General features: G+C 37.5%; 1 protein-coding gene and 1 pseudogene across 2 annotated transcripts; one reads left to right on the top strand and one right to left on the bottom strand.

Moving 5' to 3' along the window:
- Positions 1-238: 238 nt before the first annotated feature.
- Positions 239-30,344, bottom strand: rgs8 (regulator of G protein signaling 8). 2 transcript variants are annotated; one of them, XM_042007289.1, is made up of 5 exons: positions 30,198-30,344; positions 9,352-9,462; positions 8,607-8,668; positions 4,492-4,658; positions 239-3,692 (listed from the first exon to the last, which is right to left on the bottom strand). In XM_042007289.1, the coding sequence occupies exons 2-5, from the start codon at positions 9,450-9,452 to the stop codon at positions 3,498-3,500; spliced, it is 525 nt and encodes a 174-aa protein (XP_041863223.1). In that variant the 5' UTR covers positions 9,453-9,462; positions 30,198-30,344; the 3' UTR covers positions 239-3,497. The 2 variants fall into 2 exon arrangements, with proteins under 2 accessions (XP_041863223.1, XP_041863221.1); XM_042007287.1 differs by having other exon boundaries at positions 9,352-9,465.
- Positions 17,241-121,285, top strand: LOC121653015 (annotated as a pseudogene).
- Positions 121,286-239,828: the final 118,543 nt, after the last annotated feature.

A 239,828-nucleotide genomic window follows, 5' to 3' on the forward strand; every position in this document is an offset into this window, starting at 1 on the left:
AAATGGTTAAGACTAAATCTGAATCCTCTCTCAAAGAAAGCTTGTTTGGAAATTGTGATGAATAACTGAGATTTTTTTTTCTTTCTTTTTTTCCCTCTTATTTTAGAACACTTATAAAATGGCACTGGAAACGAGGTCAATCTGTCTGTCTGACTAGTAAACAAATGCATTTTCATAACACTAATACCTTTGGATTTTGGAGCATTCTAAGAAGAAAATTACACTTTACAAAAAAACATAGATGCAGATTCATTTTAATCACAAAATGTATTGGCAAGGTTACATTCATATGGAACACATTAACATACCACTTATAATAAGTTGTGTTTAAACAGGTTTGGCTAATATGGTGCACATGCAATAAAGAAATATGTTTCAATTAACTAAAGTAAAAATGCTGATGTCATTCTTTGCAGTCACTTATATAACACACTATACAAGTTGAAATCATTTAATGGAGAAATTGATTTGAGGAAACTTGAACTGGTCCTTTTCTATTACATTTATTTGATTCTTCCCAACCTGGAACAAAGTCTGGAGTTTGTGTTGAGTCTTTCAGTGCACTAATAAGCATATTTTGGGTTCCAGTGTTTCTTATTAACTTCTGGCCGCTGATTACAAAACACATTTGATGAATTTAGTTATGGAATCGCCTGTATTTTCCATTTGGTTTAAAGGTATTCTCATTTTCCAGCCAGCAGTTCCAAACTTTCCAAGAATGATTCATTGTGTCAGGTTTTTTTTTTAGGCCAGTGCTGGTTAGTGCAAAGAAAATCAACTACATGAAATGAAATGATTGTAGTTTGAATAAACATAAATTTATTAATGAAGTGGTGTATGACAAAGTGCTACAGAATTTTGGTCTTGAATTGTTGATCTGATAGGATGCAGTGTCTGAACCACATGCAACAAGTGGAGCAAAGAGACTGAATCTTAAAACTTGACCTTAGCAAAACTGAAAATATAAAATGAACCAAAACTTGCCACATTTAATATCACAAAGAATACCTGCAATAATTTACAACACACACAATTATGCAATGTCAGTATTGAACTGAAAAATATTATTTTGGCACAACATCAGACATGAAGTGGTCACTCACTTTGTTTCTGTTGTAGTCACACAAACTACCACAACAGTCACTTCCATACAAGAGTGTCTAGTTCACATGAAGTTAGATAGCTGCAGGACTGAACAATAAAGTAATAAATATATTTATTTCAACACACATTTTTCTTAAATAATTAACAAAACTGCAAAGCACAAAATAAATGTGGCAAATTTAAATGGAAAAAAGGACTAAATTATGCAGAGAAAATCAATCCCCCTCCGTTACAGTATGGATGTATATACAATGCAGAGTAAAGGAAAATGCAAGTTTAAAAGTGAAACTGTTGACAAAAATATTATTTAAAATCCTGCTTTAGATTTTTCTTTATTTTTAATCTTAAATCTGACCCAAAACATCCCAACCATCTGCTGTTATGAGATTGTTTTCCCATTAACCCAATCATGTGTGAAATCAGTTTGTGTTTGACCCACAGTTACCTAGTGTACATTTCACTGTGACAGCTCTCCTAGTTGCCATAGTAATGGGATGTGAGCAAAAGGAGAAAGGGGCATGGCATATAACCACTAAGCAAAAACAGAATGAAAATATGAATATCATTGTTCCTTTTAAAGGGATAACTTTGACATATCTCTAACAATAACCACTGATGTGTCTCAAATCTAAATAATTGCTGCATGCTTCCACACTTTGGTCATTTTGAGTGCAGAAGTGGGCGTAGTCTGAAAAGTAGGGCAACATAAAGTGCACCCTGGATAACTGGGTGATATATGATTTTCACATGACAACTCAAGAACATTGGACTAATGGTATAGAAAACAAATGCATTTCTCATTTACAATTGTAGTCAAATGGAGAAAATGAATTTGATTTCATGCTTTATTATTTTTGGGAAAGTAGGTATGTTTTCAACTCCATTATTGTAAAGATCCCTCATGCACCAAGACAGAGATCTTTTATACTGCCATAGCCTTCATGATCGAGTTATTTGTGCATGTGGAGGCAAAAAATCTGGACTCAATTACCTCTTTACCTCTTAGAAATTGCTGAATTAAAAACATTGCAACATGTTTTTAGTAAATGCCATGGTAGTAATAAGTATTTACTGTAAATCTAGTGACTGAGAAAAGCCACTGTCAAACCTTAACTCAATAAATTGCACACACTGGCACATGCTTAAGAATTTGCTTAGATTTTTGCTGGGTATCCAGTTCAACTCAATACTGTCTTTCTAAAAGGCAGATCTTACAGCTAGCCACACAATTTGCATCTCCTCAGTTCACAAACATAACATGGGGTGCAATGTGTGAGAATCTGGGCAGAAGTACAGTAGTACTTGATGGTCAGTAATCCAGTCCAAAGTATGGACCTCTGTTTATCTGGTTTATTAACAGCAGATCTGAGTTTCTCAGAGTGAGATCCCATCTCTTTCTCTCCTTTTTCATCTCATTCTGTTACCTTTTCCACCACATTTTACTGTAGCTATTATCCAAATTCTACATAAAAGCTAACCAGGTAGTAATAACAAAAATACTTTTATAAAAGACTGCTCCATCCAATGGCACTCCTCTCCTTAACATACAACTTTCACATTCTCTACTGACTCCAAACAGTAAGAGGAGGAACCACCGCCAGTAGAAAGAACATATGTTTATAGTGCCAACAGTGATGCTAATGTTATCTAGCAAACGACACCAGCAGATTTTTATCAGGCACTGATTGGCTATACGTGTTGTAGCACTGTTTGGCCTTTATCAATGATTAATTCTTTTCCTCACAGTGATATGAAATGTGTGGTCGGAGGCAAAATAATTGTTGTCACTTGTTTTGATTGTTATTTCCTGTAGGTGCAGTACTTGATGTGTTCAAATTAAGAAAAAAAAATTGCCCTTCTTAGTGTATAAGTAAAGTTCACACAGTGTGATACATGTAAGCGCACTAATACATAGTTCATATACTCATACTTTTTATGATTTTAACCCAGACTCCGATCTTTTCCCAAAGTTGTTAGTGAATTTGTTGTTGAACCAACTCCTGAACATTCAATACCAAAAACAACAGCAACAAAAAAAATAGTTATTTGTTCTTCCACTGTCTGGAGCTCATATGGGTGTATGTAACTATCCTTAATGTCTTTAAGATATCAATAGAAATTACATATGTTGTGATAAATATCATTACTGCATGAAGTGGTTACTTTATTTGTTTTTAGACACCACTCAGTAATCTGCTCAATTTACAGTGCAGTCCACAGAGACGTCTTATCTAAAGGGATTGCATGCATGAAGCTGGTGCAGACAAAGGAAACAGTCACCAGGTTACCCCATTCTCGCTGAGTCACAGTATTACAAGTTCATGCCAAAGGGTTAATGACTGAGCTACAGTGTACAGGTCCACTTTAATGTCCACTGTGGTCTTTGAATTCAGTCAAACAGACCTCCGCTGGCCTTGTGCATGTGCCCTGTTGACGATATCCTGGTACATCTTTGACCTGAGAAATCGTGGGTAGGAGTCTTTCTCCATGAGGCTGTAGATTTTACCTTGGACCTCACTGAGGCTCGTCGGAGAGGGATCTGCCAGGCATTGCTTGGTCTTCTCCCTGGTGCGGTAGTCAATGTTTACCTGTTGGGATAAGGACAATGAAGAGCTAATCTTTTTAGAGGGAAAACCCTCTTGTTGAACATTAAAAAGAAACAAGAGTTGTGATCACCACGGTATCACATAGTCAATTAGTTTCCAAGCAACCAGCCCAAAAAATCACATATACAGTCAAATATACATCTTTTAAAATCCATGCCAAGACTCAGAGGCCACTATTCAACAATAAGTTAGAAGTTCAGAACAATATATTTAATCATTCACATGCATTTATAAAGACTGGTGAAAGATTAAGAAAAAAAGAAAAAGTGACGTAAAATCAGTTTGAGATGACAGGATCTTTTGGATCTAAAAATTCGGTTTGAGCAAATCAGAGTTTAGTGGAATTAAGAATAAAGAAAAACATAAGCTTGAAGACCTTGTGTTTCTATCCTTGTTTTATTCTTTATTTTGAAAAGGTGAATAGCAATGGACAATTTAAGTGCAAAATCTTGGTCAATTTCACAAAGAAATGGTTTATTTTATTTTATTTTTATTTATTTAGTTCTGGTTTACTGTATATATATTAAAAAAAAACAAAAAAAAACCAAAAAAAAAACACAAGAGTTTTCCAGATAAGCTTGATATATAAAAATATATCTTTTTTCATGTTAGACCACTACAACAGAATCACAATTTTATATCTTGAAAAATCTAATTCCTCTTGTTTATTTCTAGATTTTTCTATTTTTTCTAGATTTGAAGCCTTCTGTGTTTATTACAGAGATTGGTAACCAATGTCATAGAACAATTCGTTCATATAGCCTATTAAACACAAACATACCTCTCTTGGTGACTGAACCTCGATGAACTCTTTGAATATCTTGTTTGCTTTTGACACAAGCTTGGTTGAGCTCTTGATCTTTTTATACTCCTCACAGGCCATCCAAAACTCAATATTTTCATCACTGAACTCTGACTTTAGAAATGTTCGGAATGCAGCCAGGCCGTCTGAAAAAAGCAAATAAATTCAACAATAACAAAAGGAGAAGTACAACCAAACACAAACTGCTTCAAAAAATATTTTTGTGTATTCTTAACCCCCTGATTTTAACAGAGTAGCTTTTTATTTGTGTGATAACATCGCTCATCACATGTTGATGTTTTTCCTTTGCATAATGTACAAAGAAATCAGGAAATGGTTGCATGAGTAGAACACAAACAAACCATAAAATACTCCCTAAAAGATATATCTTTTTATTAATCACTGATCTTCACTGATGAGGGCAAATGTGTTTAGGATTCAAGTAAATCTAGGAAGTCCATGTTTTTCTATAAGCTTGTGTCATGTTGACATGTTATTTCCACCCCTCTCATTTTAGCTGTTTACCTAACAATGCTGGTAAGAGCTGTGGGCTTGCTCCATCACTCATACACAAACACACACTCATGTGAAAAGCAACAACATGGAGGACTAAATGAGCTCAGGGCCACTCAAGGAACAAACACTGTCCTACTGTTTGAAAATCCTCAATTAAATCAAACCTAAAGGAAAAGATTACATCACAGCATCCCTGCTTTTAAAAAGAAGAATTAGTGGTTTTGAGTTTGAATGGCCTAACCATGCTGAATGAACAGCCTATTTGTTTTTACCAATCATTTGGACATAAAGTGATTTTTCACAGTTGATGCCATTTCATCTCGGTTAATGTTTTACACAACTGATATAGTTTATTGGAAGAATAAAATCCTTGCATTTAAGAACTTTGGGAAAGAAAAACAGAAAAAAAACAAACAAAAAAAAGTTTTATTCTGATTTTGATTACCTTGTAATACCATGCAATACCATGAACTTCCCTTTTGCCTGCTGCACATTGAAAAACAGAGAGGATGAGAGTTTACAGCATGATCATGTTAAAGAGTATAAGAAGAAAACTAAATCAAAGAACAGTCAGGCTGACAGAGGAATAGCTGAAAGATTAGCTGAGGCAAGAATCCAGGACTGCGGATAAAAAGGTTTGCAGGAACATTCACCCCAAAGGGAGCAAAGTTTATTATTATTTTTTTTTTTTATTCAACCTTTATTTAACCAGGTAAAAATGTTTCAGAACCAGTTCTCATTAATGAACCAGAAATACTCAGAAACCACTAGCTATTGCTAGTACCTCAGTACATTTCAGCTCCAAGGAATAAATGCAATAGATGGCAGCTTTGGCGACCAGTGGAGATCCAGGAGTGATTTTTTTTTTTAAATCAGACAAATTAAGATCCAAACAGTAGAAGCAGAATGACTAAAGCATGCTGATCTGCCATTTGACAGCTATACTGTGTTCTGTAGATGTGCGCATCTCTCAGGACTCAGCTTGAAGAAATACACTTCCATGCAGTCAGGTGTAATATGTTATTCATCCTTTTCAATCAAATTAAGGCAGTGTGAAAGCAATATTCTTCCAAGGGAACATTTGGTACTGTGTTCCATTGTCTTGTCATTGCTTATGTAATGTATGTGTGTTTTTGTGAGATTGCGTGTTCAAGAACATGTTGTGGTGGACCTCTTTAATGCTTGGTCAGTTAAAACAGGATGCGCAGGTGCATCACAGACTTGCTTCCAATGGCTGCCCCCTATCAAAGTTAGTGCTTTCTCTGGGGAAAATAATTTTTCTACTATTTATGTGTCCAAGTGTGTTATGTCATAACGTTCCCCCCAAAACAAACAAAAAAATAAAAAAATTTTCTTTGTTGAGGCTTGCAGTCTTACATTAATTTGTTTATACGTGTTGCTATTGTCATTTTAGGAAGATGGTCCCAAACATTAAAGATTTGAATGCTGGTCAACAAAGAACAGAGCATAGAGAGTTTGATAAAACTAATCCTTGCTAAAATAATTCTAATATGAAAATCAACTTGCCTGAGGTCATATTTTAGAGGCAGGGCTCATACACTGTTTTTGTAGCCAAAAGATGACTACATACTTCAAGGATATCTGGTTTATCTATCTATTTATTTATTTAGCAAAAGCCTAAAAATTTACTCACATCTGTGATATATCCAAACACAGTAACAGTACTGACTTTTGATGCAGTGTTATTAATGATATTTAATTTTTTATTGTAGTTTTAGTCATTTTTTAATTAATTTAAAGTACCTTTTTAATTTTGATGCAAATCCTTATACTATATGTTTAACTTTATTTTAAAATCCAGTTTTTCTGCAGCATGACTCAATGCAGTGCTGCTAAGTTATGATGAATTATCCATTTACCACAAGAGTTCAGTAAGAATTCTAATGTTTATCGCTAATATACTGGACATTCCAATATATATTCTAATGTATGTTGCCATTGCTGGTTCGCTTACTGCTTGCTTTTATTTAGTACAGATTTCCTAACAATAATAGGAAGGAAGCTGCAAAACCACGGGAAGCATGGCGTGACATATATGGCAAGAATTCAAACTTTAATACTTTTGCTGTGAATCTTTTTAGTATGTGTCTCAGAAGCAGAATCAATGGAAAGTGGAACAAATGGCAGTTCGAGTCCTTACATAGTGCTGATAATACAGTGAGAATGACCCCTTTGAGCCCTGTGCCTATTTTTCAGGCCTTTGCTTGATAAAGACATACCTAATGAAATGAGCATATCTCTGCAACCACAAGGTCTGTTTGAATACTTTTTGATTCATAGTAAAGAGGACACATGATATTTATTGTTTTGTAAATATCAGTATGTGACCTTACTGGTGAAAAATAAATGAAGATGGGACAAAGCACAAATGAAATTAGTTTCAGGCTTCTCTATAAAACAAAAAGACACTTTCAGATGAATATGCCTTGAGAATGATGGAGCTGCCTCTATTAATTCTACTACAATATGTGAACGTTATCTCTGCAAAGGTCAACATTGATAATGTGAGGCAAAACCAAATTCAAGAGGTTTGAGGGCAGACAGTTCAAGAAAGGTCTCCAAAATGGCCATTTGTGGCCCTGTTTGGCACCATTAGTTCTCAAAGTCCCACTTTGGGAACCTTGGGTTTTTAAAGGTTAAGGTCATAGTGGTTTGCTTGCTATCGGTGTCATTTCCAATCTTGGAGAAATACACCAAGAGGTTCTTTTACAAAAGTCCCTGCTGAGTTCAAGTTTTCTCACAGCTGAATGTCAGCTGAATAAAAAGTAATATTTGCATTCTAAACATGGACTGGTTTCATATTTTCACAGTCAGCAAGGGATGGTAGCTGAAAATATCAGTTTTTATTTGCAGGTTCATTTATACTGGAACAGGAAGCATTACTCAGCACTTTAGAAAAAAAAGACACTTTTTACTCTATCCAACAGCAGTTTCCATTGTCATTACTGTGAGCTGAGAAGAAAATGCATTAGCACTGACACCCTGCAAGTCCATGACAAAGATAAAATATAAACTATATCAACCTGTTGGAATAAAATATATTTAACCAAAGCTGGAAAACTTCCTATGGTTTCATCATAACTTTGTGAATAAATCAAAAAGCCCAGTTTAGAATTATGAGAAAACTGAATTTAATCCGATTTAGCTCTTATAAAATAGATGTGATTTAATTTGTGTTCTAATAAGTCTTTCGGTTCTGTGAATTTAAGGTCATAGCAGCTACGTCATTTTGCTTGTCAGCAAGACAGAAAATAAACACATGACCTTTCTAGCTGAGTGGGTGAGTCTGTCCCATTGTGTTTGGTCTAAGGGGAAAGTCAAAGACTAGTATGTGACTCATTATGTGTCAAGAAGCCTCCACAAACCAGAAATGAGATTATTGCTTTAAGTGGGCTTGAAAGGGGGACAACTGACTTTGCCTGTGTAAAGAAATTTGAAACTTTACACTAAAGGGTGGAAAGTATTTCTATGGCTACACTAGGTTTTTTTTAAGCCATCTGTTAGTAACTTGTGCAGCCAAGACTTTTTTTTACCTTGGAAAAAATAGAATCACTTACATTTATGAGAGAGAAGGTGATCAAATGACTCAGACCATCGAACAACCTCATCCGTTGATAACCTGTTGGAGAGACGGCCAAACCTACCTGATTAAGCTGCTAAACCACTGTGATTTCATGCATTTTTAACACAAGATTAGACTGAATGTATTACTGAAGGGCAGCTGAGTTTAATGTATGATTTGCCTTCTCTTCAAAGTGATTATTCCTCCCAAGCCTGTAAAGTGCTAAAATATCTGGTTTCATTTACAGAAAATGGCACTTGCATTACTTTTTTTTGTGGGTAGCATATAAAACATTATTCTTTTGAACATTAAAGCTAAATAAGGATGCATTTTCCATATTTCAAAGCATTATCACAGGTATACAGTTGAAGTTTATCAGCTTATCAGGTTACTCTGCATAGTAATATTTGCAATCATTGCCAAGTGACAGTATTTTAAATAGGAAAAAACAGGAGAATTTTAAGCAGTCGAGGTTGTAATCAAATGCACTTGAATATTTATGCCACATTTAACAAATGTTAAATAACTCCTGATTTGTTGTGGGAAAAGTACCATAAAATTAGTAATACTAAAAACAAACATTTAAAAAGATCTGCAGAACAGTTGAGTTGATAATCTGTGCTCTTAGCAGGTTGGGTTACAAGAGAATTTCTGGCAACAAAACACTGATTTTCAGACTTTTTTAAGGTTGTAGACTGACGTAACGGACATACATTAGGAAGGTTTTTTTTCAGACTCACTTCAGACACCTGGCCGTGGTCTCATGAGCAGGTGGCAGAAACTCAGAGAAGTCACTGTAGGAGTCTGACTTTTTGGACAGGCAGCCTAATCTCGTCTTCATTGTGCAGATCCTGCTGAAGAAAAAGCACACAGCACTAATTATTCTGTTTTCACTTTACTGTTCTGCATATAAAAATATATTTTGAATAAGAAAATGTTAAAATGTCATACACACAGTAAAAAAAAAAAAAAATGTCACTCCTCCAAGAAAAAAGCTGTAATCAATTTAACCTAAGATCTGCTTTAAAAAGTGGAACAGAAACCAAAATCAACAGAACCTTCAGGAACACAGTGCTTCATGAATGTCAACCCCACACACAATCAGACTTTTCCAACTATTGTTCAAGTTCAAGTTTATTTATGTAGCACATTTACAACAGCCTTGGTTGCTTAAAGTGCTGCATATTAATAGTCAAAAAATAAAAACAAAACAATGGGAACAATAAAATAATAAGAATGGCAAAACAAAAAAAAAAACAATAAAAGACAAGAAAGTCAAACTCGACTATGTTTGAAGGCTAGTTGGAAGAAGTGTGTTTTGAGCAGGGGCTTAGTGAGCGGCTCAAATGTGTAGGGGCAGACCATTCCACAATTTTGGTGCAGACACAGAGAAAGCTCTGTCATCTCTGGAAATGAATCTGGAATGAGGAACATCTAGGAGCAGCTGGATGGAAGAGCCCAACACCAAACAATCTATACCAGGGGTCTGCAACATTTACCGAGTCCAAAGAGCCATTTTTCCCTCAGCCCAGCTAAATAAAACTAGTTTAGAGCCGCAAATGTTACGAGACCTTTTGAAAAAAAGACAACTTTTTGATCATCTGCTATATTAATAGTCTATTAGTATATTTTTAAAGAACCGCATTTTTATTTATATCTTTAAATTTCAAAATCAAGAAAAGAAAAAAGAAAAACTTTTGCAAAAAAAGAATAGACAGAATTAATTCTATGCGATGTAGATATACAGTATCTGGAAAATTATGTAAAAACCAAAAACAAAACATACTTTTCAACCTAATGACAATATATATATATATATATATATATATATATATATATATATATATATATATATATATATATATGTATATATATAAATTCAATGCAATTATTCTACAAGGGAAAAAATGCTGAAAACCTGCATTTTCTATTATATCTATAGTCCTTACATAGTACAGACCCCCTGGTATATGCACTATGATTTTTACTAGATAAAATCATTAAGATGTTCAGCACTAAAAGGAACTCTGACAACCTATTGTAGCTCAGTGATGATTGTCAGAATAAGATGGAAAAGACATTTAATTTGCTGCTGCAGAAGCACACATGCACACACATTACAGATATTACTTTAGATATTAAAAACGACTAAATAGATTTAAGCATGGGCAATTATGTGGTTAGGTTTAGGTGTTCCTGGTGAGGTTAAGGCATCAGAAAAAAAAACATGACTTATGTTAAAACATTGTCTCTAAAATAATAATATATATAAATCTCACCAGCAGAACACAGAAAAAAAAATCAGGAAACACCTCATTTTAAAATTGTGCTATGGACCACAAAAAAATAAATAAATAAATAAAATAAAATAAATAAATTAAGTAATTAATTAAAAATAAAGAAAGACATCGTTATTCCACATGTTGCTCTTAGACTGGATCTTTTGATGTTTATTTTGTCTGCTCCTGTAGATTTTAAGATTTTGTATTGGTAGATGTTTATGGAGCGTCCTTGCAAAAGAAACGAATACAGGATGGAAATTGACTGAACAAGACACGATTAACTATGGAAAATAGGTGTGGCTTCATATTAACAAAAAATGAAACTTTGCTTCATTCAGAATGGAGCTTCAGAGGTCCCTCTCATCCAGCTTGACTCCCTGACAAGTTCCACCGAGAATTAACAATGACTGCAGTGACTGATATGTCTTATCATTTTACCAGCACCCTACATCTCTCTGATTAAAACATTCTATGCAGTTTATTTCATGTTGCATCAATCTAATATACCTCTTTCTTGTCAACAGAGCAATGATCAAGTAGAACAGAATTAATTAGGTACATTTTAGTTGGATTAATTTATTTTATATTATTGGTTGATAATTTTATATTGATACTCTACAGATAGCCCTAACTATGTCTAAAAAATATTTTGTATTGTGGCGTTAAAAACAAACAACAAAAAAATAAAACAAATAACTTCTATCAAACTGGGATTTAAGCACACTGAAATGAGCCAAACACTACATCTCTCATCACATTCTGTCCCGACTCATTTGTATGCTGCTGCTGTCATGTACTGTTTGTCATTCTTGTGCCTCTGGGCCACATGGGTCACGCCAGATGGGGCAAAGTTATAAAGATGCTCCATCACTGACTACACATATATTATAAAAGTAGGTCTGTTATGCTGAGAATACAATTTTTTTTATTATTTTACTTATTTTACTTATTTTTTTATTTTTGTTTTAATTTCTAAAACTAATAAGAAACCCCTTTGAAGGTTTGCTCTTGAAGAGACGCATTTTTTTTGTTCTATTTTGCTGTTCACCAAAATATATTCAAGTTACTGTTATATAAGGAGTGTGGGTTAAACGTGTAACCTCCCAGGATTCATTTTAGGCAGCCATACCAAGCAATATAGAAAGGTTTAGGAATTAAACATCTGCAGGGCATGGATCGTTGGTTTTCAGAAAATTAAATATTACCTACTTAACCCATAAAGGCCCGACCCATTAAAAAAATGGTAAGAAAAGTAAAAATTTTTTAAATATGAGGTCTTTATTTGGCCCTTTAACAAAATGTAACAAAAAAATTAACTTTTTTTTTTTTTTTGGGGGGGGGGGGGGGGGGGGGGATCTACCATTTATTATCATGTGATAGCTTAAAAATATTATAATGTGGTTTTCTGCTTCTGGGTATCTATTAGGGGACAGAAGACAAGTATCAGATTGTGTTCAACGGGATTTTAAGCAAAGTTTATACCATAAATTGAAGCAAAATGTCTCAGAAACTGTATGTGACAAATATGTCCCATGGGGCTCTTATGGATTAAACAGCTCACTAAAAATCAGTCCCATGGATGGTTGGTCTGGAGTTGAGTCTTATCATGTGGAATCGTTTTCTTTTTAAGCAGTTTCTGTGAACTGTATGCTGTTAAAGGATCTTCCAGGGAGTAAAAGTTATGTGTAGGCTGCAAAAATAAATCTATCAGAGAGATAGCAGGAACATCAGTGAACAAAGACACATTTTCTACATTGGTTGATTCTTAAATGGGGAACGTTTCATTGTCCCATTGGTCAGTGTTTTTGTTTTTTAATGTTATGGTTATATATTTGGTCACAGTTAGTGCCTTCAGTATGTATTATAATGTCAAAAAAGGAACTTATTTCTATGAAACTGGGCTTTACACAATGTTTCCTTGGATTTTGGGGGCAGTTGAGTATAGTCCACATTGAAAAGCCACTGTATTCCTGTGAGGCATTCCTTTCTCATGAGTGATATCGTTGCTGCAGAAGAATTGGAGCAGTCGATTATTTTGATTCTCGGGTCTTGAATTGGGAACATTGCATGAAATGTACAGTTCATTACCCAGCTGAAAGCTATTTGCTGATATTAATGAGCTTTATCCACTACATGAATTCCAAGGCTTTATGAAATTTCACTTTGTGTTCTCTATTTACTTGAGACAGGATGTTTTGATGAACTCCCTGAGTGTGAAAAATGACATGTGCATTTGTTTTTGCACAGGACTAATTGTATATCAGGTTTCTGGTATTGTGTATTAATGAAATGTGCTTGGCGGGCTGGTTTGCTATTATGAGTGTGTGGTAAGTTAGTGGAGTAAATCTATTTTCTCATGAGATTGAAACACCAGCTATAAAATTCACAGTTTCCTTCACTGGGTTTCAGTGATGCCTTTCCCTGCTCTTTTAACGGCTTTTCCACCCCAACAAATATAATTCTCAAAACACTCAATGTCTCCACAATTTGTTCCAGATGAGGAGCAGAGATGACGCAGTGCCTCACACCCCTGTTATGTACCAGACCTTAATTATAAAACAGATGCAATGAACTAGAAGGCTGTATATGAGTCATAATCTCAAGGTGCACTCAATTTGTTAATGAACAGTTATTTTCAGAAAGGATTTTAAAAATAACGGGGAAATATTAAAGACTAGCAGACTAAGTATAGATATTAGGCCAAACTAAGTCATCAGTGAGGGGCGAGTTTTACGTCAGTTGTCAGGAAGGTTATAAAAGAGTGCTGTTAAGATACATTTCTCACACAATTAGTACAAAAGCACCGCCGTATTGTAATGCTAATCCTGGACTGGTGCAGAAAAATTGCAATGAAAAATCATTCCTGAACTTGGAAATAATAGTGAAAAAAACAAAGAGAAAAAATCTTTTCACATAGGTTTTTCTACAGCTGTTGATCCAATCATACAACTTTTCCGTGACAGATGACGGGAAGTCTAGAAAAAGCTAACTTTAGAATTACCTTGTTGTCAACTCAGTTTCCGCTCAGGAAGACTGATCAGAAACTTCAGAAATGCAATGGGTGGATCTTCAGTCAAGTGAGAATTTGTTCAGCCTTTCATTATTTTGTGTACCCAGAGGCATGTTCCTCTGTACTGAAACGACAACAGAAAATCAAAGGAGCTGATTTTTCATTTTATAGTTCAAATTGTTTAGATCTTCTCTATTGTTAAACAGTTTTGACTTGATTTCTTTAACCTTGTTTTTTAAAGTCAGCTTTAGCATCCTTAGTTAATATCAAGGTGTATTTCTTTATGCTTGCTAATCAAATACAGTTTAGGGTGATCATTTACATCTCACAAAGTGCTGTATTTATGCTGGGATTATCCCATTAAATTTTACCAAATCAACGCAAAAAAATTCCCCAGCAGAAATGTACTCTTTCCTTTTTTCTGGTGTGCCATAAGTCATGGTGTGACTTTTAGAAAATTGTTATATGCCATTGCAATTAGGTGGTTTTCTATACTAACTTAAAGCCCTTTTTACCATTTTTTTTACCAACCATTATTTTAAATATAAGAAAAAAATGACTTTGTCTAGAAAACTCTGATCTCGTCATACATTTAATCAGAATCTTTGTCAGATGCATTAGAAGGAAGTGTTTGTTTTTTCCCCATGAAATAATGAAATACACAGCACTGCATTTTTTCCATTTCTTATATGTTTAAATGTCTGTTTATGTCAAATTGAAAGACTAAATTGTTCTCAATGTTCTCACAAAAATAGGCTAAACAGAGCTCATTCGGCTTTTGCCTTGTTGATTCATGGCTTTACTTTTTTTAGTGTGATAATTTGATTAAAATAAAGAAAGTAAAGTCTGAGGAATTTCACTTATAAGACAAAAGTTTATGTTCCTTTTTAAAATGGCTTATCTATTGAGCACCAAGTCATGTTCTGTAGTATATATTTTCCCCACTGTGTTAGGGAATGACACCTTCTTGTGCCTTAAACCTTTAATTATTTATTTAGTTACTATTATCTTTTACATTGTTTACCAGTTACATTTGTTTCTTGTTTGTGTCACAGTTCGGATTGGTAATATGAGTGTTTTGGTTAGGTTTAGGAAAAAAAAATGCATCCATGCAAAATGCTGCATGGATGCATTTTCCATCTCTTGCCAGGGTACAAGTCCTGCTTCTATAAATAAAAAATAAAATAAAATAAATAATTTAGCAATCCCATAGCTCTCAATGCACATTTTGATGTCAGACAAGACTAAACATAGGAGTACGCACCCCCTCTATGAGTTTTTTAAAAAGAGAAAAAGAGGGAGAGAGGCTACTTAACATTGTCATTAAAGCTAAAGAGAGGCTCTGAATTTATCTTAAATAAAATGCCAGTTTAGATGTGGGTACTTTGGATATCATAATCTGCTCCTACTGAAAATTCAAACCAACCTTTCACAAATTTATTATGATAAAATTCGTATGTGCCTGCATGTGCTATTTTTAGCAATGTTGATGGGAGGAGATGTGGGCATATTTTGTGTGGAGTATGCTGTTAATAACATAACAAATATCTCCCTCTTGCTTTTTTGTCTATTCCTCCCATCTCTTCTTCTTTGTTTTGACAAATCATCATCACCATTGCTCTTGAGAGCTTCATTCTTAGTCTGCAGTATGCGGCAGACACGTGCTGCTGAGCTATTTATAAAATCCCTGACAAATCTATGTAGTCAGGAGGAAGCAGTGCATGTTCTATTCAGCCATGCAGCAAGGCCAGCTCCTGGAGGATACAGACTAAAAACAGCAACAGCACTCTAATGTCTCAGATATATACAAGTATGCCTCATGAATCTAAAAGTACTAGCAACATCCGTTCGACCTCCAGTATCTTAAATGCCTGCTGTGGTTGGTAAATTAAGAAGTAAAAATCCAGATCTTTGAAATTGTGCCAATGTGGGCATGGGTATAAATATTTTTCTTTGATGTTACCTAACTTGGTGCAATGCAGGCTTTTAGATCTTAATCCATGTCCACATTTCTGGATGCTGACAAGAGACTCTTGCAGTTATATATGTTACATTTGTGTATCATGAGCTCACACATAATAAAACACTATGATACAAACTATAATAGCGATGTATACATAACTAATTTACATGAATATCTGCATAATCTACAGCAAGAAACACTGCTTTAAAAATAAAAATACATAATCTTGATGCCTCTTAGAGAACAGCAATGTTTTAAAGATTTATACTATACACAAGATGATTCCCTATGCATCAATGCTCAAGTCCATATACTTCCTTTGACATCAGAGTTGGTGTAAAAGGCAGAAAAGTGCATGTTGGTGATAGGTTAAAACAATACCCTGTTAGTGCATCCCTACTCTAGTTTCCACTTAGTCCAAAAAAATAGCAACTTGTCAATTTAAAGTTTTAGGCACTCTGGCTATATCCAATTATACTAGATCACGTTGTCATCTACAGGTGGGGATCAAAGTACATCGAACTGTATCACGTCATACATACAGCTATTAGAAATAGTTAAAGTTAAAAGGGCAGGTTTCAATAGATATACACTGCAATTTAATAGTGCTGTACCAGTATTCACTGGATGGCAAATGTCAGCATCTGGACAAATTAAATCCTTGTTCACCGACTTTAGATCATGCTCGTTGTCTATAATGCTGTTCTTGGTAGCATCATCAGATACTGGTTTGGCTGCATGGTTTGGTGCATTAAAGGCTGTTACATACTCGGCGAAAAGAAAGAACTTCTTTATTGTTTTCAAGACCACGATAAAAAAATTACGTCAAATTACATAAAATTCATAAACACACAAACACTCTCCTGTAGTAATCCCCACCCTGTCGCAGACTAAGCTTCTTGTGGAGTTTGAACTGACCGGACCAAAACTTGTTCTTGTGGCTCCATGAACGAGAACAAGGTTTTTGCAGACTATGTAACAAGCTTAAAAATTCAGTTTAATTCTAAATTCTACTGAAAACAGCGATGAAAGTAATCGGGTCGAATAATCAGCTTCAGCCCTTGCAGTCTGTTTATGAGTGTTCCGTAATCTGATAGGCATACAGAATCCTACAGAACCCATCTTGTGTTGTTTTCCGAACATGAACTACTACCTTCACTTAAATGCTGTAGAGTCATCTGCTTACTTTGTAACTCAGCTGAAACAACTGTTTATTTATTTCTATAACATATCTATATTTCGTTTTAATCAACGGTATTGTCTTGTATTGGTCTTGTATTTAGATTACTTTTAATCATGTTACTGGCTCTTAATTCTCATGATGTTCTTGCATATTTTGGTATGGATTTAGGGTTGTGTAATAATCATGAAAACATGGCTACCTTAGAGCTGTTTTGCATCTGTGTTGGAGGTAGCATCAGCTGTCCACAAGATGCTGTTATGTGTTTTGTTCATTGGCGATTGATAAAGAATGAATACAGGTGTATCGGGTCTGGAGACATCTGGAGTTGCTGCCTTCTGACTGGAACAGCTACAAGGAGCTGTAGAGTCTATGTTATACAGCCAAAGACAAGGACACACAAATACTACTGTGGTGGAATAGGATCTGTTGGGTCTATGGCAGTTTCTGGTTGTTTACCCCTGTTTTGGTTCTCTGTAGCGTGGCGGTCCGCTGGGCATCATGGCTGCAGTGAAAGCAATGTGTGTTAAGTGGTTTACCCTTTGCAGGTGGGTTGTCTGACTCAGGGGCGTCTCCAGGATTTTGACACATCTGGGGCTTAGCCCAGAAGAGAAAATCAGATGAGCGTGCGAAGCGCGGTCTGAAATTTTCCGATGTAGAGACATGCTCCACATACCCTACAGGTATCTGTTTATCTGGATTCAATTAATTAAGGTATTTCATTGTTACCAGTTAATACAAAATAGGCTAGCAATTTCACAAACTTCCCTCAATGGCCCAGGCACAAAAATGCCCCATTCATCAAGTTGAACATACCAACAGCAACTATTCAGCAACAGAAAACACTGAGATGTTTAATAAACCAGGCATATTGTCATGTACAGTATTTACATTGTTTTACTTTGTACATTTAATGCTCTTTACATACTCATATATTATCTATTTACATATTCTTTAACATAACACTCTTTAACATAGGTCTCTGCCTTAACTGTTCTTAACTCTATTTGTCTTTAGATTTACTTCTAACATTTGTGTTGTTCAGTATATCTGTCTTAAACTGCACTCTGCAATCAACTTTACATCTTGTCTTTCTTTTTCTTTCTTCAGTTATCAGGTACAATTAGATCTCTGCGTTAACTCTTTATCTGCACCAACTATCTTTGTTCATTTCTTGTTTGCAACTTTTTCCTTTCACTCTACACTTGCCTTTCTTCATTCTCAGTTGCTATTGGTTTCTCCTTATTTCTTTGGTCCTTTATGCATAAGTGCATTCTGAAAATCTGAAGACAAGACCCCAGGAAGAACAGCAGCTGCTTTGCAAAAGCTAATGGGGATCTTAATCAATTAAACATTAAACAGCTACAGTAAAGGAGGCAGGCTGTGCAGGATTCCTGTCTGCCAGCTACAGTAGCTGCTACCATGCATGAAAAAGAAAATAAACATAATGGTCAACGTTATAGCCCAACTCGAACTTTAACTACTTTCCTAGTCTAGAAGAAGCCCAAGCTTTTACTACTTTCAGGTACATACAAAGTCCTCAAAGTCCTCTGTATTTACAGACCGAAGCTAATATCAGATCATTTTGTCCCATGTAATATCAACTAGCTGCTAGCTAGCTAGCTAGCTGGGGTTACCCCACCCCACCCCCCCGCGAAATTACACAGGTTTACAAAGTCATTTCTATTCCCATTACCTCTTTGACTGCTTGCAACCTTTGGGGTAAAGAACTGGGATATTTTTTTCTGTGACATCGTCCTGCCTGGCTGCCTCTGTGCGCCCGGTGCTTGCCTGACGCCATGAATGATGTTACGTGCAACCTGGAAGCATGTTAACCACTTGCGTGCCAAAGCCAAAGTCGCAGCTTACAAAACAAAAAAAATGAAATAGAATAAATAAATAATGACAATAGTAATAATAAAACATGTCCAAAAACACTGTTTTATTGAAGCATTCAGTATGAGATTTGTTTGAACTTTGAAGATGTCATCAAAAAATAAATAATTATATAAATAAAAAATAAATAAATAAAATATTATATCCGGGGCTAATTAAAAAACATCCGTGGCTTTAGCCCCGAATGTTTTAGCCTAGGGACGCCACTGGTCTGACTGCTTCAGTAGATGGCGAATTGGCAGCTCAGTGTCTCTGGTTAGCTAATCTTTTCTCTTCTTCCCTGAAGGGCTGCACTTGGCTTGTAAATTGGCCTGCGATGCAGGCGGACACGCCACTGTTTTGTTTGTATTTGGTTTCAGTCGGCTTGGATCTCTACCAGTTCTCCCAGTCCAGAGCCAGTTAGCCGAGCAGCTTCTGGTTTTTATACTGACTGCTTACCCCTGCAACATCGATGCTTACAGCACAAATGTCTGACAGACTGTCAATACAGATTGAACCTGGGTTTGAACAAAGGGTGTGTTATAATTTGTTTTGCTTTGAACTTCCCTTTTAATTTTATTTATTTATTTATTTTAACATGTATTAATTCCTTTTGTTTAAAGGGTTGCAATCCACAAGTGGAATTTTAGCCCCGGCACATGGTTTGTTTGATTTTAATATGATCTATTGATTTTGACTGGTTTAATAGGTATATTTGTAAATATTGTGTTTAGAAGAAATGTATCATAGTAGAACCTAAATCCCCATTCTCTCGCCACTCTACTAAACACTACAACTATACTCCAGCTTGCAGCAGGTGTCAAACTTGACAGCGAATATCAGTGATCATGTGAATGCTGATCAGTTTCACATCTGACAGTGTGTAATAAAAGTTTTTAGACAGTTTGTCAGAAAAGGTGAAGACTCAGCTGCTGCTTTTTCAGGAAAGGCTGACAGAACAGAAAGCAGAGAAGTGCCAGAGGGAAGAGGAAGAGGAGGCTTAGAGAAGACGGGGAGAGGACAGTGACCCCTGCCCACCTCCACATCCATAACAGACATCCTCACCAGGGAACACATCTGTACTGGCCGGACCCTATGATTTCTCCATTTGCAGCCAGAGGAGCAGATCCATTTGGACCCGTTGGACATCACAGACCAGGCCTGGATTCAGTCCACATGCACCCACCTGGTAATGATGACATGTTCATGGAGTATCCAGCAGCATTTCCTATTTATGTACTTCTTGTTTGCTACTTATTTCAGCACTGATCCAGTTCAGAGTTTAAAAAATTTAAATGCTAAAGACAGAGAAAAAAAAAGAAAAACAATTGTTTTCAGATTTCTTGTTTCATATGAAAAAAAAAGACTTGAATGAATAACTTGGATAAAAAGACAAGTTAAAGATGTGATCTTGGTTTGAATATAGTGTATATCCATTTAAATATGCTTTTGATGTGAATCTGACTCCAAAAAGAGACTTTATTTTGGACAAAAAGCTAAACAAAGCTCCAGACAGGCTCACTTACTCATAGACCCACATTTTATCTTTAAAAAAAAAACATTCTCATTGTTTCAAAAACATCTTATTGTTATGATTTATTCATAAAAGAGGACATTTTTTTTCTATCTGTTGGACATGAGGAAAAATTGTTCAGAAGTGTTTCTTCTTCTAATTATCTTCTGCCAAAACAATCTAATAAAAATCTGTAATAAAAAAAATAAAAATAATAATCTATTGGTGCTGTATACTGTGCCTCACCATTCAGGATACCATAGTATGGTTAGTTTTATTTATTGTTGCCATGTGTCTGTACCGTGACGTCTTTTTGTTTTGTACTGTTTTTCTTTGTGTGGCTTTGCAACCCCCTTACACTGTCACCCATAACAAATTTCCCCCAAGTAGGCTATATCTTATCTTATCTTATCTTATCTTATCTTATCTTATCTTATCAGAAATTAACTGTGAAGCCAGTTGTGTTTATCTGTATCTGATACTGAAATGTTGTGATTGCTGTCAATCAGATATTGATCAGAGCTTGATATTGATACACTCTGATTAAGGCCATCATAACCGCTGCTATTGCCGATATCAACTAAACTGGCATTTATTTGGGAAAAAAGGATGTAACGTTAGGTGTATATTGATGTTAAAGTAGAGCTATGTAACTTTTTGATCTTACAAATGTGAGTTTGACTTGTTTTAATGGCACACTGACATTTGCTGTGTCCATTCTTGGAGCCATCATTGCCCTGCATTGTCCTGAGGCTGAGAAACCTCACTACACAACTTTTGCTTTATACTGTCAATCCACAGTTGAGTTTCTCTTCACGCATCACATCACATGCCAGCAACTCAACACATTGGCACTTATGTTTTGAATATCAGCCATGTCCGATTCATCAAATATACACAGTTTGCATTAAAAAATTAAAAATAAAAAAATAAAATTACTCTTTTAGTGTGCAAGGTCTGAAAGCTACTCAATAAGAAACATACACAAGAGTAAAGATTGGCTCTACGTGGTCACCTTCATATTGGATTGTGTGTGCATGTAACATTATTTTAGCATAAAAAGAGCACATGAAAAAAATAGCAAGTGAGGTAACTGTCATAAACACTATAAAAAAAGCTAATATATTTTCAATCTAAAGAGCAAGGTACACAATCACGTTCTAAAAAAAACTGTTATATTCTTATTAATTTTAGCTGTTGGATGTAGCCAGAGCTATAAAGTTGTTTTCAACTGCCCAACATGCCCCAAACATTCACACATAGTCTTTCTTCGAAAGCTGGCACAAATTATACAGTTGTGCATGTCTTCATTCTTCTTCTGCTATTTTTGTTCCCTTCCTGATTCTCTTCTTCTTCTCTGGTTTGTTTCTTTCTTGGTTACATGTCAGCTATTCTGCTCAGCATGGAGTTTTAAATTGTGAAAGTGTTGCTAAGCTACATTAAAAGCCAGTTGTAACTGGGTAAGTGCCTGGGCTGGGGTGAGAGCTGTGAAATATTTCACAGTATCATCAGCGTATAAATGAAATTTTGCTTTGGACACATTTTAGTGAATGTCATTATTATAAATGATAAAAAGTAGTGGCTCTAACACTGACCCCTGAGGCACTCCTTTTGTTACTTGAAGGTGTCTGGAGGTAAAACACTAAATGTGTGATTGTGTGATTCTACCAATGCCTGAACTATCAGTTATTTCTCCTGTCTATCGTCCTAAATGCTCATGTTTTGGTTGGATTTACCCACAATGCACTGTATTGTTCCCGCTATCCCCTTTATGTTGTTGCCCGCTTCTTACATTTGGTTCACTTGAAGTGGACCAAGACTTACGTTTGTAGACAGACCAGTTCCATTTTTTAATGGACATCAGGATTTATTTGCACATTTACATCTCCCCCATCATACTGGACTTTTTGAGAAAAAAGACTTTGTATCAGAAGGGCTAGTATGATTGCGACCTTAGTATCTCTGTATTTTCAAAAAAGCCTGCGTCAAGGTTCAGCATTTGGAAATAGATGTTGCAAAGCTCATTTAACGGTGCCAACTGTTCTACCTGCAGGGACATACTGAGTTTTTGTTGTGTGCCATAAAACTGGGCTGACCTGATTATTCTTCCTACACCCCGGCAGGTCTGGAGAATGTCTTCCACATGTACATTAATTCACAAGTCGTTGAGCTAGTTAATTAGTTCAGTCACTCTCTGCTCCCCTCACTCTAAAACAGTAATTTGCTCCTATGCCTGCATGCAGTTCAGGTTTCTTTTTTCTGACAGCATTAGTTAATCTTTTTTTGTTGAAGCCTTTTGCAAGTTGGAGGTCAAAAATTCTGTTGACAAAATCACCTGAGAGAAGCAATTTCTAAATTTTGTTAGAAGCAAGATTTTACCCAAGTTAATAATAGACAGGATATGTGGTAGTCAAATACAGCATCTTTGACAGGGTTGGTGTCACAGTTTACTTCATTCATAAGAAAAATATGGCTGTATTTCAAATGTGTGTGTGATCATTGCCAAATATTTCAACAAGCAAAACAATTCTTTCTCTAGCTTTGCTCTATATTCATTCCATGAGTCAGTTTAGGTTTTTTAAACTGATTAAATTACACTGTGACTTAAACAAGGAGTTGTCAAGGGTGGCTGAACAGTAGGTCTGCCTTGGCATGTTAGTGCATGTCTGTTTCCTCCCTGCTGCCAAGTTGTCAGATTCAGGACTTGAGTCACAAGAGCGCAACTGTGGTCTTGCACTTGTGTGATTGTGTGCGTATGTATTCTACCCTGATAGCAGAAGCCTGGCGGCCCACAGAAATATGTATCAGACCATCTGATGTGTTGCCACCTTTAGCAACAACGGAAGGAGAAATCATGGCCAATTTGGGGTTTATTTCCAGTCTTGGAGATGCCTGTGCCCCAGTGATTCTGACTGGTCTAGGGACAGAGTGATTCACCACACACACTCACCCAAAGAAGCTGTTAGATGATAGTTTAATCCAGAAAAATTTGCATCAAGGCTTGTTAAATGTCTAGTGTCTTTTTACTTTTATGTATTTATTGTTTTAATAAATAAAACTCTGTAGTTGAAGGGATGTTGCTTTGTATGTTTTTCACTCTCCCTTTTTCTTTATTTTAAGTATAATTACAGTGCCAGACACTAAGATTAGGAACACCGTTTCACAACAAGATCAGAAAAAATAATAAAAAGGAGGATATTTTACAAATTCTCCTTGCATTGTATTAATGTCAAACCAATTCTGGCACTTTTGTGTATCATATAAATGCATTTTAACAGTTTTAAATGTCTATTTATATCCTGAGAACAGCCCCAAATGGGTTGGTTTAAAAAATTACAGCAAAATTATAACCATTAACTTATTAATTCTTTTAAGGCATGTTGGCTGACTTGAGTGTTTTTTTTTTATTATTATTATTACATCTTGTTTTTTTTAGAAGTGCTGCAGGACAATGATTATTGCTGTTTACAGTAAACAGAATTCTATTGCATTAAGAGGCAGCTATGAAAATGTTTCTGGAGGCACGCATAATGTTAAAAAGACCTGAGGTCTGAGGTTTAAATTATCTCATCAGTCTAATGGTGCATTCATTCTGGTACTGTTTGGTCTGCTTAAAAACACTGGACTACTTCCAGGGATAGTACAGTTAGTTTGGAGCAGTGTGATGCCCCTTCACACTCTGGTGGGGACCAAAGAAGTGAACTATACTGCTTGAAAACTGGGGACCACTGCCCTGCATGTTTTAGAGGTAACCTTACTTTAACACACCTGAAATAAATGAAGGTTTGCAAATAACTTGATAAGGAAGTTCATTAATCTGACTCAATCTAAATTATGCAGCGTGGAGGTTCCGGACCTGGATTGAGAAACACTGATGTAGAGGATCTTATAACGCAACATCTTTGATAGCTCACTGCCTGACCTGCTGCTCACACTGATCAAACTTCTGTGAAAACAATATATTTTAACAGCAACGTAAAAATAAACCATTGTTTCTTTATTTGCTTGCAGTTATCAACCAGCGGAAAGGGAAGACCAAAGGAGGGAATTGGGTTTTCTATTTAGTACTGCTTTTCTTCTTTTGTTAGGGGTTGTTTTTGAAATATCACCCCTAGTGAGCAGTTGCTGTAACTTTTTCATGTTGTCCAGGTAATTTGGTCTGCTTGAGTGAAATGCAGTGTGAAAGATTACCAAACCAAAGGAAGCTGTTTTTTTTTTCTCATATATATATATATATATATATATATATATATATATTATTCCTTGCCCAGTGAAAGTGCCCTGGACTATCCTGGTATGAATGTGCCCTCATGGTCCTTACAGAGAGACCCCATTCTGGTTTCAGCTACAGAACCTTAGGGCTTTCGGGCGACCCTGCCAGGTCACACCAGTTTAACTGGAACCAAAGTAAGAGGACTTTATTCCATGGAAGTAAACACAAACAACTTTGAAATTTTGGTAATGAAAGTCAACAGTTGTCTTTTTAACTGATGTGGAAATTCCTTCTTCCCTTTCTTAACTGACTGATTACAGCACTTGCATGAACAGTGGCAGCCAGCACTGGTCTGGCATTATTTATTTATTTTTTTTATTTTGTATTTATTTTTTATTTTTTCCATTATTTTTTTATTTTTTTATTTCATTGAAACATAACGAGTGATAAAATTATTTGATGTCTGGGTACAGCTTCACTGACAGTTGCAGGAACAGTGTGGAGCTGTTTTGACTTCATTGGAAAACCTGCCGATGTGGCACATCTCTGCTCTTTTTGGGTATTGTATGAGAAGGTTCACTGGTAAAAGGTGATTAAAAAAAAGAGTGCATTTTCTTCAGTGACTGCATGCTATTTTAAGTAAAGTACATTTTAAATTGAAATTAAAATTATTGTTATTTTTGTGTGTTTTGTCATTGATTGACCTGGATTAAACACTAATGATAACATGTACGAGCTATATTTTTAAAAATTAATTCCAAGGCTTATTTCTGTAATTTACTTAATACTCACCAGTTACAATCTTCTGATCCATTTTTTTTTTTATTATTATTAACAAAACAAAAATACTAACAAAAAAGGAAACAAAACTATTATTTTAAAAATAAATAACTGTGAATTAAAAAATGGATTATCTAAAATCTCTTGTGTCTGGGGTTTAAAACTTGCATGTAGGGAATCTTGTTCCATAACTGTACTTTCCCTCTGTCCTCTGGGGCTTGCTGTGAGGACACCTGAGCTCATTACTCACCTCAAGAGTCAACCTGGGATAAAACCACCCAGGGGCTTTACACCACATAACGCCCTGATACTATTTTCATCTACTTTCTACCCAGAATGGTACATTCGTGTTCAGTTAGATTAATGTCACTCCCCTGCTATGCAGGCTCTCCTCTATTTATTGTGCAGCAGTATAATCCTCACCGAGTTCATAAACTCCAGCAGCCTATCATTTAATCTCTTAAAGAATATAAATGCACTGCAGAGCACATTATCTGTCACTGTGCCTCATTTAGCAACACAAAACAAAAAATCTGCTCATATTTTATTCTTCTTCTAAAATCATCTGTTATATGACTCTTTTGGGACCTTTAAACCAGCTTATTTTTCTCAGTACTGACTGTGACTGACTGTGGAATTTGCCAGGAACTACTTTGGTTACAACCTGTTGTCTGCAAACCAGCCAGAGGGCATATTGATGACACAAAGTTAAATAAGTTGCAAAAATCTATTGCCCTGCCAGGTGATGAGTATATTGGGCTATAATAAAGAAGAATATAAATCATTAAAGCAACCCTAAGGATTTTTAGTTACCTAGGGGCGCAAATATTATTTATATATTCTTTACTCAGTGTTAGGATGCCAAACAGTGTCACAAAGGGGCACGGCTATGGCAACAACTCTTTGTAGCTTTGCCACTACAAGTGACTCCTTTGATTTAAGAGTCAGTTAATCCAACTTCAGATTTAACTTTAAAGTCACTTTATAAACTAAATTTATAGCTCCTACTTACTCTGACAGTGTGTGCTTCTTGAAATTTGAAGCACAATCCTGCTACTTAAACTGTTTACCTCTGTCACTCATTTCAAGCATGAAGGGCTAAAGAGGCCTCCCAAGCTTTGACCAAGTATTTGAATCACAGCTAACTTGGATTAGGCTCAAATAGATTTGCCTGTCAGTAGCTGGACAGGACTATTAAAAGCACATGCATGCTGAGGATGATAAGGACAAACCAGTGACTTGCATTAGCCACGGGAGAATATTTCCCTGGATGATATTATTAGAGCTTGTCATTTACTGAAGGCTAAACATGAGCATCTGTGCTTGATGTAATGTAACTGGACAGAATGGGCTTTTGTACTGACTGAATTTCTCATTACAGTTAGATTTTTATTAAAAGAATATGAAAAAGTTAATTAGCAACACTTTATTTTAATTTTGTACTCAATTTGACTAAGAATTACAGTCATGGAAATGAACAATTTATACTTTACTTAACACTTTTTTTCAGTTCAGTAGTTGACCGATGAAGATTAGAAACATTTGCAGTGCATTAACCATGAGTGCTTACTGCAATGAACTCAACAAGAGTAAATTTCTGCAACGCTTTGGCTGATAAACTGGGCCTGTTGAACAGGATGCCAAAGCATTCCTTGCAGATTTGACTGCACTGTGCTACAAACGGACTGCATCTACTGCTCATCCTTTAGCTATTTATGTAATCAGTTTGTTCCAGGGATTTATTTTGAATAAGAGAAAGTGGCTTCACTCTGAGAGAAAAGCATTTCTTTGCAGTGGGATTTACTGTGTTGTCTTATGAACATAAGTATAAACTGACCTTACAATGCTAAAACTGTGATGCAATTGCTCTCTTATTGGAAGTTCTGCATATGGTGACCTTAATGCGGCACACGAGGACAGACCAAACATCGAACTTTTATAATTACTTCAAAGAGAATTTTGTACTAGTCTTTTAGTGAAACAGTTCAGTTTCTTTGTTTTGCATTAACACTAATTTAATAACTTGCCAAAGGTGAGATTTAGCTGTTTTTAGTTTTAGTTTTAGTATTACATATATCCAAATCATTTCAATAACTCAACAGGGAAATCTCTGCAGAGTGAATGTTCTGGTTACTCTGAGGATTCTCCAGACGTAGGTGTAAACAGTTTTCATGTAATCTTCTTACTGCCAGAGATTAAAATGAAAACAGCTCTGATTTGTTCACATTTTCAAAATGGTATTACCTTGATTGTTGTGCACTTGCATGGAGGCAATATTTGGAGATAACGCTTAGATTCACTAGAGGTTGAGGTTTGAGAACTATGATGCATTAGCGAATACCTTTTATGGATATTAAATTCTGCAAGGATTATAAATGTTCTTATAATGAATGTTTTATGTTAGCCGGGGGAATCGGAGGGAGGCGTTTGTGTGTGTGTGTGTGGGGGGGGGATACATGTCGTGCAGCAAATATCCTTTATAACATTAACCCAGACTGCTGTAGACGGGGACACTCCTGGATTAAAATGAATATTTTTATGTGCATTAGCTGATTGCTTTCATACACACTGAACATGCCAGTACGTACTCACTGACACAAGCATCTTTAAAATCTAAATAAGTAACTTTTTTTTTAGTAAAAATAATTTAGAATGTTGTCATTTGCTGTAAGGGAAAAAAATGAGGCTTCCCTATAAACAATCTGCCTCTCTACATCAACAATGTCCTTGTCAAGTTTTTCTCATTTTAAAAAAAGAGTTAAGTGCGTATAATACGTATATATACGTATTATACCTTCTTGCAAACAGTTGGTCTCATAGATGTAGTGTAACTGTGTAACTGTGTAACTAACTGGAAGCTATAGTCACTGATCAATGTTACATTCTTCCTAATGCAAGACATGACTGTGTAAGCACCGTGCTGTAATGTGGATCTATAAAAACAATAAATTATCTTAGTCACAGCTTTTTTTTATTATCTCTGCCATAAAACTTAACCTTCATAATAGTAATGATTACTTAATGTTTAAAAAAAAACATATTTGACTGCCAGTGTGTATTCTGTTAAACTGAGAATCCTCCTCTATTACTGTTAAATTAAACTGTCATAACAGTACAAAGCAGCTATAAGAGGCAGAGAACTGTATATTTGGATGAACTCAGAAGCTGACATACTAAATAAATGTTGACAAATCTGAGCCCAGATAGAAACCGTGGCTGTAATAGGCATGATAGATCGTTAATACTGGAATTTCATGACAATGGAATAAAAAGTCAGTTACAGTTGATTTTGGAATCTAGAAGCATAGTGGTAAAGTCAACTGGTAAAAGAAATTTTATCTGGGACAAGGAATATGAATGGATTATTTTGCTACAATGGTCAGTCAGAAGTCAGTCACATTAGCACAAACACTGAAAGTAGGCAGCAACAGCTTGCTAAGTCTTGGGTCAAAGCAGCACTAATGCCTAGACCAGCACCTCTAACTCAGAGTAATTAGAGCTTCATAAGATATAGTTTGTTTAGTGGAGCGCTTTAGACATGCTTGTTTAAGGATTTGGTTAACAGAGACTGAGCCTGGGTAGATATTTCCCCTCCTTGCACTGTTTGCGCTAACCTAGCTTATTAGCTGCTAGCAGTAGTCTCTTGTTTGCCCTGAAAAATCAGCAGTTTTAATCTTCACAACAGTTGTCAGTAACGTGAAATGAAAGAATACACTTCTTTTTAAACTTTAACTTTTGGGGGGCTAAAACAAAACTATCTATCTATCTATCTATCTATCTATCTATCTATATATATATATATATATATATATATATTTAAAAATTGGTCCAATATTAACTTTTTTAAAGATCATAAGTTGAGCTCCTTTGTCATTATATATAAAGAAAGCTTTTCCTTGTCAAACAGGAACTAAAGAAACACAACCTCCTCTAAAGCATTAAAGAAAACAAATGGAAAAAAAAGTAAAAAGCTTGTCCACTACAACAAATCTACTTTTTTTTTTTTTTTTTTTTTTTTTTATGGTGCCAGGATACCATTTTATCCTATTACATACCACCACCACATTCCCAAAGAGCCTGTGCTTCTTTCACATTCCTGTAAGATAACATCACCTTTCTTAAAAGATGGACTACTCTGGGCAAACAGTACATGGTAGCACAATACCAAAGAAGCAAGAGGGGAGAAACATGTGGGGGTAGTTGTAATTCAGGTAAATTGACCCTTTAAGTGTAATGGTCAATGACAGGTTAGTATAAGGCAATGAGGAATAACGGGGCTATCAGAGAGCCATGCAGGTATCAAGGAAGGATTTGAAAATACCTCATCCTGAGGTGGTACTTGTGTGGGCTTCAAAGTCTTACTCCATCTTTGACAGCCCTAGTGAGTGACATTTACTGGATTGAAAAGCCTTCAGAGCTACCGGCATCAAAGGAGGGAAGGTGGGAGGGTGTGAACTCAATAGTTCTCAGGAAATGGTATTGAAAGCATGTTTTTAGTTATCTCTTGGGAAGAAATTTAGACATGCAGTATACACACACCCCTAAAATCAGATGGATTGATTGCTTGTATGTCTGTCATGCAATAGTTTTATTTGCAACATTTGCCACAAAGGTGTGAAATCAGCAATCTTCTGTCTAATTTGCAGTCTGCTTTCATTATAAGCCATCAATTATAATCAGCCCTGTGAAGCATGAAGAATAACTACAGCTCAGTGTCCACAGCAGAATTACATAACTCTGTCATCCAGTAGATTAATATGGATCTTTTACCTTGAGCCTGGTGTGTGAGGGATGAGCTGGACTCTTCTTCCCCTTCTTTTTTATCAATGTCTATCCCCAACGTGCGTTTTGGCAGAAAGCAGCCTCTGTCTAGCCAATGCTGTGTATTTGTATGAAATTGTACAGCTCAGGACTGAAGATATCTCGTGTTTCTGATGCCAGTGAGTGGGAGCTACATGCAGCACTCTCATTGGTGTGAAATTGTAGGGGGGGAGAGCAGCCGAGATGGATAGCGGCAGAGGGGGTGGAATCAGAGAGAGACAGAGGGGGAAGAGAGCTTTGTTTGCACAGGGAAATCTCCAAGGACAACCCTGAACACATCTGTGAGGTGGAGAAGTGCTGTTCAGTGATGCTGTATTTGAGGAGATGGGAACATAAATTTGTCTGGCAAAAAGAAAAAAAAAAAACAGTGTATGTAGAGGTCTGTCCTGAGATTGATGAAAGCAATGATGTGGGAAACATGCTACCTACAATTTATAACTGGCGCTCTAAAATATTTTAAGACATCTTTGGAAAAAAAAAACAAAAAACGATTCATGTTATTCACAATTTTGAAAATGTACAAAATAAAAACAAGAAAACAATTTGTTATTTTGGATTGTATAACTAGTGATAAACTAATAATTAGCACGATACAAGTCAGTGCAATATTCATAAGCACTTCAGTGCAGAGATGACACTTTCAAAGATGATTCTAGGAGCGGACTTCGAAGAAAGTGCAGTAAAAACATGTTTCCTCTCTTTCTGTAGACAAAATTTGGGACTCAGACTTACCTTGTTGATGCATTGTTGGTAAGAGTCTAAAATGCTTTAAAAGTTGTCCACAGTGTGTTTAAATTTTGGTTGTCTTCTTTGTAGTTAGACAGCTCCATGCACAAGTTTGAATTTTTCTCTCTCATACAGAAAAATGCTTAGAAAACTGAACATAAAACCAATGTGAAGGACTGTGACTTTAGGTGTTCTTTGTTTTACTACAAATTGCATCTCTACAAAAGATGCTGCGTAACAGCCAACGACTGCATATGCATGCAAAATTGGTGCAGGAGCATGATTTGGTCGTCAAGCAACCAAATTATCTCACAGCATTGTTCATCTGTTATGTGTGGGGCAATATTGGACATGCACGAAGACAAGAATTGCATTGGCATCTTTATTTGTTAGCACCTCAAATTGTATGGAAAATGGCACATGACAAGCATGGGAGCATATTGTATGTAGAAGGTAGAGAGAGGGAACGTTTATCTTATTGCAATCTGCAGAGGAAGATGTGATCTGCAAGGAGCTGTGAGTGCAGAGGAGGTGTACTGGCAGGGAGCAGATCATTTCTGCCAGCAAATAGATAACCAAGTGTTACATAAAATCACACACACACAAAATCGGACATAAGCACTGCCTACACACAAGTCTTTATTTCCTTCTGCTTTTGCTATACTCAGTTTCTATCCACATACATTCACAGAGTTAAATACTGGAGAGGTACAAGTCAAATCATTTAGCAGCAATTTACATTTATTCTAATGAATTCAATGAGGAGGAAAATTTGCTGTTGGAGGATTCACGTGCACTTTGTGTAAAACATACTTAAAATGGTTAATTTTCCACATACTGGCGTTGATTAAAGATTATTACATCATAAGCAGCGTTCTAAGAGTTATATTAGAACGTCAGATGGGCTCAGATCACGTTTCCCCAAGAAATTTGATTGGTTATAATATTGGAGGGAATTTTGACATTTTCAAAGCGGTCCGTGACAAACAAGGCATGAAGGATGAAGAGTTAGAAGAGTTTGCTCAAATTGACAGAAATTTTGCTGTTGACTCTACTGTACAAAAGAGATAGACAACCCTGGGTTCAAACAAGGAAATGTGGTGAATTTCGTCATTTGATGACGGACCTCAAGGCTGATCCAGATAAATCCAGGATCTACATTGGGGCAAATTCACCCTGGCGTCACGCAGCTGCCTTTCAATTTACATCTCTATACTTTTTGCATGAAGTATTGTGAAGTATGGGAAAGTCAGACAACTAAAATGATCTGTTCCTCCATGTTGAAAGTGTTGCAGACTGTGCTGTTTAGCCTGCTCTTAACTCATTCAGTCATTTCAGTCAATGAAATCCACGGTGGTTGGTTGTAGTGCCATGTGACAGCGACAAAAATTTAACATTTTTCTCTTTTCTTATGTCACATGAAAAGCCCCCATGTGCATGTGAACAAGCACATTTCACATGCAAGAATGTCGCCTGTTGCTTGGCTGGAGAAGGGCGACGATTTCCGGCTCATTGCGCAAGTTCCATAGGAAATGAATGAGAAGGAGCAACGTCGCCTCCTGTGTGTCCAGCCCATAATAGGTAATGTTTAGAAAACAGTTGTGCTTCAGTTATGTTGCATTATTGACCTGAAAACATTATCCAAATCACACACATCCGTTATGATTATGTGTTTAAAGATGATAATGGTCCAGTATAACATCTGTGGAGCAGAAAACCCAAATACAATAAAAGCTTTGTCAACCAAAGGCTTTGACTATAAACCTTGAAAAAAGAGGAAGAAATTATGCTCAAATATGAACTCTTGAAATGACATGTCCTTTTGTCTGCATGGCACTCAGTAATTAATTACAAACATTATATGAACCGTTTTTTCACAGCGCTTTTGTAAGCAGTTCACAAAGGGAGCGTGATGAAAAATATCCGCCCACAAAGCTGACCAAGGATGTGTGACCTTCATGAAGCTGCACAGCTGCTTGTGTCATAGCTTCCTGTGTCTTTGTCCCTCCCCGTCTCTCTTTATGACTAATCGGAAATGTTCTCCTGGAAGTTGTAACTGTCACATTTCTTCATTTCATCATTGTGCAGTAATTTGTATTTAAAATGACGTGACACTACGCAGTCAGTTTGGTATTTTACACATTTTCATTATGAGATTTTAAATATTGACCAAACAGAAAGAAGAAAAGTCTTTGTTATATTTTCTTTCTCCCTCAAACACAGACATGACAAAGTAGGATGAATGATGCTTTAATATTTTGGTGTAAACTGGTGTAAGTATTTAATGTGTCCACTCACACTGATTTCTGCAAACTCACTGCATGGTTCTAGTGGCTTTAAGCAGTTGTATGGCTGATATTCACATTTAGTGGAACACAAAGATTTGTGTGCATGATCATTTAGTGTTAGCCAAAATGCCTGGGCTGAATCTTTTCTCCCAGTCCGCCTCTGACCCCAACCACAGTCTGGAGGCAAAAGCAGGAAAGCTTAACAGCTGTTTCTGCCATTGTTTATAGCTATAGTGGAGGAAACAGACCACAGCAGCACCGCAGTTTTTCAAGTCATCTGTAAATTTTAATACACATTGTGGTGATCTAGATTCATTCTGCATAGTCTACCCATACGATAAAAACTCACTAAAAGACACAATAAGACAAGTTCAGTGACGCCAAACATATTTTAGGTCAGGTCATACACTGCAATTTGCTCTCAAGTAGGCCAGACCAATAAAAGCATAATAATCATGAATGAAAACTCCAAAAATATTTCTTGTAGTTTTAGTGGAAAGAAATACAAGCTTATCAAGATTTTTACATGTAACCTTTAGTGGCTGTTGAAGTTTTATTTAAAAAAAAAAAAATGCAATTAATGTCTTCTTTCATTTTCACATTTGCCTAATTAATCCTATGGGTCACATTAAACTCTCTTGCAGTTTTTTTTGTTTTTTTTTTTACCCTTGGGTCACCACTGGACTGGAATGGAGAGTCAATTAATTATGACAAATGCTTTTGTGGGGTAGTCATTAGCTCACCTAGGCAGCTGTCTTACACAGAAGCAGGTCTTTCACTCATATGGCCCGGGTTTGAATCCAGGTCCCTTTGCTGCATGTCACCCTTCTGTCACTTTCTTAACCCTTTTCCTGTCCAAAGGCCACCAGAGGCAACAAAATTGTTAACATGCAACACTATTTTATTTAAAAGTATTTTAGTGGACAACTCAATCAAATAATAGACAAAGACATTATTATTGCACACTTAAGCATTAGTAATGTCTGGTCAAATGCACTTAATTTCTAAACAGTAGAAAGGGAAATAGAAAATATCCCTGGCCCAAAATGAACAGACCTAAAGTTAAAGCGACATTTTAAGTACTTTAACCAGCAGCTCCAGCTGTTCTGTAATTAAAACTCTACAACAGTTTACTGTACTTTTAACTTCTTAAATGTTTTGGTCCACACTCATTAGCAGGCATTAATAACTGACGGTAAGCCAGAGCAGGATCAGCCAGCAGCAGCTTTGCATGTTTCATTTTCAGTCTGGTCATGAAGCAGAGGTGAACATCTCCTGCTCGGACTGCAGCTGTGAGCGCAGGGCAGAAGAGCTGCTCATTAAGAAGTAAATGTGCTTTCACATCAGTTTCCAAAAATCTCCAATAACACCAGAAAAAGTCTATCGATTTGACACTAGTCACTTCTTTGTCGGGTTTGAAAACTCGCTAAATATAGCGCCAAAGTAGCTAAATTGGCAACAGTGATTTAACCGAGCTCTGACATGTCTCCATTTAATCAGTGTACTGGAAACAGTTGTTTGGAATGCAAACTGTAATTAAATGCATGATTTTTTAAAATATTTCATTTTTTGTAATTAATGTGTTAAATGTCCACCCTAATAATAGCGTGACTAATCAATTTGCCCAATTAATTGACTTAAAAAATCACTAAAGATGTCCATACACGGTATCCTTGTATTAACTGGTCGAAACTGCAAATTTTGGTATCAATCCAATACAAAGTAAATCCAGGGCAAATATTACCGATACCAAAATTGATAGCGATACTTTTTTCTTGAAATTTTGCAATCATTTTATGACTTTGCCTTTAATTATCTGTCATTATTATTATCATAATCAAACACAGTATAAAGGTTTTTGTCAAATAAAACATTTTTTAAAATAACCGAATGGCAAAACCAAAAAAAATTAATTTAAGCTTGTTTTGTTAGTAAACATTTTAAAATAACATCAACAACCTAACAAAATAATAAAATAACTTTGTTATTCCCTTTTATGACACAGTTGCTTGGGAAAATTAAGTCAACAGTGAAAATTGTCTAAACGAAAGCAAAACCTACTCCTTGTTCGTTCTCATTCACATTCTTTGGCTTTTTCCCCTCAAAGCATTTTCTAAGAAAAATACTGATCTCATCACGGTGGTATTGATCAATACTACCCTTAGTATCGATACTATCGATATTTGGATAAATCTGTCCAGCCTTAACATTTAGAAGAGTTTATTTTTTCTACTGTCATATCAATTTGTTTTGAGTTAGAAGGTGACAAAGCATTTACAAAAACATATATGGTTTTCAGCTGCTGTCAAAAACGTTTGCTAAGAACATTCTATGATCTTGATTTTGCAAACAAGGACTCTCATATATGACTGGTCAGGTCACTTCAACTCAATATTGTAAGCTGATGAGTATAACTAAGAGTCATCCTTTAACATGTTCTGAGCCCAACAGTTTTCTTTTTATATAGCCTATCAGGCTCTTTTGATGTCTGGCCAAAAAAAAAAACAAAAAAAAAACAGGCGGCTTCAGGAATAAACTCATATAAAACTCATAAAAAACCCATATAACAACAGGAACAGCCTCCGTAGTGACTCGCAGTTCTTTAAAGGGAAATGTCACACCTGTCTGATATTATTTACTTACTAAATTTATTTCAGTTGTCCCTTTCTCTGTGTTAAAAAACAAGGGGTAGATCTGTGGGTTAAATTAATCTATAAACTTGTTTTTCAGTGTTTTTTCAATTAAACTAACATTTCCAGAATTTTGGATGAAGCACTGGAGCAGATTGAAGTTTTATTTTTTCTTTGACAATGAAGTGCCAAAGAAAGTTGGCTGCATAATACTTTGTGTGGGTTGCACAGCAGAAAATTCTAGTATGCGAACTGTTTTAATCAGAAAAAAAAGAAAAAGGTGGCAGATGGCAAAAGCACCAACAAAAAAAGTAGAACCATCCATGCCTTAAACAGTCAAACAAATTCTGTCAAAAATCTTAACGACCTAAATATTTGAGTTATTGTTCAAATAAGAAATACATTTATTCCCACAGAAAATAACTAAGTCCAAAAAAAAGAGAAGAAAAGCTGACATACTTACAGTACATTGCAAATAGATTTAATTCACTGAAATAACCTGTTGTCATGCTCTGGCAGTGGTGTGTGGGCATGTCTACTTTTGGAGGTGGAGCTTCTGGTTCCTGGAAGGACTATTTTCAGATCGGCTCTTTACCTAACCAATTTATTTTTACACAGTGTTTTATAAAGGACCAAATTTGAAAATCAGAGTGATAGATAGACTGAGGATTACTTGGTTATTTATTTAATGGGTTCAGGTATTTGGCTGAACTGTGCAGGGTTTAAATGTGGGATAATAAGCTGGATGAAAGGAAGCTAGGACAGGCTTGACAGGCAGGTAGGAAAATTAATTGCAGTGACTAAAGTAGGACATAGACTCTGGAAACAAAAAGAACTGCAGGAGAAGAGGCAGAAAACACTTGATGTCAACAAAATACAGAAAAAATGATAAAAACTTTAAAAAGCTTACACATGGTAACTGGAAGCAGAGCCTGCAATCAGAGGTCAGAATATACTCATGATATTGCAAATAACATTCTATCATAAGGGGCCTCTGCAGGAAATTAATCCTACGCCCTTGCGAACACTGAGCCACCAACATCCACTGAAGTTTCCAAATATGTCATTAACCATGGCTGAAAATAAAGTTGGATCCCTTGAGGTGTTCCATTATTTTCAACATGTTTACTTAATACAGATCCTCTTTCAAGAAGGTCCATGACCCAGTTAAAAAGTTGCACTTTATTTCCTATAAAGTGATGTTTAATCATTAATCCTTTTCTCCAGAACATGTAACGTATCAAAAACACTGCAGCAACACACTCTTGAATTTCTTCAGCTCATTTAATCTCATCCTCTAAACACAATACAACAATTATGCCTCTTCCTCTCCTAAACCCACTTTGATGTCAACAAACTGTAAATAATACGTAAGCCTTTCATTTGTCACACAACCAGCTGACATGAGATATTAAAACAATGGGCCTAAATTTTACCAGTCTGCTGGTAAAACCTCTTTCCAGGTTTGGAATATGAAGCACTTTAAGTTATCTTGTACATGAAATGTGCTACACAAATAAACGTGCCTTGCCTTAAATGAAGTCAATTTCTTTTGTCCCTCTATGCTCAAAGGTGCAACAAAGGTGTAGCAAAATCAAAGATCAATGACAAAAAAAATGTATATCATCAATTGCATTGGTATCTTATCCCCCCACTAAAATAACTCTAGTTTATTTCCCTCAGAATGAGCTATTTATATCCACTTGCTGTGGGTCCACATACATGGCAGCCGCCATATTTGTGCCACCTTTTTTACTACAGTGTCTCTAAATGGACAAACAACTTTTATGTATGAAGTGAGAAAACTCTGAGGTTCTGCAGCTCAGTCTGATACGTGTTATAACACTGTTTGAGATAAGTAATGTCTTAAAAGGCAGATAGAAGAACACATAACACATGTAGAGCAATGTTGACGTATCTGTGGTCATCGCCTCACCTGAGGCCACTGGATCCACTTGCAGAGCATAACATGTTTATCTGAGTCTGGAAGAATTTTGGCCACTGATGGCAACCATCCATTAGCACCTGTACTTGCCATTTGAAGTCATTTCTATGCCCATCTTTACCTCCAGGTGTCAGTAATTCTTACACACAGTAGAGAATGTCACATAGTTCATGCTTTTCCTGATAAAGTTTTCCTGGTGCCAGTGTCTTGAAATTAAATGGTACATTCCCCCCTTTTCTCCTCAGTCCTCCTTGCTAATGCAGCACACCCATCACAGCCACCTCCTCACTTACCCAACTAAAGTTAAATCTGACATGGGTTTTGCCAGGATGTTTTAATGCTTATATCTGGCTGTTCTCTTCTACTGGCTTTATAATGCCTCTCAGCTCCATCATGCTCAAATGATGCACTGCTATGTGACAACAGTCTTTATCTGTTTGGTTTCAGACTTGATTGTAGCTGTTGCTGCTACAATATGTTACCGTTTTGTTCTTTTCTTCCCACACTTTTTTGTGATTTTTCTTTTCTTTCCCACGTCATCCAGCCTTAAAAGGTTTTTTGTCCTCTAAGGAAGAAGCTTTCATATTTCATCCTCAGGTTTCACTTCCCTCATTCATAGTCTCCATCACATTTTGTCATTTGTACCATCAAATTCCCCATCAGTTTCAAATACTCTTTTTATTATTCCCTCTTCTTCTGACCACTAGGTATATTGGACTTCCCATGACTAACCATTTACCTTTTCCATCGGTGCCTCAGTACTTCATCCAATTAACAAATTACCATTCCCTAAAATTGTTCCAAATTTTACTTCTCCAACTTGCCTTTTGATAATTCCCATTCATTTTTAATAGATCAGCTCTTTTTTTATCACTCATCCGGTCCTTCAAATTTTACTCCCTCACTCTGTTTCACCTGAGAAAACCTCCTTTTTCTTTATTTTACGAACCTATTCAGCTCTGCTCACCCCCTCTTACCACTCACTCTATTCCCCTTCTTCTCTCAATGAATTACATGCTATTCTGAGGCCATGATTATATCGAGGGGTCCAGCTCGGGGTGGGACGGTGTAGTGTGGTCAGGTCTCAAATTACACAGGGGCTTTTGGGGAAGTTTTGTTTTTTAGGCATGCACCTCAGCTTTGTAAATTACGTGCACATGCATTTATATTGGTGCATGGCAGTGCTGTCAAAAACGGGGTTAACTACTACAACTACACTATACTACTATAGGGACAAAAAACTCTCTTTAACAACCAACATGATGGCTGTTTGGGCGGCTCACAGCAAGCAGCTAACTGTACCCTTATCTGGTAGACAGTGTATAAGCTGGAAACCGATCAGCATCAAACATCAGCTACATCATAGCAGTGCAATGCCTTACTTGAATTAGAATAATTCAATTCAGAAACAAAGGAGGAGAATGATGGACATTGGCAATTTGTGTTCTTTCTTCTCAGCATGTGGCTTTAAACAACAAAAATTATCGATAGTACATTTATATGTGGCGCCCTCCCTGCTTTGTTCTTAATGCCGAGTCCAATCAGTATGTTGCTGTGTGTCAAGCTCCACAGTTTAGGGTTGGATCAGTAAGACAGTGAAAGGGCCCCAAAAATGTAAGGCAGCCTGGATTGGATTTTCTGCTTCCTTTTCTGTTTTTGCCTGTGGAAACACACACACACACACACACACACAAAACAAAAAACAAACAAACAAAAAAAAAAAAACTTAGTGACCCATGCAGTGCCAGGCCGGGCCCCTTGGTGGAAACAGGGCTTAACTGTCATTCACTTCTCTCTCTGCAATGATCCAGTTGTAAGCAGCTTCAGAATACTGCTACTGGAACTACACAGGCCATCGGCTACTGCTGACTACACTGCAACTACACTTGGCTTGGCAAGAAAAAAAAAAAAAAAAAAAAAAAAAATATATATATATATATAATTAATATACATTTATTCTGGGATTAATTTATAATTTAATTATGTATAATTTAAAGAAAAAGGGTCACACGCTAATAATGGATTGAAAAACCTTTAGCTTTGATTAAAGTAGCAATCACTGGGGCATTGTTTTGAAAAGCTTTAAAAATGTCAAGACTTAATTTCATCTATGTTGCAATAATTTTTCCCAAAGATCTTGTATTAATGATGAGAGCATCTGACCTCTGTGAGGTTCAGGTCTGGACTCTGTGGTGGCCAATCCATGCGTGAAAATGTCTCGTGTTCCCTGAACCTCTCTTTCACAATATGAGCACCATGCATCCTGGCATTGTTATCCTTGGAATATTGACATGCCACCGAACCTGGTTATTCAGTATATTCAAGTAGTCATCTGACCTCATGCATTGGACAAAAAATGTTACTGAACCCGACCAACTGCTGCAACCCCAGGCACTTGGCATGATTGCTGCATTGCTTCATCTTCCTCTCTTCTCACCCTGATGCTCCCATCACCCTGAACCAGAGTAAATCAAGGCTCATCAGGCCACATGACCTTCTTCCATTGCTACAGAGTCCAATCTTTATGCTCCCTAGCAAATTTAAGCTTTTTTTCCATTTATTCTTACTGATAAGTAGTGATGTTATGCTCAGCCAATCTGCTTGTGCAAGTGTCGAGCATATGACAAGAAAGTGTTGTGAGCATTGTTTTGATATGTTGATTCAGCATGTCAAATGTCACATGACCACACCAACCAAGGACTCTTTATGTCATCAGCATGTGTTGAGCAGCATGTGGGAACTTCGAAGGGACTTGTCAATCTCTCATTGATTTAAAAGGGGTTCCAAATGCTTAAGAGGTCTCCTGACTTTGTGTGAAATGTTTTTTTTTTTTTTTTTTTGTTTTTTTAACCCGTGAAACCTGCATGGACTCCATGGACAGTTACTCCATGCCATACTACTGCTTTGTCAACATGCGCACAAAATAAAAAAAAAAAAGAAAACTCCTTCACCTGTTATAATAGAAGCAAGATATGCATTTAGAATGAAAAGACTGTAACATGTAAAAGTTCACAATGGAAAATTAATATTAAGCTGACTTAGATGTCTGGATGATGCATGTGTGGTCATGTCTTACCTGAAATTTGTAATTAAAATAATCTAATCTAGATTGTCTGATGGATAGCAGATATTGCAAGTGCTTGGAAAAAGCTGGCCATTCTGATTCATCACAGGAGCTAACTGATAACCATTTGCAAATCAAATGTTCATGTTTTGTGAGGCGTCATAATCATGCCCCTCGATGCATGACTGTGTTTCCCTACTCTGCAAAACTGGGGATACAACTAATATATAAGCAGTAGGTGCTCAAATATTCTAGACTAATCAATAAAAAATAAACAAAAAGATGCAACTTAATTTAGCTCTAGGCACAAACAAACATGACTGCTTAGGATTTAACAGAATCATGTTTAACAGAAAAAGAGTGTAGATCCAGTCCTGTTTTTTTCTTTGTTTTTTTCTTCTTTTTCTTTTTTAAACTGGTTTGTATAAGTGGACTTAGGTACCAGATAACTAAACCCAATAATGTTTATGAAATTACATTCACTGAACTAATTAATTGTGCAGTCACAGTTATGTAGATTAAAGAAGCAGCAGCTTTACAATGGATTTAATAAGGCTTTGAGTTAAACACCTTACAAAATCAAAGAACATGTCATTTACAAGTGATTATAAATTAATGTCAGTGAAATACATGACATGTCAACTCATTCCGTGTAACAGCAGCACCTGTTCTTCATCAGGCAATGGTGATTAACTTCCTGTAATTATGAATTATAGGTCAGACATGACCATTCATGCATCATTGAATTATTTAGGTTGGGTGTTTAATTTAGTTTCCTTTTTTTTTCTTTTCTTTTAAAATTCAACCAGTCAGACTGCTGTATACTGTTTGCGAATAAATGAATATAAATTGCGAACTGGTTAGCATCATGAACATGCTGAATTAGAGCATTAGGTTTATCCACCACCTACCGAGAATCTCAGCATGATGCTAAATTTTATGGAATCATTTTTGAAGGGCAGTGATTATACGGCACTTGTTTACTCTCATCTCTCTGTATTTATTTTCAGGAAATTTATACAGATGTAGAAGTTCGAAGACAAAAAGCTGTGGGTATTTAAAAAACAAAAAAGAAAAAAAAAACAAAAAACACACACACCAAAAAACTATAAGTGTTAAAAACAACTGAATGTGTAACCTGGCAACCCTTTAGTGAGACGTGGAGAATTTTTTTTTTGCCCTTTTTTTCCCCAAGAACTTAAAAAAAATGGAAACATGCATTAGATATCATTTAAATAATGTGCATGTAGAAAAATGTATAAACTAAATAAGTTTAGTCACATGCCAGTTAATATAATTGCTTTACTGATATAGATATATTGGTCCAGAAAACATATAATACAGAAAGACTTGCCAAAAATGATTGATATTTGATAATGTATTAAATCTTGTATTGATACATTTTCCTGGCTGTGATATAGTTTTTGGTGTCCTGATTAGAATTAATATGACAAGCCTTTCAGTTACCAAAACTTTGCCCTGTAAAAATAACTAATTTAGACCCGATTAGATTGAACTGGCTTGGATTTGAATTGAACTTGTTTGCTATTTAATGTTTTAAGTCTTAAAGAGTTCTATGAATTATAGTATAGACTATAGACCGTTTCACAAATCAAGCGTAGCTATTGGCTACGTCAAACGTTAGTAGCTCCGTACCACCAATCAAGACGTACCAAGGCCCGGACTGGCCCGCGGTAGAAGCCTGCTAGAATTCTCAGGCCTGAGCCCGAAAGTGGCATGACGGGCCTGCTTATCAAAATATAAAATAAACAAATAATCACAGCGCATTAGATCGGTGTGGCTGATTGGTTTGCCTGGCACTGACTGTTACGACCCAATATAAGGGGTATGCTTGGGCACCTAGCCCAGCGCTAACACAACTACACAGAAACAAACTACCACACAGAACTAAACTCCTAAAACACCCAGTGACACAAAAGGATGGCGCGACACCCGCACACACCTGGTGCACATCATGAGGGGGAGAGCGGCCTGAGCCATTCTGGCTTCTCCCCCTCCAGACCTGCCTCGGCTGCAGCCTTTTCAGTCTTAAGCTTTCCCTTGGGCTGCAGCCTGACTGGTCCAGAGGGATGCCAGTCAAAACGGGGCGGGGCCAGAGTCGCTGGCCTTAGCCACTCCGGGCAGCGCTCTGCAGTCCCTAATTAGCACATAAAGAGCCACAGCTGCCTGCAACAAGCAGGGGCCGTAACACACCCCTCCTAAAAGTTTCAAAATCTCTCCCCAAAAGGATTTTGAAACTACAAAAAAAAAAGGCCCTGCTTGTTCCCACACACACAATCAAAAAGGTAGGGTACCACACAGCCACTACCTCAACGGGAGGAACACAGGACACACTGACAGTGCGCAAAGCACACACACACGTGACGAAACGCCAGGGTATCACACAGCCACTGTCGCAACTCACAACACACACTTGACAGGTGACGTCACGGTAGGGGATCACACAGCCACCCCTGCAACGTACACACTACACACACAAGTGACGGAGCGGTGGGGTTTTCACACGGCCACCGCCGCAGCGTACACGACAGGCACCAAACACTAAATGGCAGCAAACGGGGAGAGGTGTCTGCACACATGCAGCTTTCCACCTGCAACCGCCCACAGTCGTCACCCCCACTAGGGTGCCAAAACAAAAGACGGCGCAACAGGGGAGGACTACAGGCATGTTCCTGCTTCACCCTCCCGATCCTCGAGAGGTAAGTCCTCCACCGTACAACGGGTCGCCCCTAGGCCAGAGCGCCCTTTCAAAAGCTGCTCCTCAAACGTTCAGTTTACACCATCTCCTTTTCCGCACACACACTCCCAATGGAGCCATCGGCTGCCAGATGCCAACCTCCAACATGGAGAGAACTCACCATACGGCAGGAGACCTTCCTGCCGGTTCCCACCGGAAGTAGCTAGATGGGAGCCCCTCCACAATAATAGCTCCCATTCACGACCACAAGAAAGGAAACGAAAAACAAATGGCTTAATCATCCTCACCGCGCAAACCACGGGAGAACCTTCAAGATGGGTAATAGAAGAAATCTCCCGGAGGAGCCCCCACTTGTTATGACCCAATATAAGGGGTATGTTTGGGCGCAACAAAAAGCATGGTGAGGACAGGTGGTAAGTTAAAATGAAAACCCATTTATTTACAAGTCCCGTGACACAGTGAATGACAACCTGTAAAACAAAAGATGAGCTGGGGTTAGCGGACCTGCAGAAAGAAACAAACAAAAACCTATACCAAACACACACCGAGTGCAAACGAAACACACAACCGCAACTCAGTGGTGAAACTAAAACTAAACAAAAGCAACAGGCCCATAACTAAAGTGACCACTGTCACAACACAATAAAACTCTAACCTAGCCCAGCGCTAACACAACTACACAGAAACAAACTACCACACAGAACTAAACTCCTAAAACACGCAGTGACACAAAAGGGGTGTCGCGACATCCTTTTGTGTCACTCTTTATCTGTCCAGGCTTCTGCACCACCACCATCCTGGTAGGGCTCTGAGGTCAGAAAATCAGAGGTTAGCAGTCCCTAGGACTCAACTAGTCACTTGAGGAGACAGAGCTGTTTCTGGGGTGGCTCCAAAACTTTGGAATGGACTCCCTCATTCTGTGAGGTCTGCCAAAGACTTGAATGATTTTAAATGGCTTTTGAAAACGTATTTTTACTTTGGCTTTTTAATCCTAGAGAGCAGGTTCATTAGGGGTATGAGAAGGTGCTACATAAATAAAGATTGATTGATTGATTCTTGTAGTCACAGTCAGGTTTCAGGACAAAAGTAATCAGGAAAAAGTTGTCAGAATGACAGTCTACATCACTAAAATGCACCAGGCAAGAGGAATCCAACAAACGCAAGGCAAGAGGGGTAATCCAAGGATGAAAACAGTAAGCAAGCTGAAGACAACTGAATGTTGGAAAACTGGGTTTTATTAAGTTTATGAGAGCAGGTCCCTGGTTCAGAATGAAAGGTTTGCTGAAAGAGAAAAATAAGAATGAAGTTAAACTTTGCAGAATTTACTTAAATCCTACTGGTAGCCAAGTCTACAGTGACAGAATTGAGAGCGCGGCTGGTCACCGCCATGAAGACATGGGTCCACATATGTGTATACAGTGGACTGACTTAGCTATGGCAGCCCGCCAATGTAGGGCAAACATAGACCATATATATATATATATATATATATATATATATATATATATATATGGTCTAGGAATATTCTCCAATTATAGTGACAGAGTCAGTTGGGAGCATTGGGGTGCAATGGCAATGGAACTACTTCCGGCATTTGCCCAGATTTACCACTGAAAGCGGCATAAGTGTGCTGTGTATAGGAACATGTGAATAACTGTTATATGTTTGAAGCCGAAAGCAACATTCTACATATAGCTGCATATACAGCTGCACTCTGCTTTGCTCTGCTATGTTTCCTTGTTCACTTGTTAAAGTTAAGCTTCCCCATGACCCTTTTTATGTAGTTGTAATAATGACCCTGGTACTACTTGCTGTTATAATGATCTTTGTACTACTTGTTGTCAAAACTTCATTCTATTGTTATTGTTGCTGTAGTTTGTTGCTGTAATGTTTAAACTCATCACCCAAACATAAAAGCTAGGTTGTTCCAACTTTGGCTATACAAGGGGTCATATGGGATTATGAGCCCCTGTATAGTATCAGAGATAAAATATTAGTTAATGTTATGTGCTGTGTGAAAGTGACAGGTGAATATTTCATGCTAAAGTCGCCTGTGCACATAGGCTACTGTCCACATCTGTCCTTGTCCAGTTCAGAAACAGCTGTAAACTGGCCAGTGAGGAAACTTTTTTTTGTCTAGGTTAAAGCTGATGAGTAAACTTTGTGACTTCATCCGTTTTTCAGCGTGTTTATTTGGTTGTAAATTGTGTGATTATAGTTTTTTTTTTTTACTTGTTGGCTTTTTTTACTGCATGAAAAGTTTGGTTCGACCCAAACTTTGAATGTGAGAATAACACAGACATAATGTTATTCAGCAAGAGGTTAAGTCAAACACTGCCCATGTGTCCTTTACTCTTGTCTGAAAAGTTTTGTTATGAAAGACCATGACCAACAGACTGAAGACAATGTTTTAAAAAAAAATGTATTTTATTTAACATGGTGGATGCCTTTATTTAGGTTTTCCTTTCTTTCTTATTAACATTTCATTTATTAATATTTAATTTAAAAGAACAATAAGTCTGACGTTACTCAGGAAGAACTCAGTACTTAAGTACTTTTTTCATCAAGTACTTTTTTGCTTTTACTTCAGTAATTATATGAATGACTACTTTTCACTTGCACTGAGTCTTATTTTTCTAAAGCAACAGCACTTTTACTTGAGTAAATGTTTTGTCTACTCTACCCACCTCTGATTCTATAGGACAGTTCAACTTTTAAATGTTTTGCTTTTTTTAGATTGTTCCTACACTGCCCCTTAGTGGCTGTATGGAAGTTTAGACACTAAGTCAGCATGTTTGGATTGTCACTTACACTCACACTGGTGAAGACGAGTAGAGAATGTGTAATTTACAGTCATTCTTTCATTCTTTAATGGGTGGATGTCTTTAGGAGCATCCAAGTATATATTTCATGTGCCAAGTTCATTGACTTTATTGGCTTGAAGGAGAATGAATGAAGTCATCTGTTCAGTTTTTATGCAGCAAGTACTGTTTCATGTGCTGGGTTTGTCATCCAAAGGCTGTTTCTTTTGTTTGAATTTTTATATATATTTCTGTTGCTTTGAAACATCTAAAAATGATCATTTTCCAAAACTTTTTCAGTTTGACTATTTACTATCAAAACAAATAGTTTCAGCCTTTTTCAAACCTGATATTTTTTTAAAAATATGGTGCAATAATTTCCTTTTTGGAGACCTTACCTGACCTCTCATTTTATCAGTGGCTTTGCAGAGCTAATGCTCACATATTGTTTAGAGCCTCTCTCTCTATATATTTATACTCATATATTCAAAACGTTTTTCATTTGTGTCATCTTCACGTATGCATTTAACAAATCTACGACTCCAAAAATATTCAAATAGACCTTGTAGCTGGAAAAAGGCCCAAAAATTAGACACAGGACTCAAAGTGTTTAGAGAAAAAAAACAAACAAACAAAAAAAAAACATATGATGTATATACCATCACATCTGGGTGACAGTAGCTACAGTACATGGACAAATATTTCATCTATCCGATTGAAATCAATCTGATCAGAGATTCCTGCTGACCTGTAGAAATTTAAGGATGCTAACAAAAAGCCTCATGTCAAATTGCATAACTTGGCATCTTGAGTATCTAAAAGTTGTGGTAAATGTAGCAGTTTTAGGTCTGTAAAATGTGTCAGAGATGTCACATGACTAAATGCTGGTAAGATGTCAATATGACCATCTACAATACTGTTTTCCTGAGAAATGGAGACATGCGGACTGTCTTAATGATGCACTGTTACAGCAAGGCTTGAATTTGAGTTAATGGCTCCCTAACCTTTTAAGATGGGAGTACAAATGCAAAGAAAGAAGTTTAGTGATTTTGCACATGTGGGGTTTCATCTTAAGATGACCAATACTGCATAATACTTTAATTGTTGACACACTGCAGGGGAACCTTTCAGGTTTGGCTCATTTTTTGCCTCTTTAAAGAAACCTTTTAGCCTCTGTGTTTTCACAACTTTGGTTGGATCATGATGGCTCAGACTTAGTAAAATTTAACTTGAATACTTCCAGTGACGTTAAAGGATCCATCAATATAAGGTTTGTCAATTCTTCCAGTCATTGAGATAATACAGAATTATTTGATTAAATTATATAGACAACAGTTTTGTCATCAGTTGATTTGTTTCTTTGTCCTTCATTGTATTCTCGGCGTCTGGCAGCAGCAATTTGTCAGTTTCATTCTTTTTTACTGTATCTATGAATTTATTTCTCTTTTTTTGTCACTCAACAGATTTCTACAAACAAAGTTATAATTAAATGAATAAATAAGCACACAGACAGCTTGGACAAAAAACATGACCTTTCATAAATGTGGCACTATTTTGCATGCCGCAGGAGCCAGGCCCGCGAGCCATCACAGGAGACGTGTGCACCTGACAAGTCCAATGAGCTGAGTGAGTCCAGAAGAGAGAAGCGAAAGGTCATCTCAGGTGTGTCAGCTCTGACAACCCACGTGCTGTTGCAATGATTTTACAACGTCAACATGATCGATCACTACTCAAAGCACAGATAGCAACAGTTTAACTTTGTTTCCCAGTTTGACTGGGACAGTCCAATTGGGGTCATAGTGATGAATACAATAAAATAACCTGATAGATTCCCTCAAAAGCTTCATTTATTTGTTTGTGATTTTATTTTCTATATTGCATACCCTAAAAGAGCTTTGCATGCTTGTGAAAAAGACCGAAAATCTCACATGATGTTAATTACTCCATGTCATTTTCTTCATTTTAATTACTGCCACTAAGGTCATTCTTTATGAAAAGCCAGCTTGCTAGTCAAACCAAGCAGGGAAACAAACCGTTGTCTACCAGTCATTGTGTGTTAAGTCTGGTATATGGAAGTCAACCGATAACTTTTAACAAAACTCTTTCATTTAATCATATATGTTTCAGAATGAACCATAACAGAGATGATGTCCTGTTGCTAAGTAGTTTCTACACTTTAGATCCATTTCACAGTTATATCACATAAACGATCATATGTGCAGATTGTGGTTAGCTGAATGTGAACTGGTCTAAAGATGAATAAACTAAATAAATATGATGATAATTATTTCTATCCATTAGAAGGAATAAAGTTGCCGCAATAAGGAAATGAACCCACCTCCACTACAACCACTGCAGGAACATTTTGCTTACAGTGCCTGGTGCAGAATGGTCTTGGGCCTGAATACATCTCAGACTTACTGGTTGGTTATGAAGCATCCAGACTCCTCAGGTCTGTGTATAAGCTCCCTGCCTGTTGAACAGACTTCCTGCACACCTGAGATATGCAGTGTCCACAAACTGCTGACCCTTTTTAATCAGGGCTAAGCTTCAGTTTGGATTCTCATTGAGTTTACTGGTTGGTTAGTTGGTTTCTCCGATGGAAGCAAGCACACAAAATAAAGTAGATGAACTAGGCTGAAGCAAAAGCTTACTTAACACCTACCCCTTTTAACAACAGAAAAAAATCAACACATAGGGGAAAAATTTTTCTATATATATATATATATATATATATATATATATATATATTTTAACTGCACTTTCATAGAATCTATTTTATCATATTACGTTTTTCTTTTATTTGTTCTTACATTTTTTATGAATTTCATGGTATCTTCTTTGCTTTTGTAAAACAGTTTTAAATTCCCTCGTGTGTGAATTGTACTATACAAATTAAATCTCCTTGCCTTGTCTTGCTTTGCTGCAGCTCACTCTTTCTTCAAGTGTCTGAGTTCAGATGGTTTTTTTTTCTTGAAGACATATTATGGGAAACATTGTAAAAATAATCTATCTTGCTGTTCCGTAACTCACCACAAAAGACAAATAAAATATATTAATAACTAATGAAACGGTAGCACCATGTAGGTTAGAGAAAAAATAAAAAAATCTTTTTAGAAACATAAAAATTTTGCAATAAATGATCAGTCACACCTGTCAGATAACTTAAATTGATGTTATAGATTGTGAAAAAGATGCTGCATGTCTACAGTTAACATGTGTATTCTGTTTTTATGTAAAGCTGAAAAACGAAGTTTTTCTTTGTTTTGTAAAATAATTGTTAAATTAAATTTATATTCAAAATGTGCTCATTTGTTCATGCAATAGTAAAATGTTTCAGTTTAATCATCTGGCATGAGTTTGATGTCCTAATGTGAATAAGATTTGTGTTTGTGAGATTTTAAAGTGATTTAATTTGGGTTTTATTATTTTGTGCACAGCCTCAAAATTGTGGCTGAGTTATTGGGTTGTGAAAACATTTCATAAGAAAGCTTTATGCTTTTATTTACGAAGCCATGAGCTCCACTTCATCTATGATGAGGTAAAATGCGGGACTACAAGTGGAACTATACCAATGATTTACCACAAGGTGGCAGCATGCAGCTCTGAAATATCCCAGGGTTCATGCATGTGAAGGAGTGGTGCAGACCTTTTACTCTGAAATGGATGTGAAATTGGAAACTTCACACTTTGGATCTATGGGGCATTGATTATTTTTAGGGCTCCTTCTTTCATTCCTTTCGATCTTCTGACACCAGCTCTGGTTTCATTCCTTCACTTTCTGTCTCTTCTTACATTTATTGAATATCTTTGCTACATATTCATCATCTACCCCACAAACTACAGCAGTCTAGCCAAATGTTTCCTCTAATTGCTAAAAGTTAAATAAAAACAAACCAGAGTCTTAATCAGGGAGGCGTGTAAACACTGCATGCCCTGGCTCCGGAGAGACCTGGATTCGCTCAGTCAGAGCTCTTTATCTACTGAAATATAAACAGTGTCTGTGTATGTCCTTAGATTCCTGGTTCATTTCTGCTCAATCAGTGCTAATAGCTTAACATTACACCACCTGGGCCAGCGTGCGTATCTCAGATGCACTTAATCAATCCCCCTGGCTCTGATTTGCACACTGAGGTCAAATGGAGACTAAATAATTAGAGCAGCTTTCACAGAAGTGTCAATTGAAGGCTGAGCAGGGTCATCAGAAAGTGGCTGTACAGTTTCACGGAGAGGGATCAATAATGTAGCAGGGTTATTCAGCATGCTCACTCTGTAGAAGTTCATAACAAACTGATGTGCACATCTCAGTTTCATACCATGTCTAGCTCATTAACCTACAAAAATATTATTTTTAGGTTCTTTTAAGTAAATAAAATACATTTGATTTTATTTAGAGTAATTAAAGATCTAATAAAATTACAAACTGGGTTTGGTATATGAAAAGTCTGTGGTATGAGAAGTCTTAGATGAATAAAAATCAGATGCACAACAATCTGCAGCAGCACTTTCTGCATTGGTTGTGAACTCAGGCAAAGGAAAAACTTTCAGGTCCACATGGGAATGCCAACATAAACTATGCATATACTTAGAAATATGCATATACTTAAAAACAAAGTTGCATTTCAACCTTTTTGAAAGTCCTCCAATTGGGGAACTTCGGGAGCTGAAAAAGCCAAACTGCCCTCGCCTGAACCTTCTGTACTAAAATCTCTCTAATTTTGTTTCTACTTCATTTTGTCAGAGTTGGCCTCTGCAGAGATAATGTTCACATACTGCACTTTGATTTGATAGGAGGTTTACAGATGCAGCTGTGTCTTTCCAAATGAATATTCATATTTATTCTTAAAGTAAAATTAAAACATGTTTTTATTTGTGCTATGTGTCATCTTCATTCATTATTTACTTTTTCTTCATATTCATATGAAGAAATTCATATTCTTCATATTTACACATTTTAACAATAGAAAACCTTTTGGACTTTTCTACATTACTGTCATTTTAATATGTCTTAAACATAAATGAAACAAGGCAGAATGGTTCAGCATCGTTGGGAGTGGCATAGGCATTTGAAACCATATGATTTAAAAAAAAAAAAAAAAGAGTTGAATTAATTAATGGCCTCTTCCATGAGGTTATGTTAACTTTATCAAACAATAAATAAAACTGGTGAGCACTGCATGGAACAGTACAAGAAGCCATCTTTTTCCCAAAATAAAATTGCTGTGCATCTGTAATTTGCTTTAGTTCACATGAACGGGTCAACAGACTATTGGTTTAAATTTTTTCTAAATGAGAACAAAGTAAGACTTTCAATAAGAAGCATTACGCAAAACTGATTTCCCTGGATTGAAAATGTGGTGGTAGTACCATGGTTTGAGTTTTCTTTGCTTCACATATGCCAGAACAACTTGCCATAATGATCAGAAATACACATCCAAAGTTCTTGGCCACTATATGATATATATATATATATATAAATTTTTAAGGTAGTATGAAATGTTATTTGAAGTGGACATGTTTGTTGGGGGGGGGGAGTAAAATTAAATTGGCTTATGCTGTGTTGATTCGGTCCAGGATATCCCTGACCTAGAGAAGCAATTACTCCAACTGTATTGTTCACTGCAATGGATATTTAATGTGTAAAATCGTTTGTAATTATTACTTTAGACTATGGATAATCTGACTGATTGGAGGAACAACTCTTCCTTAAAAACTAATTATGTATTTTGAGTTCACATATTTGGTTTTATTCTAATACAAATAATGTACTATAAATTGATTTAAACTTAATGGCATCTGCTCATTAATACCCAGAATGGGAAGTTATTTTGTGCTTTGCCTTCATATTTTATCATGTAGGTAATCCATTTTTACCAGGTTTTTTTCCTCAGGGATGTTTTCTATGTGTGGAATAGAGGAAAACTGAAAGGGAATCTTTTGGGAAATATTGGACATGGGCCCTACAGCTCAAATACATGTTGGGCGGAACTATTTACAAGTGAAACTCATACAGCTGAATGTAGTTTACACAGAGTAATTGCTTTTGGTTTCTGGGGAATATAGAAATATATCAGAACTGTAATCAATAAAAGTGCCCTGGCTGTATACAGCAGCTGCTATACCCAGATGGGGATGAGAGAAAGCAATTTAATAAACTAATTAATGATACTTCTATTGTCTCCTGTGCTTTAGGGGTTATGAAATACTGATGTTACACAGGGGATTAGGTTATCTGTATGTACATTCAGTTAGATTTTGGGAGATGAATATGTTTAACACATAGTTTAAAGGGAATAATATCTGAACTTGTTTAAACAAACCAGCTGAACCACATGAAAGTGTGTGTGTGTGTGTGTGTGTGTGTGTGTGTGTGTGTGTGTGTGTGTATCACTTTAATTAATAATGGCATGAACTTTCTAGAACTGTGAGAATTCTTGTTTAGCCACTGCAATCATTAAACAATGTCTTCACTGATATATCATAAGAAATCAAAATGATGTTTTTGTAAATTTTCTTGGCTCTAGTGGTCTTTATTTTACAGTTAGTGTATAGAAAAGGAGGTCAGAGGGCTAGAAGTGCAGCAAAGGGAGAGCTGTAGCCTTTGTACATGAGGTGGCAGTTCAACCAGCTAAGCTTAACCCCAAGGCAGGATATCAGTGTTATTTGATCATTTATCACTTAAACACAAAACATTAAATAATAAAATGCTTATTATAAACTACTTTCTGAAAATTTTCCAGTAATTTAAAGGACAGAAATTTCTCATCTGTCCCCTTGTGTTGGCTTCTTGTGTAAAGACCAACTAAAAGCACTCTCTTTTGTCTTTATTTTTTCTTCCATGTTGCCTCCCTACTCTGACATACCTTCTTCCAATTCACCATCAAACACCTTCTCTTGGAGGATCAGATGAAGGGCATGTTGCACATTATGTCTTGATGCCACGATGTCCGTCAGTGAAATGACAGCTCATGTTGTCATGAATGGCGGACATCGGAGGAGGTGAGGACCCAAATGCAGGCAGCCACGAAGGAGGCAGAATCGGTGCAAGGAAAAAAGGTTTATTGCCAGGATCCAAAACAGGAAAAACAGAAAACACTAACCAGAGGGAACAGGCAAACATGAATGATGAGGATTCGACAAGGAACAACAGAAAACCAGGGCTACTTATACACTGAGGGAGTAACAAGACACAGGTGAAGTGGATGACTAATCAGACCAGGTGAACTAACGAGGCAGGAACAGAAAACCACCGAACACAATGGAAACCTAACTAAACATAACCAGAAAACCAAAAACATAAACACAAACTCCGTAACCGTGACACATGTACCTTTATAAGGTTATGAGTCTTATCACCACCTCCCAGCCAAAATTTATTCATATGTAGTTTTTTTTTTTTTTACATTGCAGGTATTTGCAGGTGCAGATCTTGTTTCATAGCACTGTTTGACCTCTGCATGACCTCTGTTCCTTTTTTACACCAAGGTAAACCAAAGCAAATGCAGTGGAAACCACCTTGAACTCTGTCACTGCTGTCTCATAAATCAAAAAAAAAAAAAAAAAAAAAAACACAGACACATGACATGCACAGTTTTACAGTTCCAAGATTCCCTAAAACCACCATTTTCCTTGCTTTGACTGCCACTGGTAGATCCAAAGTCCATTTAAATAGATATGGGTCAAAATTGACCCAAAACAGCCTCAGTGTGCACACATTTGTAGCACCTCTACAAAAGTATAGAATTTGAAAATATTTGAAAATATTTTTGTGTATTTTGTCTCAGGAAAAGCCATCAAATTTCAGACATAAAGATAGATGTTTAGGGTGTTTTCAGTGCTGTCAAATCTCAAAATGGGTCAAATTTGACCTGGATAGTATGTAAGGGTCAATTCATTTTGGTTGGATTATAGAACAACAAAAAGACATTTAGTCCCCATTTTTTAAAGTGCTTTTGCTCAAACTGTGCAGCTTCACCTTAAGATTTGTGTTGCTTGGGAGGAGAGACTGTATTTTAACCAAAGTCATGGCAGAAAAAAGTCTTAACATTCTCTAAACACCAGATATTACAGTATGACAGAATGTAACCTGAATATTTCTAGCCTTATTTTTCAATGTTAAATGATTCATATGTATTGGTATTTTTGGATTAACAGTAAATCCATCTGCCCCAGGGCTGGATGTACATCTGTACATATGCATCATTAAAACCTGTAAATCTAGAGCCTAACAATAATAGTGGATAATTCAAAAGAATTATGCGAATACAGTAAATAATCAGTGCCATGGGAGTGTTAAGGAAAACAACTTGTCCCAAAGATAATTGCTAGTTGTTTGAAAGCTAGTTAAGAGAGGATATATTTATATTTATCTTAACGGTTTTCTGCCACCCTGCAAATCTTTATGATAAAAGTGAAAAAATTGTCTGCACACGCTACTAAAATCTTCATCGGGTCAAAATGACCTCAATGCCCTCCGCTAGACTAACAGTCTCCAGGTGGGGCTTTGTGCGCCTCCAGCATGTCCCTCAATGGAAAACGCTCATATAGACAATTTGTTCATACCCTGAAATATGACCAATAATGGCATTGTGTAGTTACTGCTCCCTACAGGCAGCAGAAAAGAAATATCATTCATTTAAAATTTTTCACATCAGAGCACCTGTCATTCTCAAATGTTTCCTTTAAGAAGCCATAAAATCCTCATGAGAAGAAAAGCAGAAGGGTTGGATGGTCAATATTGCACTTTTCCTTAATAAACAATGATATGTTTGTGATTTAAGTTCAAGATAAAAAAAATACAGTTTTTTCACTTCTGAGTTACATTCAGTTAATAACTCTGTAACACTTTATTTGCTCAACCTTATCACTTTCTTTTTGGAAAGAAATTATAACTACTTAGGTTACAAAACAATCATAGAGAGGATTAAAATACATTCTTTTTACAATGCAAGATTGGGAGAGTTAGAGATATACCGCAGTGACCTTTTGATGACACAACTGTTATTTTTATATATGTCGTATTAACAATTCACACATAGATTCTCTCATAACCACTGGAGGTTTTAAATTATGGCTTTACCATATAGCACATTACATTGTCAAGCACTAACTTGTATCAGAGAATTTTTGTAGACATATGCTCCCATCAGGTCCCTCAGGTCATATGATATGTTCGAAAGTTAAAGGTGACAGAGCCTTTGCAATAATCGCTTTGACTCTCTGGAGCTCCCTTCCTTTGAGCCGGAGACCCTGAGTTGGCTGAAAACCAACCTTTTTAAATGTGTTTACGTTTAGTCTTCACTCTTATGTTTTATATTTTCTTGTTTCTTCTATTTCGTTTGAAATTTTTATTTGGAAATATGCTTTATAAATGAAGTGGACTTACTTAATAAATGTAACCTACATGAACAGATACATAAATTCATTTTTGGTAAGACATTTCTAATAGTTTAAAATTTATTATGCAAAAAAAAAAAAAAAAAAAAATACATAAAAACAACCAGAATGTTAAATTCTAAAAAGCATTCTCAATTTCAAAATGTGCAGATCACCATCCACAGAAATGTGTGAGTGCTTCAACAGATACTGCAAATATATTTATCGTGGATTTATTTTTAATTTGAAAGTCCCAAATACAGAGAACGACATCATCCAATATGACAACCAAGTAGTTTCAGGTCAACATTAGAGCCATAAAGAAGGATGAGATCTGACCTGTTAAGTTGAGCCAACATAAGTTATTTTTTCTTGTAAGTGGTTGTTTGTTTGTTTTGTTGTTTGTGGTTGTTGTTTATGTTTCTATAAATGGAACCCATTTTTTCCTTTATACACAATTACAAATTATTTCAATACATCAACTTCCAGAGTGATCATATCAACCCCAGAAATCTAGTCACTTCATAGCGTGAACATGTCACACTTTATTAACGCTCAGAGCTGGTAATCTGTCTCTAGAAACTGAATATCTCAGTGTAGGTAAAATAATAAAATACTTACAGCTGTAAAATGAATAAATTAATAAATAAAAAAGAAAATTTTGCCTTTTATCAAAGAAGAAAAGATCTACAAGAACTAATGTGTTAATGTTAGAAACTTAAATTTTTAGCATGAGTACTTTTTCTTACAAACTTTGTTTTTAAATCTAACATCACCAAAATCTTAACACCCACTGATGGCCACATGTTGAGGTATTATGTATTTATTTAAATCACTTAGGTTGATCTTTAAATGAGAGCACCTTGAGTTTACCTGCTGCAATGTGTGTGAATGATGCAGGTCTCATTCTGCCTTAATTGTGCATCACAAAGTGATTGTCATTGCAGAGGTGTGAAGGACCCCATTTTTCTATTGCCACCAGTGAGGCATGATGCTGTAAAGTCTCTCCTTACCTCCTCAGTCTGCTTTCAAACTTTATGTCATCACTTCATTCTCCGTGCATCACATAAATGTGACATATCTGCTGATGTTAATGAAATTTATGCTGAAATCACTTCACTACAGTTGCATATGAATCTTTCATGAAATGAGAAAAAATAGCCTGTTGCTTGATAATAAAGAGAACGAATGATTGTTATAATTGAATAATGCAACATGTGATGGATCTGGTACTTAAAATGATCATCTGAAAGCCTCAAATATTCTACTTTTTTATTATGTGGGACGTAAGAATAAGTCAGTGTTTTTGAAAGATATCAAAAACATATCAGTATGACATTCCTAATATGGTCAAGATTCCAGAGGGAATCCAAAAGATTTTTTTCTGCAGGTTAAATAAAAGAAATAATCTAAACATTTTACTAACAGTTTTGTCACTTCAGTCTTTATTACTATAACACCTTTTTTTCCCCAAATTGCAACTAAAAGTGCTCACCGAAGATAACACATAAGAATGACTACAAATCAAGATGTGGAGCTGTGAAATAAATCAGTAATAATAAAAGGTTATGGTTAAAAGTATGACATGCAAAAGATAGATAAAGAGGAGCACAAAAAGGTTGCTAAGTTAAATACAAGCTCTTTCAAAGAGGGAAGTTCAAGCCTTGGCAGAAAAGCTAGCAATGGTTCATGTCCAGACTGGCAGCTGGTTCCACAGGAGAGGGTTCTGAAAACTAAAAGTTTGTTGGCTTGTAGTGAGCTCTATGATCTTTAATTACAAAGGAGCAACATCATTCAGGGTTTCAAATGTGTTTCAAGAGTCCAAAACAGGGAAAATATCAGCACTCTGAATATTTTACATCTGGTCCAAAACATTGCTGTCAGACAGCCTGCTAAAATGGCAATGCAGCAGTCCAGATGGGATTACTTTGAGAAAGGATAACTTCCAGGTTGTGTTTAAACAAAATAATTGCTTAGTCTTGTTTTTTTTTTTGTTAGGGTGATGCATGGTTTTACAGAGAGCTTTACTGCACCGTATCACACGTCAGCAACTTAATATCAACACAATATGTGTGGCTGATTCATTAAAGAAACACAAGAAGACATTATCAGAAGAAGGGAGGAAAAGAAAGATAGAAATAGGCAGAGCAAAACATAAGAAATAAGACAAGAGTCGACATTGGACTGACTTTTACTGGTTGGACAGAGCTCAGAGTAGAGGTAGGATGCAAGATGGATGACGCGTTAGCTGTTGTTAGAGAAAATCTACTGTTTTTAGGTTTAATTCTTTTTACCAAGCTCCTGTTAAGTAAATTGATACATTATTTCTTGTCGCCTTGGTAACATAACATCACTGGACATGTTGCGATGACAGTTATTTTAGGTGATAAGACTACTTTGTTGCATTAGGAATATGATCTTGGCTACAGAATGGAAGCCATTTTTACAACACATGTATTTGAACGTGTAGTAGAAGTAGTCCAGACAGAATCACTATGTGAAGTTAACTTGCTGCTTCTACGCATTTGATAAAGTCAAAAGAGCGCCATCTACTGGCTGTGTGTGTGATGCATTTCAGGGGAAATGTTGACAGGGCTTCATTAGTTACCTCCGCCAAGGCAGTTATGTTTTTGGCAGCTTTGATTTGTGTGTCTGTCTGTTTGCAACATAACTCAAAAAGCTGTGGACAGATTTTGATTAAATTTTCCAGAAATGTAAGAAATGGAATATGGAACATGTAATTATATGTTGAGAGTGACCCAGATACCGTCTGGATCCAGTATTTTTTTAAAAGGATGTTTATTATTGGGAGATAGGGATAATTTTGACTTTACAGCTTCCAACTCACGGGACACAATTACTACTTTTCCTCTGTGTTGTTGGGAATCATTCCAGTATTTTGGTTATGATATAGTTATGATATTGTTGTCATGCTGGAATTTCCTTTCTTTGCAGGTCAAACAAAGGAAGAACAAAAGACAGAAAAGCCTTTGGATGCATCAGAAAACTGATTATACCGATTCATACAATATATGTCAATATATAGCAACTGTTCCCTGAAACCAAATATTTCTTATCAGAATATCCATTATTTTTAAATCTTTACACAATATATAAATTTACACAGTAATAAAACAGTCACCCAAAGGTGTCTGTCTCTGCCAATCAGTAGCATATTTCATTACATAGCTCAGTGCCTCACCTCCCCAGTGGTGAGATGGCCCCATGAGAAAGTCTGTCACGACGGGCTCCGTGGGCCTCATCAGAGAAAAGAAAGCATTGATGCAGAGCAGCACAATGGGGCCCACCCATTCGGCATTGCAGGGCATATAATGGGCTGCCCAGGAAGGCCTGTTGCCACACTCCCTGCTCCAGCAAAAGCCCATCGTTCCTCTCCTGCTCCCCGGGGACACTGGGCTGCATCCGGTGAGAGCGCAGTCTAATGTAGGCAGTTTAATCAGTTGAGATATGGAAGCCCCAGATAAGGCCAAGGTGAGACTGACTGTGAGCACCAAGTCACCTGCTTCGCCATTGTAGTTTCTCTCCTCTGAAGTTTTCCTGGTTATACTGTGAGACAGAAAAAAAAATGCAAGGCTGTGAGTGAAGATACATTAAGATGAAATATGAGGTGGTGAGCCCCTGGGGCTCCAGCAGGTTATAATAAATACTGTCTCCTATTCTGTCTTTATACAAAAACACCCTCATTCCTGCAGATATTATGAAAGGGGTGGAAGTCAAGCAGAGGAATGTGAGTATGTGTGCATGTCTGTGTGGAGTTTCTATCACTGGTGTGTTTCTCCTCACTCTGTGTGCACACAGTATCTACACACATAAACCCAGCACTGTACTTTACCAGCATAGGAAGCGGGATATGGTACTTGGGGAAAACCATGAATATAATTGGAAATTAAGCTTATCAATAATGTATTTTTATAAAGTATGTCATCTGATTAAATTATCTTAAATTCAGCATATAAGTCAATAACATTAAAGTCAGCTTTGTAGTTTACTCTGCGGCTTTCGCTGTGCGTATTTAATACTTAGGGAAAGAAATGAGCGAGGCAATCATTCCCAGGATGAGAATTACCGTAGTATGTAATATAAAATATCCAGCAGCGAATTATGAGTCACCAGCAGGGTGTCAACAGAAAGCTCAGCCTCAGCTCAAACTGTCAGACAGCCTCCAGGACTTCATTCTCACCATCAAGGTCACAGCAGTGAAAATATCATTCATATTCATACAGTATACTTATGGCTTGCTGCAATCATATTCATAGTACATGATTTATAGTGGTTCTGACTGAAGGTAAATAGTTAATAATTTTGACCTTTAGAATGTGCAGAAGTACACATCCATGCAGTATAAAGCAGAACTATTGTTATTTTTAAAGGTCCCATATTATGCAAAATTCATTTTCTAAAGCTTTTCCAACATTCATATGTTCATACTTCTGTCAATCTCTTACTTGCTTGCTCTACTTTTTAGTGAATGTGTGCTCAAACGGGCGAGTCTGAGATCTTCCCCTTTGTGATCTCACAAAGGCAAATAACCCCTACCACAGTAGTGAATACTGACACTGACCAGCTCTAAAATCACAGAGCGTCCCAGAATCTCCCAGATAGGGGCATGGACAGGCCCCACTCATGAACATTTAAAGGTTCAGACACAGAAGCAGCCCATTCTCAGTAGAGCTCACTACAGCCATTTTTGTAATGGCTGAAATTAAAGACCTAGGCTGAATTTGGGGTAATACACTTTAAAAACAATGTTGTTGGCCCTCTGACACCCATATGAAATTGTTAAAAAAATCTATGATATGGGACCTTAAACAGGAAACATATATTATTATTATGAGTATATTAGTTCCCGTGATTGTAGAGGCTCCAAATTAGCACTTTATAATTTTGGAAGGTCACCAGGTTTTGGAAGGTGGTTAAAAATATTTATTTCCGCACAGTGTCAATGTTTTGCCTCAAATAAAGCTGGCTGTTATAAAACCTGAACAAATACAAAGGTGTTGGAACACAGTTTTATGTTAGAAATAAAGCAGACATGGGCGACTTAAAAAAAAAAATGTACCGAACAATCACGATACTTTGACAGACAATCTGGCTCCACCTTTTGCTCTTAATTTGATTTGCAAGACTCAGCCATGCCTCTGTAAAAGTAGCAGCAGGAGCCTAAAGGGGCCAGAGTCAATCACACAGCTGCCATGATTACAGTCAAAGAAGACAGCCTGTCTTGGAATGAGGGGTTGAGGAAGCGGAGCTGAAGCACAGCAGAGAGGGAGGGGGGAGGTCTTGCAAGTTGTGGAAGCATGACCACCATACATCCACAAATGTCTAACATTTTAAGTAATGTCTCTGTCCATTTTCACCACTAGATGTCAGTAATTCTGAAACACTCAACCTTTAATGTTATTAAATCACTTTTTCAACTCAATTTATTGGTTATTAATTCCTGGAAATTTTCTACTGTAGTCAATTGATTTACCATTTCAGAAAAGGGTCATGCTGAAGTTGTTGCAGTGGAATTGAGGCATGGTAATAACCATAGCAGCTACTGCTGTCAGTAGGGTCTCAAATCAAATCATTTCTGGCAACCTTAATTCAATTTTGTTCAACTGTGTTATAACAACAGGTATAAAAGAAAAAAAAATTACTTTCTTTCATGGTGTTGACTTATTTTTCAAACACTGATACAAAGACCACATATATCACTTTGTAGTGTTAAATAAAGTAGGTGGTGCAAGTTACCTACGTAAATCATTACTGGAAATAGCATGAAAGTGACAAATAATGCAATGAGACTGCAGTATGCTGTGCACAGATCACTAGATTTGAATCGGATCAGTACTACACTGGTAAACAGTTCTGAAATGTTTACAATGATTTACCACACATCATACAGTCAATCAAACTGTGAATCATCTTTATAGAGAATAGCTATGATATTAATTGGATCGTTGAAGATTTAAGTAATCTGCAGAGTGATAAACAGTGCACTGATGCAGCTTTTAGAATGACTTTATGTAACTGTAGTTAAAGATTACTCGGCTCTTGCTTTTTAAGTGAGGTCTTGGAAGTAGCTTCTCTTTTCCAAAATTTGAACAACTGGCATCACCAGGTTTAACACACATAAGGAACAAGGCAATGTGGTTGCAGTTTGCAAGGAAAGGAGCTTAGAAGTGTCTATGAAGATTTAAAAAGGGAAAAGTGACCAGCAGAAGAAAACATTTAATTTAAAATGTCCAGAAAATATTGTTGACCTCGGTTTTTCTGTATTTTATTTTCTTTAACTTTCAAAGTTAACATACATTTAATTTCTGTGTAGGTGAAAATATGGTACTTTTATTGTAAATAGAAATTACAGAAGAAAAAAACTAAAATGAGCACTGTATCTTGTGAACTCATAACAATGATTATGCTTCACCTACAAACTTTTTTATTAATGTACAGAGGAGATAAATTTCAATGAATTCTCATTCTCAATTTGAGGCTAGATCTTTTTTCCCCCTCTACATTTGCAGGGGCTGAAGTCGCAATCAAAGCTCTCAAAGCTTCATTTCCTCCTGCTCCCTATGTGCAAGTTTATGCTTGCCGATGTGTTAGACTGTTTTATGATAGCTCAAACACAGTGTAAACCATGGGAGGCAAAGATAGGGAAGTGTCTAAAATTGCCTGCTGTGCACAGTTAGGCCAAATGGAGCGCAGTATGGCAAAGGACATCTAAAGGCTCAAGTCACAGTATTCCTGTTTCTCACTTGCATTCAATCAGAGAAAAATCCATATAACGGGCCATGAGAAAATTGATTCTGAAGTGAACATGGACTGAGATTGACAGTTTATAGAGTAAAATTTGAAATGCCCGTCTTGACCCCTGTTAAGTTTAGTCCTACAAATATCTCTTGCCAAAAAAACTTTACTGTAACAGCACAGTGTGAAGCAACACAAGCCTTCTCTCAAAGAAATCCCTCTGAAAAGCTACGTCAAAGGGAACGGTTTTACTACTTATTTTATTCTCGACAGCATTGCACTTGGGTTATTCAATTTCCTGTGTATGACCTCACTTAATATTTCAATTAACCTATTTATCCTTTCTTCTTCATCGTGGCTGAATTGCAGCATCTGACATAGCAAGTGTTCAAAGGAAACCCAGTTGCACTGATTCCTAACGCTTCACAGACTAAACTCCTTCTTCCTCCAATCTAATTTTTTTCTTCTTCTTTGCTGGCAAATCATATAAGCATGCTGCAGTCAGAAGCTTGACTTTGAAACACTGTGTGTGTATGTTGGGGGTAGGGATGCGGGTGAGGGAGTGGTATATTAAGGTGTTTGCAAAGCTCAGATAAGCATGTGTGTGCAGCAGTTCGGCAGCGAAACAGAACTCCTACTGTGTCGAGTCGATAAGATGTGGAAGCAACAGGGTTTTTAGCTTCTTTTTCTGCAGTGCATGATGACTTTTGTTGATGTCATTGGACAATGAGTTGTCCTAATAGTAATGTGGCTGTACTCACTGTCTAAAAACCAGAAACTTGTTTCAAACTATGGAATACCACTACTTACACTTTTATCATGTTATTGGGGATTTGGGAGAGATCAGTTTTGTTTTTCAATATTAAAATAATGTAATTTGCTTATTTCTTGCTGAGACTCAAAAATAAAACATATCACCATATTCCTGCAGAAGAATAAAGTGAAACCCAAGAAAAAAATAAATGGTCTAGTGTTGTGGTATAAATTGGATCAAAATATCTTATAATCCATTAGGATCTGAGCACAGTTTAAAGAGAGAAGAATGTAAAAAAAAACTGCTTTGATTATTTGGATAATGTTTTTAAAGACTCCCCAAGACCAGAGGTGCTCATAATAAATACAACACTAGATGGAGCTTTTGCTTCACACACCTGTGCCAACCCTCTTCATCTCTATGAACCAGGGTGATTTTAGTGTATTTGTGACAGCGGTGACAATCTCAGCCTCATGATTGACATACTGACGGACAGTCAAGCAGCTAAGATCTCAAAACCAGCTGTCCTTGCCATGTAGCCATCTGTCGTTTCCCGTCTAATTGGATGACGAGTGCTCTGATTGGAATGCAGGCTTGCTAGATATTTCATCCCCATATGCTTTGAGTCATCTTTTCAGTGTTTCTATACAATTGCAACAGATGTAATAGAATTGTTAATAGTGTCAATTCAAGCAACACAAGCCAACATACTACACCTTCTGCTGAGAACAGCTAAGATCTATTGTCATGCTTGTGGTGAAGATAGAACTTGGTAAACAGAATCAGATAAAGAGCTGTGCAGTTAAGCCCCTCTGACATGTGGTTTATTCAACCATAGGGTAGAATTTCCTGATGCTGAGAATTATTGTAAAGATCAAGGATTTCACAGGATCTGATATTCACCAACAGTAGAGTTGAAAAAGAATAAGTAAAAAAAAAAAAAAATGTTGCTTTACCCCCCCACCCCCAAACTCTGACCTGAATCTATAATATGACTGACACCTCCATCTGGACAGCACTGCTATGATCAATACCAGAAGAGATATGAATCATACAGTACAAACAATTTGTCACTGGGGCAAGTCCCTGTTTCCTATTGTACCTGTCATTCAGATGAAAAATTAGTTCAATCACATGTTTTTTGTAACACTATAGCTACATTAAAACTGGACTAACATCAACCACGCAATCTTGGTTTATAGAGGATGTAAATGCCATAAACTTTATCTAAATAAAACAGGAATTTCGGTAGGACTGTATTGCAGTGCCATAGGCGTAAAAGCCATCAGTCCAAATGAGTACTGGTAGAGCAGAAAGATACATCTGTGGAATTCAAATGCTGTTGAATCACAATGCATTAAAAACACTATATGTGTGAGCTGTGTAGATCCATGACCTTCAGCGCTGAACTCAACTCTTTGGCATTTATAGGGGAAACATAAGCAAGGATTTCTTTTCCCCATAAAAAGTGTGTGAAAACAGGATTTTACCACATTCACACATTAAAGATGACGTGTAACAAAATCAAAAGTTCATCCATCCATCCGTCCATCCATCCATCCATCCATCCATTTTCTGCCGCTAATCCAGAGTCGGGTTGCGGGGGCAGCTGCCTAAGCAGGGAAACCCAGACTTCCCTCTCCCCGGCCACATTCACCAGCTCATCCGGAGGGATCCCGAGGCGTTCCCAGGCCAGCCGAGAGATGTAGTCCGTCCAGCGTGTCTTGGGTCTGCCCCGGGGCTTCTTTCCGGTGGGACGTGCCCAGAACACCTCACCAGGGAGTCGTCCAGGAGGAATCCTGACAAGATGCCCGAGCCACCTCATTTGGCTCCTCTCAATGTGAAGGAGCAGCGACTCTACTCTGAGCTCCTCCCGGATCACCAAGCTTCTCACCCGATCTCTAAGGGAGAGGCCGGCCACCCTGCGAAGAAAACTCATTTCAGCTGCTTGTATTCGTGATCTTTTTCTTTCGGTCATTACCCACAGCTCATGACCACAGGTGAGGGTAGGAACGTAGATCGACCGGTAAATCGAGAGCTTTGCCTTTTGGCTCAACTCCTTCTTCACCACGACAGACTGATGCAGCATCCGCATCACTGCAGACGCTGCACTGATCCGCCTGTTGATCTCCCGCTCCATCCCTCCCTCACTCGTGAACAAGACCCCGAGATACGTGAACTCCTCCACTTGGGGCAGGACCCTATTGCCGACCCGGAGAGAGTACTCCACCCTTTTCCGGCTGAGGACCATGGTCTCAGAGTTGGAGGTGCTGATTCTCATCCCAGCCGCTTTCGAATACTTCAAAAATCAAAAGTCGATGATAGAAAAATTGTATTCCTTATGTAAAATTATGTTTCTATTAGTATCTATTTGCAATGGCCCCACATACATGGTAACTGCCACATTTGCACCACCATTTTTACAACAGTGCCTCTAAATGGACAAACAACTCTGTGTGTGAAGTGAGAAACCTCTGAGCTTTAAAAGTGCAGTGCTGGCTTTGTTTGATAGGTGCTAGAGCTCCGTTTGGAAAAAAATAAACTACTACAAAGCCAAATAGAAGAAGACAGTACACATGTACATGTTACACCCCCCCCTACAAGGGGTGCAACCAGAGACTGGAGATGAGTCATTAAAGGGATAATTTATTTAATACAGCAAAGTGCTAAACCTGTTGGGAGTGCCGAATCATGGTAATTAATATAACAAAACAAGGCCTAAATTGAAAGGTACACTGAAAAAAAACAAAAAAACAATAAAAACTCAAACTTACCTATCAAAGAAAAATGATTTGCCAAAAACAAAAACAAAGGGCAGCACCAACCACTAACCTAGTGTGTTTAGAGAAAATAAACTATGTGCAGAACGTGTACAGAGTACCCTCACCTGGTCCACAACCTCCCACCTCATACCTCTTTACCATTCACAAATGTGCCCTAGCACAGCACAAGGAGTATTTAAAGGTGGCTTTCAGAGGTGATTGGACTATGTGGAATGAAAACATGAAGCATCCAATAAGGAGTCAGGGTTGGGCAATTAGGTCCTTGCCAGGTACTTATCACCTGAGGAGGGAAGAGAGCTGAAATAACATAGGGAAGAAAGTCTTCTGCAACAGTACACAGTTAAGTGCAGTCATCGCTGCACTTGAGGTTCCACTGGTTCCACTCATAGATGAAAACTTGTTTATGTATATGTTTTACGCCCATCTTAACCACTAAATGCCTTAGACAATGTAGCTTTAACATGTCCAACTTCTTGCTTTGCAACATAGCATAATTCATCTCATTCAATCTTTAGTCCACAAGCTTGTTCTTGTCATTGATGCTTGAATTTCACTTGGCATTCATTGTTCCCATCTAAATCATATTTGACCTTGAAGACCAACTTGAAAAGGTCTATAGGAGTAAAATGGGGCTAGATCAGCTACATCTTCTGGAGTTAGCTGCATATTCTATGTTGTAAAAGCTCCACTCAGAGTTCTTCCAACAGCTCTTGAAAATAATCAGAATAAAGTGGTGAGTTTAGCCAACCAAGAGAGGCACAAGTTGAGTAAAGCAGGAAGGTGTAAAACCTGGACCAATGCACCTCACTGCTCATGATCATGTTGCTTCTGATTTACAAAGTCCATATGAAAACAGTTAAGATAATAGTTAAGATAATAGATAATAATAATCACCAGCTTCCCTCATAGGTGGTATTAGTCTCAGCAGCACACTGCCAAAGCAAACTCACTCAACTCTGACCAAGCTGGTTCAAAGCAGCTTTATTATCTGGTATGCATATATGCCTGTACATTTTAATTTCACAAAACTGTCATAAATGTTTTGTTTTGCTTTTAAAGTATGTATGACAAGTGGTGGTATTATAACCTATGGAGTACCACTCATCCAGCCATTTGCCATTACCTCCTATCCAATATTCCATATGAAAGCTGCCCCGAGGAGAAGAGTTGACCAAATAAAATGTTGCAATTTCACATCTTTTGGCATTGTGGACAACTTATTGTACTTTCTGGTGTGACTGTCCTGCCTACATTAGAGATGAGCATTCCAGCAGAGAAACTTTAAGGACCCCATATGTAGAGAGCAGCAATAGACTAAACTGACCAGGACGTTCAAGAGATGCAGATACACCATCCACTTCAAAATAAGTTAAAACAGAGAGGAACACAGGGAAAGTACGATGGAGGAGGTAATAGACAGATTAAGACTGATGTAGTAAGTTGGGATGTCACCATACGATACAAGTCTTCTGTTTGCATAGAAAGATTTCTCCAGTCAGTGATGATAAAAACTGTTTTTAATTTCTCAATGCTAAGGAACAACCTCCGGTGCGTCCTTTATGTCTCCTTTAGCATAGGAGACACTAAAGCATTTTTCATGAAAGACGGCAATAATTCCATCCCTCACTTCCTTGCAGCCACAACATGTGCTGCACAGTTATGTTTAGCCTCAGTTTCCTGTTCTTAGCTGACAGAAGTGGCGCCCTGTGTGGTCTTCTGCTGCTGTAGCCCATCTGCTTCAAGGTTGGACATGTTGTGTGTTCACATACGCTATTCTGCATTACCATGGTTATAATAAGTGGTTCTTGGAATTACAAATGTCTTTTTTATCATCTGTACCATTCTGCCCATTCTCCTCAGACCTCTGACTTAAACAAGGCATTCAATCCATACAACTGCTGCTCACTGGATATTTTCACTTTTTCAGACCATTCTCTTTAAACCTTGGAGATGGCTGTGTGAAAATCCCAGTAGATCAGCACTTTCTGAAATACTCAGACCAACCCATCTGGCCCCACCAACCAACAGCTAATTGCAAAGTCACTAAAATCCTTTTTATTCCCTCTTCTGATGCACATTGTGGACTTGAACTTTCCCTTAACCCAGTGACATTATCCAAGGAGGTCAAGATAAAACATGGAGGGAGAGACAATCACAAATATTTTTTTTTTTTTTTTATATTTTATGTTTTAAGTATAATGTTTTACTATTTGACTGTAACTTGGTACATGCTTCATCTTAAACACAGCTGACACTACTGGAAAAAATGACATCCTTAAATGGAATCAAAGCACTAGGAAGGGTGTCACGAGTACAACAAATACACAAAAACATACAGTTTTAAGTAATCTGTTTTACTTTGGGGCATTTCTTTTTTATTTGTACAACATTTACAATAGTTGGACCTTCTTGGGTTTTAAACAGTCAAACAGATGCCTGTAAAAACTCTTTCATATCACTTTTCTCCTGCCCGTCTTTCAAACATGTCAGTCACACAACACTGGAAGTTCTTGTAAAGATTTTATGATAACATACTCTGAAAGGGTGTTGACCCTTGAAGAAGGAGACAGATCAGTTCATGCTGTAATATCGTCTGGTCTTGGAGGTAAAAACTGACATTACAATAAGTTCTGAACATTACAGATGAATGAGAGTAATGATTCACTACAGTAATATTCATGCTAGTCGGTACATATCAATTACGAACTATGCATTAGACAACATTAGACAACATTAAAGCTCATTTGGAGAGATAGAAGGTCTTTGGCACCAGTCTCTCAAGGTCACTGCTAAGATCACTCTGTGCCATAGCTGAAGGGCTCTTATACTGATGAGTGTCAGCGGCTTTGGTGATCGCTGGAGGGTTAATGTTCACTGGGCTCTTCTCCTTCCCCTACGCCTCACCGATGAGTGCTGTTCTGACAGAGAGCTGCATGAGGAGAAAGGAAATAAAAGCTGACATATCAGCACCCTCTCCACATCTTGTCAGAGTTGTCCTCTTTTGCTCCAATCCCATTTCTGAAACCTCTTGTTTTCTTCTTTTTTTTTCTTCCATCTTCAGTCTAGCTCTCATTCTTGTACACTGCTCAGACTAGCTATGAAGAGACTACCTTATAAAATTGAAGCTCCCTGTGTGTGGGGCATAGATGCAGAATGTGGAGGCATGCATTCATTTTCAGGCAATATGTTCTTTTGTTTTACATTTATTACTCCATCACCAATGCCTTTCTCTTTATCCTGGATCTTCCCTTTTTTCCACCCAACCATCTCTGTGCATTTTGCTCAAAGTTACCGATCCAGGTAGAGAAAGGGGAGTGGGATGGGGAAGAAGTGTACAAAGAAGGAGAAGATGGATATTTGATTAACAGTTATTTGGTGTAAGGAATCTTTTTTTTAACCGTTGCTTTTCCAGTTTGAGCACTCAGACGTTTGTTTAACAGGTCTTATTTAGACGCTTCAGGGCTTCAGACGCTTCCTTTTTGTAGTCAACTTATATCTTTTTCAGCACTGTCTGTCTGTGTATAAAACTAGAACAGGAAACAGAATTAGGTACTTATCGTTTGATCTGAGTTCATTTCATGTTCATGCTGGGTTTAAAACCTGGTAAATAACTGGGATAATTTGGAAAGTAGAAACTGACCAAATCTTAATAACGTTGGACATCGCTCAAAACATGCATTGCTAATTCTAAGCTTTCTACAGTTCTCACAAAAAATTCATCAAGTTTTTCCGTGTTTCCTCTCTTAATCAGCAGTGAAATTTGCAGCCATGGCCATTAAACCTTATATGGTAATAGGGGATATTAAAGATTGAAGGAAATAAATTCCAGGGAAGATAATCAACAGTGTATTTTAGGCAGCCTTTTATAACTGCACTCCACACTTTGTTGAGACATTAATTATTCTAATGAGAGCAGGGAGTGTACTTTAAGGTCAAACCAAGCTATTGGCAGATACATTTGGACTGGAAGTCTTACTGTATGTTAATTAATACATTCATCTGAAGGGCTAGAATGCCAAATGCTGCTTTATAATGACCTTGCCGGTGATGTTGGTGCACTCGCTTAATGAGATTACCTTATTATGAATTTGTACTCTATCATTAGCCCAAAGAAAATAGTAAATGGTTTATTCTATTATCACAACAAAGGAAAGATACTAAAGAATCATGGAAATTCGAAAAGAAGCTTATTTGAAAAGGACATTGAATGGAAGAACTTAATTGAAACGAGTTGTATTTATGCATATCTAAATATTTTTTGACCAAAGTACCAAAAATAGAATAACAGTAAAAAAAGAAAAAATAGTGATAGCATTGCCATGTGCATGTTTTTATCCCCAAATTTTAATATTGCAGCACAAGCAACTGGGATTTGATCGGTGCAATATGTGTATTCACTAAAAATAGCTTTAAGTATCACGTCCATTCAAAGAAAGGTTTTCATCATAATAGCATTTTTTTTCTCTTATCCGACTTGAATTATATCTGCAGCAACAATAAGAACTATGACATTTGTTTTTGTGTCCAAGCATTGCTTGAGCCTCTTTTAAGATTGTAAAAATCCAAAAATTATTAATTTAAACCTACATGGAAAAATCTTAAGAGATTTGTAGAGTTATTTAATTCATTACACTGTTACCATAGCTACTTAAGGAGAAAATATAATAATGTAAAGTTCATTGGTGCATAAACTGCATACTTTCATTGTTCCACCAAAGGATCACACCTTATTTTAAAAATGCACATTATGCCACGTCTTTAGGACTTGTGAATATGAACATCTGTGCTGCTGTCAACCGTGAGTGGCTCCTTTGGCATTGAGGGGGTGGTGTATGAACTTTGTGAACTTGTAAAATGTTGAGTTGAACTTTTACATGACTTATATTCTGCAGCTCTGAAGCAGAATTTAGATCTACACTGCGCACACTCAACACTTCCTCCGCCACCGTTCTCATATTTTCTAATTAATTCTCAGTGGAATTTCACACCTGCAGAGGCCGGTCCAACTCTACCCTCTTGTTTTGGGCTACAGAAGACAATAATAGATGTCCCCCTATACAACAATAACCTCAGGTCATGGGAAGGAGGGAGTATAGGAAACTTGAGACTCATTTTAAGGCTGTTTTCACAATGAGTCAGTCAAAAGAAGTTGAATGAAAATACTGTAAACCAATGCAGATACCAAGCAAAAAAAATCAAACTAGTCTACAGTAAAATACATAACCACTTAGTTTTTATTGCCTTATCCAAACCCAACATGTCCTCCAGCTCACAAATATGGACTCATTTTACAACACTTGTACTAAACGCAAAATACTTTCCAACCTAGTCTCACATAATTAGCCAAACAAGCCAAAACAAACTTGTTACAATGACATAATGTTTTAAATTTCTCAACAAATGCTGACAGTACAAAACTTCTTTGTCAGCAGTACATAATAAAGCTTGATCATTAAAAAATGGGGATAGAATTTTGCAAAACAAAGACATCTGAACCCTAATATCATAGATGCATTTTATAAAAAAACTTCTATTAAGCAGAGAGCTGTGCAGTCTGCATTAAGGAAATACCTTGTATTGTTCTACAGAACAACATTTATACACATGAATCAGGCCATTCGACCCAGTTTCAAGAACAGAATGTGAGAACAGCTCTAACAAAGCACTTACGTCTTCCACAGTAACAGTACAGATGCTCTTGGTGATGGTGTAGGAACAAAATGTACAAATTCAAGGACAGAGTGCAGAAAAATCACACATTCACATTACAGCAAAAAACACTCTTCACTACTGGACAACCTCCAGAACTGATGCTGCAAGCAAAGATTAAAGTGCACACCTTTACATTTCAAGGTGTTGCATTTTTTTGTACACAGAAGATGATCAAAACAAAAAAAAAAAAAAAAAAGGAGAAAAATCCTGTTATGTTATATAAATATTCAGTCTGTATTTAATTAACACATTCAAGAAAAGCTGATGGACACCTCAAATTCTTAAGATGTGTTATGGGGAGTTTTTAGATAGTTTTTAAATAATTTTTATTTAAACAGAAACAATACTGTATTAATCAAAGTTAGGATAAATGCTTTTATTTGAAAATATGAATCTGGATTAATCTTATTGCCAAACAGTTGATCTCACATGAACTGAACCACACAAGGAAACCTCAGATAACAATCAGTTAAAGTAATGTAGTTATTTACCCGTTGTTCTACAGCACAAACAGAAAATGTGGAAATATGATGTTCAATCAGAGTTTAAACTGTGAAGGTGTGTGGAGAGAAATTAGCCATGAATGAGTTTGAATGTGGTGTTGATTAATATCATAAAACATCAAGAGAAGGACAAAAGGGTTTCTGACCTGAGTATAATTTGATGGGTGCTGTAGTTTAGTTTGAATCATGGAGGAGCTATAAGGGGAGCTTGAATCCAGCTGAAAGCACATGAGCCCCTACCTGAAACACTAAGAGGGAGTTTCAAAAAAATCAACTTTTAAGTTATTTATTTTACTTTTTATTTTATTTTCCAGAATGTTACTAATGGTTTTTAAATGAAAAGAATCACATTATTGGTTAAAGTTGTGTGTTCATAGAACATTTAGGCCTTGGGTGTGACTTGTGAAGCCTCAGTGCACGCCCGAGGCAGAGGGACTTTCGTATCTAATGGTGAATACATTATTGTCGCCTGCCTGACCTTTTCACCTTTATGACAGTAGAGCGAGCCAACATAACCCTATTTGTGTGACCCTGTGACACAGGAAGTGCATGTGATGTTGTTGCTGTATGTGTAAGTGGAAGCGTGGTAAAAGTGTAAGCTGCCTGCTGTAGCTTTATGTCACTGCAGTTTTCCCCCCGATGGTTATGTGGACAGACAACTGCAAGTCCTGTTTTGGCTGCCGATCAGTTGTACTCTGTTGCTGTCTCTGAAGAGTAAATAATGACAAGTTGAAATGTCCTTCCTGTCGCTCCTCTACTGAAACTGCTGAGAGCTAGTTACCAGCAAGAAATGAGCCAAGTAGTTATTAAGTGCGAGCCAGACGTGTCTGTACGGTAAGAAGTTTGACATTATATAGGCCATTGCTGGTAAACTGGCTTCATTGTTTCCTCTTTTCTAGGTTTGCAATTTAGTATTTTTGTTGGGAGGGTTGCTATATACATAATACTTTGTTGTTCTTGTTGTTACTATTGTTATAGTTCTACTATAGTTACTTTTGGGGGACGTGCCATGTAGTGCATGGTGGGCAGGGCTGCTGGTGTGGCCTCGATCACAGCACGATGTGGTTACTGCCCCTCAGTTTCAGTTGCAAACGACACACAGTATACAAACAGTCATCAGTGGGGAGGTGAGAGCAATAGGGTCCTTTGTTTGGGCCCTGCGCTCTTGCCATCCTGGAAGACTGGTGCCCAGCTGTTATGTGTGGGTGGGGGTGAGGACCCAAACACAGGCAGATCAGGCAGGAGGCAGATTTGGTGTAGGTGTAGGCAAAAGGGTTTATTCTCCCAAAACTCAGTAACAGGGAAACAAATGTTACAGGAAACGAACCACATAAGGATCTGACAAAGACAACTGATAACCAAGGGGCATATATACACAGAATGAGTAATGAGGAACAGGTGAAGTGAATGAGAAATCAGACCAGGTGATCTAACGAACCAGGAACAGAAAACACAGAGCACATGAGGGAAAACTACAAACTGAACTAAACATGACAAAACCAGAAACCCAATCCATGATCCTAACCTAACACAAACCAAAAAACACACCAAAACCCAGGAACCATGACACCAGCAGGGTCAGCAGGTGCCGATCTTCCCAATTGCAGGGGGGGGGGGGGCTCTGGCTGTGGCCTTCCTCTGCCACCCTCTGGGTGGGTCTGGGGTGGTTTTTGTGGTGGGTGGGCTTGGGTTCGTGCTCCAGGTTTGTTGCTGATCATCTGGGTCTCTGGGCCGCCCTAGTCTGCCTCCAGCCTCCATAGAGGCTTGGTCGCATTTGCACGATCACACTCTGCTCAGTCCTCATTCCCCACTCTCTGCATGCTGACACACTCACTGAGTTGTACAGTGGGTTTATACACTAAGAGCTACTTTTGTTTAGGTTTTTTTGTGTGTGTTTCTGGTACTTTGGCTGTTGTCGTGATACATGTTTGGTTTCTGCTTTTTCATTTATTTATTGTTGTTGTCTCTGTTATTCTTTTTATAGGACCTCCTGATGACTGTCAGCTTAGTTTACCTGGAAAAGCTGTAGGAAATTCTCTGTTGTGTGTCTGTACAGGTGTAGCAGTTGGCTGTCTGGTGTCAGTTTGGATTAAAGGTTGTTGCCTTCTATCTGTTGTATCTTTGTATCCACTTTCTGCTTTCTACTTTCCTTTTTACTCCTCTTCATTACTCTCCTTTTTTTTCTGTCCCCTCCGGTCAGGTCCAGCAAGATTATATAAACTCCATAATTCAAAATGAATAAATTAGATTTGAAAAAAAAAATATATATATATATATATTGTTTACTATTGTTGTAGTTGTCATAATTATAGTTGCTACCATTCCTGTTATAGTACAGGATAATGGAAAACTGCCCAACTAACTTTCTGAAATGCTATTTTAAGTGGTTTCTGCCCAGAGTACTACATATTTTGTAATCCTTTTTTTTTTTTTTTTTTTTTTTGTTTTGTTTTTTTGTGTGTGTCACGAGCAAATTGAAGTTAAATGAAGCTTCTATTGGCTCAGTTAAATTTTTCTTACTTTAAAAAAAATAGGAACTATGAAATCAGTAAAACATGAGGGAAAACGTTTAGCTCACAATAATTTTCTAAAATTATTTTAGTCATGTTTTACAAATCCAAAATCAGTCAATGAAAATTTATTTCTATAGCTCCTTACAACTACACTCAAGCTGACCAAGGTGCTTAACATCATAAAACAAATAAAAACAAATACTCATTAAAATAAAGGAAATTTAATAAAAAGTGAAAAAAAACTAATAGATAACACAAAGCACAAAACACATTAAAACAAAATACTACAAGCCAAAGGCTTTTTTAAATAAATTCAAAAGCAGGGTTTATCATGAGGTCTTGCTCTTATCAGTTACACATTTTATCCAAAATATACCAGCAATGCCACATGTCCTGTGAGTACTAACAGTGGTATTTGAGTGTAAGTGTTTTTGAGTGTAAGTGTATTCTCATGGTGTGTGTTATATACTGCAACTCAAGTGGAGCTGATCTTTTTACCAATGTTTAAGACAAACCCCTCTGAGATTCACATGAGACTGTCAGCATGAAAGTGCCCTAAAATTTCATCCCCTTAAACAGTTGGATAAAGATGCCACCTTGGCTCCTCTCACTTGGCACCCAGTTGTTTCTGATATGGGGTCTTAGAGCGGAGCCAACTAAGTGAAGCATCTCATTTGATGCTGCCAGGTCTTTATTCCTTCATCCAGACAGAAGAGTGTGAAACATACAGGAAAAGCCAAAGAAGACATCTATAATTAGTGAGTCAGTCAGGCTTTACATCTCTCCAGCACTAGTCTAAGCTTCCCGAGACCCTCACAATAAGCACACAACCACTCACCCCCCCCCCCCCCCCCCCCCCCCCCTTACACTATAGGATTCATCTATGCTCTTCTCTAGTTTGTAATTTCCTCTTGAGCCTGGTTGCACAGAGCCAGGCTATTAGGGGGTCACCAGAGTGGAACATAACATTTTCAGTTTCAATTAAGTCTATGAAGGCATACATAATGCACAGGGGAGATTTGGTCCCCTTGGAATAGTGAACCGATGAACTTTGTGAAATGACGCAGCGGTGGTCAAAAAAACTGAGCTGAGCTGACTGTTTGCCTTGCGTTTGGCTGTGAGATTTGTCAGCCTTAAGTGAATTAGTGTGTGCTCATTGGAATGTGGAGATAAGTTTAAAGTGAGCATTTGTGAGTGCGTGTGTGAGAGAGAGGCACTAAGCCATAAAAGTAAGAAAATTGCAGCAGCCTGAAATAACCAAATTACATTCAAACTCATGAGGACACAATTATCTTATGCAAGTTTTCAGTCTGAGGTGCAGCAGTTCCTGCAGATTAAAACCTTCTGTCGTGTGATGTGCCTCTCATTCTGGAATGTTTGCCTTCTATTTATGTAAAATGCTCACAAATTATATATCATATGATATCATTCATTACACTTTAATATTATGGCTTCCTGTCCTTCCACACCACTAAGAACAGGAAGGTGTCTGCTCTCTGATTGGACAGTTTTATTAGTTACCATCCAATCAGGTAAAAGTAAAAAGACAGAGACAAAATTTACAACTGCAACTTCAGAGACTCCAGAAATGGACTTCGCATCTGCAAAGAGGATGTTTGCAAGAACTTTAATTACTTTAATTACAGCTGCAAAATCTTTGTGACTTTATATTGAGCCCATAACTACTTTAAAATACATTCAACCATCCAACAAAAAACATAAATATATTGGACAATAGTCATTCTGAGATAAAAAAAAAAAAATATGACAAAAACATTAAGTATAAAAAATAATAAAAACATAACATTATTGCTCGGCCCACACAGCCCCAAAAGAAATTTTGCCCAACACACATGGCCATAAAAGGCACTATTTAAAATGTTGATAACAATGGACATAATAAAAATTTAAAACAGATCACTTTTCACTTTGGAACTTGATTAAATTAAATTCAGCTTTAAGTGTAAAGCTCCAGTTCACAACAGAGCCAAATCATTGTGATCCAATCGGTATTCATAGATTCATTCAATGCAAAGCACTTTGGGTGCCTTGAAAAGCACTGTATAAATTTTTATAAATCTAATCCATTATTATTATTATTATTATTGTTATTATTATAATTATAATATATATATATATATATATATATATATATTATTGTTGTTTTTATTATTAAACAAGCCAATTCATATAAACAGTAATAGCCTAGCTTAGAAAAACCAGTGGATTGCATCAAATCTTTCTGTTTTCTAACAGAAGGTAATAGCTCACATTTGCTGAAAAAACTTTGTCCTTTTCTGAGTGCAGCCTGCTCATGAACGAAGGAGAGGTTTCAAGTCCTCCCCATCATCTTTATGGCAGACTGTACCAGACCCAGCAGCTTAACTGGCCTGTTCAGAGATAGCCATACTATGCTTTCGTTCTGTACATAATGATGCTCTCCAGCACAGTCTGATAAGTGGAAAACATAATTTTCTGATTCACTCCAAACACCCTTAGCCTTTGTAATTAGATACAGTCCTAATCATAGATAAAAAACACATAGTCAATGTGATCAGTCCAGCTGAGGAGGTGATTGATGTTAACACCAAGATTCCTGTAAGATTTTATCTGGCTGATTGCTACATTGTGGATGGACTGAGGAGTATGGTTCTCTACTGCCTTCGGGGTTCAGCACCATCACTTTTTTTTTTTTTACAATCAGTGATGCTTTAATAAATTTCAAAGCGAAGGTTCTATAATATTGAGAATAAAACGTTGGTATTCTGATCAACGTTTCAATCAGTCATTGATGTGACAGCTCGAATGAGTAACACTGGTCATCTTTTGCAATTTATGCTATTCCTGTGTCTTGGTTTTCATATATGACCCCAATAGCAGTGGCCTCCCGCAATAGGACACACCATGTGTTAAGGAAAAAAACTGCATACAACTATTGATACAGCCTCTAAATTCCCTCAAATCTGGATCTGATGAGGGCATCCGCAAGGTCTCATAAAGCTCAATCCACAGACCAAAGAGATTTCCCACTAATATCCAGACACCACATGGTCATGGCTAGGGCAAGCCTCAGAGATCCCACAGCCATATCGCAAGCTTGAGAGGGGCTTTCAATATTAGTTAGCTGTCTTGCTGTGAACAAAGCACTGATTAAAACCTCCTATGTCTTAAACTTTATGAAACAAGTTGAAACAACTTTCCTACAATCTTCCCCTCTGCTTACCCATTAATTAATACTTTAAATCAGAAGCACTTTCATGAAGTCTTGTGGATCTGTGAGACAAATGCTCTGATTAGTTCTGAGTAGGTAACAGCGTTCTGTACTCAGAGGATTTCACTTCCCCTTTTCAATTCTCTGCAGCCTCGGGTTTCTAAACTTCATATTTGTATGATCCTCTCTGCCTACCAGTCAACTCACTCTGCAGTCTTTGAACTCCTCTGCTTTCATTCACCTTCCAGTCCCTCTAAGCCAAGAGTCTTGTGGAGCATCCCTTTGACTTCCTCCATCCCTCACACTTACATTCATTCTTCTTTCTTACAAACATGATGTATCAGCCTCAAGCAATATTGTATACTGACAGAAAAGTTAGCAGCAAAGTCAGAGTTGAGCCACAGTGGTTTATTTGGTATTTGTATCACTTATAAATTAATAGATGTTCTCTCATTCCTGCTCTTAGGGGATACAAAGAGAAAGTGATTTGATAGCAAATGTGACTGCATTTTACTCACAGTTACACAGTTTGCACAGTAACTCTTACTTTTACCTTCCGGATATTCACCCACTGCGAGCCTTTGGTTGTGAAATTATAGTAAATTTTTACCATCAAGTCATTGGAAATACCAGTTTTAGTCATCGGAGCAGCATATGCCCACTCCTTTACCCCAGCACCTCTACAGAAAAGAATCATTAAACAAAAGTCAAAGTGTACATTACGGCTGAGATGACTTATTATTATTATCGATTCCAAACAACAGAATCCATTCTGTTATACGTTTCTTCCCCGCCTCCATGTAAACGCCTAAAATTGCTTCTTTTTATAAAACAGCTTTATGTGCGTTGTATGCTGCATCCTATAATGCTTAATGTATTTGATAAATGGAAAGGGAAACATCTGCACCACTCACATAATTAAAACTGAAATCCTGTTTTACAGTTTGACATCATCTTCAACCCCCCCAGTAAAATTATTAATATAATACAGTTCAAAAAAGTCTTCAAGGGGTTTTGTCAAACACAGTCGCCTTCAATGCTTATGTAAATAGTTATTAAAAAAAATAAATAAAAAAAAATATATATAACAAAAAAAAACAACAAAAATACAAAAAACACCGACCTAAAGAGAAGATTGTACTTTGTTTAAACGTTAAACTAAATAAATAAATAAATAAATAAATAAATAAATAAATAAATAAATGATGAATTTTTTTGTCATTTTATTTCTCATTCTTGATTGGGTTCAGTGAAGAGCAATTAAATTAAATATTGAAATAATCACCAGCTGCTTTTATTTCTAGTTTTTTATTTATTTTTTTTTTATTTTATTATTTCTTTCACAATCTTACCACAAAGCTAATGACACAACTAAAACAATGCAGACATATCCGATTTAACCCCTTTATTTCCTGTGCTGGCTTGATTTAAAAGCACATTATGTAACTGAATGTTGCAAAATATTATAATAACCCAGTGATGTTACCATGACATGTTTTGGGTGGCTGGTTGTTTAGTGATACTGAGGAAGCAACAACACAAGCAGCCTGTGGCTGGTCTGAAGATGCATACCTTGTATAGATGGATTGTCATGGGGTAGTCCCATGCATTCTGATTACTAGGTTGCATAGCTTGTACACACAAGTGTAGATTTCTTTTTATATTCCATCTGGCCAGCTATGGAATTGTGGTGACTGTCCACCATTTTAAATACCACGGTTAACACTAATTGTGGCATCAATATGCAAAAGGTCCAATATATGTGTGTAGTCATACTTGGTCTTCATAAAAGTGTTTAGATACCAATGTGAAAATCTAGGGGTGCAAAAATGTATGCATTTATGCAAAGAGATGAATCTGTGGAATTATGTGTTTTTTATTATTATTATTATTATTATTATTATTATTATTATTATTATTATTATTATTATTATTATTATTATTATTATTGACACATCGATGCAAATCAACAAAATGATTCCTCATGCCATATTGAAGTCTGAATTTGGAATTAAGTGGGTGAGAGAAGCTTTTTTGTGTGTCACAGCAGTGAGCCAAATCCACCAAAAAACACTTCTTCCTTATTTATTAGGATTTTGAAAAACAAATATTATTATAAGGCTTGTAAATCGGTGCAGCTGTGTATCGGTGCATCCCTACATGACACCAATGTAAATTTATTCTTGCCATGTGGTGTCAGTAAGTGAAGACAATGACACAGGACGACTGGTGCTAACACGTTGGTTCCCTTTTTTCATTTTCAGGCCATTTCCTGTTCAGGCATTTAAACCAGAATGGATAGTGTCCAAATACAGTACAGTACACAGCTAAGGACCCAGTGTTGGTCATGGCATTGTCATAGTTCTGGGGCATTTTTGCAGTTTTTGCTACTTTCTATTCAATTATACATTTCTGTACAACTGCACATCACTTTACTCATTGGAAAGGGGATGATTATAGGTTTCGCCCCCTTACATGGAGCACTTGAACAATAAAACATGCTTCCTAAAATTGGCATTTCAAATCTTAAATTATAATGTGTAGCAAATGCTGACTTATTCTCTGTGTCATATGTTGTCAGTATGAATGCAGAAACCCAAGGATCTCTAACTCTGGTCCTCAAGGTCCACTGTTGTACAGACTTTTGATGTTTCCCTGCTAGCAGACTTGTGCAAGGCTTGTCAAAGCAAGGAAACATCTAAGACCTGCAGGATAGTGGGCTTTGAGGACCAGGGTTGGGGATCACTGCAGTAACCTGATTAAACCTGTTTTTTTCACTTAAATGAGTTATTTGTGTTGGAACATGATGTTGAAGTGAAACTTACAAATGGTGAATCCTTAAAACACAATAAAATAAAAGAGACATGGTTTTTGAGGTAATAATTAAGATTACACAACATCACAGTAATTTTAGATTTAAATATTATGGTGTCTAAATGTAAACGTCTCAACTATTTTATTGGTAATATTTGGTTCTCTTTTGAATTATGGTAGGGCTTGATCACCAAGTGTACTGTAGTCTGTCTGTGACAAACAACCCTTGCTGTAGGATTGCACTGGGCTGTGGAACATATCTACACATGGACATTGACTGTACAAGTGCATCAACAGGCAATGCGCTCACTAACAAACAATAAGCTCTTTGTGTGTATTCATGTGTTTTCAGTCAGGCCAAAGAGGCCAAGTGTGGCCGAGTGGCTGCCTAAGCAACAGCAAACAAGACAGGACAGAACAGGCCATTTTCTTCAACCCCCTCTGGTTAAATTTCCTATTTTCACACCATCCGCCTTGGAATTGCTTTGTCCCTCACCATGAGCGACATTCTGACAGCCCAGTGGGCAGCAAACCCAGCAAGCCAATTGTGGGAAACCAGGGTTAAGGCAGCTGGAGGGAGGCTTGGGTGATCAAGTTAAATGTTGGGCCATGGAGAAGCAGCTGAAACATTCCTGAAGGCTTTGTTTGGGTTTGGTGGCTCTGCAGACAAATCTCTCCTGGGCATCCAGGATCATGTTGACATCCATCATGTTAATGTTCGACTGCTGTGGTTTACTTAAGTTACACACACACAGGGCAAAGTTGAATGTTGTTGTCTTGTCAGGTCTCAAAGGTGTACGTGACCTTCACTTGACCCTCTACAAACCTGACCAGCCACAGACTTTATTTTAGCTCAGCAAAACGAGCAAATCTCAGATTTCCCCCTGGTCCTGTTCACTACTGGAGGATCATGAGGTCAAAGAGTCTGGCTTTACCTGAAGCTCAGACTGAATTACCTGAGGGCTAAATTATCAAGAGTACAGTTGCTCATCACATCTTCTGTCTTTCTCCTTCCACCAGAACGCAACTAAAAAGATAAAATGTTTTTGTTTGTTTGTTTAAAAGACACACTTTAGAACATTTGCAGATTTTTTCAGTGACAGGCCTGCTAACGATGACTAATTTAGCATCCATCTTGCATCCTACCTGTACTGCCTCTCTTGAGCCAGTAAAAGCCTTTGTCTCCTGCTCTGACCCTTTCTCTCTGGTGCCTTATTTTACTGCAATCATAACATGAGCATTGAACTTCAGTTCAACTTCCTCTGTTGACATTATTGAATGCCAAAAGTTTAGCAACCTGCCTCATCACCCAGAGGATGAAGTACTGACTGTACCTGCTGAAGACAGGTATAAAAGATTAATTAATCTACTGGACCACGAAGGCTAAGAGGCTCCATCCACTGAGTTTAAGAATATGGGAGACCTCATAAATAATAACTGCCTGACAGTCAATGGATCTTTATGGAGAATGGCTAGAGAGAGAAAAAGATAGACTCTGCTTTTTCTTCCTCAAACTTAGCTGCACAGGTTATGAAAACAGACCATTAGAAACTGTAGAATTTATGACCATTTTGTGTAAATAAATTAATTACCCTTGAGAGGAGCAAAGAGGTCACAGAAACGCAGGGCTGCAAATTGTTTGATAAAGAGAGAGATTATGTTCCTGCTCTCTGAGGAATCAAGAGTGCTGATGTGTTACAGTATAGCAATAGACTTTGTGATATGGATCCCATAGCTTCCTGCTCTCTCAGAAATATTAAAGATGAATATTGTTAAGGGCCAAGATGATTAAGTATTTTTTCCCCATCATGATCATCTGGACTAAAGAAATCAAGCAAACTGAAAAATAATGTGTGTAAGATGCAATAAGAATATTCATGTACACATATACTTGTTTGACTATCGTGGTGGTCAAATTCATTGACATGATGTCTTTCCTGGCTGAAGTGATGAACCCTAATAACTAAACCAGATTTTTTCAAAACCTGATTTAAATTGTTACCCGGAAATGACAGTCTTAATTCTAAAACAACCAATCAGGGGATTGTGTGAAAGAGAGAAACATAAAATGTTCCTAATTTTCCTACAATAACCTTACTCCGGTGGTGTAAACATCCAACTGGTCATCATTAATATATCACTGTACAAGTGCATCCACACACACAGATAAACACAACACTCACAAATTCCCATGCTGATTCTTAGTTTCATACTCCTTTTGCTTTCTGCTCCACTCCCAGTTGTTTTCACACACAAAGATATAACCTAAAAACTTCACACTAAACATTAATAACTAATTATATTTTTATATTACATGTATAAATAACTAATGACCTATGATGGACCTCATACTGTACTACAGGTGTTCACCAGCATATTTTAAAATCTTGTCTAAGGAAGTTAATCCATGAAAAGCCAGTTGGAGTTGAAATCCTGGCTTCCTTCATGAGTATACTTTCTACTGTAAATGCAAAAGGACTGACAGGTCTCAGATTCTGCATGAACACGGTGATGAATGATTGATTCCTGCCCTATAAATGAGTAATTAATTAGGTCTAAACTTTGACAGCGAGCCTGCGGTCTGGTCCCGTAAGTGTTTTAAGATGCACATCCTCGCGGTATAGTGGCTAAAGGGGGAAAGGTACACTATAGGATGATTTATCATTACATGCCTTTTAGCCTTTTATACTTTCTCCAGTTTCCATCCGTCCATACATTTTCTGTACCATTTTGTCCAATTCAGGGTTACGGTGAAGCTAAAGCTTTTCCCAGCAATTACTAGACAAGAGGCAGGGTACACCCCAGAGAGATGGCCAGCTTGTCACACCCGTCTACAGTTTGTAAAGCAAATTACCTTCTGATGTGGTTTCCTTCAAAGATGCGGTGCGCCAAAGGAGTGAGTGGAGAATGTGATGAAATTAAATCTTCAGGTGAGTCTCAACATTGGCCATTGACAAAGCAACTAGGGCATAACCTTAACGTTCTAATTAAAATGATAATTATAACAATAAATACCACATCCACTGTTAAAACCTACATCCAGCAGGAGATTCTGGGAGTCGCAGGGGACTTGTACATTTATAAAGTGATACTGTTGCAGTTGAGAGAATAGATCTGGCGAGGGTGCTTTATTGCACACGTGTTCAGTCTTTTTGGAAGATCAACAGTACAGTTAAATCCTCTTCTCGACTGTTACTGTTCTTGAATGACTAAAATAAATAAAAAAAAATAGGACAACTCCCCCCCTGAGGGAAATTATAATGTTAGGACACAAACTGTTTTATCTTTCTATATATATTTTTTAATAACAAAATGCTTCGTAAATTACAACAAACTATTAGGGCTACACTGGGAAAAAAATTGTGGAGGATGTGGAGATTTTTTTTCCCCACTGCTTGACTTAGAGAATAAAGTCAAAATGTTGAGAATAAAGTCGAAATGATAAGGAAAAAGTTGAAATACAGTTTCGAAAATAAAGTCGATATGTCAAGAATAAAGTTGAAATGACGAGAATAAAGTTGTTTTTCTCAGTGTGGCCTTAAAACTCCGTTGTAGTAAATTACCAGAAGTTATATAAAAAAAACTTATTTATTGAAAGAACAAGAGAAAACAACACAAACACTGGTGTTGCCCAAACATATCAACACTTTAATGTTCGTAAGAGTACTTGATTTGTTATTGCCAGTGAACAAATCCAAGATACAAATATTTTATGTGAATGCCACAATCTTTGTAAAAAAGTGTGTAATTAGGGCTTGAGAAGAAATTTGTTCGGAACAATGGTTGGTGACTGAGCCCCAGTGTTTTTTTGGACAGATGACACTAAAGTGTGTCAGGCTTTAAAGGGTTAAGCCCTCATGACAAGTTCATTTCTTATAATGCTGTGTAAAATGTAAAATCTTAAAATGGAAATCCATTCTCATTTCTGATTAACACAAGTTCATTAAATTATAGTTCATTTCAACTTTTACTTTATTAATTCCATTTTGGAAATCCAGTTTAGCATTTGACCCATTTCCAGTAGATTTTACTAGACAACTGTGGGCTCATGGGTTGCTTCCTAGGAACTGTATACGTATGTAAGTATATCTATTTATGTATATATCTCTATGACTGTTTGGGGAAAAAAAACAAAAAAAAACAAACAATAAACCAAACAAACAAAAATATATATAAATAAAAAAAAAAACAACAACAAAGAAGTTTTATTTTCCTACAGGCCTACACTTTAATAACTAGAGTTACTAATTTCCAAGTCCCTAGTACTCTTTTCAATTTCAGTGTGAGCACATTAGCAAAAAGAAGCCATCGAATGCTTTCCCATTGCCAGCAGCAGTGGACTCGCTGACAGAACTGGAGTTACATCTTCTAATACCGCTGCTATAGACAAGAAATTCAAGTCACACTATTATGAAGGGATTGCAGTGCCTTATATCCTGCAGGATATGTTGTACAGCAAATTCTGGTAATTATGTTTTTCTGAGAAAATTAGGCCAGTTTTTCCTATATGCAGAAGCCAGGCCACACTGATGGACAGATTGAGCACTAGTAGACAGTTTTGATAGAAAAATCTTGACCCTTTTTAGTTTTTGAGCTGTTTCTGACAGTTTCAGAACCTCTGTGTGAGTTGTTAATGTTCAAACCTGTTTCTTTAAAGAGATTTTTAGCTCTGTCCACTCGGGTGCACCCAATCTGGGTGTTGTGTTCCTTTCAATGTCAATCATAGCTAGAGTAGATTAATACCTGCAGTTATATTTACTTAGTATCTTAATCAGTTCCCCCAGAAATACAGTTTCATCCAAGGACACGTTTGAAGGGTGAATGAAGCTGATTCCTTATGACTGAAATATGTTAACATCTTTGCTAGTTTATGCTCACGCCTATTTGAATTCACCTCTAAATCAAAACCAATGACTGATTAAAGGCTATGTCTGTGCACTAAAATACACACACACAAACAGATTACTTTTACTAAACCAAAAACAAAAGATCTTGGAAACAGATGGAACCAGAAATCACCCTGCTTACATCATAGAAATTTTAAATTAGTTTGCATCGTTTGAGTAAAATTTATATCTAGGAATAATTAGCGAAGATGTTAAGACACGCTTAACTTTCCAAAGCATTGAAAATGCTGATATGGACGCTGTTGCCTTTCTCCCCAACAGCTTTAAGCAACTAACCCAGATTCATACCAGTAAGAATGTTTATCTGACAAGTTACAGTCCGAATAACAAGATTTACCAGTAGGGACCCCTGGTATCGACAGAACATTATTTCAAACGCTGGGAGGGGGTTGGTGAGATCTAAACCCAAATAACATTCAGTAGTTTTCCTCATTTCAGAGGTAAGTTGAAATATCATGTAAATCCCTTCATGTATGTCATTGGTGTGAGACAATAAACCTTGTTTTTTTTTCTGCTAAATACAGTAAAATTACTTCTGTGAACTTCTCCAAGGCTTCTCCATGATCATTGTCATCCATACAATGTGCTATTAGCATCAGAATGATGTGTTTGTAAGCATTTTAATTACAACCTGTGTATGTTTGTATAATTGGGAAGTAGGCTAATTAGCTGGTAGCAGAATCAGGAATGTGGAAAAACAAGCTATTTAACAGCAAAGTGAATGAAACTGGGTTCTGTCATTTGATGGTTTTGATAAAATGGATGCGTCAAATCCCCAAGTTTTACCCACTGATATTCAATCTTAATTAGTTTGGTGGAATAATAAACATGGTAAACATGTTATAGTTGAGCAACACCTTAATTATAGAAAAGGGGCTGTAATGTAAAACCTCTCAAAACACATTTAGCTCATTTGTGGTTACTAAGGAACCATCCGGTTTGGTGATTTAAACTACAACGAATGAATAACACAGTCTGATTAGGAAGTTGAGATTAATTTAGGCACACACACAATATGTGAGGACAGAAACTGAATAGTTGCAGTCATTCTTGAGGTATGATCATTTGAACATCCTTTTTCACAGCCTGCTGCTGTTAATGCATCAATAATGAGTGAGCAAAAATGAATTTGTAGAGAAGAAAATCTTGAGGAATTGTCTGAGATGGGCTTTTGTCTTGCAGTAAAGCTTCGTATTTAATGTGGTGTGTTTTAAAATGTATTGAATGGATGCAGATGACTGGTCCTGTAGAAAGCAAAACTTCCTCCATTCACTTCTTCTAATTAAAAATCCACTTCTCAAAGCTTCAAGCTCCTTTGATGCTTGAAAAAAGGTAAAGGAAAGGCCTTAGGTGTGGCTGGATGATGCAATATTGAGCCGTTCTTCCTGATGTCAGGAAAATAAATAAATAAAGCAGATGGGGAAAATCAAGCTTCAGACAAAACTAGACGGGAACTTTACACATGGCAGTTACTTTCTTCTTCTCTCTCTTGCTTTCTCTTTCTTCTATCTTCCCATCTACCTCTGTTGCTCTGTTCATTAATCAGCCCTTTATTAAACAAAAGCAGCCTCCAGTACTCCCTAAAAGCTGCATAGATAATCTTGACATGAAGACAGAGTATTTACCCTCCCTTGCCCTTTTTTCCTTCCACAGCATTCAGTATGGTAATGGAGGCACAAGCCACAGCGATACATGAAGACTGATTGAAAATACCTACCTTTGTTAATATTACATACAATTTTGTTTAATGGGCTTTGAGCTATTGTGCTTTAGAAAGCCAAACATCTGCTGCCAAGTATAGTTTGTGCAAAAAGAGCTGATGTGCATGGACAAAATGAATGGTGGGGTGAATTATCAGCTGCGGAGAGAGTCTAGAATTTAATTACCGCTGCTTGACACAGACTTTTTTAGAGGACATGAGCAATTTCCAGGGCCATTGTCTAACTACTCCTAGGAAAAACGATTCAACCGAGCAGGGCAATAAAGCATCCCACAGCAGGGGAAACTGGGCCAGGATGTACTTTCTTTGAACAACAGACAATTTAGAAGTTTTAGTTTACTACTCTATGTCAGAGGCAAAGGCACTGAAGGAGGAAGAGGAAAAAGCGTGTAAAGACTTGACGTGTAAAACAATGACAACGGGCCGTCGAGCTGGAAAGGAGCCCTTAATAGGTACCTGTCTGCCCCTAGGGACCACACTCCATATGTTGGTCATCCATTCACACGACATCGCTGCATTCTCCTAACCGCCAATCAGCCAATTACAGGTTCCATAACTGGAGACCTGCTGGCAGAAAGGCAGTCTTTACAAGCTCCGCATCCCAGGCAGAGGGGACGACCCTGTCACAGAATCATAACCATGATGAATATGGCTGCAGGTTTACAGCAATGCTACTGTCTCTGGTAATGTGAGGTGGGCGTGAAATGGCCATTCATGGTGACCAGACAGCATGACCCTGTTTGAGACTTTGGAAAACCATGTGAATTACAGTAAGATGATAGGAAGGGCATGGAAAGAAATGTTAATCCAGACACAGTGAACATTTATTGGTGTTAGAAGGAAGGGAGGGGGTATTAATGCTGCCGCTCACTGGCTGCTAATGAAGCCTGTTATTAGGGAGACACTAGCTAGGTGTTGAGCAGAAGGGCAGAGAGAGAGGGAATGTTTTTTCTAGCTCAGCTTCAACTCTTAATTTTTATAGAGTAGAGTCAGTTCATTTTATCCTGCAATTATTAATCTGTCAGTTTCAACAAGGTCCAAGGAGATTCTAATCAGCATTAGGCTGCCTGCCTATTTGGCTGGAATCCACATCTTTTTGATTGCTACTGATCACTACGACTCCACTGCTTGAATCTCAACACCACAGCTTTTACTAATGGCTAGGTGTATTGTGCCCATGATCATGTGAGGACTGTAACAATTACATCAGATGTGTAGTCATTGTTACCACCACACGTTTGCCTCAAGGCCAGCATACTAGGTTGACATCAAATAACCAGCCAGATCAGGAGCCTAAAGAGCAAAATCCCAGATTACCAGCATATTACCACTTAATTAACCAGGTCACAGTTTACTTTTTTTTTTTTTTAATCTTCTATGGTCATCACACAACAGGTACAGTTTTAGTAAAAGATACAAACTGGAGTATGCCCATTAGAAATTAATGAAAAAACCTGATCTCATAGTAAAGCATGTATATAGTAGTGTTGAAGGTAAAATCACAGGGAAGTTTACATCTGCACATGTGCTTTTATATAGAATAATTCAACTGAAAGAAAACAGAAAATTTAGCTGATCAGAATCAACTGTTTAAGCTGCTTGAGGCTCACCTATACTAACCCATAAAGTGATGTAGTGCAGAACACAGTGGGACATGTTCTGAACATGCTATAAAGTTGAGTGGAGTTTTTTCTCAGTATTTTAGTAAATGATAAATATGATTATAGATAATAAAAATAAGATCTTTTCAGAAAAGTTATCCTTGGCTGAAAGAAATATATATATATATATATATATATATATATATATATGTAAGTCATTGATTATGCACACAAGCAACAAATCTGAGTCTCTCAGGTGAGATGGTGTGGTGAAACTATGGATGGATAAACAGCAAACACATGTAAGAACAACACACAAGATGAAGATGCCAATCCTAGCAACTTTCTCCAGCCTCAACTTTTACATTACTACAACATTTATTATATAATTTTTCGAAAATTTCATTTTAAAAAATCTATTTGGAAGTAATGTCTTTATAATATGATCCATAAGTTAAAATAGTGGTAGAAAGCAGAGGAAAGTATTTTGGAAAGTGTCTGCAGGAGTTGAAAAACTAAGTCTGATAAGAAGAACTATAACATGCAGAGCAAAGGACAAGTACAACTGCATCTGGGACGTTATGTGCAGCAGACGTGGATGTGACAAGTTAAAAAGATTAATTTTTGTTGCACAGTGAAAGGCATTAAATTAATGTTTTGTGATAAAACTTAAGTCAGTCATGTTTAAAAAGATCAATAACTCACAAGGAACAATTTCAGTTAAAAAGCCAAGCTATTTCTTTTATTTGTTAATTAAAAATTTGTGCAGCTGATGGCAACTGTGGCTCAGCTGGAAAAGCAGCCGTCCACCAAGCGGAAGGTCGGTCCTCTCCTGGCTTCCACTGACTATATTTCTAAGTGTCCTTGGGCAGGACACTATGTTGCCCCCGATGTGTGTATCCAGGAATGAATGGTGTGTGACAGTTAAAAGTATAATACAAATAGAAGAGATGTATGATGCGTGTGTGACTGGCTGAACTGTTTATATCACAGTTTACCACGTCTCTTTTTTTTATCAAATAAATCTGTGCAAAGGTTGAAAATCCATATCACATCTTTAAACAACTGTTTCTTAATTAGCGATCAGCCTGCATAAAACCACAGAATCTGTGCATAAAATTTAAGTATTAACCTCTAGATAGTATTACAAGCAATGATATGAAGTAGTATACAAGATACACAAACAACTACAACTGACATGATTTTCATTACTTAATTGTTTTTAAAAACACATTTTTAGCTGTCCAATCAAAGGTAGACATGCACACCAAACTGACCAGTTTTTTTTAAATGATATATATATATATATATATATATATATATATAAATTGAGAAAAAAGAGTGAAGACAGACATAGCAGAGAAACAATGATAGTATTTTTGGCCAAGAAAGGAAAAACCACTCGATAAGAAAAAGTTCATCAAGGCAACACTAAAGAACAAGACATGCTAGCAAAAAAAAAAGAAAAAACATTAGTGTTTTGACAAATTGTCAGCATTTGAGACCCTCAGATAAAAACAAAACAAAAAACAGAAAAGGGGTTGATGTAGGTTTTAAACTTGACCAAACCACACTAGAACTCAGCTCCATCTCTAGACCCCTGTGGAGCTCTTTCCCACTATAGGATTAGTCAATAACTCCTCATGAATTCTCTCTTTTTTTTGTTATTTTAATAAATTAGATAATTCACAGTATGAGCAGGAGGAGTAGTTCTGGCCTTAAATTCAGAGAGATTCTGTCCACAGCCCATAGACAAACAGCAGTGGCACATTAATTCATTTCCTTTTATTTTTATTATTATTAATATTATAAACCATCAGACTCATTTTAAACTACATAGTTTTTAGTTTTGTATTGTTTTTATTAGGCAAGCATAGCTCATATTATAACAGTCTGTAACATATTACATGTAAGTGTCATGTTAAGATTATTGACATGCTTACAAAACCTGGTCAGCTGAGATAAAAATATTCTGCTACTGTAGTGGTGACATGTACAGAGTGTCACTGAACATGTCAGAAGCTCGATCAATGCGGTGAATGATAACACATCTCACTTAAAGTCTCTGAATGGCTGGAAGTTAATGGCTGGGGTTTTCTGCATGTTTTCCATTTGTGTGTGTGTGTGTGTGTGTGGCAAGAGGACAAAGTGGGTCAGTACAGACTGATGTTCCAGCTGTTAGTGGAGTTTTTTCTATTTTTTGGGCATTGTTGCAGCCCACGACAGTGTGTTACTATCTTTTATTAAATTATCAACCACACTACATCATGCTTTTCCATTCAGAAGGCTGTGAGATTTTTAACTTTGAATGTGCTGTGATTATGATTATGACTAATTCCCCCCTGGAACTTGGTGCCCTATGAGCAGTGCACAATGGGAGCGGCAGCTCTGGTTTAATGCAATCCAAGTTTCAGAATGGTTAAATATTTTAGATTACCTCACATGCTGTGGGGTGTAAGAAGTGGCTGTGTTTAAAAATGGCTCATATACTAAGCAGCAAGCAGGATATGTTATATATTAATCTTTGACTGCAAACTCAAGGATCATCTCTTCATTAAACACATCTTGTCTTTGCTGTATTTTCTCATCAGCTGCTGGCGGTGCATCAACCCACAGGAATCTCATTTTGCTGAAGTGCTAACCAACCAAGCTCAATAGAAATTAACAAGATTATGCAGCCTTTTGTTGTATAGACATCTTGAAACACAAGAGTTTTTTTTTGTTTCTCATTTTTTCCTGTAGAACACAAACTTCATGATGCACTGTTCATGCTGGTACAAACTCTTATGCTTAATCAGAGCATATGAACCACTTCTTTGGTTCATATTTTGCTTGAGCAGTTTTTAATACCCTTGGTGGACTGACCAACAGAACCAGAGAGATGAAAACTGCAGATTGCAGCACTATCATCACAGAGGGCATAGCCACTGGCCAATCTGAAAAGAGTAGAGTAGAGATATCATGGACCTCTGGTGACTCAGGTACAGACTTCCAGCTCTTATCTGTCTAAGTCGAATGCAGCAGATGATAGCGCATTATTGGTATTATGTTTGTTTTGCATATCTTCTGTTATAAACTCCCCATATTAATGTCACAGCTCTGGGGTTGGCAGTGTTGTTCAGCTGGTATGCCAGAGAGCTAATGACGATTTATAGACCTGATACATTTTTTTTAACTGTCATAGATGAGTAAGTTTTTAACACATTAGTATAAACTTGTCTACACAATTAGAAGTTAGTTTCTCTTTCTTTCTGGGGTTTTTCATTATACTTTGGTGTTGTCATCGTTAAATGGATTTTTCTTTTTTTCTTTGCATAAATCCGTGAAGTTCCCATTATGGATAATTGATCTATTTTTTATTAGTATTCAATAATATTAACCTTGTTGGTCCAGTGGGGGAAAAAAATCTCTTTAATGTCCACTTTCTTTGGTTTCTAATTTTAAAATGCTGAATGAAGTAAAAGTTTATGGAATATAAGGCTGCAGTACGACTTAGTAAGGAAGCTAGAAAGAGGCCTGAGGTGGATCTGCATATATTTGCCATTGATCACAACTGTTGCAATTCCTGAAAACCTAAGAGGAGTTAAAGGCATGTGAGGGCTCAAGCATGTGGATGACAGAAACATCACCCAAACCTGACAGATACCAGCATGCGTTCACATAAAAGGGCACTGCCTCATGTGGCAGGATTACTGAGTTATCTTAAGAACAGCACTGTGTAAAATCTGGAGCTCCTCAGACAGGAGCAGGGGAAAACCAGGTTAGCGTGTTGTGGATTTTCCCCTCTGCAAACTTAATTAAATAATCAGGCTATGTGAGGCAGGCACCAGGGTATTTAGTCCCCATTGTTGATTAAGTGAAACTCAAACAAATAGCTGTATCATACAAAATGGATAGCAGGACTTTGAGTAAAACAAGCTCAGCCACCAGCAGTTATAAATTGGGTAAAAAATAATGATTTGTCCATCTGGCAACACTAATGTATCATAATTTATGTGCTAAAACAAATCTTTCCCTTCCTCACCACACCCTCTTTGACAACTTCACACATTGCTTGCATCAGCTGTCACCATCTGACAGCATGCAGTACATCTCTGGCTCCTTATTAATCTGGCTCTTCGTTTTCCTGAGCGAAATGCGTTTCCCCTTTTTGCCATCAGCCCCCCGCCCAGCTCTTCCCACCCCAAAAGTCCTTTGATGTGTCACTTCACATCTCACCCTCAAAAGCTGTGAAATCTCAATTTTCTGATAAGAGCAACCTCAATTTGTCAAAAGATACTATTTATAGATCTGACAGAGATAGAGCTGCATGATCTGCAATAATTCTTAACAGGCACTAAGAGGCCATTGTCAAGTTGTGTGAAGTAAAAGCAGCGCTGCCCCAGTCGATTCACCTGATAAAGATGCAATGAGGAAGTAGATTTGAAAGGACAGACCGCAGCACTTTTATTTTGCCACTGAATTAGAAGCAGGTCCGGCGTGGCCCAGCTTGCTGTTTAAACTTGTACCTCCTGAGGATTGGAGCTCTTTTAATATCTCAGTTCAACCCACTTTGTGTTTCTTAGATAGCACTCCCTCTCCTTGCTCACAGCAATCAAGATGAAATAGTTATACTTTCAGCAGCCTTTTGCATAACTTGTGCACGCCGGTATTGGGACAGCTAAACTGAAAGAAACAACACATTTCTTAAAACTACAAACATTTACACAAATTAAGTTGGTGAACTTCCAGCTACCTCTTTCCAGATAAATGTTAAGTCATTGGAAAAGGCTTTCAGTCAGATGAGCATGAGGCCAAACTAGAACTATGTACTACAAAACATTTCGCTCTTTTCTTTGGTACATAATAAGGTCCAGGCCTTAAAAAGCTTTTCTGACTTTCCAGACCCTGCAGGAAGTAAAAATAGTGAAAGGCACAGGATGGAGGCTCAACAGGTATTGAGTGAGTGGCATTAAGGTCTAAATCAAGTAAGGAAAAGGAAGTTTATTCTTATTGAAACTACATATGAACACAAGCTCTGACAAGCAATGCATTTTAAAATGCTTCCCTTCTACAAAAACACTTCATGTGTTTTTTTTTTTTTTTTTTTTTTTGTGGCATAAACTAAGAAAATCCAAAATAGCATAATAAATAAATTCCTCTTTAAAATGAATAAAGATTAAAGAAATATACTGCCAATTATCATCTCCAATCTGAAGAAAATGTGTATGTGAAAGTAAGACTGACTGAATGCTAATCACTGATATTGAGTTCATCAAATTATGATTCTCATCATTCGCACTCCTACACAGACATTAAATTTCACTTTGGGTGTGATGTGCTCATGTAAATTAAAGTAATTTACACATATTAATATATTTAATACATAATTCTACTGATGGCTGCCTCACGTCATCTAGATAAATAGCAGCCAGATGGTAAAATAGAAGAATAAAATCCTGCATGGACGACTGGTGCCAAGAATTTTATATCTCTGTTTATGTGACTATTAAGTGATGAAATGCTCCTCACATTTTGAATTTCAAACAAACAAACAAACAACCTACCTAATACTGGCCATCTGTACAGCTTGGTATCAAAAAAGGTGATATAAACATGTCAAGTCATGTTACATGTTATCACCATACATTTTATACTCTCCACACACTATGATGAACACATTTCCCTGACCTTAACCTTAACCATTCCTGACATTTAACACAATATAGTCACACACAATGACACACGTCACGGGCTTCATGATACTTGCTATTTAAAATCATGATGTCGTATGGAGACGCCATCTTTTCTCAGTTCCTTTGATCATATTTTGATCAAATGAAATCGTAATGGACGTTTGACATGTATGGAGCATTTGTATTGTGAAATGTTACAAAGCTGCTAGACGTACTATGTCAAAACTCAATAGTAATTCTTTGCATAAAGAAATTGTGGTAGGTTTGACAGCCTGAAAAAAGAAAAGAAAAGGCAGGATGGTTATCATTTTTTAAATTATTTTAAGTAAAGCCTATATTTAAAAGCCAAAGGGGAAAAAAAAAAAAAAAAAAAACAATGGTAAAAACAAGCCAATGTCAAAGACTCCTGAACTAATGAAGACCCACATCAGGATTCCAAATATTTCCCACTCAAAGAAGAGAGGCAGATCTTAAATAAACTCATAACTTTAGTGCGTAGTAGAAGAATTTAAAAAAAAAAAAAAAAAAAAAAAAACTTCCAAAGTTGTGCTTTAGAGATTAATAAAAACAAAAACAAAACAAACATTCACAACAGGCAATATAAAATATTTTAAGTCTTAATCTTAAATCTTATTTATATCCAGTCATATCACTGACTTGTTGTAAATTACCCTAACCAGATGCCCCAGCCACCTCATCTGGCTCCTCTTGATGCGGAGGAACAGCGACTCTACTCTGAGCCCCTCCCGGATCACAGAGTTTCTCACCCTATCTCTAAGGGAGAGCCCGGCCACCCTGCGGAGAAAACTCATTTCTCCACCCTTTTCTGGCTGAGGGCCATGGTCTCGGATTTGGAGAAGCTGATTCCCATCCCAGCAGCTTCACACTCTGCTGCGAATCGCTCCAGTGAGAGCTGAAGATCACGGCCTGATGAAGCCAACAGAAGCACATCATCCGCAAAGAGAAGAGACCCAATCCTAATGTCACCAAACCCGATTCCCTCAACACCTTGGCTGCGCCTAGAAATTCTGTCCATAAAAGTTATGAACAGAATCGGGGACAAAGGGCAGCCTTGGCGGAGTCCAGCCCGCAGTGGAAACGATTCTGATTTACTGCCGGCAACGCAGACCAAGCTCTGACACCAGTCGTACAGGGATTGGACAACTCGTACAAGCGGGTCCGGCACTCCATACTCTCGGAGTACCCCCCACAGGAGTCCCGGGGGAAATGGTCGAAAGCCTTCTCCAAGTCCACAAAGCACATGTAGATTGGTTGAGCAAACTCCCATGCCCCTTCAAAGACCCTGAAGACAGTGTAGAGCTGGTCCACTGTTCCACGACCGCGACGAAAACCACACTGCTCAATCTCAATCTGAGGTTCGACTATCCGACGGACCCTCCTCTCCAGCACCCCTGAATAGACCTTACCAGGGAGGCTGAGGAGTGTTACCCCCCTGGTCCCCCTCTTCAAAAAGGGGGACCACCACCCCAGTCTGCCAGTCCAGGGGAACTGTTCCCGATGTCCACACGATGCTGCAGAGGTGTGTCAGCCAAGACAGCCCTACAGCATCCAGAGTCTTAAGGAACTCCGGGCGGACCTCATCCACCCCCGGGGCCTTGCCAACGAGGAGCTTTTTAACCACCTCAGCGACGTCAGCCCCAGAAATGGCAGAGCCAGCACTAGCTACCCCAGACTCTGCTTCCTCATCGGAAGACGTGTTGGTGGTTTTGAGAAGGTCTTCGAAGTATTCCCCCCACCACCTCACAACGTTCCGAGTCGAGGTCAGCAGCCCTCCATCCCCACTGTACACAGTGTTGATGAAGCACTGCTCTCCCCTCCTGATCCGTCAGAGGGTGGACCAGAATCTCCTCAAAGCCGTCCAAAAGTCATTCTCCATGGCCTCTCCAAATTCCTCCCATGCCCAAGTTTTTGCCTTAGCGACCACCGAAGCTGCGCTCCGCCTAGCCCACCAATACCCATCAGCTGCCTCTGGAGTCCCACAGGTGAAAAAGTCCCGATAGGACTCCTTCTTCAGCTTGATGGCATCCCTTACTGCCGGTGTCCACCAACAAGTTCGGGGGTTACCGCCACGATAGGCACCGACGACCTTATGGCCACAGCTGCGGCCAATAGACAATAGAGGCACTCTACCCACTCGGACTCAATGTCCCCCACCTCCCCTGGGACATGGTTGAAGCTCTGCATGAGATGGGAGTTGAAACTCTTTCTGACTGGGGACTCTGCCAGACATTCCCAGCAGACCCTCACAACACGCTTGGGGCTGCCAGGCCTCCTAATTAGCTGCAACATAATATTCCTTTTTGTTACCTGTTACTTTTCCAACCTTTGTTCAACCATCCACACTTTCTTTAAATGTGTTGCTATCATATGCAAGATGAACAATCTAATAAAATACCTCACTTTCAACATATAATATGTTTTCTATTAATATGAATGAGATATTGGTTCATGAAATATGCAAATTATTCTGTTTTCATTGACTTTTTAGACTACTTTTTTCAAAGAGTTTCTCTTTCATATAGTGGGATAAATGCTTTGCACTCTTTTTCAGTCTACAATAAAATAGAAATAAAAAAAATAGTAAAGGGATAATTTCATCATAATTTTCATCATGTTGCAGTCATTGCAGGATATGTATATATATATATATATATATATATATACATATACATATGTGTGTGTGTGTGTGTGTGTGTGTGTGTGTGTGTGTGTGTGTTATATGTCTGTAGAAGACTGACTTTCAATGCAGTTTCTTTTTTTTTTTTTCATATTTTTCTATTTGATTTTTAAAACGAGGAAATTGTTTTTGGCTGTTCTGTAGAAAATGTTTTCACTTGAAATTATTCTGGAAAAAATGCATGTAGAGCCATAGGAAGTGAATTCAACAGATTAGAACTGACTTTTTTTCTTTTTTTAATGATTAATGTTGTCTTATTGGCAATAACTATAGGCTCTATTAGCTTCAGAGTCAGTATGTGCAATAAGGTAATTTTAATAAGTTTTTAATAAACATTGAACCAGTCCGGCCCTCAACATTTTGGCCCACTGTGTATTTATGTTTCACACACCTGTTTTAGTGAGAAGTCAAAGTTTGAAAAAAAGCTAGCCAGCATTTTCATTTTACGTACTTTATTGGCAAACCATTAATACCATGTTAGAATCCAGTGTTGGACTACTTATATATATACATATATATATATATATATATATATATATATATATATATATATATATAAGGTCCATCTTTAATACTTTTTATAAGAATATGAAAAATATTTTTCCAGCTTTTAATGTGAATACAGCACAGAAAAGGTCAGAAGTGTAATTTTAGTTTTAATCCATCATTAATTAAATTCAATGCAACACTAAATGCCATATTTGAGAGTCTATCAGTCACGTTCCAAAACTGCGACAACAGTCCTGTGTCACAAACAGTTTTTTAAACCTTTGGGCTACAGCTGGTGTAGTTGGTGTCAAATGCTAATGTGTTGCTTTGAAGTTGCTACTGCAGAGGGGAAGCAGAAGTCCAGTTTTACAACACATCTTTGGAAATATTGTCTATGGAGTAAATAAAGGTCTATATAAAAAAAAGAACGGATTTTCATGCTACTTATTTCTGTCCAACAAATGAAATATGTCAGTGGCATTTTGATTAGCTGGTGCTGTGGAGAAAGAGAGTAATTTGAGGATATATTGACCTTTCCTCTCCTCTATGCAGCCATTTGCTCTGTCCTTCACATGTAGTGCATCACATACATTTGCTTTATCTCTATTTTCCACCAAATTGATGTGATATTAATAGAACTTGATCTTAAAGTCTGTTATATTTGCAGCATAGCAGGTGAAATATGTTCTTGTGTATGGCTGTCTGTAGGTGCATGCAGTCCAGGTAGGTGATTTGAAGTGGATGCATTTGACTGGCAGGTAGATTTTGAGATGAAGTCCTGTTTTCACTTTTAATAAAACAAAAACAGTACAGGTTTGATTACTGTGTTTGTTTGGTTGTTTTTAGTGTTCCTGGCTGTATTTTTAAAATAGAGAAAAAAAAATTTACACTAAGACAGGGAGTCAAAGAGCAAGAGAGAGAGAGGTGACACCACCCTGGGGCAACGTCATATTACCTCCACAATGTGATGCTGAATTCAAAGCGGTGGTCTCTCGTTCCAGTCAGGGAACCGTGGTGCTATTATGTTCTGTATGAAAACATGCTGTCTTCATGTATCAATTTACCACCAAACCCTTAAAAATGCCTCAGCAGCAAAGGAGTGACCCAGAAATGTCAAATGAGTCTGCCGTAGTGTCCTAAGATGGGAGGAAATTATGCAAGGAACAAACCTTCTGGCAGATGTGATCGACCACAAATTATTCTCTTCAGATTCACAAAGGACGGGCTAATTTGAGGGAGTGACACCAATTTCCCACAGGCCAACCAGCATGCCTTTTTTTCCCTCTATTTACCATTAAATTCTAAAGAGTGCTCCCAGTGTTGAAGCATGAGAGAGACATTAATGAAGGATGGATTCCATTCAGCCCCTGCCACCCCCAACCTCTTCCATCACCCCTCTCACATAACAGTTGTACAGGCTTCACAGTTTTGGCACACATCTCCTAGCAACCACAGCCTGTTCCGTCCACCATACTGTAGCTCTGCAGAGCTAACAGGAATATCTCTAAAGAAAGATTTCACAGAATTTCCAGCAGGTCGGCGAGGGCACGTGATGTTTGCTGCTAAATGTTAATGTAAGTGTGGAAACTTGACAACATGACAACAGAGATTACATTCAGCATCTAATTTAACAATGTTATTTCAAGATGAAAGACGAAATAAAGGTACAGATGCGTCTCATGGAATGGAAATGTAAAAATAAATTTTGCTAAAGATAATATTGGATAGAAAAATCAGAGTTATAGGAAGACATTGTTGGGGATGTATTTGATGTGTCTATGAATAAAACAGAACATTGAATTACAGAAAAAACTGAGCTTGGATCAGCCCAGTAATAAGACATTCAGAAATCCACTGATTTAAAGCTTCTTCAACCCTCAAATTTCCCTTTTCTGGACTACACAGAAACTTTTTAATTTATAATGTCATGTTTGTGTACACAGTTACTTTTATTAATGCTACTCAAGCCTTCAAGAAAAGCTGTAACATTCAGACTGCTGTGGAGACACGGCAGCTAGATGGTTTGAGTGTAGTATCTGAGCAAATCAATATGCATTATGGCTTTGTAATACAAGCTACATGAATAATTTCCTAGACATAACATTATCAATAGCTCAGTATATTTCACTTTTGTCGAAACTGTATTAATTCCTTTAGTTATTAAAAAGGCCAGTCCATGCGCACTGATTCACTTAAATTAATTTTTTTCTCCACCTTTGGTGGCAGCTTTGCACCAGCATAATTTGTTCATACGCAACATCAATATACAGGAGGAAGGACTTGAAAAAATACCTAGTATTTTTCTCGCTTTAATTTGTGTGTGTTTTTTTTTTAAACTGCTGCAGTCAGAGTGTTGTAGTCTGTGAAATTATATGTTTTGTTTTCTAACAGAAATGATTGGTTTTGCTCTACATGCCAGCTCTTGTATGTCAATACTTTCTGATGCTGATGCACACACGCACATGGACTAATGGAAACTGAGTCTCTTAAACCACAGAATCACCGACAAATCCCAATTAAAACCCTGGCTTTATACTATGAAAATTAATGTACACAAATTCAAATCCATTCTGGACCAAAACAATGGTTTGACGGGCCAGTGATGCTATTTGTTGACCAGAATTAGAGTTCAGTTATTCTGAACAATGTTATAACTCAGTGGAAGGATGATTACAATGTTAAAAGGTTTTATCATTATTAAAATTGTCAATTTCAGCAAATATCTCCTGAATCTCTGCTAACAGTTGGTTCTGTCTATCTGCTGGGAAATTATAATGTGTTAAATTTTATTTTTTTTAAAGCACTTCATAAAAAAAAAAATCACCAAAGTCTTTAAGGATAATCCGCACAACATTCCGGCCAACCAGCAACAGGGTCTGTTTGTGTTTGTGCACAGAACCAGTCGCACAGGACAGCTCTGAACATTTTCCAGGGAATGGATTCAGACAATTTTCCAAACACTGCTTCTCCTCATGTTGCACAGTGGAAGCTTTTTGAGCTGCAATAGAGCCACAAACTTGTAGGCCTGAGACAACAGAAACCCTCTCTTTTCCCTGTTAAGGGTCTCCTGACTGGAGTGGAAAAACCCCCATTTATATTCAGCAATATCCAGATACAGTTTTCTACACTGGTGGATCTGATATTGGCTCCTGAGGAGAACACAAGTGGTAAACTTTAGGTACAGATCAAGTCCAGGTGAGTGGAAGTATTGGAAAAGAAAACAAAAAAAATACATGTCATTTTCTTTGTTGTGTGCCTTATTACTCAAACTGTACATTGGCATTCTTAAAATTAATGCTTAAAAATAGTGCATTGTGTAATGGTAACTCCCACATGCACACACACACACACACACACACACACACACACACACACACACACACACACACAAGCAAACTACTACTTCATGTGAGTTGTGCATTTCATGAGACAGATGCTGTTTTGGTAAAACAACCAGGTCACTTACAAATGACCTAACTGTTGCTATTTACAGCAGTTAGGTCATTTGTTAAAGTTATCATTAGGACTTTTTTGTGCAGGATAGAAGTTCCAAAGTGGGGTTGGAGCTTGTTTGACTTCGTACTGTCAGATGCTGATATTTTGAACACACTGTGGTCTCTCTTCACTACCAACCATTGAGCGTTACCATTACTTGGCCATTAAGCCCAGGGCAAGATATGCCTCATCATGTTTTCTTGTCTTTTTTGGTTGATTCATCATTGTTTGGTCAGTGGTACCTTCACAAATGTGTCCGTAATTTGCTAACAGTGCAAAAACTATAAATTTTATGTAGTCTAGCTTGCACCACCCCTGGCAGTACTCTGGGCCCCCCATACAGGGGCCCACCCCCCAGTTTGGGAACCACTGGTGTAGTTACAAAGTCAAATTTCCTGCTTTGGCCGTATAGGTGCCAAGTAAAAAAAAAAAAAAAAAAAAAATGTAGTTAAAAAGAAAGGTTGTAGCTTTCATATTTTAATTGTAGATCTCACCTTCCTTGTATTTAGCACATTTCTCTACTTTTAAAAACAAAATCAATTCATTTAACTCAGAATAACTATTAAACATTATAAGTCAAATATAATGTTAAATTTAAACATCACTTTTAACATTTCAGTTTTATCTAAACATAAAACATTATGTTTGACATTAAAATTTAGAATTAATATTTAGATTCAACAAAAAAAACATTTAAACATTTAGATTTAATGTTAAATTGTCAGTCACATTCATATTATTTTAAGTTTTAAGTTAATTTCTACTTTAAAGGCTATGTTTATTTCTTTAGACATAAATTTGTGCTGTAAATATGTGGTTAATATAAGTTAATGTTTTGAGTTCATTTCCATTTTCAATGTAGAGAAAATTTTCTGAATATGAAAATGTGTCATTTCTAACTTTTAGGCAACATTTTTACACTTGACACCACATAGTGAATGTTTGTTAACTTGCTTGGTGATACATGTTCACACACAGCTAACACCTCTTGTACTCAAAGTTAACAATCGGACATCGAGCACATCTGCAACATCTGGAACATCAGTGAACTGTCTCTTTTGTAGTTACAGAGCAAGATATGTCTTCTTTTTAACACACACATTGAAGTCTTTTTATGTCATTTTCTTTGTTGAAATGCTGGTGATGTGAGAAGACCGAGTATGGGGGCCTCAGATCCGTGCTGGATTTTCACGTCAGCTTGATGAAGGGTCTTAGGGGAAAGAGAGACATCCACTTCTATGAGGCTGGAATGTGTTTTTCTGGGTAGCTAGTCCAGATGGTGCTGCTCTTGCCTTTGCAATGTGCATTAGTGACTTTAGAGGAGAAACAGCCACGAAAAGAAAACTGAAGAGAGGGATGTGTTTGTTTGGTTTTAGTACCAGAATGAGGTATGTAAGCATTCATCATTAAAACAAATGATGATTCACAATGTTTATATTAAAACAGTTCACCAGTGCGGGTTGTATTTATTTTATATGCATTTTAAATTTACAAAGAAGCAGCTTGAAAATTTAAAAAGTTAGTTTATTTATGAACTAACCTAAAAAACAAACAAACAAACAAACAAAAAAAAAAAGCAAATCAATATGTTTCAATGATAAATCACCACTGCAGGGAAAACATTTTATAGCTCAGCGTAAAAAATAAAGAATAGCATAAAGAATTGAGGCTTAGCCACTGATATCTCTTTATTGAAATTCACCACATGATATTCTGGTGGTTTAAAAGGAAAATTCGTGAGTTAAAAAGGTTCTGTATCAAATGTATAAATCACACTATATTAACAACATTACAAGTCTTTGCTGTTACACATCAAATCTGGAAACCAAGGCTATAAGTCTGCAAACCTCTCTGATGATTGCCAACATGTCTCCTGCTCTTCTGCATTCTAACTTCTACTTTGCAAAATTTGCCTTCACAAACAGTCGTAAATCTAAAAACAGTGAGTGCTAGAGTTTGGGATTTTAAGTGTTTGTATTCGTTAATATCGTTTCAGACTATTGCCTCAAACTGCCCTTCATATTACCTCTTGTGGTTTGATTGTTTGGGGTGTGTGCTCCATGTATCCTTGACATTTTCCCTCTCTCCCTCTGTCTTGCTTCAGTATTTGTCCACGCTACATAACTGAAAACTGTGACAGCGCTCCAGGGATCATTTTACAGCAAGTTAACTTCTTGTCAGATGTGGGTATATTCAGAAGCAGGCAGGTTGATGCATTTTCCTTATTCCTTGTAGAGAAGAGAGAGAGAGAGAGAGAGAAAAAAAAAGCAAAGCAATTTATTTGTAGAATCTTTCAACATCAGTGCGACTTGATTTACTGAAGCATAAAAAGGCATTAAACCAAGCTAGAAAAGCTACACAAGGAATTAAAAAGCAAAAATGTATAATAGTTCACATAAAGTAGCATAAAGTTAAAATACTAATGTATGATTTGGTTGTACATTTAAGATTACTAACAAAGACACATGTTGTGTACATGAGGCAAATCATTTGTGATAATATTACTGATTGTGGATGGGGATGTGTTTGCTTTAAAAACTTACAGTAAATGATTTGGTGTGACAGGATTAAAAATTGTAGCTGCAAATAAACCAGGTGACATTGTGCCTTTTTAGTTCTCCAGCTAAAACGGAAAAACTGCAGCATAATAAGGCAGTATGTATAGAACTGGGGATTTGTGGGATGAACCAGCTTAGCAGGTTATAGCGGGCAAGTTGCAGAGGAGACGAGTTAAAAAGGCCTGCTAAATGAATCCAGACAACGGGGTGCTAGCTGTTGTCTCCTGCCATGTTGTGATTGGATTGTGTTGCGCTATTAAAGCTCTCTTTGACTGTAATGGCACTTCTTTATCCACTATAATATTATTCAAATGAGAGTCCAATGACACACTTCTCCAGGGTAGAAAAATCTACCCAGGCTTCAGATTAATTCAAGAGTCCCTTGAGAAATAGGCTAGCTTAATGGAAAGCTGTTAAGTTTTTAATTTCTACACTTTCTGAAAGAGTAAAAAGAGGGAGCCACAGCAGAATGTTAACACAGACGTAAAATGACATCTCAGCTAGTTGTGAGCTGTGGTGTCTGTTTGCTTGCAAATAAAATGATCAATTTGGAGAGAAATGACTTGTTATGCTAATTTGTGCTTTGTGTGGTCTCAGCTGAGGGAGGTTGCTAAATTAGAAAGGGAAACAGCAGCAGGAAATAGCCTAAAACAAATTTGCTCATAATTAAATCCATGCACAAGCACAAAAAAGGTTTATAGATGCCTTCAAATGGCATCTAGTTTGATGGGGATGATGTCACCTCTACATTTGCAGCTTTGCCACTGATGAGTGGTTATTACCAATAGGTGGCAATCTGTCCTTGTCACTCAGTGTGCAGAGTGTTGTAGCTTATCTGCAGAACTTTAATATAACCCAAATGAGATTTTTTATAGCTCTCTGTGAGGGGGGACAGATGAAATATAGAGGAAGAAGAAAGAAAAAAGTTATGAAAGGGAAACAAAGGATGAAGGTAGGTGACAGGGGCACTGAGTGGTCAAAAGGGTTGCTGTCTCCACCTGCTATGCCTTCTGCCGATAAGAAACTAAACCCCTTTGGTGTTTTAACGCTACTTGTGATGAGTATACCTCCCAGAATGCCTCATGTCTTTGTGTCTCCTTGTCGCATTATATGTCAGAAGTTCACCTATTCTGCATAAAGGTTGGAGGCAAGGACACAATGGGTGTAAGTCATTTGGCTTGTTACTCATTAAAAGGCTACACGAAATTAGGGCTCAGGGGGGCAAAAATATGGCTGATGATTGCAAATTTTTCTGAGGCAGTGGTTCTGACTGCACAGCTGGCTATAGTTTAACACACCATGGTCTCAGTCAAAGCCAGTGCAAAACAAACAATGCCAATCAACCTCGTGCCCCCGGACGCCTTACTGTGAGGTCAGCTCAACACAAGCTGCGTCTTTAGTCTTCACTTGTTCACTTTGGCTTTGTTGTTTCCCATGTTCCCACAGTGAAATAAAAAAAAAGAGAGGAAAACAATATTAGTTTGTTTGGAAAAAAGTACTTTCAAGCAATCAATCAATTATGAAAGAAATGCTGAATATCTTTCTCTTTTCTCATTTTTTAACACAGGCAAGAAAAGTTTGCTTTATAAAGATGAAATAAATGTTATCCATGTTTATTTTTTTATGTCTTCAATTTGCAAGCATATGCATTACTCGGAGAAATCAATATACTGAATAATCAGCTTTATAGCTAAACAAAATTACCGTTGGAATGTGGGCCTGGAGACATGCTCACCTTTATTGCCAAGGAAAAAATAATGTTCTTAGCGTCAATGTTGAAACTGCAAGTGTGAGAGGTGTGAAGCATGATAGAATAAAATGCTTGAGCCACAGTTTGCACAAACAAAAAGCTCATATATCTTCACTTTGTCCTTGATAAGAATCAAGAAATAAGCACAGCCAAGTTGGAGAGGGAGAACACAAACTGGGAAAAAGATGTTCTCAGTGGCTCTGAAGACCTTGAACAAGAAAAAAAAAAAAAAAAAAATGGAAGAATGTGTTTTTCTGTGTCTGCATGGGTGGAGATCTAACTGTTTTCTTGACTCATTGCACTGATTTAAATCTGGATTTTATGCATTTAAATAAACTGTAGCAACTTTAATATTTCATGAAGGATTATCAGGATTGTGATTATTAGAATTTAGGAGTCTTTGGTTATGCTGTTTGTAATTAATTCATTTTGACTTCTTCACTGAAGCATCTATGCTTATCCAATTAACACGGCAGTGTAAAAGATATTAGTATGACATAAATATAAATAATGCAGTAGTTTATTTTCATAAATTCCTTAAATGATGTTACAGGACAATTCATTTATCACCATAAAAATTGTGCCAGCAACCTCAGGCATCAGTTGAGAGTATTTTAACCTTTTAAAGCTTACATTAAGAAAGAAGCAAGAGAAAAATGTTTATGTGCATTTTTCTTTCCGTTCCTTTGTAGACTAATAATAAGAATCAATGTTTTTTTTTTTTTATTAAATGTTCGAGAAAACACTAATTTAATAACAATAGTGAATTGGTCTAAAGTTTAAACAGTGACTTACTTTTAGCCCCCAAATCAAGGGGCAAAGATGACTAAGGTAGGTTTATTTTAATCAAATTTAGTATTGTGGAAATGTGCCTTAACAAAGAGTAAAGCAAGCTGTTAAAGGGTTAATTGCAATTTATCATTTTTACCAAGCGATTGCGCCTCAGTTTTTAATCCCTAAAACTGAAACAGATGCAGTTTAGGAAGGGTGATGTGCAAAATGTAAAAATAAAAGAAAAGTGAAAACAGAATTTTTCATGAAACTTAAAACCAATTTCACAAAAGCAAGTAGCATTTTTCATTGCTCGACATCATATTTATAACCTTCAAAGGAAACAATTAAGAAAATGTAAAATTCACTAAATGGAGTACTTTTACAAAACATGACATTTTATAAAACATTTCCAATCATTTTGGAAAACACATTAGAACAATAGATTTTTATTCCTCTGCTGAATGTGAATTTTAGCTCATTTTCCTTCTAAAAAAACAGCCAAGACACACCACAGTGTGTTACCCCTCTGTCTCTAATCAGCCACAGTGACCTGCTGCTTTCAGAAAACCATCACATTATATATGTAAAACTCTGAGTGCTAAAGGCATCCTCACAGTATTAAACACAATGTTTTATTAAGGGAAGGTGTTCTACTTCTTAGTTTAGAGGTGATAAAATGAACTCTCTAACTGAAGCACTGTCTAAAGAGCTCCATAGAGGTTTATTCTGTCCATGTAACACTACACCATCCCACGTTTTTTAATTATCTATGAATATTATTTTGCTAACACTTGGTTAAGTGTGCAGCCTTTGTTCCAAGCTGAAGCTACCAGCTGAGATTGCTCTAGGTCAGCCTGAAGCACTTAACATGTTTAAAAAAAACTTTTCTGTAGACTCTCATTAAGTTTCTTACTACAGTATCCTGGAAGCTTCTTCACAGTTTTATGAATTCCAGAGAAATGCATTATCTCGGACTGTGGAAGCCCAAATATTAAGATCTTTGCAAGATGCCTTTTAGCCTTAGAATTATGTTTTGTTTTGTAACAGAACTTATGATGCACCCTGAAAACATCTGTCTTAGCATTTGTAGGAAAAACAAGATAGAAATGATGAGCATGGTTTTATGAAACAAAACTGCTGTTGTTTAGGGCAGTGTTTCTCAATCCTTGCATGTTTTAGATGTTTTCCTGCTTCAACACAGCTGAGTCAAATTGATCCCCTTTCTAAACACACCCCAACCCCTAACCCATTTCGTATGCATTTTCTCAGTGGGCTGATACAATTTATTCACTGGTCTGACTGGTCTGAAGCCCAGCGGATCAGCGGCCCAACTAACAGCAGGCCTTTTGCTGTGGTCTCTGTGCTTGTGGCAGACCATATCCTAGGTGTTTACATTTACAGCTTTTCCTTTTGTACTTAGTCTTTTGTCAACATTTTTTTAAAAAAATGTGCTCTATGCCATGTCTATATTAACAGAATTGTGTTTGTCTGTTATATATATTTATTGCATGACAGACTTACTTACATATACACATTACATTGTATAAAGATATTTGATGTATCTCATCTCAGAGGAAAATATTAATGTATCCCAGCTGAAAACATCTAATACTGACCGAGTCATTTTTAAACCCGTTCATGAAGGATTTATTCCACAGTTGTCAAACTTCAGTCCTCGAGGGGCTGCTATACTGCAGCTTTTTGTTGTTACCCTGCTCCAACATTAGGTGAATCAGGTATTTTGGAGAAGGGAAACAACAAAAAACTGCATCTCAAACTCTGGTTCTCGAGGGCCGCTATCCTGCAAACACTAAAGATAGAGTTGTGCATGGTCACTCTGGGGTTTACATCAAGCATAACAGTTTTAACTTGAATATTTCATTATCATTCAACATCACAAGCAATGCCCCCTGACAGATCCACCAGAACAAAACATGATATGGCGGTAACATGCAATGCTGAGCAAGCCATCTGTTATCTGCAGCTAAGCATCCAGGCACATTTAACCTCCTCTCGGCTGTGTTTTGAACACAAATAAATTAGATTAAGATCTGGGAAGATTAGAGCGTTCCTAAACTCTACGATACATTGAGCTGATAAGCTTTATCTGGAACTTCTTTTAATAACATAAGAGAATCTCATGTTCTAACTCATGACAAAGATGATCTGATCAACTTTTTCCTAATCATGTTGTCACATCAACCTCAAACATGCCCTCCACATCTGAGGCAGTTTATCCCTAACCTGTGGCTACATAAGGTGCTCTCCCCCTTTCCCTGTGTTTGTATTTTTGTTGACTTGACTGAACAAGCTATAGTGGAGTTGGAGCAGAAACCCTCCAGCTGTACCCTCTTCCCTTAATCAAGAGATCTTTAAAGGCACATCCCTAACACTTCCACACTGCCAGGTCAGATTATGCTGACCATCAATGTCTCTGTGCTGCAGTCCAGCTAGAGGAAAACATACTTGCTTTCAGGTTTTTGATGCTCTTATATATATTTTTTTTTCTTATCTCTGCACACTCCCCTGCACTCCTGACACTGGACTCGACGCCGGCTCAGTTTTAAAGCTCTGATCTCATCTAGATGTCAGTCATCTTGCTTTCTAACTTTTGCAATAAGCCACCTTTTGCCTGCCTCCCATTGTGTCTCCCTTTTGGATTCAAAGGGATAACCTTAACACAATGATTCAGTATTTTAAAACAAAAGACTTTTAAGACAAATGGAGTTCCAGTGACTTGGCATAGTTTTATTTAGTGTGGAGAAATGAGCAAACCTTTTTTACCTTACAATTTTATTATTGAAAGTTACTCCTTATTAAGTATTTACAAAAAATATGGTAACACTAAATCCAGACGGAGAAACCTGCTGCAGTTTTGATTAACTGGTTTGTAATCATCACGTTTATATCCCTGCTATTATAAGTTCACATTCTGTTTGAACAAACTAAACCTCCTCTGTTTCCACGCGGTGCAGTCAGGCCTACGTTCGACATAATATTAGAAATTATCCAATGTCACTAAAGAATCTTAGCAAAAACAACAAGTATGATTTTTTTTATGTCTCTATGGCAAAATACAACAAGTAGCTGAGTGGAAAGGGTACTGCTCCATTACAAAACATGATTAACAACAGTGATGCATCTGAAAAAAACAATATGTTAGTTGCAGTTTACAGATAATAGTGCTAGCCAAACTGGCTCCCACAGGGCATGTTGACATTACCCTCACCGTTTCCTGGCTAAGCTGCTGTTTCCCATTATGAATACACTTTAAAATAACTGGATATTTTATATTTAATTCATGCAGCTACATGCAGTAAGGTAAAGAAACATTTTGATTATTTTAAATTCAGACTTCCTTAATGTATTGAAGCCCATTTTTTTTTTAAAGGCTTAAATGCAATGAGGCAAATTAGCAGAACCATAAATAAAATGTCCATTTCTGTTATTTGTTAAGAATCTTTTGCAGGCATGACTCCAGAGTTTAATAGATATGGACAAACTTGCCTTTTAGGTTTAATAGATTATTTGTTAAATTTAATTTCATCATGTAATTGGTACTTTTTTTTCTTACCAAGTGAAATTCATCCTCCATTTGGCCTAATGTTATGTGACTGCCATTGCGTAATATTCCACTTCTTTGCTTAAAAAAACTCATGGATTGCTTTTGCAGCATGTTTTTGCTCATTGTTCTTTCATTCTGCGAAGTGCTGTCCAATCAGCTTTGCCACTTTTGGCTGATGTGAGCAGACAGTTTATCCCCATACACTTCAGAATCCATCAGCCGCGTCTGTATTCTACTATATTGTCACTTTCCACGAGTGTTTCTATGCTATGGAAAGTAATGCATACCCACTACTTTCGCTTTCCCCCATTGTGATATACAGATGATCTTGTATGCTTCAGTTCACAAGGCACTCCACATGCTATACTGTTGGAACAGACTGATCTTAGTTTTAACAGTAGAAAGAAATGTAGTTACAGGTCCATGATGGCTTTTTAAGTTAATTTTAGTATTTCCATTTTTCCGGCTCACCTCGTAGTGACCCCATGTTTTAGCAGTTTTTTTTTTCTTTTGTTTTTTAGTTTTCTCCTGATATTGGACTTAGACAATGATAGGCCCACATCCTAGAGTTTTTTTTTATTTATTTCAGCTTCATTCTTATTTATTTTTAACCCTTTCATGCACCACAGTGGACACCTATTTCACACCAGTTTTCTAATATATTCATGGGTGGGGATGGTATATTTGTACATTTTTCTTGACAAATATATCACAATACATTAAATAAAAAGTAAAATATGATTAAGAAATACAAAAAGCCTCACTGTACATGTTTGTACATGTGGTTCCTTAATACATGCATGAAAAGGTTAAAATGAAAAGGATCATTGATCATTGCCAAGCTCGCTAGTACATTCACTTTTCCTCAAAATGTCCTGAACCACCAATTTGGCTACAACTAATGTTCTTGTCATCTCTGGTGGACTTGCTTCTGCTTCACTAGAATTGAAAGCTTCTGCAACTGTATACTGTGCTTTCCCAAGAACAGCTTCTAAATGCAAATTACACACTGAATCAACTCCAGATCGATTACCTGCCTGATGAAGAAATGGGGAGTACATGTGGCCTTTCTATTGTTTGTCATTGCTAAGCAAGAAGAGGGCATTCTGAGTACAAACAAATGATTCTTTGCAAACACATCAGTTACATTGTGAGCAGAAAAAAATAATTTTGTGCACAGAATAATTTCATCTGAGCAAACAACAACAACAAAAAAAAAAATCAGTGTTTGCTCCTAGACACACAAGGAAAAAACTTTCCCTTTGTTTGTGGACAGAATATATTTATTTGGTCAGATGAAGCCCAAAATGTAACTGATGTGCATACAAAAATGATTTGACTACACTTAGAGTCCCCCATTTCCATAAAACGGCTTAAGTTAGAAAGAGAGAGTTGGCAAATTAAACGTTATAAAACTGCATGCAGTTAATGTTTTAGGAAACCACATATTTGTGCTAATGTGTTTGTCTGAAATATATTCTCACTAGAAGCACTCGGAGAGAGCAAACATCCACCAAGCTGTTGTAATTATTATTATTATTTTTTTTTTTTTTCTTGCCAGTGATTTTGGTCATTATTTCTTTAGTTTAAAGCTCTGATTGCAAAATTATCCCTATCTTCCCATAGCAAAAAGTTCTTTATATATATAATATATATCCATAACTGTTTACATTAGGTTGCTAATAGACAGACAGACTAACCAACTCCACAGATTACATGGAGGTAAATATCAGATTCCTAAAACATCATATACACAAAATTACATAAACATGACGGTTTTGCCTGTATTTCTGAAAAGAGTAGATTTATAAAAAAAAAAAAAAAAAAAACACAAAGAAGTAAAAAAAATGAAAAAATAAAAAAAATTCTTGAAGCATTCTCCAAGAACACAAGTACCTTGGTTCTTGCTAAGAAGAATAAAATGTTAGGATCCTTGATGTAAATGTGGCAGTTATCGTTTTTACATATTCTTCTGTAAATATGGTCCTATGAGTGTATCTGACATGGCTAAACTGTATCTCACATCAACAGGCTAGCTAACTCACCACCAAGGCTAACCATGCGTTCTGTTTGTATTTTGTGCTTGCCATCTTTAAGTATTTGCTTCTAAAATTATAACATAAAGTCAACACAGTTAGGTTGCCAGGTTTTTAAAAATAGTGGGGTCCAAGAGTTGTTTTTATGACTCGATGCCACTCCCTCACCAATCAGTGACCTCCAGTCACAGTGTACGCTCATGTTTTTAGCCTGACCAAGCTCACTTAGAACCTTGGCCGAGCAGCTGCCAAGAAATACTGCTGGGTCTGGAAAACCTCTAGTGGAAAACCCCACAAACAGAGTAGATTTGAGCCAAGTAGACACTAGTGGAAAAGGGCCTTTAGTGAAACTATAATTTAACACTCTTTCCCTTACCCCCCCAAATCCTGTTGTCAAGCCTGTCACTATTACAGTTCCCTGATCTCTGAAAAGGGACCCTGTAAGTCTCAGTTCGCCTTTACTTGCTTTGCTTGATGGCACAATTAAGCAAAGAAGCGCGTCTCACTTCAAAGCTGACTGGTCAGTAGGGGTCTGAAAAAGATTTGAGGTGACATTTTGTTGACATTGCTGACTGTAGTGGAGTTATAGCTCACAGGAGCAGGGCAGAATTCTCAGTCATGACCTGAGCACTCTCAGGATCATGATGGCTGGGGGACTGTCATGCCCACCCCTGCTCACAGGATCTCCACATAATGAGCATTGGTGGCTTGCTTGTCTCCAGACTGCTGCATTTTTCTGGCTTGGCCTCAAAAGTCAGTTAGAGTTTTGACAGGACTTCAGGCTGCTGGATGAATGCCTCAGCAGCTGTTGCGACCCCATGCATTTGACAGTTTCTTTCCTGCAGAAGGAAAAGAGGGCATGTGAATGTATTAAACTCTTTTCTGATATCTATTTGCATAACTGACTTCATTAGACCTCACAGCTTATTTTAAATGAAGTACAGTACGTGAAATGAAATAGTAACATTCTTAAAATGTAAAACATGCTTTGGTTTTTGGAACTTTCTAAGTTAGATGATGGCCTAAATCAAACACCAAATACAGATAAGAAAATAAAGCCTTCACCTTTTATTTATCTAGGCTGAAAACTAACCCTCAAGCCACTCATTAGGGAATGCATCCTGTTATTTTAAAGAAACAAATAAAAAGACCAGCTCACCCAGCTCTCCGTCTCGTGACAGGAAGGACAGATTGTGATTAATGTTGACATTTCCACAATAAACAATACAATAATCATAATTCTTTTAACCAAGAGGCAGCTTTACTGGTTAACAATATGTTATGACTACATTTTTAAAAATTTATTTAAATGGAAAAATGCATATTATTGGACATAAAAATGAATGCCAGAATTAGCCAATGGCTACTGTCCATTTCTCTCAACTATCAAGAATGTTTAACATTAAAGCAACACTACTGAACTTTGGCACAATTTCTTAGGGTGATGCCCCTAACAAAGGCTAATTCAGCATCCATCTTGCATCCGGTCTCCTCTCAGAGCACCCTCCTGCCAGTAGAAGTCAGTCTGATGTTAATTCTTGTTATAGCTCTCACTGTGTCCTCATCTTTCTTTTCCTCACTTCCGTTGACAATGGTGTTTTGTGATTTCTTGTCAAATCAGACTGTGTGCATTTAAAACACCCACTGTGTTGACGTCCAGTTGCTGGGGTTTGATATGGTGCAATAAAGCAAAATTCTGTTGTAAAATGATGCCCTGGGCTGAAAAACAACGGTGTGAAGTGCAGTTTCTCAGCCTCAGGACTCTGCAAGGCAATGGTGGCTCCAGGAATGTGCACAATCAATAGAAGCGTACCATCAAAATTAGTCAAAATAAATAGAGTTTTATGTTCAGAAAACTTTAACATTCAGAAGCAAAATATATCCAGTTTCTTTCCACTGATGCAAAAATTCCACACTGCAAGTTCTATGTTATACTTCGCTTTCAAAAATAAAAAAAATAACTATGTTTATCTATGTAATCATCACAAAAGCTTTTAATTTCTTTTAAATCAAGTTTTAGAATGATTTCAATTTTTTTTCTTATTAGTAGAATGACAGTTTTGCAGACAATAGGGGAAAAGTAAAAAGGAAAAATACAGTATTGTTATTATGGCTATGGAGACAGCAGCATCCGTTTATGAGCGGAACAGACTGGTGAACTTTCTAGTTTAAGGATGACTGGTGGAGGAAAAAAAAATGCCCACATCAAACTACTAAATGGAGGACAAAGAGATAAATGTAATCAAGACAAAATGTTAAAGTCAAAGTTGTCAAAATATGCAAGAAAATATATTCAGAGACCAAGCCATTATAATTTCTTCATGGAGCTCTTTTCTCACCAGACACTGTTTTTATATTAGTTGAAGCAATGCACTCCATTACATCAATAAGTCATCGATTAATTAAATGAATTTATCTGTAACACATTACTTTATGACAACTATGTTTGCTAACAAGATAAGGAAAATTTGGGGTGTCAGGTAAATCACAATTATGCATGCTTAGATTGTTACGCGTGTTATTAAAGACACACTATGGGTCATTTGCAGATTTTCTCAGTGATGCCTCCCCTACCGACGCTAATTCGCCATCCATCTTGCATACTGCCTGTACTGTCACCCTTTTGCAGCCATTGAAAGACAGTCTAACCTTAACTCTTGTCTTGTCTCTTGCTCTGTCTCTTTTTACTCTTTATCCAGTAATGTCTTGTAAATACCATATTCATGCTAGTAAGTGGAAAGGTTGTATTCCATCATTCACTGGGTTCATAAAGAGCTTCACCAGTTAATTTAAATAACTGAAATGTCTGGTCCACAAGAATGAAAAAGCTAACAAAACTCATACCTAAATTTGCAAATCCTTGTTATTTTAATGTGCTTTGATTTGCTGCTGTTGTGCTATCTTGTCATTGTCATTTCCTCTTGTCTCTTGTTCTGTTTATTCTTTTTGTTCTTTTTGTATCATAAGAAAGAAAAAAAAGAAAAAATGTCTTGTTTTTCTTTGCGGAATTCGTCACAGTGTGCGGTCAAAACAGCCGGTGTGTTGATACCCTTTTGCTAGCATGTGATGTGGTATGACATGTGAAACTCAGGTGCAGTGGCACACAGAAGAAAAAAATGTGAAAAAAGTGCAGTTTCTTGGCCTCAGGAAACTAATGGGTAGCAACGGCTCTAGATATGTTCTGTTGTCATTGGGCCATCAAACGAGTCAGAAACATAGAGTTTTAAGGTTTGGAAACGTCCATAGTGTGACTTTAAACTGATCATGTAGGACATACACTACTCTGTAAAAAAGTCCAAACACTACAATTGCTTTCTCTACTGCCACCTCCACATTCTTCCTCAAAATAATAAACCCACTAGTGTAATGTTAACTTTGCAATGAGGTAGAATTGAATGGAATACACTGATATGATGCCATGTTATTTGTAGCTGAATTTAATTTCCGAGTAACATATTGCATGTTTGAACAAGGGCTCTATTTTTGTAGCTATGGCTTTTGTTCCCTGTGCCTGCTACCACGGTAACCTGGCTTTTGATTGGCTTATAAAGTTAGAGACGGAAAGTGGTGGAGAAAGAAGAAGATAAAAAACAAATAAGGACCTGAAAGGAAGAAACTGAATTGCAATAGCAAAGAACAGCATTGAATTTAACAAAAAGTATTCATTTTGTTTAGAAGGACTAGATTTGTGATTATTCATTTATACATGAATTATAGAATTACCGAAGCTCTGGACAGTACTGCTCTGGATGGGTATAACATCTTTTAATACATATGTCAGTGTTGCTCCAATTTTGACACCCTACAGAATATGACCATTTTCTTTTGGCCTATATATTTAATAAAGAAACAAGAATTATGCATTATATATAATGTGTTCTTTCTAACAAGTCATGGTTTTATCAGTTGCATTACTGATTATGCAAATCGGCCAATGCATTTATATGACCGACTCTGTGAAACCAAGATCCTATGGACAGGAACGTGGCATGATGTCAGTTTTAAAATTCCTAGTAATTTATACTTAAGAATCCAGTTAACTAAATAGGACATACAGCACAAAAATATGTGATAAATTCCTAAAGAGTGATACAGGACTTACTTTATTACAATAGTACTAAGGATTTTTTATCAAACACTATCAGTCAAAGGTTTTGACACATTGTCCCATTTGATTCAGTGGGAAAGTGTTGACTGGTACTGTATTTATACAAACTTTGAGTAGTCTTATCTATAATCCCCAGGGTATATTTTACTGGATGTTGCTGTACTGTAGTTTGGTCTGCCACTGGCTAATATGTTACAGTTACAGAAATAGCATCATTTTCAGAATGTTGTCTGTAGAACCTTTAAATCTGTTTGGGGAATAACCTTTGATGTTTTAACCTTTCAAGGAGAGCCACAGCTCAGAAATCGGTTCAACATCCTCAGTGAGCCCTTCACCATCTGTAAGTCAAACCCTCTGTGGGATGAATGTGAAAAGCCCAGTAAGTGAGATGAGGTTGAGTGGAGGAATGAAGGGGTTTGGGTGATGAAAATAGAAATGCTAATGTGCAATGTCTAATTGCTTGTTGCTTATATTGGCTGACATGAGCACCCATCTGCTAGAGGTGTGCAATGGTGGAAAGTGGTTACTAATTAAAATACTCGAAAGATAATTTGGGGAATTGAAGACTATTTAATGCTCATTTATGCAATTCCAATGCATTAGGAAAAAACAGTGAAAACATGCTCTGTGTTATTATTGGCTAGCATTGTGTGTGTAGGAGTGAAGATGGCAGAGGAATTGGGAGCTGAAGAAGGTGGATAGTGGAAGAAAATGCACAATATTTATGAAGCACTGTCAGGTTAATATCATGCAACATTTATTGATGCAGTAATGTTTAATTTAGCATACGCTCATGTAATAAGCCATTAGGTGTTGTGCTATGATTCAGAGTTTGATGGTGCTGTAATGACAATCGGATGCCCTTGAATATCACACTAACACTGTGTTGGCTGCATTTAGAGCCCAAAAATAACTATAAATCAAAATGGCTAAGGATGCAGGGGTGCTGTGCTAGCTATTGATAACATGAGGAGCTTTGGTGCAATGACTTACTGTAAAATATTCAAAATTTCACACAGGAACATGAGTGGATTAACTTTGATAATGGATATAATAAAAGCGGGCAACACCCTTTCAATAAATCTGCCACATTGTCGAAGCGTAAAAATTATAGAAGCATTTCATAGAATGTCAAGAACGCCCCCTTTCACAGATTCAGTTGTAATGTTATAGGTCGACCAGTAAAGAACCTCAGATTACCCTCCATTCTTACAGAGACAACAAAATGACCAATGTCAACTCAAGGAGGGCTGGGATAAACCAACAAACTCTCCAGCGTTTCCTTTGATTGCATGACACCATGAGAGTGACCAGGTGTCCCTTTGTCCTCTGTGATAAATGCCTTTAGTGTGCTCATAGCTAATCTGATAGATTGTGTTGCTCCACTCGTTTGTTGTGAGGAATTCCAAGGCGTTTCTTTTGACACTCCAAGTGGGTGACAGTGATTTACGTATGGATTAAAGAATAGATTATCATATCAGATGCAGAGATGGGATCACTAAAATAACTCAAGGAAAACAGAGCTATCAGCTGGATGTCACACCATGTGCTGCATATGGATGTAGATTCTGAGAGGTGTCTCTCTTTCTGCCCTGCATTGCACACAAGAATGCTTTTTTTTTTTTTTTTTTTGCAGCAAGCTGGCCCCAAGCTATATCTGGAGGAACTTTAATGTTTGTTTCGATCATTATTTTCAATGACTGTCATTGCAGCAGCTCAATCACTACATAAGGATGGCACTTGGGGTCACATTGTTATCGTTAATTTCCTCACCAATGACATGACAATGTCCAGTGAGAGAAAAAAAAGAAACAAAACAGCACTTTTATGTTAAAAGAAAAAAAAACAATTTTCTTTTACATTCTTGTTATTCTTCTGTTTTGTTTCTTTCCCTGATAAAAAAAAAAGACTTTTTTCTTTTAATTTCCCAAACATGTTGCAAACACTGATGTGTTGATGGTGTACCCCTGTAAAAAGGGAATTTATCTTTATAATAGATCATTATACATCTGCCACAGAGTAATGGCAGCGAGATAACAATAATGCTGCTTGATTTACCTCAGTGGCATACTCCATTAGATTTTAGTTCAGCAAATTAGTACAGAAAAGGAACCAGGCTTGCGGAACAGGAGAACTGTGAGATGGAAGACATGCTCACTGTAAAATTGCCCCATTATCAAAGTTACATCAGAGGGACGTTATAAACAACCCCTGCCTCGGGATTTATTAGTACAGAGAAAAACTGCAGAGAGTAGTAACAGGGACTGTGTTTCGTTTTGCTTTTCCAAAAACCCATTATCGTGCTGCTGTGTGTAGCTGCAAGAAGAAAGGAATGGGATGAGAATCATGCAGAGATGAAGAGGAAAATTTAAAATATGTCTCATTTTACACTGGGTGCTGCTTTCCATTTTCCTTGATCAGTTTCAGTGTTGGGCTGTTTTGACTTAATTTGGAGTAAATCTGTCTCATCAAGGTTGTTTTGATTCTAAGAAGGAAACTTTCATGAGTTTTATGCCTTCATTTCAATCAAAACAAAACATTTAGTCTTTGGTTTAAATGACATGGGAGAACTGGTTTTCTAGCAGGCTTTTAATCCAAAACATTAAATAAATAGAAAAAAAAATATTTCAGCAAAATTTGAATCCCCCTCAGTTCCACCAAAAGCAGAAGTGTTGAGAATGTGAAGGGGCTGTTCTGTGTTTATGCAATTGACCACAACAACTCTAACCAGAGTGTTCCCACCACCACCAATGCAGCATTTCTGAAGTGTCCCTGAAGAGTTGGGATGTGCCGCTTCCCCAAAAATATGCTGCTGTTCTGTATTTGATTTTTGCCACTTAGAAACCACATCAATCTAGAGCAGAGCAGACCATCCAGGAAGGGAGTCAGGTGATGAAAAGCAAAGTAGACCTAGTTGATTAAAAGGAAAAACAAACAACAACAACAACAAAAAATGTGTGTTTTACTCTGAAACATCAATGTTTCATCATAACCAACGGCATGGGCACTAAGACATCAGTGGAGAGAGGGTCTGACCTGATGTTTGGCACCATGGACGACGAGACGTTTATCTCACATAATTTTGTACACCACACATCCCTGTTGTAATGATGTGACTATAACACATTAAAGACATGGGTCGAACTGGCCAAATAACCTTTTACTGGTTTATTGTTTACTTTAAATGCCCGTAAGTGGACCAACTATCACATGGAGTTGCAATCCTCACATGATCGAGTGAACTGGAAAAACCAGCTGTGGCAGAGACCCTCAGCTCTGAAACGCTCCTGGTGGGACAGGGTGCCAGACGGAAAGCTCAGCATAGCCGCCCCTCCTCAATAATAATAACTGAATAATCACAGTTAACTGAAAAAAATAGAGTATTTAACATGATCTGAGTAATCTGTAAAAATCAAACACACACTTTAACATCTGCCTCTTGACCACCTGAACTCACTCACTTCATTATACAAATTGAAGCGCACTTCAAAATCTTTTAGAAAATTTAATAAAATTATCCCAGTGCCCTTTAAATGTAATATGAACATACAACCTCCAAATAGACAAATTAGGACTTAAACTTACTTTTATTTCAAAATATTTATGTTTATGTCTTCTTGCCAAATTCATCCCACTAGGCCAGAGTGGACCCTTCTCGCGGACTGGTTTTGGACCCTGGGCCATGGGTTTTACACCTCTGATCAACAGAAGTCTATTTGACATATTAATTTTTTTGCTGTTCATAGAAATTTCTCCTCTTAAAGCTGTTCATTGAGAGTTTAGGGTAAAGTACTCCCGTCTACAGTCAGGAACGAAAGGAAAACAATGAAGAAGGGAAGCATCTGAACGTTGCAGGACAGTAGATCTCCAGGACTGGATTTGGGCACTCCCGCTTTAGAGTTAATTTCTCTGCTTGAGTAATTTCCAAGAAGGATCTGCACTCAAATGTTTACCCAATGCAGCACTTAGAAAAGCAGCATTCGGATATGGAAAGTATTGCTTTTTTTTATTGTTTTAGATTTGATTGTATTTGTTATGTACAAAAAAAAAACTGCATGACTGACTGAGGTAACCAAGGGTCGTTTTAAATGTAGTTTGTAGTCACTGAAACACACACATATCTATCTGAATAAAAATTATTTTTACTTATATTTTCTATCATGAAAGTTAATCACAGTTGTGTCAGTGTTTATTTTCTGCTTAATGGCTCTCTGTTCAAACTTAATATTTAATTCAGTTTGCATTTTTTTTTTTTAACGTCATGTTTTTTTAGATATCTGAAAAATTTTTGATCATGAATTATTTTTTTTAATAATTTTCCATGAATTATCTGTGGCTTTATACTGAGATGTGATGATGTTGCAGGAAAGGAACATATTCACTCTGCATCTTGTTTCCAGTTTAAATTAATTCCCTCAGAGAAAAAATGAGTACTGTTAGACATAAATAATTCAATTCCCCCAAATAATTTTTTTGTTTATTTATTTTTTTATGGCAAAAAGTACCACCAGGGACTACTTTAGGAAGAAAATAAACATCTTACTTTTGGAATAATTAACACACTCTGTGCTGAATTTATGTGGATCTCTCTGACTCAGTCTTTGTTTTGTCTTCCCCAGATGACACGTCTGTGGGGAGGGAGGGGGAAATCACCGGTGTTTCCTACCTCCCCGGAAGACTCGCGTAAGCCATGTTAACATGCTAAAAGCGTATGTGCCCCGTCACCCTGGTTCAGCTGACTACTCCACTAAGTCGACTCCTCGGGAGATTGCGGCGGTGTCAACTCTGCCAGGTGAGAAAGAAGGGGTGAGTGGCACAGGTTTCGCCGCTCGCGCTGAGGCACTTTTGGTTCCACGGTTAACTAACTCAGAGATGTTAAAGGCTCTCCCTGAGATGTTACAGCATCTACCCAGGGAGCACCAAGAACATGTACTGACCTTAATATCAGACTTTCCGTCATTATTCGGTGACACTCCCATGCGAACGGCAGTAGTGACACATGACATCAACGTTAGAGACGCAAAGCCCATTAAACAACATCCATACCGTGCGAATCCCACAAAGTGAGCCCTTATGAAAAGCGAAACGGAATACATGGTACAACATGGATTAGCCAAACCCAGCAGCAGCTCCTGGAGCTCCCCATGCCTTATGGAGATTAAGCCAGATGGCTCCCCCAGGTTTATCACTGATTATAGGAAAGTGAATTCAGTAACCGTGCCAGATGCTTTTCCGTTGCTGCGAATAGAGGATTGCATAGACGCTGTAGGAGCCGCTAAGTTCGTAAGTAAACTGGACCTTTTGAAGGGGTATTGGCAGATCCCTCTCACTGACAGAGCGGCGGAAATTTCTGCTTTTGTAACTCCGGATACCTTCCTCCAATACACGGTGATGGCATTCGGAATGTGTAATGCTCCTGCAACCTTCCAGAGATTGGTTACCACTTTATTAGGAGATGTTCCAAACTGTAGCGCATACTTAGATGACATAGTTGTATACACGGAGACTTAGGAAAAACACATAGCTGTGTTACGAGACGTGTTCACACGGCTGGCAAATGCCAACTTAACTCTGAATTTGGCGAAGTGTGACTTTGGAAAAGCCTCCATAACATATTTGGGAAGACAAGTAGGCCAAGGAACCGTGCGACCGATAGAAGCCAAGACTGCTGCCATGGCAACCTATCCAGTGCCGCTCAACCGAAAAGAGTTACGGAGATTTCTAGGTCTGACAGGATATTATCGGACTATTGCCGGAACTACGCCACTGTGACAGAACCCATGACCACTCTGATGAGCCCAAAAAATGAGTTTAAATGGACTCCTGAGTGTCAGCACGCTTTTGACAGTGTTAAGTCCCTCCTGGTGCATGCTCCGGTTTTGGCTGCACCAAAGCTGGACCGCCCATTCATACTGGAAAGCGGGCGCCGTTCTCCTGCAGACTGGAGAGGACGGGATTGATCACCCCGTCAGTTACTAGTCCAGGAAGTTCAACCATCACCAGCTTAACTATTCCACCATTGAGAAAGAAACGCTGTCCCTGCTGTTAGCAATTTAGCACTTTGAGGTTTACGTGGGATCTTCCCCTTTGCCGATCCGGGTAATCACCCATCACAATCCACTGACCTTTCTATCTCAAATGTACAATAAAAATCAGAGACTAATGCGGTGGGCTCTGGTTGTACAGGAATTCCCATTGGAGATAGAGCACAGGAAGGGCACCCTCAATATTTTTGTGGACGCCCTATCCAGACTCTAAGGGTGGTCCTACTTTCAGTGTGTCACATACTGTGGGTTATTGTGTGTGTGTGTTTGTGTACTAAATCTGTTGTCCTTATAGGCTAAAGGGGGCGTCTGGAACATGCCCCTAGAGAGCCATGTTCTTGGGGGGGGGGAGTGTTACGGCCCGCAGGCCCTTCAGCCTGTGGACTAATAGAATGATTGCCAGATTGCCTGACTATGGAGATCTCCTCAGGACTCCTCCTCTCCGGCGTGCTGATTGGCTACCACCTACTCCAGTTCCGGGATCCCCCCATCCAATCAGAGGGCTGGAGCTGCCTCAAAAGCGCCGATCACCCGTCATTCGGGGCAGCAGTGGGCAGTGGACGCTGACTGCCTGTTTGGGAGACTTGTATGTGTTCTGATATCCTGTGTGGACTTGCGATTTGGTTATAGTGTTAAAGATAAGCTTGTGAATTTGTTTGTTAAGACCTTGCAATCCCTGAGTGAGGTGATCTGCTTTTCTGTTGTGGTTTATACTGATTCCACCAGTGTGGGCGTTGAGCCGTTGTTTTGGGACTCCCTTAGTTATCTTCTCTGCTTTGTTGGTTAATTCTGGTTTATGTTTACGTGAGCTTTTCTTTGTAACTTGTTGAAGTTTATTTTTTGGGGCAATCGAAGTCTGGAACCCTATCTTGGAACCCTATTTTGGAACCCGTTTATGTGTGATTATATGTCAATAAATTGTACTACTTTGTTTTACTTCCGTGGTTCCGCTCTTGTGCTCGACCCCTTCATACCCCTAGACGAAAGGGGTCGTAACAGTAGAATAGATTATTAGTGACTTGCCTGAATTTGTTGCACAGTTCACGCCAAATTTATGCCCAACATTTTTTTTTTCTCACTTGCAGTTTTTTTTTTTTTTTTCCAATAATTACACAGTTTGATACAATTTGTTTAAATAACATCTGTTCCTAATTTTTTTTAATTATTGGCAGGTTTATTTAAATTAATCTAGCACTACATTGCATTGGACTAACTAAAACAAACTTTAAACTGAGAAAGGTGACTTAAATGTTCTGTCTTAACTAAGATAAATTAAGGTCCTGGCTTAATCTAAGCCTCATCTCTGAAACCAGCCCATTTTAAATATCTACCATGTGTTATGCAACGACGAGAAGCATTCTGCCTGCTGTGGAATAATGAATAAAATGACTTGTTCTACAATGTCAGGGCATGCTTCTGATGAGATGACAGATGTTCTCCTGAGGGATCTCCTCCCAGACCTGGATCAGAATATCGGTCAGTCCCTGGACAGTCTGTGGTGTGACGTAGTGGCAGTGGATAGAACAATGGTGGATATACTGTGTGTTCAGGAGACCAGGTAGAAAGGTAGAAAGGGTAGAAGCTTAGGAGCATGGTTTGTATGCTTGGTTGGACAATACGGAGGGAGAGAATGACTTGTACAGGTTGGCAAGGCAGAGAGATAGGGATGGAAATTATAGAGTTGGTAATGTACTGACAGATGCTGGAAGTGTGATAGGAAGCTGAAAAGAGTACTTTGAAGAGTTGATGAATGAGGAAAATGAGAGAGAATGAAAAGTAGAAGAGGTGACTGTTGTGGGCCAGGAAGTAGCAAAGATTAGTTAGGATGTAGTTAGGAGGACATTGAAACAGATGAAGAATGGAAAGGCAGTTGGTTATGATGATATAAGTGTGGAGGTATGAAGTTGTCTAGATGAGGTAACGATAGAGTTTTTGACTAGGTGGTTCATCAAGAGCTTAGAGAGTGAGAAGATGCCTTAAGGAATGGAAGAGAAGTGTGATGTGCCAATTTTTAAGAACAAGGGAGATGTGCAGAGTTGTGGCAGCTACAGAGAAATAAAGTTGATGAGCCATACATTGAAGTTCTGGGAAAGAGTAGTGGAAGCTAGACTGAGCACAGAAGTAAGCATTTGCGAGCAGCAGTATGGTTTTATCCCAAGAAAGAGTACTACATATGCAATATTTGCTTTGAGGTTGTTGATAGAGAGGTACAGAGAAGGTCAGAGGGAGCTACATTGTATCTTTGTGGATTTAGAGAAAGCATATGACAGGGTACCAAGAAAAGAGCTGTGGTACTGTATGAGAAAGTCTGGAGTGGCAGAGAAGTATATGAGAGTGGTACAGGACATGTATGAGAGCTGTAAGACAGTGGTGAAGTGTGCTGTTGGTACGACAGAGGAGTTCAGGGTGGAGGTGGGACTGCATCAAGGATCAGCTCTGAGCCCCTTCTTGTTTGCTTTGGTGGTGGACAGACTGACAGATGAGGTTAGACAGGAATCTCCATGGACTATGATGTTTGTAGATGACATTGCGATCTGTAGTGAGAGCAGGGAGCAGGTGGAGGAAAAGCTGGAGCAGATGGAGGTATGCCCTGGAAAGGAGAGGAATGAAGGCTTGCCGAAGGAAGTTACAGGGAGTAGAGATGAAAAAAGGTGGAGGATCAGACCAATAGAGAGTGTGGAAAAGAAGTGAAGAAGTGAGTAAATCAAGTTGGAACAGGTGAAGAAAATTGTCAGATGTGCTGTGAGATAAAAGAGTATCAGCTAGAATGAAAGAAAAGGTGTATAGGACTGTGGTGAGGCCAGCGACGGTGTATGGTTTAGAGACAGTAGCACTGAAGAAAAGACAGGAGGCAGAGCTTGAGGTTGCAGAGACTAAAATGTTGAGGTTCTCTTTAGGAGTGACGGGATGGATAGGATCAGGAATGAGTGCATCAGAGGGACAGCACATGTTAGATGTTTTGGAGATAAAGCCAGAGAGAACTGAAGAACTGGTGTGAAGCTGACATTGTGATGGAAAGGTCCGTCTTGCATTGGGTCCCAGCGCTGACTTGTTCCACTGCTGCTTGTTGGTAATTAATCTAGCTTGTATAAGAGCAACTAACTGGGTTTGTAGAACTAAAAGAGGTCTCAGCAGCAAAGTTAAAAAGAAAAAAAGAAAAAAAAGAAAAACTCAATGAGTCATCATTTGCACTTCTAAAGTTAAAAGTTTGCCACACAGTACAAGTGAGTCTTTGAGCTTGTTTGAGGCTGTATTTTCTTCCATTTAGAAAAGTTGGCACTTTACACGTTGAGTAGGTGGGACAAGGCAAAAGCTTGTTTTTGTCAGACTTTAGAATGAGCATTTGATCATTTCTCTAGTGTACCAGTGCAGCTGATGTGTATAAAACGTGCAGGTGTGCCAGTAGAATAAGATTTATTGGTTACCAGCAAACTCCGATATAATGAGGATCACATATCAACCAGCAACCCAGGATAAATTCAGATCAAGCAATGATTTGAAGAAGGATGCAGGAGCCAGGCTGTGTTAAAATGCTTAATGAAGTCAACGATCTGGCAGAGAGTTGCGGTTTCACTAGGCCACTTATAGTGGCAGTGGGATGAAGAACAGCTGGTGGCCAAGCGTCTTGCATGGCTGTCTTCAATCCTGCAATTAGGATCTCTCTCTCACACACTCAGTCAAAGAGCGAGCGAGCAAGCAAAGAGAGAGAGAGACAGAGAAAGAGAGAGAGAGAGAGAGAGAGAGAGAGAGGCTACCATCTACAGAGCAGAGGGAGCAAAAGAGGGCATGACATCCACACCTGAAAATTCATGTTGACGTGGCTGCAACCTGGAGCTGTACCTTCTCTGGATATCTTTAGATTCTTTAATCTTGAATCTGCCAATTTCCAGAAGGACTCATTGGGCTAAAACCAGCCTGAGCTTCATTCACAAATGTTGTTTTCAGAAAATAGAAAAAGTCCAATCATATAAATGTCTTGGGACCATAATTATCGAAAAATTGAACTTTGATCAAAACTCTCTCTAGATCTGTCTGCAAAAAAGGCCATCAGCGCCTGTGCCTTAGAAAACTGGTGCATTATCACACTGACCAAATGACCTTGACTTTCCTTTATTGTTCTGTTTTTTGAGTCAGATCTTTTTGCTTGGTGGTACGGTTCGGTCAGACCTTTCTTACACAAAAAAACTTATTGAACCAAATAGTGAGATGATGCACTCACCTGATAGGTGAGTCACAGACTAAACAGGTACAGAGGATGGTTTTATCCATTCTTAATAATGAATCCCATCCTCTACAGAGTGAATTTGAACTTCTTCCCTCCAGACAGTTTTTTTTAGCTCCAAGGTACAGGACAAAGTGTTATAAGAACACTTTTTTTTTTTTGTGTGTGTGCGTGTGTTTATTCATCTTATTTTTAGCTCTATCATCGAGACTCTTAAATTCTATCTTCTTTTTATGGTCTTTATCCCAGAGATTTTTTTATTTTCCTATCGTTGTTATTATATTGTGTTTTTTAATTTATTTTTATCGAGTTTGAGCTCATTTTACTTGTCCTTGCTGTTGTATCAATTTATAATGGAAACCTGAGCACTTTTTGTTTTTGTCACTGGATCAAATACCTGTCTTGTCAGGTTCAATGTATTTTTTTGTTTTGTTAGGGAATCCCAAATGCTACAATTGTTAGTGCAAAACAAATCTATCCCCGGGGTATAAAAAAAACCGTGAACCTTGCACTTCCTGGAAATCTTCCAAACATGTTCAGGAGGGACTCATTGGAGCAACAATGAGAGTCTTTATTATTTATTTATTCATTTTTTTATTACTATTAGTACATAATAAACAGAGAAGAAAACTATTTAGAGTACAAATACAATACTTTTAGGTTAGATTTATATGAGAAGTTATCCAGATAGCAACAAAATGTTTGGCCCAAATTTAGCCTTGACTTAACAACATTGACTAAATGTGAGTGTGACTGCCAAAACTCAGCCACATAACCACCACATTTGACCCACAAGGAAATTGCCAAAAGGCAGGCTGCCCATTTTAGGACCACTTCTGGACCACAAAATACTTGCCTTAATCCATGTTCAGGCCATCAACTGGCATCTGAACCACATGTGGCCCACAGGAGACTTACCATAATCTAAGTAAGGCTCGCAACTGACATCTGGCCCACTTCTCGCCCAAACACCTGGCAGAGCTGTAAATGAGCTATAAGTTATAATAAGCCCAGAATTCACCCCAAACATGTCTTCTATCTGAGTATGGGCTCAAACTACCATTTACTACTAGGGGATTAGCTTTAATGCTGTAAAATTACACTTACGTTGCCCTTCCATGAGCCAATATTTGTTGCATGGATATGTAATATTACCAGGTTATTCAATCAAATGTTTTTTCTTTCTGCATCTAATGTGTCTATGATGGTTTTGTTTTTATGTGTTGATGAATAATTTGTGGAGGTTGGAAGGTCTTCATGTGTTGTTGGATGCGAGCCTGCCTTTGATGAAAATCATTTGGTCATGAGTGAATTCTACATGAAATAGTCTTTTCAGTGTTTTTTGTAATAATTTTCAGATGTACTATAGGGAGAAAGATAGGGAGAAGTCATTTCTAAACATATTGACACTTCAAATGCTATCACGCCTGATGTTAATCTTACAGATAATTTCTGGGTGTTCTTTGATGTACATGTAACACCAAAAATCCACATCAGATCTGAGACTTAAAAAAAAAAACTGTCACAATTATTTTTATAGCTTTTTAATGCAGGTCTTTAAATCTAAAGCTTCCTCTGCTTGAAAACCTGTTTGGATTAATTGTTTTAGTTACATCTGTTGTGTTTAATATGACTGCTCACACACAGGTTAAGTAAAAATTCAAGCAAACATTCTAAAAAGAATAACAAGGGGTACTTAGTGCATGCTTCCAAATAATCTAGAAAGATCTAGAAAGGGTTATGATGGTGTAAGCATACCGGTATGCATATAGCCTTCTTTCTATCTTATTCTTGATGCCAAAACAACACAGGCATCTGGAACGCTTTGACTTGCTGCTTCAGGAGAGTGTAAGTGACACTCATGCAATTTTAGAGCTGGAATAGACTCAACTTTAAGCTTCAGTCTCTCTGTGAAGCTAGAGTTGTACTGGACCTTGTTCATGAAAGTCATCTGTAAAGTGTTGCATATTAATGTAAATACTACATTGCTGGTAAAAATAAACAAACTACATCCAGTGATCCAAGATTGCTCTTTAGGGGAGCTGAAAAAAGATGAACTTGTCCTTAAAATTTAGAAACATTGATGGAGTTTCTGCCTTCTGCTATCAGGTAAGAGGCCGAGTACACCCTAGACAGTTTAACAGTCCAACACAGGTCACTGACACAAGCAGCATGCTCACACTTGCTGCTAATGTAAAATTTAGAGTTACCAATTAATCTAACATGTATGGAAAGACGTCAGAGTACCCGGCAGAAACGCATGTATACAGGGGAACATGTAAGAGGTCCAGAGGCCTTAAGCTTGGAGTCAAAAAGGCAGCTAAAACCAATACACAGAAAGTCAGTATAAGAAACAGGACACTGTACACAATGCAAGCAAGACAATCTAGCAGAGACGAGGTAAGAGGAGAGCTTATCAAAACATGCGTGCTGCTGACGAAAGGTGAAACACAGTAGGACAGAACAGATAATCAGATGTGCAGGACACAGTGGCACTTAAGATACAGATTCATTGTATTAACACTGCCTATAAACCAGAAAACATTTCATAAAATATGCAATGAGTCCTTTACACAGTTTTAAGTAGTCTGGAAAACCAATACTTAAAGTTGGTGCTTCTTTCTAATCTAATCCAAAACTTAGTAAACTGCAGCCATTAAGCCACCACAAAAAAAAAAAAAGAAAAGAAAAAAAGAGCAGTCAACTTGACCTCTAGACAGGAGTTGAGTTATTAGTCAGCAGCACAAAATGTCGCAGTTTTCACAGTAAGTCACTCACCAAAATTCTACAATTGTCATAATTTTATTCCCTGAGGAAATCTGTCATTCACCCTATGTGGAGATGTTTACCTTGAAAGTCTTGCATATGTCATCATGTTCACTTTACCATGTCTTGCATCCACTTTCTACATCTTAATGTACCATCCACCATTTCCCCTTCACACTGAATTTTGCCTTAAATCAACAATGTATAGGTGGATAGCAGAAACTAGCCTGTGAGAGAATCAATGCTGTACTTTTTTTTTTTTTTTTTTGACTTCCCTTTCACTCTGGATTTATCCTGTTATTTCACATGGTTGGTGTTCTTCATAACACAACCGGATAAGGATGTGATATACAATTCCATCTCACAAATCACAACCATGGATTGTGACAGTAGCGCCATAAAAAATTAATGATGACATCACCAAAATCTGCGTTTGAATATTTTAGGAGCTTAGTGCTGTTGCACCTGTGTGTCAAACTGGGTGGGAGTTTTTGACATATCTTCTCCAGAGAAAGAAACATGGTGCAGGTGGTCATAATGGTCATGTTCTACAGTAGAGTACAGTTAACTTAGTCAGCCCTATCAAATCACTTTAACTTACAAGGTTTAAAAAATAATTAAAATTTTATCTGTAATTCCTCATAGATCAAATAGCTGAATTACTAATACGAATAAGGTAAAAATCTGAAAAATACATAAAAATTTTAACAAAAAAGCTCCAATATAAGAATGTTGCTCCCACTGTCAAATGAAAACTGGAAAACACAACTATGTCACATCAGCTTAAACCTTTACACTGCTTACCAGTCACTCAAATAATTTATTTAAAAAAACTTTCATGATTCTGGACCAAAATAAATTAATTTCTCAAATATGTGAACATGTGAACCTTCTAGGTTCTTTAGGTTATCTGGGCTGGCCTACTTTCTATCCAAAGGGCAAAAAGTAAACACAGTATGGCAGCATTTTGCTGAAGTCCAAAACAGATCTGGAATAATCTCCCAGTCCAGACAATCACTGCATTCAAATAAAAGCTTAAAGCCTTCCTTCCTCCATTTCTCTATTTTCTCTTATCGTACTTTAAAGGACATTGAATCCACATGTAGCAATGTGATGCATGCTTTGCCATTCTTTGATTCATGACCCTTCTAAGTTGCTTTTGCCAATGTGATTGTGTGTTGAAAAAGTCTTTGTCACAAAGAAAGGTTGAAGAGGACCCAAATGCAGGCTCAAGGACAGGAATTGGGCTGATATGGCAGATAAAGTTTTTATTTTTGAACATACTCAAATTGCTACAGTAGCAGGAAGACATGAAATACACAAAGTCACTACTAGAGTTCGAGACAAGACTTATGACTGAGAATGAGGCTAAACTAAACAATGTGTTGGCAATCTGAATAAGTGGAAGCCTGGAAAATACTGAGAGAAATAATTACAAACAAGGGTGTGGCAAACAGTTACCGAGAACCTGGTGTGACTCAAAAACAGAAAGTAAAGGCAACAGAAGGAACAAGGAGGAAATCTTTACTATATAAAGCATGAAGCAAGATTAACCAAAATATGAACTGAACCACAACATGAGGGCTTTAAACCAACAATAAAGACTAACCAAAAGAAACAGAACACAAAATAGATCATAAAACACAGGATAAAATGACTTTTTTCCCCCAAAATATTACTCAAATAAATGAAAAGGAGTAAATGTCCTTCATTACTACCCACCTCTGATAGTAACCTATCAGAACCAAAAACACACAGACCTAAACTGTCAGATCCAAACTCCACAAATGTTAAACTGCATTTCTTAAAAGCTTCATGTCTAGCAGTGACATAGTGTCAGGAAAGGCATTCCTTTCTTGGGTCAAGATTTTGACCATAACATCCTTAAATCAGTTTGGCATGTTACTCTCTGAGTAAGTATATAATGTACTGTTGGAACCTTCAAGCACAACCATGGCAACAATAGGTGAACAAAACCTCACGTTGATTTACTTGACTAAGCTTCTGATGAGCAGATTAAATTTAAGAAGGAGTGTTTGTAGCTTTTAAAGAGACTAGCTGCTAAATCAAGTTTGCCTTGAGCATTTCTTTTATTTGGGGAGATTTTGGTAGACTCAAAAGCTTATGCACTTCTCTTTAATATATTAATATCACCACAAAGATACAATCAAAGGTAATTATTTTATACAATGTTTGCCTTTTATAAGATTATTCCAGTCCCCCTCAATCTCTCATGCTTTTGTTGGACCTCGTAGTATAAGTACTTTAATCTCTGTGCTTTTTTTTTTTTTTAATTTCTCCAATACAGTGATATTTCTTCCTTCATTTTCTCTTATTTATTTTTTGCCTTTATATCTACCTCCCTACTCTTGTCTTTTTTATTTTCTTCTAGAAGACAGTGACAAATTGTCCTCTTTGTTGCTTTCTCCACATATTTCTAAAAGGGTGGTATCAGGGTTTTAGTGTGGCAAGTAGCTGATGCCTATCTCAGAATAAATAGTCCAGAAGTAGTCAATCTCTATAGAAAATAGTGCCAAATAAATGAGCCTGTCCAGGGCCATTGTTTGACATGTATGTAGATGAACCATTTGCCTGCAATACTAATAAGTATTACTGAGGCAGGTTTAAAGACTACATTTAAAGTTGGGGGCATATCTGGGTCAAGAAGTTGCACATTTCAGGAATGGTGACTAATTTGTCTTTGTGAAGATCTCTTTCACCATTTTATCTCCTTTCAGTTTGAATTTACATTAAAATATGATCCAAAATCCTACACAGGGAAATCATCCCCTTCTAAACTGCCACTGTGATTGAAATTAGTTTGCTGAAATATACACACAATCTGGTGTTTGACTTATGTTATCCAGAAAAATGTAAAAAAAAGGAATAACATTTTTTTTTTCATCAGAATTTCTGCTAAAACGTGCCCTGCAGTCTAAGAAAAACCCAATAATGAAGTCTACCATCTGTTTTTGTGTATAATCAAATTCTGTTAATGTGCATTAATTAACAAATTAACCATCTTGACTGTTTAATGTTCAACATACTGGATGTTGATCCCTTTAAGGAACAACATGGCTCAAAAATGACCCATTCCTTTAAGTACGATTTAAAACAAGATTACCTAATTATGATTTATTTGAAATAATCACTTTACTTTAGCAGGCCAAACACTATTAGATTTAATACTTGGGGCATGTTTAATTGTAAATTCCTAGGCACACCTACAACTCCAGCTTGATCATGTGGCTAACAGTGCTCAGAAAAATTAAAGGGGCACTTTTTAATCAGTTTAGCATCAAATCAGTTAAACCTCTGGGTTATTGCTCTGGTCACTTAAGTATTAGAGGAGTTGTTAATCAGTCTCGGTTACTTGGTGTTAATGAAATGAACAGCAGATGTACAGGACAAACAATGAGACCAGCCTCAAAACAGGTTTTAGGTAGAGGCCACCACTAGTGGAGGTCACTAGTTTTGCATTTGGATGTAAGCTCAGTGTCACTACTGGTTGCATGAGATGATACTTGGACCCTACAGAGGCTGCACAGATAGTCCAACACCTTGTGGATGCCATCCAGAAGATATCTTGCATTTTTGAATAACTAAGGAAATATGTAAATACAAATATTTAATAAAGAGTAAGAAAAAAATTGAGGGATATATTAGCATGAACTGGAATACATTGGAAAGTAAATATAACATCAAGGTGTCTAAATTATGCTCAGATGGTAGAAACTGCTTTTTTTTCCGCCTGCAGTTGTCATTATGTAAATTAAAGGAAAGCATAGAGGCACAGAAGCATGCCTCTTACTCCCTCAGTACTCAGTTGATGCCCATCATGTGTGGAGCTGAACGGCAATGGTGCTGTATGATATGTGTGGGAAGACGCAGAAGTGTTGAAGCAAAACAACAAACCTCCATTAAACACTAGTCAATCATAACAGAGAATATAAAGAAATCATTAAGAGTGTAGTGATCTAGCATCATTAATATTAATAATGTTTAGATAAAATATTAAGTTTAATAACCAATATAAAATATTAATTATTACTGTTAATTTTTGGAAACCTTGGTGCATCACCAAGCTTTCTCTCTTAATGGAAACATGGAAAACCATTAAAGTATTAGAGTACTTAATTAAATAAATAAATTCCACTTACTCCAATCAAATCAGTCTCAAGACCCTAATTACATAAGTTCTTTGTTTGAAGTGACCAAGACATGATTCAGAGGAAATAAATACAATGACTAGTTAATTAAATGTGAATATTTATTAACAACTGCAAAATATCAAAGAAATATTTACAAGAGATAAGTGGTAAGCAAATCAAATATGAAGGAAATATGCAAGTGTGATGTTCAAACCAGACTCTTATGGTAAGATGTGGAGCAAAATGAAAACAGAAGTTAATTAACCTATGGCGTTAATTAAACTAATCTGAAAAAGGAGGCTGAAAGGATTTCTGAAACCTATGGAGCTAAATGGCATCGTCTGTTTAATACAGAACCCTAACTCAATTACTGGAAAAGGCCAAAATAGTTTACTATGGCCAATTCTGTAAGATGACCAACCATACTTCTGGTTAAGTAGAGAAGAGACCGGTAGTACTTGGCTGGTTATGTTTGGACTGGGTCGATCCACTTACAACCGTTTCTGCTGAACAACTCTGGCGTGCAGAGCCTTGTCAGTGTTTGAGTTCTTGCTAAAGCTCCCATGAAGGCCAAAGGTCCATCACATGGTTTTGGATCTGCAGGTCCTCCCTCTCATTCAGTCTTGTCCCGAGACACTGCTGGGTCAAAGGTATCAACAGATGATGCATAGTAAAAGGTATCTGCCACATTACTCATAGAGTGATAGCAAAAGATCAAAAAGTCAAACTTTGAGAACCAAATAGTGAAAAACTCTCAGTAAACTGGTGCTGTAGCTGAAACAGCGTGCAGGCTTGGTTGCACTAGTTACAAAAATGCTAAAAAAAAACAAACAAACAAAAAGAAAAAAACAAGAAACTTACTGGATTTTTAACAAAAGAAAAAAGGACATAACAAAAATGGAGATTGAGCATGTGCAGAGATGGACTCTGCATCTCGGGGTTGACCATGTCTTTGATCCTGCCTACGCTGGCATCTTCATGCATGTTAAAATGCAGGTTCAGCTTAGTTCCTTCATTTTTCCATCTTCATTTTGGCTCCATTTCTTCAACTCTGTGTGGAAAGACTAAAGAATTGCAAGACAAGAAAAACCGAAGAGTAAAAAGTGAAGATAAAGAGTGTGTGTCTCTGAGTTATGTGTTCTAAGTTTTTAGAGGCAGTCCACGCCCACAAGGAAGTGTCTTACTTCATCCAGCCAATGAGCAGACTCTGTGCAACTTGGCTGGGCTGAAACTTCAAGAGATTCCTTTGGTGAAGAGTATCAAATTGCCACTGGTAACCAAGTTATAAGATGCTAAACATTAAAATAAATCACATTGTAATGGAACATTAATCAATCTTTCAACAGGATGAGTGAACCATAAGTGATCATATCAACAATGTTATAAAACAATAAAGAACAAAAAAGAAGGATTAGGACATACTCAGCATAAATGGATCAACTAAAATATTAAAGCAAAACTCTTGATGTGTCCCATCTGTTCTTTTTTTGGGTGCAAGAATACACTACATGACAAAGGAGGGGAGGAGGGAGAGGTGCTGAAAGTCCTTTTATTATTTAGGTAGGTACTAACCACTATTCAGATATAGAAGGAGAAAATGTGGAGCTGTGTATCTGTCTACGTATTTATATATTTCTATCTATCTATCTATCTATCTATCTATCTATCTATCTATCTATCTATCAATTTTTGTTTTATGATAAATTTCAAAAGAAATTAATTCGTCTTTGTTCATGCATTAAAATTTATACAAGTGTGTAAACATGTATTATGGTAATTTGTGTGCAAAGGGACACAAAGTGTTTGTCTGGCTCATTGCATCTTAATGTATGATTCATAATGACCTAAAGTGACATGGAACCTCGATCTTGTCTGACAGCTAAGAAAGCGGTTGTGGCATATCCCTGGGAAAGACAATGACCCCAGCATTTTCAACACAGTTTGGCAGCACACTACTCTCAAGGTCAACAGACCACTAGAACAACAGCAAAGGTTATTTCATTGCATTAAGCCACTGACTACATTGCGTCTCACACAGGCTCTAGGCTGCTTTCAACAAGCCTGTCCTGCTGAATTCTTTTGTAGCGTTTCCTCTTGCACAGCCTGACATTTGTTATTTTCTCTGGGAATGTAATGTTATTTCCTTTTTCACTACCACACGTGTCTTGGGTAGATTAGAAAAAGCACAGGCTAACAAAACCAAAAGCCAGTCAAATCCAAAATATAAGGGGGAATTGCTCTCACTGCAAGACATTCTGGTCACTTTGCAGGTCATGATAGTTAAAAAGCTGACAATGTCACAGCGACTTGAGCCTCAATGATAGAAAGGAAAAAGAAAAAAAGAAAAAAGAGTATGGCCCTGGGATGTGGCAATGGTAAAAACAGTAATGGAGATAGTAAGTGTGAGCTTTCTCTGACATTGTGAGAGCCTTTATAAGTAAAAGAGCTGATGTTTTTGTAAGAATAAACCTATTTTATTTGTTGCTTTAACAGGATGAAACCCTGACTATGCACTGTCAGGAATATGCGCCCTTTATCAGTAAATTTCATGCCTTTTTTCCACTGAGACATGAGATTAAAAAAACAAACAAACCCAAAAAAAAACAATCCTGAATACAGTTCATATATATATATATATATATAAGGACTGTATTCAGGATAATTATTCTAGAAGAATATCCATCCTGTTTGGCAGTCCCTTTTTATCAGAATGGAAAACATTGATTGTGTGATTGATTCCAAAATGTTCTTTGCGATGATGCCACTGGCTGACACTGAGCAGAAATAACAAGACCATTGCATCTACTCTTCTGTCAATCAAAACCATTTGAAGTTCTTAAATCACATGTCCGCACAAAATAGGACATGCACCCACAATGATGCATAGCTTTACATGAATTAACTAGCATTACTGCAGTGTTTTCATGTGGTATGGTGTTTTTCTTGGCTGAGCATTTTCAATTTGGAACTGCCAAGTTCTCGCAGCGGTGAGCCTACAAGGTCTACACTTGGCAGCCAAAAATTCTCATAACTCAGAACTCAAAACTTTTAGAAAGAATCTCTGTCTGAAGGAAAGAGGGGAGAATTACAAATTCAGTTTTGATAGCACAATCTAAAAGGTGCATATACTGTTCACAATCAAAAATCTAATCCATAAATGGTAGAAAATGTTTATGATTTTTGTTGATACTGTCTTAGTTCTGCTATGCTTCCTCATGTTTTCATGACAGTGCCAGTGTTATCTAGTGTGATTTAACTTTCTGGCAGTCGTGACTGAATTCTCACCTTTCTTAGTAGTGTGCCTTTGTGGGATATTCTTTCCTTCTGTGCTACATACAAGTCAGTCAGCATCCAGGTACTGGAATATTAAAGTGCTCTGACTTTTAATGTTGTCCTTGGCGATAGATGAGAAGTCTTCACTGATTCAATAATGTAAAAAAAAAACATGGGAAAAGATGTGGATAATTTTGACTAAACGACCAATTTATATTCTCTGACCAGCAATAAAAAGCTGAAACTCATGTTTTCAAATAAATGGTATGACTCACAGACTAGTGAATTTGGGGATGCCTGTATGAAGCCTTTTAAATGCCTAGCAATATCAGACAAGCAAACTGTTCAAGTTCTTTCTGTAACACAAAGCTGAGCTGTTGGACCCCAGGAGAAGACTGAACAGGAGGTTATGTCCAAATAAGTTTATTATGAACATGTTGGGAACAAAGTGATGACAATGTCTACAAAAAAAAAAAAAAAAAAAAAAATGACCTAATGAAGTAACTTGTCTCACATTTTAAAATCAAATATTTCAATTTGTCACAGAACCACAATTACATAGTGTTACTTTAAGTGGTTCAAGTAGTTTATGCTGTTTGTGATGGTTTGTGCCACTATTGCCACAATAATTTCAATAATATTAAAGCCCTTCTGCTCAACTTCAGCAACGTTTTTCACCGATGCACCCCTTAACTACAGCTAATTCACCATCCATCTTGCATCCAGTTCATTCTCTGTACCACTTAGTCCATTACGGGTCGCGGTAAGCTGGAGCCTATCCCAGCATTTATCAGGTGAGAGGCAGGGTACACCCTGGACAGGTTACCAGTCCATCCTAGGGCCAACACAGATAGGGACAAACAACCATTCACGCAAGCACTCACTCCTGAGGAGAATTTAGAGTGACCAATTAACCTAACATGTCTTTGGACGGTGGCAGGAAAACAGACAACCTGGAGAGAACCCACGCATGCAGAGGGAGAACATACAAACTCCACACAGAAAGGCCACCGCCCCCCAGGTCCGGGCCTCCCCCCAGCCGAGGTTCGAACCAGCGACCTTCTTGCTGTGATGCTGTGGTGCTAACCACCACACCATCATGCAGCCAATAAACTCTCTCCAGCGAGTAAAAGTCAGTCTGATGTTGACTCTTGTCTTGTCTTTTGCTCTGTCCCATTCTCTTTCTTTTTTCTATCTTGCTCCAATGATGCAGCTCTGGCATAGATTTGGACATGATGGAGCTCTTCCCGCTGTTTCTAACAGTCTGTGGTACCAATATAACTTTCAAGCTCTACTCTTCTCTCATATTACAGTGTCAGATATGCACACCACCCTTTTATTAGATGCGTAGCTCGGTCAGAAATGGGCCGAAGAATCAGAAGAAGAAGAACAGCCACTGACGTCCCTGTCCTGCGCCGCCTGGGGTTGCGAATTCAAATTGAATTGAACATGTTTGCGGGGCAGACATGAAAACGAAAAGCAATGTCCTTTGTGCTTTCTTTTTAGTTGTGTCATAAAAAGAGTGGTTTTGAAGTTGACAATAAAATGCAGTTTGAATGATCTATTATTAATTTTATTTATGAGTGAAATATTGCACCTTTGACCTTAAAATGAAAAAGCCTTTCTGCTAATGCATTTTAATTTTTAAATTTGACATTTCAAATTTAATTTTGGTACCTATTTGCTGGGGCATGTTTGGGAAATTAAATCTTAAATGTACTTTATCATTTTAAGTTACAAAAAAAGCAGTCTTGGAGAAGAAAATTAAAATGCAGTTTGCATTATTTATTATTCATTTTACTTATGAGTCAAAAAATGGAGCTATATTCTTAAAATGAAAAAGCATTTCTTTTAATCCATTTTAAATTGAAATAAGGTACATGATCGCTTCCATATATGGTGCCTCCAGGGATGTAAAAAATAAATCTTCACTATGGCATCAAAATGAGTCAGAAGCATGTAGTGATACATAAAAGTTTCAATGCCATCTAAAGGTTCAACATCTCTTGATGGCAGCAAAAGATTGGTTGAATACAGTATCAGTCAAGAAAACTAACCGATTAGAGTTTTGCATTCTCTTTGACATGTTTCTGCTTTATTATCTGGACAACACTGGAATGAACAAATGGAAACTTAAGCATCAAACGGTCTCAAAAGTAAAATCCTGCATCAAAGTCCATTCTCTCAAATCTTTCAGTCCTGAAGGAAATCTTCACATCTACGAGCAATAATATTCATCACTGTTAAAAATAAAAACCTTCAGAAAGCATAAACAAAATATTCACAACACAAACATAGCACAACTGATTGATAATATTTTTGCTATAGCAGTGGAAAATAGCAACAGGTTTAAGCTCTTGTTCTATAGATATGATGTGGTGTTGCAGTTTTGCGACTTTGGCGCTTAGAGAGTTAATATGTTGCAGTTTGATTTAAAAAAAATAAATAAAAAAAAAGAAATTTCTGAATTTAGAACCCTAATCTGGCAAAGGTTATCATGGGATACATACATTTCTAAACGCTCTAAATAACTATACAAACAAAGAACATTGTTTAATCATCACGATCAGTGTTGGCAAAGTTCAACATCATGAACCACATGGTCCCCAGTTTCAGACCTAGCAGCAGCAATAGATCTATCATCACGTCCAGATGAGATTGAAGTTCTTCATTTTACAATCAATCAATCTACAGCTGGTTCAAATAAAATGACCTCAGTAACACTGACATCAAGTATAATTCTATTGTATGTTCTAATATAAGCAGTTTAAGATAATCTTGTTATCTTATTTTCCAAATGCTGTATTAATTTTCTGACTTTCTCACTACCATCAACTCATAATTAAGGCCCCGAAAAAGGCCAAAAACCAGTCCGACAAGGCACACAGATCTTGGGAAATTATTGTTATTGTGAAATTCCTTCTGTCTCGTCTTATTATCCCTTCTTTTTTGTAGTTGATTTGGTTCCTGTTTTATTTTGAAGTTTCTGTTAGTACTTTGAAGACATATTCGCTGTGTTTTACAACATGTTTTATCTGGCAGCAATGAACGTGCATGTGTTGTACAAAACATGTACAGGGTCCACTGAAAAAAGGCAACTTTTCTTGGTTCAACTTGCAGAGGAATTACGGAAGACGGTTTTGCAAGAGAAGGCCCTTAAGGAAGAAAATAAGTTGCAGCTTCAACAAACCCCAGGACATTCCCTCAGAAAAAAGCAGTGTCAGTGAACTGAAGGGAAAGTTAGATGCCTCTTGCACTTATAATCTGGGTGGAGGAGCAACATGCAGACTACAGGCAGATTCATACTCGCGTGGCGTTTGTGTGTGGTCAGCTGGTGAGTTTGCTCTCGCACTTGAGCGTAGGGGGGCGCAGGTCATTTTGGTGTTGTGTTGCAGTTTCTCCTCCTAACCTGAAGGTAGCAGCAGGGGTGGTATCAGCCAGTAAACTCACCAGGTCGGAGTTCTTTTGATGGTTCACCTCAGTTTGGTAGGTATTTTCTGTTTTTAAAACAACAATGGCGTCCAGTATGGTTCAGTGTCTTTATTAGCTTGTGGAAGAAAAATAAGAAATAATTTGATCAGCCTTTCATCAACTTGATCCACTCATTGTTTTTAAAAACGGTGGTTACCACCAAATTCAGGGAGAAGATCCAAATAACCAGCAACATGTGATCCCAAACTGACCAAGCACACGGGAGTACCTCTGCATAACCGTCTGTGTAGCAGGGGTGCATGTCAAGTCTGGAAGAGTTGCGCGTTGCGCCTCTGCGGAGCTACGCTGAGCATAGTCTGGTTATGCAGACGCCGTGCGACCATAAATTTGCCTTACCTCATTTAAAAAACATTGGGTCAGTAAGTGGGGTGATTGACTATGGTAGAGGGAGGGGAGGGGCTGCAGGAGAAACTGAAAATCCTGGTAATTCTAGTCTTTTTGTTAATGTTTTTGTTAGTGTTCATTTGTTTCAAAAGTTTATATTTTTGTCTTATCGGAAATAAGTATTAACTTAAGTATTGACTAACTCTCTGGGTAGCATTTCCTGTGCCACTGGCAGCCATGATGGATTCTGTCAAGTCTGAATAAATGCTGCCCTCATCCAAATCAAGAAACCCACATACTAATGCCAGTCAAAACAAGTGATAAAAGATAACTTAATGAGTGAAATTCCCTATAATTCCCCCCTTACAGGATGTGAAAGATATGTATGTCCTGGTGCCACTAAACTGAAACTGTTTTTGATGGTTTAATAGCATGAAAAGGAGAGATCTGAGGTGGAGGAATGTGATCAATGCTTTATGTCTTTATATCTATTTGCTACCAAGATTACTGGATTTCAGGATGACTAGTGGAAAGACAGAGAACTGCCAAAAGAAGAACATACTTTTAAAACAATATTTAAAATTAATTACATTTACTGTGTTTCCCAATCTCATATATCCATACCTCTGGTACCAGCTTTTTATGTTCTGGAATTAATTTCCACGATTCAATATCAATATTTTAGTATCACAATTATTATTGTGAACTCAAATACAGTGGAAAGTAATTATAATATCAGGGTCTTGCCTAAATATACCCAGTTGGTAGAAACAACTTTTTATTCCACCTGCCGTATGTGAAATAAGGCATTGTGTAACAGCACAGCAACATGTGGATTACTCACTTAGTACTCAGTCAGTCCATGACAGTCATGTGTTGAGCTAAACAGTATTGGTGTGCTGTATGATGTGTGAAGGAAGGCATAGAGGTGATGTAGCAACACCACAAACTTCCTTAAACATCTGAGAGTAAATCATAACACTCAGAATATAATGAAATTATGATGAGAAACAGGAGAGGAAAGAGAGGTGCTGCAAGGCTGAGACAGACATCACTACTGGAGTCATTTGAAGCTTCAGGTAGGTACTTTAAGGTACTAAAACAACTATTCAGGTATAGAAAGAAAAATTGTGGAGCTCTGATAATGAATTTTGGGAAAGTTATTTTCATGCCTGCTGGGTTCAGTTTTTTTTTGTGATGTTCAAACAAGAGGTGTTCCCCTCGTTCTAAGACTATTGCATCCTGTTTTGTTATGCACAGTATTAAATATGGTTGTGAAATACATTCTACAATAAATATCTTTGAGTTCAGCTTGAAGTGATATGTAAGGCTTGTTTTTTTTGTTTTTTTTAAATCAACAAAATGAATGGCAGAACTAAAAAAAAAATGGTTTGCAAATTATATAAAATAAAATCACAAAAAAAAAAAAAAATAGTCTTTTATCACACAGAATTGTTTGAGAAAAATAAAGTCAATAGCGCAAATAAGCTATACAAACTGATATGCCAAGCCCTAGTTATATTGTCATGGTCAGGGACCGTTGTACGGAAGAGAACCCAAATGCAAAACACACAGAGTTGTGGGAGGAAATGAACAATGTTTATTAACAAAAGATGTAGGTGGCTTGGTCCCGGTCCAGGAAACTCTTCCTAAGAGAGGACAGAGGGTTAGCGTGGATCTGGTAAGAGATTTTGCGAAATGACAGCAAGGGCAGCGGCTTACTATGATCCAGTGGTGGTATGATGGTGGAGGGGTAAAGCCAGGGAATGGTCTCCAGTTGCGGTGTGTTATGACCCTCTTTCAAAATCTATGATGTTTGGGTAGCTAACAAAAACGAGGCCGGACAGAGCTTAAATAAATAATTTTATTAACAAGCCCAGGTTCTAATCAATACAACAAATAATATTCAACAAATGATGTCCTATGCTAGGTTATATTTTCTGGCTACAAATAAAACAGATCTAATAAACAAAAGGTGTCCTTAACTTACAGTTTTAACAGTTAATTACCACCAATACTTACAGAAAGGAAACTTAACCAAAATATCCCAAACAAACTTAAAGTTTAAAGCAACAACTCAAAAAGCTACTCACAAAAGGTGAGAGCATCTCTACTCAATACTAACTCAAAAGGCACAATAGTCCACACAATCAAAAGGACAGGAATTCAGCTCACAAAACCACACGGGTGTTCTAACACACAAAGTCCAGCATCTACTCTCAAAACCCAGCCTGGCAAACTGTGGGCCTGATGGAACACAGCTGCCCCGATTGCAGGTGCTTCCTCCTTTTTGAAATCCCTGGTTACTGTTCGGATTGGCTGTCGAAGAGGAAGGCGGGAACAGCGTCATCATCCAGCTGGCACAGTGTAGATGGAGCCTAATCAAGCGGTGGCGAATCACTACCAAGATGCAGAGGGAGGGGCGTCTCCTGCTGGAACTGCCTCCAATCGCCAAGACGCAACCAGGCAGCAACACTTCCATAATTACGACCACAGGCTGTGGACCTGGGGTCGTAACAGGTGCATTAGTTGGGTGGCAGGCAGGGTGAGCAGGGAAGCACAAACTGTAGGCAATGAGTGGGCAAAAAGGGAAATCCAAATCCAGGGTTGTTTGTTAGTTCCAAGGAAAGACTATCAAGGTGCTGAAGAGTAGAGATAACAAGGTCAGGTTATATGCAACGAGGTACAAGAGAATTACTAAGGCTGTCCTGATTACCACACAGTAAAGAGAGACAATCTGGCAAAGACTGGAGCTCTTGCTTGTCCCTAAATAGCCGGGTGATGATTCGGATAACGAGCAGGATGATGAGCTGCAGGTGGTGACAATTGAAGCCATTGTCAAAATAAAAATACAGCTCAAAAATATAATAACAGACTGATGGTTACCTGAATATTTTCATATGTCGGTGTTGACAAACATACATTTTTTGTGGCATTTACATATCAAAACAAAAAGTTTATATGTTAACTTATGCATTTTACTGGTAATTTCAATTTGAGTTACAAAGCGTTCTAAAAAAAAAAAAAAATCAACCATCAATTCCTTTCCCCTTAATGTAAGCTTCTTTAAAAGTGTTTTTCCAAACACATCAAGTTTTTGTATGGAGTATCACTATTGGATCAGTATTGCCAATACTGGCTTGAATTTTTCTTGGTATTGGATTGGAAAAATAATCAGTAGTATCCCACATCACTGCTCTGAACACAAACTTTATACTCCACTAAGTCAACAGTCAGGTTTTTTCAATAAGTTTACAATCACAGCGTCAGCACAACTTTGAAATCTGACCCTCCCTGGATAGGTTTAGAGGTTGCATTCTCTATATCACATTTCAGTGGACTTTTCATATCAGCATCTGCAGCCTAAAGCTCTGCGTTGTATATAGGGAGCATATCATCTTCTTTCTTCCCTCACCGCTCTACAGTGCACAGTTCCAAATGAAACGCATGCTTCTAAACACACTTGTCAGTACTGACATTCTGTGTTAAATAAAAAAGAGCATATTTATCTTATGAGCTGAGTTTATCTCATGCGTGTGCTATATTCAATTTCAATGTGTCTCTTTTTCTTCAGCGACAAATGAGATGGAAAATTCTCATGTCAGAACCAAACTTGCTGGAAGATCTTATACTGCTGTCCTCCACAGTGGTATCAAAACTGAAAAGAGAAGAAAGAATCAAAACTGCATCAAAAAGTGGGAGTTTTCGTCTGTCACAGCACGCTGACATTTTGTGTAGAATATCATTATGGTAATGAACATCCATTCCCTATCATCTGCACCTCATGTGCACCCTTCCCTTTAATGTACTTCTCTGAAGGTAACGGTCTCTGACAATCTTATTTATTGCATTCTATGGCAGGGCTATTTCTGGAAATCACTTAAAAAAAGTTTGCTTCTGAGAATATCTTAGAATTCATATCAAAGCAGCTTCCCACAAAGTATTATTGAGTGTTATGGGAAATAAACTGTGTTGGAAGTACTTATGTAAACTGATGTCCGCCTGCTTAGTCCTCATTGTTGGTTCTGAATAAGCATGATTGCATGCTTTCTGATTGAAAGATGATTGATCTTAAAAAAAATTAAATGCACAAACAAAGTGCAATCGTGCACATAATCTCAAAATGAGCTGAGCAGCCTGCTTAAATCTAGCATGAAATAAAGTATTCATTCTCTGATTGCATATTACCCAATCATTGAGTGATTGGGCCACCACTGCAGCTTGACAACATGTAATATTTCAAACCCATTGCAATCGTATGGCACCAGGGCACAACAATATTACCATTTAAAAAGCCTGTTGCGCTCCTGTGCGCTCACCTTAGCCGAGAACAAACGACGACTACCTTTGTCTCTGGAGGAATAAGAATTCATTGAATTCACACAAGGAGATTTTTGACAAAAGCTGCTGTGGTGTAGTCAAGTGTTTACAAAATTACAAATTATTTCAGGGGAAATGATTAAATAAGTTTTACTTTCTTTAGTTTGGAAACTTAAGTGTCTGTATAAATCTCACATCCACTGAGATCTGCATGGTAATGGCTTTGTTCTGTAGCTCTGCTTTTCCAAACTGATCCCAAAACTCATTCACATCTACACACCACATGGACCCACTGTGACACAAGCTGTGCATTTGCTACCTGTCTTTCACCTGCCTACCTCTGTGCTCCAGTTGCCATGGTAACACTTTCAGAAGACACACAGACATTATTAAATGTTATTGACGGAGCCATTGCCAACCAAAATTTTTGTATCTTAGCAACACTTTACATGGACTTGAAAGAACAGGGGTGTTTTTATTGGCTGTGAGAGAGTTGTATTTGTTTGTCCCACATTTAAAATTAAAATTATTCACTTATCCAGTTCATCTTGTTTGGCCAACTTCACCCTGCAGAGAAAAATGAAAGAATCAAAGAGAAACAAGTTCTATGTGACAAACGAATATAATTGTTATTATTATTATTCTTATTTGCATTCTTATGTAGAAAAATCTTATGAAGCAAAGGTTTTAAAAAAAACACGTAAAGTTATAAGTACTGTAACATGTTGTTGACTCTTTATCAGAGGATGGCTTTACATGTGAAAGTACTCAAAACAACACTTTAACTTTATGTCTGTTCAGCTTTTTCCACAGATATTTTCTATTTTTTTCTGCTGTTTTGAACTGAAATGCAATAAAATGCATTTTTCTCGACATCACTAGAGCTTGAATGAACAATATTATTGTCTGTGTCTATAATTTGATTCAATCCTCCACTAATGTGCATTTTTATTAAAAAAATGTTGCTTTTTGGGGAAATTTTATTATGCAATTAAAATGCAATTAATCAGAATTAATTAATCACAAAGCCTCTAATTGTATATAATAACTAATATATATATATATATATATATATATATGTTTGTATATGTATATTAGTGCTGGGCACGTTAAAGTGTTAATCGTGTGTAAATGCAACGCTTAATTAACGGCGTTATTTTTTAAATTCTTTTTTTTTTTGTTTTTTGTTTGTTTTTTTTTTTGCTGGCCGCTGGCTTTGATGACAGAAACATGGCGTCCGTGTCTCCCTTTCCTGCCGCAACGGCGCGTCTGATGTAATCAGACGAGAGCAGGTTTGTTAAAATGAAGAGACGTTTTCTGTCTGGAACTGAAGAAAGAAGAACCGATAGACAAACTTTTCATTTATTATTATTTTTTCAATAAATGCGGTTTTAATTTATGCCAGATAGCAAAGGTAAGACATGTCTTGCTGTCTGACTTTACAAATGTAAAGCATAAATCGGGCCTTCTTTTGCCTCTGGTTCGGTGAATCTTGGTCATAGTGAGATGAAACTTCCAGCTGTGGAATCTGTGAGATGTGAGCTGTCAGTAGAGGAGCCGTTTGTTCGTGTTCATGCCGTTGGGTGGACGCGGGGAGACATCGTCTGTGTTCACACATTTTTCGGACTTTGTGTACCTGGTTTTTGAATTGTTTGTTGTCTTAACTGTGTTTGTTGGTGATAGAAATGGTTTTGCTGAGCTGTTAGCTGAGATTCTAGGACTTCTATTGATAACACACATGTTTAGTTGCACAGCTGACGCTACAGCCGGAAATGAGATGTTAACCCCTTAACTCCCAGTAGCGGAGTGTGCAAATGCAGTCAAGCTAAAAATAAAAGTTTACAGAATTTATAGGCCAACATTCTGGATAATGAAGCACTAAAGGTGCATAGATGGAAGTTATTGTGCATGTAGTGAATATTTCTCTCTCCTCACCATCTAGATTCTAGAAGCTGTGAGATTCTAATCCTGCTTTCTGTCTGTTCACCTGATGCTGATATTCATCACATATTATTCCTTCTGTGTTTAGAAGGAAGCAGCTTCACAGCTTTAAATCCATCCTGCTGAATTTTAACCTTTTAGTTAGTAAATCCTGAACATTTCATCCTTCTTTCTCATAAATATTTCATTTTATAAATATATATGAAGAAATATTTTAACTGTTGCTGTTTAAAGAGAAAAATGATGCTAAATCTGTTTATGTGTTTAGAGCAGGGGGTCTGCAACCTTACCAATCCAAAGAGCAATTTTTCCCTCAGCCAGCCAAATAAAACTACTTTAGAGCTGCAAAAAGGCAAGTTAATATATATATATATATATATATATATATATTTATATATATATATTTAATGAGGAGCAATGATAGAATATTTGTTATTTTTGAAAAACCACATTTTTATTTCCATTTTTAGGATTTAAAATAAAGAAAAACATAAACCTTTTTAAAAAGAGGATAAACAGACTTTCTTCTAAGGGATGTAGATGTTTGTGGAAAATGATGTAAAAGAAAAAAAGTCCCTGGTTTCCAACCTAATGACAAGAAAGATAGATTTAAAAAAATATATTATAGTCACAGAGGCATTGTGGAAGGACCAGAGAGCCACTTTTGGCTCCAGAGTTGCAGGTTGGAGACCCCTGATATAGTGTTTGTAAACCAAAACTTACTGCATTTTCTTTATATAGCAGTAGACCTTCTTTTAAAGGAAAGTGACATTTTGCGCGTAACAATGCGATTAATCGCAATTAATCGCAGCATGTCATGCGATTAATCGCAATGAAAAATGTTGCCCAGCACTATATATATATATATATATATATATATATATATATATATATAGAGAGAGAGAGAGAGAGAGAGAGAGAGAGAGAGAGAGAGATGGACAAAAATAAATCTGAAAGGTTCCTTTTTTGTGTCTCTACCTTCATTAAAATGACTTAAATTCACTTACCTGCTCTTATACATTGCAGAAACGTTTTTTGTGGTTTTACATCCGTTCTATTGTAAAAGTTTAGTTATTTCTTTCCATAATGATTTTTGGTTGATTTTCTCCTGTAGCTTCTGACACTATTCTTAAAAACAAAAGTAAAAAAAAACAAAAAAAAAAAAAGCAAAACAAGAATAGCTCACAATCATCATATGATAGAGATAAGTGCCATCTTACCAGCATATTTCCTGCAGGATAATCAAATGCAACACAAAGTCAGTAACTTCCTGATCATGCAAATCTAACAAATCTAATATCTAATTAAAATGTGTTATAGCTTGTCCTATTCTATTCTAATTTCTGATTTGTGTTTTAATTTAATGTCACAAAGACAAGCTATACTTTTTATGCTTTAAGCAACCATAGTTTTCTTTTTCATTTTAAGAATGCACCTTTTAAATTTGATATGAAGAGGAATGAAACAGGCATTAAACTTACCAGCCAGGTTTAAACATCTTTAAGTTTAGTGTATCACTGCTGTTAAACGGCAGAAGGAGCTGAAAAATGAGAGCTCTGAGAGATGTTGTCACAGGCTGCACCTGCACACTGAGCTGAATAATGCACTCAGACCACAAGGACACCTGCTGTAGCTTGTACATTTGTGCATTGTAGGCACTATAAACTCACACGTAAACACAGTTATGGTTTAATACACATATTTGCAAATTCACTTAAAATGTTTATGAATGTGCACGCAAATTTTCAAGTATAAACACCTGCTGGGCTGAGATAAAGGCTCTTAATTGGACTTGGGAGGCAAAGATTGCAAATCATCTGTCAGAGAAGAAAACAATCTTATTTCATCATAACTATTCTCTGGCTCCATTTATGTGGGTGATATGAGTAAAATCCTTCATCCAGCTTTCATATAGAACCCACACTTCTCAAAACCGCCTGCAATTCCCCTGAGAAAGAAGCAACAGGGAGCGAGCAGAGATTATTTGATCAGAACAGACTGTCGTTGCTAGGCACATCTCCACAATGATGCATCTAGTATTACATCTAGCATTAGTGTTGGATAAAATTGGGACAATAAACAAGCTTATTTCACCCATTTTCTTTTTAAAGAAATCATGTCATCTCAGCTGGAAAAAAACAACATACCCAAAGTGATGGCAGCTTCAATTATTGATAGCGTTCACTGTTGAGCAGCCATCAGTTAGATGTCAAGCTCAAAGAAGAGAGTGAGGGAGAAAGTGAGAGAGGAGTTTTCATATTTTCTGTACTGATGATTTGAAAACAATTACAAGAGAGGAAGTCTTGGTGAGAGGAGAGTGAAGGGTAATGTGTAAGAAAACAGCTTCTTATTGTTTGTTTCTCAGAAGAATTCTTAGGATAATATTTCAGGGTTTGAAACAGAAGCACAGTATGAGAAGTGGAGAGGCAAAATCGAGTAGAGGAACATAGTGTGAGGCAATTTAGCATATTTCTTCACTCCAGGGTTCTGGAGTCCTCCGCCAGCACAGTGGAGAACCCAAAATCATCAATACTGAATTAGTTATATCTCTGTACAGTAGGAGCTGTCAGTCTGAACCAGTACATCCTGCTACCAGAAGACAAGGCTTCCTGTCAATGTATAACCTCTTCTCTGCATTCCTGCCATTATTCAGTGTATTATGCTCACATTCGATGTGACATGGTACCACATGAACACAGTGCTGGGAAATAACTTCATTTTGGTGGAGCAGAGATTTTATAGAGATTAGAGGTAGTCCTTTTTTTTCCACTGAAGACACATAAATATCTCTACACATCTAAGCTTTTAGGTGGGAAGTAATTTTTTCAGTAGATTTAAAGTTAACTTTATACTAAAGAAGTCTGCACGCCATGGGTATGTGTGGCCGGTATGTCAGGAGCCATGTGCTTGTTTAGCTATTGTTCATCTTATGCTTAATGGCTGTAACCAATAAATGCCACGCACAACAAAATCTGAATAAACAAACAAACAAATAAATAAAATAAATAAATAAAACAGCAAAATACTAACAGAGGGACACATCTTTGCAAGACATATACTGATCCCTGGGTCCCAGTGGGCATAGGTACAGTAGGCCACATTCCAGCTACTTCTTAGTTTAGTTCCAACCCTCACGAAGCACCTTTTCAAGTTGGCAGCATTTCAGAAACAGCAGATTTCTAACACAAAGCATATACAGTCTGCCTGTGTGTTTAGGTAAAATTTAAAACATATTTCTGTTGGACTTAATAACTCTGTAACTCATCTTCTATTATCATGACCTTAACACTTAATTTGTTTTACAAGCATAACACCAGAGAGGATGAGGTAAAGAAATGAGCTGTGGTGTCATATAACCCCCTGCTGAAAGTCCACAGTTAAAATCCTGTCATCGGGTGATTTCTGGCCCTTTGCTGCACGTTATATCAGAGCAGTGATGTAATATGTGGTTGTGAGTCTGCATGAGATCTTCTCTTCTGTAAACGGACTGGATTATTGATAGTGTTCACATGTCTAACTTCTCTTCCAACTCATGTAGTTCAAACTGTGGAGAACTCAATAGAAATCCATGCATCGATCAAAGAGATGTCCAAAAGAATAATTTAATATTTTGGAAAATACACTGTTTCACATTTCTGCCAAGAGTTGCATTAGAATGATAATAACATATTCAAGTTAGCAGTTTATGCACAGCAAAGTTAGAGTTTTGGCTGCATTAAAGACAGCTTTCTGGCAATCTTTTCATTAAGTCAGAGTTCAATTTTAATAATAATTTGAATAATTTGAGTAATCTAAATTATGTGTTTTAATCTAATTTTAGTCAACTAAATAAAACAATACAATGAACTAACTCCACAATATATCTAGTCAACTATAATACAAGTGCAAGGGATAATGCAGCTATAGAAATACCACTTGTATTTTCTTGTCAAGGAATGAACTCAGCAACCCCCATTGTCATTTAATGTCTTCTGTAACTGTGCAGTGAAAGGGATAAAAATCTTTCTCAGGATTTCATCAGGATATTTAACACATCATGGACCATAACACAATAATAATAATACCCAACCATAATAACTCATCATATACAACATGAATTGTTCTCATTAGCCCTTGTTTATTGTTTTCTTTAAATTCTTCTCCTGTTTTTTTTTTTTTTTTTAATCATTTTCGTAAATCTACCTGTTGTTTGACATGTTTTCAGGTCTTCATTGCACTGCAGCTGTTCCATAACTGAACCTCTCATAGAGAAACAGTAAAATTTGTTCTCACAGCTGTTTTTTTTAACATGTATGTTCTTTGACTAAATTTACTGTCCCTCATTTGAAGAAGATAGGGACAATGTTTGTAAATTGATCATTAACCCTGCACATGATTTAAAAACTGACCAGGTCTTCAAATTTGAGTATTTTCAGTTTTCAGTGATTAATGACCCTAACATGACAGCTGGGGTATACTTAAATTCTCAGCCTTGCAAAACACCCATTAGTTTTAGCATGTTTAGCTTTGCATGGCTGTAAGAATGCTTAGTGTACAAATGTGCAGATGTCTTTTGTTTTAACCACATCTTACAAAGTGTCTTGATTTGCTATAAATCAACTGTAAAATCTTCCTATATGTCTCCTTTCTTTTACCCAGGTGTCTGATTGACTTACTTCCAAACGGTTAATACAACTAAATGCATTTGGCATTATTTGGTAAAACTAGATCTCCTGTCTCTTGAATATTTTTAGGTAGTTTTAATTCAAGTGTCACTACATTTTGCCATGTTTTATTCCCCATGCATTAGACATTATGACGTTTTTATATCCTTTTTTTTGTCAGAAAATAAATAGAAAAAAACTAAGACTATGACTAAAAGTCGGTGAAATTAATCTTGGATTCTTAACAGCACATTTAAGAGTTTTGTCTTGTAACAGTCAGCGTTGACCTGACCCAACTGGTGTTTCACCTGCACCTTTGTACAAAATCTAACATATATATATATATATATATATATATATATATATATATATATATATATATTCTAACATACATTTAATGGTCAATAACTCAACTGACAACAGCTGAGATATTCCATACCATTCCATTCCACTTCCATTCATTTTCATATTGCAACTACATCCTGTTGGAAGACAAAAAAAAATCTATAATTTTCATATCATTAGTTTAATGATATGAAATGATATGATATGTTTTTATATTCTCCTTCCTCAGCACAAACTGCTTTAATTTTTGAAGAATGAATGAATGACTAAATGGATGAATGAATGAAGTCATGCAAGCTGGCCCATTTTGGTCAAGTTTCAGACCAACCACCTCATATAGTTTCCTTTGCCCAGGCGACAACCAAACCAGTTGAATAAATTAATATAGGCAATCTAGCCAAGGTGGGAAGGTCCCGCTACACACAGCTGTTACCCTGGGAGAGCAGTGCTTCTGGTTGGCTGAACTGATGAGTTTCAGTCTGACTTTGGAACGCCAATAAGCTGCCTGGAGAAAACAGGTGTCTCTCTTTCAGTGGGCCAACAAAAATCATGTGTGTACATAGATGTGTTTTCATATATAGTGTGTTAAAATGTGAAATGTGTTAGGAACATAATTTGGGACCATGCACAACACCCAGAGCAAGGCTTGCTTGACCTCATTTGTGGCACAGCTTTTTGGACTGGATGGACTGGTGTCTGCGTTTATTCTGCAAAGAAAGATGTGAAGGGGAACTTGGCTCTCACAACCTGCCATTTTTCATCCTTTTTAATTCATTATACTCTGACTTTTCTTGCTTTTTTCCCCCTCTTTAATATACAGTGTAAGTAAAAAAATTGCAGAATGATTGACACAGAGGAGACACGGGTGAAGGTTTCCTGAAGGATTAAATCTTTTTGTATAGAAAACCAATGTGAAGAAACAAAAAGCCCCTCTGGCAACGTTGTTCTATTTTAACACACAAAATGACACTGATGTGTTGGTGAGCATGGACCAAAACCAACATGGCAACACACAATTAAGACCCTAATAAATTAGGGCACAGTTAAGAGCAGCAGCTTGTCAACATGGACCAGGATGGGGGCCGCAAGTGGCATATTGAGGATACAACGCCTATGTGTTGAAAACAGACTAATGGGAAGCAATTTGGGGTTGGCCCAAGATATAATTACCGTCTCCACCTCTCTGTTCAATGAGGCCTGAGGCCTCCTGGGAGAAGCCTATTTCAGCCAGGTAATGGAGAGCCCATGCCCAGAAGTGGATGATCAAATTGTCTGCAGCAATCTGCTTCTTGCTGCTATGATTGCCCCCAAAGACACAAAGAGCTGACCCAAGGATTTTTTTTTCCTTTTATGAGCCTTTTGGAAGAAAAGCTCACCTCCACCATCATTGTTTAGTCGTGGTTGAGTATGTGTGTTTATGCTTGTGTTGGAAACAGAAGCCTAAGTTTATTGCGATTTATATGTTGTCACATTAACACGATTGTACTGAAGTTGTTCTAAAAAAACACATTTGGGCTCTCAGGGGCCAACACATTCATAACCATGAGATGTACAACAAAAGCAACTTGCAGAGCATAAATCTCCATGATAATCATCATTACAAAATTTGCTGGTTTGGTTTTTGTGGAGGATGTCTGTGCAAGGTTGCACTCATCTATTTATAACTAAAAATATGTTTTATGTCTCCATCAGAGTGAAAAAATGTACATGAGTCCTGTACTGCACACATCTCATCAACCGCCTGTACAAGGGACAAGTTAGATAGAAAACAACAAATATCTTTATCAAGAAAGGTTTTGATAAAATGAATGGATGTAGATTTATATACAAAAAAATAATTTTGAACCTGAAAAAGAGGCAACACCAAGGGCAGTCACAACAAACTGTAAACAAATTATTCAGCTATATCTGTCTCCAATGCTTTATACAAAATGACTAATTTCCTTTCCTCCTCTTTTATTGCATTATTGATGATAAACCTAATTTGTAAAGTTGTCTCCAAAACAAATAAATAAAATGAATAAACATGTCATGTCCAGATTTAAAACACAAAGATCTTTCCATGAGCAAACCTTAATTATTTCCTTACAGCACAAACACTAGTTGCAGCTCATTCCAAAGCATGGAAACTAGATCTTTATGCTGGTAGAGACATTCTGAAAGGTGGGAACTATTCAAAAGAAAACTGCAAAGTGCAAGTATTGACACTAAACTACTCAAACTATTCTCATATGAATGCAGATCCAAAGCTCATTACCAAACTGTACCTGGCAAAACTGTAAGTACACTTACTGGCCACTTCATTAGTTTGTCACACAGATATCTAATCAGCCAATCCATAGCAGCAACTCAATACATTTAGTGTACATGGTCAGGACAACTTGCGGATGTTCAAACTGTACATTAGAATACATAAAAAAAGGGGTTGAAAGTGAGTTTAAACATGCCGTGGTTGTTGGTTTGAGCATTTGAAAAACTGCTGATCTACTGGGATTTCACACACAACCATCTCTAGGGTTTACAGAGAATGGTCTGAAAAAGAAAAAATATCCAGTGAGCTGCAGCAAAGCTTCCAAGATTTAATAATATACTGCATCAGGTGTATCAGAAAAGATGCATGCTTCTATTTATTCAGCGAAAAGCATACTGAATGATCATAAATGTACTGAGTATGTAGTTCATAGTGTGGACTTGCAGCATCTGTGTTCCTTTGTCTTTCCTACCTCCCTGTGAGTTATTTTTCTAGGCTTTGCCCTTGTGTGCAAATGTCATCTCTCTTCATGCAGGTCCTTGGCAGAGATGGGGTTATGTGGCTGAAATCCTACTAGTTAAGTTGATTTTTTCTTTTTTTTTTCTTTTCCCACATCTGATTCTTCGTTTCCCCTCCTGAGGTTTCTTGTTCATATGTCCTAATTTTACTGAAAAATAATATATAATAATAATAAATAAATAAATAATTTGTGGTGGGAGCTACTTGAATAAAACTGACTTGATAATAAAAATCACTGCATGGTTCTTAGTCAAAAAGCTTTTTTTTTTTTTTTTCCTTCTTTTTTCTTCAAAAGGCTTAATAAAAGCACCCTCAACCTTGAGAGGCGATAATAAAAAAAATGTTAAGACTACATCACATGCAAAATGAGAATCTAACTTCTTAAAATGCATGGGCAGGTACTCAAAAAATAAATGAGTACACCAGAAGCTGTAAAAAATATGAATATCAGAATTATCCTACAACTAATACTACATTAACTTTTATGTTAGAGCCTCCCTGACTGTCATGCTAATCAACTAATGATTAAATACATATTTGGCATCAAACAAACCTCCCCTTTGTATTTTTCAGTGAGTCAGGGGAAAGTCATTTGGAGACACTGCAGACATTTTCTTTGCGGGGAGCTATGATTTTCTACCACAGTACTTTGATTTTAAATCTAACCGCCAGGGGAAAACTAAAGTAAAAAGCTAAATACTGCAGCCGTACTTTCGGAATACTGGATGACTGTTAGCCTCCAAGTCTCACACTCACTCCTACCTGTAGTGAGTGTAAGTGGTTGGTTGTCATTGTGTTAGCTCTGTGATAGGCTGGCGACCTACCAAAGGTGAGCCCTGCCTCTTGCCTAGATAGGCTCCAAGCTGTTTTAGAACCTCAAATTATCCGGAATCTTGTGTTCATGAGTTTTTAATTAGTTTTCTACTGTCGAAGGTCAATAATTAAGTTTGACATAGTTTTAGCATTGTAGTATCTAAGCATAGTATTAGCTAAGGCACATTTAGATTTTTCTACATATAAGGGTCTGTGTCTCAAAGCTCACTGGACTGTTGAGTTGCACACATGAAATTCGAAGAACCACACAAACCCAAAAGGGTGTAACATTGTATGTATCCCATACTGCTCTCAGGATTGGTTCACTTGGAAACTCAGGAATGTTTTTTGTCTGTGAAAGCATATATAAAGCCCTGACATATGTGGTCAGGGTTTCATATTGGCCAAGAGACCTCCAGATTTCTGCAGAATCAGTTTTTGATGCCAGACTTTTTGTAATATATTTTTTGCTTATTCACAAAGTTGGTGTCTGGAGATTTTTTGGTTAAAACTATTTTTCTACATCACCTGCTGCTACAAGATATAATGATGTAAACTCTTCTCCGGATTCACGGATCAACAGCACCAACTGTGCAAAGACTGCAAAGACTCATGGGAAATTCATATTCAGCAGGAATTTGTGGTCACTCCCCTGTGAATTCAGGTTACGTATGTGTTTTACTGTCTGTTATGTTTACATTTAGACAATACTGTTGGAATTTTCTGTTGGGTCTGAACGTTAAAGTTGGCTCTGTGAGTGTGAAGGATGGTGTGAAGGAAGGGAGAAACGCCCATCCCCACTAATCTATATGTTGCAAGAGCGATAGGCGTGATGCTTGGTAAGTACTTAATAACTGATCATGTTGTTACTTGTTACCAGCTGAAGAAAATGATTTAATTTAATAATAAATCCTTCTTTTTTTCTTTTTTTTTTCTTCAGTGCAATACTGTCCCGTGAGTGCCACAGGATCTATGCTGTGGACGTACAGAATTTTCAGTGTTATTTTTCTCCCAGGACGTTATTTATTTTTGTTTCTTATATTTTTCTTATATTTTTCTTTATTTCTTATGTTTTTCTCAGACTGTACCATCAAATATCTATCAAAAATTAAATCAAAAGGTAAGCTCAATGTACAGTCCATTTCAGATTATTATTATTATTATTATTATTATTATTATAAATCACAAAGTTATAGAATATAGGGTATTTGTTTTAACAGAAGACACAAAATGCCACATGTAGATATTTTATCTTTCAGGGTTAAGACCAAGGATAATTGACTATACAACACTGCTATCAACACACTGATTAGCACAAGGATGCCTCTCCTGCCCTCCCACAGCGCTGCAAGTACTTTACCATACAAAAGAGTAGTGTAGATAAATCCATGTTGCACAACCAGCACATTGTTTGTTATAATTAAACTCTGCTATCCCCAGTCGATGGTGAAAGAGACTTCAGTCAGTGGAAACATGTCACAAGCTCCCAGAGGGTTGGTTGTATTATCAGTGATGGTTTATCAATAACCAGGATCTTAATCTTTTTCTCTCTGGCTTGCCAGGGTCCCCAGGCCTTTCTCCATCGACCTTTACCAACTGGTATTACATGGTGCGTGAATGAATGAATGAGTTCTGGTGTGAGGGGGAGATTGTCTTTAAATCCCCATGGAAATTAACCTCAACACCAATGTTTTGCTTTCAATATCTGCTTTAATGGCTTTTTAATGAAACTGTTAAAAGAACTCTTTAAATTTAGCAATTACCCGTAAAACCTTAATGTTCAGATAAAGAGTTGATTCAGCCATATTTTGGCTATGCCATCTCACAAGTGGCTTTTAGAAGACATGAGGTCACCACTGATTTAAAGCTTCACAAAAATAGTATAATGTAAAACAAGAACATGATCCTTCTGATTGGAAAACGTCTATTAAAAGTCGTTCTGTTTTGGCTAATCTCAAACTATCACTATTCATACTCAAGACAATAATAGCAGCCATACTGGAAGACAGTAGTCATTGAGAGGTATTTTATCAAAATCATAAACTTCTTCCCTGAGGACAAGCCCCCACCCCTTTGCAGGGGCCTTGACACCAGAGGTTATTGAGAGGTGAGTGTCTCTCTATCTTGAGCATAGAGAAGAATATCCTCCCACGTGTCTCTACTAGCCCTGAAGGTGATCAGGTCCAGGCATCTGTGCCTTGAAAATGCTCCCTGTCCGCTGTCCCTGTAATTCATCATCACCCTTATAACGTCTATAAGAAATATGCTGCTGTAACTATCATCTTTCATGGGTGTCACAGGTTGAGTTCACTATTTGTTCTGGAGCCATAAAGTTCCTCTAGCTTTTTGTGGGCAGCCCCTACAAAAATATAGGAGTCCAACAGTTAAGTCTGTAAAAGCAAACAAGATTACAAGGGCTTTGACTATTGGAGAAGCTGAGGTGAGTAGAGCTGGGATGTTTTTGTTATCATTTTAGGATTCTGTTTAGTTTAAATTTAATAAAAAGGAAAATTCAACCAACCCATCTGTAGTTTTCAGGTTTGTTCTGCATGGAGCACTAACCTGCACAACACAGAATTTCATGTTTAGGATTATTATTCTGATGGGAATGGGAATTTTATCAATTCATTAAAAGACACTTTTCTTCATGGGTTCAATTTATTTGGCTTTGGTTGTTTTGTTTTTGCATCTTGTTCCACCTACCCTGATTAACTTTCTAATTAAAACCTACATGTCTACATCTTTATGCAAGAATGGCAACCAGAAAATTGATTAAAATAATGTTTAAACCTGTGAGTAAGTAAGGTGTGCTATATGAAATCATTTTTGTCATAGATATGAGGCAAAAATAAATTATAAGGTACTGACATGAAAAGTACATGTCAATTTTACACTCTATTAGAGTGTTGTTTTTCAAACTATTTAGCGATTAAAACTTATTTTCATTGCGTGTGGTATGACATTAATGAAAAGTTTATACTTCGGCCTTAAATTATTTTTACTGCTTTTCTTTCTTTCTTCCATATGTGCCAGAAATTGTGTCCTTGATCTGCACTATAAATAAATCAAAGTGTGACTACAGCGTGCACAAGTCAACCTTATAAAAACCTTAATACATCAATGAAATCAACTTCAATACTGTAGTAATGATCTAAAACCCTATAGGGGTAAAAAATCTTAAAAATGATAACCTGCAAGGACAACCACTGTTTTCCTCAACCAACTCTACTGTCAGCTTTCCCCCCAGTTTTACAAAAGCACTGATGAATTACAAACACATAAAGGGAAAACTGACACAATATTGATTATAAATATATATATATATATATATATATATATATACAGTGTTTTTTCTTCTCTTTAGACATAGCCAGCTTTATAAACCAGCACAAAAACATTACAATTTCCCCATGCACAATACCACCTGAAGTCATGCTGGACATTTATCCAAAGTGAAACAAAACTGCATCACATGCTTGGTTATAATCTGTTTAAACAGTCACTGATTTATGTTTTACTATCCTGTCTTATATAATTAGATGTGAATTGCAGCTTCTGAATGAGAATAGTGCAATGGTTAGAAAAAAAAAAGAGGATTTACTATTGATTAATTTGCTCAGTCGATGTAACAAAATAGTTTAAAAGAGCAATCATGTCTCCAAAACACATGCAATGTCAGGAGACACAAAGCCTGCACGCTGCAGGTCCTAAACACCTGAGCAGAACACATTAAAATGCAACAACAGGATGACACACACAAGCCATGGCAGAGGAATTGAGGCTATCACTGATGGAGCACTATTTCTTCCTTCTCTGTAAGCCTGAATAGACATATACTATGTCAGAGCTATGCAGCAGCTGAGTGGAAGCAGTGCATATTACACGGATGCATATGCCTTCAAGTGAGTCCCCAGTTCATTTTTAGATAGTCCAGGACCTTTCCTGCATGTCATCCCCCTCTTCTCTTTTCCCATATTTCAATTTCTTTCCATTCTATTCTGTCTCCACTGTAATGATCTTACACAAGTGGCAAAAATATCTTTAAAAATGTATATACTGCCTTAACCTCCATTAGAAATCTAACATGAAAATCTTTGCATAATAGCAACTATGAAACACAGATGGAGAGATAATATGCAACCATTCTGCCTTTGCCTGGAGGGTGTGATTATAAAATAATTAAGAATACATTCCTTCACACTAATACTTGATGACAACAGCTCAAAAATAACAAGTTGCTTCTAGGGGGGATTAAATTATTGTCTGAATGGTTATGAGAGCATGAGAACATAATATTTCAAATCTGTAACCAAAGGCAGATGTGGTGGGTTTAAACAGGAAAAATGATGATGGAAATAATTTAAAACAAGCAAACAAATATTAAATAAACCATGTATACCACAGCATCAATCTGAACCATTTCAGTAAGGGTTAGGACAATGTAATAATAAACTGGAACCTTTAGTCACGTATACAATACCTATGTATTTATTTACAGATATTTTGTTGTTTTTCTAAAACAACAAAGATTTATTTTTATCCTATACTATATATTTACCCTATAACAAATCATTTAACTTCCATTCTAAGCTATACTGTCGTTATAAAGTACCTGCCTCTGAATAGACTATTTCTTTGTGTTACAGTAAAAAGAATGTATATGCTGTAGTTGAGCTAAAGCATTTATTTATTTTATATTTTCTTTTTTTTTTTTTTTTTACATGAATCTAACATAATTCTTTTGTCTAGTAATAAACATTCATTTTTTTATTCAGTTAAGTTGAGGTCAAGAAAGTTTTATAATATTTCTTACTACATTAAAACTACTTGCTTCTTAGAAATTAAAATCTAATGTAAATGTTTACAATCCAAAAACTTTTTTTTATTCCATATTATCAAGTATAATGTAAATATCAAGTTACTTTTGGATAAATCTTATACTTAATTTGGGACAACTTGAAACTTTGAACCATGAAATTCAGAGTGATTAAGATTCTTTGTTTGAAAGAAGCTAAATGATTTAGTAGGCCTGACTTAGTTGAACAAACTAAGTGACTAAGATAAACTTAATTAAATCATTTGTAACCAGTTAATGATAAAAGAAAAAGATATGTATGACACATGACGTTGCCTGGCTTTACAACAAGCATTGCAGCCTGGCAGCAGAAACCACCTCTCCACAGTTTTTAAATGGTTTCAAAACAGTCTCAAAATCTTCTATTTGTAATTTCAGAGTATCCAATCTAGATAAATAAACAACAGAGGGAGATATGAGTTTTCTATAAATCTATACACAAGAAATAAGAGCCTCCAATAAGAAAAATCAGTGAAGTAGCCTTTTACTTTTCAAATTAATAATCTTTCAATAAAGTTACCATGGTTTCAAGGCAGTTTTGAAGACTGTGTGCTTGGTGTGTGACAGATGATGATTAAAACCTACAGAAACTTGGAAACACTTATGTGCAGCAAAGAATGACACAGTCTGTTGATGAGCAACTTGCTGACTGTTTTCACATCCACAGATTTTAATGATGAAGGATGTTGCTAATTTATTATCTGACATATCTCAGGCGATATTTTGGCCTTATTCTTGGAAGATATCGGCCATTCACTGGAATAACACAGTGATGCATCAACCAAAAGTACAGTTTGAAGATGTTGAGCTAATTATCACATCCATCAGCTTTTAACGGCACAGCATCTCATGACTTGAGATACAACATCTGGAAGCGATGAAGCTTACAGCACAACTTCTTTCTAAGATGGATTTTTTCACAGACTTCACAGGTTTATATTTTTGGCTGATTAGCTGGTTCAAAGATCCGTCATTGCAGACAGATGCCGAAACTCATCACTTTCTGTTAAACAGTCATGTCTGTGATCCATAAATAATGAACAAAATGAAAATTTTATACATCTCTGTTCAGAAGCGCTGTGGAGAATGTAAGTAAATATAGCTATGTTTATTTATTTATGTTTTTACCTTGTCCTGTCCAGCATCATAGCAAGCAGAGTGATGATCTTGCTAGCTATGCTTAAAATAATTTGAATTAAAATAGTTTTAACTGGGCAATGACACTGTGGGTGGATTTTATATAAGCAAATCCCTAGTTTTGTAGCACTGCTGCTAATTCTCCTTTCTGCTAATATGACTGCTGCTTTCTACTCCATCCTGGATATACTGGATATGCATCATGTGTATGTAGAGATGTAATACTCATAGCAACATAAAGGATCCCTAAATAGAATTTTATTTAGGAAAACAGCATTTTCCACAGCATACATACCTTTTGCATCACGCTAGGCTCCTCACTCTTCTAGGCAATGACTTTCTCTGGCACTGACCTAACAATTCAAGCTTTAAGAGCTCTTTCCTAGCAGTGCATCAACTAAATATAAAGACCCAAACCAAATGTCCACATGTACTCTGGAATATTTGACTGAAACTTATTTAAGATACCTGCATTTGGCAGAAAAATATCACATGACTATAAACCAGGAGTCTCCTATCACCTCAGTACTTTTTAAACTTACTTCCAACATTTTGCAGTCTATTCTCCTTTAAACAACAATGAAAACTTCTGCTACTGCTGTTTGCAGCTCATTTATTCAGAAACAGTGACAGAGTTCTCTTAACAACATCAAAAATATCAAGTGGTCGTTGTATGGATGCTTACAGCACACCACAAATGAACAATGCTGCTGTCCATGGTGCTGGAAACAGGCATCGCTTGCATCCTTTGGGAAGATTAAAATAATTACATTAAATAAACGAATAAACACACAACCCAACAAATGAATGCTATCTTTTTTTTTTTTTTCTTTTAAAGAAGCATCGGGAGCCTTAAGGAAAAATTAAATGTAAACTGAGGGCAGACTTTTTTTCAGATTCCCCTTAATGTTTCAGCTGAATGTCTTAAGGGGTGGTCCCCTAATAGCGCTGCCTCCATAAGCTTTTGCAGTAGATGTGCAGTAGATGTGCATGATTGGTGCATCATTTCATCGTTCTCTTACCCTTCTGTGTGCATCACTCTGGAGCTGTGAAAGAAGGTCATGTGTTGTGAATCCACTGTTTCAGAGTCCAATCCAAGAGATGAGAGAGTATGGGGCATCAAATGGTAATCTGCATCCAAATAAATATGCCAGTTTTAAAGCAATATTTGCATTACTCCAAAATGCCAAGAGCCTTGTGTCAAAAGAAATCTGACTTAATTTATTACATATATACACTTTTCTGAATGTTTCTGAAGTAATTCACTCTTAGTGAGTCACAGCTATACAGTGTGTGCAGAATTATTAGGCAAATGAGTATTTTGACCACATCGTCCTCTTTATGTATGTTTTTCTACTCCAACCGGTACAGGCTTGGAAGCCTACTACCAATTAAGCATATCAGGTGATGTGCATCTCTGTAATGAGAAGGGGTGTGGTCTAATGACATCAACACCCTATATCAGGTGTGCATAATTATTAGGCAACTTCCATTCCTTTGGCAAAATGGGTCAGAAGAGAGATTTGACGGACTCTGAAAAGTCAAAAATAGTGAGATGTCTTGCAAAGGGATGCAGCACTCTTAAAATTGCCAAGTTTTTGAGGCGTGATCATCGAACAATCAAGTGTTTCATTCAAAATAGTCAACAGGGTCGCAAGAAGCGTGTTGAAAAAACAAGGTGCAAAATAACTGCCCATGAACTGAGGAAAATCAAACGTGAAGCTGCCAAGATGCCATTGGCCACCAGTTTTGCCATATTTCAGAGCTGCAACATCACTGGAGTGCCAAGAAGCACAAGGTGTGCAATACACAGGGACATGGCCAAGGTAAGGAAGGCTGAAAAACGACCACCACTGAACAAGACACACAAGATAAAACGTCAAGACTGGGCCAAGAAATATCATAAGACTGATTTTTCTAAGGTTTTATGGACTGATAAAATGAGAGTGAGTCTTGGTGGGTCAGATGGATGGGCCCGTGGCTGGATCAGTACAGGGCAGAGAGCTCCACTCCGACTAAGAAGCCAGCAAGGTGGAGGTGGGATACTGGTATGGGCTGGTATCATCAAAGATGAGCTTGTGGGACCTTTTTGGGTTGAGGATGGAGTCAAGCTCAACTCCCAGTCCTACTGCCAGTTTCTGGTAAACACCTTCTTTAAGCAGTGGTACAGGAAGAAGTCAGCATCGTTCAAGAAAAACATGATTTTCATGCAGGACAATGCTCCATCACACGCATCCAAGTACTCCACTGCGTGGCTGGCCAGAAAAGGTCTAAAAGAAGAAAAAATAATGACATGGCCTCATTGTTCACCTGATCTTAACCCCATAGAGAACCTGCGGTCCCTCATCAAATGTGAGATCTACAGGGAGGGAAAACAGTACACCTCTCTGAACAGTGTCTGGGAGGCTGTGGTTGCTGCTGCACGCAATGTTGATCGTGAACAGATCAAGACACTGACAGAATCTATGGATGGCAGGCTTTTGAGTGTCCTCGCAAAGAAAGGTGGTTATATTGATCACTGATTTGTTTTTGTTTTGTTTTTGAATGCCAGAAATGTATATTTGTAAATTTTGAGTTGTTATATTGGTTTCCCTGCTGAAAATAAATAAGTGAAATGGGTATATATTTGGTTTTTGTTAAGTTGCCTAATTATGCACAGTAATAGTCACCTGCACACACAGATAATCCTCCTAAGATACTAAAACAAAAAAAAGCCCCACTCCAACTTCCAAAAATATTCAGCTTTGATATGTATGAGTCTTTTGTGTTCATTGCGAACATAGTTGTTCTATAATAAAATTAATCCTCAAAAATACAACTTGCCTAATAATTCTGCACACCCTGTAACCTTCCATTATAGACTTCAAAAGAAGTATGCATAAGTAAGCATAGCATGTAAGTAGTAAGCATAGCAACAGTTTAGTTGTTAATGACAACTGCATGGCCTGCAATTGCAAACATATGGAATGTGCATGCCATTAGAGAATGTTTAATTTCTCTGTGTGACATATCATGTCAGATGATCTGACTTCTTGAATAGGAACATTCGCATTGTAAAGGTATATTTGCAAAGTTGTTAAATATTGATGTCTTGTCATTTTCTACATCATGCTGTACATGGTGGAACTTAAGGCCTCAAAATTGTCCTCCCTTATACATTTAAAGGGTCAAGCACAAAGGAAAATGCTCTTTTTCAAGTAATGTAATCTTTAAAACCTGTCAGACTAACAGTGTTATGTATTGCATCTGTATTAATTTAAGTGTTTACTGTGAAATGCTGCATTTGCCCACACTTGTATCCTATTTTCAGAATTGGTCTGTCAGGAGGGCAAAATAACAGATCAAAACACTTTTGGTCAGTAACAGTATGCATGATTTATTAGAAGCAGAGAATTCAGTTTTTCCTTTGTTTATGTTTGTAAAACAGGATTGTATTCTGTGATTTGATGAATAACCATGTTGTTAGTGAGATTTCTTTGGCACCAAACCCTGTACTTACTCTAATGCTTAGGAGTTATTTGACACTGTGATTAATAGTTTTCTTTCTGCTGTGGCAAGCATTAACAACCTTAAATTTAGTTTGTGGATTGCTAATGTTTAAGTTAAATCATTTATCACATTGAGGGTTCTATAGGTCCAGTTCCTGTTGATGGATATTACTATCAATATTATAAACAATAGATTAATTAATTCATTAATTTATTTTTTTCTAAATAATTTTTGCTTCTCTTAGTATCATTATGGTGCAGAAAGAAAATTCACTCTGTTACCAGTGGTTTATTTATTCCACTTAAAACCATTTTGGAGAGATCAGAACAATGCAAATTATAAGCTTGTACAGCTGCATAACTATCAGTTTTGTTTTGATGTTAATGATTATATTTTGTGAACTTACTTCTATGTGCCTGAATAACAAAAAGGACGTCAGTTCGCCATATGTTCAATAAGACATTCCTGATGCAATTAATAAATAATATTCTTTCATTAATCTAATTTAATTAGTAAAACTTTGCTTTGCACAGCTAAATATTCACGTTTTTCTGCATCTTTCTGGTGAACATGCTAGTACTCCAATCTGTGCCTGAGAAAAAGATTAATTACTATCGTCATTATCTCAGAACTTAATACATCACAACAGTGTTTAAATATAAATCCATCCATCCATCCATCAATCCATCCATTTTCTTCCACTTATCTGGGGTCGAGTCATGGAGCCAGCTACGTAAGCAGGGAAACACAGACTTCTCTCTCCCCCAGCTACATTCATCAGCTCATCCTGGGGGATCCTGAGGCATTCCAGCCAGCCGAGAGATCCTTACCAGGGAGGTGTCCAGGAGTCATCCTGACCAGAACTTCTCACCCTATCTCTAAGGGAGAGCCTGGCCACCCTGCAGAGAAAACTCATTTTGACCGCTTGTACTTGCATTCTTTTGGTCACTACCCACAGCTCTTGACCATATGTGAGGGTAGGAGCGTAAATCAAGAGCTTTGCACGTGACCATGGAATCGGATTTGGAGGTGCTGATTCTCATCCCAGCCGCTTCACACTCAGCTGCGAAATGCTCCAGCAAGAACTGAAGATCATGGCCCGATGAAGCCAACAGAACCACATCATCTGCAAAGAGCAGAGATCTAATCCTGAGGCCACCAAACCGGATCCTCTCAACATTTTGGCTGTGCCTACTAATTCTTTCCATAAAAGTTATGAACAGAATCAGTGTAAAAGGGCAGCATTTGTGGAGTCCAATCCTCACTGGAAACAAATCTGATTTACTGCCGGCAATGCGGCCCAAGCTCTGGCACCTGTCGTACAGAGACCGAACAGCTCGTACAAGGGGGTCTGGCACTCAATACTCCCAGAGCACCCTTCACAGCAGTCCACAGGAACATGGTCGAATTCCTTCTCCAAATCCACAAAGCGCATGTAGACTGGTTGAGTGAACTCCTATGCCCCTTCCAAGACCCTAAAGAGGGTGTAGAGCTGGTCCACTTTTCCATGACAAGGAAGAAAACCATACTGCTCCTCCTCAATCTAAACTTCAACTACCCCATGGACCCTCCTCTCCAGGACCCCTGAATACTTTACCAGGGAAGCTGAGTAGTGTGATCCTCTTGTAGTTGGAGCACACCCTCTGAGACCCCTATTTGAAGAGGGGAACCACCACCACAGTCTGCCAGTCCAGGGGAACTGTCCTCGATGCCCAAGTGATGCTGCAGAGGTGTGTCAACCAAGACAGCCCTACAGACCACCCAGAGCCTTAAAAAAACTCTGGGTGGACCTCACTGACCCCAAGGGCCCTGCCACCGCGGAGCTTTTTAATCATCTCAGCGACCTCAGCCCCAGAGACCCCATGCCAGGGCCCCGCCTCACCAGGGACATGGTTGAAACTGTGTTGGAGATGGGAGTTGTGTCCTGGTGCCAAGTGCACATGTAGACACTCTAATGCCTGAACACGGTGTTCATTATGGACAGTCCATGATGAGCACAGAACATCACTCGGATTCCGATTGGGGGGGCGTCCCTCCCAATTACGCCTCTCCAGGTCTCACTGTTATTGCCCATGTGACCACTGAAGTCCCTCAGTAGAATAAGTGAGGTGCTAGAAGGACTGCCCTCCAACACCTCATCCAAGGACTCCAAAAAGGGTAGGTACTCTGAACTTTTGTTTGGTGCATAAGCACAAACAACAGTCAGGATCCATCCCCTCACCTGAAGGTGGAGGAAAGCTACCCTCTCGTCCACTGGGGTAAACCCCAATATACAGGTGCCAAGTCAGGGGGGTTGGGGCAGTGAGTATGCCCACCCCGCTCGGCGCGTCTCCCTGGGGGAACTCCAGAATGGAAGAGGGTCCAGCCCTTCTCGAGGACAATGGTTCCAGAGCCCAAGCCATGCATTGAGGTGAACTATATCTAGCCTGAATCGCTCAAACTCATGCACCAGCTGCTTCATCGGACTACTAGTGTCCCTGCCTTTGGCCGCTGTCCAGCTCACACTGCACCCAACCCATTTCACCCTTTCAAGGTAAGCCCAACCAGGGCCCATGGGCAAAGGCCCAGCTACCAGTCACTCACCTCTGTGCCCAACCTCCAGGCCTGGCTCCACAGGGGGACCCCAGTGACCCACATCTTGGAAAGGGAATCCTGGATTAATTGATGTGACTCTTCGTAAGGGTCTATTGAGCCGCACTTTGCCTGGTCCCTCCCCTCAAGACCGGTTTGCCATTGGTGACCCTAGGGGCATAAAGCCTCTGACAACATAGCTCCTAGGATTGTCAGAATGCACAAACTCCTCCACTGTGGTAAGATGGCGGCTCATGAAGGAAAATATAAATACATAATTCAGTAATAAAAATGATTTTCTTCTTCAGAAATTATGTATTTTCAGTCAAGAATTGATTTTAAAACTTAAGATGGACATCATGTATTTACATAATAAGAAAAGGTCACCCTCTGCAGTCCTCTACCTGTACCCTTTTTTGAGACATCCTTTTCCTGAACATCACTTAGATGACTCATATAACAAGACATTTGAAGCAAAACCTTCTATCATAAAGTGCATAGATTTTGTAAAGAAGTAGCTAATCCTTCAAAATGAAATCTAAATTAAAGGGTGCAGCTGCAACCATTTCCTGCAGGGATCCAGTGATGATCTGACCTTTTGCTTTGCGACTGAGAAATGGTTAGTAATTACGGTGGCTGACTTGGTAAATGAAATTCCCTACATACAATTCCATCATATTGTTGGTGCTGCCACGAGCCTATTCTGTGAGGAGTACAATCCATCATGCCATGTGCATGTGCTTGTTACACATAGCATACAGCTCAGTAACCATAAATGTAAAAGCAGAAGCCTTGTTAACGCTCCTGAAAAGAGTGCAAGCTGAGAAGCCTGTTTTATAAGAATTTTGATGTCAGGTAATTTCCACCTGTAAGCCTTTGTGTCATTACCTCTGGAGTCTAACTTTAGATATTTCTGTTGAATAATGTTAATAAATCCCAGTTCTATAACCTTAACTTCTGGAAAGTTTCAGAACCTTTATGTTTGGTCCTTGACATTCCTTTGAATCTTGAGTAACCAAGGACAGTTAAAACTTTATGTTCTAATCTTTGCAATCTGTGCATAATTTCATTTTTTATGCTTAAAAACAATTACATTTGAAACTGACATCACAATTCCTATCAAAAATAGGTATTCAGTGTGAAACAATCTACACATTTTAATAGTTAGTAAATGGTCAGATATCTGTACTTTGTTTTTAATAGCCAATGCTTTTTCTGAATTTGATGAAAAATTATTATAACATGGGCTAGGAGTAAGAACAAAATGGGCAAGATTTATGGACGTATTGATGGTGCTCACTACAATCAGCAAATAGGAAACAATTATGAATTGCATCCCTGCATCATCTTGATGAGCTTGGTGCAAGCCAACCCCTACCCACGCCAAGTTATGGCAGAACCTAACGGTACCCTGCCACAGGGTCCAAGGCCTGGCCATGCAGTCTGTTTTGAGGTGAGACTGACGCATCTTCATGGTACATAAGTGTGTGAGTGTTACAGTAGCAGAATTAGGGTGAGTGTATGGGCACTATGGGAGGAAATGACATTATCGGAGGAAGAAAGGAAAAGAAATAGAGAAAGTGACAAAAGTCAACACTGGAATGAGTGAATGGGTCGCTTCACTGAGAAATATCAGCCAAAGTTTAGCAGTGCATCTCTAATGCAAGAAACTAATAACCCTCCTATTACTAAAATCAGTAATTTCCATGTCATGCACTCTCTATTAAAGCCTGTAAAACTATTCCACAAAAAAAAAAAAAAAAAAAAAAAACAAACAAACAAATGAAAAAAGAGTCAAAGTATGGGATTTAAACTTCACCAAACCATTGCTATAATAAAATTCCACCCTGCTACAGCAGAGTGGAAGATGAGGGCACATTTAGACTTAAACTTATCAGCTCAAACATGCTTCAATATAGTACAATGAAATATTTGAATTAGCTATTTTCAGCTTTAAGACTTTCAATTCAATTTCCAGTTTCCGAGGTGAACCATAACTATTTGCTTTGCTGCTATGAGCTGTGAATGAATGGAAAGCACAAAGCTTTCAGTGGCCAAGCCCCACTCACAAGAAGAACAAATCACTCAGTAGCTCATAGTATGTAGCCTGGCTCAACTCACAACAAGAATGAATAGTTCACTCATGCCCAGCTCTCACCAGCAGCCACTGGAACTCTTATAACACTTTTAGAGATGCTTCCTCACATGAGCTGGAAGTCTGCTGCTCTGCTCTGATAGTGTGAGTGATGCTGTAGAAAGAAATCCACTCTACATGTTGTGTTTTTCCTACAAAGGTAAACAGCAGACAAAAGAAAAATGTATTTAGTCAGTTCCTCCACGGTCTATTTTATCTGACTTTTAATGTGCTTCAATTATTAATGCAATGAGAGGGTGACATTCAATAGAGTCAAAATTTAGTTCCACCCTTTCATTTAGTTATTAGGCTTAGAAAAGAGATTTTTTTCTCTTTTTTGCCATATAGGTGAAACAAAAAAACTACAATAATACTAACAATAGTAATAATATTAGTAATAATAATCGGGATAATGAGGGCTTTAACAATTGTGATTTTCTTTTTGTTTTGCACTATTTTTTATAAGAAAAAGGGTTTTATTATATTGTGCGCGCGCGCACACACACACACACACACACATACACACACACACACACACACACACACACACATATATTTTCCTTTGGTAAGTGACTTATTTAAACTAGAGTCAGTTAAAAGAATCAATTTCACCATTACTAGCTCAACACTGATTTTTTCACATATTTCTGATACTACCCCCAAATGGCAGCAACGTGCAATAACAGACATGCACTCCAGAAAGTAGGACCATGGCTTCCTGTTTGCCATGATAATCCATTTAACATTCATCTTCATCTACACCCTTTAGTGCATATTGTTGTGGAAGTAAAAGTGTGAATAAAGACTGGATGAACAAAAAGATATTTTTCCTTTGAGCAAAGGTTTCTGTTTTTCAAAGAGACTGAAAAACATTTTGCTCCATCTTGAAAACACATCAAAATCTTTGGTTTCTTTGTCTCTAATTTTCCTTTCTCTTCCTGCGGTGCATGTAAGCAGAACATCGCTGCATTCTGTTGATCTTTTGATGATTTAAAAGAGAGAGAGAGAGAGAAAAAAAAAAGTCATTCTCCATCACTGATCGCATAACATTTACAAATTTAGTTATCCTTAATAACATTTCATATTGAGGATCAAATTCACGTAACAAAAATGATCAGGACTGGACAGCTATTTGAGTAATTGAAACACAACATCATCTTACAACACATTAGTCAGTAACTGGTTGTGGGATACAGCATAGAAAATGTAGTTTCTTGGGGTTTAGCATTTAGTCACTGATCAGGAAATAAGAATCCAAATAAAAAGTTAAATGCGCATGTTACGGCAACTGGTCATTGACCTGGATAAGAGTACTATTTTCACCACATTCACAGACAGAGTTGGTAACATATGAAATGAGGCAATTTTGATTAAATATAACAAGTTATTTTATTTCATATGCATGCTTCAGGGATACAAGGAAGTCTATCAAAGATGCATTTTATTGATGCGAAAGGTGCAACTGGATCATCTGGCATTGATTCTTTTTACAGTTATATGTAACCTTAACCAAGAACTTTTATTTGTGGAAATTTAAATGCCCAAAAAATCGTGAAAGTTGACGGTAAAAAAATTGCAGTCAATTGCAGTTAAAATGCTGCTATTCAGCCCATTTAAAATGAATGTTAAGAACCAATACTGTTGCACTAGACATAATAGACTACAAAGAGCAAGAGATGTCTTAGATAGGTAAAAATGAACAAGGCTTTTTGAAAACCTTATTGGAAACAAGATAAAATCATTATACTCATGCAGATGTACATGAGCTGTTCACCCAGCACAACTTTAAAGTGATGCACTTATTGGTTTGTAGGGCTGCATGATGTAAGGGAAAACATAGGATATGCAATACTGTTGAAATTTGCAGTGGTGGTATGACTTGCAATATATGCTTCAGTATATGGTGCAAACATCAGGTGTATTAATAAGGACAGGCTTCCACTTCTGTACCTGCACATAGTTTTAGAACATGCAGAGAAACGAACTGGAACAAAAGTTGGAAACAAACTAAAAAAAAAAAAAAAGGCAATTGTTTAAGTATACCACCACACTCTCAGGAACTCTGATACAGACTTCTTTTTCTAACATACTCTTTTTTGTAACAGTTTAACAAAATAAAGTAAAACTATATTCGGGTAACTTTCATCTCCGTGTACATGGAAACATATTAAAAAACAAAGAAAAGAAGAGAAGCATGTCCCAGAACTCTTATCTTTTCTTGTGACAGTCTTTTTTTTTTTTTTTTTTTTATCTGTCTTGGAGCTGTGTTATTACAGAATACTTAAATAGCCCTGAATGATTTATGTCTGGTGCAAAAGGGACACCAGACAAGTGATCTCGATAGAAAGCCTGAAATAAAAATTGAATATTAAATCATATGTAAAAACCATGCAACAACCATGTAATCTGATTGAGAATTCCTTAGTAGCTGATATTAAGAAATAATCTTTGCTTTGCATGTGAAGCTAAAGCTGCCTCATTGCTCATTCTTGCTTGTAGCATAACATTTACACTATATTTAAAAAAAACAGAAACAAGCTTTACAAGATAAAAGATTGAGGAAAAATGTTTCCAGAAGTCAAATCTCAACAATACATTTAAATTTAAGCAATATGTTTGATAAAAGCTTTGATCATATAGTTTAAATCTATTTAAAATTTGTGTAAATAGAGTGAGTTGGGCTTTTATCATTATCATGTGTAGATAGCCAGCTGTGTATCATTAGTGCTGATTTGCATCAAGAGTGTTCAAACCCACGAGGAAACATAACGTATATAATTTTATGCTTCATTTTTTTCCTAAATACATTGACTGAGCTCAAAGATTAGCTCGTTCCATAACTCATGAAAAGAAAAGAACATAACGGATAGTTGCATTCGCTCATAAATGCACAGAACAAACACATTTCAATACTTCACCTCTGTCAGCATTTTCTTTTGTTTTGTGTGCAGCCATTGTCTTTATACAGTATATTAACCCAAAAAATAGACTGAGGCTGGCATTCTTGCTCTTATACTGACAGGGCTTTTTACATGAGTACTCTCTGGAGACAGATCTTTCTACCTGGGAGGTGTCTTACTAGCTTTACAACAGAGCAGCTCTGCTCCCCAGAGGCTCTCAAACAGACACAAATCATTTTGACATGTCTTTCTCTTTTCTTTTCTTTCCTCATTTTCCATATAGGATACAGATTCAGAAACAACCAGGGCTGCATATCAGAACCTGGACGCCAACAGCAAGTAATCACACAACAACATGATTTTGTCACTCAAAGAGGATGAAATGTTTCAGTTTTATCTCAAAAACATGGAAAATGCTGCATTGCCACAGTTTTTATTTTACTTGAGTTAACACTAGTTTAGGCTGTACATCACTCGGGCCCATTCATCCTCATACTGCCAGAGTTATATGGTTTTTTGGTTGCATTAATGCAGCCAACATAATTCTATATGAAAATATGATAATAAACACAGGTTATACACGGCTCAGAGCTTTACATGCAGTAAAAGTTTAATGATGCTGTTTATATTTTACTTTTATTTTGCATCTTGATTTTTACTTTTTCTGCCATCTGTAAATTTCACCTCTGAAAGGCAGAAGAGCTGGAGGAACCAAGTAGGTCCAACTTTGTAGCTTGATAGCTTCTGTTTGGCAGCCTCTCTAAGACTTATGGTTGACTTGAGATCTGCTTGATAAAATTTTCAAAGATATGGTGAAAGAGGAAGGAAATACAAAGTTTCCACTCATCTCAAGAGATTATTTCTGCTTGTATGCAGCTGATAAGTCAGATAGTGAATGCTGAACTACGTCCCTGTGGAATGTCCTCTAACAGTATATGAATCTATAAATGCATTAACTCCGTTCATTTCTCAAATTGTAGTCTCTCTCCTAACCATCTCACTTGGCATTATGAACTTTCTCGTAGTAAGCGGAAAAGATAAAGAGGAAACTTGAGGTCAGAAAAAAAGAGAAAAAAAAGACATTCAACAAAATAAAAAAGGCTCACTTTGCTGGCAACGTGTAACACAGCTGCATGATCTGTCCATGTTTTCATTAAAACTTGCTGCTGGACGTAAGCATAAACAGTGTTTTTACTGCATCTGTGCAAGAACATCTTAATTATTGATAGTGAAAAAAGATTTGAAGAAAGATTTGCCTTTTTATTCCCTATTCATTGATTTGCCTAAGGTGCTGACCTGGACCTTTGTAAAAGGTCAATTGTGCCATTTTTGGTATAGTGTCTTCTCACATCGTTGCTGTTCCATAACCATTCATAGAGGTGCTTGAGCTGTGCATGCTGCAGTCATATTATTACATACATCATTAGAAATGATTAGCAGATTAGCAGCAAACAGAGTTTTGATGGGTTGTACAAATGCCTACAGAGATGGACCCTCTTATACGGTCTCCCATTCCACTCTTCTATCTTTTAAAGTGGTAACCTCACACAGCCTGCAAAAGGTAACCCCCCCCCCAAACAAAAAAAAAAAGATGTGCATGAGCAACTTAAACATTGTCAATGCATCAAAGTTGATTTAGGTTGTTGGTTCATTGAAGCCATACTGAACCATGTGTCTGTTACAGTTTCTGAAACGATTTCCTTTTGCATGCTCTCTAATAGCTCCACCAGCAAGCCTTCTCTCATTTCCATGAACATTTGAGGAATTGAACCATTTTTCAAGATGTCTTGCCAAGATCAATTTCCAGCTCACATGGGGGTCGGAAGAAAGAAGAGCCACGAAACAGAGAAATGAGGAAAGTTTTCTGATAGTTGGTATCTTGATCTCTACTTTGCAAGCCTATTCATTAAACTAGAGGTGTCAAGTTGTCACTGACAACTTTGTCTCCTCATCTGGCCCTAAAATCTGTGACAATCCATAGAGCCCAAGTTGTTGCTTGTTAATTTGGGTGCATCACTTAGCAGTGATACACTGATGGCATGCAGCTGTATATCTCAGGTGATCCCCACCATATGGGAAATGTTCCTCAGCAGTCATAAAGCGATAAAATAAATGATAAAAAAATAAAGTCTCTGTTTTGCATCTTTTGTATCACTGCCAGTTAATAGACTTAATCAAACTAAAGCATTTGATATTGCTTCTTAAATCGATGCATGTTCAAGTACGCACAACATTTGATGTTCATTGCTGCATAAAATCATCAAATGAGATGTTAGTGAGTGAGGGGTCATGCAACTTTGTTTTAACAATGGTAATCAAGCAGTGTTGAGCTTAATTATCCATAAAATCTATAAAATTAGATGCTTCCATCTCTTTTTGTCATCATCTATCATCCTTCAAACTCAAAAAACTTTTCACTTAGTTTTGAACAAATGTTACTGTTCTGCACAACACAGCCTCCTCTTCTCCCCCTCCCTCTCCTGTTGTGAATCATGAGGGTTGTTGGTTATCAGCTGATTGGCTTTTCTGACACTAGTACGGTCTCTTTTGTTGCGTTTGTGTTAGCAGTTTGTGGTTAAAATCAGCATATATTTACCCCAAAAGTATTGTTTGTGGAAGCGCTAGGAATAGCAGACTGAATAGTTCCACAGGTCAACAAAGGTCAACCCTCCAAATGTGGACTCGGGAGAACTTTGGTAAGTATTATACAAGATCTGGGAAGTTTCTGAACTTCAATCTTCTGCAACATAAATTTGCCTTTTTAATTAACGAACCAAATGTTTTATGATCCCAGATGCAACTCCTCATTCAAAACATCCAGTTTGAAACTGTTTCTTTCTAAACTTGTGTTTTTCTTCAACTGATAAAGAAAACCCCCTTTCCTGCAGCTTTCATTCCTAATGGGCCAGGACATCTGGACACACCCCAAGAAAGGTTTATCTTAACAAACCAAAGAGGGTAATAAAGTGATTTAATGTTTCTCTGTGTCCCAGCAAAGAAAGGACAAAGACTTTGTATGAAGTAGTAAAAGATTATACTCATTATTTTAGAAGGTTAAGTTAAATATATATATATATATATATATATATATATATATATATATGTGTGTGTTTCGTTTTGATACCATGCACATGCATATAATCATTATCATTTTGTACAAGGTTTAATCAATAAGCTTGATTAATTTGTGATCTGAAACTTTAATACTGTCTTTGAGATATAACCTTCTTACTATTTTATTGTCTTTTCAATGATTCACTGATGATTTTAATGATGTTTCATTTAAGGCTTTAATAACTTGGACATGCAGATATATTCACACAATGTTTAATTTGATACTCTTTACAAAATGATCAGACCAGCCCTTCATCTGCTATCTGACCCAAAACCAGCCCACAAGACTGTTTATTGGTCAAGATAATGGTCCCACATCCTTTCATGGGGCGGGTCATCAAACTAACACTTTTGGAACTCAGAGCAAAGAGTTAGAGTTGCTTGGTCTGTCTGTCTTGAACCTCCCCTGGAGTTGTACATCCTCGTCACACATGGCTCTTTTCCAGAGTCACTTAGATCACTTAGATTTCTCCCAGAGGTCCTAGAGACATGGATTTCTCAGGACACTTCGTCTGAACGCAAAAGAGAGAGAGAGATGATGCCGGAGAATTAAGTTTGCCGTGATGTGAAGAACATCAATACAGATACTAAGTTTGTGCCTGCATTCAAGATGCAAGATTGATTTAGTTTTTCTGGACTGATTAACTCCGTTTAGTTGATTCCTTTTTTTTCAGCTGATACTGCTCTTTTCTTTAGTTATGTTTGATCCTTTGAATTTTTAATATTGATCCTAGATTTTGATCTTTAGTTTGGATAACTGGTTAAAGCAGGCTGACAAACGCTTCAGAATCAGTTCTACAGGGTTTCTTTTTGGACTGATCCAAAGCTGGACTGTCTTCTCCTGCCTACCACTGCAAACCATTCACTGTCCATCATCGATACCACCAGCCGAGTCACGGGAGAGTCCGCATCAGCAGAGCTGCCTGTTCCAAACCTTCGGACCACCACGTGACGCATCTTCTGGCCTTCTTGGGAGTCGTTTGGGGTCCAAACCACCTTTGCCTTTTGAGAGTCACCACAACGGTCTTAAGTTGGCTCGATCCAAACAGAATCGGACGAGCCCTGCTCAGATCAGTTCTCTGCTTGTCTGCCAAGGAATGGTTGGTTTTCTGACAGTGACCTTAGCAGTTTTTCCTCTTAGTTAAACTTCCAGCTTTAAACAGATGAGATTCAGTTTTCCCTCTTTTTCTTTTAGAATTCAGAGATCATTTTTCAGTCCTAAACCTTAGTTTAATTAACACCGCAGGTTAATTAACTTTTGTTTCATTTCTTGCATACATTTCATTCATTTTGACACATTACATTGAAATAAGATTCTGGTTTGAACACCATATTCTGCATTTTAAAATGTTTGATTCCTTTTCCCATGCAAAGTCCTTTGTAACTATTTCCTTTTCATTTGTGCATGATTAGACTAGTAATAAATATTTCATATTTATCCTAAACTGGTCTGGTTATTGTGAACTCCTCCTTTGAGTCATGTTATTGATCCCTTCGACTTAAGAATTCACGTTATTAGCGTCCTGAGACTAATCAATTGATAACTGATTGATTTGACTAGCTTGAATTAATTAATTAATTAAATTAATTCATTTAGTACTCTAATGGTGCCCACACAGCCATTAGAGTGTATAAAATATTTTGACAAATATTTCATAATTTTATTAAATTATCGAAATTAATAATTTTATTAAACATCTTTAATGTTTAATGACACTAAATTGCTACAGGGCCATGAATGTGGTGAGAGAAATTATGAACAGGTTCTGAGATACAAATCAGAGCAGAACCCGTCTCTAACAAAGTAGGTGACAGGTGGTAGAAAGGATTTATATATCAGATATTCAGGGGCCGGTCTAGAAAAGTTTTTATGTGGGCCCAGGCAGGGCACTAATCAGAAAAAAGGGGGTACAATTGAGATATATATTTTTAATGTCTTGATTGTATGTAATATTGAACTGATTAATACAAATAAAGTAAATATCTCATTTAAAAAATAGTAACGGGCAAGAGAGCATTGTCTTGCTCTTTCTGTTGACATACTACAGTAAAAGGGGCATATTTCAGGCATAGTTGTGAATGGTGATTAATCACGATTAATAATGATTAATTTGTAAACTGTGATTAATCTGATTAAAAAAAATTAATCACTTGACAGCCCTAATCTATCTATGTATCTATCTATCTTCATGACCTGTGATGTCACAATGTTAAATTAGGTAAGTAATTTTACTGCCATCATAAACTCTGGTTTGTATTAAACATTCAACAAGAATGATGGGGTCATGCAACTTTGTTTTATCAATGGTAATTATGCAGTGTTAATCTTAATTATCCATTAAAACTATAAAATTCAATAGCCCTTCCATTTCAGTTTGTCGTCCTAGTTGACAATAATGCAAAAAAAAAAAAAAAAAAAGCATCTGGAATTCTAATTATCACCTTCTGAAAAAGGCAGAGTTGTTATCCTCAGCCAAGATAGATATAGAGCCCAGATCAAAGAATGTGAAAACAGGAAGCTTACAGATGACGTTATGGAGCAGTAAATAAATTATTAAGTTTCTTTTTGTATGATATGAAAATATTTGTACTATTACAACCACTGTTGAGAAGAAATATCTATTTTTCTTAATAATTCCTTCCTGTAACATAGTTACAGAAAATTCATCAAAATGAAGTGATTTACCCCTTTTCCATTCTGAGAAATAATGTGGCAGAACAACACGTTCCAATTACCGTTGCTGCTAACAACCTCCTGCTCCTACACAAAGGGATGACACATCATTCACAAACTTATAGTGGACCCAGATCAGTCTCTCGGAGAATTAATGAGCTATTTAACATTTTTTGAGACCAACGGTATCACATATACAATATCTGTAACATCTCTGCCACCATATGACCAGGAACTCAACAAAAAAACAAACAAAAAAAAAACAAACAAAAAAAACAAAAACAAAAGACAAACCTGACTGGACAACAATTCACATAGAAAACAACAGAAATTGCACATAGTTGTGGTTTTTGGAACATAAGAGGGCAGCTTAATTTCCTGGACCTCAATTTCTGATAATCATAGCCTCCTGACAATTACCATCTAATTTAGGCTGTATGGTGTTTGTAAGCCGTTGATGATCAGGTTGCCTTTTAGCTGGCAGGCAAACACATTTTGATTTGTGTGAACACGTGTGTGATGTAGGAACACTCTACTCTCACTCTTTTACACCAGCCGCATTTTTTACAACATGCCTCTTTCTCTAGAGCTGTGATTAAAATTTTATTTATTTTATATGTACATTATTTATCATGAATGGTGTTTTTTCCATATATCTTGTGCTACACTTTGGCGTTAAAACTGTAATTAGTTCTTACCCATAAAGATGAAACATTGAACAATGGCTGGTTATACTGTACCTGGTTGTCATGTTCAGTTAGAAGAACAGGTCATAATGGGATAACCCAAGTATAATTTTACAATGATAAAGGGGGAAAAAAAACAAAAAAAAAACATTGTCATTTAGGGCAGTGAATGTCTACAGATTTTATCTGCGTGCATTTTATCTATGTAGTACTTGGAAGGAATGTTTGGGGATGGGAAACATTCATTGTCCATGCCAACAACTACTGAAATCAGTGTAATTACTTGTATGATACAGCATCACCCCAACTGGGTTAGGCTGATAGGGTATTTCATTTGGCTTACCACAAGAAAATCATCTAAATCTAACCTTTAAAGTAAGTAGGGATCGAGAAGGAATGCAGCAGGTTCAAGTCAGCATAAAACTATGATGGTTTAGGGTATTTTGAAAGAAAAACAGCCAGCAAACGCTTAAGCATATGTGGGAGGTCCTTGAGGACTGCAGACTGGTCGAGGACATACTCAGCACAATTAATGCCTTCCAAATCCTGAAACTGTAGAAGATAATGCCATTTAACAAGTACAATAGCTAGAGGCATGAATGGCTACTGGGAACCGAGAAAAAGCCTGTAAGGTTAATTAGCTACCTCACAGGATTTGTAAAGTGTCAACAATGCATTTTTGCTATAGGAAGAAAAAAAAGCTAGCAAAACTATCATATTTTACCTAATCAGCTCCACAGCTAGAAGCGGTAAACAGATTTAAGGCTGCAAGATGTGTTTTATAGACAGGTACTGCAGTCATTTTTTTTCCTAATATCCCTCGAAAAGGAGAAACATTGATCTATGAAGACAAATTAATTCATTTATTGCTAGCATCATGGGTGGTCAGACGTGGGCATTACACAGTTGCACACACCACTTCTCTTTCATTCTGCTTGATCTTTCACAATTTCCACCCTGATTACTGATTATGCAGAGTGACTTCTTCTCTTTGGATGCATGTTTAGCATCACTGAAGTGAATTTGATGATGCTACAGAAAGAAATCTTGAGTTTCAAGCTGTTTAAATGTCATTTTTATTTTAATTTAGATGTAAAACTATCTGTCTCTGCTCTTCACATTTTAAATCTTCATCTAAATAGCATCTCATTTGAAATCTGTATGAGTAGATTTTGAGTGACTTGTTTTTTGTCAAATGATAGAATGTTGTCGCCTCCAGATTAATTTCATCAGCCATTACGTGGATGACTTTGATGAAATATGATGCTTCATCAACTTGAGAAGCAAAATGAATTACTTTTCTTTAATTTAGATTTTTTCGGGATATCTTTTCATCGTGAAATGAGCAACAACAGAGCAAATAAGTGCTGACATGCTGTCAGAGCTTTCATTTTCTTGTCATCTCTCATCCCCTGCAGGGAGCATTTGCAGGAGATTCAACAATTAATGACTTTTTGGTCATTTATTTAAGGATGCAGTTAAGTTTATGTTGCTCAGTTAGCTGACAAGTCTGTTTCTATTTTCCTAGAGTTAGTTTTTGATCTGAGAAAATAAAGTGTAATGCTCACAATGACAGCAAAACCCAAAATTATATATCCAACTAAGGCTGGACTATGTGTAGGTTTTGATCCAGGTGGTTGACAGCAACTCAACACATTCACCCAATTACAGGTAACCATTCATGTATTTATAATGTATTCAATTTCTTTACCATAATTGGGGAGTAAAATATGACCTAAAAGCAACATTGTAATTCTTTAGAGTTTGTATCTTGTCACTTGAGAAATTTAGCACTAGTATTTTCTCCTTTTAAAAAGTCTGGTCTTCATTCCAGTGAGAAAGCCTTTCAGCAGCTTAATATTTTACCAACGGAAGATACACTACTCACAAAATGTAAGGTATATTACGCTTTTTTATGATAATAAAATACACCTAAAATATACTAAAACCTTTAAAGGTGAACTTGATTTGATGTTCACTAAACTTCTGAATGCAAATGTACAATTATTCAATGTTTAAGTATTTATTGAACAAGATGTGGTTCTCTAACAAAGTGTAAATAAATAAATAAATACAAAAAACACATCTGAACCCTGAACATATTAGTAAATCTTCTGCTTCCATGACAACCTGTATCTAAACATTTCTCTTCATCATCCTGTTCACATTTTATGTAAAAAGCATCAACTTTTTTATCTTGTGGAAATTTCAAGCGATGGTTGATTATCTATAACTTTTTATAAGCAGTGTAGTTCGTTTAGGCAAATGAGGCATTTCTTAATAAAATATTCTTAAAAGCACAGACACACATCAGTCTGTGTTTGTCTATTTCATTTATTTCTGTGTGTTGCTCAGACAAGCTGACAAAGTAAATATGTTCTGACCAACCAGGAACACTGTACAAATTTAGAATGGCATGTAGGACATCAAATCCTATGCTTCATGGCTTAATAGATTTCAAATATTATAATCTGCTTTTGTAATACTTTGCCTGACTTATTGTGCTGTGTTTTGAAGCACTGCCTACCCGTATTACTAAGATGGACACCTGTTCAGTTGTTATGGCTTCACTCAAGTAATATTCAGCATATTTAAACCATCACTGAGATTATGAACTGCAAAGATAAAGCACATTTTGATTCTCTTTACAGTTTTTTCTTTGTCCAGTGTTGAATCAGCACTTTAGTGTAATACTTTCTTAAAAGTAAAAAGTGACTGAAGTCTTGCTGTTACTTGAAAATTACTAACCCTAACCCTGACAGTATTATGTAACTTAGTTAAAACTAAGCTCCACCTGTTAAAAGGAAAACACAAAAGCTTTTCATAGATTTTGGGCAACAAAATCTTAACTTGAACAGTAAATAGTATTTTCTTTATTTAGATAATTATCATTAAGTATAATGTTTTCTATGATTTGTTTTAATATATGAATATATCATTCTTTATATTTGCCCTAATTGGAAATTGAAATTAGAGAAATTGAAAAAGTTGCATTTCTTTACTAGAGCTTATGTTCACAAGGTTTTGTTCTTCACAACATTGTGGTGTATGAAACATTCTCTAGCTTCAAGCTTTGTTTAGACCCAACGCCTCCACTGGGCTGTCCACTAACTCATTTGAAGTGTTAATACCAGGGACATTTCCAGCTATTAAGACACCCTGGGCTTAGCCTAGACAGCATGTAAATTCAAAGATGAGTTTTTAATATAAAGAAGAGGTGTTAAAGTAGACTATCCACAGTATTACACATAGCGGTACATTGTACCCAAAATTAGAATTTAAAGCCTGTTTATAGTTTATAGCCAGAAAATACGATGATGTATAAACTGACATGATAGATATATAAGATGACAGATATAATGATAGAGCTTATAAGCACAATTGCACAATTTGTTGACTCAAGCTGTAGGCAGCCCTCACTAATGACTTGTCATTTGCTTGATTTCTGAGTTTATCATGAAGTAACAGAACTGTCAGTTCAGAGTACACAAATGTGTACATAAATACACATCTATGCATATTACTTTAAAGTTCTGCATGAATAAAAAAAGTTAATTATTATGGGTAAAATCCTACTAAAATATTTGTGCATGTTGTTGGTCAGAAAAAAAGTAAAAAAAAAAAAATACAAATACAAAATGTGTAGGTGTAAAACTTGTGTGTATAGGTATTGTGCTTGTGTTATGATGTATTATGTACACACATGTCTTTGTACTCCAGGGAGTCTGGATTTTAAGGGAGGGGGTGTGACGGCCCTGGGCTTGTCAGGTTAGTGACCTGCCATGCATATATGTAAATAAAAATGTGTGAGTGCTTGCAGGTGATTCGCTGCTGTCCTCCTGGGAACTGCCCTTTATCTTCAAGATTGGCTGCCATCTACTCTGACTTTCCTATTGCTGCTTCTCCAGGACTGGTCGCCGACGACTTCCCTATGGCCAGCCAATCAGGAAGACTCCTCCACCTTAAATGCTCCTGGTCACCTTCATTCAGGGCAGCTGTGTCAGATCAGTGCACAGTGTGCCAATGTGGTTTCGGCAAGTGCCATTGCAGGAACGGTAACTGCCATTGTAGCGAAAGTGGCTGGCCTGGATCTTAGCGTCTCTCCATTTTTCTCTCTCTTTCTCTTCCCGCCGCCACCCTCCCCTCGCCCTCCCTCTGCTTGTAGCCATTGAGAACAACTGTACAAACTGACGTTACTCCATCTGCGATCGACTAGTTTTGCCTCACGTCAGGTCCCGGATGTGTGGCACAAAAGTTTGAATTTCAGATCTGAATTTGAATTTCAGATCTGAATTTGTATTTAAGATCTGAATTTGAATGGAGAGAACTGAAACTGAACTATGAAAATGAATTAGGGAAAGAATTTTTTCAAATACAAAAGTTTCAACTTTACCAATATACACATTCAAAAAACAAAGATTCAATATCAAATATGGTCATTTGGATTCAGTTTTTTAAGCAATTATTCAAACAGGCATATTCAGATTCAAATTGAATGATTCATTTTCAAATATAAAGAATTCAGATTCGCTCCCCAGTGGCACAAAGTTTATCCCATAGTTATACTTATTGTAAATAAATTTTGGTTTCATCGTATATAACTCTAACCGTTTGTGTTGCTACTCCTTATTCCCCTGGACATCATAGGGGTCATAACAACAGGTCATAGACATTATTCCAAAAGAAGAAGATAAATCGCTTCCACAAACTGGACATACATCTCAAAGTTAATGGCCGCCACCAATGCAAAAATGGAGAAATGCTTAAATACCGGGCATGTTGCACATCAGTTGCATTACAGACAAAATACATATTTTATGTATATTTTTGTTTTTACTTTTAAATTTTTTTTTAATCCAAGCACAACTTTAGAAGAATATGCACAAATGTGTACTTCTGCAGACACATCGTAATTGATATCTAATATACACAAAAGTATTTCCTCATTGAATGCAGAAAAAACTGAGTTCAGTCAGTAAAAGGTTGTTTACTTTGGTGATCTTGTCATTCTGTGTAGTTTTAACATGGTCATTTGAACCAGAACTACTGAATTTCAATGTTAGAAATGATGCATTTACTATGTTCTCAACAATAACCTTTTGCCCCAATTATCTTAAAGTAGGTTAACTATATTGAAACATACACTTAACAGCTTTTTATCTGCTATTGTAGCTCTAGAAGTTAAATCAAGCAGTGATGCTACATTGTTAGTAATTGTGAAACTTAAAGAGTAAATCCAGCCCCTACTTTTTGCGTAACTCCACCCACTGCCGAATTTGAACAATGTCTGAAACTGCAAAGGTTGGGGTGGGAGGTGATCAGTGAGCGGAGAGTGAGCAGGTTGGGATGCACAGGCAGAATGATTGACTGACAGCAGCTCAGCTCACTGGCAAGATGCAAAGCAAGATTCACAAAGCACCTACACCACAAGGTAGTATTTGAGGTGGAAGACTTTTCCCCTCTAGAATCCTCTCAGCTATACATGAACAAGGTGGTTTTGAACCGTATCAGTCTGAGTCGTTAGCGCTGTTATGTTGGCCTGTCAACAGCTCCAGCAGCTCTGAAAATCTGTGGCAGCTCATGGCAGGTTGCGGCAGCTGCAGGAAGTGCCACTGTAAGTTGCCACTGCTACGGTCTGAGTTGCTGTCTGTTGCCAGATGAGTATCAGCAGGTAAAGAATACAGTCCGCCATCACAAATCCATCACATTGCAGGAATATTTAATCAGAAACTTGGTAGAAGAATAGAAGTCTGAAACTAGCAAATCTACACCATTTCACCATTCGTATGCATCGGTCGGCGGGGTTTTCTAAACCTGCAAGGCGAGGACCTGCCTATCTGCATCACGAAAAATAAAACCTGATTTTACCCTGTGGAGAGTGTTATGAGCCATGTTTTTTAATCCACAAAATTATTTTTTAAATACATTTTAAAAATACAAATTTTATCAACAATATATGTGGTTTTCATCACAATTAAGCAATACTGTGTTGTTTATAGCTTAAAAAAAAAAAAAAAATGGGTGCACTACACTTTTAAGATTGATAGTGATTTGAATAACATGATTTATTATTGACTTGCTGGGGATGGAACGTATGTGAAAGAATATAAGAAAGAAAAAAAGATGTATAAGTAAGGTGTATTATAGTCTATAACTTTTACTATGAACTATGACTATGTCTAGAGGCAATACGGAACAAGCTAGCTGGCTCGATGGATTGATTTGACAGCATCATATCCATGGGTGATGAGGATGCTTTAACACCCATACTTTGCCCGGTAAAAAAGTTCATCACCGGCACTTTTCCTGCATTAAAAAACAAAACTAACAAAAAAACAAAAAAAAAACAAAACAAAAACAATAACATTTCATGTAGTTTTAAACAAATGTTTCTGTTCTACCTAACATAGCCTCCTATTTTCCCACTCCCTCTCCTGTTTTGAATTGTGAGGGCTGTTGTGTTCAGCTCATCGGCTTTCCTGACACTACTACCATCTTTCTTATTGCGTTTGTTTATCATTCAGCACAGAAACAGGAAACTAGGGTTTGTGGTTAGTGTAGCATGCAACATATACAATGCTTCTGCGGTAGCTTACAGAAGTAAGTTTATAATTAGACCAGTTTTAGAAGAAGTCTATGTTCAACTCAGGGAGGGTCAGAAGTGTAATTAGTAACACACGGGGATGTAAAGGCTGTGCATAAAATGAAATGTATTCATATGTACATTTTTTACCAAGAAAGAGTTGTCTATGTTGCATCATAGGTACAGTCCAGAGTTGATTCGTTCAACACGGTTCATGCAATGTCTTTTTGGGCAGTCAAGTTGAGTGCAGCAGTGTGAACTGCAATGCCTCCTACCACACTGAAGAAAGTACGTGACAGTCCTCCCAAAGTTGAATTGGTGCTGCCTCCTGGCTGTTTCCAAATCGAAACTGTTAGCTCACCATCAAACCGTTTTGGGATCACCCAATGTGTAAATAATCCAATATACTGCTCGGTTCAACCATCCCTTAGAAACCCTGGATGTAGGACAGACGTGAAGAATTTGGCCTATAAAACAAGGTCAATAAATAACATCAATAATTTAACATTAACACTGTTCTGTAAGGTTAAATATTACCTTTACAGTCATCATGAGTAGCATTAAATCCAACAATTTTTCATCTTTATGTACAAGATCAAAAATACGGATAATTCTTTACATAACCCATTGCATAATGGTATGCGAAATCCTAGGATGTTTTTTTCTAAATGTCAACACACACCTATTAACATTTTTACACCACAAATATCTACAATGCTTTAAGGTATTGGTAGCATGTAAATAATGGGATAAAACAACAGACATCCACGTCATGCTATCAGTCCCATACACCATTCAGCACTTAGCATTAGCATGGTACAAACAGTTTAGCCACTCACCAGTTCCCAGTTTTCAACTTCGTACACTATGGGTGGAAATCAGATGCAATAGAGGTGTCCAGCAATAGAAGGCATAACAGTACATTAGTAACAGCACAACTAAAACCGAGTAAGATGGGTGAATGCCTACCTCAATGTCCGGAGAGTGTCCTCCAGTCCCACACAAATTCTCTAAACTCATAGCCACTGTTTTACTTATGGACCTAGAGCGGAAGTTCCGATAAAGCTCGAGCTAAGTCTCATGGCAAGTCTTGCGATAAAATCTCATACCCTACTACTGGGAAGATGGCAAAAAAAGACACAGGTTACATTAACATCGGCACATATTTACCCCAAAGGTATTGTTTTTGGACGTACTAGCAATAGCAAACTAAATTCATCAGTCTGATGTAAGAGTAAAACAGGAAAGGGGAGCAAGGGGATATCTTCTCTAAATCATTGGTGCTGTGCAGATGTTAGAGACACAGGTCTTATTAGTTAGGAGCCATGAATGTGGTAAGAGAAATTATGAACGGGTTCTGATATACAAATGAGAGCAGAGCCCTCTAACAAAGCAGATGACAGGTGGTAGAAAGGATTTATACTTCAGATATGCAGGAGCAGGTCTAGAAACGTTTTGATGTGAGCCAGGCAGGGAACTAATCAGGAAAAGGGGGGCACAAATTTGAAATATATTTTTAAGGTCATGATTTCATGTAATATTGAACAGATTATTACAAATAAAGTGAATATCTCATTTTAAAAAGAAAACGCGAAGTGAGCATTGTCTTAGTCTTTCTGTTGATACAATATAGTAAAAACGGGCATATATCAGGCATAGTTGCGAATGGGGATAGATAGATAGATAGATAGATAGATAGATAGATAGATAGATAGATAGATAGATAGATAGATAGATAGATAGATAGACAGATAGATAGTTAGATAGACAGATAGACAGATAGATAGACAGATAGATAGATAGATAGATAGATAGATAGATAGATAGACAGATCGAGTATATATAGTTAGAGTTCATAGTCAAAGTCAAAGAGAAAAGTAATACACCTGCCAACCTTTGATGCCTCAATAATAAATTAGGTGTTCAATTTTACTTCCATCATAAACTCATATTCAACATTTTTTTACAGTTACACTATGCTTAAAAAAAAAACTCTGGTGCCTAGAGGTTAATAACTATAACTCTTCAACCTTTTGGAACATTTGGTTCCTGTTCAGATGCTTGTATTGGTCATTGGTTATTTTCAAATTGTCTTCTTACATTTTATTCTATCATTACAGCCTCACTGTCTCCACACAGAAGACACACAGCTTTGTCCTTTACATCCGCAAACATGAACTCTGTTTTCAAAGTCCCTTTTGTCTCTACCCATTTATGGGGGGAGAGAGGTTGTTGAAAGTTGACACAGGTTAGTATCTCCATCATGCTCCTATAGAACGAGGTACACGCTTGCAGACCTGTGACTGACACACAGGCAGTGCATTGTTGTACATAGTAGTAGTAGTTGTAGTATGGTGGTGAGTGCACTTTCATCAGCAGACCAGCTCTAATAGTGATTAGATAATTCATTCATGGGCCTAATGTGGCCTGCAGACCTTGAGTTTGACACATATGTCTTAGAGCAATATTTTGTCTTCCATATAATGTGTCATAATGTGCTCCATTTAGCTTTAAATGTGGATTACAGTAGATCTTAGTGAACTCCTGAATGCAATATTTAGATGTAATAATATATAAAGTTGACCTGCCATTATTTTCTGAAACATTTTATGCTCATTTTGATACATAACTCAAAAAATACACCATGTGTTCATGATATTCAGATTATTATTTAAATGGCATCCAGCTGCTTCTTTGAGAAATTTGCAGTCTTTTATGTTTCATTTATGTTTCAGGTGTGCTTTTGTTACCATGTAAATGCTAAATTGTAGATGTAAAGCTGTGAATAAGGCAACAGGGGGGCATAAATACAGCAGCTGAAAGAACATCATGTTGTTAGCAGGCACCTTTTATTTGCATAATGTGTTCTCACAAAAAAAAGGTGCAATACAGCAAGAATCATTTTAGAAGTCATTTTAGAAAATCTGTTTTTTTCCTCCTGACAAATTTGTGAAGCTGTGTGAAAGACTGATGTTAAATCTGAATCAAGCTAATGCCCTTTGTGTTTGGTGGCCATAGCATTTTGAATATCATTCCATGCTGCCACGATTAAACAGCTGGATGTTTAAAAAAAAACAAATGTCAATGTTTGACCAGGAGTCAAACAAATGAAATTTAGGAGAGCTGTGGCTTCAAAATTAGGCAACAGACAAGTAAAATAACCATTATTTGATTTTGTTTAACTTCTATAAATCCACAAACTTTTTTTTTTCTCCCACTGACTCTTTCTAAGCAATACTACCTCATTTTTGTTCTCTGTGGTAAACACATAAAATTAAGAGAAAACAAATGTTTGAACATCAGAAGTCGAACAGTACAATCAAAGCACTACATTGTGTACAATAATTAGACCTCAAAGGACCACTTCTAGCTTCACCAAAATGATCCTGTCATGTAAAGTAAGCCATAAGAAAAGTTATAAGCACTTTCCACAACACACCTTAAGATTAATTACATATGGGTTTTAATTATACACATCATTCTCACAAGATTGCTATTTTACAGTTAAATCATAAGAGTTTAGTAAAATAAAAAGGTGAACTGAAAAACCAGTCCAGTTAATCAGCCACTACTTTGAGGCAGTTTAATGCAATTCTCTAAAAAATTATTATTTGGGGTAAACAGTAACTTTTAGATTAATGCCATATACAAAACAGTGTAAAATATTAGTGATTGCCATTGGGTAAATCCATCAACACTTCTTAGTTTTTTCAACTTCACCAGCAAAAACAGGGAAATGCTGATTATAGGAAATGTTATACATCACCACAACACCAATCACATAACCCATTTTAATTATCTGACAGCATATATATATATATATATATATATATATATATATATATATATAAACTAATATAACCATGTATACCTTAAACATTTCACAAAATGAACTTCAATGAAAATATATATATATATATGTGTATATATAAACATATAAATATAAATGGCTAGGTATCCTCACTAATTTCCTGAATCGATTTGATTCGATTCACAACCGCCTATTCCGGTTAGATTTTGATTAAATCCAGTTTGATTCAATACTGATTCATTTACAACTAATTGTGTAACTCCACCTATTTTTCTTGAATATTAAAGACATTCTCAGACAAATATTTTTATAAAACACCGAGCGAATTTACTTGGCAATCAAAATCAGTTATCTGGGAGTAATCAGATTACTGTAATCCGATGTGACACATCTGCATGCACTTCTGAAATACCAGAGCGATACATGTTATATGATAATAAATATTGTTTCCCTAGATTCACAGCCAGAAATGCTGTGACTGAGAAAAAAAGAAAAAAAAAAAATCCACTCAGGACAGAAAAGAGTAAAACTTTTTAAATGTTGTGATGAAACCGTTTTATTCAGTGGTGTCACTCTAAATATTCTTAAAGTTCAGATCTCAGGTAACTTGTTGATTTTAATAAAAGCTGCAAGGAATATTGGATCCATTTAAAGCTGTAATGCAACTCAGAAATTCCTAGAATTATGTAGTTATGAATTGTTCAGCTGTGCACGTTTCTATGACGACCGCAACGCTATTGGCCAACACTGATCAGGAGAAGTACTCCATCTGTTCCTCACTGGAGTAGGATACTTCCATATTCACCTCCTTGAGAGAATTTAGAAAACGCTCACATTTTTGCCTGAATTTTAGCTGGTTGACGTGTTCACATGTGCACCTCTGACATAAACCTATGTGTGTGTGTGTGTGTGTGTGCTCTTTTGCGTGGACACAAAGATCAGGCGCAACTATGATATACTGACATGTAAATGCTGTTTACTTTTTGATAAAAGGGTAATGTGTAAACCTGTTCTAGAGGAAATGTGGCTTTAAATGACCATGTCAGATACAAGTACATACATGTGTGGTGTCATCACTTCCTGTTGTGGAACGTGGTGGGGCCTGCGGTCTTAGCTGCTAATGTGAGTGGAAATACGCTGCAAAAATAGTTTACAGATAAATGTAATCTGCACTGGTGAATGAAAAAGTCTGTATTTGACATCATCTTGGCAAGAGAAGTTGATTTTGGACGGAAGCAACACAGGATTGTTTTCATGTTGTGTGTATATGCTAAGATCTTACCGAGCATTGGTAAATCACGTGAGAGTAGGGTCATGTTACCCGAAAAGAGGACTTATAAAAATATTGATCTCCAAGTTTTATGAACCAACATTGGATTTATTTAATTTGGATAGATTCAATTTGATTTTTAAACCCAGCCCTACATGTTGTTATCAGTTTTTTTGGTCGTTAAGGAAACTACCCATGGCAGAAGATTTTATAAGTGCATTTTAGTTCAAAAACAAAAATGCTTTCTAGCCTCTTGATTTAGTTCTTCATTGAACTATACTGTGCATGTCAGCCTTCTGCTTTTATTTGTTCATTTTTATTTATTTAACTGTTATGTAACTAGGAAAAAAGGAAAAAACATTTACAGTAACAGAATTGGATTAGCCAAAGTCTTGAGAAAAATGGGTAAAAAGAAAAAGAAATGTAAAAGTAAAAAAAAAAAAAAAAAACAGTACATTGGTTGCTTTAACTGCTTGCACACAATTATAAGTAATAGAAAAAGCACAATCGATATTAACAAATAAAAGGGGATTTTTCAGCTACATTTGTGAGTTAGTTACCCCATAACAATGGGTCTTTTTTAGTATTTAAGATTCAAGATTCTTAAGAAGTTTTTTTTTTTTTTTTTTCACGACAACCCTCCATTTCATCCATAAATGTGTTCGTAGAGCGCAGAATTGTTTTATATCTTTCTGCTTAGATTGATGAATACCAATCAGTATTGCCAACTCCTGAGTAAGAAAAGTAGCTATTGGCTGCCCTAAAAGTTGCAAAATCTAATTTGAATAATCAACCTGGTACAATAAAGTGGACACTGCACTGGAGAGGAATAATGGAATAATGTGGGAGTGACAAAAAGTGAAGAAAAGACACTTGCTTCTGGCAATATTTTCTTGTTTTTATCTTAGTTTTTAAAGTCTAGTTTTTTTTTTTCTTTGTCTACAACATGTAACAGTAATTTTAATTTTTAATCTGTTTTTGCCCATACTCCTCATTAATTACCAAGTCTGATGGTGAGCCTGGGTGGGATCAGCCAGCATCAGCTTTCATTTTCAGTCTGGTCCAGGAGCAGCGGTAAACTCTGAGTATCTGAATGCAGCATTCCAAGACTGTCTCGCCTTTGCAGCACTTGTCCTGTGCCTCTTCCCCATCATAATTTAATTATATACTGTGTTATGATTGGCTCTCAGATGTTTAAGGAGGTTTGTGGCGCTACTGCTCCCCTATGCTGTGCCATTTGGCTATGCTCATTTTTTTTTTTTTTTTTTTAAGCATGACGAAGCAACGATGACACATGCATACTTTAAATGTTTTCGACTCTGTCCAATTGCAACAATGCAAATTAAATTAGGTTCCAAATGCTAATTTTGGAGCTCACCTTAATTATCTTGTGATCTCAAGAAAACAAAGCTGAGTATCTTTTGATAACAAGTCAGAGCAGATTGTTGTCTTGATAAAACGAAAGACTAATTTCTTAAGTTAATGAGAAAAAATAACTTATCACACCTGAAAAACAAGCTTTCTGATTTTGAGATAAAGGCATAATTAAAATGGTGATTTTAATGTAATAACATTAAAAAATTAATAATTACAGGCATGGTTGCTCTCAGCCTCCATTAATTATTCTCTGCAAGATCAGGTTGCCAAATAAGTGCTGCCTTTATCAGCCCTATCCATTCAGTAAAAAGTCTTTCAGTAACTCTTATTATATGTAATACTTCACAAACTGCAAAGGCTCTGCAGATATCCCTTCTGAAACTTTTGTACAGTAGTTTTTCAGCCTTGAGCTATCTTATCATATCCAGGTAAGGTCCTGCTTTTTTTTAAGGAAGATGATGCCATCACTTGAATAATTTATTCAGGGTCAGCAAGCTCAAGCACCGGTGTCCTCCAGGTATCGGAAGCATCCTACCTGCAACATGTTGGATTCAAATAAAATTAATCTCCAACAGCTCATTGTCAAGTTCTGCTGCCAGTGACACAGTCATTTGAATCAGGTGTGTTGCTTCAGGGAAAAATCCAATACCTGAAGGACACCGGCCCTTGAGGACCAGAGTTGCTGATCCAGGAGTTAGATGCTAACTTTGGTGGTGTACAAACTTTGCTCAGAGGTTTTCAATTTGTCTACTGCTTTCAAAACAACTGGCATGAGACAACAAAACTGTCCTCACAGATAAAGACAGTTACAGAATCTGTTCTTTATGCATTCATCACCCTGAGTGACAGTAAAAGACTTGAGTTCATCATTTATATCGACCACATGAAGAATGGATCTTACAATCTCCTGAGTGTCTACAAACAGACTGGAACAAAGCAGGACCAAATGAGAGTGAGGATCTGTGCAGAATATATTTAAAAACATTCAAAGAAGAAATGCACTCACGCTGGATGTTTGTATTCCTCAGATGGAGGTACCAGAGCGAAGCACAGGATTGTGGCTCTGCATGAATGTCCTAAGAAACAAAGTATGTTTTATTCATATCCACATTTCCTAAACATAATGGAGGGGAGACGAGTATGCCATAAACGCCCACTATCCTCCCACCTCACCCAAGAAGAGAGGAAAAAAAAAGAACAATCTTACTCTAAAACCTTCTGATAATGTCAGTAAAATGCTGATTTGTCTATGTGAATAACTCAAGGAGTTAATGTTTTTTTAGCCAGCTGCTTTAGCACTGCACATTTATGTATGAGATGAAAGTAAACTATGGACAAAAGCAGTTTTGCGTTTTTATTTTTATTTATTTATTGTATGTGTTTATATATTTTCTGTCCACTTGTGGTCATACGTTTACAACATAAGCTATGCAAGATGATGTAATTAAACTTTTTGGGAACCTCAGATCAAATAAAGCCTGCGTGGAGTATTTCAGAGAACATGTAAAAACTCAGTGGCTTCCCATTACCCATGGTCATCACTCTGGAAACAGACGAAATAATTGATGTGATGTGGTGAGATAAGCATTTCATAAGTCATGCTCTTGCAACCTTTTTAATGATTAGTGTGAAGTTTTTTTGCCGCTCAAGAAGAATAATTTGCAACAAGTATGGGAGGCAAGGGTGTAGTTTCTTCTTTTTCCACTTACGAAAAAGAACATCTTTTGTCAGTCTGTAAATGAAATACAAAATGTCTATCATGAGTGCAAGTCTTTTTTTTTTCTCTTTTTTTTGGCTAAACTGAATACAGGATTGTTTTACCTAATGATTCGTTTGATTTTTACGAACTGAAGACATCAGTTGGTATCTATCTATCTATCTATCTATCTATCTATCTATCTATCTATCTATCTATCTATCTATCTATCTATCTGTTTAAGGCTCCTGCCCCAGATACTATATCTACAAAGTATGTCCTTGTATAGGTACAGATGCAATCATGATATATTGCTTTGGTGTGATAACATTGTCATTCTATTATTCCTGTTCTTTTTCTGTTTGTAGTAGGGGTAGGATTTAAAAAATCTAATTAGTTAGAGGTTTTTTAATTAATTAATCTTGATGAATCACATTTTACTCACATAACAATATTTGCCCCAAAAATGAATTTTTTTTTTTTTTTTTTTTTTTTTTTTATTTAAATGGGTTTTAGTGGAGTACTGAATCAAATAATAGACACAGCCATGAACATTGTAAACTCAAGGTCTAGTAGGCTAAAATCTGAAAATTGCATTTAACTGCATTTTAATTTAAAACAGTAGAAAAAAGTGCCATTTTTAATATTCAAAACAGCTCCAGCTGTTCTCTAATAAAGAATTTGACAACCGTGCTACACTACTTTTAACTGATGGTAAGCCACGGCGGGATCTGCCAGTGGCAACTTTGCAACTTTTATTTTCATTCTGGTCATGGCGCTCTGAATGAGGACAGAGGCTCTAGTGCAGGGATCACCAGCTACGGACCTCTTGAGCCAGTGTCCTTCAGGTTTTCAATGTGTTCCTGCTGCATCACACCTGGTTTAAATGAAGTAGTTTTCCAACAACTTGTTATCAAGGTCATCACCAACTTCTAAATGGCCCATTGTTTGAGTCAGGTGTGCTGCAGCATGGACATATTGAAAACCTGCATGGTGCTGGCTCAAGAGGGCCAGAGTTGGTGATCCCTGCTCTAGTGAGTGCTTTTGGATGGGGGAGAGGCTTACAAGTAGACAATACACGTGTTCATCAGTCTCTAATAACACCAGAAAAAGTCACTAGATTTGTTGTTAGTCGCTTCTTTTAAATAAAGTTGATGGAGGGATCTGAAAACTTGCTAAATATAATGGCAACACTGTGTTCGTTTTGGCAAGTGCATTAATATGATCGGTGTACTAGCAAATCATGGACTGACAAAAGTTCTGTGTTGTGTAGAACGCCTATCAACTTATTAACACGTTTAACCCCACCCCACCCCTAGTTTCTAGGTTTTGATGTGGTTGCAAAAAAAGGGCAACATTTCCAGAAATAAAGGAGAATACAGTTATTGCTCCTAAAGAGTTCATCCAAGGACAGTAAAAGGTACAGGAAACTGTTTTTGTTGTAGTTGTGGTTTCCACTGACACCCCATGTATTGCTCATAGTGACAATTTATCTATTCATTTATTAATTTATTCATTTTTTGCAGCCTTGCAGAGAAGACTACAGGTGAAGAAGAAGACATTTTTAATCTCCATCCATGATGGATACTCCTTGATCAGTTTTATAACTGTTTATACCATGGTCTGGGTGAATACTCGATTCTGATTGGCTGTAGGGTGTCCATTAAAAAGTAATAATGGACAACTATAAAACAAGTTCTGGTCACATAGCCTTATTTTTGTAAATTCTTGTGCTGACTAAACGCTAGTTGGTAACTGTGGCAAAAGAAACTCAGACGCCGGGCTGCAGACACGCCAGATCATGTCTGTGACGGCGCACCGCTGTGAAAGCAGCTTACAGGCTTATTGGGCTCCATCAGTCCAGGAGAGAGCTTGAGCTAAACATAGAAATACCTCTTCTAATGCAGTTAGGTGTTCTTCCCATGTGTCCGTGTATATCACAACATCATCTAAATAGGCCGAACAGTAAGGCAGGCCTGTAAACAGAGTATTTACTTACCTCTGAAAGGTTGCGGGTGCACATTCCGAAAGCCATTACCGTGTCCTGTAAGAAACGGTATGGGGTAACGAATGCTGAAATCTCTGAAGCTCTTTCAGTCAATGGGACTTGCCAATAACCTTTTAACAAATCCAATTTTATCACGAATCCAGCTGATCCTACAGTGTCTACACAATCTTCCACTCGTGGCATTGGGTACGCATCTACAACTGTAACGGCGTTCACTTTTCGATAATCAGTTATAAAGCAGGGTGATCCATCTGGTTTTGTCTCCACTAAACACGGCAAACTCCATTTACTTTTGCTAGGCTTCGCAAAGCCATATTGAACCAGATAGTCAGTCTCTTGCCTCATTAGTTGTCTTTAGGTAAGCTACATCTATATGGGTGTTGTTTCACAGGTTTGTTGTTAGCCACATCAATGTCATGCATGATGACAGTGGTGCGTGTGGGAGCATCCTGAAATAAGTTAGTATACTTATTAATAAGCGCCAATAGTCCTGTTCTCTATCGGGGAGATGTTTTAATGTGGAGGGTAGCTTAGCTAGCATTTCAGAGTTTGACAGTTGAGGCGTTAGCTTTGCAGCTAAAGTTTTCAACCATTCCTCCTCAACTGGAGAAACGCTTTCGGTTGCTACGGCAACGTTTGGGAGAATCCGGCGACTTGGTGTTTCCCTGCAAGATATCATCGTCATGTGACACATATGCTTTCATCATATTAATATGGCAAGTCCTGGTTTTTCAACGCTGATCTGAAGTCGAAATGACATAATTAGTTTTGGATAACCGTTGTTTAACCTCATATGGTCCAGAAAATCGAGCATCTAACGCGCAACCTACTAAAGGGAGGAGCGCTAAAACTTTATCTCCTTCTTGGAATGATTGGACCACAGCTTTCTTGTCATGCTGGGTTTTCATCTTAGCTTGAGTCAATTTTAAAGCTGAGGACGCAAAACTACGAGCGTGTTGCAATCGGTCACGAAAGGAGCGCACAAAGCCCAAACATTTACTTCAGACGACATTTCACTGTCCAACAATTTCTCTTTGAGGACCTTCAAGGGACCTCAAAGAGCATGACCAAAGGTTAGTTCAGCTGGGCTATATCCTAATGATTCTTAGGGTGCTTCACGTACAGCAAAAAGCAAGAAAGGGATTCCCTTATCCCAGTTCTTGTTTTACTCATAGCAATATTTCCTGAGGAAAAGAACTTTAATAAAGCTCTTGTCACTGCTCTCGCTGTAATCCGGCGCAATGGAATTGCTTCTGGGTACCGAGTAGCCGAACACATTAATGTTAACAAAAAGGTGTTTCCAGAATGAGTGCGAGGCAGAGGACCTACACAATCAAATACTAGCTTCAGTCTATACAACTAAAAACCACCAATCAGGCCAGAAATCTGGGTGTAGTAATGGACTCAGACCTTAACTTTGAGAAACACATTAAGGGAATTACAAAGTCAGCCTACTATCACCTTAAGAACATATCAAGGGTAAAAGATCTGATGTCTCAGCAGGACCTGGAAAAACTAGTCCATGCATTCATCTTTAGTCGGCTTGATTATTTAACAGTGTCTTCACAGGTCTACCTAAAAAATCAATTAGACACCTGCAGCTTATTCAGAACTCTGCTGCTCGAGTCCTCACTAAGACTAAGAGACTGGACCACATCAGTCCAGCTCTGAGATCTTTACACTGGCTGCCTGTTCGTCAGAGAATAGATTTTAAAGTTCTGCTGCTGGTCTATAAAGCTCTGAATGGTTTAGGACCAAAATACATCAGAGACCTCTTGACCCAGTATGAACATACCAGAACCCTCAGGTCATCTGGTTCCAGTTTCTTATCAGTTCCCAGAGTCAGAACCAGACATGGAGAAGCTGCATTCAGCTTCTATGCTCCACATGTCTGGAACAAACTCCCAGAAAGCCTCAAATCAGCTGAAACACTTAGGGGCTGAGTTATGACGAGGGCAAAACTGCTGCGCTATTTAACATTTGCTGCGCAGTTTTGCTCTGGTTATGTTTCTACGATTAGCGCCTGATCTATTAAGACTGCTCCTGTTATCATTTGCGGAGCAAACGGCAGTATTTAAATGAGGATTTAGCGGTGCTGTTTGCTCTGTCATGTAAGGTTCTGGAGAGCAAGGAAACCGCAAACGCAAAATTAACTTTTATCCGATAGAAGTTGAGACAAATAAAGGAGACAAATAAAAATATTGCGGAAGTCGAGGAAAAAAATCTAAATGTCACCAGAAATGCTGCAATATAGTTTCATATTCAAGTTCAATTTATTTATAAGGCACACTAACAACAACCTTTAGGAACCAAGGTATTGTACATATAAAAACATGCAAGGAACAAATAAGAAATAATAAAGGTTTAAAAGCTATAAAGAAATAATAATAATAATAATAATAATAATAATAATAATAAAAGACAGGCATGATAAAGTCTTTAAACTTATCCAGCAATTCTAATATTGCAACGCTGGATCGTCTCCACAATCCTCTTCTCTGGCATTCTAAATATATTAATATAATAGAAAAAAATGCATTATCTTAGTCGCCTTTCATGGTGTCTGTGCCTCCTCCTTAAAATTATTACTGCAGCCATTGCGCGTATACTGTTGTGCCAATTAGCACCTGCTTTTCAGAAACGCTATTTTTAGAGCAAACATAAACACCGCAAATTATTTGCGGGCTACATGAATCCCACTGCTGCGCAAACCAGATTTATTTGCACAGTCTCCTCCCACTAATGTGCACTTTCTGGCCGGAACGCCCATAATGCATATGCAGTAGCTTCAGAAACGCAAAGTGGAGAGCGGCGCAGTTTTGCCAGGATAACTGACGCAGTTCCATGTTTGCGGCTTTGATAGATAAGCTTGGGCCGATTTTAGCGGAGCAAAGCCGTCTGCACCTGTTTTAGTACACGCAAAGCGTTAATAGATCAGGGCCTTAGTTTATTTAAATCAAGGTTGAAGACCCACCTGTTCTCTGCTGCATTTCACTAGTTTTTATTTAGAAATCCAGATCTGCATTTGGTTCTTTTACGCTGAAATCTTACCTTTATTTTGTTATCTGAGCTTTTTCCTGCTGTTTTTATGTAATCAATTTTATGTTTTTTAATCTTTTTTTTTTCTTTCCTTGCACCTTGCTGTAATGTTTACATGTTTTATGTAAAGCACTTTGAAAAGTCAAGGCAAGGCAAGGCAAATTTATTTGTATAGCACATTTCATGTACAAGACAATTCAAACGGTTCATTCATAACAGGAATCGGGTGTAGAGGAGCACACAGAATCACTTGGTTCAGTTTGCCAGTGATCTGACACACATGACAACTTTGGGCGTGCTAAATGACATCTGCCCTCAGCCCAGGCCAAAAGAAATGTTTTAACACACGCTTATATGTTTTGTTTATCCTTATGTGTCCAGACCAGTTATCATCATTAGCCAAGGTGCCGGTATTACTATTTGTGTCTCCACATCCCAATCCGCATCAGGAATAGCAACCTGACACCAACGTTGCATTAATATACCGTTTTGCAAAAAGAAACCACTGTTAACTGCGGCCAACTCACCAGCACTTACCACCTTTTCTAAGCATTTGTGCAATGTGGGGTCCTTCTTCTGCACGTTACACAAGCGAGCACGAGTGATGGATAAGGGAGAGCTAGCAGGAGGTGGCAGAACCTCCCAAACTTTTACGCCGGTGTTCTCCACTTCTGCGTCTCCCATAAGTTTCCCATCCTTCTTGTCTAGAAGAGAGGCAGTGAGAAAAGTGTCAGTCAATTTGATATCAACCTCTTTATCTTTCAACTTGTTATTTCTGCGTGCCTGAGCACAGGTTACCACACATGATGCTTCACTGATCTCCGGTTTATCAAGCACTTCCAGAGCAGGCATTAAGCTGCCTCCGGCAATGTCGTTTCCTAGTAGAACAGAGACATTAGCGATGGGCAATTCTGTGCAGACGGCCATTGGAAATACACCAGTAATCAATTTCGTCTTCAGATGCACCAAATGAACGGGTCGAGGGGCATATCCCATTTCTACACCCCGCAGAATTACGCTATATCCTGCATAAGATTTCTCCAAAAAGGATAGCGCATCTGCTAAGATGAGGGTCTGAGATGCTCCCATTTCCCGCAACACACAAATCTTCCGGTTTTCAGATTCATCTTCAGACAATGATATAGTGCCATCAATCAGAAAAGGCTGAAAACAGGGGTCAGGAGTTGCACTAACTTCTTTCACCCTGTTTTTGCCACTTATGAAGCTGACTCCCTTTTCTCTGGGAGGAGGAGATTGTCCTTTCTGTTTTTTGACAATTTCCCATCTTTGTGGCAATAGAAGCAAGCACGTTCCTCTGGAACTTCGAGGTTTGACAGTTTTAACGTTTTCAATAACAGTGTTTTTCATAACGGGTTTAAATACCGCTTTGTGCGTCAGCACATACTCATCCACAATTACCGCAGCAGCTGACAATGTAGCTACTCAATGCTCATTAAAGTACACAACAACATCCTCAGGAAGCTGTTTCTTCAATTCCTCTAAGAGCATCAATTTTCTTAGGGACTCAAATGTGTTCACTCCACCTGATGAACACCATTGGTCGAAGAAGTTATTCTTCTCTGTACACACATTCACAGGCAGTAGGCCTGGGGATGTGACACAAAGTGAAAATACAGCAGGTGAAAGTGAAAATGGAGCTGATGTTGACAGGACGTAGTACAATTGTTTTTACAAATCTAATTGTTGTTGCCATACATTGTACTATGGCTTGAAAAGAATAACCAGTTCAAATACTGGAAAATAAAAAAAAAACAAAAAAAAAAAACTGACCAATATTGGGATTTTTTTTTTTAATCCACCAAAAAGATGGTGACCTCTGTCTTCTTGGCTATGTGAGGGTCACATACTATGTTGGAAGAGTCTAGACTATAAGAGGGGTGACCTAGGTCACCATTTCTGATAGCTATGAGAATGTGTGACTTTACTGTAACTGCATTATAATTAACTAAGATTTAAATTCTAGCATTTCAAGACTTTGCTCATCTTCTAACATGTACATGCAGAGAAATGTACACTATCACCCACCTGTGGTCACAGATTCTGATGCGTCAAAGATATTTGGTGTAACACTGGCACTCCATATTCTAAGTGCCCCAACAAGAGTCCCCAGTTGACATGCTCAAACGCCTTCTCCAATTCCACAAAGCACATGTAGACTGGTTGAGTGTACTGCCATGGCTCCTCCAAGACCCTGAAGAAGGTGTAGAGCTGGTCCATGGTTCCATGACAGGGACAATAAAAAATTTTTTTCAAGACTTCACTTAGGACTACATTGCTTGGCTGCATGCCTCAGGAATTTAATTATTACATGAAAAAAAAATTGCTAAAAAATCTTGCATTTGTTATTATATCTGTATTTAACTCCTCCCTGAGCCGCCACCTTATCATGGTGGAGGAGTTTGTGCGTCGGGGGCTCATGCCCCTGGTAGGGTCACCCATGGCAAACAGGTGTCTAGGGGAGGGACCAGACCAAGTGCGGCTCAAAACACCCCTATGATGATGAGAAACCAGGTTTCCCTTGCCTGGACGTGGGTCACTTGGCCCCCCCTCTGGAGCCAGGCCTGGAGGTGGGGCACGGAGGCAAGCCCCTGGTGGCCGGATGGCCGTGGCCGTGGAGGAGAAAATGAAAAAACTTAAACAAGACTGCAAAAAAATTGAGGACCACAACAATTAAAGTGGGGTGAACCGAAAAACAAGTATATGGTTTGACACCTTAGAACTCGTCTTGGGCCATCAACCTGCCTACTCAGGCAACATTGCAACAACAAGGACTCGTCCTTTCGGAGGCAATGATCCATGGTGAAAACGGTGCACCCTCAGAGGTGTTAAAAGGTTTGTAAACAAGATAAGAAGCGTAAAGGCTTCTGTATATACCAAAGAGTTGTTCTGAAATACCTTCCAAATGGCTGAGCTAATCTACCTCACCAGTAATATAGTTCTGATCCAACTTTTCTTAATCAGAGACGGAGCTGAACTGCATCCTGAATGCTCCTGCTGCCACCAGCACCCCTTGCCGCCATCGATCAGGTAAAGCATAAAGTTTTAATGCATATAAAATCTCTGCTCTTGATTTAATGGAGATAACAAAAGCCAACTGTAAATGTATGCTCATATACAGATAGATACTTGTTTAAATGGAAAAAGAATAATTGGTAGAGCCACACAGAACTGATTGTAATAGCAAGCTCAGTCATTTCAACTAGACCTAAACTTTTTTGAATGCTTTATTCCAGTTGAAATGACTGCTATTATAACTTTTGCACTTCTGGAGGACTGAGAAATTCTGACTATATGTTTTAATGAAAGCTTAGCTTTATTAACCATTCTAAATCTGAGATTAAACTGAGATTATTCTGTTTGGTAGCAAAGAGAAGAGGGTCAGCATTGGTAAACACCTGGAGACTCGGGCTCTTAAAATCACCAACCAAGTTCGTAACCTGGGAGTGTTGATAGACTCAGTTCTGACTTTCAGCAGCCACATCAAAGCTGTCACTAAGAAGCTTTTTACCAGCTCAGAAACATCAACAGAATTAAAAGTCTAGTCTCCCAGAAAGACCAAGAGAAACTCATCCATGCATTCATTTTCAGTAGGCTGGATTACTGTAATGGTCTTTTAACAGGAATTCCTAAAAAGAGCATTAAACATCTGCAGCTCATCCAGAACGCTGCTGCTAGAGTTTTAACCAGGACTAAGAGATCTGAACACATCACACCAGTTTTAAAATCTTTACACTGGTTTCCAGTCAGTCACAGAATAGATTTTAAAACCCTTCTGCTTGTTTACAAATCCCAGAATGGTTTAGGCCCAGAATACATCTGTGATATGTTCAGAGAATATGAACTTAGCAGAGCTCTTAGATCCAAAGACTCTGGTCAACTAGTCCAGGCCAGAGTCCAGACTAAACATGGAGAAGCGGCATTTAGCTGTTATGCTGCAAGCAAATGGAACAAACTGCCAGTGGAGATTAAACTTTCACCAAATGTAGACATTTTTAAATCCAGGTTAAAAACATGTCTTTTCTCATGCACCTATGCATGAAATCTGCACGGTAACTTTTTTCTTTTTAACTTATCTTGCTTTTAATCATTTTAATGTCATTTATTATTTTATTGTGATTATGTGTTAATGCCTTTTACTATTCTAAATGTCTGTAATGTCTTTGTTTTATGTAAAGCACTTTGAATTGTCCTGTACAAGAAATGTGCTATACAAATAACCTGCCTTGCCTTGCCTAAATATTTCTAACTTTTGTTTATCTTTTCAGTGACTACACCACAACCAGCTGTGGCATCAATCAGCATCAGCTAGCCATCTCTTGATGCCAACACCCTCTGCCACCCTACATCTGCTAAAAAAACATTTCTATTGCATATGCAAATGTATAATCTATGCTCTTGATATAATGGCAGTAATAAGAACCAAGCACAAACATATTATGTAGCATCTTACTGATATCTTGTTTGAATGGGGGAAAAAGAACTGATAGAGCCACAGAGAAATATTAACTGCAAGCCATCATTCATTTTTTTAATAATTTTTTTATTCTATAGTTTATTTTACAGTTGCTGTGTGTTACGTATATTTCTCCACCCTCCTTGTTTTTTGCAGGTAAGGGAAAAAAGACTGACACTCTTCTGAATACTGTGCAGGACATGCTTCTGTCAGATTCTGACCAGCAGAGGAAAAGTGATGCAAGCTTTAATACCATGCTGGAGTTCTTTCAGGAACAGGCACAGAGTCAGAAGAGCATGTGGCTCTATGGGCAGAGATGGCAGAGGCCAACAGCCATCAGAGATCTGTAATGGAGGGTCTCGGGTATGATGGACAGGATTGCAGGAAGGCTAGAAGCGCATAAGTGACATGAATAATAATATCCTCCACCACATGTAAATAGTTATTTTTGCACTGCTGATTACTTTTGTAATTGTGTGTTCTAGTTTTTTTTTAAGTTTTCACTCTAAAAAAAAAATAATAAAAGCCTCCGTGAACAGTCAGAATTACTCAGTTTTTGTCCTTAAAAATAGTGATGTCAGTGTGATTTGGTTTGGCCATAAACTAGATTTTAGCCTTGTCACACTGCTATTTTTGTGTGACTGTATCACCCCATATGTTTTTTCAAAACCATAAGTCAGTCGCAAATAACCCCTCCAGTGGCGGATTACTCCATAATGTTTGCTACTGATAGATTTCATAATGCGCACACCGCTTAAAAGGAGTCATAACCCGGAAATTGCACTTTAAGTTAAAACATGTATTGGTGTTTGACCAAAGTGTTAATCTCCCTGAAAGCAATTCTTTTGAAGACGGTCAAGTTTTTCACTCTGGACCCTCTGATTACAGCAGAACCACCAAAAAGGGTAAACTCTTGCAAACGCGTGATTTTGATTTGCTGCTGGGATTTTGTCATCACAGGAGGCTATTTGATTAAGCCAGCCCCTCTTCCACGCCTAAAATCACCTACTCATGCTACTGCAGTTGTCATTAGCAACACGTTGTGTGAAGATGTCGAAACAGCGCTACCATGATGACTGCTCGATTGTCAGTTGCCAAAACCAACATCAAAATGTTTTTAGTGTCCCTGTAGCAGCGGACCAAACTACCAGGGACAAAGGGATTAAATAAATTTTTGGTAATAATGTACCTGCATCTTTCAGCCAGCCACACTCTATGTTGGTGCTAAACATTTTGTTCCTGAACGTTTCAGTAATTTGGTACAATTTCAGGCGAAGATAGCATCAACCCTGCGGTTGGAAAGAGGGGCAGTTCCAACTCTGTGCGGCTCACCATCAATGCAATCGGTAAGTGTCGCTACTGATATAAAGTTATGCTTTACTGTATCTGAGACATGAATTAAGCTGACACAGCTAATGGTGATGCTAAGCGACGAACCTAAAAGCTTAACCCCTTGTAATGTACAAATGAGCCCCGTGTTTTCTTTTTTATAAGTGGGGTGAAATGCTTAGCCTCATAAATTTTTGTAAATGACTTATCTATTTCGTGTTTTTCATACCTGCTACCACACAGCACCACAGTGATTATGACTGATGGTTTGTCATGATGGATGTATGGTCACAGTTGTAGATGTAGTTTTGCTAGTCTCCCTACCACAACGCTGCAGTTGTGATCATGCGATCATTTAATCTAACAAGGTGACTGTCATATAGTCGGATTTTATCACCAATCCAGAACGCAAACTTTTCATTTCTCTGACATTTTCATGTATGTAAAAGGGTCGTGAAGGATGTAATCTCTACGGCTAGATTTTACTGGTAACTGGGCAGAAATGAGCCTACTGGAAGAGGCTAAAACTGGTGAACTGTCAGTATTACAGAGGCTGTAGTGTAGCGGCAGTATCTTCACTCTCAGACTCGGAGTCTGGTTCAAACATAAATGGCTGAATTCCTTAAGCTGCTGCTCAATCAGGTTTGCTCGTCATCACTAAACTCTTGATGTTTTGGAATCTGATGAACTGGCATGCACAGGGCCAGCTCCCTTTCCAACTCTGGCCTCCCTACGGCCAATCAGCACGCACCTCATTAACATTATTAGTCAAAAGCTTGCATGAACTCTCACAAGACAACGTAGTGGTATGAGCAAATGGTCAGAACAAGCCTTATGTTTTTTTTTTTTTTTTGTGTGTGTGTGTGTGTAATAGGTTATCAAAAAAACATTTAAAGACCCTTAGAGGACAGTGGATACATGAAAAGACCAGGTGATGACACCTTTAAAAGCAGGTGACGAGGTCTTTATTTAGCACATAATAAAAGTTGGAAGGACTTTTTCCTGTAAGCTCTGAGTGCATTTTTTGAGTTTACACGAGAAAAGAGCAACCTATGTGATAGATGGTGTGCATCCTGTGGTGTTACTTCTTTTGAGGGACTTAAGGAATTAATTTTATTAATGAGAAATCTGTTATTGGGAAAAAGTCTGAGGCTGTGAGAATACAGAAACCAGAAGAGAGGGTATGTTTCTACTGCCATAAAACTTGCCATTTCATTGCCAATTGCCAGAAGTTGAGACAGAAGGAACAAAGCTCTCCTCCAACACCAAAAGGGGTGGGGCTGGTAAAGTCTGTTACAGGCAAGGTGAATGAAGTTAACTGCCCCCCGGATCCTTGCTTCCAACCTTTCATGACGTCTGGCACCATTTCTTTAACTGGCAACCAAAAATATAAAAAACAGGTACTACGTGACACAGGGGCTTCACAAACTCTAATTCTGGCAAATTCATTGCCATTTTCTAATGATTCTTTAGCTGGATACAGCATTATTCTCCAGGGAGTTAAAATGGGATACGCTCCCAGGCCTGTGCATAATGTATATCTGAGAACAAAATTACTGAGTAGAGGATATCCAATGGCAGTGTGTACTGAATTGCCAATTGCTGACATCTCTCTGCTCTTAGGGAACGATATTGCTGGAGACCGTGTAATTCCTGTGCTGGAAGTACTCAGTGTTCCAGTAGAAGGTGGTAATATACAGGATGATGTGCTGACATGCGTGGTAACTCGTGCATAATCAAGGAAACTCCAAGTGGTTGATAAAGTAGATTTGTCTGACAGTTTTCTCATTTCATCCCTTATAGATAGTGTTGCCGGAGACAGTAGAGGGGGAGGTACAGGCCCCTGACGTAAAAGCTCAGGAGGCTCTGGTACCTCCTGCTAACCCACTACTTCTGCTTACATGTGTTCAGCTGGCTGCTGCGCAGAGGGAGGACCTCATACTACATAAGTGTTACCAAGAGGTGGTGAGCGCTGATCAGATTGAGACAAGGAAATTTTACATGAAGGATGGGGTGTTAATGCGACTTTGGTGTCCGGTGGTAATTCCTGGTGCAGACTGGAATGTAGAGACCCAGATTGTTGTCCCAATGCTCTTCTGCTAACAAGTGTTGCAATTGGCTCATGATGAACTATGGGCAGGGAATTTAGGAATAAATAAAATGTACCAGCACATTCTAAAACATTTCTTTTGGCCTGGTATGAAAGCTGATGTAATAAGTTATGTAAATAGCTGCCACATCTGTCAAGTAACCTGAAAACCAAATCAGCTGATCCCTTGTGCCCCATGACATCCAATTCCTGCTATGGGTAAACCTTTCGAAAAAACTAATAATAGACTGTGTAGGACCTTTGCCACATACTGGTAACGTATTCCTATTGACTTTAATGTGTGCTGCGACCCGTTATCCTATTTGAAGCAATCCCATCATGCCAGATCACAGCCCGCATGGTGACTAAAGTACTTGTTAAATTCTTTTCAACGTTTGGCCTTCTCCGTATGATCCAAATGGATCAAGGCTCTAACTTTATGTCTAGAGTATTTACACAGACACTGCATGAGTTGGATATTCAACATATTACTTCCAGTGTGTATCCCCTGGAGAATCAAGGCGCTTTGGAGAGGTGGCATCAGACATTAAAGTCAATGCTGCGCAGATATTGTTACAGTGATGAGAAGAAATGAGATATGGGGGACCCCTTTGCACTATTTGCTGCCTGCGAGGCTGCGCAGGACTCCTTGGGTTTTAGTTCTGCTGAACTTGTGTTCGCTCACAAGGTTCAAGGACCCCTCGAGATTTTGAAAGAGAAGTTGTCAGACACGAACACTTCTTCTGAAAAGAACGTTCTGGATTTTGTTTCATCCTTCCGTGAAAGATTACTATTCTGCAGATTCTGTGACATTGAAAGCGTCCCAAGAATCCATGAAGCAATGATACGATAAGACTGCTGTTTCTGGGTATTTCAGGAGGGAGAAAAGGTGTTGGCTTTACTCCCTGTATCAAGAACAGCATTGGATGCTCACTTTTCCGGCTGTTCTATAGTTCAGGCTAGGCTTAGCGACAGATTTACATCATTGCTACTCCCGAATTGAAAAGAAAGACTCGAATGTGTCATGTGAATATGCTCAAAGCTTACGTCTCAAGTGATTCTGCTTCGCCTGTAGCAACTACCTCAGCAGATGTACACTGCTCAAAAAAAACAGGGAACACTAAAATAACACATCCTAGATCTGAATGGATGAAATATTCTTATTAAACAATTTACTCTTTACATAATTGAATGTGCTGACAACAAAATCACACAGAAATTCTCAATGGAAATCAAATTTATTAACCCATGGAGGTCTGGATTTGGAGTCACCTTCAAAATTAAAGTGGGAAAAACACTACAGGCGGATCCAACTTTAATGTAATGTCCTTAAAACAAGTCAAAATGACATTCAGTGTTGTGTGTGGCCTCCACGTGCCTGTATGACCTCCCTACAATGCCTGGACATGCTCCTGATGAGGTGGCAGATGGTCTCCTGAGGGATCTCCTCCACCCAGACCTTGACTAAAGCGTCCGCCAACTCCTGGACAGTCTGTGGTGCAACATGGTGTTGGTGGATGAAGCGACACATGATGTCCCAGATGTGCTCAATTGGATTCAGGTCTGGGGAATGAGAGCCCAGTCCATAGCATCAATGCCTTGGTCCTGCAGGAACTGCTGACACACTCCAGCCACATGAGGTCTAGTATTGTCTTGCATTAGGAAGAACCCAGGGCCAACCGCACCAGCATATGGTCTCACAAGGGGTCTGAGGATCTCATCTCAGTACCTAATGGCAGTCAGGCTATCTCTGGTGAGTATATGGAGGGCTGTGTGACCCCTCAAAGAAATGCCACCCCACACCATTACTGATCCACTGCCAAACCGGTCATGCTGGAGGATGTTGCAGGCAGCAGAATATTCTTCACGGCATCTCCAGACTCTGTCACATCTGTCACATGTGCTCAGTGTGAACCTGCTTTCATCTGTGAAGAGCACAGGGCGCCAGTGGCAAAGTTGCCAATCTTGGTGTTTTCTCTGGCAAATGCCAAACGTCCTGCACAGTGTTGGGCTGTAAGCACAACCCCCATCTGTGGAAATTGGGCCCTCATACCACCCTCATGAAGTCTGTTTCTGACCGTTTGAGCAGACAGATGCACATTTGTGACCTGCTGGAGGTCATTTTGCAGGGCTCTGGCATTGCTCCTTCTGTTCCTCCTTGCACAAAGGTGGAGGTAGCGGTCCTGCTGCTGGGTTGTTGTCCTCCTACGGCCAGCTCCACATCTCCTGATGTACTGACCTGTCTCCTGGTAGCGCCTCCATGCTCTTGACACTACGTTGACAGACACAGCAAACCTTCTTGCCACATGTCACATTGATGTGCCATCCTGGATGAGCTCACTGAGCCATTTGTGTGAGTGAGAGAAAGCACCACCAGCATTCAAAAGTGATCAAAACATCAGCCAGAAAGCATAGGAACTGAGAAGTGTTCTGTGGTCAACACCGGCAGAACCACTCCTTTATTGGGAGTGTCTTGCTAATTGCCTATACACTGCACAACAACATGTGAAATTGATTGTCAATCAGTGTTGCTTCCTAAGTGGACAGTTTGATTTCACCGAGGTGTGATTGACTTGGAGTTACATTGTGTTGTTTAAGTGTTCCCTTTATTTATTTATTTATTTTTTTGAGCAGTGTATCTGCTCCGCGTGGGGTTGTGATGCAACCTGATGCGAAGTTGGCTGAGGTGTGTTTGTCTACTCGAGTTGAAACCCGTCTGACCCATCGCTTGTCAAACACACAGATGCTACAAGCGAGGGTCAGAGGGCTGATATCTTATCCATAGTTCTGTAGCATCCGGTCTTATTTAATGATATACCTACTTGAACCACTATCATCTCTCATGATATTGACGTTAGGGACAGCACCCCAATAAAACAGCATCCTTACTGCTGTAATCCTATCAAAAGAGTGCTTATGAAGAGCGAAACAGAGTATATGTTGGGGAAAGGATTGGCAACCATACCAGATGCTTATCCCCTACCCAAAATTGACTGTGTGGATGCAGTTGGCTCCACCTAATATGTCCGTAAGCTGGATCTCTTGAAAGGATATTGGCAGATGCCCTTTACTGATAGAGCGTTGAATATATCTGCATTCGTAACTCCTGATCAGTTTTTGCAGAACACTGTGATGGCTTTTGGGATGTGCAATGCACCTGCAACATTCCAGCGCCTTGTAAACACCCTATTTGGGGATGTACCTCACTGCAATGCCTACTTAGATGACATTGTTATTCATACTGATATATGGATAGAACATGTATCAGTTTTAAAAGAGCCACTATGGCTGCTTTTCCCGTGCCTATATATATATATATATATATCGAGAGGGATATGAGCCACCTTTCATTAAATTGATTTGACAGGTGGGATTGGCCAATCAGAAGGTGTCACATCATCACCGGAAGTCCCTCCCTCCCAGAGGTCCCTGCCCCCTCCTCGAGAGCAGAAGTCCCTCCTTAACTGGAACTCCCTCCTTAACCGGAATGACGTCATCCCCGGAAGCCGCCATGTCATCACCCAAAACTGCGTCATCCCCAGAAGTCCCTCTCCCTCTTAAAGAATGGAAATGTCGTCATTGTCCAGAAGTTGCATCATTTCATAGGATCCAGAAGCTGCATCACTCCGGAAGCTGCCGTGTCACTGCTTTTGAAAAACACAACTGTTTTTGCAAAAACATGGGTAAAAAAAGAAAATGAATAAAGAAACATTTAAAAAGAAGAAATGAAGATGCTACTGCAGAGAAAGAAAATAATAAAGCGTCTTTAAAACCTTTAACGTATTATTGTAAACCTTTGTCCCAAGCTTTCTGTTGATGCTAGTGCTTTAACTCACGATGATGGTGGGTCTAAAAGAAAAACTGTGAAAAAGAATAACACACTGGTATAAAGAATTAGCTGTGTTGGCTGAAATAAAACAGAGCTGACCTATCTCTGCAGCTCAATTCGCACTCTGCACCACAGCATCTCCCCAGGGGGTCACATGTAGTTTAAAGCTTAATTTCATCCAATGCAAGATTAAAGACCTTTTGACTACATTAGATCGGGGATGTGAAAACAGACATCTGGGAAGTCGATCTTCAGCTCTAGGTGTCATAAATATCCGCATCAAACAGCATGTGAATTAAGTTCTTAATTAACATGCTATATTTAAATACAGAATCCTAATGTCAATGTACAGATAGACATTTCTTATATAAAGGCTAAGGTATAAGTAGGCGGGTCTCTTGCTTAAAAAGAAAAACAGACTGAAGACACATCATCACGGTGAACATGAAGTGTGGTAGGTAAGGCTGATTTTCCACTCAACGAGTCTGTTTTTGCTAGTTTTGTTTTTTTTTTTTCTTTAAATCTTTGTTCTTTTTTTTTTGTTAGTCACAGCGAAAGAATTTGATGAGTTATATCTCACGCAACAAGACTTTGGTATGTGATTCACCACAAAAAAAAAAAAAAAACATTTAATTTAACGCAATTCCATTATGGCAATTGACTGTCTTTTTAACACAAATAAAACCTACCTGCAGATCTCTTGAATGCTGCAGAAACTCCCTCCACCTGAACCAATTCCATGGATCCCAGGCCATAAACCGGCAAATAGGGTGGAAAATCCAGCCGTTTTCTGAATCATTCTCTGCATCGAAGTTTTACCCGGTAGTCACGGTCCTGTTGCTACTGTTAAACATGCTAACCTGCTGAGCCTCAGAATGCGTCTAGATTCTACCCGGGAAGAAGGCCCACCTCCAGTGAACCTCGTACCTTTTCCGAGCATATCAGGTAAACTACCGCAACAGTTTTTTGTTTCTTTTAGCTTATTTTTTTTTTAAAAATAAAGTTTAATTTAACCTACTCAGCTCTCTGAACCGGTTAACACAGCCATATTGGATCCTAGATCCTGATGACGTGTTAACCGGTGACATGTCTTTCGGCGGCGTTTCTTTCTCTTGCTATGCGCCGCTCTTGTTTCAAAGACAGCACTGCCTAGAAGATTGACAGTTCATTCAAACTCTGCTGATAAACCCCATTTTATTCACTTTTTAAAAATCTGTTGTTGTTTTTTTTTATCACGTTAGTCTTAATAAATTGAGATCAATTTTTAATTTATTCTTAGAAATGCTTATTACTAATAATCAGAATCACTCTATAATTACTTTGATGTAACTAGCATTGTCTCATTCATCCCCTTTACAGAGAGGTTGTCGATAAGAAAACAGATGCAAACAGCAGATGTTTCTGCCCCAAACCGTGTAAATAGAAGTAACCCTTTTACACAATAATAGGTTACTCTTTTATTTATTTATTTATTTATTTTAGTGGAGAAACTTATTTTTAAGTACTTTCTTTTCTGTATTTTTATGCAGCTGTGGAAAGACAATGCAGAAGAAGACGGCTGCGTCAGCTGCGATTCCACACCGGAGGACCACAGCGCATTGCACCGGTGGAGCAACTGCAGCATCAGCGCTGGACATTTTTCTCTAGCTTGGGCTCACTTTTATGGAAGTTCTAAGAAAACTCAGCACTCTCATTTAGGTGGGTGACAGTAGGGTGTGTTATTCTTATTTAAACCATGGATGCATTACTACAGCTGTTTCCCCTACAGCTGGTAAATCAAAGTGATAACTCATTGGAGTCTGAAGATCCGCCCTCTCCAGAGCCAGAGTTTCAGAGTTCAGCCCTCTAAGACCTGATAGATGAAGCCTTACAGTGTACTGATTCTCCACCTTCCTCTTCGGCTTCTCCAGAGTCTGTTTCACCGGTTCATCCCTCATGTGTCGAGTTGATAGAATGAGGCTCATTGCACATTGATTCAGCACTGTCCTCTCCACACTCATCCAGCTACAACGAAGTAGAGCTACCCATACCTGTCGATCTACTGTGTATATTAAATGCCATGAACTAGACCCCAGCTGTGATTTCAGATTCGGGCTCTAAAAGCAGCTACACAGATTTGTCTCCAGATTCTGAAAGCATCTCATCGGAGCTGTCCTCAGATTCTGAAAGCAACTCTAAGGAGTCGTCTTCAGATTTTGAAAAGATCTCTACAGAGCTGTCTTCATCTCCTGATTCTGAAAGCAGCTTTGAAGAGGAGTCTTTAGATTCTGGTTCTAAGGAAGACATCACAGCCACGCCCATTAAATTGGGCAGCAGCAGCCGTGCTATTACATTCAGCAATCTCCATTCAGCACGTAGAGGAAGAGGAGATTTTCAAACTACTACATCACACTCTAATCCATCTATATCAGTCTCTGGCGAGTGTTTTAATAATCAAGAAATAAGGCGGAGTTTAAACATTCCAGTCCAAAATACCCCAGATCTTGCTCAGTTTTACATTGATGTCCAGGATAACCTCAGAGATCTGGGCATCGGAGTTAGCAGGGTGGTTAGACACAATGATCTGGTGCAGTTAGAAATATGGATTGAAAGTAATCATAATCATCATCAGAACATAAATTGCACCTGCTTTTGAAGATCTATAAGACCGCATGGTACAGTCTAATGAAAGCATAGCATTAGACCATGCGCTTGGAATTTATTACTTAAATCATTTTCAATCCATCAGGGGGTGCTAAATATTAATTGGAAAAAAACTTTAGACAGCAAAATTATTAATAAAAAAAGATGCCGTCTGTATGTTGTGGAAAGTAGAGAAGACCAGCTATGCCTTGCCATCAGCATTGCTCATCATGTAGATTCAAACCGTGCTGATTACCAGGCCATGTTGCGCAGTAAAGAGCTACAGAGCCTGGTGGGTCTGGATGATGATACACCCGTCATGTTCAGTGACCTAAGAAAATTTGAGAAAATCCTGAAACGGAAAATTGTAGTGTTTTACAGAACGCCAGAACGCCCCTTCTCACAATTTGAAACTGATTTCCAGGGCCGCTCTAATACTCTTTCTTTTCCTAATACAAAATCACCACTACGGGATAAAAAAACCTTCGCAGCTTTATCGGTGGTAAATACATTTGCAATTTTTACTATAGATGTTATGAAAAGCCGCTGTTAGGAAGATTCCTCACATGAACGACAGACACTCAGATGCGCCCACCTGTACCCAGGAGAAGCTTGTGCCTGTACTGTGCTGACTGTAACAGGACATGCAGAACTCCTTCCTGTTTTACGAGGAATAGAGTCTAGAGCCACCTCCTCCTCCTCCTCTTCCTTAGCTCGAACTTCTCAGAGAAGTATTTGTTCGGTGATAAAGCGCTGTCCAAAATGCCTGATGATATACACCGTTGCTGCGGTCTAAAATGTAACATCTGCGGTGAGAAATTGCCGGCTGAATCCAACAGTGCGGGTGGTGAACAACATCAGTGCCATATACAACCTCTGTCCGTCATCACACAACACACCACAAAACTGATTTTTTATGACTTTGAAACTTTTCCAAACAGTCAGGATGTACATGTTCCATTTCTGGTATGTACAAAGACATGGAAGGGTGTCCAGTGGGTATCATACAGTCTACATTGCGTTAGACAATTTCTCTGCATTTTCAGAGGCCGCTATATCAGGGCTCCATAACTCGCACATAACTCCAGAGGATTCGATAGTTATCTGATTCTGAATGGGATGATTGAGTTAGGCTTGCAGCCAGCTCTATTCATGCAAGGGAGCAAGATTCTCAGCTTTACTGATCCTGACTACCAATTAAGGTACATTGACTCCCTCTCGTTTCTGGCTATGCGCCTTAATCAGATGCCTAAAGCTCTGGGATTTCCTGATTCAAGTAAAGAGTGTTTCCTCATAAATTCAGCTCAGAAGAGCATTTAAATTATGTAGACCCCTTTCCCTCCTCCATCTGATAACAGTGTGGATAGCATGTCTCAGCACGAGCAGGATGAGTTTTACATCTGGTACGGGGAGGTCTGTCAGGGAACTTTTAACTTTGAGAAGGAAGCTCTGCATTATTGCCAAAATGATGTGGATATTCTTTCTCAAGGATGTGTTAAGTTCCGTGAACAATTTCTACGTGAAACCGGTGTGGACCCATTCAGCTGTATCACTATTGCTTCTGCCTGCATGAAAGTATTCAGAACAAACTAGTTACCTAAAAAGCTAGCCATTCCCTCTCCACAGCATTACAGGAAGCAATATAAATATTTTTCAAACGCATTAATCCAGTGGCTCAAGTGGGTTGCACGCAGCAGATCCGTTCACATCCAGCACACGTTAAAAGGCGGAGAGAAGCAGATAGGCCCCTACTACCTTGACGGATATGGGGAAATTGATGGTGTAAAATATGTTTATGAGTACATGGGCTGTGAATATCGTGGTTGTGGTGAATGTTTTGATGCGGGTGCCGTTTCTACTCTCAGCGGCATCCCCTACGAGGAGCTGTGTGACGCTACTGAGCAGAAATGCCGTGCATTCGAATCACTTTATGGTATGCGCATCGTGGTCCTGTGGGAGCATGAATGGATGAGGATGACGAGGGAGAACCTCAAGGTGAGAGCCTTCATGAGTGAATTTAAACTGTTCTCCCCGAAGCAGGCGCTGTTTGGTGGGAGGACCTGTGACGTGAGGCTGCGGTACACAGCTGCCCCTGCTGAGACAGTGCGCTATGTGGATGTGATGGTGCTGCATCCATTTGTCAATTTCAGCTACTCATATCCACTTGGGCACCCTGTGATCATCACTCATGACTTTGCTGCACCGCAGAGTTACTTTGGGTTCATCTCGGCCATCGTCCATCCTCCTTGCACTCATGATGAGGAAAGAAGAGCATTAACGGGGGTCTGGGTGACCGCTGAATTCACCAAAGCTCTGGAGCTCAGTTACACGCTGAGTAAAATCACAGACATCTGGCACTTTGAGAACCGTAGTGACACGATTTTCAGGGCTACATTCACACCTTCCTAAAAATCAAGCAGGAAGCATATGGTTACTCACCCAAGGCGACTGATCAGGTGAGCAAAGAGGCTTAAATCAGGGATTATCAGACGTATCAAGGTATTCAACCAGATGCCGACAAAGTTGTTGTAAAACGCCAGACAGCCAAGATCTCTCCAAACCCAGACCCTGAGCAATTTTTCAGGTTAATGTTTCAGTTTCATTTAAGTTAGAATATTTCATCTTTCTGAATGAGAAAACTGCAATTATTCAGTGGAAATACTCTGTCATCCCTCCAGGTAAGACCAGCAACATGTTCATCGCTTCCTTTACAACAGCCTACTCTCACCTGCAGTTTTACAGTTTTCTTGAGCAGCTGCAGAACCGCATTCTTTACACTGACACATATAGCCTGATTTATTTGGTTAAAAATGGTGAGACCCCCCTCTGCGACTAGGAAATTATTTAGGCGATCTTATGGATGAACTAGATGGCGACACCATTCAGGAATATGCCGCTGCTAGCCCAAAGAGTTATGCCTATCAAATTTGTGAGCACAAGAAAGTTGTTCTGCGCATGAAGGGGATCATGCAGACTCTGAAATGCAGTGAACGCGTCAGCTTTGACAGTGTAAGAGGTCTAGTGGAGGGCCATCTTGCCAGCAGCAGCAGTGGTGGTTCTGGAGATTGAGGCTCAGAAGCACACCATCAGATGTGACAAAAAGAGCTTTCAGGTGAAAACTCTACATTTTAAAAAAAAGCTTTGTGTGGTATATGACAAAAGGTGTCTCTTCCCTGATGGTACCAGTCTGCCTTTTGGGTATTAAGTAAGGAGAAAAAGTAGGGAGGTCTTTCTGACGAGCATAATATCTGCTTCTGCTGAGTTTCACACTCACCAGTACTTGATGCTGCTGCTTTCGTGAAGCTTTCTCCGACCTACCTTCCTCACCCATCTTCATTAACTCAATAAAAGCAGCTTCTGGTGGCAGATTATAACATGTTTGGGGGTAAAGAATTTTGCACAGACCCACCATCCATTCTCCACTCAGTACAATGGCTTAAGCCAGATCCACGGTCTAGCAGGAGCTGGTGTTGTCGTTAAACAAACCCATAATGGCGTTGGAGGGTAGGGTCACGTAAAACCCCTCCTCTGTTGATAGATTCATGACGCTGACATGCCCTGGAATTAAAGGTCCACCCCTGATACACCTTGCTTTTTAGGCATCTGAGAGATCCAACCTCTTGACCCAGCTGCAGAATTTTAGTGGCCAGCCCTTCCAGCGTACTAAAAGACCTGTTTTTCACCGCCGATGGTATGTTGCTTCAAAATGACACATTGATGAGTGCCAAGGTATTTATTTATTAATTTATCTATCTTAGTGATTGTTCTCACCAGTTAATAGCAGTTGGAAAACCTGCCCCTCAGTTGTAATTGCAAACAACACACATTTCATAAACAGTCAGGAGTGGGGAGGGTGAGGGCAATGGGGACCTCTCACACCCATATCCCTCTGGGTGCCACCGGGGATGTGCGGGGGGAGGCGGTTGTCCTGGGAGCCATGACTCGGATTGACCAGCTGATGGGGGGCTGCTGGGGAGGTTGTGAGTGAGGGGGTTATATGGGGTGGAAGTTGGAGTGGGTGGGGGGTGGTCGATGGTGCCCTGGACGTGCGGCTGGAACAACGGGGTGGGTGCTGGCCCATACCGGGTGGATGTCCGGGGGAGCCTGGTACCCCTGGGTATAGAGCTGGCCCTCTACCTTGGGGAGGAGGGGATTGCCTCTGGGCTCTGCACTCTGGCCGCCCTGGATGGCCGGTGCCTGGGGGGGTTGGTGGCTGCAGATCTTGGCCTGCCGGGGCCTATGCCCTGTGACCGCGGGGGGGGTTCTGGCCGGGACTCTCTTCTACCACCCCCTGGGTGGGACCGGGGTCATCTTTGGTGTTGGGTGGCTTGGGTTCATGCTCCAGGATTGCTACTGATGACCCTGGTCTCTGGGCTGCCCTAGTCTGCCTCTAGCCTCTGTGGAGGTGTGGTTGCATTTGCATGATCTCACTCACCACTCCTCATCACTGATGACTCCTAATTCCTTAGACTCTGCATGCTGATACAGTCACTGAGTTGCCCAGAGAGTTTATACACTAAGAGATATTTAGTTTTTTTTCTCTCTGAGTGTGTATCTGGCGCTTTGGTTGTTGTGATACATTTGTGATTTTTTTATTTATTTATTTATTTATTTTTTTAGGAAATCTTGATTACTTCAGCTCTGTTTTTCTGTAAAAGCAGTAGGGAATTTTCTGGTGTGTTTCTGTACAAGTGTAGCAGTCTGATTTTTGGTGTTAGGTTGGACTGAAGGGTCGTTGCCTTTTGTCTGTTATGTTTTTGTCTCCTCTTTCTGCTTTCCATTTTGCTTCTTTTGCTGTCTCCTCTCTTTTTCTGTTCCCTCCGGTCAGAACAATTCCATAATTCAAAGTAAATAAATAACAGTAATTAAGTACATAAATGAATAATTTTATCAAGAGGAGGCTTAAATCCATAATTCTCTACTAATGACCGAGACAAGCAGTTACACCATGCAGCACATTTCTTCCCAAATCCTGGATTCCCACTGCAAGGGTTTCATACATTTCATACATTTCCACTGCAGTCGATTTGCTGTTTGGGACTCACTTTTCATTGTTGGCAGTCATGTCTGTATGCACGCATTTTCATTTCATTTGAGATTCTCAACAAATGTTTTGTTGGCAGGGGGTCTTTTCCAGTTGTCATTGGTTGAGAGGGGGAGGCCCTCTGGATAGGCCAACAGTCATGTCAACACAGTTTTTGTCAAAGATGTTGCTCACTGGCTGAATACATACACAAATCACAGTTACAGGAGGAATGGGTCTGGCTTGGGATGGCCAAGTCCATTCCTCCTATTATTCATTCATTCTCTTTACCGCTTAGTCCATTAGGGGTTGCGGGGAAACTGGAGCCTATCCCAGTATTTTTAACAAGTAAGAGGCAGGATACACCCTGGACAGGTCACCAGTCCATCGCAGGGCCAACAAATGTATGGGGCAAACAACCATTCCCATTCCTCCTACTAAAAGTAGCCAATTCTAAGTTTTATGGCTAATTTCAGCCCCATTCATTTGACCACCTACCATATTTCCAGTGCGTGTTGAAAATGTTGAACAACATTTTGTTCGTTGCCCATTCCAATTTGTTTTTAAAAAAGAGACAAAAATATTAGCAAATTAAGATATAAGAATCCAGTGTTAGAAACATGCTTAAATACCTGAACTACTCTCTCTGTCATTGCTATTGCTTTCTCAGTCTGGTTTCTCCATGAAGCTGCTTGTTGTAATTTGGACTGGCAGGGGAAAAAAAAATAGTCTGAGGTAATTACTTCCAAGTAATTTGTTAAAGGTGGGCGGACTATGTGCAGTTTCAAGAAATGATCTATGCTCACACATTCTTTTCATCTCCCTGCAGGTCAATGGGTCATCACATCAGGAGGTGAGCGATTGCCTCACAAGAAAATTATGAAATAAGATGAATTTGCATGAATAACTTAGATAGGCAATGCATGTACAGTAGCAGCAGAAAGAAGTAGCTTCTGATACCATAATAGGAATGTTATAGTTATTGATTTAAATGAAAACCGAATGCAAAAGTTTAAATACATTATTGGTAATGTATATTGCTTTATGTCATTACTACACCTTCGATTTTAGCTGTCAGACATAAAATAAATAAATAAATAAATTTAAAAAAATGACTACACTAACAATATAAAGGCCATAGACTCTTGAGAAAGTTTGTTCTGATGGCATTTTGTTCCCAAGGCCACAGGTCTCAGCTTAAAGTTCAGAAGTTTGATAAACAGCAAATGAGTGTCATCTGAACTCTATTAACCCTGTTCTGTGTTATGTTCTTGGTGTTGGCAGAAGCGTGCTGCTGGTCTCACACAGTGGAATGCTTAAGCTTATAATGTACACCGATTTTGACCTTTTAGGGTTACATAATCGAAGCGTTTCATTAGATTGTATACGCTCCATTTCCAGTTCAAGTCACTAATACTTGGGATCACATGATCAAGCGATTCTGTGAAATTATTAGTCTTGAGGGTCAATTAAACTGTCAAACTTTGTTTACAGTGATACACCAGCAATGTGTAGACAGTTCTATTTTGATACCCCATAATATAAGCAGGCAAATGAGAGAAAAAAAAGGATTAAGATTTATTTTTATTTTTCTAATAAACAAAACATCATGAATGGAAATAAATTTGAAAAAAAAATGCACTAAATCTTAAGTATTGTTGAAAACAATTTATTGTGTTGGGTTTAATTTTATTGAGAACCAACAACCAGTGATTGATGATATTTAACTTAAATTAATATGTGTCAGATTTATAATTAATAAGGCTTTTGGTTGGAGCCCTGATTAGTAGTGTTGCATTTAACTGCATTTTACTGCACAATACCAGTAGTCTATTAAAAGATAAAGTCAAGTTAGCAGTATGCTAACTATATCAATTACAACAGACACCACTGCATAGAAAAAAAAAAAATCCAAGAGGACAATCCCAACATTTCACCATGCCACAATGTCAGTTAAGAGTAAACCCAAAAGTGGGATAACTATGCAAGAAGCAGGTGGACATAAGAGCCACGATTTATTCGAAGTAGGGATGTAAAAATTATATCAAGGCTCCAGAGCTTGCATCAGTCTTCCTGAAGCAGAGCGATTTAAAACACTTTTGGAGACAACATCATTATTACATGACCAATGCTTTGCATGCCACCGCTGCTTCGCTTCGTGCTTCATAGATTGAAAATATGTTTCAGTGTGTCATTGTGTCCATAGCTTAGATTGGTATCTGTTAAAAGGTTTTCATTTAAATAATTTTAAAAATGCCACTTTTCATTCAGTCATGAACATTTGTAAAGCTGCCTCAGGAAGGCTCTCTGGCCATGTTTATATAGACTTTTAGTCCAGTTTTTAAATCAAGCACCTTTTACCCTTGGTTTGCTATCATTTACATGTAGTCTTTTGTTTAATTTGGAATGGTTTAGAGTGTGGTTGAGTGTATAATAGTTTTTATTTTTCTTTTAAACAAATGTCTTGCACATTTTAGAACGTAACTCAGTTGTGCTTTGAACTCACCTTAATGTATAATGATTAATAATTAGTATAAGTGACCAAAAAATAAATAAAATAAAATAAAGCCACTAAACATTCTGTTCTGGATTTTTATCGCTGACATTGGATTAAAATGGTGAGTGTACTCCTGAGAACTTGCTATAGCTTCAGCTGGCCATCAGATGTTATTGTTCTCAGACTGAAGCCTCAAAGCTTTAAAATCTTATTTTGGGTCATTTAAAGGAAATACCTAGATCTTACTTAGGCTACAAATGCCTATTGCTAATTGAAATAAATTTAAGTTTCTTTACCCTCCATACTTTAATTAAAAGAGACAGACATTAACAGAAAATGACAAGCCAGAACAGAAGACAAGACACAAAAGAAACTAAGATGTATTTATACAGCGAACAACTAAACAAGGATCAGGTGTGGCAATCAGTAACGGGGACCAGGTGTGAAATGGGAACAGGAAACAAACAGCAGAGTATTCAACCTGAATTGAAAATCCAAGAACAAACGGAGGAAAATAGGCTTATTTTGTAGGACTGGCTCAGGGAGGAGAGACATAATCATCATATATGGATTGTCCATCAGTCGGATTTTAATCCTAAAGGGAATCATTGGGGTTTGATGGAAAATAAAGGTTTTAGTGGACATTGGCAATTTAACCACCTTTTTCAGAAAACTCTCTTTAAATACGGAATATATTTTATAATCTTTTTAAAATGTGTTCCATGTCTGAAGTGGTCAAAATTGTCTTTTATAAAGCCTTATAGTGTCTGAAAATGAAAAGGAATCACAAATATTCTGTCATTTTGTCTGACCAAACAAAATCAATTTAACTTGCCACAGTAGGATGCACACCACACAGTCTCCTTCTCCAAAATAGACTCCTGAATTCAGCTTTTAGTCAGACAGAAGTAGCTAGCAAGGGGATCACGCTGTGCTTTATGATGTGGGTGAATTTAATGCAGTGACAGCTCATATTTCATTTCTGTTTTGTTTTTGATTTTTCCCCTCTCTCTCTCTCTCTCTCTCTCTCTCTCTCTCTCTCTCTCTCTCTCTCTCTCTCTTTAATTGTGGTCGGCCAACCATATGTAAAATAGGTGCATCATTTTATCTACATTGTTTTTAAAAGAGGCAAATTAGAATTGTGACTGCTGCTTTGTAAGTCATTTCATATCAATGAAATGCTCCTCAAAGTCACTCAATGGAAAAAAGAATGAGGTAAAACTAAATGTTTTCTCAAAGGGATTAATCCACAACTTTGCAATCAAATAAATATGTATTTATTTAGTAAGAAATGTGCTCTGAACACAATACACATACATATATCGTGAGCAAGTTCTTATTAGATTTGGTAGCTAAGAAAATGACTTTAAAAGATGGAAAAGAGACGGACTAGGAGGTTTTAGATCTCTCTAAGTACCCCTAAGGCAAAACAGAATAAAATCTTTCCAGGCAGAGTCAGCATGTGGTCACAGCTTTTTCAAGAAACTGTCATCGCTCTGATGAAATGAAAGGAAAATACTTTGTTAATCCCCGAAAATAAATGATAACACTGTAGTAGTTTTTTTTTTTTCTTATTTTAATGCAAATCATCATCAGTAGAAAAGTTTTTCATTAATTATCCATGATGTTTAACAAAGCAGATTTAGCAGGTCTTTGAATACACGTGCAAGTGCCTACTTGCCTGTTTAGGCAAAGCTTTCTTTTATAATGAAACAGGCTAATGGTTGACTTGAAGATGGTTTATGTGGGTATGATTTCACGCTTTAATGTAATTGATATAAACCTTTATTTTGAAGTTGATTTTCTTTTGTTTTGTCTTTAGGTCTTGTCTCTGAAGTCTGTTTGCAGCCTCCTCCTCATGTTGACCTCACAGCTTCTGTGGCCACTGCATCGAAGCTGATGAGTGAAAGGAAACTAAAATAAGTGCGGCTTTTAAGTTATTTGTAATAAAAGCTCTGGACGAGTCCATGCAAGGCTGATTGGTATGACTTGATTCCAAAGACGAGCACTTAAAGAAGCAATTCTTCTTTTCTTAGACTGAGAAGGTGAAGGGGGGAAATCTTCAAACGCTGTTGCTGAATGTGTCAGTATTTGAGAGTCAGCACAGCAGTACTCGCTTGGAGAGAGAAATAATTGGCTGCACTGTGCAAAGGCATATATGTCAGTCTTCCTTGAAGCAGCCATGGATGTGATAACAGCTATGAATTTTGCATCTTTCAACTCTGGCTGTGTTTAGATGTAGCTGTACATACAATAAATTGCCCTTCATGAGAATCCAAACTCTCAAGGATTACTTATTTATTTATTTATTGTCTTCTCTAAATTTGCATAACTTAACTTAATCTTTAACCAATTCTTGTCTTTTGTGTATGACAAGGAATTATGAACTAATCATAATTTAATGTTATTAACTGGACATCAAAGGACGCCAGCAGAGGAACTGAGATGGGAAATGACAGTTTGCAGTATTTCGACTGCCACTTGGTGAATCTTCTTATGCTGAGTGTTTTCTCCTCCAGAGTTATTTGACGTCTCCGTGGTTTTTCTTACTTTATAAGAAAAAGAAGGGGAATAACTAAAATAATTCTAGCTGTACAAAGGATAATAGAAAGTGTCTATGTGTGTATGTATGGCTTCTAAAGAGAAAAGACAAATTTCTTTTTGGAGCCTACATTAATTTTCAAATATGGAACTTTTCTTGTTCTTATTACATCTATTTGAAATCTGAATTCAACTAGACTTCTTTTTTCTTCCTGGCAAATTGTCAGAGGTGTACCATTTTTAATATCCACCCACACATTAATAACAGAAATGATAATAACCATGGGTATTGAAGCATAATGAAGATATGGGCGTAGAACTTCCACTAAAAGCAGAATTTATCATTTTTCAGCATACTTCCCATCGTTACTCAGTGACACTTCCTTACCCAAAGGTGCCCAGTGGCTTTGCGCTGCTTGTCATATTGTCATATATGGAAAGTACCCACAGCAGCAGCAGGACAGGAAGACACTAATAAGATGACAAAATACAGAGCCAAGCATTTTCTAGTGGGAAAACGCTGCCACCATGATTTCATATGGAAGAGAAAATTAATGTGCAGCACTACTCCAATCCTGAATCTTATCTGTCCCCTCAGAATTTTTTTCAAGTTATTGCCACCAAAATTGTTGGATTCCTCCAGGCCTTTTACGCAGGAAAAAAACCTCAGCATGACATGCTCTCTATTTGCAGCTAATGCATAATAATTGAGAAAATATGCTGGCACAATAATATTCATCATGTCTAGACCAATGGCTTTTTCACTGGTTTAGTCCTTTAAATGGATGAAATTAAATGTTCAGCTACAGAAATAGCAGAAACTTTTGATTTATACTACAGCACCAGGAAAATATGATTGACATAAACATGTGTACATATGACAGCGAGTGTAAAATCAGCTTTTAAGTCAATTTTTTCAGTGTTCAAGCCAAAGTTATAAATGGAAATTTTTAATTGCTGCCTGGTGAAGGTAAATAGTTAATTTGCAAATCCCAGAGGGACTTCTTGTTTTGAAGCATGCTCATCGAAACAAAAATGATATGTGAGAGCCATCAGATAGAGAAAACAGGTCTGTTTTTTGTCTGTTATCATGAATCATTACATTTTTGCTAATGAACCTGTTTCCATACAAAACGCAGCAACCACAGGAGAATAATCTCTAAAAAATTCTACCTCTCATCAGCATTTCTTGGACTTCAGCCCATAACTGTCACTTTGATTTACAGCAGTCACTGGCTGGGCACAGAAAACAAAGCGCCACCCATCATTGTATGATTTAGAGGAACCTGATACCACCAGCCATTCTATACATAGGAGGGCTTAAGGGAGAACTCCTCTAAAGGCCGTCTGAAACACCTGCACAGCCTACTGCACCATCCATTAGATATAAACTAGTCTCAGATGGCCTATTCTCAATTGGACGACATCATTAGTTTTGCTTGAGCCTCTATCACTACATAGACTTAACTGTTATCTCACAAGAGACTTCCACCTGCAGGCCTGTGCATTTCTCTCCTGTCTGAGCCTCTTTTACCTTTGACATTTCTTCTCTCAATGATTCCCTATCATTATTCTTGCATCATTTTCTACATTTTAATTATATATTTCTTCCCTTTAAGAAACTCACTAATGTACATTTCAGTTTTGTCATCCTTTTTTTTTACTTGTAGTTCCATCTTTTATTCCTTACCAACTCTATTCACTCATCTTTCTCACTTTCTTTTCTTGCATTCACCCTGTCCATTGGTTATTCGCTCTATCATCTTTGCCTGCCTGGTTTTTCCTTCTTTCTGCTCCTTTTCTAACCCATCCACTGTTTTCCTCGCCAACTAGCCAATAAGAGTACCACATTATACCCCCACTACTTCTGTCAGCTGTAGCTACCCTGTCAGCCTCAAGCCTTAGTTAATCACTCAGGCAGCCCGGCAGTAGGGCAGCTTGCCGCTAACTCCCTGGACACTAATGGAAAGACAAGCAGAGAGCTTGTTGGGGAATAGGAGGGGAGGGGTGAACTCATTAGGAATACAGGTATTTAAGGAAATGGTCCATTTCAAATCAAAAGATAATTTGTCTCATGCGCAAGCACAGTAACCCCCACACCCACCCCCCCACCTACCCACCCCCACCCCCACCGCCCCAGCAAGCTCTGGTAACTACAAATGTGGTGTGGTTGGCTTGTGCTACTAGCTATGCTGTTGACATTGTCAACTTTAGTCTTGATAAATACTTCCTGTGTCTGGATGGCATATTTTATCCCCAAATGGGAGGTTGGGTTTGCTACCCGAAGGCGTTTTTTTTATGCTGACTCCTTGTTGCTGCTACGCTGATGGCAAAGGATTCGATAAAGTTGAAATATGACCTCCATTTGCACAGTGACATTGCCTCAAATAAAAAGGGAAAAAAGAGCTTGTTGTCAGCCCTCTGAGGTGATCAATGCCTTTCAACAAATCTTACATGCTCATTTTTTTCTTTGCATGACCAAATCAATATTAACGCACAAAACATTAACACCTTGTAGGCAAAAGAGTCCTATAGTATTCTATCCTATACTTTTTTGCAATGAAATGAGTTATCAATTTATGGATCTCCTTATAAAAGAATATGGCAACAGATAAATCTGAGATGTACATTTCCAGTTAAAATAGTGTATAATTTTACAGGGGAAATATCACAAACCTTCTGAAACTTATTAAAACTTTATTATTAAGAAATAATCCACATCCCTGTTGATTTTGGTGAGGCTCTTTCCAAAGTAGTGCCTTTAGCTCACAAGTTTAATTTTTGAAGGACATATTGACTTTGTCAAACCAACTGAAGGCCAAACTGGTTTTAAATTAAAACATGGGTGTTGTATAATATCCACCTCAATCATGCAATCTTTGAAAAACCTACAGTACATTAGAAAAAAGCTTGCTCAGCTTTGCTTGTCGAACAGCAGCTATAATTTCAATAGCTAATTAATGGTTGTAAAAAAAATTAAAAAATGTATCCTAACTAGTATCTATATCAAAGGGTAGTTTTAGGAATTTTCTTTGTTTTTTGATGATGGATGGTTTGCAGCATGGTTAGCATGCTTGATTAAAGTTGTGGGAATATTGTACTCCATATAAACAGTGTCATGCTTTTGGCACATTAAACATACTGAATGACAATGTTGTTGTTCATTAAGTGCAACACTGAGTCTGTTTTTTCTTTTTCTTCAGCAATTAAAGCTTGGTTCTGCTGACAAAACTGCTGACTCTGATTTCATTGGTAAAGAAAACGGGAGGTTTATTCTAATTTAAAACATAGAGAGCCTTATGTTCTGGAATCAGGTAAAATGTCAAAACAGGCTTGGTTTTCACTCACCTCAAGATCCATTACAAAATGTTATATTGATTTTTCTTTTCTCTCTTTCATTCCAGGATATCAGGGTTTGGATTAAAACAGTCCAATGGCTGTTTCTGGCCCTCAGGCCATATTTTGTCGATGTGTGGTTCTCACTGTTATTATCTACAATGCCACTAAAGGCACCTTTTTTTTTAGTGGTATAGTTACAGTAAGCAATACTGTCAAGAAATAGGAGCAGTAAAAGCAAACAGAGGATATGATAGGGAGAACAACTTAGCAAGAATTCTTCCAGCTTAGAAGATTTCTTTTCTTTGTTTTAGGGATGCACCCATATTGATACCGGTGTCAGGTATCGGTCCGATACCATGTGTGTGTAGTTGTACTCTGTACTCATAAACATTTCCAATACTACAAAACCGATACCAATGTGAAAAATCGTATGCCGTCAAATGTAACATGTAAACAAAGAGATAAATCTGCGTAACTAACTGGCATTTAAAAAAAAAAAAATCATTAACACTTAAAACCACTAAAAACTACTAAACTAGGTGAAAATGATGACCATCTTGGCAAACACAACATTATAGCACTACCAGCTGACCACAGATCAGCCCTGCCCTCCAAGTTGAAGACGTCCTTCAGAAAAGTCATCGACAAATAAGACGGAGTCCAAACAACCCTTGCTAGCCACCACAACAGTCTGTCATCACAAGAAGAAAATGGTGACACTGTTTACCAGCAGCTGGAGGAGGTAGAAACTTTATGCACTTATCTTCAAATTGATAACAGGAAGCTAAAAGCTAAGCTAACTGACCTGGAGGAAAGAAGCAAATGCTGCAATATCGGCTGATTGGGCTTCCAGAGGGAATTAAAAGTCTACAGCCTATGCAGTTCTTTTCCAAACTTCTGCAAGAGTCTATAAGGAAATCTTCATTTCCGCAGCAGGAATGGACCAAGCTTATCGCAGCCGTCAAACCAAAGCCCAGGGAAAAACCATGGCTTGTTATCCTCTGCTTCCACCACTACCAGAGAAGGGAAAGGCTGGTCTGGGAGGCTTGGAGGAAAGGTATGCCGTTTAACCAGGGTCGTTCATTCAGAGTTTATGAAGATTACTCCTCGGAGGTGCTCAACCAGAGGAAAGAATATAAGAAAGTGATGTCCTCCCTTTACAAGATGGGATCTTTCCTGTATCCTCCCAGACTTATCATCACCCAGCAGGATGACTCTCGCGTCAGCGACTAAGGCAGAGCAGTTCATCCAGGCATTTTTTAAACCCTCCTGACTGTTTACTTGATTAGTTCTGGATTTAAAAAAATAATCGGACCTGAAGATAGTCAGTGTTTGCTGTGTGCAATCATAACTCCCTCAAATTTAAGTGGTAATCATGTCGTTATTACTATTGTCATTTTTTATTTAACCTTTTCTTTTATAGAATTTTTCTCCTCTACCTAACATTTTTTTTTTATTCTATTTGACATTTTATTACCCGTGCTATATTAAAAGTGTGAATTTGGCATTATCGCAGCGAAAGATTCTTGTTTTGGGCATGTTGGTGCTTTGTCACAGTGGAGGACAGAATTCATTAAAAAGCACTACCCTCCTTATTTATGAAGATTCTGACAGTTTTCCGGCATTGCATTTAGAGGATGCTGCAGGATGACTCATATAACACACAGTTAACCACTCAGTCATCGCATCTGCTTCACCCTCTTTACCAATGAACTGTAAAGGGATTTTTTAGTACTCATGTCGGTACTTGATATTGGCAAGTACTCAGATGTAAGTAATTTTACTTGTTTACATTTATTAGTTTCACTGTGTTGGAGGACCTACTGGCAGAGAACCAGATGTTTCATATCCCGTTCCAATTATCTTCCCTTCTTAATTGTAAAACAGACAAAAGGAAAGCATTAATTGTCTGTCAGATGTTGCTAAATCTTACACATTGTTGTCAATTTTTAAAAGATTTACTCCAGCCGAACTAGGGAATTAAATATCTAATACTAGCTAACATTTCATAAATTTTGCCCAGTCAGTGTCATTGAACTGTATCAAAATGAAATGAATGAAATCTAAAAGGGGGAATTATATAGATTCATTATACATTATTGAAAAAAAAATCTAAATTAATACACATTTAAAAAAGAGGGGCATTTGAGAGCTGTTGGATATTGGAGATACATTCTTTATCTAGATCCATTTCCTGCAGAAAAACACATTAATGCAACACTGCATTCCCAGTATTATCACTGTTCCCTTCTCAGTACTCCAAGCTTGACAGTTTTATTTTTGTCTTCTATCTCACATTTCCCATACTGATTGAGGAAAGAATTAGCTTTAATTTCCTCCTCCTAGCTTTAAGTCTCTTTCAACATGCATCACATTTTTTCGTAAATTGTACTGGATTTTGGGTCTTGTAGAGAAGAATTACTTAGGCTTTTGAAAGCTTAATGTTCTGCGGCTCCCACACGTACCAACTTTCTCATTGGCCTGGTTACTTGTCAGATAAGATGTCAAAGTGCATGAAAAGTGTCATAAACCTAGAATGTACTCATCATTTTGATGATGTTAAATTTCCATGACTCCTTTTAAAAGTTTTACAAATTAACCAACATTTTACAGAGGATTTTACAACGTCGTGAAATGTAGTCCTTTTTCACCTCTGTCTACAAATCTTGTGTTAACAATGCCTGAGTCATGCACCACTCAAGCCCTGCAGTCATCAACAGATCAGGAGCTATATCCCCCAGCGACTGCACACGAATGACTGGTACATCATAGAGGCATACTTGTTGCAGTTGTGGTCTGCAAGTTGGAGGTTACAAGATGCATGGGGACCATAACATTCACTAGCCATCATTGTTGGATGATATTAAAAAAAGCAACACAAAGGCAGCTGAAGCAGGACAGAGAATCAGAATCCCCAGTGTGGAAGCAGATAGAGAGTCTCTAAATAGACTCTTGGATAGAGGAATAGCAAGCCTTTCTGCTATGAGGACTTCATTAAAACCATGTAAGCTGCTACACTGGAGCATTGTGCCTCATATTTTGTACAATGGTAAAGAATCTCAACAAAAGCTGAAATCCTGCCAAATTTTACTGGTCATTGTGTTGAATTTGCTGACACAGTTGAGCAGTTTTATGCACCAGATTGGCTGCAGTGTCTATGAGAAGTGAAGTGGATAGTAGCAAACTGTTTGCATTGGGCATCCACTGCTAAACCTAGGTAAGCTAGACATTTCACCTGAGCAGGCAAATGCACCTGGATGGATTATTGTGTATTGGTCTTGTCTGAAAATCCAACTTGGTTTATTAGAGTGTTATATACTACTGTTTTTGTTACAGCCTCGGTCAAATCTGTATGATGTTTGGCACAAAACACTGATGCATGGACTGTTGCAAAATCAGAAAACAAACACAAATAATGCAGATCTCATGATCTCAATCTTTATTATGGAAAAGATGAAGAATCACATGAATTAAAACGAGGATTTTAAAGTTTAGGATGAGCAGTGATATATCATATAAATGGTGACACATGTTGGTGCTGGAAGGTGTCCGTGCTGAAAGTCAAATTTGTTTATATGAAAGCAGAGTAACCGTCATTAGCATTAAAAATTATGAGCTAAAGGTTGTCTACCATTTAAAACAAGAACTGATGTGAAAAATGTTTTTTTCTCTCCTATTTTCACTGTCCCACAGTTAGTAGAACAACAAACATGAGCTAAATAAGCTTTGAAAGTTCATTTGTTTATTTTATATGTCTGCATATACATACATATATATATATATATATATATATATAGACAGACAGACAGACAGATGTGGTTCAAGCAGGCGCAGAAACAACATACACCACAGAAACGATCAGAATGAGTGTATACTATGTATATACATAGTTATTTTTTCCTGCTGATCCCATCGTGAAAAGTTTTACACCACCCTTCTTGATCAGATTGAAAAATTAATCAAAAAAGCTTAGGTGTTTACATGACACATTTTTATTCTGATTAGAGGTTCAAGCAGATTAAAAGTGCTCCATATAAAAACAGCTACTGTGCACGTCAAAAGTATTACAATCCCATCAAATCATCCAAATGTCATTTGGAATTTCTGATCAGATTAGTTTCAGTCTAATAGAATCATCATTATTATTATTATTATTATTATTATTATTGTTATAAACACATTTTGTGTCTTATGTGCTCTTAGGCCTGAGGGATAAGTTGATTTAATTGATCAGTTTGAATTTGGTGTTTCATATTTGATGATTTTTGTTTTGTTTTTTTCCCATATTTTATTCCTTAAAATATGCACGGCCACCTCTTTCCTAGGGGCTGCTGTAGTCAGTAGCGGGCTTGGCCCTCCCACATTTATATACCACAGAGACACACACATGCACATGCACACCAAACAAAGCTAAACACGGACGTGGCAAGAAAAGCTCATTCCCAAAAAGTCACTGTCATCATTTTTTTTAAAGTAGTTCAGTTTTGGGACCTCAGGCTCAGAACAAGTAATGACATGTTGCTAAATTAGTTTAAAGGCTGTTGCTACCAAAGGTGGCAGAACAACTGATTCATTTCAGTACATCGTGCTACCGAGTGGAAGAAATGGCTCCGGTCAACCAGCTCTTTGGAAAATTTCATCAGTCGTCTACATATATTGTTTAGTTTGGGAAACTGTAGGTTATAATAGAGCCTGACAACCAGCAACTGACCAAGTTTCCAAGGTGTTTGTGTTTACTTCCACAGACTTCAGACCTTCCACTTTGGTTACAGTTAAGCTGGTGTGAACCCGGGCAGGTTTATATGAAAGCCTTAAGGAGACACCAGAACCGGGCCAGAACCAGAGTGTAGTCTTCCTGAACGAACTAATATTTAAACTGCAAATGACAGCTTACCTGACTGTGCATCTAAGAGGCATATTTACATACAAAAACTGTAAGCTTAATGTTGTTTTTTAAAGTTTAATATGCTTTTAAGAAAGAAAATAGAGAAATCTGCTTAAGTTAAAAATGTCTTAGCGCAAGAGAAGAGCAGCATTTGTAATGTTTAATTTGGTTTGAGCTTTTTTAGGTAGTGAATAATAAATGCCCGAAACTAGCTTGCTTTTAGCTTTAGTTTATCCATCAGAAGAACATCAGATTGTTGTCTACATTGAATTGTTTAATTGCAGATAAGCATTTCCTATAAGCCTACACAACCTTGATCAAAGGAAATAAATATCCAATCAATGACATGAAATCAGGCAGCTTTTCCATACATTAAAAGACGAGTCCTTTGCATATTTAAATGGAATTTATGATTTGCAGTGTCATTTCTTACATCACTGGGACTTTTGAATGAAAAGAAATAAAAAAGTGTAATTAGTGTGTAATTTTGATGATTTTCATTAGGTTTAATCAACCCTGGAACGTATACAATTTTAAAATGGTAACAAATATTTTATGTATCCTTTTTAAGATGTATGATACCGCTGTTGTATAGTGTCGCTTGTATGGCCATCCAATATTTATGATAGGAAAGAAACATGTTCCGGGACCTGGCATAGACTCAACACCCCCACTCTGAATTAAAGAAACCAGGTATGGAAGATGAATAAACAAACAAATGAATGACCAAATATATTACTTCAGTGTGTACTGTAGAAATACTTCAGAGGACTCTGTGCATCCAGTATATGAAAATACTGAATTCTGTGTAGTTTCCTGTCCATTGAGGAGACGAGTGTTGCACAGTATATTCAATTGAAGAGAATTTTAAATGGCGTAAGGATTTTTCTTTGGTCTGCCAAGAAGTGCTAATAAAATGAATAAATTAATCATCATTGTCCTCAAATAATTAGTGAGGCATCTTCTGAGGTCACGCTAGAACTGTACTTTACCAACAAATGGTTCTCTTCTGTACCCCTGAGCTTCTACCCGTTACATTCAGTGTTTTTTTTTTATTTATTTCATGTATTTTCTCCTCAGTGTGTGCATAAACCTGACTAGGTAAGAAGCATTGGTCATTATGAATCCCAAAAGTATGAAAAATCAAAAACTGTGACAGTCTGTTTCAAGTAATACAAGTTCATCCTAAGAGGTGCTTTAATGTTAATTCTCACCTCTCAAAAACAGACATTGCATGAAGAGACATTGCATATAAAAATAATTGAGCATCACCTTAGAACATAATATCTTGTTGTGGTTTAACTCTATCAGCCTGATGACCTCATGATGACATCTTTCAAGTAGCTAACTCAATTAAATCTGAAGCAAAGAGAATTTCTAGATTGCATCATTCCAGCGGGCACTGTTCAGCACAAAAAATCTTTTAACAGCATGCAAATATTAATTAAGAAAAACTACTTCAGGCTCATCATGTTGCTCAAGTACCTCTGTTAATATGTCCATTGCATGCATTCTCAAAATGTGCCCATTTTTTAGCAAAAAAAAAAAAAAAAGAAAAAAGAAAAAAACAAGCGAACAATAAAAGGAGGCACTGGTACAGAAGGTGAGGAGGAGGAGGAAGTGGACCTGTCACCATGCTGACAACCCCACTATTAGAAGAACGTTCTCAGGTGCAGTGGCTGGCGGTCTCCAGTGTTTACTGGGGAGCATCATTAGCCTGGCGTTTCACAGCCTTAAAATGTCATATATCCACAGTAATGAACTGTGAGAGCACGCACTATTCCCAAACTACCCCACTGCAGCACCCACATTAATCCAAATGCTCAAACTCTGCAACTCCAGTCCCTGTACTCATTAACAGTGGCAGATATCAAGATAGGAATAATGAGGAATTGCCCGCAAGTCAGGACATATATTAAAGAAATAAAAAGTGCAAGGCAGAGAGCTGGAGAGAATAAATCCTGTCATAAATGGGAAAATACCCTGGAGAAATGGGTAGACGGCTTAGATGACAAACAGCATGCATTCATGTTGTTTGGAGTTGGTGACTCTGCCATTCATGTGTAGTCTTTAAAAATACACAATTTCAGCAGCTCTTATATGCAGCAAGAGTTTGGAAAAAGTCTTTATTGCATTCTTCTGGAAACACCTGAGAATTTTCTTCCCTAGTTTTACAGTCAAAATGAGGAGAGAAAAAAAATACAAAACTACATTTTTTTAGCTTGTTCTAGTAAAATAATCATACGTTTGGCACTGTATATCATAATTCAGTATTATGGAATTGCACACACAGCTGGGTGAGCTGTTTAAGCAACACTGCTGGTAACAGATTTGCTTACATACAGCCTTTTCATTTGATGCCATATGTATTTATACTGCATGTGTAAATTAACTGAGAATATTCAAAGTGCTGGATAGAATTAAGATCTATCCAGCACTATGATGTGTAACATTTCTCTAAGTTCTTTTTTTTAAAACATTGTCTTTAATAACCTGTGTGAGAGAGGCAATAAAACACATTACATAACAGTTTATACAATACATATATAATTTCTTTGTGAAATATGAAGATGCCAGGATTAGATATAAAGGCTTAGTCCTCCTAAGCAAGGATGCGTTGTAACTCACTAAACTCCCTCAGTCATACAGTATATTAGTTTAAAAAGAAAAATTCTATGGAAAATTAGAAAAAAAGAGGAAATAGGTACTGTAGGTATTTTAATTCCTGCAGTGGACAATATTGCAAAAAAGATTCAAGGAATAGTTAGAAATCTCAGTATGAAAAGGCCAAAGCTGGAAACCAGTGTTGGATGTGGCGTTGCATCAGAGGCCACAATGGTTATTGATCATGGCTCAGGACACAGTCCTGCAAATGGAACCTGGCCCTGTATTATTCAAGGAAGCCTTATATATCACCTCGGCACAGAAACAAGGACATAGTACATTTTAAAGTTCTTTCCTAATTAGTGATCTTTTACAAATATTGACATTCGGTAGAAGAGATTTTTTCCCCTGTAAAAATTACTTTTCATTTTTTATCTGTCCTTCATTTATCCAGATAATAACTTCATTGAGATTATAAATCTTGTTTATTTTATTTAATTTTCAGTGAGTTTATTTAGTGACCACATATCAACTGAAATAATCAAAATTTTCACATTGGAGCTGAAAATAAATAATAAAGATTCTAACATGTACCTCTGTAGCCAAGTTACTTGCTGACTAAGCTAGTGCTACATGATTCAGTTTATTTTAATCAGGCGGCTAACAAGGCTGCTAGTTGATTTTAAATCAGCAGCATAACATTTTGCACAAATTTGCAAAATATGTAACAAGGCTTTTTTTTTCCTTTTTATTGAAATGTATAATAACAAAGAAAACTGGACATATTTATGACTTTTGAAAAGGAAGCAGACCAACTTAAAACAGACTCCAGTGTCAGCAGCCTCGGCAGCTCCCAATATAAAACTAACCAGACGAATCTTTGTATATTTCCACTTGGTGATTCAATGTAAAAATTAATGTAAAAAATAGTGTAATGTAATGTAAAAATTTTGGACAGAAGAGTTTTATTCCCCATGTATCTCTAATGTGACCAACGTTATCACATCAGTACATGGTCCTTAATGTTCACGGGCCCCTGATAAAGTCTTGCCCACCCTTTGACCAAACTGTGTGTAAAACACTAGCTTCACCTCTGCACACAAATCACAGATTACCTAAAGGACAGTGGACAGATGTTCTGTTGTAAGATGAGTCAACATTTCAGCTAGTTTAAAAAAAAAAAACAACATGTACCAAAATGTGCAAAGATGTGCTACTGTTAAAAATTGTAAAGCAGCATTTGTGGTGGTACAGAGATGCTTCAGTGCCTTTTAAATGGGTGATTGTTTATGTGTGAAAGTACCATTGGGAATACAGAAATGCTACTATCAAGGTACAGTATTTCCCCCAAAAGTGTTTATTTCAAGAACACAATCTAAGACTTAAAACAGTGTGGCTTCATTGACACAGTGTATGTGTTTGACTGGCCTGCCTTCAGTCTGGATATGTCTCCTGCTGAAACTGTTTGGAGCATCTTGAAGAGGACAGTAGACAACAACTAAAGACAGCTGGGCAGCTGAAATCTTCTATTCAGGAACAATGGACACAGATTCATCTGAAAAAACTGCAACAATTAGCATTTAAAACATACAATTAAAGATATAGGCTGTGCACAATCAAAAAGATCCCTCTTTTTTCTGCCTTAAATTCTCCTTTCAGATTATTCTGTAACATTTAGGTTTTAGAACGTACTCTAATACTTTCATATGGAATATCTTAGAAAGACAATAAGCTATTTTGGGCCATTTTCCCCTAGTCCTATTTTGGTTCTGTAAACATTGTGATAGAATCTGCTTGTCTGGTTTGACTACAAATCTTTTCAAACTTATTTAATGACTTTACATCATGAATAATTATTTCTGAGTTGCTAGGTGTCATCAGCTTCATGGACTTATTACATATCTATCCATCAACAGATGACATTTTATCAATACAAAATCTTGCAAAAGCATTACTCTGCAGATATTGGCAGAATATTGCCTTCGGTTTCAGACCATCACAGTGTATTGCTACTCCTTCCACTTCTGCACTGTCAAGGTAATATGCCATACTATGCCACTTTTGATAAATATAAAAGTCAAATGGTTATGGTTCATATGTAACTCAAGGATTTAAGTCAACTTTTGGAATAGATTTTACTCTTTTCACTTATATTGTACTTAGTTCAGATGTCCCTGAAATCCTACTTTTTTAAGAGAGAGTTGTAACCCCATTTCATTATAGTAAGGTTTAACGTTATTCTGTCTGGTTATGTAATAAAACTCAACAATGCCAAAGGCTTTCTTTTTTATCTTAAATTGAAAAGATTAAGCTAATTAAAATTGACATAGTAAGTCATTATTATGTCATAAAGCATAAAATAGTCAATAATTACTTGCCCATTAAAACACTGACAGCCATGAGAGACCACATATTTTAGACTATTTTTGTTGTATTTCTATTTGCAATGAAAATGTTTTTTTTCTTATTTTTAACCATCCCATTCAATCTTTTTGACCAAAGTCAACAGATTGAATAATACATAAATACATTATAAATACTATATATATATATATACATATATATATATTTATTTATATATATATATATATATTATAAATGTGTATTTCTCTAAAATCTCTGCTTTTGCAGGCCATCTTTTACATGCAGAGTCCAACAAAACATGTGCATTCTGCTCAAGTTTAAACTTTCCTTAAATGCACATTTATTTTAGTTTGTGCAATTAGCATCCAACTGTGGTTTTCCATTAAGTTTAATGAGATTTGCATCCTTAAATCCATTTTATGGACAAGGTTTGATAACTGTTGTATCACAAGAAAAGTCAGATTGCACAAAATCCATTTCAGTGACATCTGTGCATGCATAATGCATAATGCACAGATGTATGCTCTAACATTTTTCCAAACCTCAGTGTGCAACTTTCATGCTGATGACATGCTGCTCCTGCACTGTTTACAGGAAGTGAAATCCAAGTTAAATTTGACTCAGCAGGAACTCTGTCAAAATTAGGAAGCGCCCTCTGGGTATTATGACTGAAATCAGGTGCAGCTCAGTTTGACCGTGTATTATCTGCTCTGCTCTGGAGATGACACACTTTGAGGTGATCTGCCAGAATTATATGATTGTGCATTTATCTCTTCATTTATCTATTTTTGCACCTGACATGTCACTTCACCCCATAATTTGAACCCTGATTCTGAGCCTCATTACTGATTGTATAAAGGGAAAACCATTCATTTTTTTTCCAGTTATCCCTGTAAGGCCTCATTTGAAACATGAATGTTATCCGTTTCTGTAACTGCTCCGTGTTTTTTGCTTTGTTGTTGTTGTTGTTAATGAAATGACACTGACAACAGAAATCTGGTGGGACAAAATTATATTTTATTACCAGCAAAATAGAATCTGTGGACAATGTGGAATAATAAATCACTTATTTATTTGTTTGTTTTTACTTTTTACAGGATTTTACAAGAAAATAAAAATCAGAGGTCGTCCTTAAAAAAAGCTGTGTGATTCATCGCAATTAGTTTTTATTCAGTATGATTGGATCAGAAATTACTTCTGCTTTTATCATGTGTGCTCTTTGTGAAATCATCTGACAATTAAAAAAGTAACGAGATTGCCACCCGGATATTTTACATTTTTACAAAGCAAGTAACATTAACAGAAGCAAATTCTGAAAGAAGAAGAAAAAAAAAAGAGACAAAGTCACAAGTAATGCGTTCATTTATGCTTTTACTGAATAAGACCTCAATTCTTCTATTAGGGCTGTCAGGTCTGGATGCCATCTCAGGTCTATACAAGAGAATAAAAGAAAAATAAAATAGATAAAAAAAAAAATCACTTCACATGAAAAGAGTGTTTTCAAAAGAAACATTTATTTGTTCAAAGCATGATTGAGAACATGACTGAGTTTCTGTTCATACAATCAAACTGACGGTAAATTTTTTAAACAGGCCATATAACCATTCTAGACTCAGTCAGTTTATCTCCCAGCAGCTCCTCAAACTGACAGTTTGATCTCTTATCTCCCCAACATGCAATCCTTTGCATCTCATGTGGATGCAGGAAAAAGACGAGCACTAATTTACATCCCAGACAGCACAAATCAAGTTAGCTTGTTTTGATCACTGAGCTGGATTATTGTGATTTAGCAAGGAAATGCATCCTAAAAGAGGGAACTTGTATCTATGAGTTATTTTTAGCCTTTGTTTTTTCTTATTTTGAGTGATTAGTAGATTAAAAAAAATAAATAAATAAAAAATAACATCTCTCTGAAACCCTTTTAGGTTTGGTGCTTGTTTAATTAAATCTTCACAAATGGTAAATATTGTAGATGCAAAAGGGTGAAGAACAAGCAGGAAACAGCTGATAAAATTGTGAAATGGGCAAGAGTTGACTGGATGTAGATTAGAACTAGCTTCAATGTGCTCATGCTCTGGTTTGAGAGATTTATTCTTTTGTTTTCCCCAGATTGTACCCCCTATAGCATTATACGGTGCATAGGTATATATATATATATATATATATATATATATATATATATATATGTGTGTGTGTATATACATATATATATATATATATATCCATATAGTTATAAAAGGGAAAAAATAAATAAATAAATAAAACATGGAAACTACTCATTTGTTGAATTTCCACCTCTTCATTTCTAATGTCCTTATTCCTCCTGCCTCTTACTTGAAAATCAGTTGCTGCCACACACTGTGGGTGCGTTTCAGGAAGTGAAACATCCTACAGAGTTGTGACAGACAAGGAAAAAGGAGGCTTGCCAGAGGAACTATAATTGAGGAAAAGCTAGTCTGACTTCGAAAGGGGATGCTCAACATAAATTCTACACCATAAACTTAGTTTATAAATGTAGAATTTTTTTTGCCACCAACAGAATTATGGCTTATCAGACAGACATATTTAAATACAGCAGTTGGCTGAAAAAACATGGCTTGATGCAGCTGTGGTGTATTTATCTGACAGCAGATTAGATTTACAGCTCTGTTCAAAGGTCATCTCATTTTGTTTTCTGTCACTTTGCCTCCTCTCTTCTCCTGTTTGGCTGCTTCCGCTCACATCTTTGTTAGGAGGTACTAAGACACCAGAAAGGAATCAAGGAGGAACTGAGTGTGTGCAGTTTTGTAAACAGTGCGAGAGCAAGTATTTTTAAAATAGAAGGAGAAACTAACATACTTCCCTCATGAAGAGCAAGAAAACATTTATGTGTTTAAGTGCGTCATTTTCACTAGTAATAGTACATTTTTATGAAAGAAAATTAATAAAAATAACAACAATCAAATATATGTTATGTTGAATAGAATAATAATAAAGAAAATAAAAATACTAGTAAAAAAGTAAAAGAATAGTATGGTAAAAATGTTAAGTTGATCATTTCTTAATTTGGCTTTGGTAACCGTCTTATAAAATAACTCCTCATGCAAACGTGAAGGCTGCAAACTGTGACTTTCATCGCATGAAAGATCTTTCATATAACTCATTATCACTTTCTTCTTCTGGATTTAGATTTTCTTTTTTTTTTGTTTACATATCAGAGTTGAACTGTAACAGAGCATGAGCTTTGATGGCGTTTTGGTCTGGAGTGGAGCTGCAGAGGTACACACTGGGCAGCAGTGGGCAGGTGCAAGAGAAGGCTCTTATAATTGGCAGACTACCAGAGCCAGGCCTCTGGTGGGGCCGGACTGTGACTCCCGAGGAAAACACGCAAAATGAGCAACTGCATCAAAAATTGAGGTTGGCAGCCTCCATGCACGTCTGGGCGATTTTTCAAATAAGCATTTCAAGACCCAAGAGGGAATGACGAAGCTCCTGCTATCATAAGCAATTGGAATAGAAATGGACACAAAATTCTTTTTTTTTTTTTCTGGCGTGCATAACTGGGTTGGGCAAGAGGGCAAACTGTG

The sequence above is a fragment of the Melanotaenia boesemani genome, chromosome 14 (genome assembly GCF_017639745.1).
Source record: "Melanotaenia boesemani isolate fMelBoe1 chromosome 14, fMelBoe1.pri, whole genome shotgun sequence".
In the NCBI taxonomy this organism is placed as follows: Eukaryota; Metazoa; Chordata; class Actinopteri; order Atheriniformes; family Melanotaeniidae; genus Melanotaenia; species Melanotaenia boesemani.

Bases quoted from the DNA above. Each gene is read 5' to 3' on its own strand.
- rgs8 (XM_042007289.1), bottom strand. From the start codon at position 9,452: ATGAAGACGAGATTAGGCTGCCTGTCCAAAAAGTCAGACTCCTACAGT. The intron at 8,669-9,351 runs GTGAGTCTGAAA...TCTCTCCAACAG, and splicing joins ACCACGGCCAGGTGTCTGAA to GTTATCAACGGATGAGGTTG. The intron at 4,659-8,606 runs GTAAGTGATTCT...TGCTTTTTTCAG, and splicing joins TCACCTTCTCTCTCATAAAT to ACGGCCTGGCTGCATTCCGA.